The following is a 263,232-nucleotide window of genomic DNA, read 5'->3' on the forward strand; positions in this document are numbered from 1 at the left end:
ACAACAGCATCTGGAAACTGTTCCTGTTCTTGTTGAAGATAAGTGCAAGTTCTGCCACTGAACTTGAGGGGAATGTAGTGCAGAGCTTATGGCGATTTGGAGCCAGAAGGAATAGTTAAGTGTTATTTGAGCCCCTGGATGTAACAGATAACAGAATCTTGCCTGTGAATTCTTTAACTGAGCACACAGCTTCCACTTCAGCTGCCAGAACACATGCTGTCTTCAATTAAGGACTGCAGGTGGCAAAGGAATCTCGTTCACCAACTGGTAAATTGTTCCAACAGCCATTGTTCCCCAGTCCTAGTCTTGCCTGTGTTTTCCAGCATGCACGATATCTTTTGAGCACAAATCCCAGCCACAAGAGAGAAAATAAACTCATTTAACTTCTCACCTTATAAATATATACATGTGTATGCGTGTGTGAGCACATGAGTGCAGTGCAGATATGTTCAGGTACCCATCTGTAATCCAGTGCCAGTTCTGTGGGTATGCTTGCTATGGCTTGTTAAACTAAAGATGGAGTGGGCTAGTTGTAACCAGCAGAGTGCTCAGTGAGCAATGGTGTAGAACATTCCACATTAGGGAAGAGAGTGCTTTTTTACTGACTTACTGAAATGTGCCAAATCACACTGAGACAGCTTACAGAATCCAGCACAGGGTCAGGCAGGAGTGTCATTAGTTGCTGGGCAACTTTGGCTGCTTTACACATTGGGGAACCTCCAGTCCTGTGTGCAGTGTCACCTACATGAAAAAGAAATAACACCGACTATCAAAACTGGAACATCTCCAGCAGAAAGCATTTGTGAAGGCCCAGAGTAAGCAAATGACAAGAGTGGGGCTGTGGAGCTTCTGATCCAAGATTAAGTAGTTAACTATATTTATGGGATGATATTGAGCCCCTAAAATTACCAGGAACCCCTCTGTGCTGAGCACCTTGGGGCTTAGAAGCCAAGTGCCAACAGTTCTTCCTAAAGTAAGCCACTATTTCTAGAACTCCAACAGTACTCCCAAGCCCAAGGTGGTCAGAGTTTTTGTGTGAGGGACTCTAGAGTAGTTCAGGAAAACAATGACACTGTTGAAACAATGTACTGAATATATAAAAAATCCTTTCTTCCTTGTTCTGGCAGGGCAGAGCACAGTTCCTTCTACAACATGACAGTATTTCTACAAGTTCAGAGTACCCACACAGACATTTCAGAGCACCATTCAACAGCAAGTCAAATTCATAACTTCCCCCTCACACCTTGTTGGCCATGCCTTGCTTTATTTTGGTCGTAGAAAGAACTTTTGCCAGCTGCTTACAAGATGTAGGTATTAAAGGCAAGCTGCAATTGAAAACCATTATTGAAAATAGCAGGGAAGTGCCTGTGTCTTCTACTTTTGTGCATCAAATACAATAAAGCTATGAAACTTTCCTGAAAGATTTAGATGCCACCGTCCTCAGGCTTCTGGCTCTTTCCACAGGTAAAGGCTCTGGCTCTCCATAGAATAATAAATGTTGGAAAAGACCATTAAGATCATCCACTCCAACTGTCAGCCCACCCCCTCCATACCCACTAACCATATCCCTCAATGCTACACCTCTTGTTGCATTACCTCCTGTTTCAGCCATATGACGTGGTTTTGAAGTTAAAAAAGCATAATATTTGAAGTGTTTCTCCAAGAGGAGATCCTCTTGAGAACAGAGCAGTCTCTGAACTTCACCAGTGATGTGCTGACTGAGCCTTCTCTGCTGGACTAATCCCCTGACCTATGCTGACTTTGCTCAACTAACTGCTATGCTGCTGGATTTCTGTCTGTTGCCAATGCTAATTATCTCTCAACGTAAGATCTAAGAGGAATTCACATCCTTGTGTTGTTTTTGTCAAACTGGCAGAGGAAGCCTTAGCACTGCTGCTTTCTAAGTGGAGCATTGCAGCAGAATGATGAAGGCATGCAGGCATGTTGACTTGTTTTTATAACACTACCCTTTGCATCTGTGAGGCAAGACAGAAGGCTGAAATCAGTTTTCAAGAAAGCATTAGTAGCCTGGATGTCTGACAAGGAAAGAGTCAACACTATCCACACTGACTACCTGCCTATGATGCTATCAGTCACAGCAGAAATGGCCAGGGGCACATAGCCCCCTTTACCTGAACAGATTAGGTTGCATTGAACTATAGAAGACTTACCTGAACGTTTCGGTTGAGGCTTAGTGCAGGCATGAAGACACCCTCTATGTTTTCAAAAGCTGGAGGCCCTTGTTGCTGCCCATTTATGTAGAAAGTCAGGCTGTGCTTATTTAGATCCAGGAGGACACCAACAGTGGCACCTTTGGAAACTCCTCCTTCTGTCCTGAAGTACAAATGCACACAAAGAGGTTTAATGTAGACAGAGTGCTGCACCACTCCTGTTCTCTCTAAGACATGCAGTCTCAAAAAACAAGGGAAGAATGGAGCAGCACAGCACAATGCTTATCCACACTGCACTTTGACTGTGACCATGCCACACCTTTACCCAAAAGAGATGTTCATCAGAGCTTAAAAGGGGTGTCATAAAGAGAAATGAGGTCCATCTCTCCTCCAGCTGTAAGCTAAGAGATGATAATGGTGTCCAAATCCCCTAGGCTGACAAGAAATGGGCAGGTGAGTAGATCAGTCCATTGCTCAGTGTGCAAGGCAGGACTTCTGGAGGCAGAGCTCCTGAGAGTGCCCCTGCTGTAGAATACTGTTGCACAGCAGAAAATGTAAAAGCAGAACGCTTGTGTCCTTGGCACTCATTTGAATCACTCTACCTGCTGGCAGCTAGAAGCTTATCTTGGCAGTCTCTAAGGGGACCTGATTTTCCAGGGTCTGGGGAGCCCACATAGGTCCATAGGCACTGGTTTTGGGGAGGAGGGGAAGGTAGGGCAGATTAGGGACAAGCACAGATCCATGACCAAGCTCCTTCAAAAGCTGGGGCACAACTATTAACATTGGTGCTAATTGGCTGTGTCAGGAGCAGCTGCTGAGAGCTACCATGGTGTCAGAGCTTGCCAGGGCAGACCCAGCCATTACATGCATGAACGATTTGACACTAACGCACTTTGATTCGGGGGTTAGTCAAATCCAATAGTGCTTTAAAGAGCGTTGAGCAAGAAATCTGCTACATGTGCAGATTGGCCACAGGCACCACTGCTTCACTAATGTCACAGGGGCTATGCGATGGATTTACAGCCTGACACAATTTGTTCAGGCTAAATCAGATTTCAAATCATTTGCATCAGGAAAGGAAGTGACTGTCTTTTCTATCACAAGCTGCCCTGGGCACATGAAATTCACAAGATAAATGCAGTTTTAACAAAAGATTTATTGTAAGAGTTGGCATATATATATAAAAAATTTAAATACAACTAGAAACATGGTGCAGGGTAAGACATTTTCATCGTGTCCACTAGGTGTCATAAACGGGTTTCCTTCAAACTAAATGTGGCACATGATATTTCCTTTAAAGGTAACAGGAGCTTTATCCATGATAGTGAAGGCAGTAGTGTGCTGACATCTCCATTTAAAGCTCTTCACACAATAACAAAACAGTTGAGAATCACCAGTTAAGTTTTCAGATATGTAAGATGTATAACTATGCAGTTCTGAGCTCCCTTAAATTTATTCCTGGTACTATAAACATTAATATGCTTGTTTTTGTGCTCCTCTCCACAACTGTAAACATACTATTTTCCAACAAAAGTTAGGACATTTACCCATCCTCAGGATCTTAGTATCTAGGATGTTCGTATTGAATGCACTCAACCATAAAATTCATAATGGCTCTGTGGGAGGTGGCAGCAGCACAACTCAGAACTACCTACAAGTGCGTTACATTATTTTTTTCTCCAGTGGGGAACAGCTCTGACTGTAGTGCACCACGTTTTATATCATGCAGTGTTTTAAACCAGATTTTATGACATCTTTCTAAATGGCATCAATTCTCTTGGGGAAACAGCTTTGCCTTTTTGAGATGACGATGCTCTTTCCAATATAATAAACTAATTTGCTTCTAGTGGGCTAATTAGCCGTGTGCTACACAGTGACATTGAGTGACTTCTCTGCAGTCCACAGGGAATGCTGTGCTGGAGAGGAGCTGCTGCTGGCAGGGCACACGGCCCAGCCTGTGTCAGCACCTCCAAGCTGAGTCCTTTCTGCAATGCCTTTTTAAATTGATAATGGTCATTGTGCTATAGGCTCCTGACAGCCTGCAGGCTGTGTAAAGGGAAAGCACAGCCACCTGCTGCAGTGCTTCTTCAATGATGATCCATTTTTGAAGACACGTGCCACTCTTTCGTTATTCCAAGTAAATCCCAGTTCTCACACAGCTTTTCACACAGTCTGACAAACATTCATCTCTGTGCACAAGGCTCAGTGCTGACTCTGACACTGTGTGGAAGGCTGGAAGGTCTGAGTACGGATACACCAATTTGGCTGCCCTGAAAAGTGCAACTGACTGCTGCAGTGGAGTCTCACCTTCCCAGGATGGTTTCAGCAGCATTTTGGGCAGTTTGCAAAGCTGGACTGAAATGGTTTGGGGAATTAAGAAGAGCAGTAAGTTTCACTATCACTGAAAAATCGATCTTAATATATAAGAACTGTTTAATATGCTGAAGAATTAGTTTAACTCTGCACTAGCAGCATTTATACAGTGAGCTTTGCAGGAACTTTGCTGCATCTACTGTCAAGAACAGTCTTTTTCAGTCAATTGTAACATTTTCGTTTGATGAGAACTTGGTCTTGAGACCTCCACGATTAGTAAGAAGACTCTCTTCATGCAGGGAGCTTAAAGATTAGCTCTAGATTTTGACTTTCCATGTCTTCCAGCATAAAATATAAAACATTCCAGTGTGATTTCAATCACTTTCTTCATGCAGCAATGCAGTGGCTGGACTATTGCCTACAGCACAGGGTACTCCTGCTTTTGGAAACATTATGAGGAACAAGTACTGCCATGAGTGCCTCTGAGCAATGGGCAGAGGTCTCTGGTGTGAGCTGGTTACTTCCAGGAACAACAAGGCTTAAAGGTGCCCCATAGGGCTATGTCCCTGAGCTGTCTTCTAAACTGGTGTTTGCTCAACCTGTTTTCAAAGGTCTCTCTGGTTTTGATAGCATTAGATTCATCTGTTCATGCCTTTTTTTCTAGCACTGCTGAAGACAGGCCCAGCCTGTCAGTTTGTAAGGATGTAGACAGGTCTCATGGTGCATATTGTGAGTGAAAAGAACAGGAAAATGCTCTAAACCTGGCAGGCCCCATGCCTAGGTCTTTCAAGCTCCACCTCAGTTTATCCCTGAAGCCATTCATTAATTTATCACTCTAATTTAACTTTGAGCAGATTTGAAAGGATGATATGATTACTAAGATAAAGTCTCCAATACAGGAGCATCTAAGAGGCTAGAAGTTGGCAAGAAATTTTCTTTGAACTGTGACAGTGTGTTCTCATGCCCTTGTCTCCAGTGGGAAAATGTCAAGGCAGCAACAACTGTTTTCACAAGACTACCACAGCTAACGAGTTAAAAAACTGACCTACTTGACTGCCACAGTTAAAAATATAATGCTTAGACCTAATTTCATTGAAGCGCATGTGATTCCATGAGACTACATGCCCTTTGTCAGTGTATTTCACTTGAAAGAATATTTCATTGGTCTGCCCATTCCTTGGATATGCCTGCAAAATCTTTGGGCTTTCCCCAGTAAAAACATGGAAGCTGTTGTCAACAGAAAGTACTCTGCTCTCCTGTTTAAGCAGGATGATTGGAAATTCAAAGTATTTCCACTGTTTGTGCTTCTCAGAAGGAAAGCTTTTGCTTGGCTCATGTGTTGCTTGTGGGAAGGAGCACATCTGTGACCAAATCAAAAAAATAGGTTTCTGGGACAGCAGCACACACAGTGTTTGCCAGCTTTTTTCCAGAAAGCATAAGCTGTTTCATAGAGCATTAAAATTAACACAGCTTAACATTACTTCCACCCTAAATCAAATCAAATCAAGATATTAAAGGAACAGAGAAGCTTTGGACACATTCGTTATTCTGATGTTATTTTACTCTATGTTTGCTCAGGACATGGTTTCCATATTTACTTAGGACATTATCTAAGGCCTTTGGGGCCAATGAAAATATTCACCTTTACTTCAGATAGCTTTGGGTCCAGCTACAAGGTTCTTCCAACTTCTTCAAACAGAAACCAAACTACTTCAAACAGAAATTACTCTCTTACTCACTTAAAATACAAGTATGTTTTAGAGTATGAGTGACTATTCAACAGGAGACATTACAAGCAGCTTTAGGATGCCATGAATACTGGCATGAACTTCTCTCTCTAAGAAGATAACACAAGCATTTGAGCATTTTAAAAAACACTGCAGACTTCCCTTTTAATTATGTGATATAACAGAAACAATGTCTGAGCTCATGAGTATGGAAAACTTGCAGAGACAGTCATTGGAAAACTAAACCAAAACTGATTCCCAGTCTGCCAAAGACCTGCTGTATATCCCCGGTCAGTCACTTTGTACATCCATCTCCCATCATGGTAAAGTAGGTACACAAAAACACTGTTCCCAAAATACACACGGGATTTAGGATCCTGAATCTCAGCCTTTAGCTGAGATCTTCTCAAGGGCCTCAGTCCCTGTAATACACAGGTAAACTTCAACTAGGGCCTGACCCTCCCTCTGGGCACAGAGTGAGCAGTGCATTCTTGCACTGGTGGTACCCCAGGGGCCCTCATGTGAAGCTGATTGTATCTCCTCTACATGGGGCAGCATCCCATCAAGGAAAACAATCAGCACTTCGCAGAGTTAGCTACTGCAAGTTCTAAGAGCCATGCCTCCATGTCAGCACAACACTAAATCCATGCTAATGTGCAATGTCCCTGAGGGATTCAGCCCTGGAGCCAGCTTCATCTAGATCTATCCCCACCATTCTGCTGTATGGAGCATGCAGATCCTCTCTTTTAGTCAGGAGAGAAAATGGGGTTTGGTAACTATGGTTTGGGGGTATCCCCAAATCCTCCTTTGTTAGTATTGGTTGTCATGGATGAGACATCTTCCAAAGGTTTTGAACACAATGACTCAGTCGAGGGAGGCAGACACTTCGCCTTCACAGCCCTAGTGTCCACATCACACTCAGTTGTGGCCTACAGCACAGCACTTAGTCAGCTTTCAGGACTCACAAACACCTACATTTTGGCCAAGCAATCACCAGTGAGTTTGCTTAATGACCCTGTAGCCAAAGGTCTTCCTAAAGAAGAGAATGGATTGCATTTCTGCCTGTGTTCTTCCAGCAGTGAAATAAATCCTGCATCTATGACTGCATGGCACTCCTATCTACTGACACTGAGGGTGAGACATGCGACTATGGGCTTAAACAAAGCAAGGGAGATTCAGGCCAGATCTCAGGAAAAACCTGCTAAGAGAGGATAACATACACAGATACAGATTGCTAGGGGAGAAGATGCCATTGCCATCACTGGTGATTTGTAAGAACAAGTGATGCAGACTTCTGTTAGGAATAAAATAACTCTATTTGGCAAGGAAATGAACTACAGCTTACTGAGATCCCTTCTTCTGATGACAAGCAACAAAAGCAATCAGTAAGGAGAGAAACATGCAGACAGTGCTTACCGGTTGGTGTGAGAATTGCAGTGCATGAACCAGCTGCGGTTGTTGTCAACGTACATAGCCCACGCCTTGTCATCCTTGCCTAGCATCATGTCCTTGACAACATTAATCCTGGCAATGCCAAAGGCTGGATCAGGATGGTTGTCATACCGGTCCACGTGCAGTTCCCAGTAATGCACGCCCTTGGAGAAGGCGGCCGTGCCAAGGACAACGCGGTCATCGTAACTGCTGCAGGTGGCGGTCTGGTTGTCGTTCGACAGCACAATGTCCCTGTGAGCTGAGGAGGGGTCGAAAGTGAACCATGCCACTGTGTGAGGGAAAAGGAGAGGCAAGATTACAGCAGAATGGGCTGCCACTACCCATCAGCCACTTTATTTCCACTAGGAAAACGAGACTGAGACTTCCTAAAGATCCCATGGCACTCTCGAATAACAAGGAGTTCTTCCTTGTTAAAAAAGGCAGTTACACAAGATTGCTGTGCACTGTGACCCAGCTCAGACTGCCCTTTGGTGAATGAGAGAGAAAGGAAAGAATGCTTCATGCAATCTGCATAGTCCAGTAGTAACTGAAAGTTGCCTTTCAGTCCATTCATCTTGAAGGTGCTATGAAGTGTAAATTACTCATGTGTCTTATGTCATCTGTGCCTGCATATCAGAGTGTAGGTTTTTAAGGAGAGTGACTTTGTGTTCTCACACAGTAAGAAGAAAGTCATTGAAGAAACAAAGCCATTTGCAGATGTGAATTGTTCAGGATTGCCTCTAATGGAAAAGGAGGACCAGTGTGTCCACAGTGGTTAGGACAAATTTCATCAGTTTATCAAAGGGGGGAAAAAGAAATCCAACCAGAAAAAGCACTTAAAGTATAAAAGTTTTATACTGGCCTATTTTGGTAACAGCATAAAAGTGCATGTAAGGACAGCACGTACTTCCCAATTCATTACGGTATCATTACTGAAGATGAACTTCTGTAATGCCCGCATGGATGTCAACTATAATTATAGAGGAACAAGCATGAATTCCCATCTCTGTCTTATCAAACCTTGCTGTGAAATTGAAGCAGTAAGTGAGGAAAAAAATAAATTCCAAAAATTCATGGAGAAGTGGAGGCGGAGTGGCATACAAATATCCAGTGCCTAACGGCCTCCATATGCTAAAACAAATAAAAAACTTAATTAGACCCCAAAAGTAAAATTGCACTTATTTGAAACCTGAAGAGTTACCTACAATGGAAAATTCCCTAAGGTTTAAAGAAACGGGCTACTTGACTATTATCATTACTGGATTTAGGTCTAGGTTATTCCCCCAGAAATGGCAGGCTCAGTGCAGCCCAAGTGCACCACAGAAGCCATCAGAATACATCAGAATACACCCACAGCTGTTTGTGGTATTGGCACTGACACTTGACAACATCAGTCATTCGCATGCAGGTTGGATTCAACATCAAACTCACCATCTGATGTCTGTAAAATAACAGTCTTGCTGTATGGACCAACTCCGGATGAGTTAAAAGCTTTGACTCTTGCATTATAGGTGCTGTTGAAATGAAGGCCATCGATAGTGCAGAGAGTCTCCTTGCCAACATATACTTCCTAAACACACACACACACACAAAAACAAAACAAAACAAAAAACACAACTGTTCCTTTCTGCCTCATAATCACATTAAGATTTGTAAACATAAATCACAAGTAAATAGCTTATGATGGCTTCAGAGAATGTAGAGTGCATGCTGTTATAACACGAACAGCTACAGAAGTGAAGACAAGAGGTAAGGTCAGCAGTGGAGACACTAAGGTGAAGGTAAAGCTGAGAAGGTACAGCACCTAAAGGGAACATAAAGATATATATATATTTTTAATCCTATTTTCCCATAACTTTTACTCCAAAACATTTACACCAAAGCTGTTTTGGAGAGTAGTCCCAGAACCTTAATCACCATCACCCTTCTTTATATTTATATAGGACTATAAAAACAGGGAAAGGAGGAATTTAAAAAAAAAAAAGGAAGTACAGTTTCATTCTGTTGGAAAGGCTTCCTCATGCCTGCATTAATATATGATTCTGAAACCTGCTTAGACAGGGCCAGAAGAAGCCAGCCTCCTAAAGGTTAGGACCACATGCATCATCTGATGAAACAGCAATTAGACAGCAGAGATGCAGTAAGAGTCTACAAGGATTTGTTAAAGAGCAAGCACTGGTGTAATGTGAAATATTGCAGGAGGAGGAAATGCTAGGCAAAATAATGAACAGGATCAGCCAGATGATAGTTTGTGATGAACTGTAAGTAGCCTAGAAACCTCACATTTATTGGAAAATCGAACAAAGTAATAGAATATGAGAGAAAAGGAAACAATTGTGTTTAGGCAGCAGGCTGAAATTATTTCACAACTATTTATTTAGATGTGAATAATACTAGAAATGTTTTATCTGTGAAGCTGGAATGTGCCACACATCACCCCTAACACCTCATTCATTATGCCACTCTTACCTACTGACTGTGTCAGCAGCTCTTGAACAAAGGAACCTTTTCACATCTCCAGTGGAAGAGACCAGCCTCTTCAAACACATGCCAAATGGTTCTTGGACCAAGGAATCAAGAAATTCCAGAAACACTGCGTACTTCTCAAAATGCAGTACCAACACTGCTGTATTTTCTAATGAGGAGCATCCAAATGAGGTGTCTCTGCTGGCTGTGGATGTAGCAGTCTGGCACAGGAAGGCAACTGAGGGAGGTCAGGCAGGCCAGTTTCAGGCCACTTTCACCTCTAGTAACCATCAGGGTTCCAGTGGGAAGTCAGTTTACAGCTCCTGGACAAATCACATCCCATGTTTTGGCATGATTTCCCATTTGCGAAGAGAGCAGATCTGCTCTGCAGTAATGATTTCAAGGCACTAGCCTCTAGGGATGGCATTGGTTTAGCATGGTCTTGAAGTAACAGAAGCATGAACAGCAGCAGCAAGCCACAGCACTGCAGACCACTGCTTCCAGCAGGACATGGCTGGCAGAAAGCTGTTTGAATTATTTCTGTGGTTTGTTTTTTGGGATGTAGAGGGAGAGGATGGGAGACTGGAAGTATTCAGCACCCTCAGGCATAAGCGAGCAGTTATGGAATCACACTGGAGTTCTGGGAGAATAGCACTTGGGGTGTCCTCCCACACTTACCAGTGCCTCTGCAGCATACCTGAGGAACACTTCCCCCAGCCTTGTCTCCCTTCCAGAAAAAATATTAGCAAACCTATATTTTTTACACAGGAAGCCAATTTAACTCAGAAAAATAGGAAAAACTGAGTTGCACTTCCAGACCAAGAATCTCATCTGTCAGAAGAGGCCACTATGGACAGGCAAGAGGAAGGACTTCAAAAAAATCTTTGCTATGTGGCGTGAGCCACTTTCAGATCTTACAGGCTGGGATTTTCTGTAGGGTCGTTCTCCAGGAGGGGCATACAGTAGATATGGCAGTGACTTGAAATTCTATCTTTCAAATCCACAAGGCCTCTTTGCCAGTACCCAGGAAAAGTTTCAACCAAGCTTCCTATCACAGCCGGGACTTCTTCTAATGAGCAGAAACCACAACCAAGGCTTTCTACATCTATTTGACGGAAGCAGGGATGCTTTGATAAATCGTGCCTTCCCTGGCTCCTCTCACCCTCCTCTCAGACATGAATCTATTTCCTGAGGAAACTTATATACAAAGAAATACAAATAAATGCTGAATTAAATTCTCACTCGAAATTGGCCACCATCTCCATCGTCAAGTTCCAGGATATAACCCTCCACTGGGTTGTGGCTCAAAGGTGGCATCCTCCAGGCCAATGTCACACTGTTGTTTCTGGTGCAACACTTCTCCAGTTGCAGTAGTGGGACGGGTGGCACTGTAACAGGAACTGGGTACAGATTAGTGTAGCTCTGTCCTAGCTCCTCGGTCTGTGCCGGGAGGAGGACCACAATCACTCATTTCTTTCCCTTCATGGGAGTCAATGTTATTATAGAATGATTTGGGTTGGAAGGGATCCTTGATCTAGTCTGACCCTCAAAGAGAGCCCTTGAAACAAAACCCAGTAAAAAAATAAATAACAAAATGTCATTATTTAGCTAGACAAACCATTTGGTTGAAATATGTAAATCAAAACATATTTGGAAATAATTCCAGTTGCAATGTTTATCTAACTCTTTAAGTTCAGCTGGCAAAAGGAACATCTGTATCACAGGAGACTGCTTGTAGCTCTGTCCTTTCAGAAATTACAGCTGCAATGTTACCTACAGAGATGGTTTTTTACTGACTGGCATAGGAAAAGCACCAAGGGACTGTTGAGAAGCACGTAAAAATAAAAGTAAACAGAATATAACATTCAGCCGTGCCCCTGTGAGGAATGAGGCCTCCACCACACCTTCCTTACTACTCACACCTAAACCCTCCCTGTTCATGCCTTGCTGGAAATTATAATGAGAAATTTCCATCTCTTAGAGAGATTTGGCACATGTCTTGTGCACGATTGAAATCACACAGGATAAGTGGGATAAACGTGACGTACAAGCCCTGTCTGTTCTTCTGCCCAAGGCTGAATTTCAGTGCTAAGATCATTTCTTCAGAGCTGCATGACGTCTTGCACGAAGCTGAGTGCTCTGAGCATTCATTGACTGAGCTCTTATCTATGTCAATTTGCTCTTCTTTTATATACTCCACTTGGAGACTCTAGTTTATTTTCCTCCTCTGCCTGCATGAGAGCTAAGCCCTTGAGCAGTTCCTTTCGTCCCATTTAACCCCTGAGTGTAAAAAAAAGGTTTGCTCACTCTTCATGTAACAAACATTGTGGAAAAATAGAGAAAATGCCCCTTATTGCGTCAAGGGTCTAATGCTTCACCCCCACATTGGAATTGGGGCAAAAAAATCAACATTCCACTAGTGATAAATAATACAGAAGTTACCCTCTGGCATTACCCATCACTGCAGAGAACCCAGGAGGTTGGTAGCCCAACAGAATGAGCGTGGTGTGTTACAAAGGAGCTCTATAAACCAGCTCTTGAAGAATTTTCTGCAAAAAGAGAAGGAAAAAAAAAGGCAAAAAAGACCCCCATCTTGTTGCTTTTTCTTGGTCTTCAAGAATGATTCAAAGGGCATAATAAATAAACATCTACTTGTTTTTTACACATGAAAAGTTCAGATTTTTCTCTGGAAGGCACTATGAGGTAACAGAAATGTGTCATTGTGGGAGCCAAAAAATGGAGGGCAATGAATTCAGAGATAAAGGCAATTTTAAATGGTTAGCTAGATGGCTAACTAACTCTCAAGAGACACTGACTGAGTCCCTCCAACTTCCAAATCTTCCTCTGGCAGAACTAAATGAAAAAATCATTCTTGAAGCTTGTAAAGTACAAAACCACCAAAATTTCTGAGCTGTACAGCCACTCAGGGGCCCAAGGGTAAAAAAATCCCACAGAGCAGGTGTTCAGCTTTGCTGGATTAGACTTGCCATGCTTGCCCTCCTGTCTCCCTCCTGCTGCAGCCGGACACAGATGGGCAGAGGTTTACCCTGACCTCAGACTTCCTCAGGGAGGAAAGAGGGTGAACACTTGTGAAAGTCATAGAAAGTATGGAAGGTGTTGAATAACTGGGACGCTGGGATACACTTCAGAGTAAAAAGCCATGGGATGGCACAAAGACAAGACAAATATAGGTTAACTACCAGAAAAGAAGTTGTCTCAGATGTTAAATAACAGCGCTGTCCCATTTATTGCTCAACTTAAAAGTCCCCTAGAGAGTTTTTGAAGGAAAAGATTAAAAATATAAAGGGAGAAATGATACTACTTTGGCACAGCAAGACCTATTAATGAGCTTGAATAACATCCTGCTATTTTGAAAGTGCTTCACAGAGGTCATGCTTAGCTAAAAAAAGTGCCTTGTGTCAACCCAAAACACATTGCTTTGTGAAGTTGATCTCGCTTCATAATAGAATAGGGCTGTTCTAAGACTTCATTATTTGTCATCTTGACAAAGCAAGTAGTGCAATGATACCCTCTGCCTTCCCAGATTGAGTTTTAAGAACATGAGTGCAGTGGGAGAGTGAGACCCTTAGAATACCCTGAGTTGTAGCAAGAGCACTAAAAACAGTGTCATCAAGAGAGAAGGAAAGACCAGAGGCAAAGACCTGTTTGTGATGCAGAATAAGCAGAGCCAGAGATAAAACCTAGTATGAAGCATTACTGTTTTATTATCGGAGCTGTGCAACTAATGGCTGGAGAAGCAGAGAGAAGCTGAAGATGTCTCTGAGGAGTTGTCAGGGACTGTTATGTGGAAGAGGGAAGGAGCCATTCCTGACAATGACTATACAACTGACTGCTCGGAGGTGGCGCAGATAAGCAAAGGGTAGTAATGTTCTTTCCTATGTTATACCTAGTCTCCCTTTTACAACAAATCAAGATTGCATGGCCATTCCAGCTGTTTGAACAAAGAAAATGAGGAACACATTATTTGCCTTTGTTTATAGCTTGAACTGAGAAAATGCCTGGTACACAATGTGCCACTCATTGAAGAAAGAGGAATTATGTGCCAAGGCACTGAGAAAAAGCAAGAAAGAGAAAAACAGACAGAGGAAGAAGATCTCAGAAAGATCAGCAAACCAGCAAATAGTAGAGCCATTCATGTGTCTCAGCAGGTCAGCCAGCCTGGGGACTTAGTACTCTTACCAAAGCAGTCAGTGAGACATTTTAGTCAATCTGATTGCTTGAGCATCACTTCGGCATCTATCACATTTCTGGCCCCTGCACATCTAATCTGGTACTGAATTGCTTTTGTTTTTTGTAAAAAGAAAAAAACAAAACACTCCATGAACCTTATTTGCTGAGATTGGCTTTAGATGTGAGCTTACAGCGTCCACCAGTAAGGTACATCAACAAGTCATCAGAGCAAATCTAATGTGATTTGTTCTCATTTTCATTCTTCTTTGTTCAACACAGTGAATCAATGTTTACTTACAAGCAAGCTTTCATTCTAAATGATCCATGCAAGTGCACTGAGGTTGAATGAGGCCAGAGTTTGAAAAAAAAATTTAGAAATTCAGTCATGCACTAAGCATCAATAACAGTATTACTGACCTTGGTTCACAAAGCATTTGTCATGAAACATCCTGCAGCTGGGAAAGCTGCACTGACCTTGTTCTATTCGGCTCTCCCCAGAATCCCTTTACAGATGTTCTCTGATGTCTGTAGTGCATCTACTCTTGACAGATCAATCTGTACAGCGAGTTTATAACACTCCCCACTCACCACCAAGTGTTTGGCAAAGAGTGATGACACGTGGGTGTGCTAAGATTGGAGTAGGTAAGATTGGAGAAGGAGGAGCAGAGGTGAAGAGACAGATCTTTTTGTGTGTGAAGCTGGAGGCTCAGAAGTCCCAGAGATTTTGCTGCAGCACCCTGCAACACCAGCTCTTCTCACTGCAAAGTGATTCTCCTAGTGGAGAATCCCCCTACTCCAATGCTTCCTTTGTATTATCTGTATTTTGAGATGCAAGACCACTAATGCATAAGAAGATAACACAACATTGGTTGATGTCCATAGAGGTAAATATGTCCAAAAGGATGCCAATGGATGTAAATTTCAGGAACAAAAATGTCAACACATCAGACTGAGTAATTCAAATAGATTTCTAGTCATAAGCTGGAAAATATAAATACATCCATATGTACTAAATTGTCCTTGGTACCTATGGATGTTGGCTCTGGACTAGTCAGTGGCTTGTGCTGCTCAGGGACATGGAGGTGCAAAAGGAAATAACACAGTCCCTTATGCCTCTGCAGCAATGGTAAAGGAAAAACAACACAAAGATGTGAGAGATGACACCAACCTTTGTGGTGTGTCATCCAGAGGGACCTAGAGAGGCTCAAGCAGTGGGCTTAGGTGGTTCAACAAATCCAAGCATAAGGCCTTGGGTGATGACAACCACCACTACCAGTACAAGCTGGGGAACAGAAGGATAGAACACAGCCCTGCCAAAAAAGGATGTGAAAGTACTGGTGGATGGCAAACTGGACATGATCCAGCAATGCGCCCTCGTAGCTCAGAAAGCCAACCATATCCTGGGCTGTATCAAAAGAAGTGTGGCCAGTAGGATAAGGGAGATCTTGCCACTCTACTGTGCACTGGTGAGACGTCATCTGGAGTACTGCATCCAGATGTGGAGTCCTCAATACAGGAGAGACGTGAACCTGATGGAGTGCCTTCAGAGCAAGGCCACAAAAACGATCCAAGAAACGGAACACCTCTTCTACTAGAACAGGGTGAGAAAGCTGCAGCTGTTCAACCTGGAGAAGAGAAAGTTCTAGGGAAACATCATAGCAGATTTTCAGTATCTAAAGAGGAGATTATAAAGAAGAAGGGGACAGAGTCTTTAGTAGTGTCTGTTGTGATAGGACTAGGGGAAATGGTTTTAAACTAAAAGAGGAGAGATTTAGATTGTACATAAGGAAGACTTTTTTTATGATAAGGATGATGAGGCACTGGAATAGGTTACCCAGAGAGGTAGAGGGAGCCCTCTCCTTGAAGACATTCAAGGTCAAGCTGGAGGAGGCTCTAAGCAACCTGACCTAGCTGCATATGTACCTGTTCATTGCAGAGGAATTGGTCTAGATGACTTTTAAAGGTCTTTTCCAACTCAAATGATTCTGTTTCTATGATTCTATAAATGGCATTTCCACTGCTGTTTGCAGTATCTGCAGCCAGGCTTGGCCTTCATGTGCACCAGCTTGTGACAAAACTGGTGGGACATGAAGCGTATTCCCTGGTCATTGCCAAGATAGCCCCAGGAAAAGCCCTTTCTGAGGGCTAACTCTTTAAGTGCCACTGGGAGCAATACTCAACCTGGTCTGTAACCTCTCTGCAGGTTTGAGCAGAAGCTGTCCAGTCCTGTCCTCTGCGTCTCAGGCTACGTCTAGCTCTGTGCAAGAGCTTAACTGTGATTCTACATCAAATGGGGATGTCAACAGACTGCAGCAGCTCTCATAGAGCTCCAGTGAATCTGGCTCAATTAAAATCTCTAAGTCCTCCAGCTTACTGACAGATAAACATCCAAAAGCCAAATGCCTAAGCTGTTCTCACCTCAAGTGACCTGTGGTTAATTAGCAACTTAAGTGGATAGTTTAGCTAAATTCTTTATATGTTTGGGAGGGAGAGTGGTGCAAGATTAGTATTAAATATATTTAATAATAAATATGGCCAGCATTAGATATAAACTGATTTAAACAGATAAATGCAGAGAGTATTTGGGGAAGTTTTATCAGTATTACTCAGTCTCTCGTCTGCTTTTCAGAGGAGCAGCTCTCAGACAGTTTTTGACAAACTTCTTTAGCACAGGCTGTTTCTGTGGAGGTGCAGGCCACTCCTAGTGAGCAGACTGTGGCCTTTAGCTGTTTACCCATTGTTTCTCCATACATTTACCTGCCAAGTGATCCACCCTAATTACTCCATCTTGAGAATCACGTGTCCAGAATTAGGCCCAGAGAGAACAGATAAACTGAGCACAAATCCTTATACTTATTTAGAGAAAAAAACAACAAGAACAGCAAAAGCTGATATACAAAACACCACATCCAACATCACAACATGAATGCCCTTAACTCATTCATTAACTTCTGAAAGCCTCTACTCTATCATCTACTCACATAACTAAGGCTTGAATCACCACAGAGTGAAGATCATGGCATGATTCCCAGGGATCACAATAGGTTTAACATCTAGATAGTTTATGTATCTCTCTAATCTACTCTGTATAAACCAAGTACATTACAAGCATGTGATTGTTAATATATATTTTTTTTGCCCTTAGCATCTGCTGTTTATCAGCTTCTGCTTTTAAATAATTTCCTTTACCTCCTTTTCCTTTTTCTGTGTCCCTCAGGATGATTCTGACGCCTGGAATCGAGGAACAGTATAGCAATTGGACTACCTTCCTTCTGTCTCCCAATTTTATTTTAATCATGACACAGTTTTCATACATGGGTTTATAGGGCTTATTTCCCTATAGTGCTTATTTCCCTATTCCAGCATATGTGTGCTGAGGGAAATATTTATTTACTACTTTAACTGTTCCTGATAAGATGGGGATGACCAGCATTTCAATTGGCTGTGTTCAACCTACTGAATGCTGTAAAATGGAGTAAAGTTTCACGCATCTAGATTCTTCTTAATCAAAGATAAATTTTTCACAGTAGGACTTTCTGTTATCTCCTCAAATATTTAACTAGCCCTGGCATCACTTGTCAAGGTCACTGCATACCAGGTAAGTACACCATTTTAGGAAATACCCAATAACCTGAATTTGCTTGAAAACTTTTTAAAAATACCCAGAAATCTCAAGCCATTTCTCTTTCCTTCCTCTGCACCTCCCTTCTCCCCAGCACAATTTCAACACTGGCATGAAAAAAAAAAAAAAAAAAAAAAAATCAGAAGAGCTCACCCCTACATTTCATCTGGATAAAATCCAGCTGATGAATGGCTTGCAGTAAGGGTTCACTATCCAGCGTCAGGTCAAACTCAGCAGACACTTTTGGCTCCAAGGCTCCTTTGACCCACTGTTCCTGAGATACCTGGACACGTTTGATTAAAGCATCTGAAATCTGAAAGAGACCATCAAGCTTTTGATGAAACTACGGATGCAGAAGCACATCAGCAGACATGAGAAGTGACAGAACAGCTGTGAGATGCAGCACAAAAGAAACAGGAGTACGACAGCATGAGAGTTGAGATGGGATCCTGTAATTCTGAAGGGAGTTCCATTTATGTTATATCCTTTGGTCTCCTCCTTTCAAAAAACATTCTCATCTTAGAGTACAAAAATAAAAACTGCATTTGTAAAGGCCATTAGTATTGTTACAGATCACATCTCTGAATGCCTCGTCACTTCAGAATTCTGTTCTGATCTGCACTGTATGGCTCTGCTCTCCTGTTCAAACAGCCAGTTGCTTAAAGTGAGGCTGACATGTCAGAGGGTCTCTCCATTTAGAAGAGATGATTCAGTTGAAAGAAATACAAAAATCAAATGGGAAAGAAGGTGTTTATTTCTCACAATAAGGGAGATAGGTTGTCACACAGATTTCCTAAGAACACGATGGACTCACTATCATTACATCAAAAACAGTTTTGTGTTTAAATCTTTGTTCTTGCTCAGCCTATAGTCACTTAGGCCACAAGTCAGAATAAGATGATCACAATGTCCTCTGTAAGTGAGATCTTGTCTCCACACAAATCAATGAACTCAACCTCCTTGAGTTCAGTTATGCCATTTGAGTACCTGCAATCCTTTTGAGTGACATTCCTGTCAATCAAAGAGAGTAAAATTTTTTGGATAGGTCAGAGTGGGTTTTCCTTTATTGTAGGAGTTCAGATATCCTTCCTCACTACTGTCACTGGAAGATCCTTCTGTCTGGACTCCTGTACCAGAAAGTCCCAGCCACTCTGTGTGGTAAGGAGGAGCCTTCCTGTAACCCTGGAGTCACTTACAGGGCTGCTGGGTCTCTTGGCTGTGTTTCTATATCCTGTCTGCAGGAGCAGTTGCTCTGAGTAATGCAGTACTTCAGTGTTTGCTGGTTACCTTGAAATTATTGTCAGATAAACCAGAAAAATGAACAGGGGAAAAAAAGAAAAAAAAAAGTACATTTTTATATGAAAGGTGAGTGCCAAGAATGAAGACCTGAAGGTTATAGGAAAAGTAAGCTAAGTGGTAAACAAAGCATCTGAAGTACCTAAGCATGTTTGTTAGACCTAAAGGCTACATTTGTCCTGTAGTATCCAGTTGACAGCCTGCTAAAATGCTGTACAGTCTCTGGGATTAATATACATCACACAGTCTTAACTCTTGTTTGAGACCAGATGTGACAGTAACCATCAATCTGGAGTGCTAATGGGTTTATGTTGGATAATTCTCATTCTGTTTTTCAGGGATACTGTGAGAGGCCTTGCATTCATGCATTCATGTGTGTGGCATGCCCTGTTTGGCTGACAGTCACATATCGGCCATTTTCTTTGGAGCCATTTCTTCTTAGGCAATTAATAAGGCAATAAAACTAATATGGCAAAATAATAATTAAGGAAAATAGTTAATAAAATGCAATTAGTTAGGCCAAGTAATTGATTGGATAACAAAACACGTATTTTTTCTCATCAATTGACCCTTTCATGACTTGCCCCATCTTCTCCCTCGTCTCAGTGATGATAACTATGAAAGACTCATCCTGCTTCCTCCCTGGGACCTGGGTTGCACAGCTCCTGCAAATGAGCCAGAGGGAGTCAGACAGCAAAGAGATACCTGTCAATCTTCCTTGATGTAGGCTTACACGGGGTCCAACCATAAAATCTCTCTCAATATATTTACAGAGGCAGACTCCAAGGGAGCTTCTACACATTTAAAAACTTTTCAGACCTTAGCACAAGCTTCCAATAAGTTGTGTGTTGCAGAAAGGATGGAGTGAAACCATAAGGTTTAATGACATTCAAATTGTAACTGGCATGATTTTTGGCTAGGCCTTATAGACGTTATCAGCAGGAATCTGTCTTAGAAGGGGAAGACACTAATTAGCAAAGCTGTATACTTCCATATTTACATGTTAAATCTTTTTATCTTAGATCTTTTTTACCCCAGTTCACCCAAAAGGAAAATACCTGTAAAAACCCAGAGGGATCATTTTCTTTGATAACTTCTAGGCAGTACTCCATAAGCCCTGTTGACTGACGTAGCTTCAGCGTACAGTGGTTTATCTGGTCCCAAACAACCTGGAAAACAGGCATCAGCACAGTTCTGATAATTGCTTCAGCTTACAGTGAAATGTATAAAATTATTTCAGAAGAGGCAACAAATGGGAGAGCGTGTAAAAGCAGTGCTTAATTTAGCTGCCATATGGCCATTGCCACAACTCCATCAGCTACGCTCGCTTGCTCTGTATTGTAAATACCGATAATTAGTTTGGCAAAATGTTGCGCACAGGGAATCTCAATTTTCAGAGCAGATTAATTGCTCAAAGCTCAGGTTTGCTGGGGGCAGAAGGAGCACATAACATATTTTTGCATTTGCAATATTCACATTTACAATTGTGCTTTCACTAAAAATTTGAGCTTTTGAAAAATCTTTGCCTTAAAAGACAAATATTACAGAGGATAACTGCAGGTTATACTCTACTATTCCCTTCACAATTCATCATCAACCCTGTTCAGCTTAAGGATGCACTGCTAGAATTAAGAATTTAAAAAGACATCTCTTTTTTTTTTCAGATTTTGGACTTTATTCTGCTGTAAATTAGGCCTAGTAGCATTGTGTTCAGTAGCACAGCTCCTCAGTTACCCCAGGATAACAGGAACAAACAGTGGGATAAGCAATACTGTTAGAATCATCTCCTTATTGTTGGCTCTTGTTAAGCATGGAGATTTCCAAACGCTGATCTCAGGTTGATTTTATTCATTGCTTTTCATGTTGTTTTTCACTTTTATATCTCCTCCTGTCTTAGATACTATTAATGTTACCCACACTGTAATACTTCAGAATCACTTATGCAGTTCCACATTTCAAGAAACTTTTTCACTTCCACTTTGTTCATCCAGTTATAGCTTTCTTTTCCTTCCTTTACAGTGTTTCTTTAATATCTTCTAAGTAGCACATGGGCATCTGGAGGCTTGCTTGAATTTTAAAGATTTGAAGAGACACCAAAATCCCCAAGGTTATACCTGAGCAGAAGTGTTTTTTGCCATTGGAAGGATCCACACATGCCTAACGTTAAGTGTACAAGCACATTTCTACTAAACCACTGAACAGAACCTGCTGAAGAACTTCAGGATTGGGTCGTTAGGAATTTGCACTGTGTAAAGGGCTGAGGACTTGACAAAATGCACGGTAATACCAGGTATCAACAGCCACACTGAGCTGTATACTTACAGCTGTTGAGAGCTGCACTTACCTTTAGTTTGTGCTCACGTTCCTTGGTCACTTTTGTGAGCAGTTTGGCCTTTTGTCGCGTTAACGCATCAACCAAGGCATCACACTGAGCAACAAGACAGGCTTCATAATCCAATCCATTCTCCTAGAAGAAGAGTCATATTCATGAAAGAAAACATGCTTTATAGCTACACTATTGTTTATTCTTGCCCATTTTTTTCCATTCAGAAACATCCTTTCAAGGCTTTATCATTCCTATTGCCTTCCTGATTTCATTACTGCTGTGTCATTAATAGCTGCATGCTATAAGATGAAACAGGAAGATGCCATGCTGCAAAGTGGGCTTCTATGAAAACCTTGTTTTACTGGCACTTTCCAGACTGCAGATGTAGTACACCATAACATAAAATCAAAACCTACTGCACACTCATACATAAGAGGAGTCTGTCCCACTCTGCATAATTAACCCATTGTAGCTCCTTTGAAATCACTAGCTAGTACTCACAGTCTTTTGTTGACACTGTGGTAAAACCCTGCTGGGCAGAGGTCAGCAAGTGTGGTGCACAACTTGTACCCCCTACAAAGCCCGGCTATCACTCAGCCCTCCATCAACTCTGATAGGGTAAATGAGGAACAAACTGTGCTACCACCAACTCCCAGTACAGCTGAAGAAATCTGGGTGAATGATACAAAAACGACTTCTGCTTGCAGGTGATAACTTTCCCTGCTTGTGGAATTGGTGCTGCAGCACCCATTTGAAGGAAAGCTCTCCCTCGCTTCATCTGTTGGTGAAGAAATCAGGAAAAAGTTTTCAAGCTCCTATTACCACAAGATGCTCTGCTGTCCTATCAGCTTTACTCACAGTTCCCAAATCATGGAAAAAAAAAAGAAAAAGAAAAAAAAGACTTTAAACATCTGCTTAAGGAGAAGCATGTCAGTGGAAAGCCATCACACATCTCTAATTCGTTACTGTTTCTCAACTCCTTTGTTTATGCCGCTCTTTTCTACTCCTTTGCCAGCAAGAAGGGATTGAGGAGAGACACCAGCTAGCTTGGTTACTGTATACAAGTTTATCCTAGTCACCTGCTGTTTGTATCTTTCCCTCCTCAGCTTTTATCACACCTGACTCTCTCTTAAGCTTCTTTCTATCAAGCTTCTCTTGATGTGCTGTTTTTGTATGTAGCGTGAGTCTGTACATGGCAGTGGTGCACCATTTTTCTCTTAATTTTCTGTTCACATATTAAACAGGGTGTTTGGCAATATGCCTCTTCCAAGTGAGAAAAGATGAAATTGTTACAGCAGATGGGAAAATGTGAAAATCAGATAATGAGAGCATTAGGGAGGAGCAAGGAAACAAGAGAGGTGATGAGGAACAGGAAGTTTGTAAAAAGAGACTATCAGATGTAGAAGTGACCTCAAAAAGGTGAAGGGAAGGAAGAAGAGGAGAAAGCAACAGCTCTGCAAAACAGGAAAAAGGAAAAAGAGATTATGAATTTGCAATCTGCCCGGGTAAGACAAAAGCTCTGCTCCTCATAGCTCTGACATTCACAGTGAGGAGATAAAGAGTGCGGATGGCTAAGTGGTTTGGAATGCACTGAAACAAGATAATAAAATGTATGTGTGACTCATTCCTTTGTGTAAAAATTAATTTATAAGGCATTTTTGCTGAGAAGTAAGTGTCTGTATGTATGCGTGAGGCTACCACCAGAAAACACCTATTAGAAATAACCTGCAGATATATAGAGATAACCTGAGATATATGGTTCTGGGTATGAATCTACATGTATAAATGTTTATCTGTCCCCATGCCAACATCAAAAACAAAACAAAACAACAACAACAACAACAAAAAAAAAACAACAATCCAAGAACTATTCTTTGGTCCAACAGCCAAAAGGTACAGATCAGCTCATGACATTTCTAAAACCCTTCCCCTAAACAAAGTGACTGCACTAAACCTGCCCAATGGGAACAATCCCTGTACCAATTCCTTCACCTGGAAAGAGTGCAATTTCTCATGAGACAAAATGATGCCAAGGAGCTCCACAGGAGCCAGACAGTGTGAGTGATTGTCACTTAGCACCCAGAGTAACACCCTAGTCTTGTTTCACTTGGGCATACATATGCAGCTTTGTGTGCTGCTTTGCACACAATTTGCCAGTGATTTTATTGAAACACATTAAGAGATTTTACATCGTAGTCATAAATAGTCATAATAGACCACCTTTGGGTTTTAAGAGGGGGAAAAAATATTTAATGGAGCTAGGTGAATCAAGGAAAGAGTGGCAACAAGCTATTGCTTTAGATGAGTCATTGCAGCCCAGAAATAGCTGCCAGTATGCACAGGAAGCTGCCGGTATGCTTAGAGGTGTCCATCCTTCCTGGACAATGAAAGAAGCCCAGGTGACTAGGCTAGATGGGCTGTTTAACTTTCAGATACCAAAGGTCAGCTGAGAAAAACCTCAATGTGTTCAAAACACAGCACATTACAGGCACCACCCAGTGTCTTCACACTGGTTTCTTTCAGCTAGATGTACCCTTTTTTTTACCAGGTTCTTCATCTTTCTTTGTTCTCTTCCCCACCATGCTGCAGAAGGCAGAGAGGGTGTGTGATTGTACTGCTCTGTGGCAATCTGAGAGCTTTGGCAGCACTTGCAGTACAAATCCATAATTTGCAGTGTTAAGCGACATTTTTGAAATGATTTAATCCTAAACCAAACACAGATTGTTTAAATTCTGCTTTGGCTTTCTGTTAGCAACAGAAATAAGACTTGCTTGTTGATGAAAGAAGAGCACGCATATCGTAGAGCAGACAATGTGACTGCAGATAGGAAGTATCTCCTTCCAGACACCACAAAGCTCAGAGCACAGCAGCACGTCTGCAGCCCCACTCTGCATGGCAAGAAGGGAGTTGAGGACCATATGACCTCCAGCACTGATTAGAGTGCAAATCTGGTTGGAAACAGAACTTGCTTCCTTTGGGGTTTGTGCCCTCAATTACTGCACTCACCGTGAGCCCTGTTCTGACTGTTCAAGCTGCGCAATTGCATGCATGGAAATACTTCTCCTTTAATAAACAATCAAATTGACTTAGCAGCATGTGTTTCTTTCCTCTTTTTTGACTTCCTACAAATCGTCTCATAAACAGGTTGACTGGATTTTATCCAGCAACAAGTACATTTTTAAAAAATGCTAGATGAAAAACGATTAATAAATTCTGAGTGGGTAAAAAGGAAAATTTATCCTAAATGTCCAATTCAAGGAAGAGCCAGCAGGAAGGATGCTGAAAGCATGGCTGAGGGGTTCAATCAAATGCAAATTGACTCAGCTCTGGTGTCCAGTACTGAGTATCAGCTTCTTGCAATAAACAGCAATCCAGAAGCTAAAACAGGCTCATAGGCATTATTTGATGAGTAATTTTGCCTAGCATGCTTATATCCAAGAAAGGTTAGATGATTCCAGGAAATAGAAGAACAGTGAAGGAAACAAAGCCATCAGATAAATTATTCACTCGGTTCTATTGATTACATATCATCAAAACAGCCAACATTCTACAGTTACCTGTATCTGCTGCAATAAATTTTTCAGCTGAACCAAAAATTCTTTAGCTTCCTTTGCTTTATCTGAAACACCATTTAAAGCCTGAGACAGTTGTGCCTGCAAGAGAAAAAAAAACAAACAACAAAACAATAAAAGGAAAAATTGGAGATAAAATGTAAATATGTTTCTTACTAATCCTTGCTTTTAACAAGTAACAATGAGCTAAAAAGCTTACTTGCTGTCACACATATTCTTATACATGCAGGCTGCTTGTGCTAGAAGAGAAGAGTTAAGATTTTAATTGTAGTAAGATTTAATAAAGGAGAAATATGCATGTGGGGGCAGTTAAGTATTGTGTCTGCACATTCCCCGTTATTGCAGTGATTCTGTAAGTCAAAATACTTTTTACAAGACTACTACCCACATATATAAGGAAATAATAGTCTTACACAGATACATCTGTCGTGCTGTGAAATTCTCAAAGTGCTTTCCAAAATAGTGCTTCTCTTCATCAAAGCCTGAAATCTTTATAAGCATAGTACATTCTACTAAACCTATGACTGTAGAGATAAATCCGCGTTTTTTGACTTCACTGTTATGTCCTTTTAGGGCTTCAATTTTCCGTGCTCCAATCCAACAAATGGGTGAGTATTTCTGGAATAGCTAAAACAACCTCTTCCCCTTGCTCTTGGCAGGTGAGGGACGAGGAGTTCATTTGTTGTAAGCCCATACTGAAGACCCAGCTTCCTGTTGCTTAGCTTGCAACTGAGATCTTTACAGTGAACAAGCAGCTTCTTGAAGGACTTTCAGGGTCTGGAGAAAGGAGGAGGAACCTGAAGGTGCAGTCCTTGCACAGTTTCTTTGACTGAGACTACAGAAACCATGCTTTTCCATCCGTCAGCCCGTGGCCAGTCCAAATCCAGCATTAGGTATCTGCCAGCATAACATGGAGGGATGGGATGGACCCCAATCTGAGTGACATTGGTGATGTTTTTTGCTGTCATGCTCAACCTTTCTCACAGGGCATGCACCTAATGCTGGGCTGTGAGCTCCTATGCCAAGTCCTACTGGTTAGATTCTCTTTTCATGGGTCTGCTTCTTTGCCACAATGGCTATTTATCAGACTGCCAATGCCCAAGCATTATCCTCATCAAACAGACATTCAACTGACATAAAGAAACAGAAAATGAAGCCTCCTTGCTAAAGTCAGGTTTCCAAAAGGTTGCAGTCTCTTGACTCCATAGGAGTAGAGGGTGCCTGGAGACAGAACTTTATGCATAGGAAGGCAAAAAAGCTATGAGAATTTCTTACAGGAGACCCAACTGTAATCCACAAGTCACCACTCATTCCCTGCTTCCACCTTTTTCCTGAAGGAAAGTAAATTGTTCCACTTCTGAAAAGAGCACAGATCAATTCCTCATGCATGCAAAGTTTGGGGCTTATCTCCCACCCGAATGCCCTTAGACAGTCTCTCCTTGGACTCACTTGGGTGCTCAGGGCAAAAAGGAGCAGGACCAGCACCTCCTTGTGTGCACTGCATGCCCCAGCTCTGAGGTCACAACCCTACAGCGACGTGTGGACAGGGGGCACCAGCACACCCTTACTGGAAGCAGAACTGATTTATAAAGAATGAAGTCATATTTGTATTTTTTTCCCCTCATATTCACACAGACCTTCCTCTTTATGCCCACTAGTAGGCTTTCCATTAGTGCTATATTTGAAAATGAAATATGCTTTACTACAACTAATTTGTAACAAATGTAGTGGGGAGTGCAACAATTACAGTGCTAGATGCTTGAACCTTTAAAAGTCTCTTGCACAAACTTCTGCTACATCATAAAACTGTAAAGCAATTCTATTTGCTATGAAAGCTATCTGAGGCCACAAAAACAAACAATAATTCCTTAAAAGGGTCCTGTTCTCCTCCAGCACAACTGATCAGGACTTGGATCTTCTTTCTGTGGGGTGATATGTTTTCCATAATTTAAAGCCCACCCTTGCTGACTGCACTTCCCATTCCATCCACAAGGACTTTGGTTTGTCCAGTTGACGTATGACAAGGTGGAACTTGCATGTGACGAAGTAGTGGAGATGCAGAAAAAAAAAAAAGAGGGCACGTAAGCACCATGTGCTCTGTTAGTGACTGGCCCAACAAAAACATACCAGCGTTTCAAGGATTGGTCCCAACAAAAGTGAAGCTTACACTTCTCCCACATCAGCCCTTACTCTCAAATCATGCATTTCACCAGAAAGGAAGAGCCAAAAGTTACAGATGGTCATCAGGTAAAAATCCAAAATCAGAATTTTAACCAACATGCACTACTATCAACTGGTGCAGTAATGTCCGGCTCCTGGCATTCTACCATTCCAAGAGACTAGAATAGAAACTTGACAACATCATTGATCAGATGACTCTTAAGTGAATTTCTGTGCTCATTAAAAACTGTGGTTGCATTAATACGACGGCAGTGTGGAACCAGGGAGAAGATCAGATCTCTATTTATGAAACCCACTTAGCGGTAATAGCCCTGTTTTTCTAAGCATTTGTAAAAGATACCTTACAAAGCAGCGAAATCTAGTCATGCACTTCCCATTAAAACCAAACAGAACTACATGACTAAGCCCTCAATAAACCAACCAAACCATAAAAAATGCCCTGCACACTCAGAGTGATCTCGCATGCTGCTGAATATTCACTTGAAGCCAAACTGAAATGTTACGAGCTCCACTGACTACAACAATTAATGACTCCTGACAAGCAGTATTCTACCTACAGTTATCTTTACTTCAATACTAGTTTTTCAAGAAAAAAAGCAAAGATTCTGGAGGTGGACACAAGGTTCCTGCTTCTATCAAAGACAGGAACAGAGAGATAATGAGGGTGAGTAATTAGATCCAGATAGGCACAGAAGACTGATGCTTCCTTTGATTTTAGAAAATGAACCAGATAATGCCAATGGCCTCTTTCAACCGAGCAGTTCATGCTCATTTAACTTGTTTTCCCTCCATCTCTCTTCAGCAGCAGATTAGCTATTGATTAGACAAGCTTATCCTGGTGCTGCAAGCTGAAAGAGCCCTCGTGTTTTTGGGAACACAACTCCTTCCTACCAGCAAATCAAAGCAGGCATGCAGACTCCAACACTTGCCTTCAGCTGCCTGCCTGCCTTTCACACACCTGTCCAGGTGAAGTTTATTTTGGCATTTCTGTACATATGAAACCAGTGTGCAGATTGTGAAAAGTATGCACCACCTGTTTTCACATCCATAGGTCAAAAGGCCTACGAACTTATATCCCTTCTTTCTGTGAAGACCTAAACCAACTTCTCTGGCAGTAGATTTGCAAAGTTTTACTTAATAACCAAAAGTTGTTGGTCCAGATAGGCAAGTAGTGTAATCGAGTGTAACAAAGACCATCTATGTCAGTGGATTTACAGCTGATTTATGCAGTTGTGGCCCTGTTTCCACCATTTCTTGTTTTACTGAAAAACTTACGTATAGCAGGGCAATGGGCAAACCTGTACCATTAACAAAGGCCAAAAATTCTTGGACAGCCATCAAGCCATTGGCACAGCTGGGAGTAAATGCCCTTCTCACTGCATGGTCTGAGACATCACACCAAAAAGTCTGTAGTTTTCTACTGTGTGTAGTTTTCTTCCCTGTGTAAGACTCAAGCAAAGGGGAAGTCAAACAATTTGAAGAGAAGGACAATGCACAAATGGAATGAAAATGGATCCTGAAGGAGAAGATGGGCAGCGATACTTGAAAAACAATTCTAGGGCCAGAAGAACGAAAATTGTTGGTTTTTAATTTTCTGTTGTGGGATGGAACTGTGAGCTGTGAGAGGAGGGGGCATGGCAGTGGAACTCTTTACAGGGGAAGAATGCTGCCCCTTCCCTTAGGATAAGATAAGCAGGTGCTTATCACCTGGTGGGGAACAGGTGCTGACCTGCCACCTGAGCAGGCTCATGGAGAATCCCTTCTACCTGCTGCTCTACCACCTCTGCCAGGCTATCTGGGGAGAACACACACAGCTTGAATTCCATTTGGCTTACCGCATGCAGTAATACTTCAGTATGAGTAACTTATGGCTTGGCCAAAGTCACTTCAGGTAATAAACCAGTAGAAATTGCTGTATGTGAGAACTATTACTTAGCGTAAGTATCTAATTCCAGAGCAATTTATCCAAATGAATGTGAGCTGATGATTTAGGCTATTTGTCTATGATTCCACTACGTTTATTTTCTGCCAAGTATATTGTTCTAGGAAAAGTAGTAGCTACAAGAGCTCAATGTCAGAGTCCCCAAATCAGTTAATTCTGAAGCTTATTTAAGCTTCCACTAGATCTTCCACCATGAGTCTATAAATCAAGAGGAATCACATTTTGTGATAACGTACTTCCAGAAAAAAAAAAAAGTGGACAAACCAACAAGCTCTTGTTCATTTTTTCAACAACAGGAAAACAGGAAAATGACTGTCAGCACACACTGACTACACCAAAGTTTATCACACTGTTCAGAAAGGCCTCAACCAATCTTAACTCAAAGTAAATTGCAACACAACACAAGCTAGTCTCTCACAGCACAGAGAACATTAACCATGTTTCAACAGTGAGCTCAGTCACTGCTCGTTTGAGTAATTCTGTACAGACCTAGATCCTGCTGTTAGCAGAAGTAGTGATGATCTGTTCCTTCTGCACTAAGAGAACAACTCCCCTACAGTCACATTAGGGAGGAGCTGGCAGAGCCTTTGGCAAAGAGCATGCAAACTCTGGCATGCATACTGAAGGACTCTCAGATCCACAAACTATCATGCTCACTCCAAGCCTCTTTTGGGAATTCTTAAAATCAAAAGTCAAAATTTTCTCTTACTAGAAGTCTTAGGCTTGTGCTCTCCCACTCTATGGCTGGAGAACAAAGAGACCATTCTTGCCTTTGTCCCCACCCATGGTTCTCCCTGGATAAGAGAATTTCTCTGGGTTTCCTATGGTGCTAACTGCAGGAGAGGAAGGGAATCCTGTGGCCAGCAAAGCGTTCTTTACATGACCTGTGGGAAAAGCCTTTTCCCTCTATCTGGAAGCTCCAAAGTACCACTGTCAGCACTGAAGATGTATATTCCCCTCTGTATGTGCATCTGTCGCAACAAATCATTTTAGAGGGTCCATCATTCTTAATAAGAATGAGCTAACATCACATACTTCTTAAACTGTTATGGTCACGTTTTGCTCTTTATTCAAATGGCTGCAAAGACTTTCGCATGGTAGGCATTGCCACATGATCCAGCAGATCTACAAAAACTGCTGCCTGTGCTGTGCAGTGGCTGCCTCTGACATGTCCCCAGGGGCCTCCAGAACTACAGAGCACCAGGGAAGGGAAGAGCAAAGCCAGAGTGCAATGCAGTGGGAATCTGGTAAAGCTGCACCTGTCCCCAGAGCCCACTCTACTGTTGTCTATTCATGTCATGAAGGTCCCTCCAACCATCCCTTCTGGCCTCTTTGGTGAAGGTTCTTCACCAAAGGGCAGTGGGCATGGAATGGGCTGCCCAAGGCAATGGTCACAGACCTAAGCACTGGTGTTCAAGGAGTGTTTGGACAACGCTCACAGATACAGGGTTTGGATTTTGGGTGGTGCTGTGTGGAGCCAGAAGCTGGGCTCAGTGATCCTGGTGGGTCCCTGCCAGCTCAGGATGCTCTGCGTTTCTATGATGCTTTGAGAACTGAGGAGAGGTGAATATCTTTCTGAGGCACAGAAGACAAAACAACATCTCTTGACAGCTCCTGTCATGCCTTCCACCTAAAAACTTTGGGTGGCTGAGGGTTACTCTCCCTCTCCCTCATTGACAGGTGGATAAGAAGTCATGGTGAAAAACATCTGTGGCAGCTCCTGTTGAGGTGAAAGGGGTGTGAGAAATGAAAGAAAGGCCACCCCTCCTCCTCCTGCTGCCCACAGGCCTGCATGGGATGGTCCAGAGCACAGCAAGGCTGGCTAAAGCCAGATGCCTGTCCAGGCCTGGTTCAGCCTGGCCAAGGTAAGGGAAGGCAGCAGCAGGAGGAGTTTGTGCAACACCACAAGACTCTGAGCAGAGACTGTGGATTAGAGAGAGCATTGAAGAGCAAAGAGTGTCGTGCAAGGAAGAAAACACCTGGGATGCTGATGGACACAGAAGTTCTGAACTGACAGTGGGGAGACAAAGTCCTGCTGGCCCCCCAGCTCCTCCTTGCCATTGGCACGTGCTTCGTGCTTACCTTGTGCTGCTTCCACACGGCGCCCAGGGCCTTGACCTCGTGCTTGCCGTGCCTGCCGTCCTCCAGGCACTGGTAACACACGGGGCTGCGGCAGCTCACGCAGTACATGCTGTAGTTCTCCAGGTCGTGCTCGGCGCACGTCGGCAGCTTACGCCCGCCGCCCGCCCCCTTCCCGCCGCCGTCCCCCCCTCCGGGTGGGCCCGGGGCCCCGGGCGGCGGTACCAGACGATGCTTGGCGAAGGGTCCGCGGGCAGGGTGACAGCGGAGCTGGCAGGCGGCGCAGTACAGTACGTCGCACTGCTCGCACAGCACGGCCGCCGGCTCGGGAGGGCTGCGGTCGCACAGCTGGCACTTGGCGGCGGCAGCGGCGGCGCGGCCCTGCTGGTAGCGCTGCACGATGGCCTCCAGCAGCCGGTTGCGCTGGAAGCCGCGGAGGCCGCGCTGGTCCAGGGAGGCGCTCCGGTGGCACTGCGGGCAGGTGAGGGACGAGCCGGCGGGGCCGGCGCCCCTCTGAGACGCCGTCGCCCCGGGGGGTGCGGGCACCAGCGGCAGCACCCGCACACCGTTGGGAGACTTCAGGCTGGGGGTGTAGGAGCCGTAGCCGCTGTCAGTTTCGCTGTGCAAGCTCAGCTTGTCCGCGTGGTCTACGCCGCCGCCCGCCGCGCACTCCGAGTCCAGCGAGGCGGCCGGCCCCGGCCCCAAGCCCGGCCCCGGCGCGGCCGCGGCGGCCGCAGGCGGCGCGGAGCCCCGCGGCTGGAGCAGGGCAGGCAGGTGCTGCTCGTTCTCCGGGGTCTGCACGGCGATGGTGCGGGCACAGGGCAGGCAGACATTGTGCGAGCAGGGCAGGATGATGGGCTCGCGGAAGAGCGAGCCGCACACCGGACACTTCAGCTCCTCTTCCATGGCCGCGGTTTCGCGTGCGCGGGCTCGGGCTCAGGCGGGCGGCGCGGGGTCGTGGCCGCCGGGCGCCTCCATCCCCCGCGGCGCCTGCGGGAGGTTCAGCACCCGGCGGGCGCGGACAGCTCCGGGCCGCCGCGGAGCCGGCGGGGTGCGGGCGCTGTCCGGGAGCCGGCGGTGCCCGGGGCGAGGGGAAGCTCCGGCCCCGCTTCCCCGCTCGGGCGGACGGGTGGAGCGCTGGGCAGGGTGCGTGGTCGTGCCGGGAGTAGTGATATATGGGCACGGGAGGCGGGGGCAGCAGGAGGAAGGGGCGGAGGGAGCCCTCTCCAGCAAATGAGGGATCGCTCGCCCTACGGCTGAGGACAGCAAAAACATTTTTTAAAGGATCTCTCTACGGCGATGTCTTTATACGTTCAAGTAAACCCATTGTTTAGGCAACGGGATGAACGCAGGCGGGGTTCCGCTATCCGTAGGAGCCTTTTCTCCCCGCCCCAAGGAAAGCAGAAAGGAGGAATCTCCCACTAATGAACCAAGCGTGTTTATCTTTCACCCGTGCCTTACCCTACTTGAGCGTGACAAGGACGCACAAAACGTCAGGCACTGAAAGAGGGAAGAATGGAAGAGAGTTAAAGGGAATCCCGACATGGAATTCTCTGGCTACATGGGGCAAAGGGGTAAGCAGCAGGGAGACGTGCGGCATCACCTCTGTCGTCACTGTATAAACACAACAGAAACTGCTGGAAAAATAAACGGGGGATGACAGCTGAAAGTTTGTAAACTGAGGACAGTTATTTTCAGGAGCAAGCAACCAGCAGTGGGAAATCCCCCATCTGTTTTGTTTACCCTACATAGGAAGAGCGTGGATGTAACAGCGGTTTATTTTCATAGTGAAGAGATTATACAAGTTATTTCACTGCTTTCTTTTTTTTTTCTGTTCATGTATCTCATTTAAATGCCACGTCTGTTTTAACTTCAGCTTCATAAGCAGATTTTTTTCTTTTACTTCTAAATACAAGCTTGTTGTGTCAGAGCAGCTTTTGAAGATGCAGTCCTAACTCATGTCAGATGGAAAAATAAACATTTTTAAAAATCACCCCTCTTCATAACACTTCTTAGCCCACAATGTGCATTTTGTGACACTGGGTAGGAAAGGGTCTTCTAATTTCAGGTTTGTTTTTGCAAGGTTATTAAACTGTTGATGCATAGAAAAGGAGGGATGGGGACAGAGAGCATGAATATATTAAAGCTTCCATTTTGTTTTCATTGTTTCCTCTCTGCAATTCTCCTGCTTGCAACTTGCCTCGACATCCTCATGACAAGCTAAAGGAAAATCCCAAATGGGTTAAAGCTTTGTGTTCCTTAGTGTAGGGTTGAGAGGGGCAGGTTTGTCCCCTGGCACATAAAAATCAAAAGCAATGACCCACATAAAACTGCCTGTCTGCTGCCCAGGAATCTTTTTATTTCATGTGACCTCTGTGCCAAGACTCAAAGCTGAGAGAAGGTCTGTGTTCGGGCTGCCTCCACCTGGAAGCCTCGGCAGTACAAGAAAGGTTATGAAATACTATTTATTTCAAAAATACCTTATGCTACTGTATCTCAAGAAAAAACAGTGGGTGAAATGCTGTCACCTTTGTAACCTCTATTCTCTACTTTATCATCTGTCAGCAGTGGGAGTGATATATAATAAAGATTTCTTGCGTATGTACAGGTGAATGCAAATCATAGTGTGCAAGTGTATGTTGGAAGCCATAATCCTAAGGTAATTAGGAAGGCATTATAAGCTTTTTTCCTTTGGACTTTTGCTTCATTTTTACCAATCTTGTGCCAGTGATCATAAGCACACATTGGTAATAGCAGATCTGAGACATATAAACAGAGCTGGATATATCAGACAGGAAGGGATGAAAATGAATAGGTACGAACACCAGACCTTAAGAGTACACATTTACAGCGGCTTTTTAGCTATGGCTGACAAGTTCTGGAGTTGAAACCCAGCGAATTTTAGATTTCCATCTCAAACATTACAGTTTGCACTACAATGTAGTACTGTTTTCCCTTGTCTACAGAGGGAAATGGCAAGAAGTACAGCATCTTTGAAGTGCCGTTATGATCAGCCAAACTGAGCTTTTCTCCTCCTCTCGAAAAGCTTGATGTGTTCTAAGAGCACATGTCCGTAACTTATGATCTTTGCAACAGAGACAAAAATTTTACCTGGCTTTCTCTGTCCTGTGTTGTGACTTCTATGACATTCAAGATCTTTTTTCACCTACTTCATAAACTTGCTATAAACTTTTACACCCAAGAGAGATTTGGCTTTGAGAGAAAGAAGAGCTGTCCAGTGCGGTCCAGTGCACTACTGTCAAATCTCTTTCTCCGGAGGCCAGAACAGAAACTGAGGTAAGCACTGAAGTTTGGCACCAAGCTTGAGTGCTCTCTACAGACCCCACTGGTTCATTTGGGGTCACCCTTCATTTCGCTGAGAAACAGATCCTACTGAGGAGGCCCCACTGATGACAATGGAGTTACTCCTAAAGCTCTGTTCAGCCTGATAGAATCGGGCCTTTATCATGTTTTGTAACCAAGCCATTCTTATAGTGGCTATGAACCCGATGATTTTTCCTCTTTTCATGTTCAAATGAGTCTTTAATCTCTTGGAGCTGTAACTGTATAGGATAGCCTAGAAACCCTATTCTGGCAGTCATTGCTTTGATCTTTATTTTAATACTTCAGTATCACTAATATCATCCCCTTAAACTATTTACCCTGCATAAGAACTCATTAGCATCTTTTATATCCTCCAGCCAGGAAAAAAAAAAAAAAAAGCTAATGAAGTTTATAAATACACTTACCAAAAAAAAAAAAAAAAAAAAAAAAAAAGCAGACTCTCAGTAAGGAGAGAGATGTGATTCATCTCTTTGCTTCTCTTGTTTTATTGTTTATACTTTTTAATTCTGTTTCTCTGGTTTTTTTTTTCCATGTTTTTCATTTCTTCTATTTTTCTATTTTTTTATTTTATATTTTTTCCTGCCCTCACATGTTAACCTCTTCCCAATTAGTTTTCCCTTATTTTTTCCTCAAAAGCTGCCCACTGAGGTCACTTTGCTTTCTTCAGCTCTCTTCTTTTACCACAGCTGTCTGCCCACCCCTGGGGAGCTCTCTGATCCCAGTGCTCCAGCACCGCTCCCACTAACAGGCATCACTCAAAGCATGCATCTTGTAGCTTGAGAGGTAGCAGAGGGGAAAAAAAGGATCTTTCCTCTGTAGGTGCCTGTGTCATTGCAGTAAGAACTACAGAGAGAGAGAGTTCACAAAAACCAGAGAGGACAAAACAAGTGAGAGCTCTAACCAGTGAATACAGATACACGTTACATCTTTGCATTGCTCTTATAACAAACAACACACCACACAGTCTTTACCCAGAGTCCTGTTTCCAGCATCATTGGTGCTGTGTGCTCTGTTTGGGGGGTGATGTGGCAGTGGCACAGGAGATTGCTGCACTGGGGATTAGAGGAAAAGCTGATGTGCAGAGTCTGTGAGGCAGGGCAGCTCTGGAAATGGTAGCTGTGTGCTACCGTTCTCCCTTATTTCCTTGTTTTTAGAGATTTGCATTAGCTACATCATTTCAGTGCAACAGTTTTGAAAGTTTTTTTCCTTCCAGCTTGCATTCAAGAATCTATTATGTTATTTAGGGTTTTTAAATGTTTGCACATTGATCTGTTCATGAAAGGAGAGAAGGCAGAGCTTGGCAGCAGCCCAGAAGTGTGTCACAGAAGCACGGCTGCTGATAGCAAGCTTATCTGTTGGCTAGCAGGAGACTATATCTGTAACATAAATGCATCTACATATTGAATTTTCTCTGTCAGAGGATTAAATCCACCAGGAAAAAATATAATTCACAACAGAGGACAATTCTATAGGGTGGAAATTTATTCAGACTGTCTGCTTAGTATATGTTCATTATTATGGTTAAGTGGCAGAACTTAATGTTTGATCCTAAACATTTATTGACAAATGCACTCCTAGGACTGCTTTAGCAATCTGTGAATTAAACTTTATATAGAGAAAAGCATTGCTTTAAACATATAGGAAAAAAAAGTAGGTTGACACAAATATCAGTAAGTGCTCCATTTGAGCAACTTTTAGTAAGTATCTATGCTTTCTTTGTGATTTTCTTTCATCAAAGGCACTAATCTCATTTTTTTTCCAAGAGTCCTGATTATAAATCTCATGTTTCTGTGGCATTATAAAAATCCTTCAGACTGAAAGCTTCCAGAATAACTCTAGGCATATTTTGGCTTTTCTGCCATGTGAGGAACCCTCCCTTTGCTGCGGTTTCAAGAGCAAGAGCCTTTCCTACTATTGAAATTCAGAACTCAGAACTCTGAAGAGATGAGAAGGGAGCAGTGCACCATGCATCCGCATATGTATTGGAGAGCAAGAAATTGTGCCCTGCTTTAAACCAACTATAGATCACTATTGACTATGGAATTATCATCAGCACCTTTATAATATGATTATTATAGAGAGCTATTATAGCATTTGTTGTTTTTGTTTGTTTGTTTTGTTGGGTTTTTTTGTTTGTTTTTGGTTTTGGTTTTTTTTGAGTTAGTGTGCCAACTTCTTAGAGAGATTATTGTGTTTCAGTAGGTATTATGTCAGATCAGATCACGTCTCTCCAATTTGTACCCTCCAGCAGCATCTCTGAATTCAAAAAACCTCTGTGTTTCATGATCACCAGGACCAAACAAACAGTCTGATCAGGGAACACTGGGGATCCCTGTGCCATAGCACATGAGCCTACTGCACTCGGCTCACAAACTTGCACTCACCATGCTCACTTGAGGAGGAGGCTGCAGAAAGCTGTCTTGCACACAGACCTGCAGTCAGTCATAACTCAGCCCTGGTCCTGCCCTGCCTCCCTGCTCTGCTGCCCCTCTGGTCACCTCACTAGAAAGAGGTTTGTCTGTCAGGCTTCCTAAAAAGATAGTTAAGGAGTATGTAAAATCCAAACCTGTTCTTACATTTGCTTTTGGCAGGTAGACTGGGAGGAGGTAGGATAAAATGACGATATTCAAAGCATAAGAGGAGGCAAGAGTGAGAGAAGATGGACAAATGCCTTTGACCAAAAAAAAAAAAAAAAAAGTAAATCATCTTAACACTGAAGTAGTAACATTTCCTAAGAGCACAAGGTAGGCTTGAAAAACACCTTGGAAAAAGCCTTGAAAATGAAACCAGGCTAGACATTTATGCATCCTGTCATAAAGCGGATGTAAATTGCCACCGTGTGGCAATCTCTCCACACATAAAGAAAATACAGAAATGAGATAGTGAATTTTTGTCCCTGAAAGAGCAGACAATATTCTATGCACTGAACTAGGTAGCTGATTGCTTTGTGACTATCTGAGAAAGGTCTTTTATCAAGAAGAGACGTCTAAGTAGCTTTTCTCCAGCTCTGCTAAACATAAGAGAAGACAGAAAATGTTATCATTGTTTAGCAAAAGATAACAGATACTGAGAAAATTTCCCTGAGCCATTAAAGGATCTATAAATACAAATACCCTAGCAGATAGGCTTTGTTTTTCTATTCTATTCTATCTCTATTATATTTCTATTCTATTTCTATTTGTTTTAGAGATCAGAACCTACCACAAGGCCTCCTGAAACTGGAGAAAGGCCTGGAGACCTGTGCAACTTGTTGGCTATAGTTACTAGGACAAGACTTCTGGGAAGTTCTAGTGGGTTTGACCAAAGCCTCCTGTACACTCTGCAGCATCATTCAGAAGCATTGAAAATCACAGGGTGGAAGGGACCTCTAGGCTTAGAAGATGCACAGAGAAAGAAAGTGCAAGAGTCAAGAAAGCAGGATTACTAGACTTGTAGGAGATAATCACAAGTGAGGCCTAGGTTGAGTACTTTCGGAGCAGGCTGCAGAAGCAAGAGTTACCTTAGGCTTCCTCTTCCCTTCTAGCTTGTTTTCTGATAAACAAATAAGAATTCATAAATAATTACATACCATAGACTCAAGATAGAGAAGACCTTGCATGAGCACAGAACCAGGCTCAACTAGGACTCACATCTTACCCACAGTTGCCACATGGGCATTGTAATTTGGTGTAAATCCATAACACAGCTGTGAAGGGAGATGCCTTTGTGCCACAACCATACCACCTGTTCTCACAAGAACTAACCCACCCCAAAAAGGCTGCTTTCCAGCATTCCTGAATGAAAGTGCTGGTGCCTCTCCAGGGACAGGAAGGGGAAAGCAGTTCAGTCCCTGCAGCAGCACTGAGCATGGTACAAGGAACAGAATGGCTTGTCTGTCTGAGATTTCAGTATCAATCAGGTGGGGAGATAGAGTCTGTAAAGTATGAACCCGGCATACCTTTTCTTCATCAGTCCAGTGCCTCATTTGCTTGAGATTTGCACATCCCTTTCCCTTAGCAGCTGGCTGAGGTACTCTGCAGGAGGGAAGAGGTGGAGGCCAACCAGATCAATTGCGCTTGTGTCAGGTTTCATTGCTTCATTTGGCATTATATTTTCTGATTTGAAAAGCAGCTTATTCCTACCTTTGTTCTTTCTTTCCCTTTGCTATGTTTTCCTTTCATCTATGATAGTGTCTTTTAGCATTATTAAATAAGCAGAGATGCTGTTTCCCTTTTCAGTATGAGTGATCCCTTTGCATCTCCTGCAATCTGGCCACAGATGGATGTAGAAGCTGTTGTCATTCATGTTATTGGGAAGCACTAGGCTAGAAGAAAACCAGGGCCTTCTTCAGTCCAGAGTCAGAAGATGAAAAGATAGCTCCGAAGCACACCAGAAGGTCTGGTCCCTCATATTTAAATTCTTATTTACATTGATTTTATGCTATTGTAACAGCTGATTTCAATAGTATGATCTGCATTTTCACCATACTGAGCACATCACATGGAGCATGCTCAAAATCAAGCATATGTTCCAACCAGTTCCTCTTTCTGTTTCTTCTTTAGCCCTATAAGAACGGCTAAGCTGTTTTCAGGACCCTATTCATTCCTCTAGTTCAATGATTTTCTCAGCTCACAAGATGTGGTAATGAAGAATCCCATAAATCCTTCTTCCTAAAAATAAAGAAACAAACAAATAAATAAATAAAATTGTTTCCAACCTGATTTCAGTTTTCTTCACGTACTTGCTGTGTTACCCACAAAGATAAATGAAATGCTGATATTTGTGAAGTACTGAATCTATGGCATGCATATTTAAAAACAAATGCCAGCACATTACTCCAGTTGCAGAGAGATTGGTCAGGATCTCCCCCCTTAACTTGTTCCTCCCAGGTGCCTTGCTGGGCTCTCGCCTCTGAGTTGATTCCACTTTTAATTTTGTGTTTCTGTGAATAGCAGAGAAATGTAACAGCTGAAGGGGACAGATAAGAGACTTAGTCCACAACAGCCACTATCCAGCTCCAAATTGGATTGACTGGCTGAGTGCCCCAAAATTCTCTATGGATATACAATTTAACAGAAAGAAAAAGCTCCGCACACAAAGAGAAATGTGCAGGAAATAAAGAGGCCACTTTAAGAAACATAACAGCTTTGGCAGTGGGTATATGATTAGAGCCTTAATATAAACAAAATAAAACATATGCGTTTTCATGTTACCCTAAGAAAATAAGAACCCCAGCCCATTCTTTCGCTTATCCTTTTACCAAATGATTTAATTTTTAGCAATTCATTTCTAAAGGAAGAAGATAAAAAAGGCTGCAGCCAGCAGCCCAAAGATGAACCTGGTCTGCTTTGTTTTAACAGCAGCAGTAATGGATACTGAGGGAAAAATACAAAATAAGAGCATAACAAAACAGAAAAAAAAATCCTAAAGAGAATATGAGGAGAAAGTAAAAATAGTTAAGGCAGGTGCTAAAGCTAAAAGAAGTCCCAGTTTAGCCGGCAGCTCTATCTGAGTATCCTATAAGTGCAAGACTCCCTTCACGCAGATGAGCACATATCTGTGCAGCATCAGCTCCTGCAGAAATCAGCTCCACTGTGTGCAGGCACTCTGTCATCTGGCTGTGGAAGGGAGACTGACTGGCAGAGCTGCCAGTCATAGGTGTTTGTTTTTTTTTATTTTTCTCTTGAGCTATATCCCCAGCTAGCCTTAAATGCAAGCAGAAGTCATGTTTTTTCAATGTGTTGGCTTCTTTCTATAATCACCCAGTTGGTCAGAAGATTGGGTTTGTCACCAGCCCAACACATCTCTGCCTTGGCAGTACAATGTGCTGTTCGAACCTGTCCCTCTCAAGCTCCTTCTTTATAATTATTCTGCTTTGCTTCACCACTTGATCTCCTCATAGGATGGTGACCCCTGATCCCTTTCCAGGTGTTCTGCCTGCAGCTTAACCTTTTCAGAACACTGAGCTCCCATTTGCTCCCCATTTCCTTCCTGTTCTGGCACCAGTTTCATCGTTTCCTTCCTCCTTCTCCATTTTCTTTCATTATTTTTATGCTAGGAAAATGCAATTTGCCCTGCTCACTGCTGAACCACCACAGTAGTTGCTGAGTAACATAATTCAGTGGAATATGAAAATGTTTGCAGCGGCTCATTTAGCAGCACAGGAAATGTTTTGTATGAGGGCAGTACAGTGACTTACATTTGCTTGTAATAATTGGAATTCTTCCTATTTGAATGTTGTTATGTTTCATTTTGGTTTAGTTTGTTTTTTTTGTTTGGTTGTTTCTTTTTTCTTCCCATTTGTGATGTGCACACAGCACAGACTAGCAAGTTGGAGGTCTTTGTGGAGGGTGGGATGCATTTCACCAGCTGTAGCTTGTGGTAAGGGTGTCAGTACTCACATAGGTACCTTGGTTGCCCTGCAGATATTTGTACGTTTCTATAGGTACATTTATAAATGTATATAGTATAATATGTAAATACATGTATAATGTATAATATACCTTCGGCTCGTGCCTCTCACCGACAGCAGAGGGAGCCCAGAGGACGAGGTCAACCCCACACCAGCCATCAGACCCAGTGCTCCCCCTCGGACTGCCTGCTGAGGTGACAGCGACAGCCCCAGCTGGGAGCTGGAGAGATGCTATGAGTACTAGAGGAGTAGGGTGTGTTATTCTTTTGTCAAAACACCAGTTGGTACTGTTCCTGGCCTTGCTCATAGCCATTTCTGTGTATATATGGGGTAGCAGTATGTTTATATATGCATATATACATATGCATATGTGTATGTTTATTCGGGATATCAGGTTTGAGCTTAAATGGCTCTCATCCCTCAAGGACACAGGGCTGAGCAAAGAAGGGCCATGCCTTAAACACAACGAAATAGGCCATGTACTGTGTCTGCAGCACCTCTCAGGTCTCGTGCCCAGGGGTATGTGAGGGTGCAGGTCTACTTGGCCCTGCTGTGTGCCTGGGCATGAGCCGAGGAGCAGCAATAGATACAAAGAGCACAATAACACTGTTGGATAGAGAAAATTCTCAGCTACAAAACACTGTTTTTCAGCATAGTCACCACAATAAGCTGTGCATTTTCACCAGCAATGAACAAGAGCCTGAATTCTGTGCTCATAAATATATGTACCAGTGGAGGTGACCCACTGCCGCCACTGCTGCAACGCACCATCCAGCGCCTCACTGTGCTCACATCTGCTGTTTGGTTTCCATAAACATTCAGCAACCATTGATAAATGTTACTGGGTGCCATTTTTTCCACATGGAGGAATTCAGTGACACACCTGTGCTTCATCTGCACTGCCATGTCAGACACCCTTGTGTCAGAATGCACCTCTGCTGCCATCGGTCACACAGCAACAACATGTAAGAGAATATTGTTGGAAAGATTCAACTTCTAGTGAGTTATCACCAACATCCACCTCTGATGTCATGGGCTGACATCATGAAAGAGAAGGTATTACTTTTTGAGCAGCCCTTGTGGTAGCATTGTCACTGAAGCCATTATCTGAGACTATGCAGGTCTCAATTTGGTAGTAATTTGTTTTGTTTTTTTATCGTGTGTACCTTCTTTATGTAAGTATGTTTACATAAGAAATTTGACTGACATTTGTCAGTTCTGAGCATTTTTCAACTTGATTTTGTAGCCTCACTACAATCCAGAGAAGATGGGCAGGAATTGGGTCACAGGAATCCTGGAAGAGGCTGTTAAGGTGACCAACAGAGACCAGGATGATCTTTTTCTTCTACTTGCTTCTTTCATTTACCTTGACTGTGCTATTTGTCAGTCCACTACTAATACCTACAACAATATTCACAACATCTCTGGAAGTATTAAGGTACGCTTTCAAGATGTTGCAATACCATTCAGTTGAATAGAATAAGAAATTCAAACTTCAAAATCAAACTTTTTCCTACATATGAAAATTCAGAATTTTACATCTGTATTTAAAAAGTAAAGATATTATGCCTTGAATCTGGAATGTAGAAAAGAAGCTGCCTTCATATTCCAGCAATAAAAATAAAATGTTACGAACTATATACCATACAGGCCATCTGTATAAGCTATACACACACACAGAGCTCAGCCTGCACAGCTGTTAATAAATATGTATTTTACATTTAGCCAATAACGGCTGCTCAAGGTTTCTTTCCAGATGCTCAGGGATGAGTTAACATCACTTTGATTACAGAGTAATGCATTCTCCATATCAAAAGCTAGCAAAAGGAACTCCTTTGATAGCAAAAGAGGTGGCCAGTGGTGATTAAAACAAGAAAATGTCCTGGGAGATGAGTGAAGCAAGCATCAGACCCTGATCAAAGCACAGGTGCTGTAGGCAACGTAAGGTTAGCAGGGAGAAGCAGTGTTTTTTATTAGAACAACTTGTGGAATTGGAGAAAATGGACAGCTTTTGATGTAAAGGCCTTTCTTCAAGTGTGTCATTTGTCTAATATAAAGCTTTATATCTCTCTCTATCTGTTGCTTCTCTTGCAAACCTCTCCTGAGACAATAGTCTTCCTTTTACAGTACAAGTAATCTTTCTGACAGACAGGATTGATAATGCACTGTCTAACAGTTTATAGGAATAATTTAAGTTCCAATTATCTCAATACAGAAACGCAGCTCCCAAAGAGAATTTATTTGACTTACTGAGAGAGAGCTCTGTTAAAGAAAGAAGAAATGGAAAGTTGAAAGATGCATTTGTCAAAGCCCAACACTTGGAATACAACAATGGCAAAAGCCTATTTTCCAGCATTAACCATAGCACAAAGCTGTCTGATGTCTCTCTCACAGTCAGTCTCCGGCTTTGTGCAGTTTGATTGTGGTGACATCAGACTTTCATCTGCATGGCCTGACTATCTGGTTGCCTGACTAAATAAGATGAAAAAAGCATTTTCTCACTTACTCCTGAGAGATGCAAGACTGACAAGAAACACAACTGAAAGCATACGGAGAGCCACGAAGAGCCTTGTCCACCTCATGTGAATAGGGTTTGATGCTTCTCAGCATTTCTTCATCTCTCAGCAGTGGCTTCCTCCTGTTTGAGTGTCCTTTGTGGGAAAGGGACCTGAGTTGAGGATGAGATCCTGAGCTACTTGTGATACTGGGAAAAGAATGGAGTGGGACAGGGATAGGGAAGGAATGGATTATCTGAGTATTTTTGCAAATGTAGCATTTGATGGAGATAGGCAACAACTTGGAGAAGACCAAGTCCTGAGTTCTTGTTTGGACTACATAGGGATATGAAATTAATTGTAGGGTGGGAATTGGTTTGTCCTTAAAATCATTTGGGTGCCTGAGAAAATTCTGGGGTGGGACAGTGCCAGTGGAGGTAAGTAAAAGCCCCAGGATGCCCAGGATGGTTGGTGAGATGTGTGATTGAATCTGCCTCCCCATCAGCAGAGGTGCTGGAGGCTCCTTGGGGGAGGGAGCAAGACAGGGAAGAGTGGGGCTAAATGATAAGACAGGCTGTTATTTTTTATGATACTAACATGAAAAGATCCATGAAGCATTCTGGTCAAAGGTAAGGCTGACACATGCTCCAGCTGCAGATCTGCCAATTTGCTTCTAAACTGTGAAAAGAAGAAGGTTTTCACCACTTTACTGTGCTGCCAAGCAGGCGGGCAAGCAGGAGTGACAGAGAGCAGCTGACTAATTTCCAAATGTCAGGGTTTACCTTTGGCTCTCTCTCCCCCCTCCCACCCAGCTGCACAGAGGTGGGCTGCTTGCTTGTGACTGCAGTGCCTTGGGCAACAGAGCTGCTCGTGTTTTCTGAATGTTGGCTACAGACACTTCACATTGCTCCCTGACATGTACTGAAGTCTTGTCACAAAGTAATCCCTGAGGAATCTATTTCTCCAGGGACTGCTTTCTCCAATCTATGCAATATTGTGTGAGGAGCTTCTGCAAAGACCTGTGCAAATATCAGCTGTGCTTTGCTTGTCAATGGAGAGCTGAGCTCTTGACACAGATGCTGGGTTTGTGCAGTACCAACATGTACCTACTCACTCATTTTATGGACAGATAAGGTGCATTGCCTACAAGAATCTTCAGACCTACTACACATAGATAGTATAATAATAACATCTCCAAATGTATTCCTTTTCACAGACACAGCATTTACCAGAAAAAACAATCTAATAAAGCCTGTCTATCCAATCATTCCATGTTCTTCCTGACAAACACCCAGTGAACAAAACAGAACTGTGACTTGTCTCTCAAGGCCTGTCTGTTGCATTGGCCTGACCAAAGCATGGCACAGAAGATGTCTTCACCGGGGCCACTGTATAGCCACAGCCTATTACCTCCAGGCACATGGTTTGCAGGCCCCAACCAGCTGTCAGTGACAGAGGTGATTCTTTTGGTCTCATAAGCCAGAGGTCCAGCCAAAAGTATAGATGCAGCTCCCACAGCTCTCTGTCACTCCTGTTTGCCCGCCTGCTTAGCAGCACAGTAAAGTGGTGAAAACCTTCTTCTTCTCACAGTTTCGAAGCAAACTGGCAGATCTGCAGCTGGAGCATGTGTCAGCCTTACCTTTGATTAGAATGCTTCATGGAACTTTTCATGTTAGTATCATAGTGCCAGAGATGTCTGTCAGTCTGTGCCCTGCACAGACTGCTCACAGTGTGAGCCATCACAGGGCTCTGGCAGCTGCATCCTGCCACAGCCTCTGAGGGAACACTCCAGGATGGTGCCAAGGAAGTTATGTAGACTTGGGTAACTATGGAAAATGTATGTGCAAAGATACAAAGAGATGTGAGTGAAAAAATAAAAGCTCTTCACTATGTGTATTTACTGAAATTTGGGAAGAAATAGGGGAATCAGAGTGCATTCTCTCCCCTGAGTGTTTCAGCATAACTGTTCTTATTTTTTTTTTTTTTTTCCTCCTTCTTTTGGCTTCTTTCTGTCTTGCTGACCTTATTTAATAATTGTTTTGAGCATCCTATTTTCTCAGCACCAGCAAAGTTTTCATTTTCCTTTGGCACATCTTTCTTTCTTACCTCTCTCTCATTATCAGTTGCTACACACCTCACCCTGCTACTGGGGCAATATTCCCCCAACAAGCACTTGACGTTTCCTTGTTCTTCCCCATTTTGTTGCTGTAGCCAAAGCCCCAGTGTTCTTTGAGCACAATTCCTTCTTCTTTGTAGAATCCTTACCCTCAGAAGAGGTTCTTATCTCTTCTTCACTACTTCTTTTTCAATGCCATTCTCTCTTTTCCACCACCAACAAAATCAGCACAAAGCTGTCCTTATGTTTTTCATTTTCCAACCCCTCCTGAGACTCTCCTCATTGCATTTCCCATAAGGAACCCTGCAAAGATCACAAGACCTGCAGAAACCCCTGCCAAACTGATGAAATATGCATAGGGTCTACCTGCACTGATAGCGATAGCCCCTTCAAGCCTCCCGTGTCTGTTATGAACTCTGATGTTCACATGGCATCCTGCAAAGATGATAAACTGAGCATGGACTCCCACAGAGAAAATAAAAGCCAGAATGGCTCCCCTGGTGCTTCACATTACACCGAGGCTTCATAAAGACAGGGATAAATATATTCAACCTTTGCAAGACAAGCAAATACAGCAAAATGATCCAGAATGATTCATTTAAAGGAGTTTCAGGAGTGCAATGGAAATACACAGCACTGGGTTAAGATGCAAAGGCAAGGCAGAACAGGGTGGTATAAAACTTTGGAAACCTCACAGCAAAAACAGAAGGCAGGGAGGAATTAGAGTACAGAAATTCAAAGTTAACCCAGCTGTTGCATATGTAGGCAATCAGAACCAAGAAAGCTTAGAAAGACTGAAGTCTGTCTCGGCACCTTGACACTCTGGGCTCTCTCAGTGCTTGTCCTTAGACTATAAAGTCTCACATCCTCAACCCTCTGCAGTTTTCTTAGTGTTTTGACCCATATTGCAGTCATCCCAAAGTAGGTCTAGCGTAGTTTAAGTTGCAGAGGACATTCATAAGGGAATATCATTGCAGACAAGGCTGTAGTCTTTTTGTAAATCCTAAAATCTTGAAGTAGTTTCCCAGCCACTCGCATAAATAAATTATATGAGAAAAGTGGGATGGAAATGAGTTCAATCTTTGGGTGAAGCTTGAGAAGAAAAAGTGGTCAGATACAGCTTCTGTCTTACTAAAGCTGGGACAAGAGAATGGTTTGTCATATTACAGTCCTCAGACAGGTTCTTAGGTGTCATTCATGGCTCTGTCTGAGGCAAGGATGTGAAACAGCCTGAACATCTCCTGCCTTGTAGTGTGAGGCAGTGTGAATGCACAGCACCTACACCCTTCTTCTCTGACTAGCTCACCCAGTCTACAAAGGCACATGATACCACTGCTGACATTCATATATGCCATTTATTTGGCAGGTGGAACTCCTGTTCAGTCAATGGACTCAGTTTCAATGGTCTTCACATGCATCTTGTTTTCTCCACAGGCCCGTTACCACATTCAGTTTTAATTAGATTTTTCTACTGTTTTTATATAACCATTCGCTTCTCTTCCAGAAACAGATGATGACAGCTGAACAGAAATTTATTCCAGTATGACTTCAATAGAGTTTTGTTCAGTGATGTGCTTAGCCTGGATTGGTACTGCTTCCTTCCTCTGATATTTATGTTTCGGTTCTGATCAATTAATCAGTTGTGGTGCTAGCTTCTTGATAAACCAACAACACAGGAAAAAACAAGGTCTAATCTTCTCTTACAGCTCTGGGCTCCCTACTTCATGAGCATGAAGTATGAAAAGATGTACTAATAGCACTATTTTTAGTCATCTTTGAACCTACGTTGTTCTTGTTTACATTTCACTTCTGTGTTTAATTGAGTGGCTTGTTATTTATTTATCCTTTTTTTTTTTTCACCTAAATACCAGTCAAAATGAAGAAAAGCATGGTGACTGGGAAAAAATAGCATACAAGTAGTGTTTAAAAGAATGTAGTTGTGCAGTGCTGTAGACTGGGAAGAGAGGAAAAGCCATAGGGGGATAAAGCTTTCTTCAGGCTTGGCTGGCTCTGTCACCTGAGAGGACAAAATTAAGACAGCAGGACACTGCTGGTCTGCACTTCCACTGCCATCTGAGAAGTGCCCAAGGGGAGTTGCACTTTGCTGGCTCAAGCTATTTGCCTTCCCATCTGCTCAAGTTGATTTAGAGAAGTGCATTATGCAACCTGCTATATATTCCCACAGCGCTGATGGTCAAATGGATATGGCAGCACACTTAATGCTTCTGGGAGAAGTTTTGAGGAAAAGGAGGGATTGTTTCAAACCAGTCTGTAGTGTTAAAGATATTGCAATATGTCAATTAAAAAAAAAGAAAAGAAAAGAAGAAAAGAAGAAAAGCTGAAGAAGATTAAAACTGAGAAAGGTTGAGGTGCACTCAGTTGTATCAGCAAGGAGTAATAGCTTGAAAACCAGTCAGGACTGTGCTCAAGACAGATTATCTGCACAGTTGGGAGTCTGGCAGAGTAGCAGTGATGCTACCTATAACGACAGCCTAGGGCATGGTCACTGCAATCCTTCAGCTCATCTCATATCACTGGTACTATGAGTAGGAACATTTGCTGTTTGCAAGTGTCTGCCCTCAGCTAAACAACAACAAATGTTTTAGTGGATATATGTGGAATGTGATAAAACATCTCCACCAACATTTAGTTCAACAAAATCCCTTCTCTTCTTGTTCTCTATTCATGTGACCTGTTATTCAGCTCTCAGCTCTGTTAGGTCAAGGTAAGAGGGCAACATAGCAAACTGATTGAATTACATCTGAAACATAACATTCAGACACTGTAGACATTCAGTTACTTTTTAAGATCAGGGATTAATGGTTGAGGGAATGGTCACACAGTGCTCAGTGTGACCAACTCTGTTCAGCTCCATCTGCCTTCGTTTATTCCAGAGATGAAGAAGGAATCCCAAGCCCATCAAGGCTGCATGCACATATCTCACACTGATATGTTGCAGGCTTGTGCTGATCCTCAAAAGCTCATTTTTCCCAAGAATGGTCTGAGATATGGCTCAGGAATATGTAGAATTTAGAATGAGATGCTAAAGAGGCCCTGCCTCCCTTGGCAATACAATGGCATTCACTGCTGGGTTAAAAAATCCTCCATGTGTACCAGTTTGTCTCTACACTGTGTTTATGCACTGTAAACATCTGTAATTCAGATGCTATTGCTGGTACTGTGGTCTATTTGACATTTTCTACCTGTTCTTTTCCAGAAGACCACACGCTGCTTGATATACAGCATGTTCACAGCTCAAGTTACTATGACTCTAAGAAAAATAACAATAGTGTATCTGCAACAGCTACGCTTAGCCTCTGTAGTGTATTTATAAGTCTAGTTTTGAAAAACTGAGAACATTTGTCCAAACAGACTGAAAGAGAGCAGGTATATCAGGCTGATATTTCCCCTGCTTTCAGTTACAGTATTTCAATACTTTGGGATGCCTCAGTTGCATAATCCTTCTGAGAGGATTGTTCAGAGGTTGCCCAGCTATTAAACAGCACCACTTAGAGAATGAGCTATGCCTTGTGCAATCAGCATTTCCGCTGGGCATCCTCAGCCCTGTCCCAAATCACCTGTCCACTCCCTTTCCACACAACACTAAACAACCCTTCTGCCTGCCCCACAGTGAAATGCACCCACTTGCAGAGGGCAGAATCAGGGCACTGCCTTCATTAAAAGCCTGCATAAGCTTAACTTTGAGGTTGGGGAAAAAATGCATAATGAGCAGAACATGCGTAGGGCCTCTATGGGGAGATTATTCCAGCTCTGCCACCATCTCTTTGCTCCCTCTATAACTGAAGTCAGCGGAGAAGTTGTCACTGGCTTTAACAAGGTTTGGATCAGACTCTGTGTGGCTTGCCTTAGGAATGCCAGAAGTCTCCAAAAATAGTAGCAAAGTCTTGGAAATCATTTTAAATTGCACACTTCTTTCAGTTTTAACTAACTATGGTTATGCTGATATTTCATCAAATGAATGAGATTCATAAGTGGTTCATTTTCAGAAACAAGACTAGAACAGACAGAAATGTATTTAATCATAGCATGGCTTAGGTTGGAGGGAACTTCAAAGATCATCTAGTTCCAACCTTCCTACCATGGGCAGGGCTTCCACTCACCAGATCAGGTTGCCCAGGGTCTCCTCCAGTCTGGCTTTGAATGCCTCCACAGATTGCCTCACTGGGCAACCTGTACCAACATCTCACTGTCTGAATAAAAATTTTCTTCCTAATATCCAACTTAAATCTCCCGTCCTTTAGCTTAAAGCCATTCCCCCTTGTCCCATCACTATCAGACTGTGTAAAAAGTCAGTCTCCCTCCTGCTTGTAAGCTCCTTTCAAGTACTGGAAGATCACAATGAGGTCTCCCTGAAGCCTTCTATTCTCCATGCTAAACAAACCCAACTCCCTCAACTTTCACGGGAGAGGTGATCCAGTCATTTGATCAGCTTCATGGCATTCTCCAAATCCACTCCATCTGCCCCATATCCTTCCTGTACTGCTGACCCCAGGCTTGGGCACAGTACTCCAGATGGGGTCTCACAAAGGCAGAATTGAAGAAGTCACCTCCATCTCTCTGCTGGTCCCCCCTGTTTTGATGCAGCCGAGGATACTGTTGGTCTTCCGATCTGCAAGAGCACGTTGCTGGTTCATGTCCAACCTTTCATCCATCGAGATAACCAAGTCCTTCTCTGCAGTGAGCTGTCTCCCTGAGTTCTTCTCCCTGTTTGTACTCGTGTCTGGGATTGCTTCAAACCAAGTGCAACACCTTGCACTCTGCTTTGTTAATTCTCATTAGATTCTCATGTGCCCACTTTTTGAGTGTGTCCAGATCCCTCTCACTGCTGTCCTTCCCTTCTATCGTGTCCATACTTACCACTCAGCTTGGTGTCAGCAGCAAACTTGCTGAGGGTACACTCAATCCTACTGCCAGCGATAAAGCACAGGTTCCATGATGGATCCATGGGAAACACCACTCATGACTGGCCTTCACTTGGACATAGAGCCATTGACACCCTCCAGCTGCGACAATCCAATCAATTTTTTATCCAACTAATAGCACACCCTTTAAATCTGTGCTTCTCCAATTTAAAGAAAATGATATGATGTGAGACCATGCCAAAGGCCCCACACAAATGCAGGTAGGTGACATCAGTTGCCCATCAGTTGCTCACATCACTCTATCATAGGTGGCCACCAGATTAGCGAGGTACAACATTCTCTTGGTAAAGCTGTGCTGGCTGTGTCAAATCATATGCTCATCCCTCATTTGCCTTAACATCTCTTCCAGGAGGATCTGCTCCATGATCTTTCCAGGCACAGAGGTGAGGCTCACTGGCCTGTAGTTCCCTGGGTCTTTCTTTCTTTCTTGAATATGAGAGTAATGTTTCAATTTTCTAGTCACCAAAGACTTTGCCTGGCAGCCACAACTTTTCAAATGTGATGGAGGGCTGTTCTGCAACCAATTCAGCTAATTCCTTTAGAAATTTAAGTTATGAAATTATTAAAAAATCATGGTATTTAGAAGTTATTACGTGTTTTTCTTCTGATCTGTAACAGTTCACCAAAGTTATATAAAATTATCATCTGATCTCCCTTGCTGTCTCAAAGCAGTATGAGAGCAAAGAATGATTCAGCAAGAACAGAGATTGTAAATATAAACAACTTCATCAAAGGAGCAAGTGCCTCAGAATGCACATAGCTGCTCTCACAGCACTGACAGAATAATGCTAATTCTATTCTGAACACTTTCATAACTTTTGAAACATAAAAGAGCTAGATCTTCCTATTTTTTGCTTACAGTTGAAAATTGACAAAAATTATGAGGTATATTAAAGTTATTTCAGGTCACTGGTATTCCAAAAAGTTCTGAAAACTTGTAATTAAAAATCAATTGTACTCCAAAAAGTGACCACATAAAAATGAAATGGTGAACTCAAAGCATGTATGCCCTGCATTCCACACCGTATTTCTCACATTGTAGAGGTTTTGTGGCCTTGTAAAATTATGTTGTTTCTATTCTGTCACAGGATAGAAAGAAACTGAGAAAGAAATGTCGGTGGGAAGGCACATTTCTCCTTTTGCCTCTCAGACCTGTAAACTCAAGAGCTGTAAAAGATTTTCAGCACGTCTGCCTCATTAGCACTCTTTTGTGATATAGAAACCATGCTTCATTGTTGAGCCCTAAAATGAAATTTTACAATGAATTTCACTGTAAAACAATAATACATCAGTACAAAGTTACTAGCTACTGATGCAGAAATAAATAAACATGAAATCCATGAAGCCATGAACCTGTTCAATGTCTCCTCATCAGAAACTTGTTTTCATGGCAGGAGTTGTCATTGATAGCAATCATGTTTCTGATGATTCCTATTCATGCAATATCTGTAGGCTTCAGTCTTCCTTGGCCAATTTAGCAAAGAAAGACAAAGACTCTTTAAGTCCATATCTGCCCTGACAGAATGATTCTTATTTTGCCAGTCTTGCCAAAATACTTCAAAAATCTATGCTCCTGCCTTCTAACTTGTTTGTACACCTGTTTGCTCCTGCCAGTGACTAATCAGTGCTGCAGTGATTGGCTTGATCTGATTGCATTTCCAGCACAGACGACTGGTTTCCACAGCTTCCCTCCTTTGTATATGTTTGTTATCACATTTCCTTCTGGAGAGGTTTTTATCTTTTGTTATGTTCTAGTTTTTTGTTTCCTTTTGCAACCTTAACGTATACAGTGGATGTTTTTTTATTTTATTTTTTTATTTTATTTTTTAAGGCTCTGTGAGATGTTCAGATAGCACCTTGTTGTAAGAAGGAAATTATTGAATTATCATGTGGTTTGATCCTGCTGCACATTGGGTTGTCTCCAACAATAGCACAGCTGCCTGAGGTATCAGCAAGAATGACTGCACTCCAAAACATCTCACCAACTCTGCCTGTTGCCATTACTGTTCTTCCCCAGTGTTTCTGACAAGGAAGGACAACTCTGAGAAGCAAAGGAAGCCAGAAGAGTTCACAAGGGTGAAATTATCTAAGCCCCTGGAAGCCTCAGCACTGTGGATGTTTGTAGACAGGAACATGTCTGGGACAGTGACACCTGCCTGCACTCAATAAACCAAGAAGGGTTGTGCTGTGGAGCACGAGAGCTCCTTCCTGGTGCATTCAGATGAAGTTGTTGGATAGAGTCAGAGAAGCAGCCAGTCGGTTGGAAGGGCCTGAGAGGCACACTTTGAATAGCAAAAGGGGGTTGAAAAAGAGAGGTGAATTGGTTTTGAAATGTGAACTGCTTTGATGGCATTTCTCTGACAGGTTTGCCTCAGGTAAAAATCTGGTATCACAGGTACTTAAGCCAGGAAGCTATTCTCAAGCTTTATGTTTGCTGTATGGAATATACTTCAGTTTAAAATCCTGGTTGTATTTTAGAGTTATACCTTTACCTATGACATTATAAAAGCCAATTTCCTATACTAAATAAGGCTCAGCCTTGTTGCCACATAGCGCAGTGCTGCAAAAAGCAATGATCACAGCTCAGCCAGAGGAACATCTGCCTCTGAGTCAGTAATTGCTCAGTGCCCTGCATTGAATTGAGGGGTCACTAGGCTGCTGAACGTGCTGTTCCTGTATGAAGTATGAAACAAAAATTCTAATCGCTTGTTGGCCATTAAATAACCAGATGACATTTTTCATCAGAGACTCACAACAGCCGTGCTCCTCTAACTGTGCCAGATAATTACATTCTATCTACCTAAATGAACTTTCAATTACAAAGAGTACTTTTCTCCTTTAAACTACTTACAAAGAATGCTATGCACTGCTAAGTTATTGCCCTCATCCTGCCTCGGAGGTGACTCAATTTCAGTAATAGTTACAATGCCCCGGCTGCACAGAAGGACACTTGAGGATACATGCAGACTTCAGCCCGTCCACCACTCAGCAGCAGGGTTTTGTTCTCGGCTGTGTGCTTCAGCCTCGTCAGCTCCATGCAGCCTGAGCTGCCGGGAGGATGAGCTGCCATCAGCTCCTCACTCTCCCTTCTGAGGCCTGCACACAGCCGGTGGCTGTAGCCTAGTGCAGGCCTGATGTGCCACGTGACAGCAGGATTAGGCCTACCTTAACTGGAGGAGATGATTACATTTTTTTATTGTGGTTTCAGTTATGCGTTTTGTTATTCAGCACAAATCTGTCTAACTGCATCTGTGGAAGAGGAAGGTCATTTTTCAGGAGCACAGTTACATCTCACTATAAAATCACACCTCTTTATGAGCAAGTGTAATACCCATTCACAGCTGAAGAGAAAAAATTATCTTCTGAACAGTGCAATCTGCATCTCTCTTATGGAAATGTGCTGTCTACCAGATTTTTGTGTTTTGAAGAATGAAGAACTCATAAGCAAGAGATATGATCTCTTTATTAACATTAGTTGAACATGATAGTTAACTCCATGTTTGCTTATACCTGAACATTTTGAATTCTTTTGAAAAAAAAGATTGGTTACTACTCCCCACTCAAAAATGCAGATAAGACGATGGGAATCTGCAGTATTCTGCAATCTGTAAGCCCCAATCATTCTTGCTACTTCTGCACATCAGCAGCACTTCATTTCTGCCCTGCAATTTTGCCCTAGTATTTAGGCCATCCGCTGCTTTTACCTCAGATGACCTTGGCACAGCTTAAACAGCATCCACCAGGTTTGACCCTGATGCAGATCTCACTTGAAGGAAAGAGTCTGCTCAGTGTCACTGGGATAATAGGACAAATACCTTTAAAGCCTGCAGCTCTGATCCCTTGGCTATCTACTTTTGGTAATCAGATTCTGGAAAGCTGTTACTGTAAGTTGTGTCTGTATGCTTGGAGAAAGCAATCTTTTGTAGCAGGGCTAACAGACTGAATGCACAGCAGAGTAGCAATAAGGGCCCCCTCAAGCCATCATTTTGAAGAGGCAAATGATTTAGCCCAAAGCTTATCAGAACTACATTGAGCTCAAAGGAAGTAGGTGGGGGAGAATCAAAATGCACTTTGAAATCCTTAGTTTCTTTTATATTTTTGACACAGAAGAAGAAGACTAAGGGAAGATGTTCAGCACCATTGAGAGCCGTGGACACGAGGCCAGATTATGACATAACTATCCCATAAAACTCTGTTGCGATCTTTCACTCCCATGAATTTTCAAATAACACTGCAGTAATTAATTCCTACAACACACCATTGTTTCTCATTTCATTTTGGATTTGCTTTAAACATCCATATGAAATACTCTCTTTGCTAACTGCATCAGAAATTCTGAGGATGAGGATGTGGAAACAGTATGAAGCTGGTGCAGCCTAAGTGACAAATCTTTTCTGCTAGAATTAATGCAGTTGGAAAGAATTCATGAGACTGGAGAGGTAGGAAGAAAAGACTGATGCTGTTACATCTAATTTAATAAAGTAAGGGGACAGAGCAAGGAGATTTTAAAACCAATGTTGCAGAGCACAGAGTGATGTACTGTGGAGAAGATTGATAGTACGAGCTAAGGTTAAGCAGCAACATGAACAAGACAGACTTCAACACCATCATGAAAATAAAATGGTGGTTATCTTAATTCCCATCAATGTTACTATCAGATCAAGTCTTTCTTTATCCTGAGCATGATCCTTACATAATCCTAAACCAGAATTTCTGCTATAAAAGAATGGAATTTGATTATTTTTCTTTCCACAACACAATCCCATAGCATTTGGTAATGGATTACAATGTAAAAAAAAATCCTTGAGACAGAGGAATTACTCGTAGCGATTGCAGAAATGCAACTGGTTGTTTGCCACCATGCTCTTTAGATTTTAGTACTGCTTATCACTGCTTTCTACAGTGCATAAATTATTTAAGAAATCTGTATAATCTTCATTGTGAAAAGGAGAGAGGGAACAGAGCTCAGGATAGATTAGCTGCCATTTAGTGAGGCACTGGAACAAGTTGCCCAGAGAGGTGGTGGATGCCCTATATCTGGAAACATTCAAGGTCAGGCTGGGCAGGGCTCTGAGCAACCTGACCTAGCTGTAGATGTCCCTGTTCTCTGCAGAGCATTTGAACTAGGAGACTTTTAAAGTTCTCTTCAAACTCAAATGATTACATGATTCTATGATACATGAACAAAAAGGGAAAACTTATCTACATGAACATTACTGCTGACTGGAATATGCCTTCAGTGGAGAAGTTGTTATTCATACACACATTTCTACGTATCAGTCACTTTATTTAGCTTCTCTGATTCTTCTTTCCTTCTGAATTTTGGTTGAATATTGGTTTGGAATAGGGTCCATTCAAGGACAAGGAAAGGGACTGGTGATAACAGCAGTATGGGCAAGAGGAACAGGCTAGGGGGAAAAATGGCACTTTCAAGGGTGTATAACCACAAGAATGCACTCTTAAACTGAAGCATAGATTCCCACACCAGGTTAATTCTGTGCTTCTAGCAGTTAGTTCTGGACCTCCTAGACGGACAGAGAAAGGCTGCATTTGCTTTTTGGGTATCTATGTGGGAGCAGATCCCTAAAAAGCTAACAGCTTACTATTGTTTTTGTTTACTTAAATGGGAGAGATCCATACTCTGGATCTACAGATAGCAGCTTTGCCAAGAATTTACAGGGAAGCCAGTGGGATATTCTGGATGTTAGAATATACCTGAGGTTTGAGAATTTCAGCATAAGTAGGGAAATATATGTGGGAAACAAGTACTGAAATTGGGACTCCTGACAATTTTATTTAAAAACCCTTTTTGATCTGGTCTGATTGTGCCTAAGAGTTGAATGATCATTGGCTGAAAATTGGTTGGATTTGGAGTCATGTATTGTGCACCAGTTATGCCAGAACCTTATGAATTCCCCTTACCCAGAAAGCCACATTTTACAGCATTCTTGGAGCATCACAGAACAGCATGATCTCTCTTCCTCCACATTAGTGATGAAAACCAGATGCCTCATGAAAAATAGAGTACTTTCAGACATTCTGACTTCAAGAGGAAATGGAAGAGTGTACCATGTGCCACTAATTGTTAATTTGTCTTCCATACACCTAATTGTGATATTAGGATCCTGACCTGTTATTTGCAAGCAGCCATGTCTGTGAGTTGACCCGACGAGAAACATCTTGCAAACACAAATAGTTCTAGAAAATGCCGATGGCAGTGGCAGATGAGCTCCAGTTCATCTTGTCTGGCAAGTTTTAGATATCCCTGCAGCAGAGTGGACAAAATGTGATGTTAGCCACTCCACTGCAAAGTCTGGTGTCTTACTTCAAATCACTAACGAAGCTGGCTTTGAGAAAAGGTGCTGCTCTGCACAGGGCAGCTTGAAGTTGAGGCTCATGCCCTTCTGCCAGCTCTGTTGGCTGCCTGAACATTCAACTAGAGGTACTGATGGGAGGTTTCTACACATTAAACTGTTGCAGAAAGCTTTCTGTTTTAAGGAAAATTATCCCTAAGTAGACACTTAGAATTGAGTAGACATTTTTTACCATGACCTAACTTTTGCTCTCTGAGTCTTGGCTCCCTATCTACAGTATGGAGGTTACCATCTTCTATCACAGGGGAATCATAAAGAATTCACTAACATTTGTAGTTATTACAGGGAATAGCAACACAGAAAAGACTGTTTTCATTTGTCAGTTCAGTATACTCAGTAATGAATACAGATCACCACATTTGGAAAGAGGAGCATTAGTAAATGAGGCATGAATGATACTTAGTTGTTGTGTACTGTAATGAATGAGGAAAGGGAAAAAAATCACATAAGTATATGTAATATAAAATATACAGTAATGAATTTGCATAAGGAAATGGCACCCCTACTGTAGTACTTCCTAATTCTTTATGAGGTAAACTACATGTATTTGTAAGATGTTCTCATTTTTTAAGGAAGTGTCTGTAACAAATGACAGCTGAGTAACACATTTCTGTAGCTCAGCCCTGGGAAAGACATACAATGCAAGAAAGTTTGTAACACAAAACAGCAAAAAAACATAACTGCAAAAGAGTCCAGCTGCCATTTTCACCAACATTCAAACCTAATACCCAATGTTTAAGGACCAATATATTAGGTTAGCAAAAGGAATCAAAGAGTGCTAGTTCCAAAGCTTTCATGTTTAGCTTTGCTTGGTGTGTGAATGGCCCTGTTTTTCTGCTTTGCAGGAGCACTGGAGTCACACTAGCCTACTTTTATCTTTACACTCACCAGGTGCAAGGACTTCTTCCTCAGATTTCATATGTACTGTTTCGGTTATAGTGCACTAAGATAGAAAGTTGCTCAATATGGCTAACAAACAAGAAATTTGCCAAATTGGGGAAAAACAGCTAAAGGTCAGCTAAAAGTCACCATGATGAAGCTGGCGGTGGAAAAATGAGGAGAAAGTAAGTGGTCTAAGACCACCATAAGCCCCTACTCATGCCCGGAAGGATATCAGCACATATTAATGAGCTCTTGGAAAAGAGTGAACATATATGCCAATGTATACCTGAACTGCTTAAATGCAGAACCTGTCAAGTTGGCTGGTGTGTATCAAGAGGAAGAAAGGAATGAAGCTTTCTAACACCACATTGGGGTTACGGAGTTTTCTTCCTGGATTTTGGATGGTAGGTGAGAAAAGATGCACTAGTAATTCAATGGGGTCAGGCAAGCTGAAAAAACAACGATGATACACTAGTCTGGGTGAAATAAGCATGCCCATAAGCTTTCCCAAGCAGCTGTTATTTGGGAAGAAAAAAAAAAAGAATGGGAGGAGAGCTAGGAAGAAAAGCAAATAAATGAACACTGTCTGCTTATAATAAGCAAAAAGTTAGCAGAGGGCAAACTGAATCAGTATTTTTTGCTGTCAGACACTCTCGGCCCTGAAAGACAAGGGTTTTCTTAATATTTTAAATCTACAGTAGGAACGGTTTGAAATGCATTTAGTGTTATAAAAGCTAATAACACTACTTAATTTCTCACATTTAACCTCAGCAGAAGTCAGATCTCTAGAAATGGGGAAAAAAAAAAAAATCTTCTTGACTCTAATTTACAAAGCATTGAGATGCAGAGCATATCATCTTACGTACCAATCCCTGTAGTAGTGAGTAGGTACAAATAAAGAGTGGGGAAAGGTTCCTCAGATGTAAGCTGGTTTAAGATAATTGCCAGCGAGTCTGATGAGACTGAAATCACGAAAAAGCCACGCGAAGGCTGTAAACAAACCCAGAAAAGACGCGAAGCTCTAACTCTAATGTTAAAAACCACCGTATCTCGTTACTTCTCCAACAGAAACCTGCACAAACCAACCGAGGTTGCGGCGATAGGACCCCACCTTTAGCCATCTGCTCCGAAACACCCAGTTACACAACGGCAAAGATAATAATGGGAAACAAAGGGCGCATAGCCCGCGCTCGCAACTGGCACACGACCGCTGCCTGCGAGGGCGGGCGGCGGGCAGGCAAGCGGCAGGCGGGCGGCGCAGGGCCATCCCCCCCGGGCAAGGCCCGGCCCCGCCGCAGACAAAGCCCGGGGCCCGCCGCGAGCACCTGCGCTCCGCCCGCCCCCGCCCCGCCCCGCGGCCCCTCCGCGGCCCCGCGCGGCGCCCCGCTCCCCTCCGCGGCCCGTAGGCGGGGCGGGCTCCGGGCGGCGCCTCCCGCAGCGCGGCCGACGCGGCTCTTTCCGACGCTCGCCGCCGCCGCAGCATGAGCGGGCCGGGGCTGCTGGGGCCCGGCGGCGGCTCGGGGCTGCCGCCGCTGCCCAAAAGCTTGAGCGGGCTGCTCAACTCCTCCTCCTCCGGCGGCGGCGGCCAGGGCGGGCGCTGGCGGGACCTGGAGCGGCTCTACGCACAGAAGTCCCGCATCCAGGACGAGCTGAGCGGCGGCGGCCGGGGGTCGCCACGGCCCCCCAAGCCTCCCAACCTGGACGCGGCGCTGGCTCTGCTCCGCAAGGAGATGGTGAGCGGCGGTGGGACGCGGGGAGGCCGGCCGCGCGGACGGCGGCGCGTAGCCCCCGGGGCGAGGCGGGCGGGGACGGCGGACGTGGCGGGCGGGACTCAGCGCGGCGGGGGGTGCCGCCGCTCAGCGGCCGGGCGGAAGAGCGCACCGGGAGGTGCGGAGCCGCCGAGCGGAGGGCGAAGCCAGCGGCCTTTGTATGGCGGCTATAGGGCCCGCGGGGAGGTGGGCGCGGGCCGCGGGCTGGGGCGGCCCCAAGGAACCCGGCGGCTGCAGCCTGGGCTCGGGGCGGTCGTTCGGAGAAATGCCGTGGGCCCTTCGGTAAAAATACCACGGGGAACTGAAGGACGCAATGGTTATTTTCCACGCTCTCAGAATGCGGAGCTGCTCAATGAACGCCTTGTTCGGTGACAGCCGTCTGAACGTGCCACCCATCTCGGAACGCCGTCCTCTAAAAGAAAAATGAGCACTGATTCATTTAGCTCGGGTGAAGGACGCTTGGGTGCAACTTTCCTCAAGACCTTGTTTTGGTTCTGTACCGCAGCATTATTAGCACAGCTCCTCGGGGCGGTCTGGCACACCTTTGCGTTCAGCACCCGTGTGGGTGTTGGTGTTCTGCTGATGCCAGATGCGCTCCCAGTGACTAATGAACCACTTCAGTGTTACACGCTTTGTGTTCTGAAACAATATTGCTGCAAACCTGCCCGTCCTAAGGCTTCTTTTACCATGGTGGGAAGGTATTGGAACTAAAAAAAAACTGTTGAAAGACCCTTCTGCGCCTTTAAGAGGAATGCACAGTGTGGTGAACGCTTAGTCTGTCACAAATACTTCAACAAATAATTCCAATACTCAAAATGGCCTTACATGCTCATTTTGCCCCAAAGGATGGGAAGCACGAGTGCCCATCCACTGCAGGGATTTTCTTTTATGGTAGTGTAAAGGGACCTGAGGATATGAACTTTGTTGTCTTTATCTTTTCTGGAAAAGCAAAGCTAGATCCTATAAAAATCTAATTTACTTTTCCTAATGGGAAATCAAATGAGATGCTTGTTAAAGTCATTTGGCACTGGAATTCCCCTTTGATAATCTGTTATCCTTGATGCTGATTTGATTATTTTTTTTCCTTCAGAAGTGTTTTATCACAAGCATACCAAAGACTTTGAAGCAACAGTCCCCTGAGTTCCAGGTGTGCTCCTCTGTAGCCTATACAAACTGGCTGTACCCTCACATACTGATAGGCTGCCTTTCATCATGGCGATAATAGCGCATTGTTATCTGTTTTGAACATTCTTCCTTTCACCAATCGAAGATAACATTACAGCTGAGCAGTGAGCTCACTTCAGTTTCAGTAGTGAATGAGGAAGCATCTTTCCCTGCAAGATGTTCTGCACTGGCTTTTTGATGAGGAGAGTGGTAAATTTAGATGCTGGCTGAGGAAGGGCATCACAGAAAAATTCATCTCAGAACTTTGATCTTGAAGAGAAATGTTGATAGCTTGGGGGTGCACAGTATGTAGCCTCGTAGGTGCTATGAGAGGAATCTCTAGAGTCAAATGTAGTTGAGTTGGGATTAAGAACATTATGCTTCTGCTAGCAAGCTTGGATGTTTATTCAGGCTTTTGATACAGTCAGAATCATACTTGAAAGTTGTGAAGAGCTAGAGGCTGTAGTTTTCTCAATAGATCTGCTGTTCTTGTTTGACTGACACTGGTGACAGCTACAGACATTACATATAACTAGTTGGTGCTAGGACTTGCTAAACTGATTCTGCTGATCAGTGTCTAGCTTGGAGATTACAGCTAAGTGCAGAACGGACTGTCACTCAATGCACTAAAGTGCTGCACTGAGCAGAGACAGGAAAGCTGTTGCAAATTTGTGTGCGCTCCTTTGAAGACAAAGATCTCTCATCTGGAATCTCTTCTGTCTCCATACCAAATTTTCCTGCTCAGTCCATTCCCTGTTCTCCTAATCACTCTGAATAATTCTTCACCAGTCTTGTCTTTCAGACAGTGCTGATGCAAGATTCCCTAATCTTTCTCATGTTTACATGTAACAGTATTAAGTCTAGCTTCACAGAATTCTTTCTTACTTGAGCTGAGCAGTTTGTTTAGATGGAACAAGCCAAACTTCATTAGCTGCCAGCCATAAAGGCTGATCTTCAGACTTTATTCTTGGGCAGGTAAACATTCATTAGCTTAATGTGTCTGATGAAATTACCTCAAATATGACTTAAGTAGAATGGGTCTGGATATGGTGCATATGCTTACTTTTATTTGCCTCTCTGTGCAGCCCTTTTGGTCCAATTGCTGATCTCCTGTCACAGAATACTTGAAGGCTGGCAGGCACAGTTCAGTGAGTTCTGCTTGCTTGGTTTGCTGCGGAGTGTTCACTCTGCAGCAAAGAGAAAGCAGTTGTCTTCAGTAAAGAAAAAATAAGATGAGGAAGAAGAGCAGCAGAGGCTCTGAGGGTACTGAAAGGCACATCTGTAATCTGCTGGGAACTCAGTATAATGTTTCATACCTCATCCTGTCTCTGCCTAAGAGGCAGAAGTATTGATATCCTGGTCTGTAGGAGGCATGATCATGTCTCTGCTTCTTGACCTGACCAGGTAATAGAGCTTGGCTCTGAAAGACACTGTATCTTGTTTTTCTATGGTGGAGTGGTGATGTGCCGTGTGATGCTTATTTTTCCTCCTCCCATCTTTAGATAAAGGAGCTCTTAGGGTAGGGCAGGCTGGGAGGGACCTCAGGAAAGCCAAAGAAAGATCTTCGTCTAACTTCTTGTGGTTTTCTTGTGTGCTGAATGCACCAGTTCTTAGAGTTTCAACATGTAAGGAAAAGTTTTTGAGGTAAGAGTTCTCATTCTGTGTAAAATACAACCTTCCCTCCTCCCTATGAATTATAGCAGAACCTGCTGAAAGACTGAAGCTTGCTAGGTACAGCCAGTCAGCTTAACACTAAAATTCAGGTATAATGGATACTTAAAAAGGTTACATTGGGCAGAAGTTTTAATTTACTGTAAGAGAAAACTCAGATTTAATGTGATCTCACCTGGATAGGTGGAAACGTCAAAGAAATTCTTCATTTTGTTACCACAGAGGGAAAGCATTTCAAGCTAAATGACCAGCTTCATTTAGTGTTCAACGTAACTTACCCATTTTTGTGCCTGAAATAAAGATGCAGGCTACAGGGTAACTTCAGTGTTGCTCCAAGTCTTTAACTAGACTTGGACCTAATATTTTAGCAGTTTAGGGGTCCCAAAATACTAAGGTCTCGAAGACAAATCAGGCCAATGCATGTAAAACTCCAGGAGTACCAAAAGGAATCTTGAGTAGCATGTAAAAATGTTCGAAGGTTTGCAGACTGTAATGCACACCCTTATCTCATTCAGCTTTAGTTTTGCTGCCTTCAGGTGGCATGTGGTATTGTGTTAGATGTGGTTAGCTGTGTAAAGGCAGAGAAGCCAGCTGCCTGTGTGTATCAATATAGAACAGAAAACTGAGCAGAGATACTCAGCCGTGAAGCGAAAAAACAGTCAGAGCTGCACTTGCATTTTTTTTATTTGGGCAGTTCTAATCAAGATGAGATATGTGAAAGACATGCAGTGATATCAGAAAAGTATGTCTTCTACATTGTTGCCTGTGAAAGCATTATGTTGCAAATAAAATCACACTTGTAATATTATTATTTTGATTTCTCTTCCACTCCTTCCCCATCAGGTTGGCCTTCGGCAGCTAGATATGTCACTTCTGTGTCAGCTGTACTCCCTGTATGAATCCATTCAAGAATATAAAGGTGCCTGCCAAGCTGACTCTAACGCAGACTGCACGTATGCTCTGGAAAATGGCTTTTTTGATGAAGAGGAGGAATATTTCTAGAAATAAGAAGGCTGGTTTAATTCTTTGGTCCTACTCCCTCTGCGTACACTAAGTCACTAAGAATGACTGGAATCTCTGCAGATGGATCTCTTCTTGAGGAGGAGCACCCAGCTATCCTAACTTGCATTCAATTCACTTACTCTAACATGCTGTCAGCACAAGTTACTCATGCAAATACCACTTGACAAAAGTGCTGTACTGTAACTTCTAGAGAGTCCTCAAACATGTTTGACAAGGGTTTTCAATGTAATTTGCAAGGTGGGTGTTTTCAGCTTACAAACACTGATAGCTTATAACTGGAATTTTAATCATAGAAGACAGTAATGACTTCCTGATCTGTAGTAACTCCTTGGGGTGGGGGAAGCTTCCGCTGTGGCGTAAATAGCTATAGGTGATTTTGTTCTGAAACAGTATTGATAAATGCAGTTTGAAGAGGCATCTGGATGCACGCACATCCTCAGCTCTACTAAGCTAGTTCTGCTCTTATCAGCTGCATCCAGTTTTGTACTGGGTGGATTGTTTACACAGTTTAATTTTTTTTTTCTTAAGCTAATTTTGACTTCCTTACACCCAGCTTACAAGCTGTACATGTGATACTGAATGCTATCAGCAGTTTTTTTTCTGTTGATCTAATTCACTTTCTTGGTACTGCCATTTGGCATTAACTTTTATACAGTTGTCTGGATTTCTCGCAAAACAGCTCTTTGACCTGCTAAACTCTGTTCTGAAATGGTTTGCTTAGCTTTTACTGTACTGTGGAGTAAAAGCAGAGAATCAAACGTAGTCTGTCTGCCACTGTGTGGCTTGGAATAACGTGAACTCTTGTGCAAGTGTTCTGGATCATATGAAGGAGACCTCTCATATGACAAAATGGGACAAATTGCAATATTTTGTATTGGGTGAACTTTGTTTCTGTAAGGTAGATTACAGCTCTTTTTAAAAACACAAAATAAATATTTTGAGCACATACTTTGCATACGTTAAAACTTTTTATACTGACTTGCTCTTTGAAGTATAACTTATTTTTGTTTTCAGAACTTAAAGCACTCAATTTTCTTTTTAAAATTTCATAGCATGTACCTGTAACACTTAATTAGTGTGGAATACATGAGTTGCCAACTATCTTACTCTTCCCTCATTTCTGTTTTAAGTAAAAACCAGCTCAAAACATGATTTTCATTTAACTTTCATTTTAAAAATGCTGTAAATCACAGTGCCTGACTCATGACACAAGCTAATAATAAGGGCTTAAAGCTCAAGGGGTTTTTGCATGGTTTACGTCTGGCATGCATACAGTTTACAGAATGAATTAAAAATCAATTTCTGGAGTAGCTATTCTCTTAGTTTTTTAGCAAATGCTAGGATGTTGCAGTGATAAAAGCAAGGAGACCTTCAGGGTGGAGTTTTTGTGCATTCTCTCTAAAACTGGTTTATTTCAGTGGAACTTAATGGCCACAAGAGTAAAGACTGTGCTGTAATTGTGTATGTGTTTAAGCTCTTTAACTAGTCTGTGAAAATTGCTGGAATTCTTTTTGTTAATTCTGGTCTAATTACTTCTCTCACACAAAACTAAAATAAATAAGTCAGATGCAAATAATCCAAATGGCTACATCTGTATTTAAACTGTTACGTGCATGTATGCGTTGTGTATATGTACACGCATACGTGTGCATGCAACTTGATGCTTTGACCTAGGAATGTATCAGCTTCGAATATAATTTGCTGTGCTTTTGGTATTTATATGAGGCTTTTTCTAGTCTGTTGAAATACTGCTATTTTCTTGCTTTTTCCTGAAAAATAAAAAGCACGGTGTTTAGCAGAGCTTCTTCATGTTTGTGTGTGTTAATTTGTCATTTCAATACATCCAGCACCCCCGAAGATTTCTTTTGAATTAAGCATAGAAAATCCTGCCTCTGCAGGAATCAAAGGTTGTTTTACAGATGCTTATGCAGTCCCAATGGTGAGAACAGACTTAAGCAAAATTTGTAAAGTTTTCTCTTAAATGAAGCTTAAAGTTAGCAATGGAAATCATTTGTGCTTTTTAATGCAGCATGCTTGTGAGCTAGGAAATGTGGCATGTACCAAGAGAAACGTAAATGTCTCAAGGAATTACTCCACAATGCTGTTTGTGCTGGAAGAAGAAGGATGGACTATTAGGACTTGCTAAGGTTTTTAGAACTGTGTCCCTTTCAAGACCGCCTTGCATAGGAGGGAAGTTGTGGTCCTTATTCCTAAGCCAGATTTAAACCCAGTGATGGCTGGCTGGCTAATGAGAAGTTTTTTAAAAAAATAATAAATTTAAGTCAATAAACAGTTGTTCCAGAAGCATAGTTCCATGTCTGTTGTTTCAGTTACTGAGTTGTCTCTTCACCACATTCTAACAACATGAGGTAGGGAGATTCTTTCAAAACAGAGATACCTGGTGGGGAAGTATAGCTTAAATACTGAGTAAGTTGACTTTGAGTAATTGTTACATGCAGCTTCAAGTCAGTTTGGTTATACGCATGATCAAACAAGCCTTGTTACTACACAAGCCTGCTGCTTTCAGTCCAAGCCACATAACAATGCTTTTTCCCATTTTTCCTCCATAGCCCCAGTTTACACGTATGCATTTTCTTCTTACTCTCCAGTTTGACCAGCAGGTCCTGGTTCAGCCATGCTGGTCTCTTGCCTTTTTTCCCAATTTCTTGCATCTAGGGATATAGAGTTCTTGTGCCTTAAGGACAGCTTCCTTAAAGATCTGCTGGCTCTGCTCTGCTCCCTTGTCCTTGAAGACAGATTCCCAGGGGGTTTTGTTGACTGACTCCCTGAAGAACTGGGAGTTGGCTTTCCTAAAAATAAGCTTTCTGATTTTGCTCTTTGCCTGCCTGTCCAGTATCCTTCAAGAGCATGAATTCCACCACTGCATGGTCACTACAGTGCAGGCAGCTTCCAATCCTGCTGTCACCAATCAGTTCACTCATGCTGGTGAGCAACAGGTCCAGCATTGCATTGGTCAGCCCCTGGAGGGGTTGTCTATTACCTGGCTCAGAAAGTTGTCCTCAGTACATTCCAGGAGCCTCCTGGATTGCCTATTTTACTATAATTTCTCTGTGTGCTAGCAAGAATGAATACAACTGGAAACAAAACAACTGATTTCACTTTGTTTTCTGTAAAGACTACAGGCTTTTCAGCAGTTTTCTCCAGAAAAGAGTCCAAGGTTAGCATACTACTGCAGTCATAAAATGGGGAGGGCAGCTAGTTAAAACATTGAAAATGAATTACGTGTCAGTAAGTACATATTACAGGATCCTTGACTGACTCACTTTCACAGCATCTCCCTTAAAGTAAAGTGAATGAGTGTTAATGTTTAGTCAGCTACACAGTCACTGAATCTGCAATGTACAGTGAACTCTAAAGATGACTGAGAACGTACCTCTTGCATCTTCAGTCTTCCTCCTTTGTCACAGCTGTGTATCTCACCATGACATGGCAAATGCATGCTCTCCCACCAGTCCTAGCTGTGCTGGATGCAGGCATACCTGGTGATAATCAGAGAATTGGTTGGAAAGGTTGGAAAAGGTTGGAAAAGACCTCCAGGATCATCCAATCCAACTGTTCATCTATTGCCAGTATTTCCCCACTAAACCATGTCCCTCATTACTATGGAAAGCAGACAGGAGCTGTGTGGTAGATGGGAGCCCTCAGCCAAAGGAAAGCTTCACAGATACTTCCGAAAATGTGATAAAAGACTTTTTCATCCTATTCAGACACAGTGTATATTACCAAGTGATACCATGTAACTCCTAGGCCACACGGTCAGCTTAGCCCATGCTACTTCGGAGAAGGCTGGCAAGAAAACAGGAAAAACATCCTGCAGCTCAGCAATAGAAAACTTAGTAAAGTGGTTGAGAAGGTGATTAACTGTTGTGAGATCTTCACTAGTCTTCTTCTAGAGTGTCTACATGTGGGGTAAAAGGATTAGAAACGGAATTACCAGGTCTGTGTCAGCTGTTTGAAGGCTTTTTGACAATGTACCTTCATTTTATTGCTATGACAACTGCAGTTGTATGGTCAGAATTAAATCACAGTCTAGTTTTGCAATGTTCAGAGTCTGCAAACAGAGAAGAATCATGAGACAGTGCTCTACTCGAGGACTCAAGTGTCATAAAATAAAAAGAATGGCTGATGTATTTGACAGCTATAAGAGATGGCATTGAGGTCCAACTTCAGTTCCTGGGGAATTCTCTGCCAGTTCTATAGATTTTTAGTGGGATGGAGCTGGAATCAGGGGCCTTTTCCTGAAATCAGAACTGCTGCTGCATGCAATCTCCAGCAACCTATGCTGACATAGGAGAAGTATTCAAACAGGCAGTGCAAGTATTTTCAAAGGTAATGTGATGAAATTTGCCATAGATAATCTTTTGATTAGCTTTTACGAATGATTAGTGTTGCTTCACAGAAAGTTTTTAAGTAAAGGTGAAACAGAGTTGTACTCTCTGTTTACAGATGGCATGGAGTCATCTTTCAGTTTGCTTTCAAAAGATAAAGTTTTAAAGCAAGATTTGGTCACGTGAAATTGAAAGACTGGGGGAATGATAATGATCAAAATTTCAAATAATAATTTAGTTTCTAATATAGGTAACCAGATTATTTTCCACAGGTTTTTAAAATAAGTTGATTAAAAAAAAAAAGTTTGTATTTCCTTAAAATGATTGTTTGCAGTTTTAAATCCAACAGAGTAGCAAAAACCCCAGAATCTGTGTAAATAAGTTAATCAAGTAGTGTTTATTTACTAAGCTGAGACTTTGCCTTGCATTTGATCTAGTTCCTCAAGAAACACAGCTAACGTAACGACTGTCCAAGCACCTGCTGTCAGTCTTTTTGCTACTAACTAAATTTGATGTGATAGAAGTTGCAAAGTTTTTCTGTTTTTGCAAACCTTGTAAAAAATAGCCACTGGTAGAAGAAAGAATAGTGCTGCTTTGGCTGCCAGAATCACAGGTGAAATTCATGTTTTCCTTTCTGTATGGTCATCAGCAGCCAGAAAGCACAAACTGGGCGGTTGCCTGGAGCTCTACAGCAGCCTGGGTGCCTGCTGCATCTTTCCTAGTTCTGTCTGCCAAGACTAAATACATGTGGGTGGTGTGGGAAGGTGGGAGATTGCAGCGTGTATGTTGGCAAGTGTGAGAACTGGGTATGTTGCATGGGAGAAAAGGCTTAGGGGAGACTTTGGATATTGCTTTTTGGACTAAATGGGATGTTGGAAGTGTGAGTGTTATGGTGAGGAATGTCAGTGCTTTTGGAGGAAGGAAGTAAGTGAGGTCTGGAAGGAGATGCTCAGACACAAGTTGGTTTCACTAGCTTTGCTGCTCACTTGGGGGATTTTTCTTGTCATTTTCCAACAGGTTTTAAAATCTGGGCGTACACTCCTTGTCATGGATTTCTAATGTTGAAGTTATTTATTACAGATGCATAGTTTTTCTTACCTGAAAATAAAGCATTTTATTTCCATTGCTGTCTAGCTAAAACCATTAGTTTTATTTACGGAATTAGATTGTTCTGATTGTTCTGTCAGCAAGGGGAACAAATTTCCTCATTCTGTCATTCAGCTGACTGCTAGTCAGAAATGTGAAATGGGTGGATTAACAGGTGTACCTGCCAGAAGGAGTCCCATCATCAGGGCTGTTTTCTTCCCCAGTCTACAGCTTTGTGCCTTTGAGCCATTTGGAAAGAATTTACTCCTGTTTTATTGAGGCCTGCCTGCAAAGAATACAACTCCACAGTAGTTTCAGGTTCGTATTCCTTTCCATTTGCTAAATGCACTTTCTAAGAAAACAACTCCTCAGATGTATATTTGCTGGTTTATCTGAGTCTATTAAATTTAATAACACTGCATGACGTAAGGAAATAACTTGTTCTTAAAAAATTAATAATTAATATTAATATAAACTAGAGCTCTGTCTTATTTCAAAAGTATTCTGATATTGATTTTAACATTTTCTGAAGTTTTAAGGCTCCATCTGCTAAGTGGTAAGGCTCTCTACCAAGCTGTTCTGACTGGCTTTCTGGCTATTCTAATTCCATAATCAGCTCTGCAAGCATGCAGGGTCTGTTGCAAAGGGCTGCCTTCTTTGGTATTCTAAGGTTAAAATAATCTGTGAAATCTGTATACATGGTTTGTACACAGTGACAAGCTATCCCAAGATCAGATTGTCTGGAAGAGCAGACATAGCTCACAATGTAGATTTGCTCAAGGGCAGATGTAATTGATTAAACTGTAGGTGAGTCTTGATTTGTGCTGGACTGGCGCCTGCTGCTTGCAGGGCAATTAAGCTTCATAAGAAAGCGCCAGTATTACTGCAGAAAGTTGTCTCTTCAGAGGGCCAGCAGTGAATTTGGCCATTTGTTTTTAAATGAAAGGGTAATTTTGGAGGAGGATGAACATCTACTGCACAAATGTGTTGCTGTTATTTATTTATTTATTTATTTCTTCCTTTCATCCTTTCTATTCAGGAAAATTCATTAGATGGATGTGGAAACAAACAGCATTGGGTAATCAAGCTCGCATCTGATTTCAGAGGAATGTGCTTTTAGCAACAGAATTTACATTTTTCAGATAACGTTGGTATGTAATTTAAAGAGACAAAACTATTTCCTCTTGAAATACACAGGCTCGTGACTACTTCCAGTGATTTTTTGCCAGGGTTTTAAACACATTAATGCTGCAACATTATTAAAATAATGTCTTTAAGATAATGCAATTTTTGAGAATTCCTCAGTGTAAATCAGAAGAGAAATCTCTTACAGACTGTGGATTATTAGAAGTTAAAACATGCGACTGGAGCAGACTACATTGGTTGCTGTTGGGAATTGTCAGTGCGTAGAGTTCAGACGTGTGTCAAACTGCTGCCTTACATTTGTGGCAGCAGAAGTAGTTCAATCCTTCTCACAGTGCTAAATATTCTCGTTTAGAAATCTCAAGCATTTCTTCCATGGGTCAGAAACTTCCCTGTGATTATCTGGCTAGACACATGAGTAATAGTTTTAGAGCTCTTTTTGGCTCAGGATACCAACCACTGTCACAAACAATGAAGTTGCCTGTCTGCATCCTACCAGCTATAGCCTAAACTGTTCTGACTCCTCAACCAGCAGAACCTTTTAAATCATTTGCAAAAGGGCAACATGGTAAGGTCATCACTTCACTTACAAAAGCACCTGTAGGATACAGGCAGTTTTGTTATTTCTTTTTTTTTCCTCTGAACTCAACCCTTTGTCGTGTCTTCAGTTCAACTGAATCCAGAATTTAACAACAATCTGTAGCACTATTTGTACTGAAAGCCCCACTGCTTACAAGATTGTTCTGCCTGTGTAAGAGACTGGAAAGTTCAAGCACTGCATACAGAGATGAACTTATAAGAATTGAGGCAAAGTTTTGAATAAGAAAAGCAAAAAATTTAGATAGGACCACGTGTATAACCCGTGTTACTAACAATGTACCATGGGCTATTCATGTCCTGGAATAAAACTATTTTTGTCTTTTACATTCCACAAAGAGTAAATTACCTGAAGATTTAAACACTTGTTTGGTACTGGTGAAGGCCTTTTTATCAGAATTAGCAGAAAAAAAAAATAATAGACTGTCAGGAAGGACATTTCACTTCTCATAGTACAAGAATATCAAAACCCTGTTACTATTTGTTACCTTTTTGTCTTCTGAATGCAGGACACCTACATTCTGAGTCCTGATATTCTTCCTTTCTTCTGTTTAATATCAGAGAGAATCTTTGCTAGTATCTTGCTCTTACTCTTTTTGACTGATGCTTTCACGATAAATGAGTGTGGTGGAAACTTGTGGTAATTTCTGGGGCGGTGGGGGAAGAAATTCTCCCATCTGTTTTACGTATTTCGTTTATCTTGCCTCATGTCCTCTTCTGTAGGATTTGCTTAAGGTCTGAGTTTTCATATGTAAATAGGTTTGTCTTGTCTTCAGTGCCTTCTGCGATCGCACAATGGGACTTCTTGTCCCCGTGCCACTTATCGCTAGCCAGTCATTCACAAAGTCCTTTTTATTTATGTTGCAAATGGAGGATTGTTCTACTGTTTGAATAGAACTTCTCATAGAGAATCAAAATCTTTTCTCTGTCGCTAAAAGCAGGTGTGTAGAGACAAATACGTCAATCAGTATTAGAGGAGTCAAGCATATCTCGCTGTAGATGTTACTTTGTAAGAGAATCCGTTTAAAAATGTGCCTGGCTATAGAGACTTAGGCTACAATTCTTTTACAAATCAAAAGGGAGTTTGTACAGATGCATTTATTATCCTGAAACAGAGATCTCAATTCACGATGTCCAACCCTTGTGTTCCATTCTAAAATAGATGCTCTAGTTTTCAGACAGTGATCATATTTTCGTTTCAACTTAACTGTGTGTAACCCAGTGTAAAAGTCTGGACGAGAATTCCATGGTAGATTAAAAATGTACAGACTACCTTATTTATTTCGGAGCCCCATATACATTGCAGTTGTACAGCTAAGGAATCCAAGTGATAAATTTTAATGTTTCTGTCCTAGCAAAGCTGTTGCAGGAGGTAGCAGAGACTTTGAACAATTGCAACTAGAAAATAAAAAGAGGAAACTGCATTGGTAAAAATCAAGCCACCATTCTCATGATGAATTTCTCATGTAAAGTTTACATTTTCACAAATTTGAATAGATTGACATAGTTTAAAAGCTGAAAAACAACTGGGCATTAAACTGCCACTGCACACAGTGAAATCTGACAGGTCTCCTAATTTAGGATAGACAGCTTAACTTGGCTCTCACATACAGGATCTGTGGCTGCCAGCCGTAACAGCCGTCCAAAGTGGCAGTCCAGCCTCACGGCCAGAGGAAGGACCAGATCATCTCTGGTTCCCTTTTAGCCCTGACTCTGTGCAAACAGATCACTGCCCACCAATAGCAGCAGAGCCAGCTGCCTGCTCAGGACAAAGCTGCGCACTCAGGAACAGCTGTTGCGAGGAGTTGAGAGGAGCCAGCACTTTTCAGTATAATGGCATGAGATTGCAGATGGCTATCTTCCACTCTGCCATTATAAAGAGGAAGGAGCTGTGCATGAGAACTTCCTGTTTTGCTGTCCTCCATCAGGACAGAACATAAAGGATTAAAAGCCTCTCTGAACTTATTATCAAAGAGCTCCTGCAGCTGAACTAGATTAGCATCATCATGTTGGCATTTTTATTTAATGCAAGCAGATAGGTAACAATGAGGGAAGGCAGAAACGATCTGTATACATTTTTTGATGCTGTTTTATCAAGAAGTTGTTTTTAATCTGTCTATACTTGCTGAACAAATACTTCTTTATCAGCACCGTCTCATTTTCATATTGCTCTCTCCCCGGATGGAATGAATTCAAGATGGGTTACGGTTTCCTAGCTGTGCAACTCACTGCCATTTTCACACTGCAAAGTAGGAGAAATGTCCTCAGGTGGAAACAGAGACCCTTGGTATTGAAAAAGCTGATCAGCAGTATGCTCAAAATGACATATATAATTATGTTCTCTATCCTTCAAAGTCCAATCCATTTTTCCTGATTCTGGTACATGTCACTTTATTATGCAGTCAATGTCCTCTTCTTCCTAGTTAGTTATTATAACATTCTTGTTGGCTTTTGATTTTTGTTGATGAAAAGAATGCTGTAGTCCTACTGAGAGAAAAAGATGCTATCTCTGCTGTAGCCAAGACAGGATGCATCAATGGCTTTGAAGGTTAAAACCAAATCTTATACTGGAAGCAAAGTGAGAGACCAAAGCAGGGATCAGAGTTCAAGAGTGATGCACGTCAGACAGCATCAGATGGGCAACAGGCATCCATGGCAGGAAATGGCTATAAAGGTAAAAAACCTTTATGGATGCTTACAAGTAGAGTGAATTAATGGTTATAAGAAGAGAATGTAAGATGAGTAAAAGTGTTTCTGTATCAACATTTTGCTATCTTGTTTAAATTTATGCAATTCTACTGGATTAATTTACCAAAAAAAAGATACTAATAGTAATACTTTTTCAAAAAATAATTCTTATGCAAGACATACCTGTCCTTTGCACCACAAAGCCTCAAGCTGCCAAATAAATTTTCCTTTCAGACAGCTGAAAGTAAGATCAGTTAATGTTTTACTCCCACCCCTTCAATTTTACTGAACCAATTTCAGATTTATTTTGGCACATGTAGCTGCAATAACTTAAAATTTCTTATAAAGGATTAATGATTTGAAGTATATAGCCCTAAAAGTCTGCATATATGTATGCTATTCAACTGTTTGTCACCAAGGCTTAGAATCAAGGTCCCCTTTAACATAACAAAGAATTCTTTGAACATGTCAACTTTGATATTCACATTGTATGGCTCCTGGCATGTCTGTTTCAGTATCTGACATTCATGGTGATGACTGACTCCCAGAAACCTGCAGCTGAGAGGACATAATGCTTTTCATCTTTTTAAGCAGAAAACAACAACAAATTAATCCTCCCCCAAATCCTGTGATGATGGCGGTGAAATCATTTTATGCAGATACAAACATACCTAAACGAACATAAGGTCAAAGTCACAGCTGTAGTCAGTCTCATATTCAAGATAAGTATTCAGATCTTAACTCATATCCCTACTCCTCCCTCACATACATAGCTGTGGCATGCAATACTGTGCATCTTGTGAACAATTCTTTTGCCTAAAAATTACAGTTAGAGGTGATCAGAAAATTTAGGGGTCATATGGACTTACTTTTCCAGCAAACAGCACATATACAAACTGTATGAGTTCACACTCTCATATTATGTAAAGGAATTTAAACCACAATTTTATACAGAAGGGAGAGAAAAAAAAAAAAGTCTATAATCCTTATGAATAGGAATTAAAACATAGTTGGCAGTATTTGCTAGGTAGTATTTGCTTTGCATTCCTGCTGTTTATTTACGCAGTGCTCAAAAGAGCTTTACATATACAGGAGACCATATTTATGGGAAAGATTTTATAGAACTTCAATTTCAGGTCTTCTTTCCAGCCACCTCCATAATACATAAACATTACTGGAAAGACTCAGAAGGTCAAAACAGCATTACAAATGAGGAGAGAATACTGAAATCTCGTCATATACTCCTTCCTCCAAATTCTAACTGTGGCAACCTGGGTTTCAAATTAATTCAGTGACAAAATTCCTACTGACTTTTAGCAGTGATGTTCACTATGTTCATATGTTCACTATGCCTTTTACTGTGTGTTTTTTTTTTTTTTTTTAATTTAACTCAGAATAATCACAGTTCACACGACTGTTTATGTCTTAAATAAGTTGTCATACTAAAGTAATCTGCATTTCCTAGCTTTCCTAGTGAAATTGTGAACTAACTCTGTTACAAAGTCAGGAAACAATTATTTTGTGGGCTGATTTTGATCACTAAATTCATTTAAGCATTTCTCCAAAGTGAAAATGAGCAGCACTTTCATTTAGAAGGTTGGAGATATTACAGAACGAAAAATAATAAAAGATTCCATACTAACAGTGCTTTTATGTTCCTTCCAGTTTTGGAAAGAACAGCGCTTTACTCTTAAACTCCAGATGGCACTGCAGTGCTTATTATTACTTACTTGGGTGAGAACTGGATTGGAAAAATGCAAGTTCCTGAAAAACAATAGCTTTCTTGTTTTAAGAGAAATCAGCTGCTAATAGTTTTCCAGTGCAGATGGATATTTTACTTTCAGTTTTATGAATACTGGGATAACAAATGGCAGCTTATGTGCTGGAGATAGGACTGGTTGTGTAAAGAAAGACTCACTTGTCTATGTTTGAATGAAGTCACAAGGGTAGTAGCCTTTTCCTCACCAGAGGAACACACGCTATTGCTGTGAACAGGAAGGGCTATGCAACAGCAGAGATTCTCCATTCATTCCACAATTGATTCTATCAATTTCTGCATAATTAGTTTGAAAAAGTGGATTTACAAGGATGGAGTGCAATCTGCTAAAATAATGAGGATATCAGTAACTTCTTCAGGGAAAGTCATTGACTTTACTGTTTGGAAGATACCCTTCGTCATTTATCAATGTTGTCACTTAGAATATGGCAAGAATATTTACAAGAAATAATATTCTTCCTTCATGTTCATTCTTAGAAATATTTAGGAGTATGATGTTTGTTTAATCACATACTGTTTTATACTACATCCATAGTAGCTCAATCTTTTCTTGCATTACTATTTCTTAAGACTAACCCACCCGCCCCCCCTTTTTTTTTTCTAATGATCTTCTCAATTCTGCCTGTCACCTACATCCTTTTAACTATCTAACTTTTACTCCTGTTCTCCACTGTTGTATAGAGTAATTTCTAAATACTTGACCTATGGACCCAGTTAAAGTTCACAGCTCTCACTGGATAATCACTAAACCTTGGCACAACCCAAATCTAAATAACATCACTGTTTGTTTTGTACACTTCATCTGACAGGATTCTGGACTTGTTTCCTTCTCCTGTAGACCATGATATCCTACTGGGCTCTGAGCAAAACACTTCATTTCTCTGACCTTCACTTTTTTTTTTTTTTAAACTAAGTAAATCTTTTCATCCAAGTTAATGAAATGATATCAAACTATGTAGGAAGGGCAGCCTATTTTTAATACATTTTCTAGCACAGATGACTATTGCATTACAAAAACAAATTTAAGAAAGATGAGATCAAAAGACAAAAAAGAATAAATGTGAGAGAGACGTGACTGTTTTAAACAGGCAGGACCTTAAAGTAGTCGAGGTTTTCTCTGAAGCACCATGAGACCCTTTCCCAAATGCATCAAAAATGCAGTCCTTACCAACACCGTCAATGGTCAACACACACGCACACACTGAGAAAATCCTCAAGTCCATACTAGATTCATGGAGTACTAGTGCACTTGTCACATGAACTCTGGTACATTAGTAGCCATAAAATCACACAAGGCAGAGTGCCCTGCGTGACTTGATAATGATGATCCCGCTGAAAGCTTGTACAACACCTACTTTTGCCCACGGCTGTGTAGCTATTAATTTTTTCTCCTTCCTCAAAGTTGCATAAGAATAATGGTGGCTCCTGATAGCATTGCAGAGAGCATAGCTGAGATATTATTAGCCCGCGTGACAGAAGATATAGGCACTTCTTTGGAAGCGTTCATTTCCATTTTAGGTCTACTAAATAAAACTCAGAAAGTGTCCCAAAATATTTTTAATTCTAAATAAACTTTAAGAAAATGGCTCCCTTCAAATTTATATACATTTTATTTACACATTTTGCTTCTGAATTGGTGACATTTATATGTAATATAAAATCTTTTCCTTGTATGTACAGGAAGCTGGAAAATACCATATGAGAGTTACAATAACAAATGGGGTTTAACTCAGCAGACACCAGCATTTTCCTAGTGCATATTCTTGTCACCCTCTCTCATGCAGCAGAACAACATCCCCTCTTCCACTATGGGCAGAAGGTGAAGGAAGAAAATGAAAGCAGGCCAAACTTGCTTCCCTCAAGCTTTTATAAAATATTTAGTGCACTTTCCCATCTCACCTTCTCAAACTGCAGCATATGTTGCAATGATGTGTCTGGCAGTGTAGGAAGACAAGCTCTTCAAAGCACCATCAGCAATGTACAGTTTTGAAAAAGATCATGGGGGAGGAGTACCTCTCCAAGTCTAATTATGCAAAACAATGCATGTTCTAGATACCAGATTGCCAAAGTTGCTAAAGCAAGGTGGATCCCTCATACACCTTCACAACTATTTGCTTACTGGAACAGTTTTGGTGTTGACTTGTCTTGTGTACTTAAATGGAGCTGCACTTTATTTTTTATGGTTTTATTTTATTTTAATTATTTTTTTGCTTTCTCTGGCCACATCACATGCTCAGAAAGATGCCAATTTTAATAAGTGGCACATATATGGTGTTGGCTTCTAATCTATTGAAAAACAATTAGCAATCCTTTGCTTTTCTAACACAGTAACAACATGGCCTGCATAGTTTCAAGGGTTTTAATGTCTGATGTCTTTTGTGATCATAATCTAGACCTACTCTAAACCTGTTCATAGTTAACTTGGAAGATGTTGCAAAATTTCAACTAATGCATTTTGCACAACACAGATAGCAGACTGTACCTGAGAAAAATGAAGAAGCTAAATGGTACCGTAGACAGTACAGCCTTCCAGAACTGAAGCAGAAAAATTAAACATTGGATGAAACACAATGGAAACTGGTTTGCAGAAGAGTAGGTCAGTGTCCTAACTACTGCCTTGAGACAATCAATTCTGCCAGTTCCTTCATGGGCCATCTATCCCTCTCCTTGCCTGCGAAGGAAAATGGTGCAAACTTTCATAAGTGTCGCCTTATTAATACTTTCCAAATCTTGCCTCTTTCCAGTCTTACATTTCACTTTTTATGAAATAACATACAATTCAAAGCCAGTGAAAACTGTACTTCCTAGAGATTACTCTAGAACTAGGCATTTTATTATTCTGGAATGTTCATATAAACAAACCAAAGAACGGAACTTAGTTTTTCCACTTTAGTTTCAGTCTGCAGTATTTGCCTTTTCTATTAAAAAATCTGCTTGCACACGTTCATTTCTCTCTGAAACCTGTTTTTGCAGAAATATCAATTTTGGCTTTTACATTTTTCCACCGATTCTTTTCCTTCCTCCTAAGAGAACAATTCATCCCTCTCTTTCTGCCAAAATGCAGTGATTGCTAACAGAGCTGAAATTTTTTTAGCATACCTTTTTTATTTCAGTCATTTATATAGCTAGATTTATAACGCTCCTAGGATAGTGAAATGTTCACATTTTTAATAGAAAAACAAGCTAAGGCTGAAGTTTCATTGCTTATCACATTAAACACACAAACTTGAACTGCTTCTCATTTTAGCTCATTCTCAAACTGTCTACTAAAATTTTTATTACTGATCATCTTCATTATCACTATAAAAACAGTGTCTTCAGTGCCTGATGGCAGAGATCTTGCTTAGACAAGGTGAGCAGAGGTGCAGGCACTGATTTTTTCTCTGGGGACAGCAACAGGACCTGATGGAGCAGCATGGAACTGCACCAGCAGGAGGTCAGGTTGTGTGTTAAGACATGGTTCTTCAACAGTGGGTAAGTTGAGCACTTGGAACAGGCTTCCCAGGGCAGTGGTAATGGCCCCAGACTGCCAGAATTCGAGGAGCAATTTGGACAACAGTCTCAGACACAAGGTTTGAATTTTGGGTAGTGCTGTGTGGAGCCAGGAATTGGACTGTGGGCCCCTTCCAACTCAGGATATCCTATGACCTTCTTCATTTGAAAATGATCATCACCCTATCCATATTTCTTTAGGTCTGAGCTGACATTTCAAACATCCCATCCAATTTTCTGGACCAAACAAACCACACCATTTTCCAAAATTAATCCAAAGAAAATAGCCAACCAAGGGAACACTCGGTTCAAGTTCAATGTAACTGCAAAAGAAAACAAAACAAGTTTATGAATTTCCACCTAAGACCATAGAAACAATGCGAGAATTCATACTAATTTGTATGCCAAAGAAATCACACAAATCTGTTAACATCTGCTTTCCAAAGCTATGCATAAAATTAATATAAAACATTCGTCTTCCAGACACACTCTACTCTGCGTTTTGATGATCCACACTGAAATGTCTCAAACTGTAACTGATGGATCTGATGGCTTTAATGCAGTACACAGAAAGAGATGATGCTACATTGTTTTTTTAGCTCGCTTTATATGAAATCTAAATATCATCACTTTAGGCTACAGCTTTCTCAATCATACATCTCATATTGATTAAAAAAATATAACAATAGAAATGACTTATCTATCAGCTGCATTTTCTCACACATTCTATACAAATAATACAGTAACAAAGCAAGAACGGTTGAATGGTTGGACTGGATGATCTTGAAGGTCTTTTCCAACCTTGGTGATTCTATGATTCTATTCTAAGAACGTACCTCTAATTGCCTGAGAGTTTGATATCAAGACAAATACTTTTATAAACACAAGGCACAAAGGTGTGTAGTCATGTTCCCAAATAACAGCTGGAATTAGCAAAAGCTTTCCGTAGCTGGACAACAGTAATGCCTTGAGAAGTAAAATGAAATCAGACTTCGTTTTTAGCATCTTGGGTCTCCTCCACCACAAGGCAATAAAGATGCCAACCAGAAATGAAGTTTGTTCTAAGAGATAATAAGAGAAGTTGGAAAGAGAAAATGAAGCACCAAAATCAAGTCATTTTTGATACCTTATAGTGAAGTGACACTTCTCTAATGCACCTGGGCCACTGCTATTTAAAAGACACATGCAAACACGATCATGATTTGCATCTCCTTTGTTCATTTTAATAGTAATACATTACTACTTAGACCAATGCAGCATTATTACATTCAAAATAATCCTATTGCAAAATTCTGCTTGCAAGACTGTCATACTTGTAATTTCTAACATCACACAGCACAGGTATATGAAGCTCTTTTTAACAGAAGGTGAGGTTTTTGTTATTTTCTGTTGGGTATTTTTTTAAAATTCAAATTGTATGTTAGCCAGTAAAACAGAGCCATCAGTACATTTCCTTTCTGAAAAGGTCCCCAGAAATGAACTCATTCATGCAGCGTAAGGAGGAATACTAAGGTGAAAAAATCAGTGAGCTATTCTTCATACCTTTTCCCTGTGTAACACTGGAACTTATGCAGACATCAGAGCAACTCTCATGACAGCTGTAATAGCTGAATTACTACTGAAATACAAGTTCCAACATTTCTGCTGACATGTAATGAAAACCTACTAGAGCAACATTAGAAAATAAACAACTGAAGTTAGATTCTCAATGTCTAAGGGAAATATTAACTTTTGTCTGCATGTTTGATTTAAAGAATGTCACCTGGAAAAAAAAATGAGAGAATAAAAGCCTTAATGAAAATAAAACAAAAAGTCTCCCTGCCTCTGACTGCAGTCTTAGAGCACAGGAATATTTTCCTTTGTTTGGTTTTGTTTTTAAAGAGTTGTCTTTCCTTTTTCCATAAATTGTAAGCAAAATCCTACGATAACGAAGCATCTCCCCATGTTACATATTGACTTTAAAATGAGTAAAACCAACAGGGTCATTTTAAATAGATTAATGTAGAAAGAGGAGCACTCTCTATTATGGGGAACACAACTGGCAATATATCAGGCAAGAGAATGAGGCACAATGTAAACTGCTGAGAATGCTAATGTGCTTGAAACAATGATCATATATAAAAACAGTATCTGGAGCTTTGCACCTTGGAATAAGGCTGAGCTCTATGCTAGTCTTCAAGCTATTTAAACAAATTAAGACTGTTTTTTAAATAGTGCCACTTTTCAGTGATTTGATGTCAAATGCTGATCATGTCAGTCTGAATATCATATCTGTCTGAACTGTAATCAAGTTTGAAAAATGAATTCGTAACGAATGAAGGCAAATTAGAGAATGTGTGCATAATCATTTAGCCATGCTGGGTTGGACACGACTTCTACTCTATATTACTAATTCTTGCAATGCAGATTTGCTGAAAGACTTATGAAATTATTGAATGCTTAAGAAGTACATTTGATACTTACATGAAATAATTATTGTTCTTACCTAAAGAAGCTATAGCAAACATTCTATAAAAATCCCATTCCTTGGCATATCTGATTAAGTCATCAGGATCTGTACTTTGGCTAGAATCCTGGAGTTGCAGCCACCTCAGATAAGCTTCACAGAGTAAACAAAATATGTAGAGCTTCCCATGGAACTGAAAAATGAAAGAATAATAAAAACATAAGGTAAAGCACTAATATTTAATAAGAATTTAAAACACATCCCTATATCTCTAAACAAACAACCTCTGAGGATTTTAATATGTTTAGAAATACAAACAAATTATTCTGTTGCATCCCTAGTTTCTCAAATAATCTTTTTAACATCAATTCACAAGATAGGAAAATTAGAGAATGTAGAAAATTGCATGGAAGAAAGTACGTAACTGTAGTTTGCAAGGCCTGTTTTCTAACTTCTTTTTTTTTTAACTGAGAAAGCTGTTTCAATTAGAAATATAAAAACAAAATTGTGCTGTAGCTAATAGTCCTTTGAGATTTTGTGTGTTCTATTCACAATACTAGACCCTTAATCTGGAAACAGGACTGGTTCACCTTGCTGGTATCAGTGGAAGGGAACAGATCCTGAAGTTTACACCTATTCCAACCAATGTATTAAACCCAAGTATTACTTTTAACCTAAAAATTTACAAAGTAGGTGCATACAACTTACATTAATCTTTGTATTGAAAAGAATGTGTCTGTATGCTTGTGCTTTACATAAAATTGCATTAATCAAGATGATGACAGGATCATACTCAATGTATTTATCCACAGGTTTCTGGCACGATTTCTGAAAGTCACAAAATAACAAGAATTAGAAAGAAAAGAAAGCAAGAGTTCATGAAATGTTCCTGAGCTTAGCACAAAAGCATAAATACAAAGTAGCCATTCAATTCTCATTTGTTTTTCCTTAATGTAATCTTTATTTTCAATTGATTTCTAATTCATCCAGAAGAATTGCTTTTTTGCCCTTTGACATTACAGTCAATACAAGCATTTCCATTATAAACCAGAAAGATACACCACCTATTTTTACAGGCTTCAGATTGATACAGATCAACAAACTACGAAGGATGTGCATATTTCATTTATCATTTACGTCTTTCAAAAGATATGTTTTATCTTCCTATCCTACCTTTTTCTTCCTTTTGAGAAATAAAAGTATTTTTTTCTTGTTGCATTGTTCCTCCATGCTGATATAGCCCAGTGTTTCAATTCATTTTTTATTATTTAACAAACAAATATTAATGCATTTAGAAAACTTGAAATGTAGTTTTCACACACAGATATAGCTGAAAAGTCAGAAATTGCCACTGACAGGTGGTAAGACATGAAAAAATATACTTCTCGAATGCATCTGTTGGTTCCTGCTGTGCCTACTAGAGGCTATTTCACCCAGCCCACTGGGAATAGGTTGTCATCAGCCACTTCAAACTTATGGACTAGCCTGGATGGGTGCCCTCTCCTTGACTTGAGCTAATGAGAGGGGGTAACAAAATTACCTTGTTGTACTTGTGATCAGAACAGTCTTAGAAAAGGCTGAACCAGCAGACCCCAGAGGAAAATTGCTTCCAGGGGAGAGCAGAGGAGCAGCAGCAATTGGTCACAGCAGCCACTTCAGCTCAAAAAGGTGCTCTTGCAGAAAGCTGCACATCTATAGGCCTGCTTTCTTCTGCTACCAATCCTCCAGCTCTGCAACTTGTTTTCTCTAGCTTGTCCTGAGCCAATTCATTCCACTCCCCCAGGCCTCCACATCAGCTGTCATGCTCAGAGTGCAGAAGTCATAGAGTGATCTCTATTTCCATTTTAATGAGCTCACTGCTGGAACACAAATCCACGCACAGCAGCTTTCTGTAACACTGCCACAGTAAAAAATGCAGCATGAGATAACACGAAACTACAGGCAAGCTCCACATCAATTTGACAGTGATTCCTTGTGTCCAAAGTTAACTTTGCCTTGATATTTATCAGAATTACTTTCTGAAAGGTTAAGCATGCAAAAATTTACCAGCAGATTGACTTAAAAGCCCAATATCTATATCAAGAAAAACATTTGAACAAATGAATAAATTGAATAAAGCACCTGAGGAATGCTGCTACCATTAATTAATGTTTCTTGGTCCCAATAAAGAAAAAAGCAAACTCATTTGGATGAGAAAATACTAAGTACAATGACAGTGACAAAGTTAGAAGGAATTAATTCAAAAATAGATGCATTAACCAACAGTTTGATGGATCTAAAATTGAAGCCAGAGGGATGGAAGAAAGGACATAATTAACAAAGAAGACAACAGCTGCAGCATTTAATAAGCAAAAAATCTACCACAGAAAAAACTGTAACTATAACTGAAGGCACAGAGAGCAGAGCTCAGCGCTGCACCTCCGCTCCCTGTGAGGAGCTGCAGCCACTATAAAGCCTCTCCTCAGCTTCTCTGTTCTGGTCTGTACAGACCCAGGGCCCTCAGCCACCCCTCACACACCTCACCCCCCAGACTCTGCCCCATCTTCTAGCCCTCCTTTGGATGCTGTCTGATAGTATGTAGGAAGGAGACTGACACAAATGAACACACAAGCAGCAGTATCACCTGTAATATAGATCTAGTGCTGCACAGCTACAGCTAGCTACAGCCAAATAAATCTACAGCTGTGAAACTGATGTTTAATTCAGCATACTACCAAATATTTAAAAATCTTATTTTACTTGTGTTGATTTAATGGGAAGAAAAAAATCGATATCACAAAAAGCAGCCATCTTCAAGGACTTCGCATACAAAGAGAGGCCAACACATTCATGCCTGCTTATCTTCTTAAGTTAGATAAGAATCCCATTCTAAATATAATTTATTTCTATTTGAGCCTTAACTATACAAAGGAAGAGTCCTTTTTGCTGACCCAGCCAGTGACCTGGTCAGCGTGAGGTCACTCAGGGACTTGTGAGATCTACAACACATTTCACTGCAGAAGACTTGCATGTGCACTGGCAAACTTGCTGGACAAAATGAAGACAATAATTCTGAAATCATGAGGACATCACAGCATTAATAAAACTTCCAGGATGAAGTTTTCACCATGCCTGGATTTTGGTTATTTTTTTTCCAGCTGCAATACTAAAATATCTTCAGCTAACCTTAAGCACCTAGGAAGCAAATGTGACGAAAGCCTGACTTCAGCCAAACCAACATAAGCAAAGGTTAATGCAGTTCACGTACATGTATGTTTATCTTGACAGTTTAAACTAGTTGAAATTATGGAGCTTTATGAACATTGATAATCCACAGCACTTTCAGAGAAGATCAGTATGAGCAGCTCAGCAATGCAGAACTGCTTGCAACCTCACTTTTAAGACTGGGGTGCATTAAAAAGAGCATGGCCCAGCCCAGGCCCATGATGGTACTGGCCTTGTATGACCGTGTCACTGCCTCAATGGATAAGGGAAGAGCCACCAATGTCATGTAAGGCCTTTGACATGGTACCCCGCAACATCCTTATCTCCAAATTGGAAAGAGATGGATTTGAAGGGTGGACTGTTCAATGGACAAAGAACTGGCTGCAGGATTGACTGCAAAGAATGGTGGTCAATGGCTCAGTGTCTGGATGGAGATTAGTGACCAGTGGTGTCCCCCAGGGGTCAGTGCTGGGTCTGATACTCTTCAATGTCTTCACCAGTGACACTGGGATTGAATGCACCCTCAACAAATTTGCTGATGACACCCAAGCTGTGGAATGCAGTTTACACACGAGAGAGATAGGATGCCATCCAGAAGGACCTAGTCAGGCTTGAACAGTGGGCCCAGGTGAACCTCATGACTGCAAGGTCTTGCATCTGGGTCAGGGCAACCCTCACTATCAAAACAAGCTGGGGGATGAAAGGATTGAATGCAACTCTGCAGAAGAAGACCCGGGGGTACTGATGGATGGGAAGCTGAACATGAACAACGTGCCCTTGCAGCCCAGAAAGCCAACTGTATCCTGGGCTGCAAAAAAAGAAGTGTGGCCACCAGGGAGAGGGAGGTGATCCTGTCCCTCCACTCTGCATTGGTAAAGCCTCACCTGGAGTGCTGCATCCAGATGTGGAATCCTCAGTACAGGAGAGACACAGACATGTTGGAGTGTGGCCAGAGGAGGGCCACAAAAAATGATCCAAAGGATGGAACACCTCTCCTACAAGGCCAGGCTGAGAGAGCTGGGGCTGTTCAACCTAGAGAAGAGAAGGCTCTGAGGGGACCTGATACTGGCCTTTCAGTATCTAAAGGGAAGCTACAGGGATGATGGAGACAGACTACATAGCATATTAACAAAAAGCAACCAAAAATCCTTTTTTGTTTTTTTTTGTCCCGTGTAGTATGCAAGTCTGAAGATAGCAGAAATCCATCTTATCACCTTGACTGCCTTCAACCTGAAAATACCTGTTGATGGGTCCAGTTTTCAAATAGTCTCTATTTCTGATTTAAGGGAGGGAATCAAGACTACACCCTCTTCCCCCCCCCCCCCAGGCAAATACGTAAGTAAGTAACACAGTGTGCTAAGTGATCCAACTTCTCCACACACTACAGAGAAACACACCAGAACTTATCCGAGGCCACAACCTACCCTAAACACTACCCAAGCCAGACAGCTGAATGTTGTGGAGATCATAGAATCGCTCAGGTTGGAAAAGACCTTAAAGATCATCCAACCGCAACCTAACCATACTGCCCTAAGTAACAACCCTAAATCATGTCCCCGAGCACCGCATCCAAACGGCTTTTAAACACATCCAGGGATGGTGACTCAACCGCCTCCCTGGTGAGCCTATTCCATAGCTTAACAACGCTTTCTGTAAAGAAGTTTTTCCTGACATCCAACCTAAGCTTACCCTGGCACAACTTAAGGCCATAAAGCAATAGCTGAAAGCACCGCCGCAAACGCCACAGCCGCGCTGCCCCAGGCCCGCTCCCGCCCGACTCACGCAGACAGCGATGCGGAGCACGCCGTGCCGGTAGTCGCGGTAGAGCTCCGCCGCTTCCCTACTGCACTCCACGCATCGGTAATCGCCCCGCTCCGCCATCGCACGCCAAAGCACGGCCCGCCCACCGGCACTTCCAACCGCCTCGTTTCCGCGTTCAGAAACGACAGAAGGACGGTCCTTCACGCGGTGCATACCGGGAGTTGAGGTTTTCTCCCGCCCCCCGGCAGTGAGGCAGCCCAGCGGCAGGACTCCATACCCCACCGGGCAGCGCGGCGGCTCTCTGCTCCGCCCCCCATCTCCTCCCGCGGGAGGCGCTCTTCTCCCCGGGCGCGGTGTGGGAGCGGTGCGCATGCGCCGCGCGAAGATGGCAGCTGCCGGCGGACTCGGCTCCGCGAGGGGGTTGTGGGCGCTGCTGTTAGTGCTGGCCCTGGCCCGGATCGCGGTGGCTCTGACCGAGCAGTACCCGACCCTGTCTCTGCTCAAGCAGGAGCTGCACCAACAGCGCCAGGGTCTGGCGGGGGGCTGCGCCTCGGCGGGCGAGTGGGCAGAGCAGTACTCGGCGGAGTGCGGTGAGTCGGCTAAGCGGCCGTCAGCCCCGGGGCTCCGCGCGGCCCTGCGGGCACGGGTTGGGGCGGAGCGAGGCTGCCGGCCGGCCGGCTGCTGTGCGGGAGCTGCCCGCGCTGCAGGGCCTGCTGGTTCTGGGCTGCATGTGTACAGGGTCGAGAGTCCCCGTACAGAAATGCTAGATCAGGGTAGCGAAAGCTTCTCGGCTGAACTCAGCCCCAGCTCGCTTCACGCTTCAGTACAGACCCGGAAAGACTTTCACCCAGAGCCAAGATGAAATCAGTGTCAGGTGTGAGTTAATAAACAGCAAAGTGTTTTATGGCCTTTCTTGTCCTAGTGAGGCACAGCTGATTGGCTCCGTTGGCAGTGTGTGTAGAAGGTTAGAGTTCGATTTGGTGGAAGATGTTCTTTTAAAGAGCTTGGAGTAACCAGGATCCATCCCTGGTGCTCTGCTTCAATAATCACCTGCATTCGCTTTTGATATTTACTGGTAATCACATAGCTGGCAATTAAAAACCAGTACAGTAACCCTGAGATAGCAAGGATTGGGCTGGTACACAGCTATTTAAATCTTACTGCTGAATGAATAGCCAGTTTAAAAGTTCCCTTAAGCTTTCAACTGTTGCTTTAGTTCTCCTTTCCCAGAAGCTGAGAACCTTGTTGTCTCACAGCATTTCTCTTGCAGCCACCACAAGATCTGGGCTACTTTCTTTGCTGTTTGTGCTTTAGGTTGTCAAGAAGCAGTGTTGTACAGCTGTGAGTGTACCTAACCTAACAGGGGTGGAAGGGTCTTTTCCCCCTATGCATCATGAAGATAGACTGTTATTATGCTCTGCCACCTCATTCAGAAATTCTTTCACTACATTTTCACTGCTATACAGAAAACGGTTCTGGTGGTCATAAGCCACATCTCCATCTTTTCATTTTGACTTGAGAAACTAAGTTTGCTCAGCAGGCCTGATGGATGGCTGCTAGCTGTCACTGACTTAGTGACAGCACCGATATGGCGCAACTCACGTGTTAATGATGCTGCTGCTGCCTGTGGCATGGGAGAGGAAAGTTCTGAGCAAGATTAAGCTGAAACCTCCCAGCAGCAATGCTTTCGTTCTGGAAAGTATGTATCGTGAGCCGCTGTTCTTACAGGGCTTCCCAGCTTTAAACTTTGACCTTCTGCTTTTCACTAGTCCTGCCTCTGTTGTGTGGCTCAGCTTAGTTCCAAGTTTCTCTTTACAAGGGTTGACTTTATATACTACTTAACTTCCTTATGAGAAGCTGTTGCTTTTTTTTCTTTTTTTTTTTTTTGTCTATGTTTGAGAGAAACGGGGAGTTAGCTAACTGCAGACTGAGACCTCCATCAAAATTCATGCGTAGCGCTTCTTCCAGAAGTTAATGCAAACACTCTCTCCCCATTACCTTTCAAACTTACTGCTACTATTTTTTTAAGTGTAATATCTGGTACTTGTGATACAGAATAAAAGAGATAATACTGTCTGCTTGCTTTTTCTTGTTTGCTTTTGCAGCTTTTGAAACTTGTGTTTCAAGTTGGTAGAAGCTTTAGGATCTGAAGACTGAAAAGCTAAATTCTTTTGGGATAGCAGTAAAAGCACCACTTAGATCGGATAGTGACTTCAATGTGGGCTTTTGTTAATTTGTTTCTGGTTTTGTTGTTGCTGTTGCTGTATGCTTTGTTAGTCTCTTTCTTTGCTGTCTTGAGCTGTGTTTGGCTTTCTCTCATTTCTAGGATAGGGTCAATCTTGGGCTTTCTGTAGTGGCATCCTTAGTAATATTTGTGAAAGACTTTCTGTATGTTTAGTTTGTTTCTGTTTGCTATATTTTCTCTACTTTTTGTAGTCTTCATTTTGTCTGTTACCTGGATTTCTAGCAGCAGATCTTTCTCTACCTCTTTTCCATTTATCTTCCTCTGTCGAATTGGAATGATGAGTTGAGCTTCAATTTCTTGGACGAGTGGTCAGCATCACCATATCAAAGGGGAATACATCTACTGATTCCAGTTTTTTTCCCTTTTATTCCTCACCTAACTTTTTAAACTTGTTTTTCCCCCATGTATTTTTAGTCAATAGCATGAACAGAATAGTGAATGTGAGGAAATATAGTAGTGAAACATATGTGACTTCTTCAGGTATTAATTATCACTCTTTTCCCCTAGATTCATCATTTTTGCACTTCCAGGAATCAGACTGTGACTTAAGAAGCTCTTCATCTTGTGAGTCCTTGCTTTCTCTCAACACAGAAAAAATTCTGGTATGCTATCAAAAATATAACGTGTACAAAACAAATCTAAATAGACTGTTGAACTGCCTTGAACTACATAACTAGTTTGAATTAATTTCAATCAAATAGCCGTAAGTAAAATGTGTTAATCAGTAGGCATATGTCCTCAAAAGCTCAAGTATGAATCAACTAAAGTTGGTTGTGAAAGAATGGCTCCATAGTACTCCATCATGAGTCTCTAGGGTTCCCAGCAGTTTATACTTCTTGAATCTGGTCGGATCTGTCCAGTCTAGGAGTACCAGCAGTTCTTTCTAAGGCAATTAAATATATATTAATTTGTTATAAGTTTCCTTGTTTCAAAAGTATTTTTTGAGTGTACTTTTTTCTTTTTTTGTTTGTTTTAAGAGATCAAGAATACGTTTAATTTGAAGCTGATGCAGTGATAAATTCTCAGTCGCTTCTCGAAGGCAGAATGGCTTGCAGGTTTTTTTGCATGTAGAGCTGCAGGATATCTAACTAGTGACTGGATTCAGAATTTGTTGAAGTGTGTATCACCTTCACGTTCTGAGGAGTTAAATACCAAAAATAACTTTCTGAAGTATGTCTTCTGGAAACTGCCTTTGGACAAATGATGATGCAAAAAGATTGGTTTTGGAGGTCTGTGGTTTGTAAATATTTGTGCAATGTAGATTGGTATACCTGTTGAGCCCTGCTTATTCTTCTGTTCTACTTAATTATTTTTAATTAATGACAAAAGAACTATCCCATTCCATTTTACTGAGTAGGGTGTTCATTCTCTACATTATATTTGAGCTCACACATCATTTCTAGTTTCAACAAAACCAATTTTTAAGAAAAAACATGGTTTGCTAATCTTAAAATGTTGTTTAAAGCTCTGAATTTGAAGAGTGGACTAAGCTTTCTTCTCATTAGGTATACAGGGCAGAAAGTGTTCTTTTGATTTAGGATGGTTACTTTCGCACCTGTAGGTCACTGTAATACCTGTCATGCTGTCATAGGTACAAGTGATAGGACTTCTTTTGATTGAAGGAGACAAAAAAAAACAGGAGGAAGACAAAGTGCAGTCTTCTCAGAGATGAAGATAACAATGTTCTCTGAAGTTTAAAGTGTTAGACTGTTAGACTATCTTCTGTAAAGTAGAATATGCAGAGACGCGCAGTTTACCCGAAGCAAAAGATCTGAACTCTGAGAGAAATTCATTTTTCCATTCTTACGTCTTAGGACAGTTTTGAAGGCTTTTATTTAATAAGCATTTTGAATTTTCTTAACATGTACTCCTCTGGTAGGCTTGCAGCTATCTGTGGAATACAGTTATGAAGATGAACAGGGTACAGTATTTCTGTATTTTAGTTTTTGTCGGTGGCAAAATTGTTTTCCATAGATACGCTATTTGAGGAACATAAAGTTTAATCTTTGTTCAGCCTGCTGTAGTTTCATCCATAAATATAGGTTGTTAGAAGAGGACAGCCTTTTTCCTTTAATACAGCACTGCAAAGTTAAGCTTGACTTTTATTGCTGGAGCCATTTTCTTTTCAGTGTTTCGTTTTGTTTTACTTTTCCATAGTACTCTTACCTTTGTAGAGACAAAGAAATTATGAATAGGGTGAAGAACAGAAGCTTTCCTATGAGGTGGAATGTGTTAAACTTATAAAACTTCATCTTAGTTGTAGTACAGAAATGGCAACCACCACTGAAATGCTGATAAGGTCCTTTAATCTGAAATGTTTGGCTAGCCTTAGTTAGAAAGGACAGCAGAATCTTACTGAATAACAGTTTTTCTCCCTGCAGAAGACTGGGACTGTATTTTCAGTTACAGCAATTGCATTGGTCTTAACATTTTGATTTAAAGTATTCTCTGTTAAATTTCTGTTAAATTATTTACCATTGTTTGCTAAACACTACAAACCATGATGTTTTACAGAGTCAAGCAAAGTCACTTGCAGAGCAAAAGAGATTTCCATTCGCTACTGACAATGACAACACAAATGAAGAATTAGGTAAGCTATCTTATAAGGTTTGTGCAAGTGCCTTGTATGCTCACTGGTAGCACTGAATATTTTGAAGCTAAACTAACAATTCCGAGGTGATACATTAATTTAGAATGATCCTAAAAAGCTTAGAGAGTTTTCTTTGGGGTCTTCCCAAGAATCCTTCCTGCTATGATCACTGGAATTCTTCACTGCATCTGTTTATGAAAGCGATTCAGAAATCATCATTAAATCCTATTAAACAGTGTCAAATATATTTCCCCTTTTCTGTCATTACTGATGTCTAAAACTATTCAAGCATCCTGAAAAATTTACCCGTAGGATGTGGTTTCTGTCAAGCATAGATCCATACATTCTTCCCATCAACACAAGTAGCAATTTTTGTCCTTTTGCAATCCACTACTTGCTGATGTTTTTTTCAAAGTACACTTGGGGCAGAAGATGGGGGCATTTCAAATAAACCAATGAGGAATACTTTTCTCAAAAACTTTGAGGAAGAAGTTGTTCTGATTCTCCAAATGCATTCTCATCAGAAGCAGAGGTGCTATGAGGGAGCAAAGGGATTACTGAGAGTGTGTTTCAAGGAAGACAGCAGACTATCTTGTATAACGTCAAGGGGAGACTTTACTCATAATTTGTCTAAGAAAGTGAAAACAATTGAGTGTACTTTTGTTGATCTAACTTCTGTTTTCAAGGATTTATCTAGCAAAACCTGGGGGCTTCATCTCTTTTTCATTTATCCAGCAAACCTAACTATACTCATAGAATCGTTCAGGGTATCTGAAAAAAAAATAAAAATAAAAATAATGCCATTAATACCCACTCTGTGGACTCAAGATTATACCAGGTGGTCCCAGTTCCTGTGTTTGGTCTGTAGGCTGGCACCTACGCACTGCCAAAAGATTGTGGTTCTGCCTGTCTGAAGAATAAATATCTTTGTCCTGTAAAAATATTTTTGTTCTAATTGGCTTATTTATCTCTTTATGGTTGAGTAGATAATTGAGCTGATATCCAAGCATAATGTATGCTTGGATACTTACTCCTAAAACTAATTAGAAGCGTGGGGAAAGGCAAATCCCACTGCTCAGTTCTACTGTCAGCTGTTGATGTGAACTGCATGGAGAAAAGTTTTACCTTTCATGGTTATAGTCTGTAAAATGCTTGGTTCATGTGGGCACTGTGAGCAGATATTTGTCCAGAAATAAGAACTCTGAGAGATTTAGGACTGTTTATTTTAGCATATCATAGTTATTCAGCTGTCACAGATGAACTTCAGTTGCACAAGCACAACAACTTTTAAGTCTTGTGACCTGACTGTTTTTCTGTCTTCTGGGGATTATAGGATCATAGAATCCTTAGAGTTGGAAGGGACCTTTAAAAGCCATCTAGTCTAACTTCCCTGCAATGAACAGGGACACGCAAGCTCAATCAGGGCTGGATCCAGCCTCGCCGTATCAGTCTCCAAAGAACAAACGGGTTTCTAAAAACAGTTGTCGGTTTCTTTATTAAATACTTGGATTCTACTCTGAAGTAAGAATGCAAAAAACTTTAAACCTTTCATATCTTAAAATAGGTGAAGGTTGTGTTTTTCAATCTCATCATAAAAACAACAGAATCACTTCAGTTTTTCTCGATACTTCTTGTGAAGGAAAATAATTATGAGCTAGTAAAGTTGAGCAAAACATGTTCAAATGAGTAAAATCAAGTTCTTTCTAATGGAAGCGTCAAAAAAGTATTCGTGTTAGCCAAGTTCACAACTTGAGGGGTCATCTAGGGCCATCAAATGGAGTCGTGGTGTCTTTTCTAGTGCCAAGTACTTTGGACGCTAACGTGAACTCTTTCCTGTACAGCTTGTAAAAAGGAGAGGGGTAATGCAAATACAGAACTCCAAAACAATTCTGATGAACGTAATCCAAATTGAATAATTAACAAATGGTAGGTAATGGTTAAAGAAAACAATTTTTAGTGGTGATTTAGAAAACCCTTGGCCTGTCTTCCTCTTCAATGCAATATAGGTACTAATATAGCTTACAACTTGGTTGTACTTAATATATGTATTTACAAAAAAAAAAACAAACTGTTTCTTGATGTTTTACTGAGTTGTAGTTTCTTTTTAGCAATTGCTTATGTGTTGATTGGCAACGGCTTGTATGATGAAGCCATACGACAATTTTCAACAATGCTGCAGGTAAGTTTTCTTTTTGGACTCTTTAAGCAAAATATAGCATTAAAAGGAAAAAAAACCCACTTCATTAAGTTATCTACTACGACTTACGGCTTTTACTAAAACAGGTATTGAATTAAGGTTTTTAAATAACAGAGCAATTGCTCTCACTTTGTTCTTTTTTTTTTGCATCCAAACGTAAGCAGGCTTTTAAAGTCGGGTGATTCATATCTCTTTTGGTGGTTATTTTTCTCATCTGTAGGAATAATGTTTTTATGACTTCCTGAAGAAAGGATATCTTCAGAAACTGACAGGTGCAAAATTGAAGCTCCTTTAATTTCTGTCTTAGGGTGTAAGCAGAGATCTTTTTAATTTCTGTGTGCGTGAATGTGTGTGGGTGGAGGTGGGCTGCAGTTGTTACTAGTAACATAAGCAGAAAACTAAATGAGATCATTTGTTGGTAGTGTCAAATATCCTGCTGTGTTCTCAGTGATATTCTGAATCTTCTATGAATGTAGGTAGCCACATAAGAACAAACAAACAAACAAAAAATAACAAAACACCTAAAGCTGATTTCAAACTACTGTATTTGCCTGGCTAAGAACCTGTGACTACTAGAAGTATGTGCCTGGTTTTTGTTCTAAACTGATTGTAGTACACAAATGTAAGTGATAAGTAGGAAATAATACTGTGTATTTCAATTCAAATCACGTATGGCTCATATTTAAATTGAGTGAAAGTATAGCAGTTCAACAAAATAATTGTAGGGAGCTTATCAGAGGGCAAAAAAGGTTTGAAGCAGTTTTTTTTTTCTTCCTCAGGTATATAGAGATCTGCCATTGGCTTGTTTCTTGTATGAGGAATTATTTAATTTGCTTGTCTTTCTAATGACAAATTGTGCTTCCAAAAAGCACTGTAATAATAAAACACTTCCTGCATTCTTTTGAGTAAGAAGGTAAAGTGTCAAGATAAGCAAGATACAGGAACTCTAGAAAGTTGCTATGAAAACTGTGTGTATAATAGAGTAGATTTGTGAGGCACGCATTTAGTTTGAAATCATGATATGATTGGATGCCTCAGAGAATGTAAACTGATTGTGATTTCTCTTGTCTTCCATAATTTTAATAAACACAAAGCAAATATTAGAACACTTAACAGAACAAAACAGTCATGTTTAATCACTGTATTAAAAGTAGAAAAGTTACTGAAGCTGACATTGACAAGTGTACACTTGGAATCAGCTGAAGTCTGGCCAACTGTCAGTACTGGTTATACTACTTATCTGTTGTTTAGTCAATGAAGTAGTTTGTTTCCTGGCATTTGTCCCAGGTAAATTAGACCAGACCTATTCTACAAACTGCTGTAGCACAGCTGTGTACCTGTTTGCAGTTATGGTGTGTGATTCCTGACTGACTTTTAGAAAAACAATGACAGTATAGACATAATTGTGCCAGGAAAACCTTCTTGCAATTGTAATTCTTCATATTTGGATGGGAAACTGTGGCTGGATTAAATTTTATTGGACAAGATTTTTTACTTCTAGAATCCATCAGAATCTAAACTCATTTCTTTTCTTTTTTTATAAAACTAAATCATAAACACAACTAGAAGAAAGGAATATAAAGGTATACCTTTATCTCTTCTGTATTTTGCTCTTGGGTGCTTTTGCTATAAATTGGTGTTTAAAAAAAAAAAAAATAACCCTATATGAATAGCATTATTTCTCATAAATCTCTTCTTTTTCATCAGATTAATGGAGACGTTTAGCTCGTTTTCCTGACAAATAATTCCTCAACAATTCCAGTAAATTAAATTGGAAGTTGTGAGCACATGAAAGTATAGGTTGTAACGCAATCAACTTAATGTTTTTGTCTGGCAACTGTGATTGTGTATTGCTTACTGGTTAATGCTAACAAGAATTAAACATACTCTGAAGTAAAATGCTTATTTTTTAACTGACTGTAGTACTTGCTTACAATCTAACAGGAAGAACCAGAGCTGGTTAGTGCAATTTATGGACGAGGGATAGCGTACGGAAAAAAAGGACTCCATGTAAGTAAATAATTATTGAAAGTAAAATTTAATGAATTATTTGAATCTAAACTATAAGAAGGCCTGTCATAGGAGGAAGAGCTAGATTGATTAGAACTTGATAGGTACGTACCAAATTGCTTTGTGCTGTCTTGCTATAGTGGTGCTGAAGTACTCCACCTCCTCTCGGTAGATACTCAGTAACATAGTGATCTCTTGGCATAGAGTCATAGTATATCATTTTGGGCTGTACTGCTTGGCTCATGGGTACATTATCTTTGTATGAGTGTGGAAATAAAGCAACGTGAAGCAAGGGTGCTAAAGGAGAATATAGGTCCAATTGTGAGTGGTGAATAGTAAGGTTGAGGTCTGGGAGCCACATCTACTGGAAAGCATTAACTAAAAAGGTAACAAGCAAAATCTTCTAAGAGGTGGTTCTTTCAATTTAGTTTTAGTTGAATTTAGTTTCGTATCTTGTCAGTGTTTAGAAATGAAGAAGCAACATGGAATGACCATTAGCTCTTGCAATCCTGTAGGCTTTGTATTGCTTCTTGATTGCCACACTTCATGAAATTTGTATTTCTTTTACTTTGTTCAGAAAGATTTGAAATAAAATTATTTAGGGCTGCTCAAAAATTTCTTGAGCAAAAATAAGTTTTAAACTAACTTGAGTTTCTGTAGCTCGTGATTAAGTAGTTTCTGAATATTATAGGGGGAAAATAGCTGAATTCAAGTTCTTGAAAATTAACTTTGTGCAGGATCTTTTATTCTAATAGTAATCAGCAATTACAGTTGCTGATGGGAGATTAAAATCTCTCATATTTGCACGTGTTTAACACCATTGTAGTTTGTTGAGTTATATTGGAAGTTTGGACAGTTCTTCATAAAAGACGGCTTCTGTGAACAATGCTGTTGAATTACAAAAAGATGGTGATTAGCACCTTGGAAATGTCTTTGCCTTAAAAAAGATGAATGAAATCTAATTGAGAACTTGCTATATAGCCAGTTTTTGGTTTTGTTTTTTTTTCTTTTTTGTAGCTGAAGTAACTGCTTCCATCCTACAATTTATTGAGGGATGCATAAAAACTTAGACTAGATACTGATGGCATCAATCTGTTCACTGGAACTCCTAACATTAAGTTATAGATGGTACTCATGAAAACACTGTTGTGATTTCATGTGAGAGCTTGATCCAGCTTTCCTCCCAAGAAAGATAACTGGATCTCTAAGCTCCATGTTTATGCAGTTACATAAATGAGCTACTAGAAGGGAAACACACAGTTGATACGTACAAGCAGTTTGTTTCTGTAGGAGTTTCTTCAGTTATTTGTTGTGTACTGCACGTTAGTCTTGTTAGCAAAGGTGTGTAAGGCGTCTTTACGAAATTAGTTTTTCTTTGGTCTTTGCAGTGTGTTACTGTAGGCATGCACAGTTGTTTACCTTGTTTTTCCTCTCATTTCAGGATATGAAAAATGCTGAACTTGCTCTTTTTGAGCTTAGTAGGGTAATCAGTCTAGAGCCAGATCATCCTGAAGTATTTGAACAGCGAGCAGAAGTGAGCATTTTTTTCTCTCTTCATCCTTTTGGAAGTCATTGCTGTTATATAGTGTTTTCAGTGTAATTTCTGGAATGTTTACCTTTAAAATTAAACATGGCATTATACTGTAGCCAATGGAATAGCACTATGTGTTGCAGCTTATTATTAGTACAAGTTGGCAAAATACCCACCTCCCAAAGAACAAGTTTTTAATCAAATGCTTTGATTTTATGTTTATGAATATAAATAAAATGTCATTCAGAGATGCAAATAATTGTTATTCAGCCAGTTAAGCTATCGAAAATGGATTTCAAGAAGTTGAGTAAGATAACTCAAGAGCGTGCTTAACTCAAAATAATGCATATTAATAGTAAATGCCATAATATGAAATAGTAAGTCATAGTTTTCATGTTTTTGATTGCTTTTAATACATTTTATAGTAATGTTTATCTAAAAGATGTGAAAGATGTTCATTTGAAAGGAAAATGGACAACTTTTGGGTGGAATGTTTTGCCTTTATTGAAAAGGATTATGAGAACATCTTAATTACTTTTCCAGTTGATTATGTTGGGATTCTTTGAAATACAGTATTTTTCTTTGACTTATTTTTATTTGAAATACTAAGTTTCTGTAAATAGTGGTGATAATGAAGTACAGTTGTATCCCGGGGGAAAATGTTTTCAGATGTTCCATTTTATGTATAAGAGTTTTGTTTTATTTTGTTTTGTTTTAAAAAAAAGCACTGAAACATATATGTTTATTTCCTTCTTAGATACTTTCCCCACTGGGACGAATCAGTGAAGCATTATCTGATCTCACCAAAGCCATACAGTTACAACCATCAGCACGGCTCTATCGACACAGAGGTACCCTGTACTTCATATCTGAGGTTAGTAGATTTGGGGGATCCTGTTTGGTTCTGGTTGTGTGGGTATTTCTATTGCTATCTTTCTTTGCTTTTAGTACCAGCTGTTACTGTTGTTCAAGAGCATCTTTGTTATTTAAATGAAAAAATCAACAACAGAAATCTTGTTTTTTCTGTATTTAATTTTCCAGCAGTTCAGAGGTATTATTCAGTTGTTTCATCTGCTTATCTATTTAATGCAGAGAGAAGCTGTATGGTTTACTTTAACTGCACATCTCTCATTATTTTGTTCATTGGAGAAATCAGATATAGATGTAGTCTGTTTTGATTTATAACCTACAGCTACGTGTAGGCAGTATTTCAGATATCAGTCTCAAAAGGAAAGATATGGCCAATGCAATAATTACCACGTATTTTAATAAGTAAATAAATACAAAAATTCTAATATTCTATTTTGTTGTGTGTCAGTTGTCTCACTCATTAGAGATATGTTATTTGTTTTACACTAAGGATTGTCTGAATGAATGCTGAATAGCTGATAACTCACTTGATTCTGATCTCACTTTCTGTCTGGCTATTTTTTCAGTTTTCTGTCTGTCATATAGCACTTGCTGAAAATCAGGTTGGAAATGTTATGATGCGTTTCTCATTCTTTGATATTTTGAGTGGCAGTTGTTGCTGCTTAACCCTGAGGCTAACTTTCTATATCAAACAAAATTTTATAGTTTAATTTTATGAAGATACAAATTTGTGTTCCTCTTCATTTGTATTTTTCCTCTGTCATCTGAAATGTGCTTTATTGTAGGATTATGCAACAGCCCATGAAGATTTTCAGCACTCACTGGAACTGAACAAAAATCAGCCTATAGCTATGCTTTATAAAGGCTTAACATTTTTTCACAGAGGACTTTTGAAGGTAAAGTAATATTAAATAATAGCTTACATAGAACTAGCTAGATGTTGATATAGTTTTTTCTAACACTAAAGTTTTTTTTGAGGCATAAGAGTACAAGCAAAATGAAAATGCAATTGCTTTTGGTTCCATTGCTAACAATGTAATGCTCCATAATATAACATGTGGGTACTGGTGACCTTGCTGGATATTGATGATATACAGTGCATAACTGATGATGTGTTTATGTATATGATGTCTTTCAGAGATGTTTGCATTTGGCATCCCTAAGATCTTTATGATTTTTTCCATGGAATGAAGACTCCCTAGAGGTTGGGGATGAAGAGGAAATAATGCTAAATTATTCCTTGAATGGGCTAGAAGAGGATCAAGGGAACTGCTAATATTATGTTGGTATCTTTACAGGAAGCCATTGAATCTTTCAAAGAAGCTCTGAAACAGAAAGCAGACTTCATAGATGCCTATAAAAGTCTAGGACAAGCCTACAGGTAATGACAGTCAGAAATAGTTTTAAACTCTTTTTCTATATAATTATTTAAAATGTGCTCCTAAATTTCACACATTTGTTACAAATCCATACAGAACTGCATGTATATTTGGTGGGTTCTCAGGCCAGTATGTCATGTCAGGTGTTCAGTATGAATTATTTCCAGGTTTCCTTTATAGTTTTAATTCAGTTCCCAGGAGCTCCTGACCAAAGGTTAGGTGAGTAGCAGATACTTAGTATACCTAAATCATGTCACAGATCTTTTCTTTAACAATGAAAACACTTAGTACAAAATATGTTTTTGTATTTCATTTGATTGTTGTGCTACTTAAATTTATGAACAACACACTGTATTGTGAATGTGGCTTCTTTTGCAGTAGTTGTCTGTTAGATCCTTTATAAGTTTATCACAACTGCAATTTTGAGAATTAATCTTGCTAGGCTATTTGTAATGTAGTCATGTAGTTACTTTCACTATCAATTAGAGGAAAAGAAATTCCAAGCTTGATTTAAGTAGTACTCACATTTTAAAAAAAAAAAAAAAAAAAAAAAAAAAGTTACATAAAAAATGATTTTTTTACTGTTGAATGAAATGTATTACTCTAAAGGTGGTCTGCAGATAACTGTTAAGGAGAAAAATATGCATACCTTGTAGATGAGAAGATAAATTAATTGTCAACTGATAATCTCTGCATGCTGTAGCTCCTTCCCCAACCTGCTGTCTCTTGTCAGTTCTTAATTTCATATTTTAATTTATTATCTTTGGACATTGCTGATCTACAATGTGGATGCTGCTGCTGCAAGAATGTATCTTAAGGGTTTATTTAGGCAGAGTTGATACAAAAGTGTTAATTACAGATTTTTAGTTACATAATTGTGCTCTTTTTCTTCGGGCTGTATGCTTCCTTCAGCATACGGAACATGCATTAATCCACTGCTTTCAGTGAAAACATTTGTTGTAGAATCATTGAATATCCTGAGATGGTTGAAGAATCCACCCATAAGAATTGTTGAGTCCAACTCCTTGCTCTATACAGGACCACCCAAAAATCAGTTCATATGTCTGAGAGCCTTGTTCAGATGCTTCTTGAATGCTGGCAAGCTCAGTGCCATGACCACTGCCCTGGGGAGCCTGTTCCACACCTCAACCACTTGCTTTGGCCACTAAAAAAACAGTTGCAGAATTCTTGCTTTGCTTAAGGAAATTTTCCCATGATATTGCATTCCTTTTTAATGATATCTACTGTGGACACATGAAAACAACTTTTTTTTTTTTTTTTTTTTCTTTTCCCTTCTGTATTCCTCACTTTACGGTTTATGGAACTTTTTAGGGAACTTGGAAACTTCGATGCTGCTACAGAGAGCTTCCAGAAGGCTTTGCTGCTAAATCAAAATCACGTCCAAACATTACAGCTGAAAGGAATGATGCTTTATCATCATGGTAGCTTAGATGAAGCGCTGAAGAATTTTAAGGTATGCAGTGGAAGGCCTTAAGTTAAAAAATTTAAAAATGTTTTAACGAGGAGTAGCAAACAAGAAATATTAAAAAAAAAAAAAAAAAACCACGAGGTTTTACATTCTGAATGCAAAAATGATTGTGTATTTGTACTAAAACAGTTTTGAAGTCTGTTGTATAAAAAAAAAAAAAAAACAAAAAAAAAAAAAACAAAACCTTAAACCTTAGAGTTGAAAACTGGAAATGAAATTTGGCCGAAACAAAGATACTTCATCCAACTGCAGGATGAATTTCTGAAAACCAAGCACTAGTTGAAAAGTTTGGTATTTCTTTGCTAATAATACTTTACTTTGAGTTGAAGCCTAATGTTTTTTTTTTTTTTTATAATTGAGGAAAGAAAGTATTTAGTCTTCTTTCTAATTTTACAATTGAGGAAAGAAAGTATTTAGTCTTCTTTCTAATTTTAAGCTTAAATTTTCAGTGTTTACATATTTATATATTTTTTTACTTACTTCCTTTGTTTGAAACCACTGTCACTATACAGTGATCTGTGTAGCTTGCAAAAAAAGTCAACAGTGTGTTTCTGTAGAAAAAACAAAATCTTGCTTCTTCCTGTGCACGTTAAGTAACAGACTCATTTTGTGGGCAAAACAATAAAATATATGTTGATCATATGTTCATATCCTAAAAAAAAAAAATACCTGAAATGAGATGTCTGTATGAGTGTTTCACTTCCTGAAGGAATCATAGAATGGCCTGGGTTGAAAAGGATCACAATGATCATCTAGTTTCAACCACCCTGCTGTGTGCAGGGTTGCCAACCACCAGACCAGGCTGCCCAGAGCCACATCCAGCCTGGCCTGGAATGCGTACAAGAATGGGGCATCCACAGCCTCCTTGGGCAACCTGTTCCAGTGAGTCACCACCGTCTGGGTGGAAAAACTTCCTCCTAACCTAAATGTCCCTTGTCTCAGTTTAAAACCATTCCTCCTTGTCCTATCACTATCCATTCTCATAAACAGCCGTTTCCCTTCCTGTTTATGCACTCCTTTCAAGTACTGAAAGGACACAATGAGGTCTCCCTGGACCTTTCTCTTCTCCAAGCTAAATAAGCCCAGTTCCTTCAACCTTTCCTCTTAGGAGAGGTGCTCCAGCCCTCTGATCATCTTAGTGGCCCTCCTCTGGACCCGCTCCAAGAGCTCCACTTCATTCCTGTACTGGGGACCCCAGGCCCAGATGCAGTACTGCAGATGGGGCCTCACAAGAGCAGAATAGAAGAGGACAATCGCCTTCCTCTCCCTGCAGGCCATCCCTTTTTTAATGCATCTCAGAACACAGTTGGCAGCGCTTATCGCAAGGAGTGCTGTGTCAGCCATTACATTATCTCTTCGATAAAGCAATTTGTGGATACTGGTGTAATTGAAAAGATGTTTAAACTTTTAAGGCAAATATGCTTTTCTAAAGAGATGTAACTGTTGGAAAAAGAATCATAGTAATACTGAGTGTTTAAGTATAAACTTGCTCCGTGTTTAACATATAGTAATTATTTAACATATTGAAGTACTGTAATGCATGAACTAGGGAAGATAGGGATTGAAGAAATGACATGACAAAAATGTTGAACTATTAAAAAATACCCCATTATTAGTATCACCAGGAATGGTTTTTTTTCCTAGTTGAATGAATCTAATGAAACCAATGCTATTACCATTAGTGCAAACATGATCTACCTTCATAACAATGAAAGTGAGATAGAAAGCACGTTTACATTGGCAATTTCTTTTGTTTTCTTTAGTGAAGCTAGTAGTTTTATGTCTTAAGAATTTGATCAAAATTCTCTTTCAAGAGATGCTGATGTAATATGGAACTTAATGAAAAGATCTATTGATTATTAGTGAAGATCTTACTGAACAAATTAGTTTATTTGAAGACATTCATTCTTTCTTGATCTGTGGATGTTTTGTTCCTTTAATCTCTTAGAGGTGTCTACAGCTAGAACCATACAATGAAGTATGTCAGTATATGAAAGGACTCAGCCATGTTGCAATGGGACAGTTTTATGAAGGCATTAAAGCTCAGACTAAAGTTATGTTAAATGATCCACTACCAGGCCAGAAGGCTAGCCCAGAGTATCTGAAAGTGAAATATCTCCGAGGTGAGTTGAAATTTTTGTTTGTTAGTTTTGTTGGTTTTTTTTTCTTCATTCCTCTGAAAATGCACACATGCTTACAGTTATGGCCATTTTAAAGAAACCACTGTGTATTCTAATGAGTGCTGTAGAGTATGTCATCCAAAAATGTATATGCTTAGCAGTAGATCATATGGTTAAAAGCCAGCACCATAAGTCAAATGTATTTTTCTGTGTACTGGTAAATACTTAGCTGAAGTAGATGTATTTATGTTTTAGAAATCAGTTAATAGCAAAATTTTATAATCTAAAAACATCTTACTAAAATCATGTTGGATAACTGACAAATATATAACCTGTGGCTTCATATAACTACAGAAGTAAACTGATGTACAAATTTGTTTTAATTTTATTTCTTTCCTCCAGAGTATTCTAGATACTTGCATGCACACTTGGATACCCCTCTTACAGAGTATAATATTGATATAGATCTTCCTGGAAACTTCAAGGACCACTGGGCCAAAAATCTTCCTTTTCTTATAGAAAATTATGAAGAACAACCAGGGTTACAGCCACACATAAAGTGAGTATTTTTGATTTCTTTAACCCCCCTCCAATGTTTTTTAAAATCTTGACTTCTAATTTTGAGGCACTTAGACCTGCCTTTTCTGTGTGCAAGTTCTTTTTAAAATCTCTGGGATTGGAGTTGATTTATTTCATAAGAAAGAAAGAATGAAACTTAGTTTTTGCAAGTTGATCTTCACATAATCAAGTAATATTGTTTTTACTTTATATAAAATTATTTATAATAATTTTAATTATTTAAGAATCTGTTTTGTTTTCTTTGCAAATAACATTAAGATATAAGTTTGAGATCCTCAGTATGGTATTATAGTACCCTTGCTACAGTTTCTTCCTATGTGCTTTTATTTTATTATGGGTGTAATTTCCCAGGCATTAAGTAGATTTTTAGGAACAGCTGAGTTTCACTGGGAAAAATATTCTCTAGAACAACTTAGGTAACCAGTATTTTAGAAGGAGCATGATTGCAGCCAACAAAGTAGGCGATGTGTTAGGCTAGCCTTCTAGGCTAGAAACATGCATCTAAATAAAGGGTAGTAATTTCACCTGCTGTAAATGCATTTCTAGATATGTTCTCGTGTATCCCTTCTATCTTTGTATAATGTTGGATTGCGTTTGGCTTTTGTGTGGTTCTGTTCCATATACACAATTTGTATTTTACAGAATTAAGAGAGAAGTGATAGAATAAGGCTTCCAGTTTCTATATGTATTCTTTCCTTATTTAGTCTTGAGGTTCTTCAGGATATATCCACTGAAGGATGGTGTGTTGTTAGTTAACTCAGCGCCACTTAATAATGAGAGGGACTGAAGGCAAAATAGCTTTTGACAATAAGTTTAGTAGGACCAGGATTTGATTTCAGATACAGAGTATAACTGCCATATACGGTGTATGTTTGGTGACAATGAGGAGAAATGGGTGTTCTTTATAAAGCTTTTGAGTATTTCCCACACAAACTGTATTTATTACCATACAAACGAATTGTGTTTTATAACTTCCAGGATTTGTGTTGCCAAGTTATGTCTGATGTATGTTTTTCTTTCTGTAAGAGATGTATTGTTTCAGAATTTTGAAAGCTATAGGACTGATGTGCAAGAACTCATATGTGTAGCTGATCATCTGGGTTCCATGATGCAGTATGAGACACCAGGATTTCTTCCAAATAAAAGAATACACAGAGGTATACTGGAAAAGCTTTATACATTTCAAAAATAAAAAGTTAGTGTAGTTACAATTTAATGCTCTGTCTTTGCTATCTGTATACATTTTTCTTAAGCTCTATGCATTTGAAATAATTAAACAGTTTTAAAATGAAAATAATGGTATCAGCAATTTGGTTGGAAATTGTGATCTCCCTATCCAGATTGATGTTGACAGTTTTGTCTGTAAATACATCACTTCCCTGCTTTGGTTTTATTGTCTGCATGAAAAATAAGCATCTGGTTCTAATTGATTTTCTACTTCTGTTGTTGTTTGTCTTTCTTTCCTCCCACCTCCCAGCAATGGGGTTGGCTACTTTAGAGGTAATGCAAGCTGTACAGAGAACTTGGGCAAACTCAAAAGTTCGGATGAATGGGAAAACAAGACTGATGCAGTGGAGGGATATGTTTGATATTGCTGTGAAGTGGCGAAGGTAATGGTAAAAGAAGAGAGAAAACAAGCCTTAAGTTTAACAGTGGTGCATGCTTCAATTAACCAAGGGGCTGAAGTCAGAACAGGTAGAACAATTACTCTTTCCTTGTTAGAGACAGATGGATGTTAGCCTATGTACTTGAATGTGTCTTTGTGCATATCCTCATCCAGTCTGAAAAATCCAAAGCATTCCTTAAGGGATTTTGTAACAATACATCATCTAAATGAAGAGCTTAGACTGAGGCGTTCTGGGCTTTGAGCGGTGTTTACTTGGCTTGGTTTTTCGTTTGAAGTTTGTAATGTAAACAGAGTAGACTAAAACAAAAATGTCTTGCAAACATGGGTGGGATCAGTTCTTGATCCACACACATATCATCAGATTTGTCTGAAAAATGTGAGTTTGGGACTTTCTTAACATGTGTCCTAGCTTGCTTTTCTTTCACTTCTCCCGGTGCATAAAACATCCATCATAAGAATCTTTCCTCTCATTTTCAACCAATTTTTCTGTTTCTAAAGAAGTACATAGTGCAGAGTTTTTTGGCACAGAGCTACTACTAATAGAGCTGTTAGTTATAACTTTGTTACAATTAGATCTGTTGCCAATTGTTTGGAAGTTATTCATATCATGTGTAATCATTTACTGATTTCTATTTCAGGAAATACTTTTTAGCCAAATTCTGCCCTTTAATACTTTATGTATGTCATGCCAATACCACTATATGTGCCTGGTATCAGTGGACCTTTCTAGTGCCCAATTCTTTAGAGAGAGGATAAAAAACATAGGGTGTTCTCATCTGAAGTTACACTCAAAGCAGATTCTTCACAGTTGTTAATAGACAAAATTTGTAGTAACATAGCCATGTGATGATTATCACATTGGTCTCACTGTGTCAGCTACCTTAGTGAGAAAGCTACCAGCTTGGGCTCCTGGTCCATAGGTAAGCATCTGCACTGATTAAGCCCAGTGATTAATATAACTTTGCAACCCAAGCATGTAACAGCCATCAAGAATATGTTTGCAATCTGCCATATTTTTTTGTGGCTTGTGCATTTCTTGAGTCAGAGCTCATATTTTTCTGTCATTATTCTGGCAGTAACATTAGCAGTTAAGAATAAGAATGAGTTGAGGCATATGTTTGGTTTTTTGCTTTTTGCTTTCTTTTTTTTTTTTTCTTTTTTTTTTTGAGACCAAGAAGTCAAAATACAGCATTTATATTGGTTTTAATTCCTTAAAAACCAAAATCCTGTAAAATATCTCTCATAATAGTTGATATTAGTCCACTACAAACTGGCATACTGCAAAGTCAAACTTCCTTTCAGGAGTTTTTTTTTTAATTCATTCACTTTTAATTCTGTATGGGCATTGGTATTGGCATTAATACATCACTCATAACATTGTGTTTAATTTTTGAGAAGAGCAGTTTTGAATACAAAAAAAATTCTTCTTTAGAACAAGTGAAACTTGCCATAGGAAGAATCTTGTATACATCTTAGTAAGAAAGAATTATTGTTTGTGGGTTCTGTTGGCAATGAGAGATCTTTTCTTTTGCCCAGAGCACCCTAAAGATGGAGTAATCATAGGCACATTTGATTGAAGAATCCAAATTACTGTAGGGTAACTGATTTTTGTTTGTTTATGTGACAGAAGCATCTAGAAGCCTTAGTGAAGTTGAGTCCCTGTTATGCTTCTTTCTTCTGCAAAGTAAAAGGCAGTTTGTGTAGCAAAGAGCCTATTGAGTAATAACAAGTTAAAGTATGTAGGTGAAACAAAGAAGGATAAGAAGAAATACAGTGATATTATAGTGTTAGTAATAATTGTGCAGATCAACTAGATATAATAAGCCAATTAGGAGCAGCAATCAGAGTGATAGCCTCTCCTTAAAAACAGATGTACCCAAAACATGTTAAAAGCAAATCAACAGGACAGCAATAGGAAAACATCACTATCTGGGCTACTGTTCTTTATTAAATGAAAGACATCAAATGCAAGAACCCTACTGAATTTTAAAGAGGAGAAAACGAATGCTAACCACCACTCTATAAGTAGAAAGTATTCTGATAAAACAGAACGATGCTTTAAGCATCAGGAGTGCAGTTAGGAAAATGCTGTTTTCCCTTTTTAAAAAAGTGAGGAAAAGGTTTGGAGTGAATTTTTGTGGTTGAAGCAAAGCTGTGAAAGACCGTAAGATACTCTGCAACTTTGTTTGAAGCCCTTATTTTGTGTGAGCCATAGTTATGTGAAATGCTTAATAATATTCTTAGGAATATTCTTAGGTATGTTTCACTTATTTGTGACTGCCTATTTCTAGCTTTTGCCTAAAATTATTTTGTGTAAGAATAAAGTTCAATTAGAAATATTACGTGGAGTGAAATGCGTGCCAATATTAACGTCTTTTGTCTTTGTAGGATAGCAGACCCCGACCAACCTGTGCTTTGGTTGGACCAAATGCCTGCACGAAGCCTTAGCAGAGGTTTCAATAACCACATTAATTTAATCAGGTATGAGATTTTCCAAAATTTTCCCACACACACTAAGGAACTGAAATTTACTGCTTGTTTGTGAAACAGTGTGCTATAATAATCAATGCATAAGTGCTTGCTGTTTTGCATCAATACGTACTTTTTATTTTCTAATGGACCATTTGTTTTTTGTGTGCGCTCCTGATTTTCCCTCATGACAATTCCTCTTTCTCCTGGATTTCAAGGGATAAGTACTACCTGGAAGATGCATATTTTTACATGCTGTTTTTAATTCCCAAATAATCTAAGGTTTATATTTAAGGTAGAGTTCATCACAGTTTTAACTCTTACGCACACTGCTTCTTGAAGACAGTGGCAGTGATTATGAAACAAAGCAGTTCTGTTACCATTGTTCCTGACTTATAGTAGAACAAAACAGTTCTTGTTTAGTCTCAGGGAATGTCAGATACAGCAAAGGTGACAAAAGTAAGTAACCTGACAAGGGTAATAGTGCACTTTCAAACAAAGCTAAAATTTAAGATTCAACCACTGTTGTACGTTCCATCTTCTCCCATGCTGCAAGACTCAGTATTGCAGTCAAGACAGCGCTACCGCCCAGTAAGTGGTAGAAGTGTGAGACACTCAATGTGGCAACATCACTGTCAATCACAGGAGCAGAGGGTGTTTTTAAGTAAATACATAAGCAAGATTTCATCTTTTCTTCTCCCCTACTGTAGGAAGTATTGAATCCTTGATCTGTCGTTCTGCTTTTATCTGTTTCTTCCTTTTTGAGAAAGCATCTAGAAAAGGGCGGGGAAAAAAGCCTTTTTGAGAATAATTTTCTGTAGAGAAAAACAGTGATAATCTGATGTTCACAAGCAGAAGCTAGTGATCGTTTCTCCCCATCCTTCCTACCATTCTGCTAGGCTGCCCTTTGCTTTAGGGAGTAGTTACAATGTAGTTTTTAAATCCCTGTGAAAGTCGGTGTTTGGTCTAAGAATGTGCTGATTTTTGGACTGTGTTATGCTCAGCCTTCTGTCTTCCTTCAAATTAAATATTATACTTGTGTTCCAAACTGTCCATCTTTGCTGTTGCTGCATTCCTCTTTTTACACACCTGAAATCCAGCTGAAATGACAGCAAGCTATTCTTTGAGACAAGGAGGCTTTCCATACTTAATCCATTTCTATCTGTTCTTAAATTGGAGAGAAAGAGCTTAATTCCTATGTGGTCTGAACTTGCAGAAGACAAAGGCATTCATGTTACAAGACTTGATTACTATGCTGAAATAAGATTGAACGTTTAATCTGCAGAAGTGCATCCCTTTTGCAGGCTGTTAGTAACTCTCTTTTTCACTGGTCAAAGTACTTTAATTGCTGGTGTTCTCTGCTGAAAGAAAAACAAAACTCACAATTCCAGTTATTTTGGTGATGCTGCAGAAATTTGAAAATAAGCCTTATAAGTACTCAGAGTGGAAGGCCCGCAGCTAATCAAAATTTAGTCTCATGTGTTTGGATCAGCCTTGACTTTTAGATGTCACATTGCCATTTTTTATCATAGTTTTTATTAGCTGATTGATTATTCTCTGCAAGTTACTCTTTTGGGGCTTTTTTGCAAGGAACAGTAGATTTAAAGCAGCCTTAGAAGCTGGTCCTACTTAGTACTGGTTGCTGATGACATCCTTTTTAACTCTAGGAATCAGTACCTGTTTGATCACTTTGAATCCCAAGTAATAGCTGCTTTTGTGGATTAACTTTCCATAGTAGTGGTTTGTTTCTGCTTTTGAATTCCCTCCTGATGATTTCACATCAGGTGCCAGATAAAAGAAATGAATATATCCATGTGGTAGTATGTTTGTTTGTTTTTTTTAAAAGAAAAAAAAAAAATTACTTTTCCAACGTGCTTCAGTCCTTTATAGTTTCTAAACAAAAATTTAGTAGACTATTAAGTAACACAAGGAGATCATGCAGACCTACTCAACAGGAAAATGGCTGCTAATTGAAGATAATTATAGGCTACAGAACTGTCACTTTTTTGTTGATAACTGAGATCATTTTATGGTCTTTCAGGTGTTTTTCAGGATTATTGCTTTATATTAAGCTTACGATTTGGAAATTGTTCTGAATTCTTCTTAGAACACGGCTATCTGAAAACTAAGTATAATAGATTATCTAGTCTGACAAATGGCATCTCTTCATGATTATTAAATATGCTGAGATATAAGCTGTTCAGTCAAATAAAAAGTGCATCAATAGCAGTAGAGTGATAAGGACAAAATATCAGTTTTCTGTTCTGTATTCCAGTTGTAAATGTGAAAAGAGATGGTTAATGGTTTTTGATTTCCTGACTTACTATGGACTCTTCTGACAGTAGCTTAAATAATAGATAGTAACAATAATATTTTGGCATTCTGGCTAAGGACATTATACATTCTCTTGGAAGAATGTATTAAACATGACTGCAAGTACTGAGTTTGGTTCCATGCAGTTCATACTGGTAACTATAACTTCCTCAGTTGCTCTGATTTCATGTGGTATTGTACAAACTTTTAGTGTTACTACACAATACAACTGTGCAATTTATTTGACAAAAATGAGGACTGGGTAGCTCTACAGGAGGGAAATAGTGGAAAGCAGGGAGGAATCATCTATTTGAACTAGTTAGCCATTGGAGGGTTTTAGAAGTGGAACTTGATTTTGTTGTTTTAATATTCATGACAGCTCTGGTCATGCTGAGTTCAAGCTATTTCTAGCTTGTTTGGTATAAACTGTACACAAGTAATTTCTGTGTGCAAAAGTACTTGGATTAGACACCTGTTAGCGTGAACATTTTCTTTACTCAGAATGCTTTGCATTTGCAGTCCAGGGTTTTCCTGACAGATGAGTTTTGATATGGAGGCACTAGCATTCAATGACTACTGATTGAAGATCCATTCTCAGAATGGCATAGTGACTGAAGAGAGTCAGAAAAAACAATTTTGGTGTTTTGTTTTAATTTGGAGAACTTTTGCTGAAGGTATGTAAGAGAAGTCTTGTACTTTACTACGCTTGATAGGCTTCCAGGTCTGAGTAGTCTTGAGATTCAACTGTATTGGCTGTCTCTATAGACCCACTAACTTGTGGGTCTATACTTAAGTCGGACTATGACTTATTTCTCTTCTGGCAAATTGTGAAACTTGGTAACTTTGATTTACATTAGAGAAAACGTTTTTGAAAGCTTGAGCCATTTCCATGGGCAAAACAAAAATTTGGGATTGGCTAAACATTAGTGATATACTCTGTGTTTTGACAAAACAATAAGAACATTCTCTGGAACACAGTTACTTTTGAATCTTTGATGGTAGTGCTCATCAAACAAGACGACAGTAGGAATAAGCAAAAATAGTGTCTGACCACCCACTAAAAGTCTTCTCCAGTACTGCTTCTAGATAGCTTTACAGACAGGTCTGATTTGTACGTATTTTCCAAGATGTCACTAAAGGAAAATCCAGTTCCTTGTTCTGATGTGCTTCTGCCTGTTGTACAGATATTTTAAAAACAAATGGAAAATGATGGGACGTACAACAAGGGCAAATAATGTACGGGAACTTATATTTGTCCTTCCTCTTTTCTTTCCCTTCCTGCCTCCCTTTACTTTGTGCAGATATGTATGTATTCTAATTCTGTTCAGTTTTTAAAGAGTGATTCTGCCATTGCAGTGAGAGTAGACCTGCTCTGAAGTGTGAGATGGTGGAGTGAGACATTAGGGAGTTAAGCTGCCAAAATCGCCTAGAGTGCATAAGAGCCAAGTGTATACACCTTCCTGTGATTCACCTTCCTGTGATTGACAGTGGTCTTGCTTCCTCAGAGAGCGATAACATTTGCTTTATAAAATCTTGTTTTGTAGACTGGGAGAAGAGGAAGGACTCCTACAAATGCAATAATGGTATGTAATTTTTCCTCTCAGAGTGGTTAGTATCCTAGCAGGGTTCTACCTAGTTTTTATTTGTATTTTTCATAGTGTTCTTTGGGGGAAAATGAATTTATTTTGTTCTCTTCCTTCAGTAGTCAGTGCTCCAAACTGTTAGGAATCAAAGCAGAATTAATTCAATATGTAGAGTTTCAGATGAATAAAGAGAACTGTATGTGGACTGTCAGAGTGTATCAGCCACATGTGTTAACAAATATGTAAACTGGGGAGTTGTTGGCTCTCAGAGTAAGTCAGTATGCACATTAATAGTTCTGTCTTAGTTCTTCAATTTCTACTAGCCTGAAAGTCTGAGAATTATATCTTTTTAAGAAGTGATAACTATCATATAGGCAATGGATTGGCAAAAAATAAGAAAATACCTGTGAAATACAGTTTATTGGAACTGAGAACAGTTCCAATGATACGTGAGTTTTTGCAAGTTCATCTTAGAATCTACATTCAAAATTGGAGATGGACAGTTGCCACTTCAGAGACACCGCTAGTCCTTTTCTTTGATCTAAAAGCATATGTGGATAAAATTCAGTCAAACTTGTAATGAATAATGTTTGTGTCTTATCCTGAAATGCTGGTCTGAAATACAGGACTTGAAACTGTTTTGTTTTGTAGGGGACAGGTGATTAACATGCGGTACTTGGAGTACTTTGAGAAAATTCTTCATTTTATCAAAGATAGGATCCTTGTTTATCATGGGTAATTTACTGATTTATTTACTTGTAATCTTCCCTCTCCCATGCCTACTGCTTCACTCCCTTGGTGATACTGACTTGAAATTTACATAATATTAATTTTAGAAAGTCTGAAAGATATTTTCTTAATTCTACTGCCTTCTAGTTTTCTTATTGTCTGTAACTGTTGTATTTCTGAATGGAAATGCAAATCCTATTATTTGCTATTTAAACTAATAGGAAAACTATTGTCATTACAGTATGTTTATTATTAAAAAATTCTGTTGAATTTGTTCCTGCCGTTTTGGCCAGAGTAGGTCTCAATTCTGCCTAAAAATGGTTTCTTCAAGATGTCATGTTCCCTCTAGGTAGAACAGAATACAATTTCTCTAATTACAGAGAATAATTTCTTGAACGGTGGAGTGATAAATCCCACCTTTGTGAATGAGGAGAAGGGATTATGGAATTTATGGATGGTAATTTTATATGAAACTGGTGTTTGGGAAGTAGTTTTGAAGGAACAGGGAATCTTTACTACTTGTTACACAAATGGGTTGTAGACTTTACAACCTTCTTCTGTTCCAGAGCAGAATCTCAAACAGAAGAGGTGACTAAAGATTCTAAAATCGTTATTATCTGTTGCAAACTTTGATTGCTTTTTGATGAGTAAAATATTTTCATCACCCATAGCTCATTTGTGGCAACGATGTTCTGATAAATTTAAAAATTAAGAAACTCTAAGTCCTCTAATTTTCCTTTGGCCTGGTAATTTTTGTTAAATATAGAGTTCTATTGTTCAGTTTGATTTTGCTATGTAAATATTGAAAATGAAAGCACAGAAAAGTCTTTAAACTGTTTCAGATTTAGAACACTTAGAACAACCCCTTTGCCCACACTACCAAGTAAACCCAGTTCCATGTTTCAGAGTGACCAACAGCAAATGAATAAGATAAATATGAAGTATGTTATTAAAGTCTGAAGCTGGAAGAAAAGAAATGCAGGTAATCTAGAATGGAGAGGCTTTGTTTTGTTATTTAAAAAAGGTACTAATAAATGAGCATGTGGCCAAGTATGAAGGAACTCCTTTTCAGAACATAAATTGTTTTCAGTAACTCATTGGTTAGCTAATTAGATTAAAGAAGTGGATTTTCAAAAATGTTAAAGACTTCAACTACTGCAATTCTATATTTAGTTATTTCTTCTTCTAGTGCTAATAATCCAAAAGGACTAATGGAGGTTCGAGAAGCTTTGGAAAAAGTACATAAAGTAGAAGATCTTCTTCCAATAATGAAGGTAAATTGAAGAAAACACTTCAAAATAATGCAGGTTATTCTGGGGTCTATCCAATTCACCAGAGTGTAACAGTTGTGTAAAGCTTAAAATGAACAACTTGAAACACTAACTCCAGTTATTTCAAATCTACATATATAGAGCATGACCTTCCCTTTGGTAAATACAGATGTGTGGTGTATATTTGAAAGGCTTGGTCTAGTTACGGTAACTACAGAAAAACAAGATGCTGAATATAATTCTTTGAAGTGTACAGTATGAAGAAAAAAATTGAAAATGTGTCTGAAGGATAAGGAACATGCAAGCTCTTCTTGTATTAGCATCATTTGTGTAGGTCAGCACCTGGTGGAGGCTGGCAGAGGGGAACACAGGGAGTGGGTGCCTTTAGCTGGCTGAACATCAACCTAGAAGTGTGCTTTGCATTTTTTGTGCTCTGAAACAAGGAGCTGTTGAAATCTGTAGTTTTTCTACTTGCTACTGGTGGTCCCTGTGTAACGGCTGTGCAATGGAACATACCAAATGTGTTAAATACTCTTATCTCAAACAGTAAGGCTTAAGCTAGGTTTAAGTCAGAGGTTTTACCCCAAATTAATCTAGCATGACCAATAAGTAAGCACTGAATAAAACTTCATTTAGAATAGAATAAAATTTGGGAAGGAATAGTCATTCTAAATGGAGACAAACTCATAACTTCCTTGTCAGGATGTCTGCACTGTGGTTTCATTAATAGATCATAGATACCAAGCTATCTCTAAGCAAAACTGATTGATCACCATAGAACAGCTATTGTATGATGCATTTACCTTGCTACTACTGATGCACTGTCTGGTTTTGACTTTGGTTGCTGTACCACTTGCTTGTGCACTATAGGTAACTTTCAGAAGCTATGTGGCTCAACCTCTGAATTTTTCTATGGGGTGTTTTTAATAGGTATTACTGACAAATGAACATGCAAACACAGCCCCATAGTATGCCTCTTATGGCTACTGTAGAATCACAGACCAGAAAAGAAAATTGCTATTAGTGGAGTTAAAAGTGCAGGTTGCTCCAAAACAATGAAGAAAATGTTGTCTCAACATAGTGGATTCTATTTGGCTTAGCTTGAAATACACGTTTCTAAGTACTGGCAGCAAGTATTTTTCCTGGTTTTCATAACCTGTACATTTTCTCTGGTTTAACATGCCTGATTCAGTACTTCAGGTTTCCATTGAGTAAGAAGAAAAAAAATGAATGAAATAATGTAGTTAACAGTAACTCTGTGCTGTGCTGTTCATCCAGCTTGTTCACTTTCCAGTTCCAGATATTTCAGAACAATAGAGGCAGTCTATTTGCATTCACCCTATAATTACTTTCTTTTCCTTTTGAAAGCAGTTTAATAGTAAGACGAGAGATGGGTTCACTGTGAACACAAAAGTCCCCAGCCTCAAGGATCAAGGGAAAGAATATGATGGATTCACAATTACAATAACAGGAGATAAGTATGTTTATTTTTTTCAGGGTCTTAAACGCATTAAGTAATGATGAAGTATTGGCAATTAATCTTCTTGAATGCCATTTCTACTTGTGTAAAGTGGGTTTTGTTTTTTTTACTGGTGACATTTTTGCCACCACTTGTTTATTTCAGTGCTTCTGTTTCCTATCATGTTCCCTAACAAAGAGGGAATATGGATGCTATTTCTGGAGCTCATCCTGTTAGGATAATTCTCTAACAGCATATAAATGAAGGGAGTCTTCAATATTCTTCCTACAGTTTAAAATACCAAAAGGAGGAAAAGACTTGGTCTTTATCCATACCAAAGTACTTCTGTTGTTATAAGCCTTTGTCTGTTATGGAAGCTAGAAAGAGAATGAAAAAGACTCGTTTGGATTTTGGCCTTTTCATTTTGTGTATTCTTTAAGATGTTTGCAGATCCTGTATCTGCACTTATCATTTTGAGCTATGTCACATGCTCAGATGGGACTTTAGGCTGCTCTCTGAGTGAGATAACAAATTTCTTACTTTATGGATTCCATTTCTTTATCTTCTCAAAGAGCATTAGTCTGAATCTACCTAAGGCAGGCCAGAAACCCCCTCCAGCTACTAGTCAAAGTTTGACTAAAGTTGATTAAATTCTTACCTTTTAGTTTATTGATTATTATGGGCTTTTAAATTTTATGCTTGGAAATTTCCCCAAAACGTGTGTGCTTCTAATGTGGGGCATGGATTTTGAACTTCTCTTTTGAAGTGTAAATGTGTCTGTTGATTTTTAATTTTACATTCTATATCATACATCTCTATCAGTGAAGTGATGCAAAATGTCTTTATTTTAGAAAAATGTTTTGGTATCAGCAAAGTGATACAGCATCTTGCTCTGTACACGTTTTATTCCATGTTAATGGTTTGTGACCCATACTTTGTAATTACACTCTTATCCCAAAGCAAGTCATATTTGATGAATTTCAAAGTTAACTATATTTTTAACTACATTCCCCAGGCAAAAAAAAGATATTTTAAAATTAGATTACAATCTTATATATGACAAACTTGCAGCATGACAACATGTTTTAAGATTCAAGTGGGTTTTTTTTGTTTGCTTTAATAAAATGAAGGTAATCCACATAATCTCCTGCTTAAAGGGAAAAAAAGAAAGAGCAAATGTTTATGATGTGGTATTTAACTGCTGTGCATTTGTTACTTAGCCTGAATATGTACAAAAAAAATTATCTCCTTTTCTGCTTAATCTGCTTGATAGAGTTGGAAACATATTATTTTCAGTTGAAACTCAGACAACAGAAGAAAGAACACAGCTGTATCATGCAGAAATAGATGCGCTATATAAGGATCTAACAGCTAAAGGAAAAATCTTAATTCTTTCTGCAGAGCTGGGGGTAAGCTTGTTTTACTGACAACTGTGAGTTCCTTGGCAAAATTCTATTATGTCTTTGTACCTTGTGTTTAACAGTCAATGCCTTAATGCTTTCTGACAGAGATCTTAAGTAATAAAATTGACTGCTTGTTTAAACCTAGTTACGTCAAATAATATAAGAAGTTGCCATAATTCCATCTGCTAATGAAATCTGCTCTGCTTTGCTGCAGTAATTGGAGAAAGTCTAGACAAGCTCTTGATATCACAACGTGTTCTGCTATAGAAGTGCTAGACGGTTTTTCTCGTTTTTTTGTTTGCATGAGTTTGTGGTTGTCGTTTCAGTGATAAGCACCACTTAAACCAAATCTTTGTGTGATCTTATAGTGGCTGGATGCAGGATGAGAAGTTACATTAACACAATTTTAGTGGTTTTTTTTCTTTCCATGTATTCGTGTTCATTTCTGTTGTAATAAGAACCCAACTGTACTTGAGCCAGTGTTTTGCACTTTTCATTCTTTCACACAGTATAGATTAACTGTTTCACCTAAATATTTGGATTCCGTGTTGAGGGACATGGTTTAGAGAACTATTGGTGATAGGTGGATGGTTGGACTGGATGATCTTGAAGGTCTTTCCCAGCCTTGGTGATTCTGTGATTCTGTAATATAAAATGTATAACTGCATCTTACTTTTATATACTAGTTGAAATTCATCTTGATATTTTACACATTTAAAACGGTTATACACATATATAATGGTTATAAAATAAGTGCTGTAAGATTTTTCCAATATGTGTTTATGTATATGGTAACATCTGGATATTAAGCCATCTTTATCTTTTGCCTTTGCTTAGGAAGCAGATGCTGTGTGCAACTTGATCCTGTCATTAGTTTATTACTTCTATAATTTAATGCCGCTTTCAAGAGGATCAAGGTTAGTGATTGTCTTTATCACATCTGTTTTCTTGGACACACTCTATAAAATGTCCATGTGTATGGTATCATACAGTTTTTTCACTGTCTAAAAAGATCAGTAATGTCTGAGTTAAGCTGTCTGACCTGTACTGTTCCTCATTTTATGCTGCTGTGGTGATGAGCACTGATTTTGTACTGTTTTAAACTCTAGTTTGTAATTTCTGGTAGTAACTATTCATGACCACACATATATAGAAAAAGATGAGTAGTCAGTATTTATGGCCTTTAGAATTGGAAAGCGTTATTTTTAAGTTGTAACATTTGGGTTCCGAATCTATATTGTGTCATACTGCTCAAATTTGACTCAAAAAGCTTCACTGAAACACATATTTTAGATGAGATACAATGTGGTACAACTTATTTTATGAAAACACACTGCAAATATTATTTTAGGTTAATGGAGTTGTTTTTGCAGCTGTTAGAATTACCAAATGAAACCCCAGCATAAATTATTATATTTCACAGATCTCTGCAACTGAAATTCCAATTTAATGCCAACCTGTCTACATCTAAAACTACTGTTAATATCTTCTCCAGTTGTTTCAAGTTTATTAGTAAATTTATTTCAGTGGAAAATAAATAACCAAGAGAGTTTCATTTCTATAATTAGCCTTTAATTTTCTTACTGAGTGAAAAAATTAATGTAAATTGTTTAAGTTTCACAATTAAAAATATATATATATTGAACAGGTGGAATAAGGGGATTTCTTTCTGTTCTGTGGTGTCTCCAGCCTGGTTCATAAACTCATTTGGGCTATAGCTAAGCTTCTTGGAAACAGGAGTTTGCTTTGTATTCAGCTACATGGAGTTTTAAGAACTACCAAACCTGAAATTATAATTCTGACTACTGTGGAAACAGTGTTCTTCAGTAGTTAAACTGCATAGTATGATGGCTTCATACTAATGCTGTTTGAAAGTAACAGTGATTTCACTTTGTGTGTTGCACTTTATTTTTTTTAATATAAAATAGCTAGCATGTAATTTTATGAACCATCTGTGAAACAACACTATATTCTTTTCTTTTTTTGTATGTGTAGGCTAAAACACTGCTGTTTAAATGCTGTTATTTACTGTAATGCTATGGAGAGACTTTTACTGTGGGTATTGTTTGTTTGTTTTAGTGTGATAGCTTATTCAGTGATCATGGGAGCTCTAATGGCAAGTGGAAAGGAGGTATCAGGAAAAATCCCTAAAGGAAAGGTAAGTATCAAGGCCTTGGGGAAGGATATGAATTTGAGGAAGGAGCTGTGAGAATGAACTGAAGTTGCATATTTATGTACTGGAGAAGAGATAGCTGCTTACAGTTGTGTCTTCCAGCCTGAGAGAGCAAATAAGACTTAGAAATAATATACCCAGTGCTTCTGATTAGTCAAATTGCAGCAGATTGTGTCCCATAATAATCACACATTTCTAACAGAAGCAATTCTTCTGTGCTGCACTGCTTTTTCCAGCTTTCTTTGAACTGAGCTCTGAGAACACTCTGGTATACTGGGTGGCTTTTCTGGATGCATGGCAAAAATTTTAAGCACACGTTGTATCTGTGAGCACTTCAGGCAAGCAGAAATGTATTTGCAACTTCTTGCAAAACCTCCTTCACCTCTGTATTCTGCTTAATTCAAAATGACCTTGTTTGTAAGTGACTGCATTTAAATACTATACCATCTTGCTCAATTTCCCTTTATTTATTAAATGGTTTGTCTGTTAGCTGTATTACCTCCTCAACATGAAAGAAGTGAGAGCACATCTGTCTCTTTAATGTGTTATCAAAAAATCATCAGAATTCCAGTCAGAATCAATGCTGAAGAAAATATCCTGTGTGGATAACTGAAAAGAGAGTGACTTTACCTTCTGTTCTAGAAAGTCCTGAAAAGCTTACAAGTGCATATTAAAATATATATATATATATATATATATATATATATATATATATATCTTTTCATGCATTATCAGCCTGCTCTGATGACAAAGATGCCCAGTTATCAGGAGTTCTGTTATTTCCTGGCAGAAAGTTCTGTCAGTAGCTACAGCCAAATATTATTTGTGGTGGTGGAATGCTCAAACCTGCAGACAGCTTTAGTGCCTGGCGTGCAAACTTACTTCCAAGTTGTTCAGTGGTGAGAAAGAAGCTGATCTGTGCACAGATAAGTTAATAAGCTTCCTTCCCCCCAGCAGTAGAGGTAACTTTCTTTCAGAACTCTTGAATTCAGTCGAAGTTTACTAAACCACAAATGTTTCAACTTAAATATTTCAGTTTTAATGAACCAATGTGTTTTGAACGCTGTTTTACTGAAAACTTATTAGCTGTAAATATGAAGTTTCCCATAGTTCCGGGCTATGCATAGTTAAACTTGTCTGAAAACTCACAGGAAGAAATAATACAGAACAGGGAAGTTCAGAATAAATTTGCTATTCGTATGACACAGTATTTTGTGGAATAGAGTATGTGGAAGTGAGAAATATCCTGGTTTTAATGGTTAATTGGATGCTATAATGAGGGGATAAAACCAGTATTTTCTTGGCACTGACTCAATAGCAAAGACATCTTGCTAAGAGATAATAAAAAAAAAAAGTAAACTGGATTTAGTCACAAAATGAGGATATGTATTTTAAAGTTGAATTTATGTATTACAAATATTCAAGGATGAACCTCCTGGAATTAGAGAACTTGAAACTTCTCCCATTTTTAAGATTTTCTTAAATTGTGTTGCTTTTTCAGCTTGTTGACTTTGAAGCAATGACAGCACCAGGATCTGAAGCTTTTAGCAAAATAGCAAGGAGTTGGATGAATCTAAAAAGGTAAATCTTTTTGTTCAGATGAGGAGAATGAGGGTGGAGAAGTAAACTATGAGGAACTTTGTAGGTCAACCTTAAGCTTGTACTAGAAGAACTGACTGAGACATGATGAGTTTAGTGAATGACTCTTTTTACTCTTATCAAATCCTAATTTATAAAGACATTTCTAGTTTAACAGAGCAGCAGTCTAGAGAGAGTCATCATGTGTTAGTCTCTGAGAAAATTTGTTGACTTAATATTTGCTTTGTTTTGTCCTGTGGTCTAATTTCCTTTTCTTCTGATTTTGTTAATAACAAATCTTGTCACTGAGTGAATAAAACAAGAGAAAAAATGCAACTTAGTTGCTCTTTGCATTATTATGGATCTCTTCAAATTATACATTGGAAGTAGTGTGCTTACACATTAGTACTATTTTAATTTGGAGAAAAGGTATTCTCCAAGTAAATGGAAGTTTTGATTCTAAAGAATTGCATTAATATAACTGTGACTTCAGCATAATGCCTACAGATTTAGGTTTTCTAACAAATAGATTTTTGAGTATTGAACATCTTAATTCCTTGTCAGTACAGCAAGATCGTTGCATTTGATTTGTCTCTTAGTATTTGTTCCCTGAACAACATCTTAAAAATGGAGTCAGAGATAAAAAAACAAACAAACAAACAAAAACAACAGCAAAACAGTTTTAGTGTCCTTGAGGTCAGGGTCACAGCACTTAAATGGTGCTGAGAGAACTGACCAATGTCCTTAGAAGGCTGTCTGTAATCTCTGAGAATTTGTACAGATCACAGGATGTTTGTGGTGACCAAATGAAAGGAAGCCTGTCTCCAAAAGGTCTGAAGGACCATTCAGGGAAACTAGAGGCTCGTCAGCCATGCTTTAGTTGCTAAGTCAGTCATGAGGTCTTTCCTCTAGCAAAGCATTTCAGGCTATGTGAGAGTCCATATTGGCTGTTTCTTAAGATAGGGTGATGAACATGTTGCTTTCTGCAGTAGAACTGCTACGTTTGTGGATGGGAAGAGAGCAACTGATGTTTATTTTGACTTCAGTAAGGTATTTGGTACTGCCTCCCACAATATTATTGTACTAAGGTAGCTGCTTGATTTCAGCTGGGACTGAACTGTTTTCTTCAGAGTGTTTGGTATGATGCTGTGTTTTGGTTATAGGAGAAAAAACAATGTTGATAACACACCAATGTTTATAATTTCTGATAAGCAGTGTTGTACAAAGCCAAGGTTATTCTCAGCAGAGGGCCTAAGGAGCTGGGAGAGAACAGAATTAGGACAGCTTGCTTAACCTGGCCAAGGGGATGTTCCATACCATATGATGTCAAGTGGAAAGATTTTTCAAGAGAGTAGGAGTTTGTCTCGCTCTTTCCTACTGCTTGGGGCTTATATGAGCACTGGTCAGGGGATGGTGAGCAATTACTTGTGCATCACTTGTTATGCATTCACATATATAAGTAGTCATAACTATTTTTCTTTTCTTGATCTTAGTAAATAGATTTAAGTCACAAGTTCTACGTTTTGTTTTTTTTGTTTCTTCTCCATCCCACTGGGAAGAGAAGGAAGTGAACAAACTTCTGCATGTTGCTTAGACACTTGCTGGGTTAAACAGCAGCAATAGCTGATAATGGTCTGGATGAATGGACTAGCTGGATAGAATGCAATTTGGATGATCAGATTTAAAGAGTAGTTAGTGAGTCGGGCTTTGCCTGTAACCTAGTAACAACTGCACTACTGCAGTAATCTACCTTGAGACAGACCTGGAAGAGGCAATGAAATGAATGGAGTTCTTGCTTGTGGGGTTAGGAGGTGTCTCCCCACTTTGGTGTCCAGCTGACACACTTGAGGACAGGGCTGGATCTGGAGGATGTAGATGAGCTGCAGGAAGAGGCCAGCAGGAACCTTATAAAGGTCAACAAAGACAAATGCAATGCCCTGTCCCTGAAAAGGAAAAATCCCATGCAGCAGTACTGGCTGGCAAGCAACTTGGTGAAAGAGACCTGTATACTTTTGTAGACAGCAGACAAAACATGAGCAGGCAGCAAATCCTGGCTGCAGGGAAAGCCAGTAGCATCCTGCGCTTTGTTAACAGGAGTGAAGCCTATAGATCGAGAGAGATTATAATCATTCTCTGTTCAGCACTTTAGATCACACCTAGGACTCAGTGTCCAACTTTGGGGCTGCTAGTACAGTAAAGACAATGATTAATTTGAGTGAATTCTGTAGAGGGCCATCAAGATGGCAAGGCACATATCTCAACAGCAGGAATTTGATCTTGTTCAGCTTGGAGAAGAGAAGGCTTAGCCCTAACAACAGCTTTCTGATATTTATTAGAAGTATAAGAGCAGTGCTTGGTAGGAGGATAAAAAGGAACATACATGAGTTGAAACAAGGTTCAGATTGAGCATAATCTTTTCACCCTGAAGGGAATCAAGTAGTGGAGCAGGCTGCCCAGAGAGACTGTGCAGTCTCCATCCCTGGAGATTTTCAAGACCTGACAGGATGGAGCCCCAGGCAGCCTGCGCTGTCTTTGCAGTTGACCTTGCTTTGAGCGGGATGTTGGATCACAAACCTCCTGAGCTACTGTGTGATCCTGAGAGCCCATAGAACTCCATAGCTCTGTGTTAGTGCTAAATATCGCATGCTGCTCAATGTTATTTAACTCCATCTGTGGCGCTCGGTTTGAATTTCGCTAGGCTATAAAATGTATTTGTAAAGGACGGATGCTGTTAAGAAGACTCAAGTCTGACTTTATCAGACAGGAGTTAAAATTCTACATATAAATTCAGTCAAGCTCAGCCTTCATTAAGAAGTGATATTTTTAAACTAGTGTAGCAAATTGCAGTTGATGTTTCTTTAACAGTTGTGGGTTTTTGCTAAAAGTGGTCTGTGCGAATATTGTGACTTGGTTGTCTTAGAAATACCAAATGCGGATGGTTCCCACTTTTTTTTTCTTCTTCTGTAAATTCCCTATTTTATACACTCAACCTCTTTTTAAATCTCACATTCACATATCTTCATCAGGGAAACTTTCCTCTTTGGAAATAGCTTGAAATAGCTTTCCCCTTTCTTATAGCTTGAAGTCTTCAAGACTTCCTTATCTTATGCACTATTATTTCTATACCACAGACAAATTAGCTACTCAGGGTAATTACCTTCACTTATTACTTTATGTTCTTTAAGTTGTGGTTCTACAGATATTTTTCTCAGCATCAAACAAAGACAGCTTTTAGCATTTTCTTCTCTCTGGCTCATTCCTCACTCATCTCTCAGTTGAGAGAGGAAAACCTGTGCTATGAAACAGCCTCAGTTACAAATAACCCATGCCAAAACCACAATTTAAAACGGGTCAGTTTCCTGATCTGATTTGCTATGGGATATCACTGATAATTTAAACAGTACAGCTGAGAGGGTTGGAAACAGGTTCTTAACTTCAAATCCCAAATTTGTTGAAGTGGATAAGCAGAAATGTAAACCAATATGTTAGCTTCCAGGTAAATAATTCCTAATTTAGAATAAATGAATAATTGTCTTTTTTTTTTTTCCTCTTTCAGTATTTCACCTTCTTACAAGAGCCTACCATCAGTATCAGAGACCTTTCCAACCCTGAGAACGATGATTGAAGTGCTAAATACAGACTCCTCTCAGTGTCTAAAAAAACCTGTTCTTGTGGTGTAATTTATACAAATAAAAAGCCAAAGTATACTGCTTCTTAATTTATTTTAAAAGGGAAAACATGTTCAAATTGGGTTTATTACTTATGGTTTTTCTGGTAAATAGAGTATGAGAACTTAATTGAGTAAATATCACTACAGAAAGAAATCTTTGTGACCAGTAGAATTAAAAACAAACAAACAAAAAAAGCCAACAAACAGTTAGCTTCTTGTATTCTGACATACCCTAACAGAGAATTCAGCTGTCCAGGGGCCAAAATGAAGAGCAATAAGAAATTCCCATCTCAGTTATGTTCTAGACATTCTGCAAGTGAAGATTTCACTTTAAAAAAAAAAAAAAAAAAAAAAAAAAGATTAAAGTGCATTGAAAGTCCCATGATGCAACTTCCATTTATTCTTTTTTCCAAAGCCTCTGCCTTCTGAATGGAAAACTTCAAGCCATACGTGTGTGAGTAATTGGTAAATACGCAGACACTTCGTGTAATGTAATCCAGGGAAGGAACAGATGTCAGCTTAAAAGAGCAGCGATCATGAGAAGATAATTTGGAAATAAAACCAAAGAAATGACATGTCCACGGTCAGTTTCTCAGTAGTAAATGTCAGAAGCACAACAGTACGTGAGGTTTTCTTTTCCGTTGGTGGTGGTGTTTGGTCCCAACACAGTGACAGCGTTGTAGGAGAGCTGTCTGGTGTGGGTATGGCGCCTGCTGCACCTGCATGTGTGCGTAGAGGTGTTCTGAAGGGGTGGTTCTCTGGGCACTATGTGTGACTAAGAAAGTGAGCTCGAGTCAAACAATGCTCTCAAACAAGTTTAACAAACAGAGCAGGATTATATAACTGGACTGGTATGTGGTGACTGGGAGAGCTGTAATTACCTCCTAAGAACTAGAGATGTGCAGAAATGTAATTATCCTTTTCCATCCCCTTCTGTGTCATCAGGCAACTGGTCCAGCCATTTCATTTGAGCTCTTAAGTGTAGGCTGTAGGCCTAGCCATTTATCTATTCATACTAGAGAAAGTGCAAAGGGAAAAAATAGACTAAGTAATTAAAACCTATTGATCTCCTAATATTTGTGAGATTTCAGAATATAGTGTGAAAATCATGAAAGGGCTTGGTGCAACTGGTAAGGATGAAAGATAAAACCAATTTAGCCGCAGGCAAATGCAACGCAAGATCTGTCTGTAATTACAGTACTAGGAAAAACAGATTCAGAGGAAAGAAGTAAGGTTGCAGAGAACCGTGCTCATGCTGCAAGTTCATCGTAGTGCTGGCAACAGCTTTCAGGAGATCGCGGCATTTGGGTAATGAACGTTTTCAAGATGCCGGTTTTGCACTGCACTCTTGTTCTGACTTACAAACTCAGGAGCTGTAGTCGTCAGAAACCACTCTTAATGTTAAGGAAGAGGCCGGCGGGATGGCAAGTGACAATTCCTGGCTTCCTTCCTTTCCTCCACGAGGAGCTGCCCGGGGTAACCAGTACAGCTGTGAGGGGAAGAGTGCAGCTCCGAGCGCAGGGAAGGAGCGCCCGCAGGTCGCCCCTCGGCCGGCCCGGAGGAGCCCGGCAGGGAGCGGCCACGAGGGGCAGCGAGGAGGGCGCCGGGCGCCGGGAGGGGCTGCCGCGGGCGCTGGGCGTGCGGGAGGCGGGGAGGGGGCGGCGGCCGCGCTTATAGAGAGCGAGGAGAGGCGGCGTCTGCAGCAGCGGAGCGGGGAAGGGACGGGAGGAGGAGGAGGAGGCGGATCCCGCTCCGCCGTACAGCGCGGCCGGTTCGGTGCGCGCGGGGCCGGCGCCGGCGGGGCGGCCATGGCCTCGATGGCGGCGGCGATCGCCGCCTCCCGCACGGCGGTGATGAACGGCAACCGGCCGCTGGATGAGCGGGAGCGCAAGCGGTTCAGCTACTTCTCCTCGCTCAGCCCCATGGCGCGCAAGATCATGGCGGAGAAGGAGCGGATCCGCGAGCGCTACGGGCCCGAGTGGGAGCGGCTGCCGCCCCGCCAGCAGGACGAGATCATCGACAAGTGCCTGGTGGAACCGCACGTCCAGGCCCGCTACGCCGCGCACCGCGGCACCGCCCGCCCGCCCGCGGCGCCCGCCTCCTACCCCAGCCTGCGCCTCAACACGGGCCAGAAGGTGGTGCGCTTCGGCGACGAGGTACCGAGCGGAGCCGCACCCCGCGCGCGGCGTCCGACCGCGCTGAGTGGGCGCGGCACGTCGGTTCCCTGAGGGGGTCCGCCATGGCCGGGGCCTGCGGGAGGGGAGGGCGAGCGGCGGGGGCGAGCGGGCGGTGGGTCCTGCTGGTCGGCAAACGGGGCTCGGTAGCGTGTCTCGGTTGCGCGGAGGAACCTTGTGGTTCCTGACGACCGGGGGTTGCCCCGGTGATGGATGGAGAGCGTCTGCGAGAGGGCGGGATGTTGCACTGCCTTCGGTGAAACCGTAGAAACAGGAAAGGCAGCGTACTGAGGCGTGCCTGGGAGAAGCAGGAGGGATCCCGGTGTGGGTTTCCTAAAGCAGAGGCTCAGTGAGAGGCCGCTGTCAGCTCTCCCAGAAGTTCTCCCGAGCTGAAGGCGGCGGCACGGAATGTTTACCCCGAGTGAAACCTCTTCCTTTCTGCTCCTAATTTCAGGCTCTGCTAAAAATAAAACATTGAAGACATTCTAGCTGTTGGTATTTTTGACGCCTTAAAGTAAATAAATAAATAAGCGCTGTCTTTCCCATGTTACCTGCCAAGAATAACAAGGGCGTGGAAGGAGTAGATAACAAAAAATATATAGATGTTAGAGCTTCTGAGGGTCCCTTGTCTAGTGGAGAAGGGCGGCAGTCGTTCCAGGAGAACATAAGTGCGAGGGTGCCTGCGTGGAATCATCCCATTGCCAGAGCTCCTGTGAGTGAGGAGATCTGACAGTGCTCCTGACTCCCTCTTTCCATGTGTGAGATTTCCTTTGTTTCATTTTGCTTAGTGTGCTTGTTTTGAGTGGTGGTTTTTTGTTGCTGTTTTTTTTTTAAGCATGATTTCAGAGCCAATATCTTTCATTCTCTTAATTTAATTTCTTAAAGCGACCTGTTGTTAATTAACTTACGTGACTACCACCAGAACAAAACAATCTGCTTCTGTGCTTCTAGCCATCAATCTAGCTTAAATTGAGCAGTGCTTCTTGAAGCTGGCTTGGCAGAATCCCTGCAGTGGGATTTGTACCTGCTTGGCTTTGTGGCAGAAGGCTGCTGCTTTGCTTCCTGTGGCAGAAAGGTTTTATGTAGTCAGTGATACCAGGAGTTCTGTGTGTTTTCTGGTAATAGGCAGTCACTACTGGTAAAAAGGAGTGTTAAAGACACAGACAGAAATCTTATTGTATGAGCAGTCCTTGAAACCTAAACTTGAAGTTATTTTTGAAAGGATTTAGGTGAATGACTGTGGAAACAGTGTGTTCAGCGTTCCTGGTCGCAGACAGCTCTGCTGGGCTTTCTGCTTTGAATTACGTGGATCCAGAAGGGATGAAGGCATGTCGTAGGTGGTTGTGCTGCACCATATGGAAACAATATTTTCTGTTCATCCGAATTACAGCTAGAGCATCCATCTGAAACTTCTGCACGCCATTGTCTTTTTCCTTCTCCTCCAGAATGCAGCTGTAATATAAACAATGTTGTTCTTAGCTGTTGTGCAGCCACTAACCAACAAAAGCATGGTCCATCAAAATACAAATTTTAATTTTGGAAGCATATGCCTCAGCTGACTTCCTCCTTGACTTTCAAGCTGAAGTAATGTAAAATGCTTTTTGAAGAAAAGAGGTTCCACTTGTTTTGGCACTCTGCATTTCCATTTTAATTCTTCTAACTGCACTGTTGAGCCTTGGAGCTTTTCCTGGCACCTGATCTGATAGCTTCCTCTCCCTCTGCTCCCTCTCTGGCATTCAGCCGGATTCTTGGACATCTGCCCTGGCTCACTAATCTCTCCCTCCTTGTCCTGCCATTACAGAGCCACTGCAGCCACTCTTGCCATTTCGGTTCAACTTTCCAGGCTTGCAAATGCTTTACCTACAGAGCTTTGCTACCGTGCTACCTTCAGAACCGGCAGCTTATTGAGCTGTACCGCTGCTGCCTGTGTAAGATGTAGCTGCTCCACTTAGCGCAATCACCTGGCATTATTAGATTGGTCCTGGCATGGATGCTGAGAACAGCCTACATAAGCTCACATACCCCCAAATCTCTAATTGATATTGCAGCCCTTACAGCGTGAGCGTGCTGTCCTGACAGTGTTCTTGTTGATACCTGCTACTTAAGCATCACATTTGCAGCTAGAGAAGCATAGCACAGCTTCCATGTTAGCTGACACTGAAATATGTAGCCATCTACCTGTGCTTACTTAAGCACAGAAAGTTCGTGACTTTTCATGTTCTGTAGAGGACTGGGGAGAAGGCAGAATAAGGATGAATGCTGAACATACTGGTTCACCCATCCAGAGCCCTCACCACTTCCTTTTCACTTCAGTGTGTGTGGCTGTTTTGATAAGCTGGTACAGAGCTTATATTTAGTAGTCTTTCATCTCTGGACAGGTGGTTCTTTCTTTCTCCTCCCACTTTTTTCCCGTGTGTCTTCTAATGCCAAACTGATTTGCTGAACTTTTTGTGCAGGACTGGGAAGCTCTCAAAGCATAAGCACTTCTCAAAACATTTTTCAGAATGTTACCTGCATGGGAAGGCTGTGACAGGAAATAGATGTGCAGTAATAGGACCACAGCATGCTGCAGCCACGATCTGGTCATATCATAGTGCCAGAGTGTTGCAGCACCACGTGTGACTCCTGGCAAATGTCTCGAGTCAGCTGAGTGCCATTAGCCAAGGGCTTTTGGACTCTGCAACCTTCAAGAAGAGTTTTGTGTTTCTTAACAATGCTCCAGGTAGGAGTACAGACAGGGAGAAGAACTCACAGAGCAGTCCTGCAGAGAAAGACTCGGTCCTAGTGGACAAAAAGCCAAACATAAGTCAGCAGTGTGCTCTTGCAGCCTGGAAGGTCAACAGTATCCTGGGCTGCATTACAAGAAAGGGGGCCAGCAGGAATACTCTGCTCTGCCCTTGTGTGCCCCCAGCTGGAATACTGTGTCCAGGCTTGGGGCACCCAGCATAGGAAAGATGTAGAGCTTTTGGAGAAGTCCAGAGGCCCTGAAAATGCTCAGAGAGCTGGAGAACCTCTCCTGTGAAAAAAGGCTGAGAGAATTGGGGTTTTTTTTGAGATATCGAGTATTTGACAGGCAATCACAATAATGAGAATTTTCATTGAATGAAGTACAATGTGATTTAGAAAATATTAAACAGTTTATGTGGAGGAAAGACACGTAAGGGGATTTTTTACCTTCATCCATCATCTTTTGATAGGGAAGCTACCTGAGGGTGGGTACAGTATTTATTTTGCTTTGCATTAAGAACTTTGTTGCCAAGCCAAAGAATTGACTCTTTTGTCTCCTACTTAAAAATGCTTTGAAGCAGCAAATATTTAGTATATCAATAGCTCTAATGTCAGGCCTGTTATAGATTTGTGCTTTTAAAAAATAAGAAAAGCAGTGTGGTTTGGAGCGCAGCTAAACCACAATAACCAGCAAGTCCTGTTCTGACAGTGCTTCTGAAATGCATTTGCCAGCACAGAAACCCATTTGTTGGTAGTTTTGCGATGGCACAGTCACTGTCAGCTGCTCTGAGCAATGCTTCTGTCAGATAGGCTGGTACCTTTCTCCCAGTGGCTTCCTTTTTGAAATTCTGGTGCTGTTTGGCAACAAGCTGCCTACGTGTAGCAGGCATAGTTTGTGATTCTTTGTAATAGAATCTAAGGATTGTATGATTCTATGATTAATATATTCTCTAGCTGGTTCTTGAAGTGAAGTGTGTGACTGGATTTTTGAGTCGCTCTCTCCAACACCTCTTTTTTTTTTTTTTTTTTTTAAACATATGTAATATGTTTTATGAGACTCACTTTCTTACAAATAGGTTGTTGAACAAAAGTTTATTTGACTTCTTTCTGGAAGAAAGCTTTGTTGTGTGGTGAAAACAAAAGCTTATTAGATATGGATCTCTTCTAATCTGTGTTGATAATAAATAGCCTCAAAGCTGTTTTCTATTTTAAGTTTCACTCATCATTTACTTTTGTGAATCTTTAAATTTTTTATGGTTTTCCTTCTGTTTTCTTCAAACGTGCAAGAACTTGTATATTTTAGGGAAAACAAAGTTCTTTTCTCAGGTTTTGTTGGTGACAAACATGAGTCAAGCACATCAGGCAGAAAACAGTTGAACTGTGTTATTCTCCTGCTGCTCCCTTGGTCCTCTTCATGTTCTCTGAGAACCACAAAATTCCCTTCTGTGACAATGGACAGAACTTGGTAACTGTCTGTTTTATCCTACCTTCAGGTACTCTCCAACTAACTGCAGACGTCAATTCCTTGAAACTCTCTGTCTTTGAATCATACGTTAGATTGCTAGATCCAGTGGAAGAGCTCTTGAATGTGGTTCTTCAGATTTACTGGCTCTGAAGTGTGTGGGGATGAGCAGCCTGAGGAGAAAAAGAAAAAAGATGAAAAATCTCCTCCTTTTCTTTCAGGGAACTCCTCCAGGAAAGAAGACGACAAACTCTGTAGCAGGATCTGTTGTGATAGAACAAGAGGAAATAGCTTCAAGCTTAAAGATGGTAGAATTAGTTGAATATAAGGAAAAAGTATTTTACAGTGAGGGTGATGAGGCACTGGAACAGGTTGCCCAGAGATGTGGTGGATCTCTTATCCCTGGAGACTTTCCAAGGCTGGATCAGGCCCTGGGCAATACGATCTAGTTGTGCATGTCCCTGTTCATTGCAGGGGTGTTGGAATAGATTGTCTGAATTCCTCAATTGTTGGAAAAGATTGGGCTTGTTCAGCCTGGAGAAGAGAAGGCTGCGGGGTGACCTAATTGCAGCCTATCAATACCTGAAGGGAACCTACACCCAGGAGGGGAGTAAACTCTTCAAAAGGGCTGACAACAGCAGGACTAGGGGAAATGGTTTTAAGTTGAAGGAGGGAAGATTTAGGTTAGATGTTAGGGGGAAGTTCTTTACTAGGAGAGTGGTTAGGCCCTGGAACGGGCTGCCCAGGGAGGTTGTGGATGCCCTGTCCTTGGACGTGTTTAAGGCCAGGTTGGACGGGGTCCTGGGCAACCTGATCTGAATGTGTATGTTTGGTGGCCCTGCTAGGCAGGGGGGTTGGAACTACATGATCCTTGGGGTCCCTTCCAACCCGGGTGATTCTGTGATTCTGTGATTCTGTAATAGATGGCCTTTAAAGGTCCTTTTCAACTCCAAAGATTCTATGATTCAAGCAAATGTGTACTACTTCCATCTTCTGCAATTACCCAATGAAGTCTTAGATCGTTTCTCTAATAAGAACTTTTTAACAACCAATATCAAAATGCTGTTAACTTGTTTTGGGAGCTTTTTGTCTCTCTAAGCTGGAGATTGACATTGTATGCCAGCAAGTTCAATGGCAGTTGAAAACAACAAATTCTATGAAATGGAAACCTGATGCTCTCCATTCTGTAGGGAATGATTTGCCTTGGTGTATGGCAACCTCAGAGCTTCACTCCGTCTTCCCTGTGCTATTTTCCTGTCATTCCTCAGGCAGCCTTTTATCAGCAGGCCTTACTAGCAGCAGCAGTATCTTTGCTGGGCTGAAGGGTGTGTTTCCTCCTGACGTTGTCTATACTAGTCCCAGATACAGGAGAGTTACGAACTTTCTTGGATCCAGAACGAATGTGATTATGGCTTGCTGCCAACTTCAAAAGTGGTTCATAGCTGTTTTGCATGTTCTGTTAATGTATGATAGTCCTTTACAAGGAATAGCTTAACTTTCTGTGCCCTGTGTGCTACCAGTGCAAGTTTTTCTTTTGCTGTTTTCCACTGGAAATGTCAGATAGTTAATAGTTTATTTAAATCACCTGTACAGATGGCTGACCTGTAACCTGTCTTATGGTTGGGATCTTGTATTAAGTTTTTTATGCCCGGTTCTCCAGCAAGTAATCCTTGTGAGCTATGTGGGACTGTCTCAGCTGCTGTAGCAAATAAGTTAGCAGGAGCCTTCTGACAAGAAGTCACTTAAATCAGCAAGAGCTTCCCTTAAACTCCTGAGGTAAAATCCACTGACAACTCTGCTTACATGCCTGGAGCTTTAAGGCTCTCTGACACCACGTGGGAGTTTGCTGGACTTCGCTTCTGTCTTTTAGTGCTATGGCTGACATCCAGTACTAGTTTGTGCAGACCCTGTGCAGACAGAACTCTAGTCCTGCCTACACTATGTGACTTAATGCAGTGGCTGGGCTCACAGAGGGCGCTTTCCAACCTCTGTTGCCTCCTGAGCTGTGATACCTGTCGTGCTTCCTTCAGAAATGGGGTTCCAACTCTGTCATTTTCAAGTGAAAAGGTGCAGTCTGAAAATGCTTTTGAAATAATCTGACAGCTCACCAGCTTCAAGGCATCCCATCTCATGCCTCGTATGGCATTCCAGTGTGGTCAGCAGCGCCTCACAGTTCAAATACTGATAGAAGTCAAAACAGATAGTAATAACAGACTTTTACTCTGTTTCCCTTAAATGTTAATAAATAGAAGTATCCATTTCCCAGAACAAGAGGTTCTAGTATTACATTTGTGTTCTTAACAATAACTTCCTGTGCTAAGCTACCTTTGGCCAGAATATGTGTTCCAGTAGAGCCCAGGCTTTTCCTTTCAGGTAAAGGAAACCTTTAGGTTGTTTAATTTTCAAAAGTATTTTCATCCATCCAAAATTATTTTCATCCATCCTCACCTTAGATACTTAGGTCTTAGCCAGTAAAGAATTAGTCAGGTGAATCTTGCTTTTATATCCCCATAGAGAATGTGGGATAACTTTCATATATCTCAAACACTTTACTTTTAGAAACTGTACATTTCACAGGTGAGAACCAGTTGGAGACTGACATGTTTTCATGTTAAGGAGTTGGATAGACATTTCTAATTGTAATTTTCATAGCTATTGGTCAGTAGAATTTCGCTAGAGTGAAATTAGAGATGGCAGAGCAAGAGAATGCTGTCAGATGTCTTTGAGAAATGCATTTCCATAAAGACAAAGATCAAAAATATGAAAAAAAGGGCAGTCATGTAAGACAGAGGATTCCTATGCAGTAGTTAGCTTAAATCATATTTCAGTTCTGTTATTACTTTAGAAGCAAAAGTCTGATGCAAGCACTTCAGGTCATCTCTTTCTTAATGCATAGTTTCTCCGGGCCTTTACCCATCCATCCATGCATCCATCCACCAGTCATTCCTACTCCTGTTCTTCCTCTGACTTACTGTGGTGGCAAAGCAACATTATACTTGGTATAGAGGGTGCAACTCATTACCAGCATGAGTTGGTAAAATGTAAAAATAAGAGCATCCAAGGTAAAAATAAGAACTAGAAGTGCAGTGATTTTATTGCAGGTTGTGAAGAGACATGAACAACAGAATTGATTTATTTATTTGTCACCCCTTCTTTCTCAGTGTGGATTGTATTCTGGAGGCCACGCTGTGCATGAAGAGATTACCTAAATTTCTCATTGGGATTATTTTCTTTTTTTTTTTTCCATTATTGATACTGGCCTTTCGCTAGTCATGAAGGTGAAATGTAGTAATAGTTGAAAACTATTTGAAACTATATAAAACTAGTTGAAAACTGAGCGAGTTCACTCAGAACACGACCGTGCACAGCAGTTGATATATTGTGAACCATTCTTTCTGCATGACATATGACCAGAGCCTCTGATAGTTGTGAAACCTCGCAACGCTGTTGCAGCGCCTACTACACACCGCATTCCCAGAATGGTACTGCTTGGATTCAGATTGGGATTTTAGTCTTGCATAAACAGCACCAAATACTTATTTCAGGCTGATCATCCTCAGAGTGCATAGTGCTGAGTCTTGTTGGGGCTGGATCCAGCTGTGGCTTGTGCTGATGGATATGCAGCCTTTTTGCTGCCTGGTTGCACACATGCTCTTCAGCCTGTGGGGCGGAAGAAATGGAACTTTATTTCCCTAAGGCCCCAGCTCCTCTGGTTATATTCTTGTGTGTTGCTACCAGCTACCAAGCAGTGTGTGTAGTAGAAAACTGGAGATTTTAAAGCAATTTGCAGAGCAATTTCAAAAAGTTTAGGCCAAGTTAAATCTTTATATACCTTATAGGTTAAATAGGAATACTATTTGGTAATCCTTCCCTCAAAGAACTTGCTTTCAGTCAGTCTTAATATGTAATCAGTTATATGTGGAAGTAGAGCTCTTGTTTTTTAGCTACTTTTTTGATAGTGGTTATACTTCCAGCAGTGCAACTTAATGTTATCTGAATGATACTCTAAGCAGGTAAAGTTGCCCTTCTGATTTTTAATCATTCTTGAATTTTATTTCAGGATATAACTTGGCAAGATGAGCACTCAGCTCCATTCTCCTGGGAAACGAAGGTAAATATGAGTCACTTTTACTTAAAATGTTGGTTTGTCATTTGATGCTGCTGTTCCTTCTGCTTTTCTATTATATTTTGACACTTGATGGGCAGTGTTGCCTTTGTTCTATGAGAGCTGTGTACAGTGACCATACTGCAAATGAAACAGAACTGGTATACTTTGGTTTACATCAACAGAAACACCAAGTGTGCTTTGTGAACCAACGCTCGTACTTCAAGTGTGGGTGTATGACGAGCATGCTCATTTAATCATATTTCAGACTTTTTGTTTTCTGGATTTATCTGCCAGAGAAAGCTGCTTTTCACCCACTTTTGTTGGTTTTTTTTTTTTTGCCCTTGAACTATGTAGATATCATGCATGAGCTTATGGATATAATCTTAGCCTAATGCAGAGTAATTATCTGGAAATGCCAGTGGATACTAAATTAATCCAGCTGACCTAACCCTATAGTTGTTGTCAGCCTTCCTTGCTCAAGGTCACTGCCTCTAACTAGCAGCCCATCTGTGCTCAGCAGATGTAGATTAACCTATAACTTGATGTGGCTCCTGGATCCCTGCAGCATACAGTGCTGCAGTTTAGCAGAAAGCGTTGTGGATCTTCTCTTACCTTAAAACTCTGTTATAAGCTATGGTGTTCAGGAGGATTTTTGGCAGCAGGATCCAGCTAGCTCAGTCATGCCCTCCTGTCTTTCAGGGCCCTTGGAAAAAGAAGCCACTGACTTTTAGGATAATACTAGAAAGGCTTGTAGTGTGAGTGCACTTGGATGGAGCTGATACTCATTGACCGTAAGGTGAAATAAATTGTATATTGGGGACATTTATGTTGTCTCTCCCATTATTTTTTGATACAAACCCAAAAACTCAGTCTTAGGACCATGTCAGCTGTCATCATATTTTGAAGCTCTGTCTCAATAAAATTTTATAACTTCTGAATATTTTAACTTCCTGGAGATGGTGCTGCCTATAATATGCTGACCAGTGATCCGTGATGATCTGCAGTCAGATGGCTTTCCTCTTTAATGGGCAGTTGTCTTTTAAGTGCTTTTGCATGGCTAATCAAGTATTTTTTTTTAACCCAAGCAATGGCTTTTCCTTTGCTGCTTAAGACACTTTGTGCTGTCCCTCTGGTGTCTCAGAATAAAGGTCTTCAGTGGTCCAGGTTCATGCTATTCTGTAACGTGTGGAGAATTGCAGGATGATATGGAAACACTCCTGTGACTGCTGAAGAAAAGTGAAACAGGGGAAGTTGCATTAGGAATTTGTCTCAGCTAATCAAACTGTGCTTCTGATTCCCCCTCCTTCCTAGCTGTGCTTCAGCTGCAGGATGAAAAGCTGAATGACATTTTTCCTCGAGCAAAACTCTAGGGAATCCATTTTGTCCCACTTCATGGCATGCGGGTTGGTTGCTTTGTGTGGGTTCTTCCTTTTGTTTTCTTCCCAGTGCCTCATCATTTTGTGTCAGCCTTCCAGCCCAGCCCTTCAGCTGCTGAGTCGTCTAGTTCTAAAGGCCGATGTCTTGCTTCATGCTTACTCTTTGATCTCTTCCCTAACCAGTACTTCAACAAGAAAATGTTGGAATGCAATTTCTCCATGAGTAACTGGCTGAATAGAAAATACCCTTGCCCAATCAGTCCAGCCTGGGGAAACAGTGAAGAAACCTGAATGGGCCATTTAATAAGGTTGCAATGTTGTAAAGCATGTTTGGTGTCTTGTGTGCCACATCTGTTCCCACTCTTATTTTAGGCTATCAGGCTCTTTCCGTTTCATTAGCTCTCCCTCACGGGGGGCTATTCTTTCTGTACCTTTTTTTTTCCTTACCTCCTGTTCATGAAGAGTTTTTTGTTTCCTTTTGTGTTGTTTTGGTGTTGTTTTTGGTTTTTTTTTTTTACATATCAGTGCTGTTACAACAGAGTACCTTCATTCTTCTGTAGCTTTGTATGAATACATACAAATTTTTGTTCTCCAGCTTCTCTTCTGTCAATGTTTTGGCATACCTGTAGAAGAAAAATGTGACAGCCGACCTCTGCAGAGAAGGAGGAAGTAGAGATTTAAATCAGTAAAGCCAATAGGCTTTTTCTTCTATTTTAACACTGTAAGAAAAAGTACGAAATAGCAAAATCAGTAGTTGTTTGTAGGACACCATTTTTGGACAACTGAGGAGGTGGAGGGAACAGCAGAGAAATGGCAAGGTTGTGTTTTCTGCAAGTTGGAAGTGTTGCAGTGGTGACAATATTGCTTCCAGCTGATTAGGCACGGACACATTTTTCTTACAGTAGCTGATGGAATGAATCCCCTGATTTCATGGCTGTTACACTTACCATTAAAATACTGTAATAAATTGCTTTCATTTTGAACAGAATGTAGTAGAAGGATTTGATAACTTCCCTTCTGTCAGAAGTAAATTTTCTGTGTTCTCATTTTAAACACAAGTATGAGATAAGGGTTAAGTTGCTCATAACGTGTCAAATATTCCCATGAATGTTTCCGCCATTGAAGCTGCAAACAAAGCAGGAAGACGATGTAAATGTTTGAGCTAGCAGTTAGGCATCATTTGAATGATCTAATGTTTTTAGTGGAAAACCATAGCACTTCTCAGAAGGATAATTACTGGAGAAGGAACACGTTCTCATGGCACTGCAAATAAACTGACATTTTAGAATGAGAGGCTGACTTGGATGGAGTGATTTGGTTCATGGGTGGAGCCCTTATGAATAACACAGGAAATGTGGGTTACTCTTTTTTTAAGTGGGGCCAAAGCCAGGTTTGTGAATTTAGGGCATTCTATTTATGGCTAAAGGTTTAAGTGTGTTGAAAGCTGACATTTTGGCTGAGTTTAGCCTTTGAGGTTTCTTGGTCTGTTTGATGTAAAAATTGAGTGAAACAGCACGGATTTCAAGATATAAATGGAAAACAGGAATCATGCCTGGTTTTGGAAATAAAATTTTGTTTTGTTTCTAATGAATGTAATAGTGAGCAGAATATATAATTTGCCTGCCACCTTGGTTAACTCATTGAATGCACAGAGCAGCACGGGGACAAATTGGAACCTATTTCTAAATCATACTGCTAACTAAAATAACTTTAATTCCAGATATTTAAAACAAACACTCGCACATCAAAAAAACCTGTTGGTCTTGCTACAGCTAGAATAGCTGTGAAGGCAGCTTTAGAGAGTCCTTTCTGTAGGGGTTCACTTATTCCTCCTTCAGCTCTCCTCTGTGCTACTTTTTACGCTACTTATAAAAAAAAAAACAAAAAACCAAACATAATATGCAAACTGTTTCCTGTATTGAAGGGCTAAAACTAAAAGACAGTCTTCAATATCCTGATTTGTGCAACTCCTATGTGTTGGGTTTTTTTTTTTTTTCTTTAAAAGGAAAAAAAAAAAGTATCAGGAAAGGATTTGTTTTCCCCTCCTTCCATTATAGCCTGATATTAGAACCGTTTTTTCATCTTATAATTATTGATTTGGCATAAGTGGCAATACTTTATTGGAAGGAAAGAAGAGGGATGTCTGAGATTTTGGCTTTTTTCTTCCCCTTTTCGGTCTAGATTACAGAGATTTAAAAATCAGTGCCGTAAGACTACTGCTGAATATTAGTTCTCCTGTGATAATAGGAGCTGTGTTCAAGATTTGTTTTAATCTGATGGCCTGGTGTTGTTGGCTAAGGATTCAGTTACCTGCATCAATCTTTGGACAGCTGCTTTTGAGCGTAAAACCAGGCACATGCCAAACACTGATACAGTGAGTTTGCTCAGACTCAGCAGTAGAGGAGACAAACTTGTGGCCAGAGCCAGACTACCGTTCATATCACCAAATAGTAGATAATGAAATTTCCTCTGAAGCTACACGCTGTGCCTCTTTCATGTTATCTTTTGGTATGCGCTAAAATTACACAGACTGTTTTTGTATGCTCTATTTTTACCATTGTGATTGGTCTCTGCTGACCTAAGGATCTCTTTCTGAAAGGGTCCTGAAAAGATCCTGAAAACGCCCACAGGAAACAAAGGAAAAAATGGCAACAAGTTTGTGCCCATGTTTATTCTGATTCTGTCCGTTCAGCAAACCAAAGTCATTTTCTAAATCCTTCTCAACTTGGCTTTCTTATCTCTGCATATATATCAAGCTTTGCTTTAAACAAGTTGCTTTTGACAGTGTTTCTGCAGTCTTTGTCTCAACAATTTAGATTTTTCAGGCTGCCAAGCAAAACAATTTGTTTTGGCTGTGTTTGCATGTCTGTTGAGTAAAATACTACACATTCCTGATGAGTGAATAAGATGCTTAAAAAAAATAGTTCCTGAGTTTTTGTGGTCATTTGTTTTTAAGATAGATTTACGACTTCAAACCCGATTCCATTAATCCTTAGGCCCTTAAAGTGTGTGCTGCCTGTCTTATAGAATACATTGTTTCCCATGAGCACCTACAGATAGGAGTATGATTTGGTAGGTTATCTCTGCCTGTAAGGTCTAAATAAATTGAATGGATCAAAGTGATAAATATCCTAATATGGCCTTTTTAAAAAAAGAGGGAGACATAGCTTCCTAAAAACTTCAGTTTTGCCTATTTTTTCTCTTTTATCTGTTGGGCAGAAAAGTGATCCGAGATGTGGGCATCCCTTGCTCTAACCCTCGCAAAGGAATTTGATAACATAGAAATTGCATTTTAGCTTTCTACATTGAGGGCTTCTCACATGGCCCTTCTCTGTCTCCATATGAATTTATCTGCTGCTCTGGTTTGTGATTTTTTGTTTTTTTTAGCGTTATATTCCACTTTTGTGACTTTTGATAGAAGATCAAAATATGTGAAGATATCACATATTAATCACTTTCTTTCCTCAGCAACATTTTTCAGAGCTTCAGACACCTTAAATAACCTTTAAAGTCAAATAGAAGCAAGAAGTGCTTCAAGAAAAATAGGCCTGCAACTTGTCCACAGAAATTCCTGGGAAGCAGAATTGTACTTCTGACCATTTGGGGCTGTTCTTAGAGAATGCCCAAGCTCCGTGCTTTCAGAATGTATTGGTGTGGTCTCTTCTTGTTGTAAAGACAGAGAGGAACTCTTGAAGAAGTGTTTTCAATCAGATTTTTCCATGTGAAGCATCACGTTATGATCTGCTTCATCTCCAGAGTATATCTTGATGCACATATGCAAACCTAAACATTGGGTGGGTTTTCCTTGTAAAGTTGAAAGGTGTGGTCACCCTCAGCAGTGCACTGAATGGAGTTTTAGAGACTGACCAAGAAAGGTGAGCTTAGCTCTTCTGTATTTCAAAGCTAGATAAACTAGATTAAGCTTAAATTAGACAGGGCATCTATAGAGTGAGCTGATTTAATCAATATTCAGAAACTTTCTTTACCACTTAAAAGGTGAAAATGTCCAAGAATTGAGAGCAAACTTTAAAGAGTTGCATCCAAACTGAGGAGCTGGTGTTTTTCCTTCTCAAATCAAGATTCTAGTTTTTGTTAGATTTTAATCTCAACACTTCAGCTACTCAAATTGTAGTCTTGTTTTGGTACGTTATTCCCCAGGATCATTTGGGCGTCAGGACTGCTTCATTCACAGCCCTATGAAAATACAAAAATGTGTGCAACTCCTTTCCCTGCCCCATGTTCTCCATTGTAAAAGGACAAAGACTGTGTCCTCTCTGGGTTGGAAAGGTTAAAAGTGTCTGAAGTTCTGTAGGTCACGCTCTTCCCAGCACCAGCAGGAGCCTGCTCCTTCCAAACCAGAGCTCTAGGTTGACATTTGGGCCTTTCTGAAAGAAAATGAAATGTGACCACAGGAAGTGGCTTTTGGTCCACAACATAAGAATTTTTAAGGAAACCTGGCATTATTTTGTGTGTCTTGGTGCTACGGAAACGTGAAGTCATCTTCTTTCTTCTTTCTAATTTTCTCCAGCTTCTCTTCTGTCAATGTTTTGGCCAGATTTTGTTTCCAGCATCTATCTAGAGGAAACAGGGCTGGGATGGCCTCTCTCTGCTCTGGGCACTGACCCTCTTTCTCGCTTGAACTGAGGTAGGAAAGGATCATTTTACTGAAAGTGCTCCTGCAATGGCCTTTTACCAGTGTCATCTCTAGTGTAAGCTCTGGAGCAGGCTGAGAAGAAAGGATACTGCAGAAGGATAGGAAATAGCCCTGGTTCAAGTACCTTCTCATGCAGGAATTAAGTTTTCCAATGTGCAATAAAAACAAAGCCAGATTATCTTTTTCCCTTTGGATATTAGGGAAATGCGTGTTCACTTTATATTGTGGCTTGAGGATTTTTTAAGGTGGGATTTTGTCATTTTTGAAGTCTTAAAGCATCTTAATTTCAGGATGGTAAATCTCTATTCAATAGTATTGTCAAGTGAGCTTAGGGGAACAAATCCTATAAATTAATACAGAGAACAGCAGTCACTGAATAATCCTCAACACCGTTGTGTTTACTCAAAATTCATCAAGTGGAAAATTGGGTTTAAAATAAAAATAAAGCAGTGTGTTTAATATCCTTCATTATCTGGTGACACAGCATATTCTTAATGGAAACACGCAATCTAATGCTTCCCTGCCTATAATTTCAGAAAGATACCTAATATTATATAATTCCTTAGAAAGTACAGATGTTGATTCATGAATCAATTATGTGTAGCCAGCTGCTGGCCAGTCCAAAACAAATTGGTCACGTAAGCCAAAACAAATCTGGATTTTAAATAATCAGAGGCTGTGTTAACATTTGCATTTTGATGAGAAATACTGAATGTGAAATATGAGGTGTGCAAATCCTAAATCTGGAGTCCCTTTGAACTGAACGTGTACAATAGCACAGAACTTGACATCAAAGACTGCTATTAAAAACAGCATGCAATTTGGACTTTTTTTAACATTAATTCTACAGATGCTGTTGCAGTTTGGTTCAGGAAGGTCCCAAAATGAGGTAGAATTGGAAAAACTTAGCAAATTAGTAATGGACTTCAGATGTATCAACAGCTTATGGCAAAATCTACTGTTTGAAATGTCCTGTACGCTTTTTGCAAACTAGTCAAGTCTGTAACAAGAGTGTAGCAGTAGCTGAAAATGCACTGGTTTTTGTTTGGTTTTTTTTCCATCATGTTCCATATACAGTAACACCTGAATGTTCCTTAGAAGGAACTAAGGCTTAACTTTTACTGGCCTAAAGACTATAAAGCTGGCAGCCAAGAGTGCTGAAGTGGTGGTAAGCAAAATGAACGTTTCGTTGCACTGTTCACCCTTGGGTGGCTTTTGCAGGATCTGTTTCACGCCTTAGCTACGGTCTTCATTGACTCAGTGTGATTTCTCACAAATGAGTGCAGCTATCCTAATTGCAAGTAAAACCAAAACACAGCTCTGGGGTGAGTGTTGAACAGGCCCTGCTGGAGTTGTTTCTTACTCCAGAGTGGCATTAGAATTGCAAAACTACTGATTTACACATACTCATTACATCTAGTACTCTGTCTTGGAAGTAGATGGAATTAAAACATATTGCCAACTGTATCGAAGACTATACTGGAAGACTGCCTTTTCAGCATGTTGTGCTTTCATTTGCTTAATCTTCTTGTGTAAAACACGTATAGCTTTCAGAAAGCATCCACATCTATTCTAATGTTTTAGTGCTGTTCTGAGGGATGTGGTCTAGTGGGAAATATTGGTGATAGGTGGACGGTTGGACTGAATGATCTCAGAGGTCTTCTCCAACCTTGGTGATTCTATGATTGTATAAGCTATCTTGGATGGGACTTGGATGGTAACTCAAATCATATTTTCAACCACATTCATATAATCAATCTGTTTTCCTTCTGACTCCTTTTCAGCAGGTCTGGGACTTTTACATGTGCCTGCATTGCAGACTTTTGTTAATAATTTTAGACATTTATGGAAAAAATGAATGGCTTTTCTGTGATATCTGCTGCATGAGAATTGCCTAGATATTGGTAAAAATATTATCTATATGCATCAAGCTGAGAATTTCATTACCGTGTCTTTGTGAAGGGCTCTGAAATACTTTTTTTTTCTTTCCTTTATTCCCGAACAGAGTCAGATGGAGTTCAGCATTGCATCTCTGTCCATACAAGAACAGAGTGGTGCCCAGTCACAAAATGAACAGAGGCAACCACTTAAAGCAGCACCTGGTGTCCAAGTCCCTAAATCTTCTCAGGCTAAGACCCCTGGCTCTGATGGGTTAATAGCACCCAGAAAGGATGAGGAGTCCTCTTTCTGGAAGATAAATGCAGAACGCTCCAAGTTTGAAGGAGACAAGTCTGAGTTCCAGTCCTTGACCCCCAGCCAGATCAAGTCCATGGAGAAAGGAGAGAAACCCCTTCCCTCTTTTTACAGACAAGAGTCTGCTCCAAAGGAGGTGGCAAAAGCTGACAAGTCCAGCGTAACTAAACCTGAGAAGTCTGTTACCCCCAATCTACCTTCTGTATCTCTTGAATGGGAGAAACCTCGACCCACTCAACTCCCTTCTAGTTCTCTAGATGATTTCTTTCTTCATGACCCACCACAGGACCTGGCATCTTCTAGGACAAACAAGGAAGATACTGATGGTACTATACTTACAGATCCACAAAAGCCTGGACAGGTAAAGACTTCTGTATCCATTTTCCTTGAGTGTAAAAACCATATAACATATTAAAATATGACAAAGTCATTCTGAAAGATTAGAAATGAAGTATTAAAACGTAGATAAGCTTGTTGTCTTTTTATCCTGCAAATTTAGGGAAGTCTATTTAACCAGTGTGTCAACTGCTGCTGTTTGTTTCAATATAGTATTTTTTAATGTAGTAAAGTTCATAGGATAAGGGCGTCATTTCAATATAACAACTAAAACACTGACATGGCATCCATTGGCTGACTTGAGAGCAAGCTACCTACATTTAGGGTAGGGAGCTTACTATATGAAATTAAAAAACTTTTTTTTTTCTTGAAACAGCTGAATGCTTCTTATAAAAAGCTTAACTTGAATAGTAGGAAAATTAAAATCTAGGATTCTTTCTTGGTATACAGAGCATAACAGTGAATGGTGAGCTTGTTTCTCAGCTGTTCAAAGCCCAGCAGCCGTGTCGCAGTGTTTTGTCCCAGGCAGCTGGACAGCTTTAAATGTATTTTCTCTTAAAGTCCAAAATGGAAATGGAATGAGCTCCCAGAATAGCCTTCTGAATGTGGCTTTTTTTTTTTTTCTTAAAGAAAAACAAATAACAACAAAAAAGAACCCTAGGCAGCTCAATAACCCGATGGATCTATTTAAAAAGCAGATGCTGATCTGTGAGAAAAGAAAAGGAAAGGAACAACAGGATATGACGTGGTGAGGGAAAGAGAAGAAAGAGACACAAAGCCTAAAAGCTGTGAAGAACTGTTCTTGAAACAAAGCCATGCAGTTCTGTTTGAAATGCAGCACTGCACTCAAGCCTAATGTATTACTGTACACCTTAAGCATGTCACAAAGCTTTCTCTTACCACTGGTTTTCACACTGGTGATTGTTTAAATTCCAAACAAGATGATGTAAGGTCAGAAAGATGCAGGCTGAGGTAAATGCTTGAAAGTGAAGAGAGTGGCAGTATTTGAGAGAACTTTACTTAAGCCACATCGGTGCTTGGAGTGCCACATTTACTTTAGGTTTTAGTGGGTTTTTTTTCCCAAAGTGAAAACATTCTTCTTGAGCTGTTCTACTACAAATTGTGACTGCAGTAGTTCTTTAATTTTAGATAAAAACGGTGTCATGATTTCCTACATCATAATGGTTTGTTCAGTATTAATTCCTTGGAATGTTTTCTGGCTCACTGGAGTGGTTTGAAAAGCTTGGTTTTTCTATCCATGCAGAAGCAAACCTGCCATATCAGAAAGTGAGAAGACAGGGTTGCATGAAAGAATTTTCTTCGCTCCCTCTTTCTGGATTCTTTCCCCAGAACAGGGAAGAGACTGCAGAAAGAGGAAATGAAGAAAAGTCACACTGTAGGAATAGAGACTCTAGAGACTCACGTGTCTCCTCAACAGTCTTCCTGAACACTGAAATCACTGCATATGTCACAGCTGACAGTGCAGTAATGCAGGAGCAGCATGTTCTTGATAGCCAAGTAAAATGGCTTGTCAACAGAGTCTAAAGCACATACTTTTCTAAAAACAACTGGCTGTCACTGCAACAGGCAATCCATTTGGATGAGTAATGCCTGTGTTGTTGGCTTTTGGTTTTTTTCATTCTCTGCAGTGCTCACCCTACTCTGAAAGTTGATCTTTATGAGTTTTTTTCCATGGGCACAAAATTACCTTTTGCCTGCAGATCGGTAGGATTATTTGCTTCCTTGGAGTTGCATTTTTGTTCTTGTTTGTCTTCGTGTCTGGTATTATTTAGTGTAGATTCTTAGGCATCCTAAGCAAGATGAAGGACTTGAAATACTGGCAGACAACAGTTTAAAGTTTCTTTTGTAGATAAGCAGTCAAGTACTGGGCTTGTAATTCCATAATTAATAGTCACATCTTTTCTTTTTTCCTCTTGCAGACTAGTACAAGCAATGTTATCTTGAAGACTGGCTTTGATTTTCTAGACAACTGGTAAAAGGTGCATCAAAATAGTCCGAACCAATTTTGGGGAAGGAGTGAGACATCTTTCTCTTCATGTGTTAATTTACTAGTATTTGTGTCTTTTTCTAGAAGTAACTTTCAAATTCTTAAATGTTGCCTTTGTATAAACTTTTGTAATACCAGATGCATTTTTGGTTTTTAAACAGTGTTAGATGTGTGGTTTCATTTTGATTTATTTTTAAAATCTGTTAAATTTTTAGTAGCTACTGTTTTGAGAGGATGGGAGAAGTTACCAAACAGATGTTAAAGGAAAACAAATGAGTGTCTGTGCATCTGAGAAGTGGAACCTAAGGGAGCAGGTTGTTATTTTCAATTGAAACCTTGCTAGCATGGCCTGTAAGTAATAGCATAGCACATGCAGTGGTTCCAAAAAATAAACCAAATGATTCTGTACTTCAGATAACTAGCAAAAGCAGTATGAAAAATAAGCATACAGAGTGCGTTGATTTCTGTATCTCATGTAGTCTGGAAGTAACTTTTGTATTACTTATTTGAAAATACTTTTCTTTTGAAGAGGGCAGAGGTATTGCCAAAATGATGGATCCAAAGAAGCACTTCTTCTACCCTATAAATCTGCTAAAATAACCAGAAGAGTGTTAGAGAAATGTCCTGAGGAAAGAATTGATGTTTCTGATCTTTGGATTAAAGACTTGAATTGGGGAAGGGAAATAGGACAACACCTTATGAATGGGAGAAACAGTCTTCAGGGAATACAAGCCTAACGATTCACTGCCTCCTTGTTAGAGCATAACTCTTCTTAACAGTGGTGCTGGAAGCACAGCACTGGTAATTGCTGCAGTGTGAATTACCTTTGTGTCAGGAAACCACTATGTTTATGGGAGGTCCTAGCAGTATGAGGCTTCTTTGTATTTATAAGCAACTTACAGTCTCAGAGACTTACAAACTTTGGTGCTTTTTCCTCCTGGTGGGTATTTTCTCTCTTCAGCATTCAACATCTGGGTTACATTTATTCCCAAGATGCAAAGTAGCATCTCAAGGTGGCCCTCAGCAGTTCTGCGTTCGAATGATCTTTGGTGTTTTAAATGTAGAGAACAAGGTTAGCTGTCATTTGAGTCTGTTGTCTCCGAAATGCAGCATGATTTACACACTGACTCTCACTGTGTTTACCTCACCTTGAAGCCTTAATTCCCCCAACGCACAACCAGTGGGTGGTCTGCTCCAATGCCAAAGGTCTGACCTTCCCTTTACCTCAGCAGTCGTCCCGTAGCGTTTGTTTGGGGTAGAAGGCAAAGCATGGGACTCTGATGGCTCTTGTAGGTCCCTGCCAAATCTGTAAGAAGGTCGCCATCTCCTAGACCTTGACGGTGCTGGGCTTCTCATGGATTAGCATTTGGTTAAATGCCAGAGGCAGTGACATGCACAGAACTGGCTGCTGCAGGGTTTTCTTCTGCCTACTCCAAGTCTGTTACAGGAAGCGTTTGAAATGTACTGGAGGAGTCCTTGCCTCTAATGGCTGTACTGCCTGCTCCGAACAAGCATTGTGTGCTGATAGAGCATTAAAACTTACTTGCTGATCAAGGAAAATGCTGTAAGCTGCCCTCTGAAAAACAGAGCCCCAAACCTCCAGCTTTTCTAGAGTTTTCTTAAAAGGTTTCTTAGCTAAAGGGGCAGATTGCCACAGAGTATAAGCCATTGCATAGCCTTATGTATAGAATTCAGAGGCTTCTAAATATCCCTCCTGAGATGCACACGTTCCCTAATTCACAGATATTGTCTCTGCATTCAGCAGTTCACAAAATACTAGAATTGTTTCTGTTGGCCTAGGCTTTACAGCTTGCTTTTTCTTAGCTGTCTGTTTTTAGGATTTCTTACAAGTAATCTTACAAGCATTAATATAGCTTAGAACAACTTCAGCAAAAAAACATTTAGGTGTGTAATTAGTGCTGACTTACACCTCCTGTTCAAAGCTGACAAACACTAACCCTAGGTGTTACTCCTTTCATTGACTCCAATTTTCTATGCATTTAGCTGCTGAAAAGTTTCAAATCCAATGTTAAGATGTGTATTCTAATCTTACTTACAAATGGGCAGATCTTAAAGCAAACTCTCATACTGTTGAGGGGTGTTATTTCATATCTCTGCTAACTGCATTGAAACTTCTTAAAGCAAAACCTGGGCCGTCTGTCTCCTCCATTGGCTAACACTACCTTGATACACATTGGGACCAGCTGGTAGAACATGCTGCAGAACTTTATACTTACCCTGGTAGCTCTTTCCTGTGCTTTGACAAGAGTTGATGCTCCTTCTTTCTTTCATATGTTTTTATTAAACATTCTTACAAAAAAAATGTACTTGGTCACATTTTATATTAACAATGTTTTAATAAATTCACTTTAAATAGAACATTCAAGGCTTTTGTACTAGTTTGTGCTTTGTCCCTTACGCCCTTGCTTCGTCAGTGCCATTTGAGTTTTTTGTTCATATTGAATTTGCCTGAAAGGCAGCGAAGAACAGTCTGGTCTAGAATTTAGAAATGGAGTTCTTCAGATCAGAGGGAAAAAAAAAAAAAAATCAATTCTCCACACTGCAGCTGGATTTCAAACTGAGAGTGAGGCTGTTTGGGGAAGTTTCCGTGCTTTGTTGCTTTGTCTGACAGGTGGGGACAGGAGAGGACTTGAGGCTTCTGTGAAGACTTCACTGTAATGGACTTGAAATGTAACGCACATATCGGTATCAGGAGCAATATTGCAGGAGGATTCTGAGAGCCATGCTTAGTGCAAATGACCAGAACTAGCAGTGACAAAGTTTGACACAATTATGCTCGCTGTGGATGGCTACCTACAGGTTTTAAAAGCAAGTCACAAGAAGATGCTGGCAGAGGCCACTGCATAGTCTCGCTTTGTGCTTTCTGTCCAACACTTGAAAGCTTGCTGCACAAGAGAATCAAACTTACTGCTGCAAGCATGTTTCTTTTTCTGCATACCCACATCTGCTCTTTTCTAAAAATGTATTTTGAAAAGCAGCTCAGATTTGTTTGATCCTTGAGCTGAATTTCTACCAACAATTGAAAGGACATTTGAAGAAGAATTTGGTTTGGAAAGCCTCGACAGCCAATTAAGGGGTGGTATTCCAAGTATAATTAGGATCTGGCTTACACATTGTTTTCTTCAGTCTTGTTTAAGCTTTATCTTAACTTTTAAAAGTCCATTCTAATAAAGGCAAATCCACAGCTTCTGGGAGCTGTCTGGGCAGTTAGAGTCAGCAGGTCTCATAACCGGATACAGGCAGCGTAGAAAACAAGCTTTGGCTGTCTGCCTAAGGGCAGCAGAGTGGTAGATCGAGTTTGTCACTGGTGGCTTCTGCCATGGTTGCTGAGGGAATGAGAAACTGGCTGTGTGGCCACCATTGTGGTGATACCCAGCAGGCAGAGTCCTGTTCACTCTTCAGCATTCCCCGAGAGCTTGCAAGTCATGAGAGGTACGAAACCCAACTTTGTAAGCGTTATTCACAGGCAGGCTGCTGGAATTTGCTGTCCAAGTTTGCCATGACCTACTTTTGTTCTTGTTACTGTGAGGTACAGACGTGGCAGAATCAAGCAGTAATTATTGGCTATCTGAGATAAGCCCATAATTTGGCTGTCAAACATTTATGAGTTAATAATGCAAGTGAAAGCCTTTACAGAGCACGTAATCACAGTGTGCCCGATTCTTTGCAACAGGACATTTTTCTTATTGCTGTTGAAAATCTGTTACTGTCCCTTTTCACATGTGTGATTTACACCTCAACGCACACTGCAGCCAAGTGGTTCACAGTGAGGATCTGCATCTCTCTCTGACCTTCCACCACCTGAGGGGCCCTGACAGCGCTCTCTGGAGTCATTGAGTGCATGGTGAGAGATGATCCCAAGATATGCTTGCAGCCTTGGTCCAGTTCTCCGTCTCCCAAGAGCTGCTGATCTGAGATCAGATATATTCTGTCTTAGTGGAGCAGGGAAGGAAATCTCACAATTCAACACTCTCCTTCAGCCCTTTCCCTTCTAGGATCCTCTTCCCAGAGGCATTGCTCCTTCCCGTCCTCCTTCCTGCTGTTCAAGGCAAAGTTTCCAGGGGAAAGAGAGGCCACAGTTCCCCCACCTCTTACCAGCAGCTGATTTTCCTGCCTGAACGAGTGCATGTGTCCAGCACAGTACAGGTACCCACTCACAGGGCAGCAGGCTGCTGGCCTGGCCAGCTGCCCATTATCCCTCTCTAAGGCAGGCTTGGCTGAAAGCCTGGCAGCTGTGTCTCTGCTCACCTTCAGCCTGGCACATTGTTTTTAAAGCTTATTGCTTTTTCTCCAGATTTTACTCCAAATTTCTTCTGGGGAAAAACATTCCATTAGGGAACCTCTAAATCACAGCATTTATCGGCTCTGCTGCCTAATGGCTGTGAAACTTGGACCTCATTTCAGAGTACAGATACAGGGATAAATGCCCTTGGCAGGTCAGTGTTTTGCTGGGATGCCAATGAATCAAAAAACATGTAGCTGCTCTGAAAATAGCAGACTGCAATTTTCTTTTAATGCTTGTCTCTAAAAAGAATGAAGGAATGAAAAAAAAAAAAAAAAAGATGGAAGAGGGGGGAGGGGAAGTATTCTGTGTATTTTGGATGGTTCAACAATTTCAGTAACCAACCAGAGGTTTGCACAGAGGCCTGCCCTCAGCCTTAGCTTCCCTTCTTACCAAAAGTGGCAAGAGTGCCGGTGACCCTCAAGCTGGATGTTTGTCTCCTGGGTACATGCTCTGAAATCAAATAGCCAGAGAGAAGGCAGCCTTTGAAGATTCCCCCCTTACAGCTAGGTACAAAGTGTTTTATTGGGACTGCTTTTGTTGCTGTAAAGTGCCAGCTGCTATGAAAAGCTGCAGTGACACACAGTGTCCTCGTGGAGATGAGAGAAGAAAGAAAGGTGAGGGAAGAAGGAGAAAAGGTCAAATGGGAGTAGAAAATTCACCGCACTGGGTTCTCTCCACTGTGACATTTCCCAGCCACAGGATCTGGAGCACTGGCTCCAGTTAGCTTGGTGGCAAAATTTACTGGGACTTGCAGGAAGCCTGGACTTTATTACAGCTGTTTGTTATTAAAGGGCTGACTGAATATCCTGCTCTCCTTGCCACATTTTTCAGGACTGATATCTGCCAAAAAGGAAACTAGTGCTGTGTGCCTCTAAGACTATGTTTAAGAAACTCTGCTCTGGCCCCTGCATTGTACCAAACCCTTTGGCTTCCACTCTCACTTGGCAGCAGCTCCATTCCTCCAGAGCAGAGAATGATGGCAAATACTTGTGGCCACTAATTGCAGATTATTTTCACTTCTCCATCCTGAAGAAACTGAGCTGCAGCCAGTGATCCAGGGCCCCTGGGAGCTCCAGCAGCCTGGCTGGCTGGAGGAGCAGGGTTGCAGCCAACCTGGGTGAGCTCCACAAGGCCTCTCAGCCACCCCTGCCTGTCAGCAAAACACTTCACCCACAGCCACCCAGCTGGCTCTACAGACTGCATCTGGCCAAGGCCGCAGCAAACCTGCATATGCCCCAAGAGTTGCCAGGCCAGTCCCTTGAAGCCTACAGCTACGCGCCACTGCTAGGAGCGCTATGTTTGCTAGGTCACTGCTAGCAGACAGCGTTGTCCCATTTGAGCTATCCAGTCCTGTCACAGCTCAGGGGAATTTTGGTTTTGATGGATGGAGCAGGAACCAGGAGCTGGCAAGCGTGCCCCAGCCTCATGGACTTCATCTGGTAGTAAGGGACTGCACCTACAGAGAACTTTAGCTTGCATGAGTAAACAGCAGTTGCGAATCCTTTCTACTGTACAGATTCAGCTGAAATCCATAATAGCAACAACACCAAGTCCTTCTTAGGTCATTTCCAACTAGCCCCCAGGGCACTACTTTTTGCTAGAAATTCCATTAGTGTTTACTGTTAAATTTACTGCAAGGCATTTCTGGTTTTAATTATATACTGTAATGCTTCCTCTGGCACTATCTCAGTATGGAAAAAATGAGCATAGGATGTAGACAGATAAAAAAACCTATTAATTCCAGCACTAATAATGCCACATCATTACAGTTACAAACGGATTTGTCTCCATTACCCAGCCCAAACAGCTGGCTTTCAGTGCCTGTGTAGGAATGTAGTAAATATGGCAAAAATGTCTTTATCTGGGGAAGCTAATTTTAGATACCATGTTTAGCAAGGCAATGCAATTACTTGGGGAAGAAATTATTGAACTTCCAATTAAAAATATCACAGGACACATTGCTTTTCAAATATGCTCCCTTCACTGCATCCACCACATGGGAGTTTGTGCATGTTCAGCAGTGCCCATCTGTGCTGTTGTGAACTGGATGAATTGGAATTCATCCCTGTCTCTGTAAGGCTGCCATCCCCAGACCTCCAGCCCACTGACCTGCCAACCCCACCACCCTACTTCCATCCTGGCATGGGTAAAACCACATTCAGTCTCCATGTAACTCTTCACCTTGCTGAGGTTTCCTCACGTCTGCTCTGTCAGCTCTGCTCCAAAAGCAATCACTCTACATGAAAGCTCAGATGGAGCTGCTGGTGTCCAAGGCCATGACAGCACCCAGGGGCAGACCCTTCCTGGGTGCCTTGTGTGCAGGCCCTCTGCCTTCCGAGAGTGCAGGGAGCAAGTGGAGGAGGGCTACGGGAGGTAATGTTGCAGTGCAGGGTTAGTTTTTTCCCTTGCAAAGCCAAATTGCATATGCTTTCATCCCCCCTGCTGGGGCTAGGGAGGCTCGGCCTCTTCCCTGCCTTGAAAGACCCCCTTTCTCATTCGAGAAAGATCCAAGTGGTTGATTGGCTCCAGAGGTGCAGGCAAGGCATGCGTGTATATTTGCCATGAACAACGATGTAAACAGAGTAATTACAATCTAATTAGAGAGGTAAAACCTGCAACACATAAGTAGTTTGTAGCTAGAGAGGTGGAGGATAATATTTTTGAATTATGCAGAGCTCCACTGATCAAAAATTCCTCAGTTTCTATTATTTCTGCCATATTTAAAGTTATTTTTTACTTCAACAGCCTCAGCACCCACAGCCAGCTACCTGCAAAGTGTTCCTGTTTCAGAACTTCTCGCCCAGAGCTGGGCTCCTCATTCTGTGTTTATGTTCCTTGCACAGCTCTTGTAAGAGGCAGCAGGACTCAGCACTTAGTGGTAGCTGTAGGGATGGGGTAGTTGATGCCAAATATCAACTGGATGCAAACACACACGTATATATTTTTTCAAATTCAGGAAATTGGAGCACAAAAATGCTAGCTCTTGCTAATAGGAATTGAAATACTGAAGATCTACTGGTGTTTCCTCTACTAGTGACACTCTGAGGCTTAGCACCACAGCCCACCTTGAGATTGCCCTCATGAGATTTCCTGTGGGGTGGGAATGTCCTCTGTCTATCAACAACAATGCTGATAGTTGTTGTTATCTTTAGAGGACTGGTGAGATAAAGACCATGGAGTTCTGTGCCTCACGGACAGATGCCACAGTTTGTTGCTAAAGTGGTCATAAATAATGATGGTGAAGACCACTTGTGGCCATTCTCTACCTGACACTATTGGCTGTGGTATTTCCCTTTACAAATTACTCACGGCACTCTGCTCTTTGCTGTTAAGAGCCAAAGAGGATACATCTTCTTCTGTTGAATTTTTGAACTACATGAATCATAGCCCGATGAGTGAAGCTGCAAATTTTATAATTACAGAGCATTTTCTTGTTCCATCACTGAGGTTATTCTATGCTGAACTCCTTCAGATATTCACTGATAGCAGAAAGTACACAGAGATTCTTCTTCAGAGACATCTAATGAAAGCCACCGGCTCTGATCTTGGTATCAAATGACAACACTCACCTCAGGCTGAAAGCCTGCATGCAGCTCAAGGCATCATCTTGACCTCCCTAAAGGAAGCAAAAAGCATCAGCTGAAGTCACTTGGAAGGGATCACATGGTAGGAAGTGCAAGGAATTGACATCTGTAAGCCACTTGAGATGATGGGAAAGACACCTTTGTGAACACTAGCTGAAACCATCGGGTAGCTGAAGGTGAAATGTCCCCATGCTTTGATAGGCTTCACGCTGGGTCCTGCACAGAAATTCTGCAGTACTACACAGGGACAGAAATTCAACTGGGTGGAAATTCCTGAATAGATTCCTACAAATTCCCCCAAATTCCTGCAAAATCCTGCTGGCAGGCAGTGTCTCCTGTGACTATGGGAGAAGCTGGGCACCATGGTCTGCCAATGCAATCAATGCACAGGTATCACCTCTAATTTTAGCCCCAGGAGCAGTGAAAGCCCTCTTGAGTTGCAGCATACATTGATAAATCATCTAAATCAAGGCTGCTTAGACTAAAGCTGGCTTTCAAATGGGAAAGGCCGAGGGCTAAATTTTAAATCTAATTTTGAATGATGCTGAATTCAGCTGAGAAACTACATTTTTCCCTTGGGACAGAGATGGGTCTGTGACTGCAGGCAATTGCCTCTGCAGAGCAAGCTTGGGGTTTTTTTGTATCCAGTCAGTTTTGAAGCTGAGCGATCCATGTGTGGTGAGTCAAAAGTTGGCTGTCAGTGTAGGGTACAAACCACCTCCCTGTTTGGGGTAATTACTGAAGAATTTTACACAAGCTGTCCTACATGTATATGGAACACATACATATATATGCGTGTATGCATATATATATACATAAATCATTATTTATGTTACAGATTTTGTTTAAAGTACATACACAGAAATTGATGTATACATTAATACACACTGAAGGGCTGGTGTTCTGCTTTTCCCTTTTTCTGTGCATCTGAGTGATGCACAGGAGTAGTCAGACTGCAAGGAGGAGCACTGTTCTGCTTAGATGAGTACTGCAGTGTTATAACATTAATATTAGACCTCCAAACATCTTTAAATCACCAGTTCTCACTCTTGCGGCAGTTTGATGTTAATGTTTGTTAAGAGCTGGATGTTCGTGATCAGAGAAGCTACTAAATTAACAGCTCTGGAGACTTAATTGTCAGAACACTTTCAATTATTTATTAGGGAAGGAAATTCCTACCTGTAAATAGAGCCAGCAAAGGGTTATTTCAAGCCAGGAGCAGTAACAACTCATCAAATCAGTCACAAGTTGTGAGTTAAGGCCACTAAAATTATCAACGTGGTTTGAACTTCAAAAAGAACTAAAATAGCATCGATCATTGTATTCTGGCCTCTTTAACCTGCACAAAATGCCATTTCCTAGATTTTCTCTGTCATTAAAGCTGGAAATTACTGTAGAAATTCTGCCAATTCTCACTTTCTCATAGATCTCTGGGAATCAGATTTTATGGAGAACACGAAATCTTGTGACACTGACAGTGCAGTTGTAAAGCTGCCAACAAGGAGCACACCTTCTAATATAGATCAAAATTTTGAGTAGTGGAATTGTTTTCCCTGAAAAGTGAGCCAGACCATGGGCTGTGTCTTTCTTGTCTGGTGCCTTCTGGGACGTCCTAAGTCCAAGAGTTGAGTGATAATGGCACCTTGCTGGAGAATTTTTCTCTGGTCTATGAAGGGAAATAAGGATAGTGCCACGTTTGCATTAAGTACATGTCTTGCCCCTTTGCCATGGCTCTTGTGGGTACATCTCTGCATCTCTCCACAGGACAGTGGTCCCCCCATTGTCCTGCCAGACCCTTGGTCCCTCAATTAATCCATTCTCACCAAGGCATTTGGGGTACAAGATGGCTACAATGCAGAATGATTGATGTTGGCAGGGACCTCTGGAGGTCACCTGGTCCAAATCTCTGCTCAGCAAGGTTGCCCATGAGCATGGGACCATGCCCAAGACCCAGGATGCTGCATCCCAGCAGCATAACTGCTCACCCAGCAGGCACCTTGTTTTTTTACAGAAAAACCTGGCAGAAGAGTGAACCTCGGGTACATCAGCACAGGCAAATGGGGCACTCAGAGTGCTAAGTGCTTGCTCTGCCCACGCTGTACTCAGAGAAGCAGCAGTGGAACATGCTTCTGCAGGGGGATCAATGCCAGCAGGAGAAATTGCAGGGACAGGAAGGAGGGGAGGAGTGAATGGTGCTCATGTTTTTCCCCTGTACGAAGTCCTGCCATTTTGGCCTGAAGATTTGCTAGTCACCCACAGGAATTTGTTTTCTTAAGGCTAAAAGTAATAGACTTTCATAATTACATTAAAGCATTGAAGACTGCTCGCGCTGCCCCTGCTTTCTCTCCCTTTGTCCTCCTTGCTAAACCAAACCTCATGCCCACATTCTTTTCCTCTCACTGAATGCACATCTTTCCCCCAGGGCTTATTCAAACTGCACCATGACCCTTTTTCAGCAACTAGCCAGCCACACACCTGTTTTCAATTAAAATTTCTTACTGTAGCTCTTGCTGGCTCAGAAAAGTGTTTTGACAAGCGTGAGGTTTCCTGCCCCTGGAAAGAACAACATCTCTTAAACAGTGCAGTGGGTTCTCCTGGAGAGATGTTACCCTGAGCTGCAGAGAAAGCTGCACTCACTAAAAGGATCAGAAACTGAATCGGCCATCGTGGTGCTGAAGATGTCCCAAAGCTCCTGACTTTAAGAGGGCTTTTGGCACCAGCACAGGACATGGCTTAGGTTGCTGCCATTGCAGTGCCCTCATAAAGGGCACTTTTCAATCTCTGCTTCTTGTGCTCGAACATCTGCTTACCCCAGTTTGAGACAAAATGGTATATATGATATTCTTCTTAGGGATAATATCAGGAACTTGAGCTGAGCCTGGTGGGGCACAAAGCTGAACTGAGGCTGTAACTACCACCCACCCACCATCTTTTCTGCAGTGCCTAGAAAGCCCTCACTAAAATGGGAGGAGATCTATTCATGCTTTCACACTGCAGAAGAAATCTGTGAGGATGGCACTTTCTGTACAATGGCTTCTGCCTCTGCTCTCCTTGACCTATGTCTTGCTAAAACTTTCTGTGAGTTATTTGTCAGGTAATATGCAAAAGGGCCATCCATCCCATCAACAGATGGTGACAGTAACTGAGAGCTACCCTATTAATTGCTGACCCCGTTTCTATTTTGGTCACTTAGCACATCCTCTAGGAAACAGATGGGATCAGTCATGATAAATCCAATCTCTGTGGTCCCAGATAATCTGTTTTCAAGCTGGAGTGGGTGCTGAACTGTCTGTCCTGACAGCCGGCTGCAGGACAGCCAAGGAACTGCAGGGCAATGTGGCTGCAGCCCAGAAGACTTGTGTCACTGCTCCAGTGTACAGTAAGTTGGTTTGGTTCATGGCACTGTGTCCTAGAGTGTCCTGCTGAGGTATGGCATATGCCACTCTTGCATGATGTACTGTAGGAATGCATCTCTCTAAAGGTGCAACTGATTAATTCCTGAATGGCTTACAGCCTTTCTTTTGGGTATTAAATTCATGCAGAAAGGCCACATGTCTACTGACTGCAGGAGACTGGAGAAAGATACATGTGATTCAAATTGCTCAGTGGTTTTGAGCCCAGATCTCCTGTTTCTCCTCTAGGCACTGTGATGTGAGACACTGTGCCTTAGTGGTAGGGATTTTTGCAGCTTGCAGTGCTGCAAATGCTCTGCTTTGCCCTGGAACAAGGCAGCTTTCAAAATATCAGTAATGGTGGAAGGTGTACACCGGGATTTAAAAGTGATTTGACCATCCTGATGGTCAGACAAAGTGAATCACAGAAGCACAGAATCATAGGGGTTGCAAAGGACCTCCAGAGATCAAGTCCAACCCCCCTGCCAAAGCAGGTTCCTTACACCAGGTCGCACAAGTAAGTGTCCAGGTGGGTCTTGAACATCTCCAGAGAAGGAGACTCCACCACCTCCCTGGGCAGCCTGTTCCAGTGCTCCGTCACCCTCGCTGTAAAAAAGTTCTTGCGCATATTTGTGTGGAACTTCCTGTGCTGCAGTTTCTGGCCATTTCCCCTTGTCCTGTCTCCACACACTGCTGAAAAGGGTCTGGCCTCGCCATTCTGCCCCCTACACCTTAGATATTTATAGACCTGGATCAGGTCCCCTCTCAGTCTTCTTTTCTCAAGGCTGAACAGACCCGGTTCACTCAGCCTTTCTTCATAGGGAGATGCTCCAGGCCCTTCACCATCTTTGTGGCCCTCTGCTGGACTCTTTCCAAGAGATCCCTGTCTTTTTTGTACTGGGGAGCCCAGAACTGGACACAGTACTCCAGATGAGGCCTCACCAGGGCAGAGTAGAGGAGGAGGATCACCTCCCTCGACCTGCTGGCCATGCTCTTTTTAATGCACCCCAGAATGCTTGTCAAGAAACACTTAACCATGAAGAGGAACAGAAGCTGCATCCCAGCTGTTCTCTCCTTGGGCTGGGTGCCCAGTGCTGGGCTGCAGATCTGGCACAGCAGCAGCTGGACAGCTGGGGAGTCAGATCTGTGCACCCCAGCAGAAAAGAGAGCTGTGCTGGGATTCCCATCAGGCCAGGAGGGCAGGGGAGGCCCAGAGACTTCCAGAACAATGCAGCAGTTTTCCATCTAGGCAGCTTGTCTCCGCTATATTTGTGTCCCCAGCTGCTTAGCAACGGGATTAAACTGTCACAAAATGCTGGCGGTGCCCTCCCTGCCAGGGCAGGGGCAGGGCTGCATCCCGTGGGACTGTCTGCCAGAAGAGTGAGCAGGTCCTGCTGTCTGTGGCTGTGCCCAGGCTCCAGCCCTCGCCCAGTCTGACAATGCTCTGGGAGAAGTCAGGCCTTCTCCCTGCCGGGTGGCCCTGCTCAGTAGTTCTGACCCCCCTTCCAGGGCCATGCAAAGGGCAATAGATGAAAACAGAGTTGTTGGGAGGGCAGTTTATAATATCACTTGTCCTTCTAAGTGGCTGACGTGCAAAAGATAGTTGTTTGCGAGAGTTGACAGCTTGTGTTTACCTCGATCTGCAAGTATTTGTGATTCATTTCCAAAATGATGAAGCTCTAGACATACTGGGGACATTACAAATGACCCTCAGTGCTCTGATGTGCTTCCAAAACATGCGCTGCCATGAGTTGAAAAGCACGAAGACTCAGATGTTTCTGGGGAGAGACAGGGAGATGATGCAGATAAAATGAAAATGGTGGAGATAACTCATCTATCTCTATACAAATATTTAATTCTGATGGCTGGAAGCAACCACAACTATTACAAATGGGGAGAAGGCTCCATCGCTCTGAGCATCTCTCCTGCCTGACGCCACGGCACTACAAGGAGCTGGTGCTAGCAGTAGGCCCATGCTTTGGTTTTTATTCTCTCCCACACCTCCTGGCCCTGCTGTGCCTCAGGCACCACTGTGCTGATGGATCAAGAGTCTGGGGACCAGCGTCACACCTTATGGGGGTTGGAATATACCTATGACAGAAATAGGACGTTTTGGAGGTGGGTGGCACTGCCAAAGATTTGGCGTTACTGAGCTTTTCAAAGAAGCATGAGGTAAATTCTGTCCACACAGGTGCCCAAAATTTCGGCTCTTTCATCTCTGTGTGGTGAAAGAACAGAATGCAGCTTTGCTATTTCTCAGTTCCTTTATGTTTTTGTGGCAGTTCCTCATGGTGCACTGTGCCAGGTTGGATATTCTCCAAAATAACGGTGAGGCACTGGAATAGGCTGCACATGGAGGTGGCGGGGTTGTCACTGTCCCTGGAGGTATTCAAGAACTGTCTGGATATGGCACTGAGGGAAGTGGTTAGTAGGCATGGTGGGGGTGGGCTGAATGTTGGACCTGATGATCTGAGAGATCTTTTCCAAACTTAATGATTCTACGATTCTGTATCTCTTGTGACTAGGGCAGGAAACCTCTGAGACTGGAAAATCCATTGCAAAATCTGCATCAGAAACTGGTGGTGGAGGTGGGTGGGCCAGCTCTGGCCAACATCTGGCTTGAGGTTTCAGCAGCAGGTTTTAGGGAGGCAGTTTTTGTTCTGAGAGGAGCAGGAGAGAACATTCAAATTGCAACCTTGTGGCTAAGTGATATTTTTTTCCACCAGAAATATGTCTGAAAAATGCATCTAATGTTTCCCATTAAAGCAACCACTAACATAGAGGCAAGGCTCCCAGAATGGGCCAGTACTTGCTGACAAGATCTGCATGCACCACATGAGGGAATGTATAGCTCTCATGGCTTTCAGACCACCCTAAGTGATTTGCCGTAGCTCTTGTAATGATGCAGAGCCAAACATGTCCATACCTCATGTCACAGAAGGCAGAAGGATCTGACTTCAAACTCCTTGGCTGAATTAAAAGGGAGCCAGCAAGCCCAGAGCTCTGCTTCTGGGCATTGGACTGCCCTCCTGAGAACCAAGTGCTGAAAGGAACTATTGCATTCTGACGGAGCTGTGAAGTCAAATGTCTTTCACTCGCCCACCCATTCACTTGCACAAGCAGTGTAACAGCAGAATAAAAGCCCATACCTACAGGAGAGATTATACAACCCTCCACTTTCAGATGCCCTGGCTCCCAAGGTTGCTTTTCACTTTTGGAACAGGGCCTTATTCTAATTTGCAAAGGATTCGGGTGTTAACTCTCAGATTCCTTGTGATACAGTCAGCAGGTAACTGTTCTGAATGGGCAGAAAACAAGCCAGACTGTTTTTGTCTTAAATGCATGAATTTTCACTTAAATGCAGAGATTTTTACTTGTGCTCTCTTGCTCCCACTCCAGTATTTATCACTTTCCTTTAGTAAACCTGATCTTTCCAAGACACCATCAGCTCTGTCTAGAAAAACAGAAAGCTACAGTGGAGGAGCCAGACATGGATAAGTCTCTTTTCTTCTGCATAGCTTGTGAATATTGCTTCAGAAAGAAAATGTATTACAACAAATTTGTATCAACATCCAAGCTCATGCAGAGAACCATCTAAGAATCTATTAAGTTAGTTTCAAGTGTGTGGCCAAATATTTATAGGACAGTCTAGATTTCCATGCAAACTTTCACAAATTCAGACAGCTGCCTCCAGTGCTGTTGAAAGCACATACAATCAGCACATCTGAAAATCAATACATCCCATTGGGTTGAGCACCTCGGTTGGTCACATACTACAATCACTACCTTTCTCTCAGTTTTAAGCTAGCTCCACAGCATTTTCTATACAGATACCATTGTTACTATATGGATTGTTGGGAAAAGAAATGGATATTTTAACCATCATGATCCTTGTCATTTTTTTCCCTGTAGTTTGAGCTTCATCTTTATTGCAGCTCGATTTTCATTCCAGAATTACTCAGTAGGTTTAAATCTAGAGAAAATAGAGCCCTGGCTGTCTTAGTGTCCTGGACAGCGGAGAACACAAAGCTCTTCTAGGGCCATCTGTTTTGCTGCAAGAAAGGCTTTCGGAAACAAATCCAGATAGTTGATTCATTATAAAATAGACATAAGTTATGAAGATATTCATAGAAACAAATCCATTGAAGACCTCTTAAGTTCCTGGCTGTTATTACTGTTATTTTTTAAGTCAGCACTGACTATCAGCATCACATGAATAATGCAGTGCAAGAGAGAAATGTAAAATAGCAATAGCTGCAGAGATCAGAGCCTTACCACTGGTAGCATTTAGATCCCATAATATGATTGTAATTGCTCTTCTGGAGGCATGGTTGTTGTGGGATCAAACTCTGACTGTGGGTGGGGGAAGATGTCCCCAAGCAAGAGCTCACTGTCTCCTGAGCCATGTGTGCCTCTGAAGATGCAGCCAAGCTGTGTGCAACTGTGTGCAGACTCTGGCTTGTGGGACATACTTTGGCCCAGACAGAAGAGGAACTGAGGGGAGTGAGATGCAAAAATTTTTCTCTAAATTAAATCTATGATGAACATCAGGTCTTAGCTTAAATAAACATCCTTCAAAGGAAGCCTGGACCAGGGACCTGTGTCTTAAGTGCATATTCAGGGATGGATTTTCATCCATCCCTTCACAGAATAGCAGGCTGAAATTCATGTGGCTGCAACAAGAGGCTTGTTATGTAGCCACACAGCAGGCCTGGAAATAAATTCCAAATCAAACAAAATTTAATGCAACTTTATATTTTTAAAAGCATCTCAAAGCAATCTGTAGCCAAGCAGCAATAAAGATGTTTAATCATTGTAGTCTGTGCTATGCTGGAACTAAATACAATCCTATTTCATAAAGGACTCAGGGGCATCAGTTTCAGTCTGCTTGAGAGGCACGTGTGCCCCATCCAAATGTCTCTCCCAGTAACAAATACATCAACAGGTTTTATCAAAATTAAAAACAAAATGAGATCTGTCTGTTGGAACTCCTAAACACAACAGGGCTGGAGACCAGAAAGATGAGCAGCATTAGTCTTCCTCCACACAAAAGCTCCTGGTGAAGTCTGCATGAGAAGGGCATCACAGCTGTTGGAGCAGAAGTCATGGCAGTGACAGCACAGGAGACTCCTGGCATCCAAGTCTGACTTCCTCAGATGTTCATTGCCAAGTTGATGAACTAATATTGAAAGAAAGATCAAATTTACAATAAGTAATTTCAGGCCCTTCAGCTGCCTCCCCAAATGAAAGAGCAAAGTTCAAAAGCACTGCCTTGCTCCGATTTGACCTCACACAGGGAAGGGAATCTTTGTTCACTGGCTTTTATGTCCCATTCCTACACCGAGACCCTAGGTAGTATGCAAGCAGGACTTTCCAGCATTTACTTCTGTGCTTAGAGGGAAGAGGACAGAGCTCTTTGAGTACTGAATGCCAATAACAGCAGTGCGTTTATTTCCTTCACCACAGCCCACATGAGCTTTCACATTTGCTGTGCCAGGGAACTCAATGTGCATTGCCCCAGGAAACTTTGGATAAGTGTAAAATCAGAGACAGACCATGTGTGCAACAGGAAGACAAAGAGAGCACAAAGAAAACAACAAGCCTATGCTGAGAAGCTGAGGATGCACATTAACTGACATGCGGATTTCAACTCCTGAGGGAGTTGAAAGAATCCCGTCCCAGTTTGCTGCCTCTCCTTTCCCCCACTGTGAGCTGGCACCCAAGGAAGGTAAAAGCAGAAAAGCCAGAAGGGGGGATGGGAAGCTGTCTGTGTGCAATAGGGCAAGGAAGGAAATAGCACCAAGGAGATGTAATCAGTCTGTGTGCTGTAAAATCACAGCCCTGATGAAATCTATGGCAGACAGTCCTGTGCTCTCATGGACACAGATTTCACCTCCATTTCTCATGTGAAGACCAAACACTAGAGAAGCCACATCATTTTGCTGGTGTTTATGAAGCTGTGCTCATACCTCGCCAATATTCAGGTTAATGAAATCCTTGTTTTTCACACTCAATGCTTGGAATACTCCTGAAATGAAAAGCAGGACACAGGAGCTATAAATATACTTCATTCATATTCATGCATGAGCTCCCCATCCCATATCGGGTGGCTGTGTCTAGGACAGGGAGGGCCTGGCACAAAGGCTGGATGCTTAGGGCTGCTGAGTGGTGGTGACTGCTCTGAAAAATGAATTCCTTGGAAGGGGAAAAGTCTTGCTGACTTCAGGCCTCTGTGAAAGCCTCACATCAGGAATCAAAAGGAAATGAATGCCTAAGCACTCAGATTTGGATAATCAGAAATGAAGCCAAGCAATTTGCATTTCTTTCTTCATCTAATTTTTCTCTCAGTACTTCATACTTCTCACAGAATCACAGAATGGCCAAGGATGGAAGGGACCTCAAGGATCATGAATCTCCAACCCCCCCTACCACATGCAGGGCCACCAACCTCCCCATTTAATACTAGACCAGGCTGCCCAGGGCCCCATCCAGTCTGGCCTTAAACACCTCCAGGGATGGGGTGTCAACAACCTCTCTGGGCAGCCTGTTCCAGCACCTCACCATTTCTATTGCCACGGACATAACCAGGAAGTATAGAGAAGAAAAAACAAAAAATATTACTCAGGAAAGTTAATTGTGATTCTCATTGAGTTGAGATGTGTTGTGTTCGAGTTGAGTTTGGAGCCACACTGATGATCACTTCAGTATTTACCCTGCCATTTTACTTGTCTCTACTGCTTCTGCTCCAAAACAAGTGGAACACTGCATGTGAATAAACTAAGACCTATGGTGCCTTGATGAGCAGACAACAGTATCTTCAGCCAATTCAAAAGAAACTGGAGGGAAGTGGTGACAGTGAGTCTGAGTACTGGGGAGAATCGGGGCTGAACCCAACAGGACACACAACTGCTCCATATTTTTATGAGTGAGATTTGGCTAAAAACTGGCTTGGCCCCCTATTCCAATGGGTGAGACACAAGAAAAGGACACAACACAGACTTTGCCAGCATTCTTTACATGCCTTCTGCATTGCTGCGGAGTTTATGAAGCTGGCTCTATTCATGTGGGGAAATTTTCCATCAGCAGCAAAGCATTTTTCTCTTTACAGGAGAAAAGCTATTCTAAAGACAAATGCTAAACAGAGCTACTTTATGTTAGCCATTGAATATACACGCTTTACCTCAGATATTATGCAGTATGTTTGATAGCAACCAAAAGTGTTGTTTTTTTTTTCAAAGGGAAAGAAATTCCAGAGGAAGAAGATACTCACGACTTGCATTCTCTAAGCGAATTAGGCAGTTTAGGAAATCATCAAAATCAATCTGGAACTGCTCATCAGAGTATCGGAGGACGATCAGCTGCAGCAGGTAGTTGTTGAGTTGATATCCTTCCCAAACACATACACAAAGGAAAAAATGAGCAGCCTCATAGAACAGGTAAGAATCTGCAAATCTGTACTAACATTGAAAACCAATTAATGGGAGGATGTGCAATGACACACATCCACCCAGGAGGTGATCTGATTGTGAAGTGAATAACTAACTCTGAACAACAAATTTTGCAGTCATTGGATATGACAAACAACTCTTTCTCTCTGAAAATTGAAGAGATTTCTGCAAAGCTAGGTGCTTTAATAATAAAAATACTTTTTGATGTTATGCAAACCCACTGATTGCTCTTCATAACAAACAGCTTACTCACTGCCCCTACACACCTGAGGTGGAGATGGGCTCCGAAGTGTTTTCCTTTAGGGTTTAACCCTGCAGTGTTGAGTTTTACAGAGCTCAACAAAAATGTAAACATCTATCTGACAAGCAAGAGGATGGAGCATGCCACTGGCCCATTACTGGCTGCTTCCAGCCCCAGTTTGGCCATGCTGCTTCAAACTCTTGTGGGCACAAGGAAAGCTAAGGTTGGCCAAGCAAGTGCTCTAACTAAAGGGAAGTATGATCTTACCAACATCTCTGTACACATTTCGGAAGAGGCTGCAGGGTTGTCACAAAGCAACATGCAGGTTTTCACTTAGATGCTAAAAGTCCATTCAATTTCCCTCCAACATACCTAACGCCTGCTCTGGGACTTAACGCTTCTTGCAGTTATGGAGCGCCCAGCTGGCATCATTGGTTGCAACCATCTTTGCCTACAGGAAATTTGCATGACTTGTCTTACCTGTAGTGCTCATAGTGCTTGTCTTACCTGCAGCTTTGAGAGCACTGCGAAGCTCATAGGAGGACATGGAGCCAGATTTATCCAAGTCAAATCGAAGAAAGATATTCTATTATGCAAGGAGCAGATGGAAAGTTCAGTATTTCCACATGAAAGGGAGAGCAGAAATGGCATACAAGGGCAAGGTATTTATCTGTGTGGCATAAGCACTCAGGAAAGTTGACAAGACTTTAGACTAGATCTAGTTTGATCTGCAGTAACTGAGAAGAACATCTGGGCCCCAATTCTCTGTCATATAGACAGGCTGTTGTGAAACTTAAGTACTGCCAAACCCAAGCATTCAGAAATGATGAAGTGCTCTTCATAAAAAGAATCCTGTGATTTTTAAGAAGTAATTTTATCTGAGAAGGATGTGTTTTTATTTGTCTTCTAACTTCTTTCTCCTAAGGCAGAATCCTGAATCTCTTTGCATGTGTTTCTCTATAATCCTGAAGGTAGAAACTAATTGTTTAACCAGAAATTGAGATTATCCCTTACTCATTTGCTTGTGGATATAAACGTTCTAAATACTCATGGTGTACCTGGTGCAACTGGTTTTAATTTTGACCTAAGTATTAAATAATGAAATTGGAGTTCAAATCCATCCTTTTAATGAGATGACAAACACAAATCTCCCTTAGAATATAAGTTAAATAGAGATGTTTTCACGTTCAGTTTGAAATTTGCTATCAGATATATGTGCAATCTTCTTACAGAAGAAAGGATTTCTCAAGCTTCCTTATTAAAAAACAATGCATCTTTTGTTAAAAGAGGTATGACATTAGGACCCAGAATAAGTGTTTGCCATTTCTGATGGCACAGACAAGAAGCAGAGAGCTGCATATTTTGAATGCTTGGGTGAAGTATGAATTCAGAAAAAAAAGCTATTAATGACCATGAGGAAGCAATTATAAAGCCTTTATTTGAATATTCAGTCTGTGCCCTGATTCTGAAAGTCTGCTTCTTTTTACTGCCATATACAGCGGCAGGAAAATGTGTTTAAAATTGGGATCAACTTTCCCAGACTTCAGTACTTTTGATTACTGAGAGATCGATAATGTAAATGCAGTGACTTATGAGGTGATTGTTTCCTACTAGAGAGGAATCATCATTTTCTTCTGTGCATCAGTTATGTATCAGTTATCCTTAATTTTCATTTTGATTGGATTCCTTGGTAGCACCCACTACATTCTTTGTCCCAAACATACTTGATTTCCTTATAAAAATCTCTGTTATTTCCAGAAAACCATTAAGGTTTAGCATCATGGAAAGCCAAGGATGTCTTTGACGATCCAAAACAAGCAGTATACTTTTAAAACATTTGTTTTGAGTTTAAATTTCTGGCTTATAAACACTCCTGTCTCTATTTTTGTCTGCATATGCATAATAAGCTAGGCAGGAAATAGCTACTAACATGGAGAAACAAATACAATGCATAATGTCACCTACTATCCATTTCTTCAGTTTTTCCCAGAAAACTTTGAACTCACTGAATTCCAGTTTCCCGTTGCCACTGGTCTAATAATCTGGATTAAGGAAAATAACACATTGTGTACAGGTGCAAATTCCAGCTGAATTTACTATTTCTTTAAACATATAACATTACATTGTCTGGTGCCACTGAATCTGATGCAGGATTTATCACGAGGTGCAGCTCAAGCAGTTACAGTCATGGCTGTGGCTGAGATACTTAGGGAGCATAATGTGATAGAAAAACACAGCTGAACAATGCAGGCTCCACAGAATAAGAAAGACAGATCGTTCTGAGGCAAGAACAGCTTTGAATGTAAATGTGATCTAGATGATTCAGAGAATGAAATTACCTGATTAAAACAAATTGCTACTGTAGTTGAAGCAGTTAGTCAACCAATGTGTTATTCAGTATTGTTATCTAGAGATGATGCTCTACTGCAGTGACTCCATCAAAGATTAAATGAGAGTTGTGAGACAAGGCTGGTAAAATCTGGTCTGAAATAATAGTCTGTAAATTAGTGCTGAGAGATGGTGACAAGATGTACCTGGACTTCACTGTTCCTGAAATGTGAGGGTCTTCTTAATACTTACTGTACTTAGTTACTGACGGTCACCTCACTCATATTCCTCTTCCCCTTCCCATCTTACTTTTCAAGACAAAGCCTTTGCTCAGATGGACGCTAGCTCAGCAAGCGTTCACAACGGCCTGTGTGTGCCAAGCAGGGTCTAGCTCACCCTTATTTAAATAGCATGCTTTTGTTTAAGCTTCCGAACTGGTGACATTACTGAGGGCACCCACAGGTTCCATGGACACTGTCATTCCTATGAAAAATCTGTCTTTGTACCCAGCCGGGTACAAAGGAAGGGTTCTCCTTCCTGGTGTCATGTCAAGACTTTGCTCCCATCCCCACTGCTGCATGGTGACAATCAGGGAATTTGGTGGCACGTAACATGGAATGGACTTGCAAGCATCAACTCAAGCTTACATTTGTGTCCTTTTGCTCCTACATTTTACTTTAAATTCCACAACCATTATGAGATGATTGTGCCTGCATTCCTCTTGCTTCCAAAGCAGATGAAGAGATATCTCCCCATTAATTCAAAACTATGTAGAGATTTTCTTGGAAGCACTACAAAACATGGAAACTATTTGGTTATAACCTAAATAGTAGGAAATGCCATGAGCCAGGGTCAAGTGTAGACTCTTGTTCTGCTCTAAAACCATGTAAGGATGAGAGGTGAACATGGCTGGCTCCCTACTGAAGCTTGGTTTCTAAGGGAGGAGATTTAGGACTGGTCTGCTGTTTCTTGTTGCATGTGCATGGTGACGGATCTCCACCAGATTTTAATGTTATGGTCATAGCTTTTACAGGATACAGTTTTATTTGTTTCGGTTTTGTATTAGAAGTCTTTGAGAACATGCTACTGCCATCATGGACTTGAGCAACTGAAGGAAAACATAAGAATTTACTAGTTGAACAAGCAGTACAAAACTCACATATTAGATAGTTATCTTGTCAGAACTGTATCTGTTTTGTCTCTTGTAACAAAATCAACTATCAGAAAAGCGTACTACCAAAAATAGGTGTACCTGAAGAGAAGCCATACAAAATTCAACAGACAGCAAAATATTGCAAACGATGAACCCAGTGGAGAACTGCCAGGGCTGTGATTCATCAAATCTAACATCTATGCCGTCATTTAGCATTTCTCACAGGCAAGCACATCCAGAACAAGCATAATTATACCATTCTTTTCACTGTCTATAGGAGAAGTCTAGAAAGCTAGCACAGATGTAGGCACTTCCATCACAAATGCCTAAATTTAGACAGAAAAATCTTACCCACAAGTCTGTTTGCTGGAGTTCCAGAGTCCAGCTGAATGACCAGATTTACCAGCTTTTCATCTGGCTGTCAAAAAACCCACTGCCTTGATGTCAGTAATTTTTACCAATCTGCTGACTCCTAATTTTCTGACCCATAATTTCCATGCACACCTCTGTCTGGTGAATTCCACTCTACAGACAGCAGAGCAGGGTAATACTTCAGTAATCTTTTCCAGATCTTTTTTTAATAACCTGCATCTTGAAAAATCCACTGTTCTGAATTTGAGATTTACTTGTACAGGTGTTCAGCTTGAAGCATCTCCCTCTGAATTATGCAGAAGAAAATGGTCTGTCTTGAAACTCCTAACCCTGAATTTCTAAAGCAAAAATCAGGATACAACTTTCACTTTTATTTTCTTTTCCTTTCCAGTGGACAGTGTTCTGAACATGACATTGCCACACTCCTTTCCAATATCCATGACAGGCCCTGCTATGAACGATTATATTCAGTATTTGTTCAGCACCATGAGCACTTATTTAAAAGGATACATCCATAAGAGAAATGATGTTTCGGCATGAAATGAGACTTAACTTCTTGAATTTGATGTCCTTTCCTGAAAAAGGACAATAATAAGAAAGAAATCATTGGGCAAATCTGCCTGTTATAATTCCATAATAGAAAACAGAATTTCATAAGCACTGATAGCTGGTTCGTAGGCCTCATGTGGAAGAATTTGTGCACTGGAACATGAAGACATCCCACTCTGTATGGAAATCATAATCCAGACAGAGGAGGTATGAACTGAAGACATAAAAGAAAATACTCTCTTCATTTCTGGTTATACAAAGGGCCTATGGCAGTGCCATGAACTATGTCCAGGTCTTACTAGTCCCATTCCCAGTCTCTCTAGAGCAGAGTAGTGCAGTGTAGAACTAGCCTCACTGAACTGACATGGGTCATGTTGGAGGCAGGGCAGTCAAGTGGTTAATTCACAGACTAGATGATTTTCCAGCTCTGCCCTGGCTGGAGGACACCATGCAAGACTAGTAACACAGCCTTTATTTTTCCATCTGTAAAGGAGCTTAAGAGCAGCTTTTATAAAGTTCTTTATGGCTCTTAACTGCATGCCACCAAGCAATAACAGAGATTATCAGTACTTACTGTTTTTTAATACTGCATTTAGAACATATTCAAGTTCTTCTGCAGCTACTTCCATGTCCTGAAGTTTAAAAAAGAAAAAGAAAAAAAGTCAAAAAAAAAAACCAAAAAAAGCATCTGGTGCTTGAATGTTTCTAGAATAAGACATATAAAAAAACTCAGAAAATATCATCCCATTCACCTGCACTTTATTGCACCTCAGGAAAAGAGAACCATACAAAACCCAGAAAAGGCTAAAAATCAAAGAGCTAGCAATATATAGAAATGCTACTGTGTGTGAGGCTGTCTGCAAACAATCTTAAGATGGAACCATTGATTCAGAGGAAGAAAAATGCAGCTGGACACTGAACCATATAGGCTCCCTAGGGACTTGAGTTCTAGTCCTGAACCTCCTGTTGCTCAGTAGGAACTGTGTCCTTCTTCATCTAAGTATAAGGCATGGTGACACCTGGTGCCTAAATGACACACTACAGCTAGGCACACTGCCCCCAAAACGCAGTTTTTGCCTCTCTTGGCCCTGGGAGGGAGCAGAACTCTCTCCTCCTTTCTATCTGTTGTCATCACACACAAAGATTTTGCACTCACCTTTCCTGAGATCTGCTCAAACAGTGCCCGGAACTGTTTTTCTTCCTCAGTTTCTTGTGGACTTGGGGTTGGGTTTGAAGGCTGCAGTATCAATCACAGTAAGAAACTGTATGTGAAACACGGTGTTTCTCCTGCTCACAGTCCCTCTTTGCATCAGGGGACCATAGTGTATCTTACAAAAGGGTACATGTTCTTGGGCATTGTTTGCTTTGACGGCAAACTTTAGGCCTTCCTAGCATCTAGCTTTCTGAGGGGAGTCTCATCCCTCACTGCCTTTTCCTGGATGATTACATAGTGTGCCATTGCTTTGGCTACTTCAAAACCACAACCATCAGCACTGGAAAATGCCTCTTGTCTCATCTCAACACTACACCACTCTGCTTCCACAGTCCTTGAACTACCTTGTTCAAGGAAGCTCTTTCCAGAAGCATCATCCTGGGACTTCTGGCCCCTCTTGATGGCATCAACTAGAGGTGGCTGCATCTCAGCACTTTGCCCAGGGCAATTGCATGCCTATAAGCATTTTCAGTCAACCAAGACCCTCGGTATCATTGCAGGGTGTAGAGCCCCAGATTCAGTCTGCCAATGAGACGTGCAACAGCGTCAGGCCATTGCTACAGCTGTGGTGACCATGCAAACAGAGAGCAGTTCTTGTGCCAAACACTAGGGAAAAGGAAGGCAGCCAACAGCACAGCAAACAATGCAAATAATTGAGCTTTGCTTTCTCTATGTAAAGAAGATAAAATATAGGTGATATTTAGCATGCTGTCACCCTCTCAACACTGCTTGGTCATATTTTTTTACCAAATGCCTATTCTTCACTTTGTACTGCTCAGGTTTGGGTGCATTCCTTTAATGAACATGGCCCTGAGACCCTAGAAATGAAGGGGTACACTTGCTAGTTGGTCTCTGGAGAAGGTTTCTAATAAAGAGATTCACATAAAATCATGGCTTAGCTTGTTTGCGTAGGAATTCACACCACAATGAGCAGATTAGCTGCTGGGAAACGCTAAAACAGGAGCTGACCTGGATTCACCTGCAATTGGTGCTCAGCAGGCAGGTCAGGCCATTCAGGAATAAAAAGAATTTTATCGCTTCACTGGGCACATGCATTTACCAAGCCTTTCCTTCCAAGCCTTGTGGATACTGGTAGGTTTGTATTCAAAACAAACATAGGTCTGTGGAAATTCTATTGCCTTTTATTTTTTCCACAATAAACAGAATTCAAACAGATATCAAAGGTCACGTGCAACCCCATGCTAACTAAATTTGCACTTTCAGTGCATCTGTGGTAGCTAATAGCAAGCTCTGGTCTATCTGACTGCCTTGAAGCAGCTGCAGAAGTACAGCAACTGTGATTTTGATTGTTATAGCTCTTTTACCATATTCAGCAGAACTGAATGCTTCAGTCACTCACACAAAGCTGGCAATTGTGGAACATTCCTGGGAAATGAATGTGTTTTAGCCAAAGACAGTAAAAGCAGTGTGAGCTGGCTTACACCGAGCTATCCTCTTGCTATTTTAACTCTGTGGACTTACCTCAGGGAGATCAATGGCAACATTTTCATCCAGATCCCTGGGGAAAACAAAACCTTATTCAGTATCTGAAGATGTTCAATGTCTGCTTGGGGTGGAAAGGGCACAAGCTTACTCATTACATTTTCCAGAGGTGAAAGATAAAACTGCATTTTTTTCTTACTGAACTACTTATGTTTAGACAAAATTAATCAGAGAGATTTTTGCACAATTGAAATTTTGGCATGAGCCGTTATAACAGAATTTAAGCAGGACCTAATGAGGGCAGAGCCTCTGTGCATGCTGTCTGCAAAAGAATTAATCTTATTAATTGTGTATTTTTTTCCTCATTTTTTTTCATACAGAATTGTCACATGGGCAGATTTTGTGAGGAAACAAAGAGGAACCAAACACTATTGCAGCCACATATTACTGAACAGCAGCAGGCAGGTAGCAGTTTTTCCCTGCAGGCTTCCATTGGATTCACCATGGCAAGCCATATTTCTCCACCTCCTATATTCCTCTCCAAAATAGCCAGATTTAGCAAAAATGGGCAAATGTATCTGTAGATGGATTTTTTCCAACCACTTTGAAAGCAACCAAGCAGATGAGCCTTGACCAAGTTCAGCTTCACATTGGAGGGCACGCTGCAGGCCAAAAAGCCCATTTTCAGACCTTTCCTTATTCTCCTTACTAAGCAAATAAAAATCGCAGAGAAGCAAAAAGTCCTCAGGAGCTTCCCGCAATGCAGCTCTGTCATAGGACTGGGCTCCCAGCATCCAGACCCTTCCCAGGAATTGGCAGCCCCATGCACAGGAAAGCACCAAAAGGGCTGGTGCTTCCTGCTGACTTACTCAGTGATGGCCTTCTTCTCTGAAAAGATTCTCAGGCAGAAATCTGCCTCCTGGTGTGGCTCAAATGTGGTTGGAACAAGGATGTAGTCACCTGGTGGCAGCTTGAATCTGTCAGACACTTCCCTTAAATTGATGTAGGTTTTGCTCCTGGCCTTGGAGGCATGGTACCTGAAGAAGTCTTTGCTCAAGTGTTCTTCTCCACCAGGGCTCTACAGGGGATTCAAGGCAGCACTGCATTGGCTGTGGTATACTGAGGGCTACCCCCACCCTCTTCCCAGTCATGCACCAAACTCTGCCTGACACAGTGCAACCCTGACTATCACCCCCCTTGTCCAAGCACTCACAGAACCTAGCTCATGCTTGTTGGCAAGGACTTGTCTTCTCCCACCCAGAGGACAATCTAAGGGGACACTAGGACACTGCCTTCCTGCATAAACATTTCCTGTTATTAAAGATCACAATCCCAGGAGAGGTGTCACAGAGCAGACTTCACGGTCCTCTTCTGGATGGATCAAAAGATTTTCTAATCCAAACTTCACACAGGGACAGGAACCATCATACACAATGAGCCCCAAGAGGCTCACAAGATGCAACATCTCTTCTCTGGGAGCCAGGCAGGGAGATGACACAGTTACAGGGCTGAGGAGTTTACCCTGGATACCCATGGGACTCCTAAATTCTCCTTTGAAAGGACTCCATCCTAACCAAGTCAAAATTCTCCATGGGGTTTGATGTAACCAAGAAGAGTATTTTAGGAGAAAGGGCCCTAAAAATATCTGATGATTGGCAGGATTGCAAATCTGGAGAAAGGTGCTAATATTGATGGTGCAGCTACTGCACTGTAAAAGCAATAGAGCACCTCATAAATGGAGTAGCCGATGCTTAGCATTTCAGCACCAAGCTTCCTGAGTTTACGGCGATCCTTTTGCATCAGTGCTGCTATGAACGTGCAGTCGTTTTGACCATCGTCTTTCTCTGTCAAATGCAGCTTGATTTGTGGATTGGTCCAGAAAGTGTCTGCCAATGTAAAGAACACCAGAACATTTCTCGCCTCAGAATAATACCACAACCACAAAAATAAAAAAGAATAAAAGAATAAAAAAGTAAACAAAGAGGACAATTAAGCTGAGGTTTTGCTCAAAATTATTTTTTTCCATTAGTTGTCATGCTTCTTTCCACACAGCTCTGCAGAAAATTAGCCAAATCCTGAAGTCCTTCATGGAGTTAGGTGTAGAAAAGATTTTAGGGCTGATATTTTATTAAGTTACTGTGGTTTAAATAAAGCTGTCAGCTGGGATTTTGTTCACAGTTACAATGATTCCATACTACTGGTGCCAATATGGAGTAACACAGTTCAGATCCACAGTGCTACTTCAGAGCCACATAAACATGCTGGCTGAGCTGGATTTTTGTCTCATTTTACACTTACTGCTGCATTTTAAGTGACTTATTTAGAGCTAGTACGGCTTGTACAAATGTAAGTGAGAGAGAAATCAGATCCAACAAGCTTGAGAGCAAAGAAAGCAGTTCCTTTACCCCAAGTCTCAAGTAGGACTGTATTTGTACCTTTGGCTGGCTTCTACTAGCTGAGACTCAGCTGGCCTGTCCTATTTCCACAGTTGTAGCTCTAGGGTAACAGGAGAGGCGTCTGAGAGAGGTTAATGGCTTCTGTGCCTGTTTTTCATTTTCAAAGCAGTATCTACTTGCCTAGAAAATTTCTGCATCCTCCTGCAGTGGATCCCCGGACCCAGCTCCCCTCATGGATGGTCACCTCCCACTTGTGGGCAGTGCTGTCTTCCAGGGCATCTGGAGTCAGGTTGCAGATCTCAACTTTATCAAAATGCACTTTGAAGTCTTCAAATTTCATCCTGAGTGAAAGACATGGGAATTAATGGACAATTATTCACTTCAGTGAAGGATGCCCAGACAAGAACTTACATGCCTGGGTCCCAGGGCCAGACTACCAGCTCACATGGATTTGAATAGCTCCACTGACCATGGAGATAAGCTGGATGCCCACAGAGGAAGAAGATAAGTCTAATTCATTGTGGTGGTGTAAAACACAAACAACCCTACTGTCATAGTCTGATTTTGACATCTCTTACACCTTTATTTTTACACCAATTTTATTCATTTACAGTTGAGTGTAAGATACAGTGAAGAGACACTGGCATAAAACCTACTGCGGAAAGAAATACTTAACAGACTCTGTCCCCCTCTGTCTGGACTTCCAGATTCTAATCCTGAGTTGCATCCATACTGACAGAGAGCCAACCAAAGGATGGCAGGCATCCATATAGGAGCCAAGTTTGCCTACAGATCATCTGTGCATTCAACACCAGCCACATGGCAGCACTACAAGTGACACACTGTGATGGATTAGCCAGGCTGTTGTACAGCTAGCCTGTCTGCACTGCAGTTAAAGTAATGTTTGGGCCTCTGGTAAGGTTCTTTGGCTCAAGTTTCTCACCCTTTCCTCTATTATGGATGTCTGGGACTTTGTCTTAGCAAAAAACATGCACCAAGCAGAGGGACAGAAAGTATATTTGGACTTGAATAAAGACACCAGCCAGTCCTTGAAGGTGATACGGACACTGCTGGAGCGTCATACAGATTGCAGTATATGTATTTTAAACCCAAGCTGGATACATACACATGATCACTGGAAGGGGAGAGTTAATGCCAAAATACAGCCATTTTTGAGTTTCTATGTTGGATTGGTCAAACTTAGCCTACTCAGCATGCTAAGAAGCAGATAATTCATGGGATTTTAGCTAGCAAGTAAATTGGAAAAGAAATGACAAACTTTCTGGCTGGGGAGCTGAGTATTCAGGGCTGAGCAAATAGCCAGGAAAAGGAACAGCTGGAGGCAGGCATAGTGCATAGAGTGCAGTCCTGGGCAAAGGGACTAAGCAGAGAAACTACTCCCTCCTGACACAAATTCCTGTAGCTATCCTTTTTCTCCTGTGACTAATGCATAACAGATAAAATAGAATAGAAGGAAAGTGAAAGCTCTTCAAGACCACATGTATATCTGTGCTAGTGGCAAATAGGACCCAGCTAGCAATCAGTGCAGCTCACTGGATAGATCATATTCCATTTTTCTGCTGTATAAGAAATGGATTGTCTATGGCGTCAATAATTTACACCTGCTATGGGCCATTTTACAATATTTTTTTCAGTGACGGATGAAACAGTAGAACTTGCGTTCCTGGGATTTTTCCTCTTTCTTGTCAGCTCATATGTACTGCTGGCCTTGCATGCCACAGGCTCTGTTAATTCTTACTATGGTGCTCAGTGGACTATAGCAGGAGCAGTATAGCAAAATCTCTGCCTCTAATTTCCTGGCCATTCTAGGCAATCTGGGGCTCTCTGGAAGCATGCTGCAAAGTAGATGAAAAAATTGCACTTTATGGATCAGAATTGGCTTCTAAGAGATAAAACATCTATTTTGACTTCTGTAGGGCTGTCCTAAATTTCCATTGGTGAAGGCAAGAGAAGACTCCAAGCCTCTGATTTTATAAGGGAAGAGACTAAGGCAAGTTAAAAGCTGATTTCTTAGTCAACAGTAGGATATCTTTTTCCTATTTGGTAGAATCATCATTTCATCTGCCATGACAAGACAGATCTTTACTGCTAAAATACTGACAAAATACCTTTGGGAAAGTTAATGAGGTAAGCAACCCTGAGCATGTTACCATGAAGATTTTCTTCAGCTCAAAGAACAGAAAGTTCAAAAGGACTTATGAGATGACTTTGCTCACCTTGGCTGCCTTATCTTGTGTACTATTTCACAACTATGCTGCCTTTTTGGACTGAGTGAAGCCACCGTGATGAAACAACATTTATTTTCCTTTAAACGTCCTGTAGCTTTTGGTCAATTTTCCCTTCCTAACTTTCCTGTTCTACCTAGCATGAAACCAAATGCAATACATGAGAATAAACAGGAGTATTTCCTCTTCTGCTTCCCCTGTTTCATTTTAACAAAAATGAGTGTGTGCATGAGAAATGACCATTGCTTTTTATGCACATGAAATAAGCTGGGCCCAAAACCTGGAGCACATTTACAGAAGTTGTTCAGGAATGCACAGTATGTTTCTTGGTCTTCCTCTCAGTTTGCAGACACATCAAGAAATGACATCCAAATGACTTGTTGAGCTCTCTGACTGTATTACCTAACATTAGGTCTACTTCAGTAGAAGCTAGTTGTCACCAACAAGAAAAGTGACAGTGCACCTAATGTTATTTGCTAAGTACAATGATAATGTGCATCACAGAGAACATGTTTTGAACTCTTGAAGACCTAATTACTTTGCTACTCACTGTTTCTAGCAGCAGGTTTAAAAACACAAAGATCACTCCAGCTTTCCAGGGAGATAAGCCAAGTCACCACCAGAAGTCCTGGTGAACAGGCTGGCTGAAGGTCCCCAGCTACAGAAATAACAGTAAAGCTACATCTCCTCATTTAAACTGCATCAGCAGTAGAAATAAACTGAAAGCAGGGGAGAAGCAGCTCTCTTCATCTTGTTCCTCATTCTGACCACTTCAGTGTCTTTAGGGATTTACCACAATCATTGATCATGCAAAGTCTGTATACTTATCCTGATGGGGAAGCCATCTAAGTGTGTCTTAGAAAGGGCAAACAGACAAACGCTCCCTAAAGAAATACACAAAAGTCAAAAGGCATCAGGATAAATAAGTCTGATGGACTAGGTGGAAAGTTTACTGGTCTCAAACTTGTTTGACTGGTTTTGGAAGAATTTATTATATTTTACATATGATTTTTGTCCACTTAACCACTTCATGGAAAATTTCAGTCCCAATGGCTTTTGTTTCTGCTCTCTGTCTGAGATGATGAAGAAGACCAACATTTGCCTGGGCGTGGTGAATCTCATTCATTTTACTGACTTTCTGAGGATGTACTTAGCTATCAGTAGCAAAATAACTAAAAAACATCACATGTAAAAATGCTTAAGTAATGTATCAGTCACTGGTCCTACTTCCATCAGGAGCTATCAAAGTGTAGGTGTATGGGAACTGCTGAGTCACAGCCTGAACCTCTGATTGATCACCTGAGGTGAGCCATGAGTCAGCCAGAGGAGCACAGCTGAAGGCAATTCACCTGTGCTGCAGGAAGGGGTGGTGCCTGGCTCCACCCCTCCTAGACCTATTTAAGAGCTGGCTACCAGAGGGGAAGGATCTCTTCTGGAGACCACCTCTACTGGTGTTTTGTGGGTGAGCTCAGGATAAGGGTAAGCCTTCCATTTAGTCTCTTTTGTTATCATAGCCTACTTTGCCTAACTCTCTTGTTTATTTTGTGTTTAATATTCTTATATATTTATAGCCTAATATTCTTTGGTTATACAGTAGGATAAATGATTTTATGTGACCAAATGCTCTTTGTCATCTTTCTTATATCACTTGTCAGGCCTGAAGTTAACTTGTGGAGGAAATACTGCTGCTGAATACCTCTTTACATTTACCTCTGTGTAAAAGAGATAAGCATCTGGACCCAGAAAATATGATCAGACACGCTGTTAGTAGAGCATGGCATGGCTAACATGGGGTAGAGTGGGAGAGGGAATCTTGTGCAAGTCAGCCATCTGCTCTGTCTGAGGTAGTGAATTTGGCATGAAGAACGCTTCACACTTCTAAAGAAATTCCTACAATTCCCCCCCCCCTTTCTTTTCATCTTTTCTTAAATCTTTCCATCATTTCACACACATTCTGGTGTTCTTGTACTTCCTGTAACATAGCATCGCTTATAAGCACTTCCTTCTCTACCAGTGTATAACTAACATCAACCCTGAAGGCATTTCATAGCTAATACACTGTAGAACAATGCTCCCTTGTGTGCTTCAGTTCCTGTCAGGGATTTAAAGGGTATTACAGCCATGGGAGACACATAGTATTTGAAATATGCTAGTATCATTAACTAAACTGATATTTAAAACACTTTTTGTTAATAAAATACGTATGTACTCATATGAAAACATGCAGTACCTTCTCTCTCCTAGGAGGAAAATGAGCATTGGATCACTCACATTTCTTCCTTATCACTCATTTTGATCACTTGTGCCTTTGTTTTTTTTTTTTTGACTGGAGTCACGCTCCAACCCTGTGGCTTACCAGAACTCTCCATCATCCAGTGCTGTCTGAGCCAAACGCTTCTGCTCCAATGGGCTGACCAAACGCCACTCTAGAGAGCTGCAAGAAAAAAAACTAAGATATACTGTGAATGATAGAATATTCTGAGTTGCAAGGGGATCCACGTGGATCACAAATCCAACTCTGTCATCAATTTCAACTCCAGTAATTGAATGCAACTCCAGCAGGGTATATGGCATTTAATTTCTCCTCACTCCGAACAATTGGCTGGACACATCTGCAAGCTGCTGTTCTCCCAGATATGTTTTCTTTGAGCAGCACACCCAAATATGGATGCCTTTAAAAGATTTCCTGAACCCTACTACCATTTCACCTAGTGGTATATACTCAGCTAATGTACCTGGAAGGAGGACTGGGACAAAGATCTCTAGACTTCCTTGAGATGATCCTGCCTGAACTATTCTTTGCACTCAGCACTGGGACTGCTGCCAGGCATTGGAGATAGGTAAAATGTGGTAGTCATTAACACCAATATTTTTGTAAGTCACAGTTCTCCTTAAAATCTGTTTTTCATCTGTAGACAAACATTTCGACGAAGTTGATGTAGAGGGAACCAAATAGGCTTCTTGCCCTGTACAGAGAGATTTGCTGAAGTAGCTGGGTTGCAGCCTTGCCTCCTTTTTATTTATCTTTACGTCTCCAGCTGCAGCAGATCAAAACCAAAAAAAAATCTACTAAAACTTTTATTAAAAAAAAAAAATAGGAAATGCCCTAATGCATTTATAGGCCCTGATAGCATGCATAGGGCACCTCTTGTGAGGTTTTCAATTCCAGCAATCATTGCAAAAAGTTAATGCAGATTACTGCATTGACCAGGGAGGTTCTCTGCCTTAGCAAAACTTTGCTCTGGTATCCTGAGTCCCAGAAATCCTCCACAGTGCAGAATCAGATCTCTGCTTTACAGGGACAGTGTTTTCAATATACAACCTGAATTGTCAGATGCTTGTCCTGATCTGAACCTCTCTGTTCTTTTGAGATTTCATCACTCATTGTATGTGCCAATTATCCACATTTTTCATATAAAACAAAAGATTTGAGATTATGCAAAAATATTTCATTGATTTGCATCCAAAGGAGTGCTAGAGAGGACTAGAAGTTGCAGCAATTTTAAAGGCCCAGCCAGGTTATGGCTTCTCTCTGTGACATCTGTGTGAACAAGAAAAAACTCACTGAAAAAAAAAAAGAAAAAGTGAGATGTGTATGAATAAATTGGAAATCTGTTTGTTGGAGGGGAGATGTGTTATTATTTTTTTACTATATGCTTTTTTTTTTGTATTATTTGCACTTCATTTACTTTTAGTAGTAGAAGCAGACTGCTTTTCAGACTAATCCTACTGTGTTTTTGTGTCTTCCCACAGCTTTGAATGGCACCACAAGGAGAGTCTCATCTATCTTATCATAGAATCATCATAGAATCATTTGAGTTTGAAGGGACTTTTAAAGGCCATCTAGTCCAACTCCACTGCAATGAACAGGGTTTGCCTACCAGCCTGACCTTGGACATCTCCAAGGACTGGACACCCACCACCTCTTTGGTAGACCTGTCCCAGCCTTTACCAACCTTATAATGAAAAACCCAAAACAGAAATGTAGCTAGAGGGGGTGACACAACATCAGTTTTAACTTTATCTATAGTAAGATTAAGTATGGATTTTGTGTTACAAGTACTACAGGAACAGGCTTGTATTTAAAAAAAAAAAAAAATCACTTCAAACATATAATTCTAGGGAGTGTCTTAAAATTATCCTATTTATATTAATGCATGATTTTTGCTAGTACTCTATTTTAGGGCTAAACAGTCTGGACAGTGTCCCATTAATTGAGCAGCCCTGAAAATATTGAGGATGACAGCCAGTGTGACAGTAATATTGTTAAGCATATGCAAATCCTTAATTTAATTATCTGTGAAATTACTGCATCTACAGAAAGCTAGATGTAGAGCAGCAGATTGATTTATTTTTTTGCATGGTGAGTGTATATGGCACAGTGCACGCACTTATCGCTCCAAGGCCCGTTCCACTCCACTTCTCCCCAGGGGTTCCTTATTCTTATGAGCTGCACTTTCTGGCCCTGATAGCTCACCTGCAGTAGAAGGAAGCAGAGAAAATATTGAGTGTTATTAGCTAGGGAGCAGGACTTCTCCAGCACGCATAGGTTGGAGAAGTTGGTGTAACTGGCAAGTTAAAGGTGCACTGCTACAGGAGACGTGGGAGGGAAAGATGGATGGGAATTGGAATCCCTCACTCAGGATAATTCCTTCCATCTCTTAAGAGTAGTAGGCACTCTTTTATCTTTTGACTGTATTTCTCCTTGCCCTGCACTGCTAACAAAAGCCAGAGGGAACGTACCTCATCAATGCCAGTTACAGAGTAAGCATGGCCCTTTATGAGGCCAAAGGGTGTCCTTGCTTCTGACTCGGCAGCACTGCTGGTCTGAAATATGGAAAACAATGTGAATATATCTCTTTTCATGGTGAAGCTGCAAGCAGTACCTCTTGGTCCCTTCCAAGAATCAGATGGAAGACCAGCAGCTAAACAGCATTGTAAACAGGCAGTTTGTCTTTCTGCTCCATGCAGGCAGTGATGGTGCAATGGTCTCCTCTGAAAGGGAACTCCTTAGAGCTGTGTGATTTTGTTTTTTGGAGCGTTGTGCACTCTGAGGGAAAACAAGGTGATTGCAGCCAGGAAATAAAGTTCATTCTTCCCATGTGCTCATACTAATGTCATCATTACTTTAAATACTATAGCCATCACCTGATGAAATATGCTGAATCTTCTTTTCTTTTAAACAGCTTTCAAACTAGGCATTACGTTAATATTACATATCTATCATTTCATAGCTATTATTTGCAGAGTCCAGTGCATATTTTTAAATGCAGAAATGATAAAACTAAGCTGAGAAAATCAGGCCCCATTTCTTACTCACATCAATAGAGCAGCCCACCATTGATGATCTTTTCAGAGCTTTCTCTAGGATTTCAAAGAAATTGTCAGGAGCTTTTTTAACCTCATACATTTCTCCCACTCCACCAGTGAAATCCTCCATGGCTTCTATTGTACTGCCTCCTTTCAGAGCCTCATAGCTGCCATTCAGCCTGGAAAACACACGTGAGACATGCTTTCAAAACTTTGAAGATATCCATGTGTGAGAGCTTTCTCACCATAGGTATAAAATTGCAGCAAGGGCACTCAGATCAAGAGAGGTGTCCCAGATTGCAACCAGGAGATATGTGAGGTGTATTGGGAACCTTCTGCTTTCCTTGTTCTTTCCTTTTTGATTCATTTGATCCTCCATACCTTAAAGCCTGGGGGTTTTCTTTTGTTTGTGCCAGTCATCAGGTTGTCAAGGGCTGATATCTTTGCATTATCAGTGGCTAGCTACCTCCCAAATCAGTTAAAAATCTAGAGTTAGGCAGAACCATCATTTGAGTATCAGCAGTGACACAAATGGCAGGATTCAGGCTTTGATCGAGCTCTACTGCTGTAATGTCAGATTGTATCTAATGATCTGATGGAAGATGGATGAGCTCAAAAAGGATAGACATAATATCTTTAGGTCAGGGCAGCAGCAAATGATAATAATAAGAAGAAAAACAGGATAGAAGCTGTTAGCTTGAATTGTGTATAATGTATGCACAAACTGTGTATAATGTATGTACAAATAATGAACTGTGAATGTACAGTGTGGTATACCAGACTTACTTGGCATAGGCTTTCTCTAGTAAAGCACTCCAAAATTCATTGTGTTCAGCTGAATGTACGAATACCAACCGGTCTTTGAAGGTGGGCAATCGATCATCAATCACAACATCCAGCCACTCATTGTGCTGCCAAAACTATTTAGAAAGGATGGAATGTGAATTGGTTGCCAGCATGTCATTTCCTGAGCATAAGAATTTGGTGTTCCAGTGCTTTTAAGCATAAGTTAGTGCCAATCAAAGGCTTTCTCAGAAGTCAAAGATAAACCATTTATTCCTACTAAGCTATGATATGTTGGTCTGAAGGAAGGATACAGTTCAACTCTTGATTCATCTTTAACACCTTATCTCCTAAGAGAGGTTAGGAGGGAAAATGAGAAATGATTTATAAAGCCATATTTTGCTTCATAGAGACTGGCTGTGTATATCTGTCTGTAAGAGGCTGTTCCTCAAAATGCAAGCAGCAAAGTGAGTTCAGCAATCTCACTTTCTGTCAAGTTTTCTCTGGAATAAGTGACAGCCCCACCACAAAGCAAGACACAACGTGCAACAGTCAACTGACCAGAAATGTTATCATGCTGTGCCAGATGTTCATCTTACCTGGAAGTGAAATATCCCAGCATAACCTGGTCCAAAATTTTGCTCCAATGGCACTACTCTTGCTAGTGTTTTCTCATTCAGTGTGAGAGAAGCTATGGCTGCTAATAGCCAGCAGTCACCTGTGAATTGAGAAGGGGGAAGAAAAAGCTTCATTTTCTTCCATCTGAGAGGAAAAGAAGGTGTTGTGGGATGAGGGGAGATGTTGTCACAGACAGCTGCCATCCCCATTGAAAAGTTATCCTGTGTGTCCCCAGGAAGTGTCCGTGACCAGTGAGTGCAGTTGGGAAGTGCTAGGGGATGAAAAGCTCCTTTGGGCTCCCAGTACATTTGCATGGTGATCTTTCCTTGGCCTTGAATCCCACTGCACCAGAATGATACTTGGCAAACATGGACGCATGCCACCAACAAGGTGGTTATGGGCAAAGTCAGCATGGGAGGTGACTCCAGCCTGACTGCTGCTATTGGTTCAGGAGGGACAACATCCCCTCACTTGTGAATATATGCCTACTGCTCTACACAGGCTGCAGAGGAATCACTCACCAAGATCCCCTTGGCAAATGTCAGTTCTTGTGGCTCCTCCGAGGATAAACTTGGGATCTTTGACAATGTCCTGGAAGAGTGGGAGTGAGACATAGAATGACTGAAAACATGCCAGAAAATACCGCTGTCACTCTGACCCCAGATGTGTGGCACTCTGCATATGAACCATGTTTTCCTGAGCAGTGTAGCCACCACAAAGAACTAGATGAGGAATCCCTACTAATTAATTGTAATGTAGAGCAATTAAAGAATTAGCTATCCTCATTTCTTCCAAATTAGTTGGCTGTTAATGAAAGGCTGGCATTATTTGTTCACCCATAAGCAATTATTAAAACATAGTACATCCTGGTTCAGAATCCCAAAGTTAAGCTACAAGCCTGGCTAACGCTTGCTTTTTTTTTTGTTCCTCAACAGCTGAAAAAGAAACCCTAGAATTGGCAATTTACCTCAAACACTATGTCTTGTATTTACCTGCACATAATATGGACTTATGGTTGTCAAACACTGTATATTCTATTTCCTTCTCAAATAAGGAAACAAAAAAGTAGACTCCAGGCTTGTTTGTTTTATATAGCTGGTTTTTAGGAGTTGTTTTTTAATACTACCCACCCTTGTATGCTCCAAAGTTGGAGAGAGTATGTGATCATGATGGCATTAAAGTAATTCTCAAGTATCTCAGCAGGAAAGAAAAATTGAAGTGGTAAACCCACAAAAGTGGCAAAACCCCCCTTCCCTCCTCCCCTTTCCAATGAACGGTAAATTGGATTGAACTGAGTAGGAAAGAGAGGAGGATAACATGTAATATTCTACTGGAAGATTTCCCTGATATCCTACTGCAGACCTGTTGCCTGGAGTTCTTTTATTCAACCATCAGTTTGCCAAAAAAAGGCAAACTAAAGAAGAAGGAAAAACAGCAGTGTTCATTCAATCACTTAACCTGTGCAGTTGTCCATAATGAAATTGAGTTACTCTTGGTTCATGTCAGTGCATTTTGTGAGGTCATAAGGGTAGGATACAGCTAGTTTTGTTCAGCTTCCTACACTTACTCATGAAACATCTGCCACGGGCTGCTGCTGCAGCTTGGGCTGTGACCAGATAATCCCTACTGCTGTTCTCATTTTTGGCAGCAAAGCCTGGGCATGCCCCAAATGTGCAGCCTGACTTTTTGGTCTGTCAGGTCATGCAATGCTTTGTAAGGATTTGCAGATGGCAATGGGCTAGTACTGATGCTGAAGGGAACAGCAGATGTACTAGACAGAGTAGTTGGCTGTTTGCAGATATCATGCCTGAGAGTTCAGCTAAGATGCACACAACTTGCATCATATCTGAACGTTTTTAAACAAAAAGCACAGGTGTGTTTTTTGGACAGTCAGAGCAGGTTTACTGCAGCAGCAGCAGTACGAAAAGATCGTGCTGTATGTCATTCCATGATGGGCAACGCGCAAGCATTGTCTAGTGAGCCAAGCCAAGGCATGCCAGCGCCACTTTTTCATTTCCTCACGCCTTCCTAGTACATTTTGTTGTATTCATCCACTTCCTGTGAGGTGGCTGTGCCAGACATGACCCGCATTACAGCAAACCATGCAGCTCATCACATCAGCCACCTCCCTGCTTACAAGAGCAAGTTAGCCATGACTTATCTGTTGATGAGTAAGCTTCTCGTGGCAAAGTCACCCTCCAATGGGTGGCTTGTGCTGATCCACGCAGCCTGTCTCCATATTGCTGAAAGCCTTTACACAGGTCTGAGGTGTTCAAAACTCTCTTGTGGACTGGACAAACAGGAGGGAAGAGAGGAACATCTGCAGACTACTGGTGAATGTGTTTGAAATGGCCCTGGCTATAGCAGCTTAAGCTTTCTGCTTTGTGCCCACAGAGCCCACAGTGCTGCTCTAAGGCAATGCTATCCTGAATCCTCTTCAAAGCTCTTCATAGCTCACATTTAAGACAAGCAGTGAGTGACCCAGTCTTTCAGAGAAAATACACATCCCTGTCGAACATGTAACAGGGACTCTCCCATAGCACCTGGAGCTTGACAGGTCACCAACTCTATTCCATCCTTGTCAGAGTGCTATGATGAGGGTGAAAATGATCCAGGTACTATATCTACGTGTGAACTTACCTGGCTGTCACTAGCTGGTAAGTGGCTTTCTGTGACTTCAGTGTTGGAGAGAGTGGTCCTTAGAGAAAAGCCGCAAGTCAGCACTCTCCTGTCATTAACACTCTATTTGGACAACAATCCTCACTGCCTACTGCCAGTTTTAGCTACTGAAGCACACACTGCAGGAGCCAATGAGCCAATTCTAACAGCTGAGGGGAAGAATCACTTAGATGGCTGAGGAAAATGGCACACAGCCTCAGAAAAGAAAGCAACACCTACGAAGCCAGTCCTACAGAGGCACCATATGGGCAGGAAGCTGGTTTCATATTTTGTTTGCCCTTGCTGTGGAGGAGGTGGTGGTGAGGTTGTATCCCCAGCGTACCTGGCACAGGGAAACCAAACAGCACCTCCCTGTCACCTGGCCCACCTGCTTGTTAAATACAGCCAGTCATGTGTGGATGGGATGGGAGTGATAAAAGCACAGCTCATTGCCTTTAAATATGAGTATTGTGATGGCTGATAATGTAGCTGATCTTCAAGAACATGCCTTATTTTAGCACTAGTGCTTCTGGGGAATGTGATTCTCACAGCAAGCACTGCATTTAGCAGTTACCAAGAAACTCTGTGTTAACAAAGATACTGAAATACACTGACACAGACATAAATGCTGCTGAGCATTGTGAGTCATTGCTCTTTGCCTATTACACAGCTCTACAGCTAATAAATGAGAAAATGTTTTCAATCTCTGTTTCTAAAGCAAGCACAAATGAAAATCAATGAAAAGGAATTTAAAGGACTTTGAGTGGACTTGTGTCACGTTCTCTGCTACACAAAAGAAAACCAAGCACTGCAGATTTATGAGTGGAAGTTATAAAAATACTGTTAAAGGAATTTTCAGTCTGGGTAGTATATAAATTTTAATCAGTTCTTTCAGAACATTAAAGGACAAAGCCTAAAATTAGGCCCCGCATTCATGCACAGCAGATAGCAATTCAAGGTTTCACGTGCAGAAGGGTGTTGCCTAGAAGCAGGGCAGGGCAATGTTCAGGGAGATGAAAGGAGGCACCTGTACCTCTCCTGCTGTCTATGTTTCTTTAGAGTTACCAGAAGATAAATGGCATCCCTTCGGTCTCTGTCACATACGGGAGATATGTGGAGATCTAAGAAAAGCTGAGGCTGTTTGCTGGGGCGTTATTTTTTGTTATTATATTTCTCTGTCTGTTTCTAGTAAATAGTTCCTGTCAGACCAATGGCTGTTTATATTAGGATAATTTCCTTATTATTCTTCCTGTAAACCATGGGTAAAATATATTTGACTTCCTTTTCTGGTTTTTCATTCTTTGTCTTACAAGTCTCTAGCTTTCCCAGACACTGAGCTATTAGAAATAAGTGACAGATATACCAGTTTAACAATTGAATTCAGATATAAATTAACAAGGAAAGAGAAGGAGAAATACAATAAGAAAATGGTAATTTATTCTTAACATTATTCTGAAATTTTATTAAGGCCTAATTTCAAAGGTTTCATTCGCAAGGGACAAGGGATTACCAAACTAAACTGCTAAATATCTTTCTGACTCTCCGAGCACTTAAGATTTATGTAGAAATCTAGGTGTTGCCCTGGTGCAGCTCACTGTGGTTGAAGACTTACAGACTTAGGGTGGCTGAGGGTCTGGTTCACATTGTGTACAAAGGTCTATGCACATGAAAACAAGGAGAAAGCCTTTACTCCCATTTCTGAACTATATCAAGGTGCAAATTTGAGGGTTAACATTATTTTGCCCTGCAATTACCTGCATGCATTGTACTACGCTATGCTTCAGTGGAGCCACTGTAAAACACTGGTAGGCAAAGCAGGCAAAACCAGCCACCAAGAAGCAATTTGAGCTCTGATACCCACATGCAGGGGCAGTGCTGTTGGGCTCACACTGCCAAGGCACACAACTTGGCCAGCTGAGCTGTGATATCAACCTGGCACCTGCTCCAAGCTCATACCCCACCTGCAAAATGCTAAGTCAAAATGATGTTACAGTGATTGTATTTGCTGCTGTAAGTATATATAAGCATAAACATAATTATAATGTGAATATTTATACTTGTAAGTGTATAAATATACTGATGGCTAATAGAGATGAAAATAATTCAGCTTAAATGCTGAGGAGTTAGAGGAGAGTTAAACCTTGTTTTTTGGGTCCTCAAAGCCTCCCCTGAGCTATATCTCTTGCTGTGCTGCTCACAGAAGTTCAATTTTGTTTTATATCTTTTTTTTTTTTTTTTTTTTTTTTTGCATGGTGGAAATTGGAGCAGAGTAAAGGCAGAGACTGTATCAGGTGACTTATTTATCATAGAAAAATTTCCCTTCAACTTACAAACACCCAGAAGCTGAGCGCAGTAAGAACAACAGGCAGACCACCCTCTTCTGTCCTGGAGTGGCACATACAGGGACACAGAAGCTCTCAGCTGCTACCAGTCACACCTTGGAGGAAGGCAACTCACACCTCCAGCCTGCTCTTGGGGCAGCCTACAGCCTCCCTGTCTTTCAGGGCAATATCAGACAAGATGGCATCAGTGCCATTGGGGCCATCTCTTGGGTTTTCATAGCTGAAACTTGTTGAGGAGTAACAGCTTTAATAACACCGCAGTGGCACTCCATCAGCTATCAGACAGTAAGGCATTTGAATGCTTCTCGTGGATTAAGTGAAGCTAAAATATAAACCCAGCTTTAAGCTTCTTTTGTTCTTTGTCACTCATTATCACTATCGACAAAAGTAAGCTATCTACTAAGTGAGAAGCTTTCAGACTATGAAGGAAAAGAGAATAAATGTCAAGCATTAGCAAAGAAACAAAATTAGGCACAAATTTTCTGTGGTTACTAGTTAAACTTGGTTGATGATGGGTTTGTGATCTGAGAGCATGTGACTGGTGAAGCTTCAGGCTATCACTGTGTTACTAATGACCGTTATGCAAGATGCATTAAGAGATGCTCATCGAGCCCTTGGCTACTGCGGAATGGCTCAGTGACTGTGGTATGTGCTTCATGAAGGAAGCATCTCAATTTTAAAAGTGAAAAGTTTTTTTTCTTCCTGTTTAGCCTTAATTATGAATTTCCTCTATTAAGAACACTTGTTGTTTAGATAGTTATCACATCACCATGATGCATTCCTTGCAAGCTCTCACATTTTCATCTTTACACTACTTTTGTTTAGCAATAATGTAGGAGAAAAGCCTGATTAGAAATTACTTATGCATTTATATAAACATGTGCACATTAAGTGTGCCTGCACATTAAGCTACAGGAGGCAGAGCAGAAGAAAAATTACATACAATATTTAAAATGAAAAAACTGAAGGCCTTCAGATGAGCAAGGGAAAATGGACAAATTATAGGATTTTTCAGGATAGTCTAAAAAGTTATGTGCTTCAGAAACACTTGCAATGTTTTATGAAAGATTTTAGCATTTACAACAGTATCCCTACCCTTCCACCCCTCTCTGCAGTTGTAAGCCAGCAACATGCAAATCTGCATTTGCTGGAAGGCAAAACCTTCCAGCTCTTCTCCTTGCCGAGAGGACAAGACCTCACAGAAGCACCCCAAGCAGACATCACGTTTCACTGCTGGATGTAGCAGCGATCCCACGGAGCAGTGGGCTGAGTGGACATTGTGTACTCACCCCAGGCCTCTTCCAGAGGAAGGGAATTGGTGGCTTTTCACTGAAGAAGAGGGAGGCATTACTGGCGGGGAAGTCAGGGTCCTCAAAGAGGCAGCCACTGCGCAGGCACTCCTGCTTCAGCTCCTGGTAGCCCTTCCCTGAGCTGTGGATGGCACGTGCCTCCTGTGGCAGTGGCGGTGGCCTTGGCTTTGAGTCGTGGAGGAGGTAGGGCATGGTTCCCAAAAGGGAGAAGTGCAGTGGGCTGAGGTCTAGCAGAAGAGGGCACAAGGGGAGAAATGAGCGGGAGCAGCTCCGAACAGCACGAGAGGTGATGAACACCCTGAAAGCAAACAGGGAGTGCAAGCGTCTGGCCCGGCCACACCAGCTGCTGGGGTGGAAGCGGGAAGGTGGTGCCAGACCCTCCCTGGGGCAGGGCTGCTGTGCCCACCCGGTGGCAATGGGCCCACCCGGGGCCTGGCACCACTCCCGGCTGCCCCAATGAGGATGTGGGGACAGGCAGGAGGTGGCTGCTGACTTCAAGGTATGCAGCTCCTGAGGAAAGCCCTCGTGGCAGTGAGCCACTGGAGTGAAACTGGAGCTGCAGGAGGGTGTAGCCTCAGCAGACACTGCAAGCTCGCCCTTTTCATCCCTCATCAGAGAAAAGCCTGGCATGCCCAATGGTGGGGCTGTCTCTGCGGCCAGGTGTTGACCATGTTCAAGGACACCAGGGCTGAGATCTGCAAGGGCTGGTTCCGTGTTTGAGGTTTGATGCAGAGAGCTCAGAGCTGGGCAGGTAGCAGGAGATTTTAACTAAGGGAGGGATCCTATTGGACTGTGCATTTAAGAAGTTCCATGCCCTCTGTAACTCAGGATTTTAAAACCAAACACATGCTTACCTGCCACTGAGTTCAGGGTTTCACAACCTTGTTCATCTCCTGTTGTGCTTTTGCTGCCAGCCACATCACATCTCACATTAGACAGCAAAACACTGCCCTAGAGAGGATGCCAGTACTGAGGATGATCTGAAGATATAATGGCAAGATTTCGGAGACAAACAGGCATGGATACTCCTATATGCGTTGAAAAGAAAGAGATGCCACCCTCTCAGAAAAAATTACAGTTCCTGTAACACAAAACACAGCCTTGAGTACAAACGCTACACAGCCTCCCTTTTCTTTAATTGGCCCTTTGGTGGACCAGTCAGAGCTTGCTGTCAAAGATGATTTATGGAGAGCAATTAGGTGAAACAGAATTAATTCCTTTCCGTTCTGCTATTTTTCACGGCAGTGCTGTGAGCAAAGCTTTCTCAGAGTGCATATTCCCATGTTTAGTCCCCATAATTGTACCCACTGTTGATGTCTGCAGGCTCCCTCCTGAGACCAAGTTGTCCAAGAATATAGATGCTGTCCAAATGTGTGAGCAGGGCCAGGTCTTGTACTCCAAATGTGGCAGTCATTTGATCAAACTTTGGGTGTGCAGAGCAGATCCTAAACTACACATCTCTGCTTTTTCTACAGTCAGTGCAGAAGAGCTGTGCCTCCAGCGAGTGATTCATTGTGTCCTCATTCATAAGATCTCTCTGCAAATGACCGTGTCTTTTGACTGCCTAGAGGTGAAGCCTCATGGCCTATCTTACAGAAGCTATTAAATGTGTGTACCAAGTGAGATGAATCTCAACTAAAAGTCTAAGATAGGCAAAGGGCATGAATGCCAACATGAGCCTTACGGATGTGATGTACCCAGTGTACCATATTCAGACAGTGGTTAAAACGGGAATGTTCTTTAGCCCTCACAGAGATGCTGTGGATTAGGGTCACTCTCATATGTCAAACTAACATGAAGACTGGAGAAGGAAATGCTCAGCACCCTGGACACAGCTATAATGTGCTGAGCTCTGAGGGGTGCTCTTGCTGCTGAAGGGGAATTGATACAGTTTGTCTCCTATGTGTATACTTTGGTGCATCATAAGGGATGTTTTCATACTGCAGCAACTCACTCAGAGGGTATGGACAGCCCTTCCCACCTCCTCCCCTCCATCCCCCCCAGCATGAAGCTTCAAGTCACGATGCTGCATGAAATGTCATATCTCTGAGATCTCAGCCTTACTTCAAGTCTGCCTGAAAATGGCCTAAAGAGATGATGCCTGGGGAAGGCAGACAGAAAGCCCCATCCCAGGAGGCATTCAGGGCCAGGCTGGATGTGGATCTGGGCAGCCTGATCTAGTGATTGGCAACCCTGCCCACAGCAGGGGGGTTGAAACTAAATGATCTCTGGGTTCTTTTCAACCCAGGCCATTCTATGATTCTATGATGACTCTGTGAAAGAGACAAATGAGCAGAAAATGCTCCCCAGAATGTTTCAGTTCTCAGATTTCTACATCACTTTGTATCTAGCTAGCCATGCTGAAGTGTTTTACAAGAAAAGTGTCTTTAAGCAGTTTTGGTCTTTAACATGAAGTCTCCTTTTAAAGCAGAGAAGTACATTTTTCTCCTGACATAACTCTTGTTATTATTACCACTTTGTGCTGTCCGCAAGCCCTCAGATGTGGTTATAGGCTGGGGGAAAGTGAAACATTTGCATCTTATTTCAGGTAGGATAGTGCAGTAAATTGTGGATTTCTAATAGGAAAAGAGTGGATGAAAGAAATTGATAATATCTCTCTCCATGAATGACATTGGCTGGTCTCCTCATTCATCGGGGCAATTATTTGTGTTAGATTTATGTATAGTAGGGACTATTAAACTCTGCATTGCACTTGTAGCTGTGTAGATATGTTCCCTGCTGGAACAATGCTGTATGTATAAGATATGAGGTAATGGGGAGATAAAAGAGAAAGGCTATAAAAGTGTTTTTGAAAGGTGGATGTGGCAGGGAGATTAATGTGAAGAGATTACTTTGATACAAGAAAAAAAAAAAAAAAAAAAGGCAATTATACCTATTTGTCCTGGCCACTTTGCCACGGATAACTGCAAGGATACCAAAAGTAGCAATTATTTTTGTGGTATTCCACTACGGATAGTGTAGCAGAAATGCTAACTTGCAGCTGGACCCAGTGATTCAGCACCTGGTGGGAAGGCCAACCCAGGGAAGCTCAGGTGCATGCAATGTACCTGAATGACCAGAAGAGGTGGAGTCAGGATGCACCCCTTCCGAGACCTCATTTAAGGATTAGCAGTGCAAGTGAGGGTATCTTGCTGGAGTTCTCTGTGTGCTGGAGATCTTCTAAAGGTAAGCAGATTTTCTTCTCTTGTTTCTGCATCTATGGCTGCTGCATCTGGGCTTGTTCTCATTTGCTGTAGCCTAGGATTGTGACACTCCACTGTTATTGTGCTGCTTTCCATCACATTATAGTATTATAGATAGACAACAGAAACATGTTGTTATAGCTGAGGATACTGACAGGCAGTATTAGATCCACTAACTTAAAAAGGCTTTGATCCTTAGTCATGCTCGTCCTCTGAGAAAAAGCTGAGTAGATTTTAACACTGGAAAAGGAGGTGAAGGCAGACAGTGAGAGGCTATGACAGCAGGCTTTGTACGCTTTCACTTGGCAAGCTGTTGTAATGGATGTACTGTCATATTAAAGTAGTGTAAAGAGGAGGGCTTGTGACAGGCCTGTGCAATTCCTCCATGCTTGCATTGTCTCAGTGCACAGCAGATTTCCATCCCCCTCTCTCAGCAGGGGTGATAGGGCAGGTCTGTCCTGGCCCTGCAGAGTGAATGCCTGCATAGCTGTGAAGGCACGGTCATCTGAGAGATAGATGTCAGAGTGCATGCAATTAGCTCCCAGTAGGCCTTCTCTGGAAAACCAATAGGCTGTTGTAGATGTGACTGGGCAGGATGTTAAGTTAACAGTGTAGAGTTCATGTGATGCACAGGCTGGCAATGTCAATTTTTTTTTTCTTTTTTTTTCTATACACCATGGCTAAACACCCATTCGTTAAAATGGATGGAGCTTTGTCTGTTACCTTCAGCCCTATCCAAGGGCTCTAAAATGTACAGAGAATGTGAGCACTAGTTCAACAGCTGCTGCCCACAGACCATCATTCAGGCTCCAAGGGTGTAGGCTGCTATTGGAGCCTTTAGGCAAAGGCTGTGTGAAGCACAGCTCCTGGGAACCACCAGCCCATAGCCAGGAGAGCTTGGACAGGTAGGATTTCACTTTTTCTATTACCACAGGGGTGATACCTTTATTTCTGTTCTCCAGAGCTTTTGAGTGATGAGACTGCATTTCCTCTTCCATCATTAATGCTGTCAGATTAGATTTCCTTGACTTCTTGCCTTTTCATTGAGAAGGCATAAGGTTTGATTTGGATTTGTGGCCTTAACTGCCTTTCACGTGAGGAAGACTCTTAGCACCTCTCTCTTCAGCTGTTAGTCAAGGTGACATAAATGGAACCTAAAAAGCCCAACATAGAAAACAATTATGTCCACTTCTTGCTGGGCTTTGTGCTACAGCTCCGAATTTCAGCCCTCATTTTAAAACATCTGGTATGAGCTTTTCTTAGTCATGCTTATGTAATTCCTTTTCCATCGACACCAGGTGGACCCTGGTCACTCAGCAACCTGATTAAGTCTTTCATAACCTTGTTGTCATTAAACCTCATGTGCTGTCATCAGTTTAATGTTTCAGGGTTTATCCTCTGACTTGACTGATCCTAGGTTCTCTAGTGCTTGTTGGCTGCTAAGCCCTTCCATTGCTCTATCCTTCTATAAGGGGCTGTTTTTAGGCCAGATGATTTCATTTTGTGCTGTCTCCAGGGGCTTGAGAAACATGATTGGTTTGTCTGGGTCTCTTTATAGCTCTCCCTATATTTGCACTGATTTATGGATAGAATTTACTATGTAGATTGAGGTGCCTCTGTGAAACTGAGCAGCTCTCTGTCCTTGCTTCCTCCTCTGACTTTGTATGAAGTTATATAAAACATCTTTGTTCTGTCTCTGAGATTAGTCTCATTTTAAACTACTTGGTGCTTTTCTGAACTTTGCATTGATTTGAATCCAAATGTCACAGCCACAGTCACATGAAACCACAGTTTCTTATACTTTCCATTACTTTGGCCCATTGTAGTGTGGACTTCTGCCCAGTGCCTTGCAGCCTGGCAGGGTTTGCTCATGCTCCTGCACACATCTTTGCTAACTGGGAGCATGTTACAACTGAAACTGAGACTGGATGAAATTGAGCCCAGCTTGGGGTTAGTTTTTAAAGACTTTTCCTTCAGTTTTCAGCAGTAAGGCAATACAGGCTTTCTCTGGCCTGTTCTCTAGGGAAAACATCCTTCTCTTCTGTTTCCAGTGGCAGAAGAGAGGTAAAGGAAGGGGAGGTCAGGAAGGTCATGTGGAGTTTTAGGGGCTGTGCTGGGACTGTAAGAGCCAGGTCTGAGATCTAGACTGCCCTACTAAATGTCATGGCCAGCCTAGTGGAAAAATGCTTCAGAGCAATGAGAAAAAAGGGTTCTAGAAACCATGGGGAGGGGCTTTAATAACTGCCCTTTGAAAATCCTGTCTGATGTTTGTTTGTTGTTTTTTTTTTTTAAGAAAAAATCCCTTGGAGGGACTGAAAGATATCAGAATCTTATCTAAAGGAGGAGACCAAAATTACATGCTTACACCATTTTGCCCAGCAGAGAGATGCTAGATACCTCTAGGCAGTTGCTTTCTCTGTGTTGAATAGTAGCAGAAGAGGAGTCTGTCCCAAATGTGGTCTTAATGCTCAGACATGCTCACAGCACCTGTGGCTCTGCCATCCCTGACTGCTGGCAAGGAGATGCTGACACAGAGCAGATGTATCCTGGGGCTGTGTCATTACCCTGAGTAGGGGTGACACCCAGGGCAGACCCCTGCTGCTACATGCAGGCCCCTTCTCTGCCCTCCCTGCACAAGCCTGGCAGTAGCATTGCTACTTCTCTATTTGTGCACCCAGAATGAAAGACAAAAGACATCATTCTGTATGCTTTGGTGAGTAATGACAGCATTATCTGTGCTGGCAGCTGCAGTATCAGGCAGCTCTCTAAGTACTTTACCAGTGCAAACAGGCATAGCTATCTGAGCCGCAGGTCCAGGTTTTGTTTGAGCCGAGCCAGCACTGCTGCATTCATATGCTACTTTGAAAGAGGAGTTGTTTAACGAACAAAAGGGTGCTTTTATGATTATTTATTTTTATTCTTTTCTTTTGAGCTGTGAAACACCAAGTGGCAGTGTAGGAGAGGAGCCAGCTGCTGCACCTCCTCAACCCTTTCATCACAGGAAAGCCGCACAGAAACTCGGATTGTATTGGGAAAATGGATGTCAGAGCATCCACTGGGCTTTTGGGGAGCTTAGGGTTTACAAAGGCTTCCATTAGTGTGTGTTCCAGCACCCTAACCAGAGGCAGTCCTACTTGTTTTCTCACTGAGAGCATCCTGGACTGAATTCACTGAATTCGTTCAGTTCCATCCCCCAGGCAGTAAGCTGAAATCTTATTCTACAGTTAATACTGAAAAGGTGGAACAACAAGGCAAGGTAAAATAAACCCAAAACCACAGCAAACATTTAAGTGCTTGCTTAGGATCCATCCAGTAAAAACAAAGGAGTAGGAAACTCTGCTCTCTGACTGCTTTTTGCCACTTACTGCATCTTCAGAAACTTCAGTCACGAGCTTTCGTTATTTCCTGTAAGAAAACAGCAGTGGGCCTACGTTTAACTTTCATCCCCCTCGCTTCCAGAGCTGTTGGCTGGGCAAAGCGAAAGGTTAATGACGTTTCCAAGCGCTGCGTGACCGGGGTCCTCCACACGGTGGCAGCTTCGGCTCAGGAGAAAGGAGCGGCGGTAGGCGGCCGGCGGCCGGAGCTGCTGCTCTGCTGCGTCCTGTGCTGTGCTGTCCTGCGAGCTTCTGGGCTCCAGGCAGCCCCACTGTGGATGCAAGCAGCTCAATGGGAGCTGGTGCGACTGCAGCAGTTTGTATATGTAGCCTTGCTACATATACAGCCTGCCAATGGAAGCTGTATCGTACCGAATGTCGTTATAAGCTGCAGCAATGCCTGCTGGTGTTAACATGTTTGCAGGTGTTGTATTGTTAGGTGAGCTTTGGAGATAGGTGTGCACCAGCAGAAAGGTCATCTGCAAGAGGAGATGCAGAGTTGGTGGTGCTGCTGCAGGGAGCCGGGAGCAGCCTCCTCCATCATGCAGCAGGGCTTGTGGCACTGCTAGAGCACCTTGGGAACATGGTGCCCCATGCATCGTTTTGGGGAGACCTTAGCTACTTGAGTCAGCCCCACAGCTGCCCACTCACAATGCGTGTGCCCAGGTATAGACAATGAAGCTGTGAGGGATCTGGAGAACAAGTCTTACAGGGAGCAGCAGAAGGAACTGGGATTATTTAGTCTGTAGAAGAGGAGACTCAGAGGCTTTATTGCTCTTCATCTGAAATGAGGTCATAGCAAAGTTGGGGGGTTGGTCTCTTCCCCTAGTCTGACTGGTAGAATGAGAAGCAATGGCCTCAAGTTGTACCAGAGGAGATCTGGATTGGATACTAGGACTCAGAAAGAGTGGTGAGGCACTGACGCAGGCTGTCCAGGGAAGTGGATTGAGTCACCGTTCCTGGAAGTATTGAAGAACTGTGTAGATGTGGCATGAGGGATGTAGTAGGCATGGTGGGTTGATGGTTGGACTAGGTGATGTTACTGGTCTTTCAATGATTTTATGATTCTATAACCAAGTCGAGCACAGCACTGATTCAGTTTTCATGCTGAAAAATTGGCATTAGGGTTAACCTTTGCTCACATGGTCCCTGGGTTTAGTTGTGCTTCTCTTCACTGTGAGAACCAGCATCAGCAGCAGGATAATCTCTTTCATCATCTGCACTTTGAATGCTATTATTGAGAAGCATTTTTGCAATCCTCTTTACACAAAAAATTGGGCAAGTGCTGAGTACATCCCTCATGTTCACCAGCTGCTTTCACAGAAAAGTGTGTCCTGCCAACAAGGGCAGAAGTCAGATGTACAGAGAGAACATGGGAAAATAAAAATTACATACAAAGCTTTTCCTTATCAAAGTGTTATTAAAATAGTAAAAAAAAAAAAAAAAAAAAAAATTACTTTGCACAGCCTTTCCCCATCAGAGATAAGGAAAAACAAACAAAAAAATGGCAACTTGCCATAGTTGTCACAGAATGGGGGGAAGGCTGGTTTATTGTCATGCAGAAACCTGCCTGGCCTATCAGCAGGTCTGTACTACCTGACTCCTCCCTACTTATTTACTCTGGGAAAATTCAATGAGTACTTTGTGTGCAGTGGAAGTGAGAACAAACCCTGAAAGTCTGGCAGGAGATAGAGAATCAAATTTCAGACCTCGTGGCAGTGAATCTGCCAGTAGTTAATATGAGTGCTTTGACTAAGCAAGAAGAGAAAAAATCCCCTTAAAGTGGCTAACTGATATTAGAAGCCTAGACACTGTTCTTGCACACTGTTCACGTTTCCCTGGGCTTATTGGTGTGTTTTTTTTTCTTTTTGAAAAGACAACAGTGTGCTCCTAAATGTGCTGTACGAAGGAGCACTGCCCAGCTGGGGTCAGGTTTGCTGGGTGTGATGGTTCACTGACACAGTGACACTGAAATAGTATTTCTATTTCTGCAGAATGAGCCAGGTTAAGCTGACCTTAGCTCAGAAATTTCTATTTCCATCATAGGCAGTAGACAGGCACTTAGAGAGGAGTCTGTGAAGTGCTACATGGATCTAAAACTCGTGACGGCTTATTGTGTGGCATCTCCTGAGTTAGCACCTGAACTATCATGTTCTGCATCTTCTGATGACTGTGCCCTTAGTGATTTCATGCAAAATTTTGCTTCAGTTAAACATTTTCAGTTTCTACAGCGTCCTGTGTCTGTGTCTTCTGCAGTTTGTGTATGAAGCAGGGCACTTCCTTTCTTTTACATTTTCTGCCTGTAATTTTACTGAGAACTTGCTAATTATGGCAAAATGGAGTCAACGTATGGTGTGTGACTTCAATATTTTGCATTTTCTCTTTCAATCCCAGTGGTTATTCTTCCAAACCAAAATGCCATGTTCTCCCCAGGCACTTGGTTGCTCTACAAACATTACACTGGGGGTTTCACAAAATCTCTTCCTTCCAGCATGCCTGCCATCTCACAGCAATCACTACACCTATCCTTAAAGCAATATTTCCTGTCCACTTCTTGGCAAGTTCTCCCACACAGGCTTCCTCTTTCTCTTTCCTGTCATTTCTGTAGTTTGTCCCCTCCTTGTCCAGACCTGATGTGATGTTCCTTTTTCAAAACAAAAGGGAGAGAAGAGTTGTGAATGTTGATGGTGAATAGAGATTTGTGATTGCCAACCAAAGTCCACAAGTTGTACAGATAAACTCTTTTGGTCCTGCTTTCTATTCAAGGTAAATCAGTCTTAAAGAAAGATACTCTACAATTTAGTACCATGTGCACATAGTCACGTATCATACACTCTGAGTTAATCCTATGTGAATTCATAATCAATGCAGGCCAGAAGTGTCAACTCAGCCTATGAAGAGCTTGTATTGATGTTCTTAGCACTGCCTTTGGGCTGAGTCTGAGCACATCATTCCTTATCTTCTCTCCAGAGTGACTTCTCCATAAATCCCATCCTAACTTCATAGGTGACTATTGGGATGCTGTCCTAGTAGTATGTCTGGCCCCTTTGAGTTCAGGTCTCAGAGTGAATTATGGAAGACTGGAAAACAAAGGACAAAAAAAAAAAAAGTAAAATATTTACTACTATCTCTGCACAAAGTGCTGAATTTTATACGGCCCTTCCCAGAACTCGGATCAATGGGCGCTTCAGCAGAACGGAGACAAGGTGTTCTTCAGCAAAAGAATTGCTGGCTTGCTGATCAATTGAAGTTTGGTGTTGGGCAAAAATATTTTTTTTTCCTACTGAAGACCTAATTACTCGCTTCTGGCTACAAGATCAATATTACTCTACTGGGGTTAAAAATTCTGAACCATATCTGGCAGTTTTTACATAAGTAAGCAGTGGCAGGAACACACCCCAGAAGTTTTCTTGGGCAATAAAACTATCCGCTATTTGCACTTCAGAAGAGAAAGGCTGGTAAAGGAATTTCTTTTTAATGGAGCAAAGGAGATGAGGGAGGCTGCAATCAGAGCAGTGACTGCAGTATCAGCAGGAGCAGATTCTCAGCCACTCTCTGCTTCCTTTCTGGAGAAGGCAGCTGTGACCATGAATAACAAACAGGAAAAACAGAGGCAGGTCTTTTTTTTTTTTCTTCTTTTTTTAATAAAAGTAGGGCAAGGGGAGGGATGAGAAGCTTGGGCTTGCTTATGTAAGGGTGAGTACAAAAGGGAGTTCCAAGACCCCCTCCAGAGATCAGGAGGAGTGAAGCAAAAGAAGGGCAGGAACTTCTTCACTGAACAGCAAGCTTGAGAGGTTTGTGCTTCTTTATACCTTTATGGTGGGTATTGAAAGATGAGAGTTGCAACAGAAAATCGGGGCTTTCTTTGTACAGGCAATGATTTTAGGAGGGATCTTGCTTCTATGTTCTTGAATCCCTAGCTGCTGGAAAGCCCTGGGGAACTGGTGGAATTGCTGTCTTTGGAGGCTCTCAAGAAAAGGCAGGTATGGCACCTAGGGATGTGGCTTAGTGGGTGGGCATGGTGGTGATGGTTTGACAGCTGGATGAGATGACCTAAGCGGTCTTTTCCTGCCTTATGATTGTATGAAAGTTTTTCAACCACTTTTTTCCCAGTGCAATTCTACCATGGTTCTCTTTAGGGACAAGAGTCATCACAGCTGACAGGCAGGATGCTTTTTCTCTGGCAGAGTGGTCAGGTGTTGGAACAGGCTGCCCAGGAAGGTGGTGGAGTTACCATCCTTGAAGGTGTTCTAGAAATGTTTAGGTGTTGTACTAAGGGATGTAGTTTAGTGAGAATATTGGTGAGTTGTGGACAGTTGAATTGGGTAATCTTTGAGGTCTTTTTCAACCGTGGTGATTCTGTGATAGAGACTGTCATCCTGCTGAAGTCTAGCTTTTCAAGCACAGCATCATTCCTAAAATGATGGCAGCTCAACAAAATTAAGCCTGACAAAAGCGTCCACGTATAGTAATTGGGATAATGCTTGTGCTCTCTACCTTAAAAAGAGCTCAGAAGTGAAATGAAAACCTGTAATTAAGTCATACTAGGAAAAAATATGTTCCCAGTTGTGACAATGCATACTCTCTATAATCTTAGAGTATCTTCTTTAGTATAAAATGAAAAAGTAAATGTCAGAGATCTAAGAAATACACTACTGAATGATGCGTAATTGTAGGGGAATGCTAATTGAATGAGCATAAGGGACTGGCAAATTTGGTGGGATTTGTGTCTGAGCTTTGCACTGGGGCATAAACATGGGTGGAAATCAAAGTCTTTACCACCATAAGGCACAGTTCCCACCATGCTGTTGAGAACTGTGCCTACAGACAGCAAAAGGAGAGCGTGATTCACTGCAGGAGCTGCAATGTGATGTGGTTACAGCCTACAGGGCAGCTGGAAGCTGGGATTACCCAGGCTGTTCCCTCTGGGTGCTACAACAGCATTTCTGTATCACATGTGAGGCAAAATGACTTAAGAAAAAAAAAAAAGTACAGTAGCTAAGGGTTAGATGATTTCCCATCCAGTACGTAACATTCACAATAAGTATGTAAGTCTGGCAGCTTATTACTGAGCAGCCCTCATTAAGGATACTTTTCAGTTTTACAGAGCACAAGGTGCCCTTTGCTGAAACAGCCCAGACTTCAGTGTTCTTGATACTGAGAACTTCAGATGGAGCTTGCATTTTCTCTGTGCCCAGGCCTGGCTCAGTAGGATGCAGCAGGCTGGCTGTGGTCCATGGGCATGGTGCTCAGAACATGCTGCCAGGCCCAATGCCTCCTACAGGCCTGACTGCTTTGGTAACACATGCACCTTCACTGGCCCTGGGGAATGGAAGGCTAAAAAGGGAGATTGCAATCTGAGACCCAGCTCTGTCTCTTCAGCGTTTAGCTGAACACAATGCATTCTTAATGCAAGAGCTGCTTCTCCCATTGCTTGGATGTATGGCTGGGCTCCATGCATCTTATAGCCATTTGGAGATGGTGCAGATGCACAGGGCTTGTTCTGTAGCCAGATGCTCCTTAGATTCAGATGGAGAAAACACGTTAAATATTTCAAGCTGTTTGTTTAGGCCTTGTTGCATGACAGCATGCCATATGTGGCTATGCTCAGGACTGTTTTCAAACCTCATTACAGCTTAAGTAGTGAAACTGTTCAAATGAAAAGCAGTGCTGCAGAGATGGACATTTTCCATCCCTTCATCAGGGCTCAGATGTCACTGACAGACCCTTCAGTTTCACCACTTCCAACAGCCCAAATTCATCTAAAACTTTGTTCAGTCTTTCTTGGCTTGCTTCTTGAAGTCCTCATGTGACTGAACTCTATAGCACAAATTGGGCCTGACTGGCTCTTTAAAACTGAGACCCTAGGATGTTGTCAGTTCTATTCCCATTAAGGCCATAGGATTTAAATTGCTGACTATAATGATGGTGCTGAATGAGACCATCTATGTCACCCCCAGTTTAATTTACCACTTACTTGCTTAAAGAGGAAGAGGGGCCATACAGGGGAGTAGGTCTCTTCCAACCTGAGCAATACTATGACTCTAGGCCAAAGCTGGAGGTTTGCTTCCAAAGCAGCAGAAAGATCTCTGAATCCCTCTCTATTTTCCTAAATAGGACTGTTGGAAGTTGAGACTGGGAGAGGCGAATTCTGTTACCTGGATCTGGTGTCCTAATCCCTTCTAGTTTTCATCCTCTTCTTTCCAGCACATTTGCTTTGAAAAGGAAAATGAATAAACTGTTGATGTTACGGATAGATTAAGAGGATAAGAATTGAAATATCCCACTCACTGATGTGTCACAATCACACTGACAAGCCACAAGTTAGAGATTCTTATCCAAGAAGAAAAATATCTGATCTGACTGCAAAAACTGCAGGCACAAGGAAATCTGCATTTATTTGAGTCTAGCACAAAAATGAGCAGAGTTATTTTCATGTCCTATAATCAGTTCTCCTGCATAACAAAACATCGGTGTCCATCTTAGTCAATGTGTAACAGCAGGCTACACAAATGAGCTGGGTCGGGTTAAAGGTTGTGTATTGATCTCTAGGGTTTTTTGTGCATTGTCCAGTGTTAAATTGCACTAGAGTTTCATTGGGTCCTTTCTGGTCTGATTTAACTTTTTTCAGCCTTCCCACCCATGAGGTAGCTTTGTGCAATGCTACTGGAGACATTTGGGAAGGCCCCCAAATTGGGAAGGGCATAAATGCCCCTGCAGCCACCACGCACTGCTCAAAAGGAACCACAAGGAGTCTGCCCCAGAGGACAGGGCATCTGTGGGGGACAGCAGCACGGACAGTAAGCACACACTGTGGGTTTGCTCTGAATACCAGTTGTTCAGCTCAAGTTTTCTTCCTTTTCTGAAAGGCTCTGTGTGGATTTACTTAGGGAAATACAGCATGTTTGCTTTGCACAGATCAGGTTGTTTAAGTGGTAGCAGTGAGATCTGCCCTCCTGCTGTTTCTGCCTGTGAGAGTTGGTGTGGTGGCTCTGGGGGAAGCAATCTGCCAGCACCAGCTGCTGTGAGGATGAAGGCAGAGAGTGGAGGGAATAGCAGCACCAGCTACTGCTGCTGATGTGCTGATTTAGAAGATGGGATGGGATTAACTACAACAGCAGAAATTCCTTTTGTAAGCCAACCTGTTAGACGTGCCTACAGCCTGGGAATGTGAATGCATGTTAACAGGCACGTACCTAGTGAGGTGTCTGTCTAATTACCAAGTGTCTATTCCTCTCAGGTTTTACATTTGCAAGAGGGTGGTGATACTGCAGACCCGAGCATTATTAGGCATGAAACACCTGGAGATCCCTGAGCAAAATGAATATTGTTATACCTTGTAAATCAGGTGGGGTGTCAGCTCTCGAATGGCTGGGTTCAATCCATAGCGCTTCTGCTCTATGTAAATTAAAGCATTAGTGAGACAGACATTGCACTGTGTCTTCCTAAAAGTGTCAAGCTACCAGGGTGGCACTAGTTGGAGACTGGCACCACTCAAAAACTGGAGGAAGAAGGTGGAGATCAGAGCTTGGTTAGCGTTTCCCTTGCTCAACAAACTCTGCAGAGACTGGAAAGGGCAATAAGAAGGTGAAAAGAGTTGAAACAAACAAGATATGACTAGTGGTGTAAAAATGTAGCCCTGAATAACAGCGTTATGGCCCATAACAAGCATTACTCTCACGGAAGAGTAATGTCTTACGCATTTGGATTTCAACTATGTGAATCTGAAGTTGCAGACTACAAACCCAAGGAAGGTGCAGCAGAGTTATTAGTTATTAAAAAAAATGATACAGGAGAAGTGAGAATTATAAATACAGAGAATTTGTCAGTGTGTTTATGTATACAAGTGTACGTGGATATGTATGTGCACGCATACATATTGTGCCTTTCTTGTAACCTATATGCAGCTGATCCCTTGTGCTAAAACACTGGTAATGTCCATGTTCAGGAGAAGTCTCCATTTCTAGTCAGGAAAAACAAGAGCAGCAGGAAACCTTTTACTGGAGAAAAGGGTTACTTGTGCAATAGAGAAAAACTGAGTTTATCTTTCTTAATCCTGTTTTTAAGCGACAAAAGTGCTATGAAGATAAATACTTGGTTTCAGCGGCAACACACTTGTGTAAGAGAGCCTTGAGGCAGTTTGTCTAGAAGCTAGAATGAATGTTTGCACTGGGCTGTGGAAATATGAAGTGCTTTGTTAGTGTCATGCGCTACACTGACTTGACATACAGAGCAGGAGAGCTCAGTGGTGGGACCTTAAGAGAACTGGTTTTCAAACCCACTTCCCCTGTAACAGCAGGCAAATAGCTTAGGTTGTCCTCATGTCAGCAAGATTTAGTGCAGCAGTATGCAGACAGATCTTTGACTAGGTCCCAGGAGCAACATAGCTGCATTGTTATAATGTTTTGAAAGAACTAGCAGTCTAGTTTGCAAGCCTAGCTCATTGAGATCTCCAGCCCTGTTTCTTCCGGTGCACAGTCTTCAGGTTGTGACAGTGGGTAATGTAGTCAGATCCACATTTAGCATTTTCCCATCTGCAGCCACTGAATCTGGTGGTCACTCCACCCTGGCCTTTTTGTTGAGCAAACAGTGCAGGCAGCACTAGACACTGCTTCCTGCCTTTGTAACACACGAAGTGCGAGCACCTCGCCATAAAGGAAACAGTATTTATAACAGGCTGATCAGTCTTTCCTCCCTGCTTTTTCTTTCAGCAAATGCCGTGGAAGTGGTTTTTCAACATGAAGCTGGCAGCAGACCTTCTCTGTTTGCTCCTGTGCTTCACTGCAGTGGGTTGTGATCGGGTCTACGTCCACCCTTTCAGTTTGAATGCTATCAATGAGAGTGCCTGTGAGGAGCTGGAACACTTGGCCCAGGAAGGAAAGAAAACATTTGTGCCTGCCTCCATTGAATCCCAAACTACGCCTGCCTATGAAGAGGATGTGAAGAATGAAGTCAGGGTAGATTCCCCTAGCCTAAGTGTCCGTGGAAGGCAGAAACTGATCTACCTGAAGGACTTTGTGCATGTCCTCGGCATGCGATTTTACAGTTTGCAGAGGGAAGCACGGCAGGGCCAAAATGTCCTGTTGTCCCCTACCAGTCTCTATGGCTCCTTGGCGTCTTTCTACTTGGGTGCATCCAACCAGACAGCTGCTGATTTGCAGGGTTTGCTGGGATTTGTTCCCCCCTCTGGAGACTTTGATTGCACCTCCAGGGTGGATGGGCACAAGCTCCTTGCAAGCCTGAGGACTATCGAAAACCTTGTCAAAACCCGGGATGAGGATCTGCTCTTTTCCAAGATGTTCTGCCTCTTCTCTGCCCCTGGCATACCCTTATCCCAACAGTTTGTGCATAACTTGCTCCGCTCTGCTGATGCTTTTTACACACGAGCTGTGGACTTTACAAACCCAAGTGAGGCAACAAAACAAATAAATGCCTTTGTGGAGGCCAAAAGCAAAGGCCAAAGCAAGCACATACTGACAGACCTCGACCCGACTACTGACTTAGTGTTTGCAGTGGATGTTCGCATGGCAGGTGAGAGGGAGGCAAGTACTTATGTTGAGGCAGGCTGGGTGGAAGAAAGGTTAGCTACTGTGCTTCCCAGGGTAGAAACAGGGCCAAGAGGTGAGAGAGAAGAAATCACTCGCATGGGAACCTTGAGCGCTGCTCCATGCAGTGTCCTGTTCCTGGGGTTCTGCCCACATGCCACCTCCTCTCACCCAGCCTCAAGATAGCCAGGGCAATGGAGAAGAAGTGGAGGGGGTGGCATCAGGGGACTTTTCCTAGACCAGGCAGCTAAGGTGAAGAAGGGCTTGGGAAGGTGAATAATAAGAGTGCTATGCATGATTTCTTACAAACAAGTATCTAAGTGTCCTTAGGGGCTTTGGGCAAAAGTCATCTGGAAAATAGGTTTAAAGCAATACCTTTCCACAGGCTAAAGGAAATATCAAGGTCAGAAAGTAAGCCACCGGTTAAGGAAGCTGGGAGAATATCCAAAAACTAGAAATAGGGCAATCTCATTATGTGGTGTTATTCCATTGCTGATGTGCCAGAACTCCCCCTGTTTTGCATCTAAGAATGTAGTTGGTTTTCAGCATCCTAATGCCTGAATGCAATATCAGAGATGGCAAATTTTTGGGCAATCTGTGTACCAGTGACCGTATCTCAGAAAATTTGCAGTGAATCATAAGTTTCTAAGTGGGCTTCTACTGCTAGCATTGGAGCTCTGGTGTTCATAAAATGCTTTTGTACCTTTATCTTCTCAACTGCAAACTTGATTTCAGATTTCCTTTGCCTTTCATGAGTGCTGTCAGAGGATGCTCTGTAGTGCTCATTAACTGATCCCAAATTCTGTAGAAGAGGTGTGACAGACCATCACCTTTTAGTCAATGTGAGGTCTACCATAGAGATAGCACTACAAAAATAATTTTTGAATTGAAGACTAGGACACAGTCATAAGAACAGAATTTTCTTTTAACAGAGAAATTTTTCTTCTTCTATATAGGAAACTTGTAATTTTATTTGCTTAGCAACACATTTTTGAAGCTCTGAACGGCACTAGGTCAGCTGTTCTGCCTCCTCTTTCAAAACAATGCACTTGAGATGCTGCATTCTCCACCTGTGGGCTGGAGAATATTGGCTCAAGGATGAAATAATTAGATAAGTAACTCTTTATTAATAAATGTGGGAAATGGATGGCAGCATTGGCTTGGCCATTTGACTACGGAGGGACAACCATGACAGCTTATGCTGTCTTGTTCCATGTTCTGCCTCGTAGCTGCAGGAAGAAGAAGGAGAAAAAAAAAAAAAACACCAATATTTTGCTCTGACACATACTATAGAGGTTTATGAAACGCTTCCAAGAGCCAAAGGATTGATAGAATGATGTGGCAGAAATCTGAAGGCTAAATTTCCTCAAATAGTCTCAAGTGCTGCTCGCTTCTCACAGTTGTTTTCACATTTATAGACTTACTGCTGAGCAGGAACTGCTATTCAGGATCCAGCAGGGAACATTAAGTGCAAATCTTGCTGATTCAACTTTTTTTTATGAGGTTGCAAAATAATTACCAACCAGTGAGTGAAGACACTGCAGTTGTATACATGATTTTAAACCCACTGGCATTTAGCAAAACAGTGTACAACGAAATGGTGATATTCCCAAGCAGCACCCTTGCTTCGGAGGGCAGACTTTATGCATCCAAAGTCATGTTAAATGCTCCGGAAGCAATCAGCTTCCTGGCACGTTGTGTTAAGCCTTTCTGGAAGCTCCTTTTATTTAATGAGAATGCAGAAACTGCCTGGAGCTAATCCAAGGTCTATGCCCTCAGGCATTCACCCTTGCCAGAGGGCAGTGCTGCTTCGGGGAAAGGAGTGAGAAACACCAGTAGGCAGCCTACTGATCACTTGCTGCCTCACAAAGAGTTGAACATCACTTTATTTTCCCCTCCTCAAGACCAGGTTAGGTTTTTAAAAATCAGTTACTATCCCAATTTAATGCATTTAACCTGAAATTTCAGTTCTATTCATTTCTCTTTTAATTCTGTTCTTGGCTTCTGCTCTCCTGGGCCTAAGTTTGGCAAGGTTACAGATGCTGTGAAAGTGGCTCATTACTGCTTTCAGGTGCTTTCTCTTTCTCCTGAGATGTGGGGAAAAAAAAAAAAACAGTGAGCAACTCTCTTCTGTTATTTTATTGTGTTCATAGAATGGCTTAGTTTGGAACAGAGCCTAAAGGCTTCCCAGTTTCAGCCCCCTGCCATGGGCAGGGCTGCCACCCACCAGCTCAGGCTGCCCAAGGCTCTATCCAACCTGGCTGAGAGCCTCCAGGGATGGGGCACCCACAGCTTTTCTGAGCAGCTGTGCCAGTGCCTTGCCTGCCTTGCATCTGCCTTCCTGGCTGCCTCAGCTGTGAGAGGGCACTGCATGAGAGCTGCCCTGGCAAATGCATTCAAAATATGCAGCTGTTGTGCACAGTTATCACAGCTGCATGGGGGATGTAGAAGGAATCCATGTCTTCTGCATCTCACTATAAGCCATTCAAGAACTGCTTCGCAGCTTGGGAGGGAGTAAACAACGGAGCAGGCAGAAATTTCAGCCAGCTTTGTAGCCCTTTCTGGTTGCAAAAAGTGGTGTAAACACAGCAGTTTTGATCAGTCTTGATAGCATTTCAGAACCTGTGCTGTGAGTCTGTCCCAGCCTCTGCCTGATGCTACCAAAAGGCATATTAAGGTAGGTTACACAAGCTTACAGTAGCTAAATGCAATTGTGCATGTGCAATCCTTGCCAGAGACGGTGTGTTATAAACAAACATAGCCCCCAGTTAAGGGGCAGAGGGGAGAATGAAAAAGAAGAATCAGTTTAAAATCTTTTGATGATTGTTTGTTTGTTTGTTTGTTTTTAGTGAATGCTAAGAAAGCCTCTCGGATGAAAGAGCCTCAGGAGTTCTGGGTTGATTCAAACAGGGCAATCTCAGTCCCCATGCTGTCAGTAACTGGGACGTTCAAGTACATGACCGACACCAGTGAGACCTTTTCTGCAACTGAAGTCCCTGTTGGCAAGAATGTTCTGCTGGTGCTGCTGCAGCCCATCAATGGCAATGACCTGGACAAAGTAGAGGCTGAGCTTCCCTTGCAGTCATCAGCCTGGCTTGAAAATCTGTCCCCAAGGTACATTTTGGACACCATATGATTTCCTGTAAGAATGAATGGGTGAGGGCGTGCAGTGCAGCTCTGCCTACTTCCTGCTCTACAGCGAGGTTTGGATCCTGCCACTGAGAATGTAGCATTTAATGCAGAGACCCAGGGATGCCACATTATTAGTAGGAAAAACTTCCACTGTGTGGCAACTGACAGATCTATACAATGTGAAATGCGTTACAACAGATACGTGATGACAGAAAGACAGGCACAATAGAAAGGTGCTATAAAGGAAGGGAAGAAGATTGCTGACCCGTATTAGAAGATTCCAAGGTTCACAGGAGAAAGTTTCACCAAGGGATCCCCAACCAGAGATCCTTCCCCTGTGGGGGAAGCCCTTAAATGAGGCCTAACAGAGGTGCAGCCAGGTTCCACACCTTCTGGTCACACAGCTGAAGTGCCTTCACCTGTGTTTCCAGGGCTGACCAGGTCCATCCTCCAGGTGCTCTATCAGTGGTTCAGGTCCTGACTCAACAGCTGCCCAAAAACTACCCAAACACTCTGCTCTGATACTACAGGATACACTCATTTTTTTTTTTTACTTTTTTTTTTTCCCCTCCAGAAAAATTAAATTAACTTTGCCTGAGTTAAGAATAGAAGACAGCTGTGATCTACAAGAATTTCTTGCAGCTATGAAACTGCCTGCACTGTTGGGGAAGGAGGCAGATCTCAGTAAAATAAGCAACACCCACCTCACGGTTGGAAAGGTACAGTACACATCACTGGTGTTCAACAAAATATGCCTCCTGTAGCTGTATAACTTCAGAATCATAGAATTATTAAGCTTGGGAAAGATCACTAAAATTATCCAGTCCAACTGTCAACCCAAGCTTTTTTCTCGTTATAGAATAAATATTTCAATGGCTTATTTAACATCCGTGAGCCTGGTGGTTACAGGTGATCCAAGTTACTGATTATTGCATGTGCTTTTTTATTTACTTAAATTCTTATCATATGCTGATGAGTCACCTTTTGCATTACAGATAATGAACAAAGCCTTTTTCAAACTGAGCAGCGATGGAACACATCAACCAGAAGACACCACAGCACAGGAAAAAGATTCAGTGCCACAGGAAGTAATGCTGAACAAACCGTTTCTTTTAGCAGTCTTTGAAGCAAAGTCAAGGGCAATGCTTTTCCTTGGTAGAGTAACAAACCCCCTGCAGGAGGTTTAAATGCAAGCAGCAAGGAAGAGGGGAGAAGAAAAAGGATGCACGTTTCCCATCACCTTTTTGTACTAATAAGCTGTTTTTATGATCATGTTGAGTGCTCTACCCTACTTGTAGGTCAAGGGGAAAAGGTTTGAAATACAGCTTTTTAAAAGCTAAAAAAAATTACAACATCCCATCTTTTATTTGTTTCATGCAAACCACCCAGTTCCCTTCTTTCCTTCTCCCCCTCTTGTCTTCCTCTGCTCCACCGTTTTTCAAGGCAGTGGGGATAAAACAGTAATCAGCAAGTCAACTTACACTGTTATTTTATAAGTGCAAATGCCATTTACTACAGAAAGGTAGGAAAAAGGATCAGTTTTGCAAGACATCTCTCCAATTTTTCAAATTATCCACAGGGACTTCTAGCTTGATCAGCAGTATTTGCCTTTAAAATGCTGCCAACAGCATGGGAAGGCTTTACTTGTACCACTGAGACAAGATTTTGCCTTGCAAGCAAAAACACAGTTGTAGGAAGTTTCTTCTTTCTGCAGCCTAGATGGACACATTTATTTCTCAACTCCGTGGAAAAACTAAAAATAGGGCTGGTAGCATTAATGAAGTGCTGCAGATGAATTCTCACAGCCTGACAGCAGTTTCTCTGATTATTTAGAAAAAAAGAAAAAAGAGGCCCACTTACTATTCCAATACAATTTCATTACTTAGAATATTTACTGATCTGAGATGCATTTATTATGGTCTTATGGTGGAAAAAAGAACATTACTGGTTAGAGGTGAGATCTGTAAGCCTTAACACATCCAAACTGTATTTTCTGAGGGGGGAAAAAAAAAAAGAACATTATAGTATTAGTGGCAGTAATCTATACTAATGGTGAGTGTGCTGCTATGTGTTAATAAAATGGTTTTAACAGTTCAAATTTCAGCAGTTGCAGAACTTGGGAACATTAAACTGGAACAACAGATTATTAAGACTTGAATCCTGAATGAGAAAGAGAGAAACTGGGAGTGAAATCTTGGTACTGTAAAAGCCTGCAAGAGCTTTTCCCTTTGATTTTATTGGCACACAGACTTCCACCTCACATTTTTAGATTTGCCTTTGGAGCTGATGGCATTCAGACAGTAACTGCAAACCCCTCTGCAGTACGATACCAGATGTATTCCGCAGAGAGCAGTATCTCACTGTCATCCACAGCGGTACAGATTTCTATCTTGCCCAAAACCACTCATGTCAGCAGCTAGCTATCGGTGCTACAGATACACAGTGGATTCTTCTACTTAATAAAAAAGACTATTAATAACACAACTCACTCTTGTGAATACTAGGATTTCAAATGCTATAATATCCATGCATTTATCTAATTATTCTGTATGTATTCCTGATGCTTTAACATATAAATACTGTGCTTGCAATATACACAGCAGCAATTAACTGAATTTGCAGAACAAGAAAGCTACAAATAAAACCGACTTCTAATTGCTTTGCCACAGTTCAGTTGGGTTTATGCCTGTAACAACTAGATCTCTTGTTCCAACTTTTGAAATTTGCTCTAAATCAGATTTATGTTTTACAAGACAGTAAGTTGCAAATTAGTGCCAACGCTATAGCTGTAAGCATGAAACAGACAGCTTCCAAGTATTCATAAAGGCTCGATTAAGTTATTCCACTTATTCATTGAAGCCAGAAGGTACAATCAACCGCAAATAAAACTGCAGATCATAAAAGTTTCCATTTTTACCATGAAGATGGGAATGTAATGTAAGGGAATCTCTGGCAATGATGCCATTAAGTTCTAGGACAAAACACCATCATTTGTAGTTGGGGACTACAAGATACTAAAGGACTCCGTGCACTGCTCAGTATTACAGAGAAGAGAAACAAGGAAAATACTGGCAGTAGAAAGCAGCTGCCCATTGACACCCTGAGGATGAAAAGGAAGAAAGTAGATGCATCCAGCTGGATGCCTAAGTCTGAGAGTCCAAATGGATTCATCCTAGGGAACTCACAGCTGGCTGATGTTATTGTAAGACCTATTTTTCAACTGTCTTGTGAATCTGGATGGGTCTCAGCTGATTAGGAGCTGGCAAATGCAGTCCCAGGTTTCAAGAATTACAAGAAAGAAGAGCCTGCTAATTACAAGCCAGAAAATTACTCTGGGAGTTATTGAAAAACATCTGAAAAACAATGCAGCCTTTGTTCACCATCAACATGGAATCATAAGAAATTGTTTAATGAACTTATATCTCCTTTTATGACACAATTACATACTCAGTTGACCAAAAGGGCCACCTGATTTAATCTTTTTGTATTCCAGCAAAGCTTTCCATGGTGTTTCTCACAGCTTTCAAATAGAAAAGATGTCCAGCACATAGCTAGACAAAAACATAGTATGATGGGTGAACAATTGGTTGGCAGGTTGGGCTCAAAGGGTAATAGTAGATGGGGTTACATCAGGCTAGTGCCCAGTCACTGTTAAGGTTCTCCAGGGCTCTGTTTTAGGTCTAATTCTCTTCCCCATTTTCATCAATTGCTTGGACCATAGGACTTGAAGGCAAAGTAAGCAACTCTGAGGACAACACTAAATTGGGAGGAGCTGCTGACTCCTGTAAAGCATTGCAGAGGCATCCTGACAAACTAGAGAGCTGGACAATCACCAGCTGCATTAAGTTTAACAAGAACAAGCTCCTGCTTCTGCACCTGGGATTGGGCAAGCCCTGGTATATGTACAGCCTTGGGGAAGAGAGGCTGGAGAGCAGCCCCATAGAAAGGGATCAGGGGGTTCTATGTGGAAGAGAGAAGTTCTGGAGTCCCTGCTACAGTATGAAAAAGATAAGCTTTCCTGAATATTCAAATGCTGAAAAACATGGCATCTGTTCACTTTCCTAACAACATTATTTTACTGAGACTTGTTCTGACATCAATTTTACGTCTAAAATACTTACCACGTATTACTCTTCACTCCATATAGCTAATGAAGTTCTAACAGAAAGGTGGATGTGTTATTTTTTGCTTTCTTCTTTTTCACCTCCACAGTTAATAATTTTCTTGGTATTTAAGCTCCAGCTGCAAAACTTCAGTACAGGCAGCAAAGCAGATTCCAAGAAGAGCTCAGACAGAGTTCCAAACCTATGAGGGAGTTTGCCAAGCTAACAGTTTAAAAAGCTCTCACTCTTTTTATAAAATGAAACATATTAAGACAGATTTTCTCCTGGCATTATTCACACTGTATCTTATATAACTGCGTACGAAACACTACCAAAAAACAGTGAAATCTTCTCAGTCTGCCACTTCTCAGCAGCTGTTCTGTTATTGCCACATATATTTTTCCCAGTCTTCTGTCCCATCAGAATATGGATGCGAAAATCCCACTGAAACTTAGGAAACACTTAGGAAACTTAGGTTTCCCCAGTCCCAACGAATTCTTCCACCACACTTGCAATAATGTACACAACAGGTAGCTTAGTATATTAAGTTCTAGTTTGAAGGGAAACAATTATGGAAGCAATAGCCAGAAAGTTAGGTACCGGTACTACAAATGACTTTTTAATTATACAGTACCTTAGCAGCTTTCTGTACGGAGCACTTCTCACCAACAAGGTGCATTAAAAAAATCTGTAAGATAAGAACATCTGAAATCCTAACAAGAGCAAAGCATGACTCATGATGAGGGAAAGCTGATAAATGCAAAGCAACAGCAATAAACAGCAGACAGGTATTCCTGTGAACAGTTTCATTATTTCAGAACAGCTGTTCCTTAGGAAGATTTAGACAACTAGCAATATATTTGATTCAAAAAACAAATGGGACATCAGAGTTAGGAAGACAATTTATTACATACTATTTTCATCATATATGTTCATTCTTCTACATAATAACATTTACAAGAAAAATAATGGAAACATTTTCTTCCACTTCCCACTTCTGCAGTAAGAAGTTTAGGACTTATGATTGCTTTCCATATAATGGAAAACTATTGGTAAACTCTCAATCTTTTGGTGAAACAAACAGAAGATGCACCGATTTGTTGCTTGAGATGCAGCAGGAAGCACTTCATTGCTACTTGTTTGGGAAAATAACAAATAGTTTTCCTTCATCGTCAATCACGTTTTCAAAACCACTTAGGATTGTTCCACTGTAGCCTGATCCTTGGCAGTTAGAACAAGCTCTGTAAGGGCTGAAAAGCTTTTTATGTTGTTTGTTTCCAGTCCCATCTTTCGTATCTAAAAAGAAACAAAAGCAGCATTGATTTGCTTTAAAACAACAAAAGCTCATGTTGTTAAAACAACTGGGAAAGCATATGTTTTATCTTACATTAATGAATGGTAAAAAAAAGAAAAGAAAAGAAAAAGAAAAAGAAAAAGAAAAAGAAAAAGAAAAAGAAAAAGAAAAAGAAAAAGAAAAAGAAAAAGAAAAAGAAAAAGAAAAAGAAAAAGAAAAAGAAAAAGAAAAAGAAAAAGAAAAAGAAAAAGAAAAAGAAAAAGAAAACTCTACAGAAAAGTTACTACAAGAAATTTCTTACCTAGGAAATCTGTTGTTCTAACAGTTAGAAAAACACAACAATGATAAACCTGAAAGTGCAATGAAATCTAAATATACTAGTAATGAAATAATCCTGAAAAGGTGTTTGTTGCTGGAACTCCAAATTGCGTCCAAAGGTACCAAATCAGCTCCTAAATGATTATTCATAATCTAACCCAATTCAACTTAAATTCACACATTGCAATATTGTTATTGCACATAACAGGAACACAAAAACCAAGAACCCAGCTCATGCTCCTAGCTAAAAACTGCCAAATGGTATTTCCTGTTAATACTTTTCATGCCTCCACTTAAATCACTTTCCTTTCAGTTAAGCCTCAAAAATGAGAAAAGCATCAGTTCACACACAGGCCAAATGTATCTGCCTGTTATAATGCAGCCACAGCATGTGCTCATAAACAAGACTGATGACAACTGCTTGGCAACTAATGATGTAGACTACACTTATTTGTTTATATCTGCATATTACATATAGAAATGATGACTGCAAATCAGGATGTTTATGCAGTTTGATACAGCTACTACACATATTTCCTGGACTATCTCCTTCCCCTTTTTTTTTTTTTTACTTTGGTAATTAAGGTTTCATATTTGGCACTGAAAAGAGCTTACTATTGTGTAACACAACAAATAAGAAATCCTCTAAGCTCTTGGATGTAAACCCTTGACTATGCATTAAGGCAAGGCGGGAAATACCCAGAGAAAAGGCAATCAACAACTGAAGCCATAGAGTCATTTCTACTGGAGGAGAGAAGAAAATTCCCTGATTTGTCCACTTAGTATTTCTTTTTAGCTTCTGAGTACTAAGAAATAGGTGAATTCAGAACGTTGAGAAATACAAGCTTTTTCATTTATGTAAGAAATTACAGGAAAGCATGTATCACTCAAGAAGACTCTACACTCAGGTTTCAAGTCATCTGCATTACACAGCTGTAAAAGTCAACCAAACAAAATGTATACAAAGTTTCACTTTTGAAAAATGAAGCTGAACTTTCCTCCTGTACCTCCCCTCCCTTCCCAAAACCAGTAATAGCAGTAAACAAATGTTTCCTCTTTTAACTTACTTGCTCTCCAAAATACTCGACATCTAGAGCCAGCTGCAGTCGAATTTTATCATCATCACTCATGCCCCCATTTGTACCAACTGGGTTCAAAGCTGCAGTCCTCCTGGCCTGCTTCAACCTTTTTAAGCTCTCTTCCATTTTCTTAACAGAGCTCAGAACATCTGATACAGTTTCATAATACCTAAAAGAAGGAAAATTAATGAGAGCAAAAATGTTACTGTTACAAAAAGCCCACCTGCTGCACAGAATGTTAAGTATGGCTCTCTTACCTTTGTGTGCTTTCAGAGAGGGCACCTTCCAACCACTGATGGATCATAGGCTGTTTCAGTACATTTCTGTACTCATTCTGCAGTCGGTAGAAGGGCTTAAGAGCACTATCAACATAAGATGAAGCTTTAGTTGGCACTTCCTGGGAGCAGACAGAGAAAGAAGGTAGAAAAAACAAATAACCTGTAATTTATCTACTGATAAGACAGACATCAATTACAGCATGTATGCAGAATGCTAAGGGTGGATGTAAGCCAAGAAATAGATACTTATTCAAGCCCAATCAACAAAGAGGTCTTCATATGCAGGAAAGACACTATGACAACATCATTTAGTAGTGTTATTCTATGGAATATACTATGGAACAATATCCAAAATGACCCAAGTTTCTGAGGATGCATGTGCCAGCCAGCTACTCGTATCATAAGGGCACTTCCTACTCACAATGGCCTCAAGAGAAGCTGAAAAGACTCAGTATATATGATGCACTTTTGTTAGAATAGCTACTATCTTGTATTATACTTCACTAAACTGAAAACACTGCTCCTTCTATTATTATACCACCCTATTACCTCAGCATATTTTCCAGAAGAATGCTTCTGGGATAACTCCAATATCCACCCCCATTACTACCTTCTTCTGAGCTAGTCTTGGATGCAGAATGTTTCAGCTCTCCAGGACTGATCATCCATCCAAGAGCTTGGACAAGCCTCACTATTGCAGAGGAACCAAACATACACAGGGTACACCTGAAATAACTGTTACTCAAGTTTTCTTACATTGCCATTTTCTTACATCAGACCAAGCTAGCCACAACAACAACTGTACAGCCTGGTGAAAACAAAATCACAGTAGCAAAACAAGGCAATATCTGATTTGGGGTTTTTTGGTAACGTATTTATGAATTAGCTTTTGTTAACTTCTCACCAAAACAATATTAATTTTTTGGCCATTCTCATTTGTTCTTTCTGTACAATACACTTCCTGAATCAAATCTAAGAAATTAGCTCACTGGGAAAAAGTTTCTTGACACAGCAGTCAGAAAGAACCACCCCCTGAACATACTCTAAAAGAAGCCTGCAGCTCAGTAGCAGCTGATCTTCTGATACATGCTATGACACAAGGGAAACTTTTATTCTTATTATTAACCCTTTTTTGTTTGCCTAATAGTTCTACTCCTTGCCTTTCCTTCCATCACAAGCCTGTATTCTCATTGCTACCTCACCTAAAATTTCAAAAAAATTGTAGAATCATTATGGTTGGAAAAGATCACTAAAACCACCTAATCCAACCATCAGCCTGTCCCCACCATGCCCACTAACCACATCTCTCAGTCCCACATCTTCAAGTTTCATGAACACCTCCAGGGACAGTGACTCCACCACCCCCCCTGGCAGTCCATTCCACTGCCTCAACACTCTTTCGGAGAAGAAATTTTTCCTAATATCCAACCTGATTCTCCTCTGTTGCAGTGTAAGGCCACCATCTCTTGTCCTGCTTTGTCTGGGAGAAGACGTTTCCCACCTCACTACAGCCTCCTTTTGGGTAGCTGTAGAGAGCTCTCAGTACTCAGGAAGACATTCAGCCTCATCTCCCTTTGGCTCCCTTCCTTTCTATGAGGTAAATGGCAATCACTAAATCATCGAAAGTTATAAAATAGTTCTGTTGACTGCTAAACAGATACAGACAGCCCTGGAGCAAAATGTACTGCTCAGTTAGCATTCTTCACACAGACTCCCCGAGATGTATTTTTAAATCTGCAATCAGTACTGACTTTATTGGTTCTCCTATATAATCTTGGAATTTCCAGTGCACTCTTCAGGTAAGTGAAAGAGGACTCGCTGAGATCCTGGATAATCCTGCTATTCAACGTAGGTATGCAGGCTGATAAGGAAGTCTTTGAGTCTTCCAAGGCTCCTATTGAAGTAAAAATACTAAAGTTTAAGATGAGCTACCCTGCCCCATCACAGTACAAATCCGCATCATTCCCATCTCTCTCATCTGTCCTAGATGGCTGCTCCCGGTGTCAAATACAGGATAGTTAATAAATACATACATATTAGCCATTTATAAGACATCTCCACTAGTATCAGCCATTTCTCAGCCAGAAAAATGGGTTCACAGAAGAAGCAAACAAACAAACAAGGTAAAGTGACATTCTCCAGGTTCACATTATTTTTTCAGCAGTGTACCAGCAGTTTACCAACGTAGCAAGGGGCTTGAATCAAAAAGCTCAGATCCAGCATGGAAACTGGGACTGTAAAATTGTTTTCCACAGCACCTAAATTCCCCAGGGAGTAACTGGAACATGCCTAATGCACACTCGCAATTGTCAGGAGACCATCTACTGAGTTGCAACGTACACAAGCTCCTACCTCTCTTACAGACTTGGACATCTACCCGTAATATTTTAGTTTCAACTGGATACTGCAAACCATCTCCTTTATTGTTCTCCATTTTCCTTACTGCAAGAGTTTAAAGATTTGATACTGATCTTCCAGACTGAGGTTCCTTGCTTCATGGAGAACCATCTTAATTACTAGACAAGTTCTCTCCCAAGAAACTACTTTAAACTCAGTAAATTTTAATCAAATGTTTTCTAGTCTTCACAGTTCCATTTAAGGCAGTTTCTATTTCTCAGAGTCACAGAATGGTTCAGATCAGAAACAAGCACCATTACATAAACAAACATAAAACATTCCTATTTTCAAGCTTTTCATTGTAAACAATAAAACTCTGCATAAAAGCTGATATGGTTCAGTTAGCAGAGGGACTTGGGAAAGGGGGAAAGACTGAATTCAGTCTCTCAGATTTACCTTCAATACAAGACAAATTCTTGAAGCCAATCATCTCAAGTTTTGGTTTCATCATTTCTAAGATGTCAGGAATCTAAAGAGTGAAACATAAAATAGACACAATCTTATTATAAACATATTTCAATAGCTCTTCCTGTACTCCGCAAGCTAGCAAGTGTATCAAAAGATCCTTTCAATCTTCTCTGATTTTTTGTCATGTTTATGGAAACCCAGACTCGGGTTAATGAGAATATTATGGGAATTAAGGCCTATTCATTCAATTCCCTACATTACCATTTTTGTCCTCAGAGAAAATAACTGACAATTCACAAAACATTATTGACCCAGATGCAGCTTCACAGGATACAGAAATTTCAGTCTCACTGACTGAAGTACATTAGAAGAGTTCCCACTGAAAGCATATTAATATCATATAGCTCCTTTAAAGTTTCTGGATTGTTAGTAAAATATGATGATGATACAACTCTTTTCAAGAGGTCTTTTATAAAAGAGAACATAATATTATTAAAGCCAAAATTGCACCACACTTTGAGGCCAGAGATCTTACAGGCAAAAGTGAGACTCTGGGAACAGTGCTACTGTGCACCAAAAAATGAGCAGAAACATTTTAGGAGTAGAGTCTATCAGCTACTGATTAAATATCCAAACAGGTTTTCCTTGTAACTTGTAACTCAAACTAGGTAGAGAATAGACCCCTTATTCCAGGTGATATTTTTCTCTGTCAGACTACTCCAGTTTCAGTATTCAAGATGCATTTTAAAAAATAAGTACTTTTTTCTCTTTTTTTAATTTATTTTTGAATTAACAGGATCCAAAACCAACAACACTGGCACACAGATTGACAAAGACTTCTGTATGTGAAGTCACAAGCACCAACCTTTTCCTGGAGTTTATCCAGATCTGCAGCAACATGCACCAACTGAGTACTTGATATGGAAGGCAAAGGCTGACTTTCTGGGGAAGATCCATTCCCTTGGTCCTCATTAGAGCTGAGGTTTACAGAAGTTTCCCTTCTACCAGCTGGCATTAATTTTTTGCTTTCTTTTGTATTCTCACTGGAAATGGGCCTTACAGAAACCTGAAATGTCAAATTGAGATGGCAACAGTAAAGGCAGTTAAGATTGCATTTATAGAGACAGTATATAAAGGATTAATAAGTTTTTCACATTATAATGTTGCAATTGCAAGAGATAACTGTATTCCTCAATTACATTAAAAGAGATGATTTTAAAGCAGATTTTGGTGCACTAAGTAATTTGATGACTTAGAGCTTTTTTGTCACTATACAACAAGGCAGTACAGTTGTGGAGTAATTTTCACCTGTGTGGTGCTCAGATGAACAGACCTGATTATCACCCGCTTTACAGAAACTGTTCGTTCCTGTGGATTGTGTGGGATGGGTAATTCTCCACTGCAGAGACAACCAATTCCACTGCTAGAGTGTTTGAGTCAAAGCCAAGAATCAACACATAATCTATTCCACTGTCACACTTTTGAGAGGAATACTCAGGCATATGTCTAGAAGAGTTTTAAGGATTTTCTAGGCCAATGAAATCACCAAATGGAGGAGTTTGAGCCCTCCCCAGTCATTCATCCTCCCTTTGCTCATATCTGTACAAGGCTAGCCAAGGTCTTGCTTGGTGTCAAGAAACATAACTCACTGTTGTCAATCATCTCCTTTCTCTCACTTCCTCAAGCCCTCTACTGCAAAGCACGCGTTTCACTCAGCTATCTGTTTTAATTCTGAGACTTATCAACACTTTTCAAGAGACAATTCAGCTGAAAGAACTGTACTATTCAGTCTCACAAGGAGTATTGTCTTTAGCAACCTAAGGGGAATGCATAGAGGAGATGGTATCAGACTTTTCCCTTAAGTTAAAATGACAGAGTAAGAAGAAATGGACAAGTGCAACAAAGGCAACTGTATCGAATACAAGGATATTTGATTGTGAAGGTGGTCAATCACTGGAAGCAGGCTCAAGAGGCTGTGAAGCCTTCAACTTTGGATATTCAAAATTTAACCTAACATGGTCTTCATAACCTTACCTATTCTGGCCCTGTTTTGAGCAGGAATTTGGACTATGGGACTTCCAAAAGTCCCTTTTATCTTCAATTATTCCCCAATATCAGGTGTGGGTTTTTTGTTGTTGTTTTTTGTTTGGTTGGGTTTTTTTTAAGGAGGACTCTTACTGATGGGCATAATCTTCAGAACCATAACTATGTTGTTCTCTTACCTCATTAATGAACACAGAGTAACGTGCCAAAATTTGCAGACTAAGTTTCCACAGACGGTGTGCTAACAATGGTAAAAACATCTGATCCGACCAACACTTCAAAAGACTCATCCAGACCATGTGAGTAGCCAAAAGGCAATACGAGCTGCCCTCTAAAAAGAATCAGGCAACAAAAGTTAAGCTCCTAAGCACACTCTTGAAAGATGTTAATTACTGATGTTAATAAATGCATTATCCAACATGTAACAAAAAAATATCCCTGAGACACAACCACAAGGGTAGCAAAGAGGATTTGTTAAACACGGACTAAAACAAACTCTGAAAATAACAGTTCCTCACTCCTTTAGAATATTGTCTAATGACAAGCATAGTTGGCAGGGCCTTATGCAAGAGTAAAACTGTATTAGCACTGAACTACTGTTCCTTTCATAGTTAAGTCTGAGGAACGTGCTAGAAACAGGTACTGAAAACAGTGGGAATACCCATATTGAAACCAAATACTTATAAAGCAGTTTATGCACTAACATTTTTCCTCCTGAAAGATAATGTGGCTGAAAGACCAGCTGAAGTGCCTCTATACCAGTGCACGCAGTGGGAAATTAGCAGAAGGAGTTGGAAACTGTGGTGCAATTGAAGAACTACGATCTTATTTTTATCATAGAAACATGGTAGAAAATGAAAAACTTAATGCAAACTAGTAGTGTGTGCTTGCAGCCCAGAAGGCCAAGGGTATCCAGTGTGTACCAGCTGGATGAGAGGTGATTGCCCCTCTCTACTCTATCCTTGTGAGGCTCCATTTGGAACACCATATCTAGGTCTGGAGCCCCCAGCCCAGGAAAGATGTGGAGCTTTTGGAGTGTTGAGAAAAGGGCCACAAAGATGATCAGAGGACAGAAGCACCTCTCCTGTGAAGACATGCTAAGGAGCTAGATTTGTTTAGACTGGAGATGAGAAGGCTGCACAGAGACCTCATTATGGCCTTCCAACATTTAAAGGGAAACTATATATAAACTTTTTACATGGGTAGATAGTGGTAGGATGAGGGAGAATGGTTTTAAATTAAAAGAGGTTAGATTTAGATGTCAGGGGGAAGTTTTTCATTGAGAGTGTGGTGAGGTCCTGGAACAGGCTGCCCAGAGAGGCTATGGATACCTTGCCCTTGGAGCTGTTCAAGGCCAGGCTGGATGGGGGGTCTTTGGCAAGCTTATCTAACACTTGACCTAGTGGATGGCAACCCTGCCTGTGGCAGGGGGTTTGGAACTCGATGATCCTAAAGTCCCTTTCAACCCAGACTATTCTTATGATTCTGATTTTATAGCATAGAATCCAAAAGCTTATTAATGTGACCGTGAGTTCCAAATAAATGCCTCGAAGTTGTAGGATTTACTCATTTCATCTTCATTAGTTTTTTTCCTCCTTACTTTCTTTAGCTTAATAGTTAAAAGTTCAAAATATTACACACAAGATGTGTATAAAGATATGTATACATATGTGTGCATTATATACGTACATTACTTTTCACTGCCTTCCTCACAGGTATTTTACTCAATTAACTGAAGTAAAAGCTTGTCTAATTAAAATATACTTCTAAGAAATACCCTAGGTTTGTCCTTCCACTACAATCTTTTCTATGCTTGCCTTCTCACCTGCTCATAAATCAACGTACATGTTTTGAGTAGAAGCCAACAATACAAACCACAGAAAGCCTAAATGCTGCCAACAGATAGACATCTTCCTCTCCACATGTAACAAGAAATGTGCCCCAACAACAAAGCATAACCTTTTAGATATCATGCACAGGTTGCCAAGTGGAAATTTAGACCTTTTTTTGCAATAAGGGAATAGACCCACAACTATGTTAAATACTGCTACCATAAGAAGTGTTTTTAGTAAGTGATCACCGAACAGTGCTTTTACTTTGCCTTCCCCATGAAAATGTAGTCTACTGTTAAATCTGTTCATAAAAAAAACAACAAAACAACAAAACAGCAAACGTGAACACCGAGGATGCAAGTCAGTAAATGATGAAGAGGCAATAATCACTGCTACTTAAAATACAGCTTCCATCACAATAGGGAGAACTACTAATTTTCAGTGGAAGTTTACCTGGTGCTTCCTCCAGGGAATCTGAAAGTGCAGTTTCTAAGGCCCCTGCTATTTCTCTAAATCTGAAAAACAGAGCAGTGTTGATTATAAATAAATCATTTCTTAAATTGATGCCTCAACACTTTTCAATGTTCAGTCTGTATGCCATTAGTGTATACACACTGACAGGTTATACATTTATTATTTTCCTCAATGTAACCCAGGATATAAATAAGGCCAACAATCAACAGATACTTGAAAGACAACATTTCATTTTATATAGGCAGATTTAAAACATACACATTACAAGTAAATATACAACTTAGAATTAAGATCATGTCAAGTATTTAGATCTTTTTTTTTATGGAGAAAGGTTTGTGTTAGTGGGCTCTTTTTCCTAATTGTTAGTGTTTTCACACTAGAAGTGAACACATTACCACATACTTACTTAAGCTGACCTTCAGGTATGTCATGTGGCACTGGGAGCCTCTAGCTTTCTATGTGTTTGTTAATGGACAGTGGCATAAGGTTCTGCAAACAACTCTGTACCTGACAAAAATCAATAGTTCCTCACAGGATGCCCTACCCTCCTCTTTTTCTTTTTTGCCTTTTTTTTTTTTTTTTTCCCCACCCTCAAGCTTAACAGCAAATAAGAACAGCATTTCCCTTGGATAAAAATGTAATCATTAGTAACATTTTTATTCCTAACTCTGCAATAAAACTATATTTTAAACTTCTCTATAGAAAGCTTTTGTCATTCTTCCTTATTGCTTTTATGTTCATCACAGAAATCTCTACACCTACCAAACTTCCTAATTATGAACCTGCAAAGATCATTTTAAAACTTCTCAGCTGTCATTTCCAAATCAGAGCAGGCACCTGCCCAGCTTTTCCTGTTCCAGCTACTAATGTACCAGATGCATATTTAAAGTAATTTAAGTAGCAATATCTGTGATTGACACATTAAGGAGAAAGAAACCCACAAGAGGTTTCTTGTTCAGCTGCTACCAAGAGTTAGCACGGATTTTGAAGGATTCGTGAAATGGCTTCAAATCTTAATTCCTGCCTGTGCAACACTTTCACTGACAAAGCAGCACATTCAGGTCTCACAGTGAAATGAATTAGAGAACTGAATCACTTTTTTTTTTTTTAATTATTCAGCTTTTGCTGCATATTTCTCACACGGGAAAACAATCACAAGCGTGAGTTCCTTACAGTCCCATTATCTGTTGTACTGATGTAATTGAAAGAAATGGCAAGGAAAAGAGTTACTGAGGCAGCTGGTACCTGCACTGCTACAGAAGAAATGCCTCTACATCCGTCTATTCCTTACAGACTCCTTTGTAGAGGCTTTAGTGAGGGCTCTTTGTTCTGGGCAATTTTTGTAATTGAAAAAACTAGCAATCTTAACCATAAGTGCAATAGTGGAAGAACACACTTCACTACAAATCCTGTGTGACTTGGGGATAGTTACATACAGCAAAGAAAAAGCTTCCACGCTATGGATATGTTTCATTATTCGTGTACTAAAGGATTCATGGGCAATTCCAAAAGTTATCAGATCATTCCAACATACAGGAATGATACTGATGAAAGATGAAGCAACTCCTGTTGCCCAATCATCTCCTGAAATAGTGCACTGTTTGGATTTACAGTAATCTTAAAAGAGAATTACTATTTTTTTCCTTTTTGTTAGCCAGAACTCAAAACACCTAAGAGATTATTATTTTCTTTTAAAAGAATACGCTGAAGATTGTTTTCAATGTTTAGAACAGCAGTATTACAGCTTGATCAAGTGGTCACTTGTTAGAAAAGCTGTGCTTTCAAACAAAAGGAAGGATTCACAGACTCATTAATGATACCTGCATTTTGCTAAGAAGTTTATAATTGCTGTAGTTCTACAGACACAGTCTGCATAGTCAGCACCACTATTGTAGTGAGTACTCCTGCCCTTTCCCTTGGGCCAGCATCAATATTTGTACAGTTAAGTGGCTTGGAAAAATTGATTGGAGTTGGAAGTCAGCCTTTTTTTTTTTGCCCAAGGTAACAGCTCTTCATGTTGGTTCACTACACAGCTGCACAACAGTTGTGCAAGTGGAAAAAAAAAAATAATAAAGAAGGATGTCAGAGGAGGCCAGGACCACCAGTTTACAAAATGTAGCACATCATGAAAACACTAACAAACGTGCTCCCATCCCCACGTTCCTAACACTTGTCTTGAATTAGCTCCAGCTCTTGTAAGATACCCAGATGGAATTTTTTAGCAGCATCAGATTTACACTGGATTAAACATGATGTATAAATGTGGCTATGGCTGTACCATAATCATCATTTATAGACATGCAATAAGGAAAGCCACCATGGTGATCCAGGTTAAAAAATAAACCTCATTTTCTTATCTTTCTTTTTTTTGCATATCATTCCCTTTGCTGCCACTACCTACTTCTCCTCTTTTATTTCTTAAAAAAACCTGATAATTTCAGTGATCCAGCATGTAGGTCAGCCCCACAAACAGCTGAGGTGGAACAAATAAATGTGTAGCATAGTGGGAAACAAAGGCAAGAAAATCTTGTGACTGGATTTGCCAGCATAGAAAACATTATCCGAACCACATTCAAGTAGAATGCAGGACAAGAGGCTACATAGAGTTAGGGTAGAACACAGTGTATACAACACAGCCAGAACAGTTCTTAGGCCAGCTTGTTCTCAACTAAAAGCATATTAAAAAATTCATTAACATCGTGGACTGTAAACAAGAACAAGCCATAAACTCAAGCATTCCTCCTCACTGTTTGTATGCAAACTAAAAAACATGTGGAACAGAAAACTGAGAAAGGAAACTGTTAGCTGCCTCTGCTTATGATCTGATTCCCAACTAACAGTGCTGCATTACCTGCATCAAGGGAACAAGATCTGCTCCTGCAACAAATAGCATATGAAGCTGTTGAGAGACTCTCAGAACGCTTTTCAACCTTTGCAACCTACTGTAGGGAACCTGCTTTAGCTGGGAGGTTGGACTTGACAATCTCCAGAGGTCCCTTCCAACCCCTATGGTTCAGTGATTCTTTGACTCTGGAATGAGAGAGGTAACACACAGCACATTTTACTTTTGAAACAACCAACAGATGCTTACCAACCTTATCTGAAAATAAACAGGCAAGTTCCATTTGTTGTTAAAGCTGTGGTAGGAGGGATGAGATCTCAACCGTTTCACACTGGCCTGTGAGCCACACTGCCGTTCAAACTTCCGTACAAAATCCATGCTGGTAGTGTACTTCTGCAGGAAGAAAACGAGCATTCTGATCACTGCCAGGGTCCCATTAAGCAATGAAGGCCACAACCCTCTGAAAAGAACTCCCATATCAGCCTACAGTTAAGCTCAAGGCTCAGAATGGGCCAGCACCGATACCTAATCATATAATGCCAAAATCCTGGAGCGCAGTGAAACCAGAACCAGTTATCTAATAGGTGTTACACTGGAATATGAAAACCCAGTGCATGGCACTTCTGAAAAGCATTAAATTGTCTGAGCTACCTCAACAGCCAGATCAGAGAGACCTGTAAGTATTTCTGAGCTGAATCACCAAGGTGGAGCAACACTGGTACACAGCACTAAGAACAGTCAGTCCCAGTAAATGAGAAATAAAGGGATGCAGCAGATGGATTTTTTGTTCTTAGTTACTTCCAGAAATATGCTCCACCAAAAGCACATGAGAATGAAAGTATGGTATTTTATTTCTGTTATATAGAGCTGTAGTATAGGAATTTCTAAAACTGTTTCCCCAAATGTAAGTTTTAGAAACAACAAATACATGCTAACAGAGCACAAAAACTATGTAAATCAAGGAGTTGTAATATAGCTCCAGTTGAAATCTGCCTCTCTGCAATGAAAAATAGCATGGTGACATGCACAGTTCTGTTCAGCTAACAGACAAACCCAACAATACTGAAACACCCCTAACCAAAACAAAACAAGAAACACCCAGAAAACAAATCAGATGTTGTCTTGTGACATTAGATTGTGCTCATTAAGCCACTGTTGAATTAACGAAATATGCCTGGATTAATCTCCAGGCTACCCAGTTCAAGCAGTGGTTGGACAACGCTCTCAGGCACAGCGTTTGAACTTTGGGTAGTGCTGTGTGGAGCCAGGAATTGGACTCCATGATCCTTGTGGTTCCCTTCCAACTTAGGATATGCTAATTCTACTTCTCTAGGGGTACACTGATTTTACTTCTCAGTGCTTCTACAGAGCAGGGCTGTAAGCAGCAGGACTTTTACCCCACTCCAGAGCAGCCGGTGAGCAACACACTCAGATTCTCTTACGAAGTAGTAAAACATCCCCAGAAGTTCCTGAGTTGATGCTGGTAGGTTCCACCCCCAGAAACGATCCTGGGCAATGCATTGGCATGGACAAGCTTTTGCATGGCATGTCTCAGTGCATTTGGAGCCTTCTGTCAAATGTATAATTACAGTATGCTTTTCTTGTGATGTGGCAATTGCATGGTGTGGAGATGGTGTTCTGGAAGTGGCACACAAAAGTCTTCAGGTTAGCTACTTTTGTCCCAGTGTAGTTGTATTTAGAACACAACAAAACTGTAAGAGATGTGGGAATTGAATCCAGAAACAATGAGAGATCAGTGTTCTTTCTACCTGCTTTCTTAAATAATAAACTCAATACTTTCAAAAAGATAAACAAGGCATTAATGCTCAACTGACTGACATATTAGTCAAAGGTATAAACAGAACACTCCGGAAAGATCTCTGACACCTTCAAAACAGATGACAACTCAGAGACATTACCTAGTTATTGATCATATTATATTTAAGAAAGGGAACTACACGCAAGGTTGGTTCCCTTTCAGCTTCTGGGACTGGATACCTGACTAAGTTATTGAATGATGAAAATGTGGAAAAAAAAAATGCAGCAGCTTTCAAATACAGGAACCTAAACTCAAATCAGTGCTGAGAAACAGAAGATACATTATTCTCAAATGCCTCTAAAACTACAAATCTGAGTTCGAACGAAAGGCACAATAACCTAAAACAACTTAAAAACTCTGCACAACGACACAGTTACTTTAACACATGCTTAAGCCAGTCTGATTTTACAGCATGACCTGAAAGAAATGTTTTTTCCATCCACTCCCTCTACACATAAAGACCCTTTAACAAATAATACTTCCGAGTATTACAGCTATACTTACATATACAAAATAACCATACCAACTTGGAGAAAAAGACTACTCTGCAGTTCTATCGACCTAGGAAACAGAAGACTACTGACTACAGTCTGCTCTAATAGATTATCAGCAACATGGCAAATGTTTCACAGGTATTTTTCCCTCCTTCATTTATAACTACTCCTACCAGTTCTTCCACAGACATCTGAGCACTTTTACACTTGGCACTTCAGTGATTTTTAGATAAAATATATTAATGGCCTAGACTCCAAGTTTTATCTTATGTAGACAAAAGCAGTCTTGAAAGAACTTAAGAACTTTGGACTGATTACATCAAGTAATTGGAAGTCATTGTGGGTGTTTCTTGGTTGTTTTTTTTTTTTTAAATAAACACAACAGCACCATTGGTTGATATCAGCTCAACATAAGATGAAAGGCTTTTAAGAATAATTCTTTTAAAAGAGTAAAACCATCTAAGTATAAAATACATTCTTGTATAAAGCAAACAGCACAAGTCACAGCGTTAGGTGAAAGCCTGAAGGATGACTGAAGCTTTGTGGGAAACTGAGAGGTATTAGGGCAAGCTGTAACCTAGCTGTTTAATAAAAAAACTAAGACAACAGCCCTTTATATACAGAAGACCTGATCTTGCAAAAACACCACAGCCATCCACCTCCACCATTATCAATGTTGCAATTCTATAACTAAAAAAGGATAGTTACTCCTAAAACAAATATTTAAGGCCAAATTCACATGACAAACTGGCTTCCAGTAACCCCTGTAAGAGCTTTCCTGACAGCTGTGATTTAACCCAGCAGGCAGCTAAGCCCCACACAGCCGTTTGTTCCCCCAGCCCATGTTTGCTTGCATGAGATGTGGGAGAAAACTGGGGGGAAAAAGAAGAAAAAAAAAAGGGTAAATCTTCTGTGTTGAGACAGATTGGTTTAACAGGACAGGAAAGAGATGGAAAATAATAATAATAATAGAATACATAAGACAAGCAGTGCACAATGTAATTGCTCACCACTTGCAGACTGATGCCAATGCCTGACGGTTCTCAAGCAGTGGCAGCCCCTCCAGCTAACTCCCCCAGTCTCATAGTTCCACATGAACCCACAAGATAGGAGACATCCCTCTGGCCACTTTGGATCAGTCATCATGGTTCAGCCCCTCCTCATGCATCCCCAGCTCCTCACCAGCAGCACAGCACAAGAAGCTGAAAGGCCTTTGGCTCTGTGCAGCACTGCTCAGCATCAACAAAAACACCAGTCTGTTATCAACACAATTCACATGCTAAATCCAAAGCACAGCACCATACCAGGTACCAAACTGAAACCACGACGCTGACAAACCTGAGGGCAGAATTAATTACTATGAAAAAAATCAAGCGTTGTGAGATAGTCTTCTCTTCCAAGCCATGCACAACAGAAGTTTACATAATAGCAGTAGGAAAAGAAAGCTAGAGCATATCACTCATTCATACGTGTGTCACAGAAATAACAGTTGGAAAATAAGTCACAAAATTAATTACCTCATGAAACACATCTGGGTTTCCAGGGTTAAATAGTGATGGCAATTTTTCTTCTAAACCACGTACTATTTCTGGCCACACTGAGTTCACTAAGAAATCATATCCAGGAACAATATCTGCTTTTTCACTGAAATAAAAATGAAATGATTCCATGGTTGTATTTTACCACTAGGCTTCTATTTAGAGGTAAGGATAACTAAAAGGACATGCACTGCATTAGACAAAATGTAATTACTTTTTTTTTTTTTTTAATAAACATAGGAATGCTGATTTTTTTTTTACACTGTTCTTCCTTCCACATTGGGATGATCCCAACGATCTCAACAAATTGCAAGTATTTTTATAATCCTGAAAGTGTTTTACAATCTTATCAGTTACATATTTTGCAAGTGTGTCTGGAAAGCATCTGCTTTTCAGCTGAAAACTCCTAACTCTTACTCATGTATTTTCAAGATTTAAACAGCTCCAAACTTGAAAGAAACAGCAGATATGTGCAAGGTGACTTATGCAATGGAAAGAAAGAGAATTCTCTTTTGTCATTGTTCCAAGCTGTATTTATACACGTTACAGTGATTCCAAAGGATTGAAAGCCACCCTCGTTAGGAAAATTTATAAATCAAGAGCAGAAGAGACACAAGCATTTCTTTCCATTTCAGTATACAAAAGTCAAAACCTTCAATTATGACAAATACAGATAAAAAAACCTTGCTGAAAGATTAGAGGTATTGTAACAGTAATACAACTTAAGAGCAAATGATGACCAGAAAAACAATTCTGCAGTCCCTGTGGGATGTGTTTGTAGTTCTGCTAATTACAGCATTCCACTCTATTAACCAGCCTGCAAGCAGATGGATAAGTGGATACGATTCGGTACACATAAAACATTTAAACTTCAGAAAAGGCAATTTAACTGCACAGGGAATTAAGCTCTTTTTAAGACAACAGTGGAAGTACCATAGAAATCAATTAAACGTTATGCAATAAATCTGTCAAATTGCTGGGGATCTCCACTTTTTTGATGCACCCTAGCAACCCAGTCACTTTTGAACTTTTGTTTTCTAATAGCTTTATGATGCCCTTGGACGAAACATTCAATCATGTTTACTTGAGCGGAAAAAAACAAAAACACAACAAAACTCTAGATTTGTGGCACATTTTATTGTGATTAGTACTCAATTCTACTACTGAAATACAGGATTTTATTTGCCTCCTGTGAAGATTTGGACCCCAGATCAAGAAAATTTGTTCACTGTTTTAAAAACACACACGTGATACAAATCAAAATTGAATATGAATCCTCCGGAAAGACCCTGTAAGTCATTTGTGCATGGAAGGTCAATACACAAGATACTTTAAAAATATATCATCTTTGAGATAACCTTAGAGCAATTGAAAGAAACCCCAAACATTTACCTTGAAATAGCTCCCCCTGTAACTTCACGCAAGAGACGGCAGTGGTGAGGCACAAACTCCAGCAGTTTATTGTACATGACCTGAAGGCCGTTAGGATGAGCTTGAACATACTGCTCCACAATCACCTGTCAGGAAGAGTTCAATGCTGAACATCAGAAGAGCAAGTATGAAATACAGTAGTAAAAGATTCAGATGTCTATTCACTCAAAACTCCCAATACCATATCCAAAAATACTGCAATATTCAGTATTTTGCTTTCCCAGTTTCCAAGCAGGACACATCAGCTTGAGAGAAAGAAGACCATTTCCCACTAAAGCAGTTCCAACAGCATTACAAAGCACCCAAAGGAAGTCCATTCTTAAGTGGATGTCACCAACATTCTACTTCTTCTACCATCCAAAAGCCATCAGCTTTGTTTTCTAAGAGTATGTGCACACAAACTAAAAACAGAACAATTTTAAATGTTTCCTTTGCTAAAGAAGGGAAGAGGCATCCTGTTGACAATGATAAACAGCTCACATTTTATCAGATAGACTATTCTTTCACCGGGGAAGGTAAATAATTTCATATCTTGGCTGCTGAAGGAATTACTAAGTGTTAAAAAAAATAGTAATTTATTTCCCCTATCTTGATTTAGAAAAACTCCTTTATCAGAAGTTACACAGATTAGCTTTTGCTTGCCTTGGTTAGAAACACTGCATGGCAAACTGCCTCTAAATAAAAGAAGGAAACAAATAGCTTAAGTTCACTTCTGCATTTATGTGTAGGAAGGCACACTAACCTTCGAAAAGGCAATTAATACTGCTTAATGCTACACGTTCAGCATTTTTAGGAATAATGTTCACATTGCTTTTATGGGTCTTAATAGAAATGTCAACTCTTTAATATGAGTGTAAAAAAACCAGTAGAGAATAATTGTTTTAAATATCCTGAAAGCAGAACAGTGCCTTGCATCATCCCATGCCTCTCACTTAGGGGTTTATGGAGCCAGGAGAACACCATTAAACATTTCCATTTCAAGAGTAATGGCAATAAAGGAAAATACAGACAGCAAAGAGAAAGATACAGTAATGTAACTTGGGACTTAAAGTCACTGAAAAGTGTTGTCTCTTTTAGAAGCAATGATGAGGGAAAGGAGATCTATTCTGTTTCCTATCAGCATACACCAATTTGAGCAATCACAATCACCAAGGCAGCTCTCATACTTCCAAGGCCGTTCCTCCCCAAGGACACAAAAGTGAAAGCTTGGAGCCAAACAGAATCAAAGAATGGTCTGGGTTGGAAAGACCTTTAAGATCACCCATTAACAACCCCCTGCTATAGACCAGGCTGCCCACGGCCCCATCTCAGCCTGGCCTTGTATGCTTCCAGAGAGGGGGTATCCACAGCCTTTATGGGCAACATGTTCCAGTGTCTCACCACCCTCACAGCTCTTCCTAATACCTAGTCTGAACCTACCCTCTTCCAGTTTAAAGCCATTTCCCCTCGTTCTGTCACTATGCGCCCTTACAAAAAGTCCCTCCTCAACTTTCCTGTAGGAAATCATAATTAACACTGCCAAGCCGTGCATAACGCTAGTTTTAGAACAACTTTATAGCCCTGGCACTGGCCCAGCTTAACTTTTTCTGTAAGACCAGTGAATTTAATAGTTTTATAAAATGTTCTGATAATCTAGTGAAAACCAGGGAAACTGCCTAAAATAGGGCAATTAGTTAGCATTAGAACTTATACTGTAAAAGGACATTGATTCACATCTATCCCAGTAGAGAAAAAATTATCTGTCTGCAATGACACATCATTACTACCTGACCTGGACATAACTGCCAACACACTGATGAAAACTTTCTTAGCATCTATTGCCACTCCGCTCTTACAAGAGTCAATGCTTCCCAAACAAACCCTTGATCTTGCTCCTACTTTTGTCCTGGCACTGGTGGGAACTGCAGATGTTGCCTCTTCCCGCAATGGGAAGAAAAGGACATTGCACTAAGAACTACTTTTGCTGCATTTGCTTGGTACTGAGCCTGCTGATGAAAAACGCTCACTTCAGTCCTGATCCAATGCACTCTGGTCCAGAGTAAATTGTATTTTACTACAGTCATTTGCTTAGTTTCAAGTCTGTTAGTTGGATCTCTCCCCTGCCCAAGAAAAACATAGGTAAAGAACCTCGAATGGATATACCCCAAATTGGTGACAGGTGAATAGAGAATTCCTCCACCTTTTTTCCTTAAATAAAAGAAACAAAAAATGACATGGTCAGTTCCCTCACTCCCTCCACAAAGGTACTTTGAAACTGCTAACCAGAGCTGGAAAAATAAGTATTCTTGCAAGTCAGTTCACTTTCCCAGGATTCTTGATTTTCTCTTACCTCGTCCATGTAAGGTTTTACAAGCACTTGACCAACTAATGCCTCTGCATCTCGTGTTTTGTCAATTGTTGCATAAGTGCGAAGACAGTGACGTATTATGTCAACATTTGAAGTCTGAAGTCCTTCCAAGAGTAGCCCTTCCAGAGACTGCTGCAACATAGCTGTTATTCCAGCTATACGCTACAAAGAGAAACAAAACATGGTCGTTAAAAAAAGCCTTGCCATCATTGCTGAAGTAAATTCTTCCATAAATACTTGGTTCAGCTTTCAATTTTTATTTGAAAGGCACACGAGTTCTGATAAATGTTAACATCAAATGAAAATTAACACAAGCTTACTTGGTTACGGATGTTATTCAACGCAGTATTTATTATAATAAATGTTAAATTAAAAGGCAATTATTTTCTTGTATATTTTGAAAGAGACATCATAACTTACCTAAGGTACTCATTATAGTGAAGAAATAGGTTGATAATTATTCCTTGTTCAGCTGAAAAACTACGTGTGATAATACACAAAACTTTTTCAGCATGTTACCTGGGTAACAACTGCAGCATTTATCCCTCTGTCACATACCAAAGACACTGAATTATACTGGCAAAAAAACGATCTGCCAGTACATTCCTTCTGACTTCTGCTAAACAGCTGCTTCAGTTAGCATATATCCTCCTGTTCAGTGTATATCCCCTACAACATTTCTTCTATTAGACTCAACTCCCTGCTACACTAGCTGCAGATATGACGTTGGCCCAAGATGGTCCCTTGCAGCTCTGTACTGAAAGTGAATTCAATAACATGCAATAATTTAATCAAAGCTGAACTATCAATTCAACAAGCCAAATCCTCTCTCTAGCACTTATTGCACACATCCATCTTAAAGTTATTTTTTACACGATCAGAGAATCTGATTTGAATACACAAAGCCAATAACCCAACTGCTGACAAGTCATGGAAACCACTATCTGATGACAACCAAAACATTGGTACGTTCAAATTTTTCATCACCAGTCCAAAATAAATTTTAAAAAGCACCAAACAGGCTCTATTAAGAGATCACCCAACCAAAACTGGGATATCAACAAAAAGTATAGGAGACCAGGCAAACACTGTTAAGAAAGCTACACAAGAAAGGTTCTCCCACCATAAATACTACTCCTACTACATCCTGTTGCTATTTCATATTCAGTAGCCAGAATAGTCTTGTGAGCAGTCCATGAATCAACAAGGTACCACTGAAGTCTTGATATAAAACAAGCTCATATTGCCAGTAGGAATAAGTAATAGCATGAAGCTGTAATGATGAAACATCTCACTAGCTCAAAAGCCATTAAGAATGACAGATTCCATGCTAATCTGCCTGAAGCATTACCTCAACTCATACTATCTACTTCTTAAGCACCTGCCTTTGTTCCTTCTGACTAGGGAAAAAAAAAACAAACAGTAGTTCATCTTTTACACTAGATAGTTGCTATAAACAGGCTATCAGGGAGATCAGCCTACCAGCCAGGACACCACAACAGTTAGGCACCAAATACCAGCAAGAGATGAACTTGAATTTATTCAAGTCAGCCACTCGAAGCACATTCAATTTATATTTTGGTCTGGATGATGCTGCAGCTAACAAAAACAATGTACATTTCTGGAACTATGCTTTGCTATTATTAAGCAGACAAACTGCAAGATGCATTTAGGCTAACAAAAGCATCTGTCATATTTCCCACTATTATTTTAAGAATTTATCCTAAAATTAGCAAACAAAACACAAGGAATAGCACTTCACTGCAGCTGATAAAATGGCCTCCTGAAAATAATTTTCTCTTCTGTGGAAGTGGACTTTTGTTTTCTAATAGTATCATTTTAGCTTGATCATGCAAAAGGTTAAGCTGGATACTAGGCAATACTCACTGGTCTCACTTTGTCCAGAAGGGGCATTCCTTTGCTTTGTACTGCATGAAATTGTAGTTGATTAAACTCTGTGGCAATTCTCTCTAAAACCTGTCCAGTTAAAAGCGGGCTAGAAAAGAGATAATGAGAAAATGAGCATACACAGATCCTTTTGTATCAACTTACTTTCATCTGCATCAGACAGGCGACTTCCTTCCTCAATTTTTGTGATTTGACATAAATATTTGAAATTTAGTACTGCTGCAACCACATGATAATAGCACATAGACTATCACAGTTGTCTGGGGCCCATGAGGACACAAGATTTGTGAGCAGAAGCTGAGGAACACGAGATCCTGCTTAGAAGTACAAAGTGTTTTTTTATTTTGTGATGATGCTTGCTGTCATAGACATCAGTCTCACAAAGCTCAAAAACTGCAGTAAGTGATCTTTACCATCCCAATTTCCTTATTTCCTTCTTCTGTCCAATGGTAAAACTAACAACAGCTATTTCTACAGAAACCATCCTTCTCAAGTTTATACAGTGCCAATAATTAGCCTAAATTTTGAGTTATTGAAGCAGTCTTGCTTCCAAACATGATTCTGCAAAGTCTCTGACCCTGACAGAAAACACCTGCATATGCTTTTTTGTTCTGTGTATCTAGTTAGTCTTCTGTCCACCTCCACCCACTCACTGCTGTATGATCCAGCAGAACACCAGAGCTTATCTCACATTCAAACAGGTTCACGAAATTGTCTTTTTCCTCTGCCTTTAAGTAACACTTGCATCACAATCAACTATTACAAGCACCCAGATGGTACATCAGTTACAAAACTGACTAAGAGACATTTTCCATCACTCCAAGATAGAGGGAAAGGACACTTTCCACAATGCTGTTAAAAATCAAAACTTGAGTCTGTAGAAGACTAAGCTTAAAAAAAACAAAACTAAAATAATAGTCACGTATTCCACCAGAATTACAAAAATGCACATTTGTAAATTCATCTACAACAATACCATAAAATTCAGTTGGTCCCATCAATTAAGCAAGCACCTTTTCTTATTTTTTACCTGTTTCCTTCTAAAGTGGATAACTCATTAGTGCCTTGGGAATGTAGAATTTTCTCAATTTTCTCAACTGACTGAATAACATGGATAAGCCTCAGGACACACACCTGTACGTAAAGAAAGACTTCTTAATGTCTGACCTCAAACCCACTACAATACCTCCGAAGATATCTGGGATACTTTTTTTTTTAAATATTATTTTTCTCCCCTGATGTAAGATCGCTGCCTTCTTAATATTTAAATCGTGTATCAGTTACTGACCATGTGAGTCTATAAAATCCCTCAATGTAGGAGAACAGCTGTTCTTACCCCTGAATTTTTCCAAGTCAAGCAAGAAGCCAAATGTTATTTTTCCCCCATACAAAAATTAAGCTGCTGTTTCAATTACTTTCACAATATACAAGTTTACAGACTGCTACAAACAAAAGTAAGAGCAACTGTAATCCAAAAAGCCAACTGAGCCAGTGTTTCCAACAAACAAAGTATTTATCATCAAGAAGACGTAATAAAAATGAAGTCAATCAAAATATCTCAGTTTAACAACTGCAAAATTCTGCACAGCATTCATGTACATGGCCTAGATCTTTATAAATTCAATTTTCTAGGGGTTAATGTCAGAAGCTGCCCTAATAGACATCTCTTCAAGGTAATAGTTTATCTATTGTACCTTTTTTTTCCTGATATCTTCCTGTTTGGACAGACGATCATCTATTGCTTGAATTCCCTCACTGACACATGACCTTAGACTCTGTGAGAGAAAAAAAGTCAGCATGAAAAGCTGGCTTGCTACTATGAAGAAGTAGTTTAAAAAAACAACTAAAAATCCGAACTCTAACAATGCAGAATAGGAAACAGATTAACTACTCTCAAAATAAAAAAAAAAAGGCAGAAATAGTTCCAACATTCTGTATAGATTTATCTTGCAGGAGTTCACTTGTTCATTATTTAAGGAATCCATAATTGCTTGACTGAAAGGCAGTACTGCAATGTAGGAAATGTAGTTTCTGCAAGTCCTAGAAAACACATCTCCCCTATTACCCAACAAGGAATATAATTTTTAAAGATTATAACAAAGACTAACATAAATAAAATATAGTTTACATATCATAAAGAAGTGAACGCAAGTTATAATGACTTTTTGAGCATACCATAACTTCTTCTCTTAACTGTCCCAAGGGTACTGAAAGCTGATTGAGGGCCTTGTCCATGCCAACCTAAAGAAATTACCATAAAAACATTTGCAACTCATTTGGTAAGTTAGTTGGTGAATTACTATTATTCTATAGACACTGAAGGAGAACTGAGACATATCCTCCTATAGACTCCAGTTTTAAGTGCAGTACAAAAAGATGTTACTTTAAATGCACGTATACAGATATCAGATTGTCACATAAAGCCAAAAGTGAAAGAAAATAACAATTTGTAACAACTTTTCTTACAATAAAAAAGATAAACCTCAATCTTTGAACCTGTATGATGTTGTAAAATGAGGTAAAAGGAACGAGTAATTTTAACACAGAAGGGATTAAAACTCGGTAAAATGAGTTGGAACTTCTAAAGATGGACATTAAGTTTGAAGACTAGTGAAGAATACTGCAGAGTGGCCTTCTCTGAAACTTTACTGTTGAATATTAATGACTCACAGCATTCAATTTTACAAGTATTAGAAGATGAAAACAGAAAGCATCTGCCTTGAATCTATTTTCCTCATCAATTATATAACAAAAGTGCATTCTAAAACATATATGATGGGTCAATCCTCTACTTCAGCTAAATTCTCCAGGAATGGTCTTTCACCTCCTCTCAATGCAAGGAGACACTGTTTAACATGCCTTAAATCTAACATATGCTTTTCACATGTAAAAACAAGAAGCACGTTACAATGCACAGCGTAAACGCGACAGCAGCACTTACCAGGTTCGTTGAGAGATTAACAAAGTCCGCATAGTCCTTATTTATGAGCTCTACCATGGCCGTCTTAAGGAGTTTGTAATAGAGCTCCAGATCCTCCCTGAGCTCCTCCAACTGCACGCGCTTCCTACACTCGGATACAAAGTGATCGACGTCAAAATCCGGCTGGAAACGAAACAGGAAAAGGAGAACGATGGAAGGAGAAGCGCAAACCTAGCACGCACACACCCATCCCACCCATCCCCTCCCCTGGATCAACCCCAGCGACACACACGCAGCTTCCCCGCTGCGGGCTCAAAGAGCCCGACCGTGGCTGCAGCCCCCCCCGCTCATCCCCGGGGCACACACGGCCCCCAGCCACCTTCATGAACTCGTCCTTGTCGAAGCAGAGGTTCTCGGGGCCTCGCGGCAGGTTCATCTTCCTGGCCTCCATGACAGCCCGGCTCGGCAGGCCCGATACGACAACAGGAACCAGCTGCCGGCGCAACGCCTCATCCGCCCCGCGGCCCAGACGGGGCGGGCCCGGCGTGCGATAGTGGAGCAGCACCACCCGCCGCCATGGCAGCGCCCCCTGCAGCGCTCCGAGCGGCACTGCGGGCGGGGCCGGGCAGCTCAAAATGGCGGTGCCGGGATAAGTGCGGGGCTTGTCGTTTGAGCTGGCAGCCCCAGGCCGTGCCAGGCCCGGTCCCTGGGGTTTGATATCTTTTGGAGTAGAGTTCCTGCTGCTTTTCTTGGTAACCTCTGCCCCTGACAGCAAAACCAGCTTTTCCTTGTCCACGCGTTTCAGGTTGTGCCCATGTGTTCCTGAGTATCAGAAATGAATCGGAGCATAATTCACCTCCTCCATTCTGCTGCCTTCCAGTGTACTCTGTTAACATCTTCTTTCCTTTCAAGTCTTTCATTCGCAGTTTCTCACATGTTAATAAAGGTAACTTCAGATCTAAAAATATGCCTGGCTATCCTGTGCTTCTGTATGCTGCCTCAGAATGGAAGAATAATGACTTCATTCCTCACATAAGTGCTTTACTTTCTATTTAACCTTGCCTCTTTGACCTGTACTGAGCCATTGCACTGGTGTCCCTGTTGCAGTGCTCTTTGCACGTCCATGGACAGTGGTGGGAGAGGGTCACTGGGTGCAACAGGTGTGGGTTTTGGTAGGGAGGTCAGTAAGGGAGGGCTGAAGCCCTGCAGATCTGTGCAGCATGGGTATTGGCAGTCTGGAAGCCTACATCCCAGCTTAACTTGTTGAGCTGGTCTCTCCCAGCATGTAGTTAATTAGGATTTCCATGACTTATCAGGATGAAGAACTGAAGAGTTCAGTAACAATTGTGTGCACTTCACCCCATCTGTGTGCTGGTTGTCCCTGTGTGGTAGGCAGGCTGATTTGCATCCTGTGAAACAGCCGTTCTCACCATGTCCATTTGGAAAGTACTTTGAGGCTGAGGTATCTCACAACCCAGCCCCGTTGGAGATCTCAGGTTTGGCAATCAAGGTTAGTACCTGTCACGTGTCATCAGCTGCAAAGCACAAAAGATACATCCACCACATAAATCCATGCTGGCACTTTATTTCTTTTTCTTTTTTCTTTTCTTTTTTTCCCTCTTTTTTTTTTCTTTTTTTTTTTCTGTAGCTTATGCTGGTACAGGAGCAAAGCCATATTTCTGCTCACCCATCTTTTCAATTTAAATGAATTCCCAAGATGTTGGAAGTTAAACTTCTAAACAATTTTAATTTATGTGCTTTACAAGGGAGCTAAGATCTCTTGTGTTAGCTAAGACAAATGCTGCTCTAAAAGTATCTACTAATTCGTGGGTTTGCTTACAAAGTTCTTTGAGGAAAAGGGAGTATGCTTCCACTTGAATCTGTTTGTTGATGAACTGTTTTTTATCCTTCAGATTTGTTGTTGTACTAGTAAAATAACCATGGAGTGGAATGTAATCATTTGCCAATGGAAACTGCAATGTAACAAGTTCAGTAAATTAACAGTAAAACCAGAATAAGGCTGCCATCTTCATCTGGCACAGCCATGCACAAACCGGAGCATCCCCATAACTCAGCAGATCAAACCAAGAGGAGAATTGAGCCATTTCACAGCACTGTAGGAATCATAGAATCATAGAATGGCTTTAGTTGGAAAAGACCCCAAGGATCATCAGGTTCCAACCTCCCTGTCACTGGCAGGGTTGCCAGTCACTAGATAAGTACTAGATCAGGTTGCCCAGGGCCCCATCCAACCTGGCCTTAAACACTTCCAGGGATGGGGCATCCAGAACTCTTGGCAACCTGTTCCAGCACTTCACCACTCTCTCCGTAAAAAATCTCTCCCTGAATCTATCTTCTATTATTTTTGTACTAGGATTATTTATATATATATATATATATATATATATATATATATATATATATATATATATATATAAATATATATTCCCAAGACACAAAGGCATGACACTTAATAACTTCCTATGAAAGCTGGAATCACTATATAATCTGCAGGTTTTGGATAACATATGATTAATGAACTCATTGAATGAATGAAGAGAGAGCATCTGAAAGTCTATCTCACTTTATTGTTACTACCTGAATAGGGTTGTTGTAGGGGCTAGTGAGTAGAATAGCTACTTTTAGCTTTTGTGTGGGCACTGAATTTTAAAGATTCCAGCATCCCTTCTTATTCTCAGATAATGAGCATTGTGAGGGATGTGTAATGATATGACAAATCATGCTTAGTATAATTATATAATCATTTTCTTGAAGGCTGCCAGTAACAAATCCACTATCTTGGAAATACTTTAATTCCAGTATACATTAGGTAAGCTGGAAAAGAAAGCATCTGCTTTTACCTCCCACCACATTCTTAAGACTTCTCTCTGTTTCTATCATTTTAAAAAGCTGAAGGCCTGACATGCAATTTATGATAAAGGAGAGAAGTGTGACAATGTGCATCATGCAGGGACAGAGATACTACAGGTAATTTGTGGTGAACGCTATAGGTACAAAAATCCTTCAGGAAATGTAGATAATATTTGACAAACTATCATGCCAGTACTGATACATTAGCTTGAGTATCTTGCCTGACTGAAATGACTTCTCCATCAACATATCTCTTGGCTCTGGGAAAAGTGTGAGAAAAAAGGTGTTTGCTGCTTTCAATACATGCTAGAAACAAAGAACTCCAGCTAAACATAGAAGTTCACAACAAAAAAAAAAAGGATATTTTCCTAATATTAATGTTTTACAGCTTTTTATTTGTTTTCTTTTGATGCATAAGACATAGGAATGAACTTGCTTACGTGAATACAGAAAGAAGTGTTTATGCCCCTTGTTCCAGTCCTGAACACTGAAGTCAATGAATGAATGCTGCTGATTTCTTGGACGACTGTCAATCATTGCAACATGTCACTGCCTAGCTCTAAAGATGTAAATAATTCTAGTGTTATCTTATCAGTAGGCAAATTAAAAAAAAAACACTTTGTCCTAATTGGACAAGGTAAGGAAGTTTGCTAATTCCTCAGGTGATGTGACTTGGAAGCTAACAATAAAATTGAAGTAATGCCATTGTTTTGTGATTATATTAAGATCTGTTGGGTTGGTTTTGTTTTGATTTGTTTTGATTTAAGTATGATGTGTACTGTAAGATCTATAGTGAACATATGTAGAATCACAGAATCACAGAATCACCCGGGTTGGAAGGGACCCCAAGGATCATGTAGTTCCAACCCCCCTGCCTAGCAGGGCCACCAAACATACACATTCAGATCAGGTTGCCCAGGACCCCGTCCAACCTGGCCTTAAACACGTCCAAGGACGGGGCATCCACAACCTCCCTGGGCAGCCCGTTCCAGGGCCTAACCACTCTCCTAGTAAAGAACTTCCCCCTAACATCCAACCTAAATCTTCCCTCCTTCAACTTAAAACCATTTCCCCTAGTCCTGCTGTCGTCAGCCCTTTTGAAGAGTTTACTTCCCTCCTGGGTGTAGGTTCCCTTCAGGTATTGATAGGCTGCAATGAGGTCACCCCGCAGCCTTCTCTTCTCCAGGCTGAACAAGCCCAACTCCCTCAGCCTGTCCTCATAGGGGAGGTGCTCCAGCCCCCTGATCATCTTAGTCGCCCTCCTCTGGACCCTTTCCAAAATCTCAATGTCTTTCTTGTATTGAGGGCTCCACACCTGGACGCAGTGCTCCAGATGGGGCCTCACAAGAGCCGAGTAGAGAGGGACGATCACCTCCCTGTCCCTGCTGGCCACCCCTCTCCTGATGGAGCCCAGGATCCCATTTGCCTTTCGAGCTGCCAGAGCGCACTGCTGGCTCATGTTCAGTCTCTCGTCCATCAGGACCCCCAGGTCCTTCTCTGCCAAGCTGCTCTCAAGGACCACTCCTCCCAGCCTGTACAGGTGCCTGGGGTTCTTCCGGCCCAAATGCAAAACCTTGCACTTTGCCGTGTTGAACCTCATCAGGTTCACCCGAGCCCAGCCCTCCAGCCTGTCGAGGTCCCTCTGAATGGCATCCCTTCCTTCCACCGTATCAACCGCACCACTCAGCTTGGTGTCGTCAGCAAACTTGCTGAGGGTGCACTCAATTCCCTCATCGATGTCATTAATAAAGATGTTAAAGAGCACCGGTCCCAAGACAGACCCTTGGGGGACACCACTTGTTACCGGCCTCCACCTGGACATAGAGCCATTGACCACCACCCTCTGTCTGCGGCCTTTCAACCAATTGCTTATCCATCGGGTCGTCCACCCATCAAATCCACTTCCCTCCAATTTGGAGATGAGGATGTGGTGGGGGACCATGTCAAAGGCCTTGAACGTAGAACTGGAGTTTGAAAATGAACTGGCCTAAAACATGTTTTGAACGTATGTCATGTTAAAATGTTGCAGAATAGCCTCTGTTCCCTGATGTGCTCTGTATGAGGTAGTACTTTACATAAAAAAACTCCTTCTGAGATGCTCACCATGATTGTGATGGGAGCTCTCATAATTCAACTTAATTATTTTGAGTTAATCTGAAAATTTCTTCTGGGCTGTTGGTGTCTCAACTGGCTCCTTGAAACTGATCAATATCCTAGACAGCACAGAATTGGCAGCATTGGAGCTGAGATAACTGCCTGTGGCTGATTCAACAGACTCTTGCCCAAAATTCAGAGACTATCAATTTATTTCCATTGGGAAAGGAAACAGATGATAGAGTTGCTTATTTCTTTGAGAACCTGATTATTTATAACAAAGCGCATTTTCTTCAAGAGGAGAGAATTCAAACAACAGCTTTTTTTTTTTTTTTTTTTTGTAGTCCCCAGCCTTTCTTAGCCAACACTCTGCCCAAAAGTGCCTGTGATGCTTTTCATCAGAAGAATGTTATGGCTGTTGCTTTTGTTTCTTTCTGTGTTCTTTCTTCATCTTCTCATGCTGTCATGCTGTCATTCACACACCTCCATAGAAGACTATCTAGTGAAACCCTAGTATGTTTACAGCTAATACTTCCCAGTAGTCTCATATCTGATTGTTTAGTTGGTTTTCATTGTAATCTATATCTGTTTTGATGGGAGATGCCTTTGGTGGCATGATTTCAGCCACCCGGTTTCTCAAAGGGACTCTGTAGGTTCTTACACATAATACAGATGAAAAAGAACAATTACATAATGCATGATCAGTGAGGTTTAATCAAACCCAGATAAGGATGTATTGTGAAAGTTCCAGGAAACACATATTTTCTGCCTTTCTACTTTTTCAAGCTGCCTGTTACAGAAGGAGAAGGATAAATATTAGGTGTCCCTTGAGAACAGGGGTTAAGCATTCTTACCATTTGTGTTGGTAACCACTGGATGTCACTAATGCTTCACACAAACATAGAAATCCATGTATATTTTCCAGGCTGTTAAAAAAAAAAGACTTAAGGAGCTGGCCTGGGGAAGTATTTCTGGTTAGAGTGGGAGCAGATTGTATCAGTGTACAACAAACACAGAGCCTGCTGGGTTCACCAAGTTGTGTTGAACTGGATGACTTTGTGAGTGGTAAGTAGATCTTCTATTGTAAGACTTCCAGAAACAAAGCCTGCAAAGGTTTTTTGCATGTGTCAGTTAAGAAACATGAGCACAACCAAGCTGCTGGAGAAACTACAAATGGGAAGGCACTGATATGAGTTGGGATGCATGTATATTTTACACTGTGTGTAAGTGTACACACATGCACACACAGACTTCATCTATTATCAGCAAAGGAAAGGAAATAATGAAAAAGGCTAAGATATGTCACTACTGTATAAAGTTAAGAGGAAGAATACGTCTGAGGATTTTAATAACTGCAATTTAAAATGGCAAAGCATCTTCTGCTGGCATCACCACATAGGTTCCTCTACTGTTGTGCCCTTTTTGAATGGCTTTCACTGCAATTCTCAAAGAGACAGCTTACTCAGTGTCTTATGCTGTCATGACTTTTGCATTAAATTATCAACCACTAGGATACCTGCTGCAGATGTATGTAGGATTTCCAGACTTCTGTTCGAGAAATCTCAGAGAGATATTTCTATTTATGCAGTGCATATGCCAGATATCAGACATATCCCAGCTGCTTCGGATTTGCTGTGAATTTAGAGATCAACTGTGCAGCCACTCTGCAAGGGATGGCTGTCTACTGCCATCCAGGCAGCTGCTTTGGTCAGATTCAGCAGGCTCAGTTGCCGTCCCCTTGCTGAGAATGCCATGAATTCCCTGACGTACCCAGGCAATCTGCTTGTGCACCACCAGCGATCTGCCAAGGTCTGTCTTGCTTCTAGAAATCCCAGAAAAATAGCCAGACTGCTTATTCTTCCAAAACAAAAACTGCAGAAAGTAAAAGAGGGTGTGCCAGGCTTAAAACTCTATAAGCAAGCAATAGAGAGCAAAAAAAAGAAAAAAGAAAAAAAGATACACTTTATACATATACCATACTATACTATATACTATATACTATATGCTATATGCTATATACTATATAGTATATACTATATACTATATACAGTATGGCCTGCTACACAAGTCAGGCTAGACAGGGCTCCGAGCAACCTGGTCCAGCAGTAGGCGTTCCTGTTCATTGCAGAGAAGTTGGACTAGTTAGACTAGATGACCTGTTAAGGTCTCTTCCAACTCAAATGATACTATTTTTTCAAACTACCATTTCATTCTTTATCCTTTTGCTATCCTTGTTTTGAATATTATTATTATTTGCTTTGTTGTCTGTAACTTAGCTTAACTCTTTGCTCTCTTTTCCTTCCATTTCAAGATTAAGGTTTTATTGCTATTTCATGATTGTCATCATTTTGATTCTTGTCTGTTTACTAAAGCCTAGGCCCAACTCAAAGGAAAGTGGCAGCAGCACTAATGTATGTAATGTATGAATCTTACGGTGTGGCATACAAAGAAAACCCAGTCAAAGCATAATGATGCTCAGTGTACTAATCATCTTGCTATAACTATGATTTTACATGGATTATATCAACAGAACAAATATTTAATTTCTTTCTATGAGCAAAAAGGCATGCTGAGTCAACATTTATCGATGGGAGCTGAATGTGAGAGAGACGTTTGCAATCTTAAGGGACTGATCATTCATAGACAGCATAGCTACAGCTCTCTTCTGGCAGTCCCTGGGCCAAGGACAGATGCTTGCAAGAAGTCTTGTCGGTTCCTTTGTGGAACAGCATCCTGCTGTAAGACCTTGGGGAGCTGAAACTTTAATCTTAACTCTGGCATTGAGTTTCTTTCTGATCAGAGGCAATGTACTTAACCTTTACTTGACTCCATTCCTTCACATTTCTAAAAATGACACTGCATAGCTAGAAACTTAGTGATATTAAAGAAAAAATAATGATCCTAAACTCTATTGAAGTTAAGCTTACCCAAAGGTCTGGAAAAAGATCTCTTTTATGAGGAAAGCTGTATTTGATTGGAATTAATTTTGCCCCTTCCTATCAGGATGCTGTCAGGCTGCATTGTTTTCTTCTGAGAAGAATTCTTAATCCTTATGCAGATGGGAAGTAACAATAAACACCATCTGCTGTAAATTCGGTTACTCTCTTAGCAACCACTGTGATCAGGCTCTGTCTCAGCCTCTCATTTCTCTATGCTGAAGTATGCACTGGCACTTCAGCTTGTATCAGAGCAAGTGATCAGAAAAAAAAAGTGGAAATGAGAAATGAAAAATATTTCTTCCTCTCCTCTTTGTGAGATCCTGCCCTTCCTGCCAATCCTGCTACGTTACTGCTGGGGAGCTCTGCTCCTCACCCACCTTCCTCCTCTGAGGGTGGTGAGAGAAGTATCATCAAATGTTGGCAACCTCTCAGCTGCTCAGTGCTGGGAGCCATCCCCAAAAGTAAATAGAATCAGCAGGAAAGGGCTGCTTACAGGAAAGAAGCTTAAAGCTGCCTGCCACTGGCAGAGCTGGTGGGGGGGAGAGCCAGCAAGGCACTTGATTGCAATATGGCTTCCCCCATCCCATCCCATCCCATCCCATCCCATCCCATCCCATCCCATCCCATCCCATCCCATCCCATCCCATCCCATCCCATCCCATCCCATCCCATCCCATCCTCAGTGTTTGCCTCTCTGATCAGCCATCAGTCTCCTCTTAGAATCAAAGAATCATGGAATATCTTTGGTTGGTCTTCCCTGCTTCACCCAGAGATGGTTCCATGATTACAGCATGCAAAGTTGTTTAGGACAGCAAGTGTATGGACAGACACTTGTTATTCACTTGGCATGGCGCTGCTCCACGTAAGGTGATCTGAAAAGAGAATGATCTTTTTTTCCCCCTCCCCCAGTGTTTCACCTGGTGCCTGATCAGCACTCTATCCATGAGATCTTGACCAGGATTGGGCAGCTGTAAGTTCAAGTTCTGCACCTATCACACACACATACACTCAGAAGACATAAATTCACAGTCTTCACAGTCATTTAAAACACCCTTCTGATGCAGCTATATAAGGAAACCTTATCCTTACTTTGAAATCACCAAAAATATACTTGTAGATAAAGGCCTTGAATTAGACTCACTGTCAGAGGAAAGATCTTTCTCCTCTTTATACAGATATTTTGGAAAAAAATGTGCCCATCTTGACAGTTTCAAGAACTCCTCATAGAAATATTGTATGCGTCATTCCTTTCTTTGTATTTGTCATGCTATTGTTTTCAGTCAGCACACTGGTAGGTAGGCCTTGGCACTATTAATCACCAGGGACCAACCTTTTTAATCTGCCCAGAAAATATTACTATCTCTGTCCTGGATTTGTCAAATTAACACATGCAACACACAGTGAGACTCAGCTGATTGCAGTGAGCAATGTAGACTGTTCAGTGCTGCACTCATCTGCCTGTGGACACATCAGTTGCGTGTGCTAACCAATGGGTGCTCCTGAGAAGTGCAGGATTTATGGGCACAGCCTTGTGCTCATGTGTTGTTCCTGCATCTCAGGCACTATACAGCTGATCTGTTGGCGCTTTGAGGAGACACCCCTTGCTTTCCAGACATACATGGCTGGAGCTAGTGAGAAATACTGCCATCTGCCCAGAATTCACAGGCAAATGTGAAAAATCCTCTCATTCTGCCCAGGCAAACTTTTTAAGTGGGAAAAGACCATATTTGAGACATATGGCAGATGAGATGCAGGCTGAGTCACTGTCATCTAATGCTGTACAGTTAGAGCTGGGGAAAAAAACAAAGTAACAAGGTTATGATATGCAGTCCGCATTCTGTCCTTAGGCCATCTTTGTCAGGTCTCACTTAGGCTACCAGCTAATTTACACCTGGCAGTAAGTGATCAGAGATGACTTCACATTTTCTCTCGATTCCACCATTTTCAGCTTGTCCTCTGCAGTATAAATGTAATTAATGGCTCTCAATGGGACGCTTCTGCAGCCAACTACCTTTTTAGAAAGAAGTTTCCCCTGACCTTAGCTACAGTGTGGAAAGATATTGTAATGAAATTTTCAAGCAATTACTTGTGTAGTGCTTTTGGCTTAGATAGGATATAACACTTTGAAGAGACCACATATTCAGAAGGTTCTTAAGAATCAGATCCTTTCAAGATGGATCGCCTTCAGTATCCGAAGGCAAGGCAGGAAAAATCACGAGTCATAAAAAAGTAGAACAAATCTGTGCTTTACCAGAGGTGTAATTTATGTACACTAGGATAAGAAAGCTCTTCTTGTGAAGAAGAATTTTTAGCATGCAATCTCCTGAGATATAAGCAAAGAAATTAGCAATAGAAATGACCTATTTGGTCATTAAGTCTATCCCTTTACAGCAGGATAGTTTCTATGCAATGCAGTGCACAAATAGCTCAAATAAGCTTTCATTTCTTGCACAGAAGGCTCACAGCAAGATATTACTTCTTTTTATAGATTAAAGAGACTTGCTTTGAAGAATGGTCAATGTTTGGTATAAAAAAAATGTAACAACATGACAATGCCCACCTTTGATAGTCTCTGAAAAGCAAAAGCCATGGTTTTGTCTTTTCTGCTGTCTATGAGTATGAGGTTCCTGTGAGATATGGGAAAAATATGCTATGGAGACTGATAAGAAACAGACATGCACAATATTCATTTGCTGTGAAGAATATCTTCCATTCCTCCCTCACTGATCAGTGAGGGCCATTCTCCACTTTTGGAGCACACATGGATTGTCCTTGCATGTAGACCTTGCATGAATGACACTGAATGTACTCAGCTGGGGTTCTTGCTCCTCCTGGAAATGTAAAGGTGGAAGGCAGAGTGCAGGGGTGCAGAGACACTGCCTGTGACCCCTACCTGCTGAACTAGCAGGGTGTTTGCACCTGAGGCACCCTGAAGTGCAGGGAGGCATCCGTGACAGCACTTCTCAGTGTTCCCACTCCCACTGCTTGCTGAGGATCTTTATTGTAAGTCTCACAGTAAACCACTTGTTTCCTTGGTGCTTCCATTTCTATTTCACTTTCCCACAGCCAGATGACAGAATGAACAACAGCTGCTTTTCATTAGCGGGTGAATCCTTGCTGATACGTACAGGGGCCAGTGGGAAGGCATTTAATCACAGAATCACAGAATTGTAGGGGTTGGAAGGGACCTCCAGAGATCATCGAGTCCAACCCCCCTGCCAAAGCAGGTAGCAGGTTGCACAGGTAGGCATCCAGGCAGGTCTTGAACATCTCCAGAGAAGGAGACTCCACCACCTCCCTGGGCAGCCTGTTCCAGTGCTCCGTCACCCTCACCATAAAGAAGTTCTTGCGCACATTTGTGTGGAACTTCCTATGCTGCAGCTTATGTCCGTTTCCCCTTGTCCTGTCTCCACTCACCACTGAAAAGAGTCCAGCCTCGCCATTCTGCCCCCCACACCGTAGTTACTTATAGACCTGGATCAGGTCCCCTCTCAGTCTCCTTTTCTCAAGGCTGAACAGACCCAGTTCACTCAGCCTTTCTTCATAAGAGAGATGCTCCAGGCCCTTCACCATCTTTGTGGCCCTCTGCTGGACTCTTTCCAAGAGATCCCTGTCTTTTTTGTACTGGGGAGCCCACAATGGATGATTAGAGAATTTAAGAGCACTTCTCAGCCTGAAAACAGAGCTTCACACCTCCCAGACATGGGTGCAGCCCTGAGCAGGACGGAGAGGTGCTTTTGACAGGCACTCACAGTTACTGTTTAAAAGCCTGTAGGACTGAGGAAGCCCATACAGAGCATCCTAGCATCTCAGCTGAGGAGATCAAGAGGACAAAATCAGAGGAAGAATGATACTGAAGGAGATGTAGACTGAACTTACCTAGCAAACCTATATGCAGATACTGCTGAGATGTCCAAGAGTGCTGTGTAAATTGTTTGAAGTAAAGAAACCACAGGAAAGGAACATGGAAGAGTTATGGGCTATTTGGGAATACTGAACAAAAAAGTGGATTGAAGACAAGAGAAAGGATAGTCCCTGTCAGAGTCATGGTGAAGACAAGTCTATAATATAAGTCTATAATATTCTAAGCCTTTCTGAAGCCCACTTTTAAGTTATTGCCTTCAGAATTCTTGGCTGTGCTGAGCTGTGTGGTGCTATGCAATGATGCTTTTCCTTGCTAATCACAGCTGGATTCCTCTTGGCCAGGTAGAGTCTCTCTTGATCTATCTCCATTGTTTTTGTATTCATCAGAAGCTTCGTAAGCTGTATTTTACATGTATACTAAGTGATGCCCAGCTGGGTATGTTACCACTCACATAAAAACAATGACAATATTGTTTGAAAAAGAGAAAAGCTTGGAGGAATTTTCAAGATTGAGGTGCATTTAGAGTAGCTGTAAGTAGACTAAAACCATAATCATATCTGCTTTTCTTTTCTAACAGTCCCCAAGATCACAGGTTCTGATTGTCACACTCAGCAAGGACAAGAGAATGCAAAAGAAAGAAAAGAATACTGCTTGCAGTGTAGAAAATGCAAGTTTAAAATTTATTTCTGTCTCACAGGCCCTAAGCCATGACTGTTTTGTGCAGGTGGTGAGTTCAGCCGTGAAAGCGCATGGGGTCACCTTGCTATGAATATAACTCACTGCTATTTTCTCTCCTTGTCTCACAAAGTATGGCATGGGTGGTTTCAGTTCCACTTTGTTCTCTCAGCTCTCTCCCATGCTGTGACATCCCTTTCCTAAAATGTTTTCTCTATTCTTATTTGTAAATTAAAAATGTTTCCACTTCAGTTTTTCAGTTCTTCTTTTATTTATTTATATATATATATATATATATATATATATATGATAGCAGTTGCTACAGAAACTCTGACTGACAGCTCAGCTGGCCCCACATTCTGTCTTTGATGGTGTCTAAAAACAAGGATATTTATTGAATCTCTGAAAAATATTCTACTGAAATTTCTCCCAATCTAATTCTTGAATTCACTCAGATGCCTCAAAGCAAAATAACATGGGATGTCAAAAAAACCGAAATAAAACAAAAAAAAACAACAACCATTTTTGACACAAACAGTGATTGCAGTGTCCCCATTATTGCATGCGCAAGAACTTCTTTACAGTGAGGTGACGGAGCACTGGAACAGGCTGCCCAGGGAGGTGGTGGAGTCTCCTTCTCTGGAGATGTTCAAGACCTGCCTGGACGCCTACCTGTGCGACCTACTGTAGGGAACCTGCTTTGGCAGGGGGGTTGGACTCGATGATCTCTGGAGGTCCCTTCCAACCCCTACTATTCTGTGATTCTGTGTGATTCTGTGATTACTGAAACAAAAGACAAACACTTGTTCATACACAGTAAGAACCAATCACTGCTATGATCATGTGTCACTCTTCCCAATTCTGCATCCTATCAGGCAAACCCTCTGCAGCAACTGCTTAAGTGCAGGCTTTAATTCAGGATAATTTGATGCCTCTTTCTCAGGAGGAGAAACAGCTTCATGTGCCCTGTGGCACAACGAATGGTGATGGGAGCAGTGGATGCATTCTGGTGGGAGGCAGTGCATTTGCAGCTCCCAGACCTCTTCTGCAGCACCCTAAGCAAAGACTGAGCGATGCCAGGACCTGTGATGCCCACAAAAGCTCTGTAGAGACCTGGAAAGTAGGGTGCAGAGAGAAGTGAGAAATGGAGGTGAGCAGAGAGAGTGTGGGAGAGTTAGGAATGGTGAGGACAGCCATAGGATGGGCACTCATCCCTGTCGAGAAGGTAAATTGACTTATTTTAGAGCTACTGAATCCAAGCTTGGCTGCTGGCCCAGTTTTATTTCAGGCCAATCTTTACAGCACACATTCACTCCTCACCATGGAAGAAGAGTTTTCTTCACGACATCTGAGCTGACAGGACCAGCTGGAAGCAGAGAGAGTGTGAAAGCGAAGAGGGACTTTCCACTGGTCTTCACTGGCCTGGTTGGTGGCAATAATGTCATTTGTTGCTTCAGCTCAGAAAGCTCTGCTGAGAGCAGACTTGTCAGCATCTTCATTTGTCATTCTGACCCTAGGGCAGAAATCTGTGATGGCATTTTTTTTGCATTGACCTCTTAGATTGTTATATTTTAATTTTTTTTTAAGAAAGGACACAAGGTATTCCATGTGCTCTAACAACATTTGCTGTTTATTATCCTCCATCTTATTCAGATTATGGCTTGCAGCTTCTGCACACCAGGGAAGTCTGCATAATAGTTGCAGTTCACTTGTTAACAGTAATTATTTTTTCCTAGCTTCTCATTTGGTGTACGCTTAGTAGCTTGGCCTCTAAGAGATGTAATTAGTGATTCCTGCAGTTTGCTATGGAATGGGGCAATTGCATCATTAAATTCAAGATAAGTCTTCACTTTGTGTTTCAGACACTCACATAGCATGTTATGCATCAAGGGAATAAAAGCTATGAGAATCTGCTCTTAGAACTTTGCCCCAGCTATTTCCGCCTCTCGACAGCTCTAAAACAAAGTGATAAAACACTGTTTTATCAGTGCAGGTGAAGGGATATTAGCTGCCCCAAAGCACCAGCTGGCATGTCACTGGCTGGTGTGACATGGGGTGAGAGGCTCCTTCCACTCCCCTCACCCTTTTGACTATTCAGCTAAGAGAGTCTGGACACAGAAAGTACACCAGAAAAGACAAGAAGTGATATTAACTCAAGAGAAATTAAGAAAACAATCCTAACTTATTTGAAATGAATCATATCAGGGAAATTCAGGTCAATCATTCAAGAGATTTATCATTTACTATTTTCTCTGCAATTGTCCAATGTCTTCTGTGGAAACTCAGTTATCAACAACACTTGATTTTTTTATTTTTTTTTTTTTCTAGCATTTTCTACTGGTGGATATAAAAGCAATGTTATTTAACCTTCATCTCATTCCTGCAAAATAACCGTGATATTATTAGTAGGAATGCCTTACCCCATAGGGAAATGAAAGCACAGAAATTGTAACGATATTCGTCTATGGCTGTGCATAAGTGGAAGAGTGGAGAACTGACCCCTCACAGCATGCAGCATTTGCAGTTTCCTGCCTTCCTGCTTCATTTCAATTTTGAAAGAACTCAAAAAATAATCTTTTCACTGGGGAAAAAAAAAAAATAGAGTTTTATTTAGTAAAATTGAAATACACTATTTAAAATATTTTTTTATTATTTTCATTTTATTCGCCCCCCTTCTTTGCAAATAACTAGGGTTGATTTTAAGGTAAAGGCTCTGGAAGATTATTTATGAAATCCCTACAAATGTCTCTGCTTTGGGACTCTCCTTTCCTCAAAGTCATACACCCAATGACAAGGCACCATTGTACCTGCACACACAAGTCCTAACACTGCCTCAATGATTAATAGGACACTGCCACACAGGAGACAGAAGCTCTTTTTTTAACAAATTGCAACCCTGTCTTAGGATCAGAACTGCATGACACTCAAAAGAAGTGGCAACTGCACCAAAACTTATCACCTTTATTTCTGTCTGAAGTGCCCTGCAAGTTAATACATAGCTGGATGGATGTCTCCAGTACCTGCTATCAAACCATCATCCTTTCAAACCACCCAAAACTTATATGGTCATCCTTTGACTGTTCTAAATGCACCAAGGGGCTTCCATTCCACAGTTGTAAGACAGTTTTACCAGCACTAGTGCCTCATCCCTCTGACATATTCAGAAAGAGGAGAAATTTGGTAGAAAGATTTGGTTTTTTTGTGCTTTGTTGTCTTTCTCACTGTTTTTTTCTGTAGTGTCTCTCTTACCTACATACACTTTTCTGAAAGACATTCCTTCATGCTCTCTTCCCTCCCACTTCTTATCTGTTATAGTTTTTGCTCTTTTACTCTTTCTCTCATTCCAATTCTTCACTTTGATCTTCCTGCAAGAATAGCCCAGATATGGATCCATGTGAATACTGGTTCAGATTTAAAATTCATTTTAACCAAAAGAAATCTATTTCAGCTGTAGAAAAAACAGTATAACAAGAACTGGAGTTTGGCCTATTTGGAGTCTTCTTCAGAAGAACAGATCACGCATTGGAATTTGGCAAATCTGTCCCATATGTTATTTTTTCCCTTTGTGGAGATCCAGTCCTTTGGTAGGCTTTGTGCATGCTTCCCCATGTCCGAATTAACCACATCTCTTTTAATTTTAACACAGAGACTCCCTTATAAATGTTTCATATTGTAGCAATATCAGTATTTCCTTGAAGAAGATACACATCAGTTCTTTTACTTTCTTTAACAAGCTCTGCCTTGCCTAAAACCTGGAATCATTTTTTGAAGATATCCTTTTAAGCCCAGTTAATTGGTCTGTCACATTTATATATCAAGCATTTAATTCCTCATTCTTGCTGTATCAAATAGACCTGGAAAGCACAACATTCCTCTAAAGCATGCTACCAAAAAGATCAAGCCCAGCTTCTTAGGCTGATTTATGAGATTTACAAGACCACTCTCAGGTGGCTGAGCCTTTATTTCTCTTCCCATTGCTGCCTTTCCCGTTGATGGATGCACCTTCCAGGGATCTGTGAGGTGGCAATGACTGTGCTGTATAACTCTTCCTATCTTTGGTTCACATTATCCTTCTATTCCATCAAGGTTTGCCAAACAATGTAGAAAAACAACAACAGGTGGAAATCTCTGATTAAGCTAGGAACAGGAGCTGTTGTAGTGACATATGTGAAGAGCAGCTCCCATAGCATTCCCAGGAAGCACAGCTACTGATAAATGTTAATTAGTTCATTAGCATCCGCATTAGTATCTGGCCGAGTTTGATTAAGCTGCACAGAGCACAATTGGGGAAGCCAGTCAAAAAGCTATGGGGAACTCAATCCACTCTGTAGAATTCTGCCAGCAACAGAGCGTCAGAGGGTTCTACTCAGTGGCAACAACACAAGTTACAGTAACACCACAGGAGTGAGAGGAATAGAGATTCTACCTTATTATCAACATGAGGAAACTTCACCAAGAGTGCTGTTGGGAGTGTCCATGGCCCACCTTGCGTTCTCCTTAAGGTAAAGCTTGAGGAGCCTGCAGCTCTGAGCAGTGAAGTGAGGCATAATGCAGATAGATACTCAGCAGAGCTGGCCCACATCAGGTCTGGCATGAGAAGATTGTTGCAGGCACAAGAGAAATATGACCATCGTGGTGTTTTGTGTTTTCTGATCCTGCCAATGTTGCAAGCTATTCTACTACTTTAGTGTTATCTGTATATCCTCTAGGACAGATCTCTGTATTCTAATAAACACTTCTGTAAGAAAAACTGGATGGAGAGTTTTTGAAGGCAATGCTGTGGGAATTACTCTTTTCTTCACTGCTAATGCAGCACATTCTTGCACCTCTATCATTTACTGCATTAGCATAATTTTGTTTCTACAAGAAGTCACTGCTCAGTGCTGTTTCTTCGGTTTATTGTTCTCTTTTAATGATTAAATGTGGTGCTGATGGAAAATGTCTCCTTATCTAAGACACAGACTCTGTGTTAGCTATCAGTCCTTACAGGAATATCCTTGACCATCAGACTAGAACAGTCCAGCCTTATTCTTTTTCACAGAGAAGGAAGGATATTTGATTTCTCACTTTATAATCCCTGTATTTCCCGGTATTTGCAAAGTTCTTCTCCTTACATAGGAAGAATAGTCACTGAGGTTTTGAGTGTGCAGGTGGTTCTACCATGAAGGGATGCTCCATTACCCAGGACTTGGCAATGAAGGTGTGTAGAGGCTGCAGATAAAACAGGCAACTCTCTGGTAACAGAAATACCAGCAATGCTTTGCCCCTACCAAACAGATTAATTCTTCGCAGCCACCAGCAAACAGAGCTTATGAAGTGTCACAGCCCGGGTCTGTTGTCTGTTGTCACCATTTCCCACTCTTCAAAGACAGAACATCACATTCCAGGTCAATGCATACATAGGCCCAAATCAGCTGGGTGGCATACTGAAATCCAGAGCTGCTGCTCCTTGGTGTCACTATAGGACAATAGAACTGGTAGGATCACTGCCTCCGCAGTAGCTGGAGGTTGTTTTGTAGAAGTTATTTAACAATCATCTGGGGAAATAACTTCTCCAGTCACTGAATATTGCAATGACTTTGCAGTTTGTGACAACCCCGAGCTTTACTGATTTAAACAGTTCCTTGCAATATTCTCACTTCTAAATTATTAATCAAGTGGCTTAAGAAAGTTCTGGTAGCAAACTTGTGGCCACTTGTTTCCCTGCTGTGGCTTAGGCACTATTTTTTCTGTAGTTTCCTTGCGTGAAGCATAAATTGTCAGTTGCATGGTACTGTGCTGGAGACACATCCTTCAGAAATATGAGAAAGAGCCAATTATGACAGAAATTATTTTGGATCGCCAAAGAAAGCTGCCTTTATATGCCAAGCTTAGCTGTCTTGACAAGTCATTAATATTAGGTTGGCAAAAACCTCCTTTTTCGTTTTAATCTATATTTTTTAATTTACTGTCCCCATTGATTTTATGGAAGACTAATACTGAGCCAATACAACCAGTGAAAAATAGGGCACAAAGTTACCCAGAGGAACCAATAACAAGGAGAAGAAACATGAAAAACCAGACCAAGTTCATATCACTGCCTGGAGGTAAGGCTGCCTGACACTTCCCAGGTAGAACTACTTTCTTTGACTGTAATTTTATAAATCTATAGCTGCTTAGGACAGAACTTGCCTTGCTGGGTGTCTGTCATAAATTGTTGTTGGGTTTTATTTGGTCTGTCCTTGTAAGCTATGAAAAGCACTTTCTTTTTGAGTTCTGAAATCCTGATCAATGTCACATTTTTAACATGACACACAGCTGTGAAAATATGCTTTATGTACATGACATCATCACTTCTGCCATGTCAGCTAAGTAAAGCTGAAAAATTTGCTAGTCAGAGCTGGATTGAGAATATGGTTCTGCACAAACACCCTGAGCTGAAATTTCTGCAGTTGATGGAAGTCTAAAGAGTTACCAGTTTTTTAATAGTTTTGTAGCTTTTGCCTTCAAATTTTAAGTGGATACTGAACTTTGGGAAATGAAAGTTTTGAAGTAGGCGGCTTAAAAACATTCACCTGCTGCCCTGATTGTTTGAATTTACTTTTTCACCTACTTTTGCTTTTTCTCAGACTTTGCTTGTTATTAGGAGCTCAGAATCCTCATTAATTTCCAGCTTCTGGCAGCATTGCTCCTAGCAAAAGTTGTGGCTTCTTAACTCTTTGGATGGATAGAAGTGAATTGATTATTGTTTTTATAGGAATGTTGTTGGTGAAATTTCCATTCTTTGCAGTACTTTCGAGAGTCTGATAATTGAGATTCAGTAACAAAGGAGTAGATTAACTTTCCTATCTGTCACGACATGCTCCACCATTCAAAGCCTCATTCTGTGGCCTTTCACTGCATCCTTTGAAAACACACTGTACCAGATAGCTTTGGAAAGTAGAGTCAAAGCTTTCAAGCAGACAGTTCCTCACACTTGGTGAAAGAAGTGATACTGATATCTGTGATAACTGATACTGTGACTAACACTTCCCACCTTATGTCCTGAAATACAGCATCCTGTTTGGATCATCTCTTCCTTCCCTTTTCTTCCCTTCCTAGATATGTAAACAGTTTTTGGCTTGTCCCTTATGTTGGCTTTTGGCTTGTTGCATTCAGAGCATGCCCATGACAAGAAATACATGTAGCTTGTATTTCCTTCTATTGCTGTCTGCTTTCTACTCCTGACACAGAGCTGAGCCTATTAGCAAAGCCATTAGTGTGTATGCTCTTTTTTTTCCCCACAAGAAGTTGTTATTTTTCCTCATAATAGCTAATCTCAGTGACATTCATCATGTGACTTGTTTATTTAATGTTTTCCATTTTATTTATAGCTTGTTTGAGATCATCATCAGCTTGCTCTTTGTGCAGCAGAATAATTGATCATGTGGTTCACAAAATTCCCCTGACCAGAATAGCTTGCACAGGCACTATGTTAACACTGCATCCAAAGATCTAGTCAACACAATATATGAAGAAGAAGTATCTTCCTTGGCTAGAATTTTCTTGAGATGATTCTGCACTGGGAGCAACTTTCTGCATTCCAAATATTATTATAATCAGTTCTGTGCTTACTCCTTTTCATTCTGTGCATGAAGGCACTTCTGGTAGAAAGTTTTTATCCAGCCCTTCCTCCTTCATTGCAGGTGGATGCCCATACTGAGTGAGAGCAACAACTCCTACAACTCAGCATCCTGTCTCTGATACTAGATGCTTAGAAAAAGAAAGTAAGAAAAAGGGCAAATATTAAACAATCTGTCTTCCATTTCTTGCAGCCTCAGCTGTGGAAGCTGGTGATATGAGATTTTTTTTAATTGCTTTAGAACTGATTTTCTAAATTATCTTTTATTGTCCACAAAAACTTTGTCATCTAGGCATTCATACCCTCCTGTCATCTATATTTCATATCATCCTGTCATACATTTCTCAAGTCCAAGCTTAAAATATTTTAGATTCTTGTTAGTAATTTCCCTTATTAAAAGCGATCATTTGTTCCTATTTTCCCTCTTATGCTAAGCAGTTTTTAATGACAAAAGTTCCTTCTTTCCTAAGTCATGATAACTATATTCCTTTAAAAACTTACTGTGAAAGAGCTTACTGAAAGCTTAGAAAGGAGTTTTGACCTTTGAGTGCTGAGGATTCAGATTACAGAGCAAAGCATCTGGGTCAGCCAGAGGGAAGCTAGAGCTACTGAAGGTCACGACAAAACAGCTGGAGAAAACACTGAGGAGACCTAAAATTAGGACTGGCTGAGACAAAACAGGTTGGAGAGGCTAAATGATCAGCTCATGCCAGATCTTGCTCAGAAAGCTAATTCAGATTAAGCTATGCTATATGAATGCAAAGAATTATATTAAAATCACATCACAGAAAAAGGATTAGATGACTTGACATAGAGGCTCTGTATCTCATTCCTCTCCGACTGTCAGTTTAAATCCAGATCAGAGCTGTATTGCTCAAGACTTACTAGTATCATGTGGCCCATCTGTGTACAGTATGATTATACCTGCAACCTCTAGTAATTCAAATGGAGACAACACAGGAATTTTCCCTCTGTGTCTGCTCCACCCTGGTCCAGTTCTCACGATCAAACCTCTTAATATATATGGGTGACCCTTGGTCCTGAAATGCCATATTAGAAACTGGGAATTAATTCAGAGTGGGTACAGATCTTCAGACACAGTGAAGGTGGGTATATCTTAGTTTCTCTCACAACAAGTATTGATGGGTAGGAGCCAAGAGCTCAGTTTCTCATCAGCCTGTTAGTGATGAAGGGTGCCAGCAGAGATGCCAAAGACTGACAAAATAGGCTGGAGGAAATACCATATTTCCACCTCCAAGCAGGTTCATTTCTGATGGCTGATGATTGAAGACATACAGTTCTAGGTGGCTGATGATTGAAGACATACAGTTCTAGGTGGGTGAGGTCTTTCATTCAATCTATCCTGTTTTCTCTTCATGCTATTGCTTACCTCTGATCTATTTGATTTATAAATGTTGCATCATTCTGAAAATTGTTTTTGAAAATATTCAGAGCTTTCCTCTTTATTCCCTAGCTTTGGCTTTTCAAATTCGCTGCATGCTCCATCCATCTTTGTAAGACTTAGTGAACTCTGCCACTACCAAATTGTCCTATTAATAAAAAAAAAAATACAGTGTTTAATTGATTGAATTTATTTTCATTTCCTACACTTCCGTTCACTCAAACTGCTGTTTCTCGAGTGTATTTTTAAAAAGCAAGGAAATAAAAATACCTAATGATCTATTTGAAACAAAGTAATGGTTGAGAGGGAATTTTAGTTTATATAAAATTATATGTTTTAGTCGACTGAGACAGGGTTCTGATTGCATATGAGAAAATTTCTTCCCTCTTTGTTTTAATGTGACCAACAGAGAAAGGAGTATTTCTCTGTAGAGTCTTCTCAGTTTTCATCACAGACTTGCACCTAGTTTATCTTTGAAGAAATGTTTTTACTGTATGAAAAGGGAGTGTTCAGTATGATATATTGTTGTGCTGTGCTAGTGGTGACTTTTGCTATTTTTGTGCACAAGGCCAAAAACTCTTTCAGTCTGGAATGACTTTAATTTAAATTTCATTTAACAAACTTCCATGTCAGATAGTACAGTGTGCCTTTCTTTTTTTCAGACTACTGAGAATTCTCCCAGAGGGTTATTAGTTTGAAAAGTTAGACACGTGAAGCCATGACTCTCGGCTGTTGCCTTTATGACCTGTATCTCAAAGACCCTTCACTTTGTACAAGTAATGAGGTCTTTAAAAGAGAATTCCTTGATTGTCTCTACTTACCACCTCCTGGTTTGATTCACCAAGTGGTGTCAGTGCACAGCAACTAGATTTGCTAAACTGGAAACTCTGCTCCAGCCGTGCACCAAATGCTTTCTCACTCCTGATGGGAAACATCAAGTTTTGTGACAGCTACTGGTCCATGGGACCTGATCAGCTTCACTTACGCCAGATTAACTGCCTGCAGACAGCTCCTGGATACCCCAGTCCTCAGCTGGTCGGTAGTACTGCTAAAACGACTGACAAAACCAGACATCTTCCAAAGATAAATTCCCACAGTCTAAGACTTGGTGGGATGGACAGGAGGAGCAGCTCCTTGTTGCCTCGCTGTGTGGCCAGAGCCTGCCCTGCTGGGTGAATGGAGATCAAACAAATCAATCTCAGATTTCTGGGAGCAAGTTGTACTCTGACTTCCCACATAGTGTCAGGTTGGTTGAAAAAACCTTCCAGTGAAGCAAGATTGTCAGTACTAAACATGCTTTCAGCTGAAGATGTTGTATTTCTAGGCAAAACTTTTGTCTTTCCAAACTTTTCAGATTAGTAAAAGAACCTTCAGAAACCTTCTTGACATCTTCTCTGCCTTCCTTGCAACACGTTTGCTGATCACTTCTCATTTGGAACTGCACTCCAAGGTGGCTGAAGCTGAAGACAATCAATTCTGGTTAATTATAGCCTTCTCGTTCACTCTAACTTGTCAGTCAAAAAGAAAAAACTGATAGCTGTGTGCCTGTGTGTGTGTAGGTGTAGAGAGAGACAAAGTGAAATACTGGAATCAGTGGGTATCTGTGGGACTACTAAAAGGGGAAAAAAAAAGTACACGTTTAAAAACTTGAAAGATGTGGACAGACAAAAGCAAAAATTCTAGAACTAAGAGAGAAAAGGAAAAACATTGTTCAGACAAAGGGAAACAGAAAGACTATCGAGGAATAATGAAAGAATGAAAACCCAGAAGAAAGGTATTAAAAAACCCTCAGTATTTTCATGATGAGAAAGCAATTTAATTTTATGCCCATGCATCAGTGAATGAAGTTGGCTGCACTGCCAATGAGTTTCTGAGGGCTTACAACTTCTCTTCATTTTTTCAGCAAACTTCTCTCATCTCAGTTGCAGTTTCACTTCATGAACTCAGCTGTAAGTCTCTTCTCTCCTACCGGGGCTCCAGGAACCATGACCGGCCCCTGGCATCTCAGTGATCTGTTATGGAAAGCTGTGGGGACCATCACCATCTACATACAAAAGCAGCAGGGATAGCAGCTATTTTTAGGACATCCTGCAGCATAAAACCCAAACCGGTCAGGATCTACATTCATATTTGCAACTGCTGACAGATTCTCAGATGGCATTATTGCAATTCAGGGCTTCAGAAATTATTAATTTGGATGATTTTTCATTCTTGCCTTCTATCCATTTAAGGTAGAAGTGCACTGTTGGTTTTTTTTTGTTTTTTTTTCTTTTTTTCAGAGGGGTTGATGTACTTTCTGTAGCATTTTAAATTAATGGGGAAGACATTTTTCAGTGCAAGTTAAAGGCATTTTGAAGATAAATTTCAGTTGAACTCCATTTAGACAGTTTATCTCCTCTTGAGATAAAGTCCTGTCTTGATAGTTGTTTCTAGAGGTCACACCAAGGAATGATCTTTCTAAAGGCCTTAAAGCCTCCTTAATTCCTTCACACATTATAGAAGATGAAAATGTGCAGTGGAACAACTCCACAAAAATTTCCATCTTGAAAGAATTAATTATGTAAAAGTAGGAATTTCCTTGTGCAAGCATACACTTGAAGGAGACTTTCTGCAGAGTATTTTTAGTAACAGCAATAGCATTAAAAGCAGTAACAATAAAAATAATGGAAAAATAAGGAAATACGTTTTGTGTATATAGCACAGAATCATTTCTCTGGGGATTTGCTTCCAAAAGTGATATTCTTCCAGTCCAGAGGCACATGCTTATTATGATATCTATATATCTAATTAAATCCAAACAACAGTGCTCCGGTTTCAGATATTTTATATTGTTAATAAGAAGAAAAGTCATCTGACAGTGGTAGGAAGATCTTCCTGGGATAGGCTTTATTAATCTTTATTCATGCTGATGAGTCACCTGAGAAGTCCTGCTTAAACAAAAGAGAGAATAGTAAGGAATTTCTCCATCTCCATAGACAGTTATCTGTAGCTTTGAATATATGATCAATGCCATCTTTGTCCCTTCTCTAAAAGAAGGGGATGGATAACCAAGGTGTATATAAGCTGCATATCCAGATTTGTAAACAGTGAAATGAAGATTTTAAAGATTCTGAATGAAGATTTTAAAGTCACCTTCTAGTGTTCTGACCCGCTTTTAGGCTGTGCATGGTAAATATGACTTAACTTAGCACTTATGTTGACTCCAGCTACTTACATATCGAATGCACTCTACTTATCAATAATGAAATGCTTTCTTTTGCATTAGTGGGAAACTGCCATGTGCTATCAGATTTGCATGGTATAATCCTAAGTCGGTATTTTCTCTCTGACTTTGAGCCTTGCAGATTTCCCTTAATGACTCAGAGAGTCAGTGTATGTTACATGTTCTATGCTTCTTCATTTACAATTAAAAATGATTAATAATACACTGTGCTTCCTTTTTCAATGTTTTCCCCTGCTGATAAGAAGAACAGATGTGGTAGGTTTGCTAGAAATGTATAAAGCCTATGCTTACATGATTATTTAAATCTCCTTTTGGTCCCTAGGATCTTGCTTTGGTTTAGGTACAGAGAACATAAATGGTTAATCATTACAGTGATTGCTAAAAACAACGCTAGCAACAGAATCACTTGATAGTTTTTCTTGTGTAGAAAATTTTTTTTTTCTTATATTTTGATAGCTTTCCAGTCTAACTCAAATTCTGTCCAGAACTGACTGACATTGTCCTTTAGATAGCAACTGTGGAGGTATTACACTTGATTTCAGATTCTAGAGAAGTTCAGATAGGTGCCTTTAACTGCCTTCATTTGCCTCTGGCACTTCAGTTACTTATCTCAGCAGAATTATTGACATGAGCTAAATCAACCATAACGAACGTGCACACAGCTCCACACCCACACAGCCATTTCTGCCTGGCTTCCTACACAAAAGACAAACGCTGTGTTGCCTATTTGTGACAGTCACCTAAATTCTTGCAAATACGAAGGCTATCATCGTTTTTCCTTTCATCAGGTAACTCTCACAACCCCTTCACTGCTGCAACAACAAGTAGAACAAGCAGCCCCTCTCATCTGCAGTCACACACACTTTGAGTGAGTGCTCATGCTCAGCTGGAGATGTGCATGTGAATAACTTTCAAAGAGGATTTTTCTAGAAGTGGTTTCATCTCTGTGAGTCTGATTCTAAATTGTGTTTGAGAACCTATTTTGAAATCTCCTCCTGTAAACTGTGTAGCTTCTGTACTTTCCCAGGTTACAGATGTAGGCAGAGATCTGTAGTGTTTGCCAAGAGTGTTGTGACACTGACAGTTGCAAAAGAAAATAGTTACAGTGGACATCTGGAAGCTATCTGTAAGGAGAAGATTCAAAGTTTGTAGCATCCAGACTTAGAAGTACCTACAAAGGACCTCCAAATGCGTATTCGATAGTCATTTTAAAAACTAGCTCAAAATTTACCCTGAAAGTCTGTTCATTTATCATGCTTGCATAATTTCTTTTGGGTCATAAACATTGATTGCAAGAAAAAGAAAATCCAATGATGGAAACAATGATTTTGTCTTCTTCTTTGAGTAGGACATGACTTGTATTCAAGCTTGGTTACCATTCACCATCTGAATTTTGTTGCTTGAAACCATCTTGATTTGCAGATGAAGAAGCTGTTTTCCTGCAGGAACACTCTTTTCTCTGACATATTTTCTTATTTTCTCATAATGATTTTTCTTTTTTCAGAGAGAAACAATTTCTAGTGCTGAACATTACCATAATGTTTTCTAAAAGCACTTTCTGTGATTGAAGAGACCACTGCTGGGTTCCACACAGGCCTGCTTCACAGCCTCCAATAAGAAAAAAAAAAAAAAAAAAAAAAAAAAAAAGAGAAATCTGCAAACAGACATGCTTCTCCACATTAATAAATATTTCAAGTCATCTCACTAATGCTGTGATTTTCTAAGAATACCCAGAA

At 40.9% G+C, this 263,232-nt stretch overlaps 8 protein-coding genes across 27 annotated transcripts; 4 read left to right on the forward strand and 4 right to left on the reverse strand.

Annotated features, from left to right (window-relative positions):
- Positions 1 to 545: 545 nt before the first annotated feature.
- TRIM67 (tripartite motif containing 67) lies at positions 546 to 32,223 on the reverse strand. Of its 12 annotated transcripts, none has more exons than XM_048938157.1 (12): positions 32,098 to 32,223; positions 31,321 to 32,001; positions 25,101 to 25,196; positions 21,562 to 21,684; positions 20,276 to 20,386; positions 18,081 to 18,234; positions 11,351 to 11,508; positions 9,074 to 9,212; positions 7,981 to 8,004; positions 7,628 to 7,931; positions 2,172 to 2,334; positions 546 to 741 (listed from the first exon to the last, which is right to left on the reverse strand). In XM_048938157.1, exons 1-12 carry the CDS (start codon positions 32,221 to 32,223, stop codon positions 676 to 678), a joined length of 2,145 nt encoding a protein of 714 aa, XP_048794114.1. In that variant the 3' UTR covers positions 546 to 675. The 12 variants fall into 12 exon arrangements, with proteins under 12 accessions (XP_048794114.1, XP_048794111.1, XP_048794115.1 ...); XM_048938154.1 differs by having other exon boundaries at positions 7,981 to 8,018; positions 9,049 to 9,212; XM_048938158.1 differs by lacking the exon at positions 7,981 to 8,004 and having other exon boundaries at positions 21,562 to 21,681.
- A 27,062-nt stretch (positions 32,224 to 59,285) lies between these two features.
- Positions 59,286 to 65,291, forward strand: FAM89A (family with sequence similarity 89 member A). Its single transcript, XM_048937052.1, has 2 exons — positions 59,286 to 59,596; positions 63,311 to 65,291. Exons 1-2 carry the CDS (start codon positions 59,345 to 59,347, stop codon positions 63,467 to 63,469), a joined length of 411 nt encoding a protein of 136 aa, XP_048793009.1. The 5' UTR covers positions 59,286 to 59,344; the 3' UTR covers positions 63,470 to 65,291.
- A 10,785-nt stretch (positions 65,292 to 76,076) lies between these two features.
- Positions 76,077 to 86,199, reverse strand: ARV1 (ARV1 homolog, fatty acid homeostasis modulator). Its single transcript, XM_048937045.1, has 5 exons — positions 86,055 to 86,199; positions 81,777 to 81,896; positions 81,108 to 81,261; positions 79,459 to 79,683; positions 76,077 to 78,945 (listed from the first exon to the last, which is right to left on the reverse strand). The coding sequence occupies exons 1-5, from the start codon at positions 86,151 to 86,153 to the stop codon at positions 78,839 to 78,841; spliced, it is 705 nt and encodes a 234-aa protein (XP_048793002.1). The 5' UTR covers positions 86,154 to 86,199; the 3' UTR covers positions 76,077 to 78,838.
- A 173-nt stretch (positions 86,200 to 86,372) lies between these two features.
- On the forward strand, positions 86,373 to 123,353 carry TTC13 (tetratricopeptide repeat domain 13). Of its 3 annotated transcripts, none has more exons than XM_048936100.1 (23): positions 86,373 to 86,623; positions 88,786 to 88,880; positions 90,793 to 90,868; positions 92,977 to 93,047; positions 95,010 to 95,075; positions 96,517 to 96,609; positions 97,364 to 97,480; positions 98,262 to 98,372; positions 98,775 to 98,857; positions 100,188 to 100,329; positions 102,293 to 102,467; positions 102,867 to 103,023; positions 104,070 to 104,200; positions 104,521 to 104,653; positions 107,059 to 107,151; positions 111,687 to 111,770; positions 112,954 to 113,038; positions 114,404 to 114,513; positions 115,768 to 115,903; positions 116,735 to 116,814; positions 117,977 to 118,055; positions 119,572 to 119,651; positions 123,205 to 123,353. In XM_048936100.1, the coding sequence occupies exons 1-23, from the start codon at positions 86,404 to 86,406 to the stop codon at positions 123,326 to 123,328; spliced, it is 2,541 nt and encodes an 846-aa protein (XP_048792057.1). In that variant the 5' UTR covers positions 86,373 to 86,403; the 3' UTR covers positions 123,329 to 123,353. The 3 variants fall into 3 exon arrangements, with proteins under 3 accessions (XP_048792057.1, XP_048792058.1, XP_048792059.1); XM_048936101.1 differs by having other exon boundaries at positions 86,385 to 86,623; positions 114,407 to 114,513; XM_048936102.1 differs by having other exon boundaries at positions 86,579 to 86,623; positions 88,786 to 88,842.
- A 1,695-nt stretch (positions 123,354 to 125,048) lies between these two features.
- C2H1orf198 (chromosome 2 C1orf198 homolog) lies at positions 125,049 to 146,742 on the forward strand. Its single transcript, XM_048936245.1, has 4 exons — positions 125,049 to 125,474; positions 133,742 to 133,792; positions 141,825 to 142,373; positions 144,289 to 146,742. The coding sequence occupies exons 1-4, from the start codon at positions 125,127 to 125,129 to the stop codon at positions 144,343 to 144,345; spliced, it is 1,005 nt and encodes a 334-aa protein (XP_048792202.1). The 5' UTR covers positions 125,049 to 125,126; the 3' UTR covers positions 144,346 to 146,742.
- Positions 146,743 to 160,674: 13,932 nt separating this feature from the next.
- CAPN9 (calpain 9) lies at positions 160,675 to 188,328 on the reverse strand. Of its 3 annotated transcripts, XM_048935676.1 has the most exons (20): positions 188,028 to 188,328; positions 182,260 to 182,329; positions 181,720 to 181,838; positions 181,124 to 181,257; positions 180,348 to 180,516; positions 179,771 to 179,854; positions 179,419 to 179,504; positions 177,384 to 177,461; positions 172,962 to 173,122; positions 172,114 to 172,271; positions 171,255 to 171,463; positions 170,425 to 170,461; positions 168,886 to 168,966; positions 168,304 to 168,361; positions 167,691 to 167,755; positions 165,293 to 165,361; positions 163,835 to 163,913; positions 162,909 to 163,025; positions 161,608 to 161,666; positions 160,675 to 160,817 (listed from the first exon to the last, which is right to left on the reverse strand). In XM_048935676.1, exons 1-20 carry the CDS (start codon positions 188,238 to 188,240, stop codon positions 160,791 to 160,793), a joined length of 2,073 nt encoding a protein of 690 aa, XP_048791633.1. In that variant the 5' UTR covers positions 188,241 to 188,328; the 3' UTR covers positions 160,675 to 160,790. The 3 variants fall into 3 exon arrangements, with proteins under 3 accessions (XP_048791633.1, XP_048791634.1, XP_048791635.1); XM_048935677.1 differs by lacking the exon at positions 177,384 to 177,461; XM_048935678.1 differs by lacking the exons at positions 181,720 to 181,838; positions 182,260 to 182,329.
- Positions 188,329 to 191,140: 2,812 nt separating this feature from the next.
- On the forward strand, positions 191,141 to 209,968 carry AGT (angiotensinogen). 4 transcript variants are annotated; one of them, XM_048935992.1, is made up of 5 exons: positions 191,141 to 191,234; positions 203,337 to 204,156; positions 207,020 to 207,284; positions 207,877 to 208,021; positions 208,298 to 209,968. In XM_048935992.1, the coding sequence occupies exons 2-5, from the start codon at positions 203,340 to 203,342 to the stop codon at positions 208,487 to 208,489; spliced, it is 1,419 nt and encodes a 472-aa protein (XP_048791949.1). In that variant the 5' UTR covers positions 191,141 to 191,234; positions 203,337 to 203,339; the 3' UTR covers positions 208,490 to 209,968. The 4 variants fall into 4 exon arrangements, with proteins under 4 accessions (XP_048791949.1, XP_048791947.1, XP_048791950.1 ...); XM_048935990.1 differs by lacking the exon at positions 191,141 to 191,234 and adding an exon at positions 198,298 to 198,419; XM_048935993.1 differs by lacking the exon at positions 191,141 to 191,234 and adding an exon at positions 198,519 to 198,608.
- Positions 209,343 to 237,410, reverse strand: COG2 (component of oligomeric golgi complex 2). Of its 2 annotated transcripts, none has more exons than XM_048935988.1 (18): positions 237,207 to 237,410; positions 236,849 to 237,010; positions 236,083 to 236,148; positions 235,602 to 235,682; positions 234,938 to 235,041; positions 233,887 to 233,995; positions 231,982 to 232,161; positions 229,614 to 229,738; positions 228,201 to 228,327; positions 224,624 to 224,763; positions 221,508 to 221,569; positions 219,402 to 219,553; positions 218,045 to 218,245; positions 217,168 to 217,240; positions 216,126 to 216,268; positions 214,354 to 214,493; positions 214,085 to 214,265; positions 209,343 to 212,701 (listed from the first exon to the last, which is right to left on the reverse strand). In XM_048935988.1, exons 1-18 carry the CDS (start codon positions 237,276 to 237,278, stop codon positions 212,600 to 212,602), a joined length of 2,220 nt encoding a protein of 739 aa, XP_048791945.1. In that variant the 5' UTR covers positions 237,279 to 237,410; the 3' UTR covers positions 209,343 to 212,599. The 2 variants fall into 2 exon arrangements, with proteins under 2 accessions (XP_048791945.1, XP_048791946.1); XM_048935989.1 differs by having other exon boundaries at positions 236,849 to 236,972; positions 237,207 to 237,327.
- Positions 237,411 to 263,232: the final 25,822 nt, after the last annotated feature.

Source organism: Lagopus muta, chromosome 2 (genome assembly GCF_023343835.1).
Source record: "Lagopus muta isolate bLagMut1 chromosome 2, bLagMut1 primary, whole genome shotgun sequence".
Taxonomy (NCBI): domain Eukaryota; kingdom Metazoa; phylum Chordata; class Aves; order Galliformes; family Phasianidae; genus Lagopus; species Lagopus muta.

Excerpts from the sequence above, each read along its gene's own strand:
- TRIM67 (XM_048938152.1), bottom strand. The coding sequence starts at position 32,223 with ATGGAAGAGGAGCTGAAGTGTCCGGTGTGCGGCTCGCTCTTCCGCGAG. Across the intron at positions 18,235-20,275 it reads ATCCCTCTGGGTTTTTACAG|ATTTCAGATGCTTTAATCAA; the intron begins GTATTTTCCTTT and ends GGTCTCTTTCAG. Across the intron at positions 7,932-9,073 it reads TATTTTACAGACATCAGATG|TGGCATGGTTCACTTTCGAC; the intron begins GTGAGTTTGATG and ends TCCCTCACACAG.
- FAM89A (XM_048937052.1), top strand. The coding sequence starts at position 59,345 with ATGAGCGGGCCGGGGCTGCTGGGGCCCGGCGGCGGCTCGGGGCTGCCG. Across the intron at positions 59,597-63,310 it reads CTCTGCTCCGCAAGGAGATG|GTTGGCCTTCGGCAGCTAGA; the intron begins GTGAGCGGCGGT and ends CTTCCCCATCAG.
- ARV1 (XM_048937045.1), bottom strand. The coding sequence starts at position 86,153 with ATGGCGGAGCGGGGCGATTACCGATGCGTGGAGTGCAGTAGGGAAGCG. Across the intron at positions 81,897-86,054 it reads TGCTCCGCATCGCTGTCTGC|AAATCGTGCCAGAAACCTGT; the intron begins GTGAGTCGGGCG and ends TGTGACTTTCAG. Across the intron at positions 79,684-81,107 it reads GTTTGCTATAGCTTCTTTAG|AACAAACTTCATTTCTGGTT; the intron begins GTAAGAACAATA and ends ATTATCTCTTAG.
- TTC13 (XM_048936100.1), top strand. The coding sequence starts at position 86,404 with ATGCGCCGCGCGAAGATGGCAGCTGCCGGCGGACTCGGCTCCGCGAGG. Across the intron at positions 93,048-95,009 it reads AATTTTCAACAATGCTGCAG|GAAGAACCAGAGCTGGTTAG; the intron begins GTAAGTTTTCTT and ends ACAATCTAACAG. Across the intron at positions 114,514-115,767 it reads ATTACAATAACAGGAGATAA|AGTTGGAAACATATTATTTT; the intron begins GTATGTTTATTT and ends TCTGCTTGATAG.
- C2H1orf198 (XM_048936245.1), top strand. The coding sequence starts at position 125,127 with ATGGCCTCGATGGCGGCGGCGATCGCCGCCTCCCGCACGGCGGTGATG. Across the intron at positions 133,793-141,824 it reads CATTCTCCTGGGAAACGAAG|AGTCAGATGGAGTTCAGCAT; the intron begins GTAAATATGAGT and ends ATTCCCGAACAG. Across the intron at positions 142,374-144,288 it reads ATCCACAAAAGCCTGGACAG|ACTAGTACAAGCAATGTTAT; the intron begins GTAAAGACTTCT and ends TTCCTCTTGCAG.
- CAPN9 (XM_048935676.1), bottom strand. The coding sequence starts at position 188,240 with ATGCCCTACCTCCTCCACGACTCAAAGCCAAGGCCACCGCCACTGCCA. Across the intron at positions 171,464-172,113 it reads TCGGCTACTCCATTTATGAG|AGCCCTGGTGGAGAAGAACA; the intron begins GTGCTCTATTGC and ends AATCCCCTGTAG. Across the intron at positions 163,914-165,292 it reads AAAAACTGAAGAAATGGATA|AATATCTTTCTTCGATTTGA; the intron begins GTAGGTGACATT and ends CTTGCATAATAG.
- AGT (XM_048935992.1), top strand. The coding sequence starts at position 203,340 with ATGCCGTGGAAGTGGTTTTTCAACATGAAGCTGGCAGCAGACCTTCTC. Across the intron at positions 207,285-207,876 it reads CTTGAAAATCTGTCCCCAAG|AAAAATTAAATTAACTTTGC; the intron begins GTACATTTTGGA and ends TTTCCCCTCCAG. Across the intron at positions 208,022-208,297 it reads CCCACCTCACGGTTGGAAAG|ATAATGAACAAAGCCTTTTT; the intron begins GTACAGTACACA and ends TTTGCATTACAG.
- COG2 (XM_048935988.1), bottom strand. The coding sequence starts at position 237,278 with ATGGAGGCCAGGAAGATGAACCTGCCGCGAGGCCCCGAGAACCTCTGC. Across the intron at positions 219,554-221,507 it reads TTCCCTGGAGGAAGCACCAG|AGGGCAGCTCGTATTGCCTT; the intron begins GTAAACTTCCAC and ends GATTCTTTTTAG. Across the intron at positions 214,266-214,353 it reads CTCTCTGAAAGCACACAAAG|GTATTATGAAACTGTATCAG; the intron begins GTAAGAGAGCCA and ends TCCTTCTTTTAG.